The sequence below is a fragment of the Excalfactoria chinensis genome, chromosome 3 (assembly GCF_039878825.1).
Source record: "Excalfactoria chinensis isolate bCotChi1 chromosome 3, bCotChi1.hap2, whole genome shotgun sequence".
NCBI lineage: Eukaryota > Metazoa > Chordata > Aves > Galliformes > Phasianidae > Excalfactoria > Excalfactoria chinensis.
This window is the reverse complement of record NC_092827.1, coordinates 76,490,692-76,767,905: the sequence shown is the minus strand read 5'-3', so window position 1 is coordinate 76,767,905 and position 277,214 is coordinate 76,490,692. Positions and strand designations below refer to the sequence as shown.

The window sequence follows — 277,214 nt, the reverse complement described above, 5'->3', positions numbered from 1 at the left end:
GCTTCACTCCCAGCTGCAGAAAAAGTGTTTTGTCTCCGCTATAGGCAGTTCACCACAAGTCCCGAGATGGAGCCAAACACAAACTCATAAAGCAACTTCTGGTCAAATTGCAATAAAATGTGTTAAACTGCTGCTCACCGTGATTATTTTCCAATTACGTTCGGTTTAGCTCAATTACTTTCCCAATGCTGCTCAGTGAATCTTCTCCGTATTTTCCTCCTAAACAACTGCTGCATGTTTTTTCCACCCTGAGGCAACCCTCAGCTCTCTGACAGGGCAACAAATACCCCTCCCCAGCCCTCTGGCTCTTCAGAGGAGCTTGGGTGCCATGCAGAAAGCCTTCCTGGGGAGGGAGCTTCCTTTATTCACCTCCATACAGACCCTAAGACCCTGTTCTGGGTCCCTCTTTTACCCTGGAATTGCACCCATTTGGGTGGCTCTTCATCCCAAGAGGGTCCCAGCAGCCCTTCCCCTCACAATGCAGAAGCAGAGCTCAAGAGACACTAACCCCTCATTCCTTTTGTTTAATAACCCTCACTTCTGGCCCTGCATTTGCACAGGCCTGAGAGACGCAGGAATCTCTCTTTGTTTTGGATGCATCCTTTTTTGGGAGGTTAATTATGAACACCGTTATTCTATGACCCTCCTAATGTTAAATGGAACAAAGGTTAATTGATGTGATTATGGCTCATGAGCTGAATTGCAGTCCTTAGTGGGATGGATGATTTCAGGCATATGGGCTGCAATTATTTCTCCCTCTTGGCTCATCTAGGTTTTGTGAAACCCATAGTAGGGACCTAATGATACTTAATGGCATGAAGATAAAGCAGTTAATAGTTACAGAACTCCGTAAAGTTTAGTGTTCCTAAAACTGAGCTGTCTGCCAAAGGATGTATTTTGAGCAGTGGACATGAACATGCAGTAATGGCCACATTGGATAAGACAGAGGCTCATCTATCTGAACAGCCTGCCTCCAAAAAGCAAGGGTAGGCAAGCTGAGGGACTCTTTCAGATTACTCTCCCAGCCACATTTGCCTTAGAGATGTCTTGGGTTACACATGGTGTTCCCATGTTTCATGCTTCATGATGGAGTTTTCCCCCCAGAGCAGTCTGGTCCTACAGGCTTTCACAGCTCTGATGCATCTCTGGGTGTGGAACCACCTCCTGTGCTCTCCTCATGACCTCCAGTCCTGATGCCAGGAAATAAGTCATTCCTTCCTTGTTCTCCTTCTTCACATCACTCGTGATTCCATAAGCTCAGCTCCTCACCTGTTTCTTCCAGCCAGTAGAGTACAGCCTCCAACAGTCATTTCCCAAATTCAAGCCACTCCACACCTCTGGCCATCCTTGCTGCCCTGCTCGGAGCCATTTCAGTTCTACTATATCAAATGCAATTGAGCTGGAGAAACCAGAACTGCGCACCCTACTCAGAACATGGGCAGTGGCATAACGATATGTTGTGGTTCATGTTTTCCTTCATGTGAGCTTCCTTCACCTCCCAGCCATCCCATTGAACCTCCTTGCAGCAGGCTCAGAAGATCATAACGGGTTTGTGGCAGATATACAGCCTGCTGTGGCCTGAGGCATGGATGAAGAGCTTCAAGAAACCTAACAGACCCTCCAAGTACTCTGAGATGAAAAGACACTCCTGCACTCAGGACTTCCAAGTCACTTAATAGCATCCTCACAAACAGCTCATTCGTTACTGTCAGGTCTCCATAAGGGCTACAGAACAGCCTGAATTAGAACAAACTACTCCTGACTAGTGCTGAGTTTTGCCTGCGTGTCATTCTTACCACGTACATAAAGCACAGTTACAGAAAAACCTACAAATTTTCCTCGGTCTCTTCCTCTTCACTTCAGAAATCCTCTCTGAGCAAAGAACAAGCGCAGGGACTGTGAGCCACAGAGGGAGAGCTGGGAACAATTAAAGAGCTCTACTTTCACAGTGGGAATCCTCTGGCCTTACAACGGCAGCCAGCGATCCTTCTACTAAAGGAACTCGTGTACTCATTCTGGATATACAAGTATTGAAATTCCACACCACATTTCCCTGGGTTGCTGGAAAGCCCGTTCCCTCCAGCCATGCACTAGGATTTCAGATGTGTTCTCTGAATTTCAATGGTGTCCATGCAGATGAACGAAATAATGCACATTTTTGATGGCACATTTGGCTAGAATGACATTAAATTTACAAGAATAAATTCAATTAGGAGAACCATTCATGCCCCAACATTTAACTTATTTACACTGAATAAACACATCAGACAAACCCCTCTCCAGAGATTATTCACAAACGCTTGGCAATGGGAACGTACTCCTTGGTGCGTGTGAGTATAATAAAAGGAAATGAATAATTGCTGCAAAATAATAATTATTTTGCATTTATATCAAACGTTCTACGTGATGATCTCAGTGCACTTTGGTGAAGATTGATATGATGCTGCCTTTTTTAATATTAAGCATTTATCTATATCGATTTACACGTACAGCATCACTGTGTTATCAATCATACTGTGGGCATTGGGATAACCACTCTGGATCCAGCCCCACTGCCCAAGCAAAGGCACAGCATAGCTGTAGATGCCACTAAAAGAGCAAGAGGACATGAAGACACACATCGAGTCTTTGCTAGAGGCTTTGTATGATGAAATGGAACTGCTAGAACTCATTTCACAAATGGATGCGACACGTGGCTGACTGTTGCATAGTGAGGAGCTGCTCAGCACAGGAAAGCTTTCCCCTCACTGTCCTCCACCATAGCTCCTTTTGTTTTCAGCATCACAAGCCTCCACTCTGCTTCCAGCTAAGGGCTCCTGCAGCAAGTCACTTCAATAGGCTGCTTTAAAGCTCAGCCCTGCAGCAGCAGAGAGAGGATGAGATTAAATGATGGGGAGAGACAGGAGAGGGGACAAGGAAAGAAGGAGGAGATCAGCAGAGAGATGGTGAGGAGCGATGGAGGGGTGAGATAGGTTCAAGATGGATATTAGGAAAACATTCTCAGAAAAAGCAGTGATGCATTGACACAGGCTACCCAGGAAAGTGGTGGAGTCACCATCCCTGGATGTGTTCAAGAACTGCATGGATGTGGCACTGAGGGACATGGCCTAGGGTGGTCAGGCATGGACTGATGGTTGGTCTAGACAATCTTAGTGGTCTCTACAACCATCATGATTCTATGATGGAAAGATTGTTGTAGGCCAGTAACAGCATAGTCTGAGCATATCTTCTTCAGCATGCTCACCCACACCAGGACTTTGCCATCTCTGCCACGAGCAGAGGAAGGGGCAGGTGGACAAGTTGTAGTCCCAGAGGCCAGACAAGGGGAGCCTCCCACAGAGAATCACAGAATCACACAATCCCAGAATCATAGGGGTTGGAAGGGACCTCCAGAGATCATCGAGTCCAACCCCCCTGCCAAAGCAGGCTCCCTACACCAGGTCACACAGGTAGGCGTCCAGGCAGGTCTTGAACATCTCCAGAGAAGGAGACTCCACCACCTCCCTGGGCAGCCTGTTCCAGTGCTCCGTCACCCTCACTGTAAAGAAGTTCTTGTGCAGTTCTGTGTGGAACTTCCTATGAGAAGCCCTTCTTATTCCTGCCAGGAACATGCCAATTCATCTGTGCTCCAGCCTCCTGACTGAGGACCCCCTTCCTCCTCCTCCCAGTTCCCAGCCCAATACAGGGGGGTACTTATGAGGATACCTTCTCCCCAGGAGGGCCTTGCTTAATGGGAAAGATGTCCAAGCGCCTGCTCCCTTGGATGCCAGCAGCACTCAGAGGGATGATGGCCAACACAGAACAGATCCCTGGCCTTTTCTGTTCTCTGTCTGAAGGTTCATTTGCTCAATCAAGCCTTGGCCACGGCTCAGCAGAGATGCCCAGGGTCACTTCATCTTGCCTGTTTGTTTGGGCAGCCAGTCAAGCAGCTAGCAGCAGAAACAATGGGATTTTCTCTTTTGTGCGCGCAGGCAAAATTAAATGTGATTTGAACTCGCTGTTGGCTCCGAACCAAATGAGCCCCCCAAGGCACAAGTTGTCAGGCAGCTGAGGCGAGGCAGCACTTCCCAGCACAGCGAGAAATTTTCCCTGCCACAGCAGCATGGGGAGCACGGTCAGGAGATTGCCCTGCACTCTGAGATCACCCACTGGTGGGAAGATGGAGGCCAGAGCAAAGATGGGCTGCCTCCATCCCACTACTCCTCCACCTGCAGCCACAACAGGAAGTACAAATGCCCACTCGGGGATGCACTGCCAACAAGTGTGCCCATGTGTTGGGGTGTCCTCCCTAAAACTCACTGGACTCAGATGCTTACAGTGATCTGCTTTGGGCGGCTCCCAGCAGCAAGAAGGTTTCCTTGGTGCTCTCCCATCACTTCTTTGGACAATAACATCCACCCTTCAAAGAGGCCAGTGGTGGCTTCCAGGAGTCTGACAGCTGATGCTTTGCACCTTGAAATCTGCAGCAAATGGAGGTGACTAAATACAGACATGATTCACACTGCAGTGGTGTCATTCTGGCCTTTCCATGTGCTCAGGACTCACTTAGCCCTCTGCTTTCCCCCACTGCTGTCCTTCCTATCCATCCACATTCCTGCCAGGGCTGCTGAACAGTACCACAAAGATAATGAGATCTGGTCCAGCTGTTAAAATCACTGCCTGCACACAAATTTCCTGTTCAAAATGCCACCAGCAGGTACCAGAGCTTGCCCTTTCCAAATCAGGCTTGGTCCAGCAAGCAATCACTCCTCATTCCCCTCCTCCTTGCTCTGCTGGCTCAGATACAGAAGTCTGGGAGTAACATCCAACAGGGCCAGGCTCACCATTTGCAGATGAAGACCAGGCAGGAACTGCTCTGGGCTCTCAGCTAAGGGTTATTCCCTTAATTTTGTAGCAGGAGTATCTCACTCCTGTCAAGTAACAACACAGGACCAACACAGATGCTGCAACCATTCCTACAGGAAACACTTGCTCCATAATCCCAGGTTTGTGGCTGTCCCATGCCTATAGGGCTACCAAAATCCTGCACCAGGTCCTGGCCAGGGACCCTCAGTCTCTGGGAGTGCTGACAAGAAATCAAAGACTGACCAGCTTAACGGCTTGGCAGAGAGAGGAGTGAGCATAACCGGCTCTATCGTCCAGAAAAGCATCCTCCCTCCCCATGGCCAAGAAGGACCCCATTGAGGTGGCTTTGGGTCCCGAGGTCTTTCCCTCCTCCCAGAGCCATCCACAGGAGGGGTTTGTGGGGGAGCAGCACTTGGCAGAGGGAGAGAGGCAGCGAGAGAGCTCATTAGGAGAGAAAATCAAAGTCGAGTGTATGCTAATAGGGCGATTAGGTGAGGAAGGCAGCATCCCAGGCAGCGGGGACGCCCGTCCTGCCGGTCCCTGGGGTGTTCATTATACACTGGTATTTGCGAGGCTGCACAGCCATCCCATCAGGTGTCACTCCCCACCACCCTTCTCATCGACGAATCCCCTCCCGCGGGAGCCCAGCTAATTTGCTCGTCGTCTATTGATCCCTGTGGCAAGTCACCATTAGTGGCAGCTCCGCCTGCCTCCTCCTCCTCACCCGCACCCAGGAGCCAGGGGAGCAGCGGGCTCATTACTGGCGTTATGGGCAACCAGAGATGAAAGGTGCCCAACGCTCCCTGAGCCCGCTCCTCATCGCAGTGGGACCCTCCGTAGCTACAAGGCTGTCAGCATCCTCCTGATTAGTGAATGCTTTCAGGCACCTTCTCCCCCGCACTCAGCATATTGATTAGCCTTTGTTTGCTGCTTTATGAACCCGTGCATTAATGGGATGGGAGCTTGTAAACGAGCATTGGATTTCCTTTTAAAATCTGCCCAAATGAAGCATGTGCAGAGTGCTTGCAAGGGGGAGGGTTCCCCTGCCCTATTCCAACCACTGGTGCTAGAAGGCGGCTTCCATGGGGAAGGCAGATGGGATCCCTCCCAGATGACAGCTTTCTAAGCAGAAAGCGTTTGCTGCAAGGCAGGTGCTCACTATGTGCCCCTGAGCACAGCGGGAGAAGTTCTGGGGGAATGCTGGAGCCCAGCTACAAACATGGCAGATCAGACCCTTGCAGTTGATCCTTTTGCTGTCACTTATGAAAAACGTGCTTATCTCTCAGTTTTCCATGCCACTCCCATTATTCTGAATGAAGTCCATTTGGCGAAATGGCAGATGGCTGGCATTCTCCCCAGGAGGAAAAGAGGTTGAACCGCATGAGATATATGGGACGTTCAGTCCTATTTGTTCAGCTGTAGATCTGATCAGACACAGCCAGGATTCATCCCTTACTCCTACAAGTTAGACAGACCTGACATCCATGCGAAGGCCCAAGGTGCTCCTTCCATTGGCTTAACCTCCCAGTTTCAGCTCTGCATCCTCCTCTTGCTTTCCTACCGCAGTTTGATTTATGAAGCTGTGTGATTGCACTTCAATGTCACTGAGCGGGATGTTCTGGGGTCATCTTGTTTGCAGGTTTCTAGTGGAAGATACACATGGGAGTGTCCTTGTAAAGCTCACAGCAGCCGCTGGCACTGGGAAGAACATCCTTACCCAAAGATAAACCTCTGTTGTTCCATCTAAGAGTTATTCTTTTAGCAGAAAATCAGGAGGAAGCTATTAGAGTCTCTGGAGCTGGCTACTACAAGGAAATGTTACTTCTTGTGCTAAACTAATGAATTGCTTTCCCTTGCAGTACTCTAATGTATTGCTTTTGCTTGCAGCTTCCCAGGGAGCTGCAAGCCTAAAGTAACACTGCAAACACACCTTCCCTGATGCCCAAAGCTTCTTAAGAGTCCCAATTCACCCTGCAACCCAACAAGATGTGACCTCAAGAGGCTTTGTTGATCAGCAAAAAATGAAGGCTTGAGGAGGCAATCTGCTGGAGCAGCAGTGACCAAGAGGACATCATGCAGACTGATTTTCCAAAGATAGGCCTTTGGAGCTGGAAACCTCACTGAAATATTTTTCATTTTCCCATCTGGACAGATAATAGTAGAGTGGAGAATCCTAATGCCAATTAACACACAGAAATCACCAGCTACCCGTACCAGACCCAAAGACTTATTGAGGAAGAAAGAGAACAGACTGGTGGCTCTCACCAGTGAAGTGTTCCTGTGCTTTTCTGACACGAGGAGTCCAGAAATCATAAAAGCAGCTGCCATCCAAATTTTCCTTATCGGTGAATAAGACACGAGGTAGGGGCATATTTGTGCATACAGTCCATAGATAACCCAAAGCCTCCTGTGATGTTTTTTCATGGGGTTTCTGGCTACAACCCAAATACATCTCTAAAACAGGACGCTTTACCTCCTGAGACTTTATAAACTTGCTGTATTCCCTCAAGGGTAACTCCTTCCCTTGAAACTGCAGCAAGGTTTCTGGAATGAGCTCCATCAAAGAAACACTGTTATTTGTCAGTGTCTTCCTTCCTGTTCGTAGCCTGTCCTGCTGCAGCATCCTAATCCATCCACCCACATATCTAGACACAGCCAGGCAGTAAAAAAATTACACTAGTTCAGGGGACCTTTGGAGATGACTTTCTGAGAAAATAACTTTGGGTTTTTATTATTATTATTATTGTTGTTGTTGTTATCTGTTTCTTTGCCTGCTGCAGAGCGTTTCCCCTTCCCATAGTAAATCTGTCATCGGCCTCAATATTGTGTACTTGTTATCTGTGCAGTGACACAGGCAGACCTGAGACCCAAGCCGGGACTCCAGTGCTCTGTTGCTGTACCTACGGGAGGCACAGGGATACAGCTTGGTGCAGCCCTTCCCACTGCACTCCCTGCCTCTGACTCTGGCAGCTGGTTTTAGTGCTCCCATCCTGGCTGTGCCATCACATCCGATCAAGGAACAGACAAGGAGATAAGGAGTAGCAAAGAGGTAGGTGGAGAGGATCAGAGCAGAGCACAAGTCAGACTGAGGTAACACGGAGGCACTCTGAGCGCTGTAACACACTGCAGGTGTGAAGGCAGCCACATAAATGCAGCAGCAGCACAGAAATCAAAGTCAGGCATTAATGCTTGTGATCTTTTTTAATCTATCGATTAACTCAGTGATCCTTTCCAGCCCTAAATACTGCTAATCTGCTATTCTGGGAACAAACTGGGGGCAGGAAAGAAAGGTGTTTTCCTCTCGGGATCACTTCTCAAGGCTTTAGCGTCTTTGTTATGATGAAGCAGACTTTTGAGCTTTCACATAAAGGAGAAAAAAAGAAAAAGAAAAACCCCATGGAGAATGTGTCACTCCTCTTACAGCCATGGGATCCAAGTACGTAAGGAGAACAGCATGCACCAGGTTTCAAATCCCTGAATCTGATGGGTCAGAAATCTCCACCTGGTGATGTATTATTGAGGCAGACTTAACTCATGGGGACAACTTTGACATATCACCTCTTACTCTGTGTGCAGCTGCCCCTTCCAGGTGGATGCCAGGACGATTTATCACCTATTACAATGGCACTTCATACTCAGCCCACATATCAGGGGCACCGGTCACCCTCCTGGTAGCACAAGATGTGAGTCTGGGGCTGCAGAGGACCATAACCAGCCTGAGTGTCTCATCTCACCCAACCAGAGCCATCATAACATCTGTACATTAGAAGGAAAGTCAGCTAGGAGTGGTGCTGGGACCTGAATCCCCATTCCCACTGGGATCGCCCTTCTAGGTGTCAGCACTGCTGGCCATGCCCCTACAACACAAAACGTGTGCAACTGTTCAGGCCCAACAGTCACCTTCTGCTTCCTCATTCCCTCTGAATCCGATCCCACCCCAGCCCTGGATACCCAGGTTTCCTCTCTCCCCCTCCTCCTTACTCTTTGAAGTCTCCAGTCGTCTCAGCTCCCTCCTTCCCCTCACGCCAGGGCCAATTTATAGTGTTAATTAGTGATGAATTAGCAGCGCAAATCCCACTCAAAGCCCCAGACCCACTATGATGAATTCCTATGAGGGACCTGACAAATCTTATGTTAATATCTTCCTGTTCTTCATCAAGCAATTACTTCTCACTCCATTTGCCTGCACAGGCTTGAGCCCACACCCTCAGCTCACACACTGGAATGTGTGGTTTGACTTTGTCAATTAATTATTGGATAGCTTCTATCATGCTGTTAGACTATTAAAAAAAAAAACAACAAACCAAACACCACACATGTGAAAGTAGCTCTTTAATTATTACATTTCAACACATTGGGCATTAAAGTTCTCACCACCCTTTCTGAAGTTTTTCCCAGTATCCAACCTGAACCTCCCCTGTGCAACCTGAGGCCATTACCTTTCATCCTATCACTGTTACCTGGTAGAAGAAACCAACCCCCACCTCGCCACAACCTGCTTCCAGGTAGCTGTAGAGAGCAATAACGGGCTTTGAGGGCACCTTTAGCTACTCTTCCTCTGCAAACATTCAGAGTGAAGCTGAGCTCAAAGCCTCCAAACCAGCAGCACCTGCCTGGCCGCACACCATGCACTGTAAATTCATAGAATCCTTAGAGTTGGAAGGGACCTTTAAAGGTCACCTAGTCCAACTCCCTTACCATGAACAGGGACATGCACAGCTAGATCAGGTTGCCCAGGGTTTAATCCAGTCTCACCCTGAAAGTCTCCAGGGATGGGGTATCAACCATATCTCTGGGCAACCTGTTCCAGTGCCTCACCGGCTTCACAGTAAAAGATTTTTTCCTTATATCCAATCTAAATCTACCCTCAGGGTGAGGAAAAAAGTCACAGGGCTCAGGGTCTGGGAGCAATGGTCTGGAATGAAGCAAAAGCAGTCTCAGGTTCAGAAATACCCCTTTTCCTCTTCTCCTCAAAGAATTAAGGACTCTAGAGCTGGCTGCCCTGTAGGAAAGAAGTACCCATCACGGGCACCCAGAGACTGCAGGGTTCACTTTGGCTGCAATATATGGAGCTCGAGGAGCCTTTTCTTCCATCATTTCCAGTTTGGAGCAGTAGAAATGCCCCTCTGTTCTCTGCAGCTGACTTACAAACCACAGGCTGGCATGTCAGAGAGAAGCGAGCAATTAAAGAGACAAAGTGCTGAAAAATACATAACAAAAGCCCCGCAAATGGATACCGGGAGCCTGGAGAACAAAGGCAATGCTCGTTAATGACGAACATGGTTTAGTTAATTTTTAATAGTCCACTACAGAAGAGAGGGATGAGAGAAGCACGCGGGTGTCAGGCAGGAAACTCTCCTCCCTGTGACAGTGAGCGGGGCTCCAAGCACTTACTCTGTAAACTCATGAAGCTGCTCTTTCCACACTAAATTCCCAGGTGAAAATCCCAGATAAGCTGAAGCAAACCACATCCTACACACCTAAACCCTCACCCCCAGCAGCACCCAATGCCACCAGGCCCTGCTGCGGTGCACAGAGAATGCAGATTTGCTCTGTGTGCATGCACCGTGCTGGTTTGGGCATCCCAGAGAGCCATGAAATTCAGGATCATCGCAGAGCAATCAATAGCATCGCAGCAATTGCAGGCTTCATCAGGGAGAGACGCAATCACACAGCACTGGAACAGCATCAAGTACACCTCCTGTCCCCACTGCTCTAAAGTCCCGGCCCCACATAAGCGGAGCAGCCTTCATCCCACCTCCCTGGCCTGGCTTCCAACCTCTGCAACAAGGAGAGTGGGCAGCGCAGGTCCCAGCCAAGGGGATAGCAGAGGGAGGGAATGGTTTCTCCCAGGGGCTGCAGATTGCTGAGATGCCGGAGAAAGAACTGTCAAAAACTAATTTAAAAGCGTAGCGTTCCACTTGATTTCATGTCTCAACATGTCGCTTAACAGCAATTTAGTCGTCCCCCCCCTTCCTTTCACACAGACACTGACACTTTTTTAATAAAAAAGCATAGAGGAGCTTCAGGCACTTTATTAAGTGCACAGCAAGGGTGCCGGCACCCATGCCTCCGCCCCGTGCTCCCTATTAGTATAATGAGGACTCTGGGATCGTGGCAGTCAGCAGAGCCCCCTCCCTGCCTCCAGCCGACCTGATTTCCCACAGCACATGCTTGGCTTCCTTTGGAAATCACATCTGCGACTGGTGCTCAGAGGTGGGCCTTCCTGGGTGAGAAGTATTCAGCGTAACAAACCTGCCAGCAAGCTTAGAGAATTATTAGAATTTCTAATATTTTTTTTCCCCCTTTTTCTTCTTTTTATTTTTTTATTATTTTTTTTTTGGTCCTTTTCCTTTTTCTCATGTCCCCAAGCCACGCCGCGATGCAGGAGCTGCTGCTACCATGGTTACAATCCCAGCTCTCAGCCACAGCTTCCAGAGGGTGCAGAGCCCTCGAAGCTGTGTGCCATACTGACCCCTCATACAGGCAAATGCACTGCCTGCCAGTGTCCCCAGCTGGCCAATTTCCCAGCCACCCTCGTGTTGAGTCTGCCTTTCTCAAACTTGGTGGCTTGGAGCTCCACAGGGTGTTTTTGCAACAAGGCACCAAGCACGCTAGTTGTGGTGCTGGCAGGAGAGCTGATCTGTGACATCCCAGTGGCGGGCTCAAAGCATAGCTAGAGTTTGGTTGCTTGCTTTGGGACTGGGGACCTCAAGAGCCCACAGAAAATGCATACAGCAAGGTGGGCGAATAGCCTTTGGGATCCTCCAAGTATCTCCTCCCGTGGCCCTAAGGAGATCTGAGCCCAGTTCCCAGCTGGACTAGGGGCAGCCAATCATGCTGGAAACCCCAACCTGATCCCCCCACAGGAATCTCAAGGGAGGCCCTCTTTTCCCACGACAATCCCAAACCTGTATCTACACTATGAGCAGCCCCTCCAAGCCTGATGCCATTCTCTGCTCTTTTCACTCCTGCAGCTTTGCCCATTCCTCAGCACAACCCCAGCCTCTGCAAAGGCTGCAGGCGGCAGAGCTGCACATCCCAGGCTCCAACTGTGGGGAAGCGGGGATGCTCCCCTTGCCCAGATGACACCAGCAGCAACTACCTGTGCTCAGAGTGGCAGAGCAGCATCCCCTCCGTGCAGGGATGTGAGTAGCTATAGTAACTGGCTCGAGCTGCATCCCGGCTCCACGTTTGCCCTGCCCTGATGCTGCTTGTGTTCATCTTTGATGCTCCTTTTGTGGCTCACTCTGTCTTTCTGCTGACTGAAGGTGGAAAGCGTGGTTTTGCAACATTGAGACTGCTTAGAAAGTGCAGCGCAAGGGCTCATGGCTGCCCCCCGGCACACACCAATGAGCCACTCAGTTGTTCCCAGAGCCATCTAATAACACAGTCTAGGCACCGTGCTTAATCTCCAGATAACTTCATTTCTCACCCATGCAGTCAGGTGATTGCACTTCCCCCAGCACCTTTTGCAGCATTCACCCAACCCTTTGGGGCACAGCATCTGCTCAGTGCTGCAGCACCAGGCACCAAATGGCCCCTGCTCCCCACCCAGCTGTGCCTGCTCAGGTAACCCATTTCAATAGCATCCAAATGACTCAGACACTGATAATCAGATTGGGGAAGCATTTCTGAGAAGGGATCTTGGGCTCCTGACACTTTTGAAATGTTCCTCACAATAATTTAAGGATGTCTGAACTACCAATTATGGCTTGATTAACAATGGTAAATAGGAGCCCTGCGTTCTGCCATCCTTCTTTCTGCCTCAGCTAATAATGACAACTGCTCCACAGGCTGCCAGGGGAAGCATTTAATATTGGAAGCCACGATTTATTTATTTATTTATTTCCTTTTGTGCTTTAAAAAACAAGTTGATGACACTTCTTTCTCTCTGGGTTTGGCTTTGTCATGCCAAGTGGCATGTCTGACACCAGCTGAAAACACCTGGAACAGCTGTGATAGGAGCAGAGCCAGCTGCCTTTTCCTATTTCTCCGGGACTGGGAGGTGTCTATCGGATGTGAGTGTCTCTCCTCGCTAATAATGTTATCTGAATAAATAACCGGTGGTGGCTCCGACCTGGCTGAAGTGTTTGCTCTCTGCCTTCTTTGCAGGATTTGATTTACAGGGTCTTCCCTTGCTTCACACTGATTCTTATTTTACTTTAGCCTTTTTTTTTTACTCAATCATTTCTCCTCCCCCTTCTCCCTGCCCTCCCCTAGCTGGGCATTCAATCACAGCTGCAGGTGGGGGGGCTGCAGCTGAGCTTTTCACCTGCTTGCATTAGAAGCAGAGGAAAACTGAGAAGCAATGATGAACATATAAAAATTCACATGCCCGGATCTCACCTCACCCTTCCTGTGCTCTGGGAGAGGTGGAGAGTGAAGCAGTACCATGCAGGAGATGCTCTGGGCTGGGTGATGATGAGACTGTGATGCGTTGTTCCTGGGCCCTCCTGACTCCATCTCTCAAGGTCTCCCACAATGAAGGTTAAGTCTGTGTCACAAGCAGATGGCAGTGATGGATCCCTCTTCTTGAGGCACCAGGCGTGCTGCAGTGCTTATGGCAGCACCCATCTCTGTTGGGCCATCGCAGAGGCCCTCCATCGTCTCCTCATAGTCAGTGAGGGGAGAGCACACCTTGGGATGCCAAGGGCGTTCCTGGCAGCAGCCATGAGGAGAGCGAGCTGTGTGACAGTGATGAAATGTGAAAGCAGCTGCTTTTAAGGCCTTTCATCCATCATCCTTGTGAGCCCGCAACGGTGACAACGAGAGGGCGGGTGGGACAGAGAGGGAACTGAGAAAGATGCATGGAGTGGGGAGTTGGCTCTGAAGGCTTGGCACAGATTAAAAACAAACAGCTCTTCCCTCTGCCTGTGCATTTCAGCATCCCTCCTGCCTGCACAAATAACCCATCCTTGGCCAGCAGCAAGGCCTGTTGCTGATGGCTGCCAGACAGGTGACTGTGGGTCCATCCCTGCTACCAGTCCAGGCCTCAGCCCCACAGACAGCCTCACACCACAGCAGAATGAAGCCCATACTGCACCTGCTGGGAAGCAGGGCCTGCTGACGGTGCAGGCCAGGAGCTCTGAGGGCCATGGCAGCCACTGATGTGCTTGGGTCATTGGCTGAGATCACCCTCAGTGCCCCTTAATGAGCTTTTGCTGGAAGGTCTGGAAGAGTAGAAGCTTGAGAGCAGAAGCTGTTTTCTTCACTCCCCAGAGAGCAGGGAACAGCGAGGCAAGGGGCAGCCCACTAGATCCTAGTGAAGGGCTGTGGATGAAAAGCAAGAGCGGCGTTGTTGTTCAACTGTTTGCATTATTTTGGGCTCAGATGTTTGCAAATACAGGCTGCTCAAAATGGATCTCTTTCTTTTTTTTCTTTTCTTTCCTTTTTTTCTTAGACAGCGTGTGATAAATGTGTTAATTTTGCATTCAGCTCTGGGAGCCAAGAGGGGGCTGAGAGGAAGAGCAGCCGGGAGAAGTGACTCGCTCTGTTAGTGCAGAACTGGGTGAGCAAGCACCCAGATCCCCATGAGCGTGGGGGGGTGTGTGCAAGTGACTAATCCACACCTCGCTGTCCCCAGGGTCTTCCCACCTGCATCTCCATGCTCCTGGCAGACACTAATGAATTCAGCCCTGCAACCCCCAAGGAGATGGGCTGCTCCCTCTGCAATCCACTCACAGAAGATGAAACTGAGGCAATCAACTGAGGCAATCAACTAAGGAAATCACTTTCCCAAGGACACGTGACCCATCTGTGGCACAGTGTAAGGAAATCTTGCTCTGCCCTGTCTCATTTGCCCATGCTGAGCAGAGCTCAGTGTTCACCCGCTGCTCAGTGGATCTCCACATCCACAAAACCTCACAGGTGTCCAGGAGGCAAGCTGTCATCTCTTCAACCAGCCATCCTGGGTGTCTGCAGCCACGGGGACAAGATGTGGAGTCCTCGGTACAAGAGAGAAATTGACCTGCTGGAGAACATCCACAGGAGAACCACAGAAATGATCCACTGAATGGAACGCTTCTCCTATGAGGACAGGCTGAGAGAGCTGGTGCTGTTCATCCTGGAGAAGAGAAGGCTTCCAGGTGACCTGATAGCAGCCTTTCAGTATCTAAAGGGGAGCTACAGGAAAGAATGGGACAGGCTCTTTAGCAGGGTCTGTGGTGACAGAACAAGCGGAAATGGTTTCAAGATCAAAGAGGGTAGATTTAGGTGAGATATAAGGAAAAAATCTATTACAGTGAAGGTGGTGAGACACTGGAACAGGTTGCCCAGAGATGTGGTTGATGCCCCGTCCCTGGAGACTTTCAAGGTATCTGATCCAGCTGGGGTGTCTCTGTTCATTGCAGGGGAGTTGGACTAGATGGCCTTTATAGGTCCCTTCCAACTCTAAGGATTCTATGATTCTATGACCTCAGACCAGATGATGCACATGCCATAATCCCTCCTGAGCAACACGCTGCTCCTCAGGGTTTCCACAGCTCTTGCTGTTCTTGTTGTTTTTTGCAGTGTCAGTTTCCATGCCCAAAAGTCAAGGACTATGGCAAGGGTTGGGCTCCTCATGGGGGTGTGGACAGCTGAAAGCATTTCTGAATTCCCAATCGCTTCAGAAGCAAAGCCAGAAAGACCCTTGAGAAGATTAAAGTGAGGCAGGCAACCTCACAAGGGCTTTTGTTCAGAAGACCTTCATCCAGGGAAGCTCAGGGATGAGCTCATCAGTGACAAGGGCAGCACTGCTGCAGCAGCAATTGAAAATTAGAGTGGCAGGAGAAGGAGCGCATTTCAGGAGTGGTCCTGAGCAGGAGAAAGAGACAGTTTTCAGGGTCAGTGTCTCTCAGTGAAATATCCATTCCGGGGTTGACCGAGTCACTGAACACTGAAAATCAGCAAATTATTTCAGCTGAGGGGAAAAAACTGAGAAGTTCAAAAGCTCTATTTCAACGTTTTCTGAATTACCTGTTTCAGGTTTTCTTGCTGAAATAACCATTTATTTTTACAGACCTCTAATAGTCCATTAGATTTTGTATTTCTACGTCCCTAAGCAGAACATTTGCTTTCAAACTAAGTCATTTACTCAACACAAGATGATTTTTCTGCTTTTCGTTTCAGCGGGAAACGGAAAAATAATGAATTTCACAACGAACCCCCATTTTTCTTTGTGTTCTTTTCTTTCTTCTTTTTTTTTTTCTCTCTTTTTTTTTTCTTTTTCCTTGTTTTTGAATGCTGCTATTCCTGTAGCAAACCAAAGGAGTGCTTATTTGCACAGCTATAGTCAAATGTCACTTTCCTCGAATTCTCTATTGACCAGCTAAGGGCAAAAGGCTACGCAGCTGCTTAGGAAATCATACGGCACGCTCTCCTGACAAACAGAGAAGCCCAAGCTACTGGTTGTCTTAGCTAATTGCCAGGTGGAAGGCTGTTGCAGATCCTTTGTCAGTAGCTTTGGAGTGGGATAAGTTTTGCAGAGCGGACAACACCGTTCCCTAAATAATGGACATTGGCACAGGATCCTCCAGCAACACTGGATCTTGTCCCTTCAGTGGCCAAAGTAGAATAGGGCAGGAATACAAAACTTGCTTTTAATCCCCTTCCTCTCCAATCATTTTCAGCACAGGGACTTCCTGAAACAGAGGTAATTTCTCTGTGTTTAGTAACTACCAGTGGATTTTCCTCTTTTAGACTTAATGGAAACTTTAGCATAATGTCCTGAAGCAAAGAGTGTAGCAGAGTAATTACCTTTCCCAGGAAGAGGCATGTCTTTTTGCTTCTTTCAGACCCAGCTGTTGCTATATTTGTTTGATGGCTTTTGAATTTGAAAAACAAGACGAAATCTGATGGCACTGTCATCCTTTTAAGGCATTTTGGAGAACTCTGTGACCTGATTCCAGTTCTTTCTGGGATACCAAGTTGGAAAAAGGGAGTTCTTACTTGCAGTGAAGCAAGGTGTGGGCTGAATGATAGAATCACAGAGTCATTAAGGTTGGAAAAGATCTCTAAGATCATCTGGTCCAAACACCAACCCACCCCTACATGCCCACTGACCACGTCCCTCAGTGTCACATCCACACAGCTCTTCAACACCTCCAGGGACGGTGACTGCACCACCTCTCTGTGCAGCCCGTGCCACTGCCTCACTGCTCTTTCTCAGAAGTTCTTCCTAATACTCAAACTGAATCCCTCCTGATGCAACTCGAGGCCATAACTTCTTGTTTCATCACTGGTGAGTTCAGGAGATCAGCATTTAGGCAGGATCCTAAAAACAATTCTGCTATCTTTTTGTAATGACTCTTTTGATAGTTGAAGTCTCCTTGCTTCTCCAGACTCCTCTCACACACCACATCCCCAGCCTACAGCTATCTCAGCATCCCTCGTCTTGGCTTATTGAAATCAGTCCGTGTTTCTCCCCAGACTGACCCAGTACTCTAGATGCAGATTCACAAGTGCCAAGAGCACTGACTGGAGACTGTGCACCTTCCCTGGGCTTGCTAATGTTATCTTTGCTCTTACATGAACTTTCCACTGTAGCTATTGCAGGTATTGCTCTGCCCATCTCCAGAGCTCCACACAAGCCAGCTCTAATCCAAAAGCCGAGTACCTAGGTTGACAATGTGTGAGACTGAAATCACCGAGCCATGCTGAGGAGATGGGGGCACAAGAGCTGATGCTCAGTGCTAACGGTAGAGATTTAGCACATGTGCAACCAGAGGGGAGAGCTGAAAGCATGGGCTCACATCTATTTGCAAGGGACTGCACAAAGCCACCTGTCCTGTAGGTGTGCAGTGAGATAAAGAACTCATCCTGCCTCGCTCAGGGCTTTTCAGCCTCTCAGTGTTGGAGATCAGAATATAATGCAAGAGTGGAGCTTCTGACAGGGGAAACTGGGTGTTTTAATGAGTCACTTGAGATGCAGAGCCATGGATGTCCAGGCATTCCTGGAGATGTTTTAATAAATAACAATGAAGATAACAATTTAAACACTGTGAGCAGGAAATGCATTATTGAACATGCATAACACAATACAGAGAGCCTATTCAAAGCCTTCAAAAAGCAGCCAAGCAAAATTCAAACAAACAGAAGCAGGCAGGCATGGCTGTGCTTTAAAGGCTGTCTGTGAGTTCCAGAAAATGAGCAACACAACCTTTACCTGCAGCAACCTATTATATCCACGCGCCTGCCTGCTCTCCCCATCTTTCTGCTGGAGCTGACTTGCTTCCAGCAGGGCAGAAAAGTGGGACATGTGTGCATGGAGCAGTTCCTGGTGTCTGTGGGTCTGTGCTGCTCTCCAGGCCGCAGTCTCTGAGCCAACAGAGGTGCTCTCCCACAGCTCTTCAATGCTTTGGGTCCACTTAGAGAACAGATGTTTTCCCACTCTTCCTGACAGCGTAGGATACCTGCACCTCAGATGGGAGCTCCTGAGTCACTCTCAAAAGAAAGGAAGGTTTGATATCAAAATTCAGGAGGGTTGGAGGATTACTAACTGCATGCAAACATCTATGGGGCATACTGGTGCTGAAGAGTGTCCCTTGGATTGTGCAGCCTCTTAGGAGAGAAAAGGATCCAATGAATGGTGTTCAAAAGAGCCGTGGCCAAAGCAGAGAGCTCTGCTGCTCCTATAACCAGTGTAGGATTACAGGGAGAATTGAAGGATTGCAAAGAGTGCCAAGGGAGCCACATTACTGTGCAACAGCTGTGCCAAATTAGAGCATGATCCTTAGCTTAAGGTCTCAGTTTTAACATCCAAAGATCAGAGCAAAGTGCAGAGCGAGATAATTAAAATTTTACAGTAATGCAAAGGAAGGGAAACTCTTGAAAATGTCTTTAGATGTATCTCTTTTCTTTTTTCTTTTTTTTGAAATGACTATAAAGCACGACCCAAGTGATTTAACTCAATACCTGATGTCGGCTTAAAGCTAAAGGCATTAACAAAACCAAGCCAGGCACATGATCTTTGCAGCTTTTCTTGTTTGCGTCGGCTGTGACAGGAACAAACACGTTTCCTTCCAGTCTTCTACTTTCAATCCCATCACTGCTGCTCCATGCCCAGAGGGGACAGAGCAGAGAAGGGACGGTGTCTCCCAGGAGGAGCAGTGGCTGATGAGTTTGGAGGTGAGGGACAAGCCAGCGGCTGGGTGATTGCAGGACATGGGAAGCAGATGTTGGTAGCCCCGAGACAGAAGTGTACAACAGGGTTTTCCAGCAACAGCACAGTGTGCACAAGGCATTGCGCACAAGCTTGCCCAATGTTTGAAGGCCAGCACTGCTGGGTTTCTCAGATTTCTGCTGAATAGCTGAGGAAGTTTTTATTTAAACTTGGTTTCTATTGCCAAAGGCCCCGCTGTCTGGGTTGACAGAGAGTATTCCTCAAGTAGCTACTGAAGCAGCAATCTCCGACATGCTCCCAAGACCTTATCTGTGCCAATTCTGTTTAGATGGGGCTTGATTTTCCTCTCACTTACACCTGCTTCACAGCAGGGTAACTCCACTAAAAAGCCTCCTCATTTACGCCCGTGAGAGGAAGAGTCAAGGCCATCCCCTGCAGGAAGGATGCACACAAAATACCCAATGCACGATGTGCTATAAAAAAACAATCCCTCAACCGCTTCCCCCATCTCAGCACAGAAGCTCCTCTCTCCAATGCTGTTTTTAATAAAAATCTCACAGAGAGGAAACTGCCTTCCCGAGCCATCACGCACAGAGACTCATGAGAACTGTTGGGTTGGATCATGACAGTATAAACTGGTTTATTGCCAGAATAAGCAACAGATGCCAGCAGTGTGACACGGAGCGAGTATTTGGCAGTTTGTTCAAATACTCTGACAGCGGCAGGCATTTTAGACTCCGACAGATAAGAAATTGGCCAGCAAAATGCATTGATTGAGTATGCGGGCTGCAGAGTCTGCCCCGCCACCTCCCTGAAATAATGCAGGACTGGTTCCAGGAACGTGTGCAGCTCCTGCAGGGCAAACCTACTGCCATACAGCCTGTAACTTCGCTTCTGGACACTGTTTAGAGAGATGGCATTTGTTGTGGGCTTGTTTGGGGGGTTTCAGAGAGAGCAAATGGTTTGCTGCCATATTTCACTGCTTGAACCTTTTCTTTTGCACATAGACAATGCCTTCTTTGTGATGATTACCACCACAGAAACACCACCTAGAGAGGGAGATGACACCATCAGGCAGGATAATGGGGTGTCCTTCTACTAGAGAGAGATGGATGAAGTGGTACAAGTGTAGAGTAAGGAAGGTTGGCTTGAAAAATTGATAGGTAGGTAGACAGGTAGGTAAGTAGACAGGTAGATAGGCAGATAGGTAGATAGGTAGGTAAGTAGACAGGTATGTAGGTAGGTAGAGAGAGAGGCAGATAGATGAGTAGGTAGGTAAGACGGTAGGTAGATTAGATAGATAGATAGATAGATAGATAGATAGATAGATAGATAGATAGATAGATAGATAGATAGATAGATAGATAGATAGATAGATAGATAGATAGAAAGAAAGCAAGCCATGCTGGTTGGCCAGCACCAGCACCACCTTAGTAGCATCCATCTCATTTTCACAGCTGGGTACCTACCAGCAGGGCCAGGGGATGGATCATTCTGTCCTTCTAGTTTGAGTCTGTGCTTCTCTGTGAGTAGAGAGCTATGTGGGGTTTGTAGGTGAGGCTGCAGATCCCCTCAGAGAAGCTGAATCCCCTCCAGCTGTGGGCTGCAGGATCTCATGGAGACACCAGGATTGGGCAACACTCATCTGGGGTGCTGGATCATAGAATCATGGAATCTTTTGTGTTGGAAGGGACACCTGCAGCTAGATCAGGGTGCTTAGAGTCCTGCCCAGGCTGATCTTGAATGTCTTCAGGATCATTAGAGGAGAACAAGGGAAGCAGACTCTTGAACTACATCTCCATAGAACAAGGAAGTTGAGTGGAAATATGCAATATCATGCTGAACAGAATTGTACTGGGGAGAGAAATTAATCAGGCAGAGTGAGAAAAGCTCCCTTCTGCCTCCAGCCATGGATATGATCAATGATCCTCATGGAACAGAGCACCCCAGACAGGAGGTTTGGGTGCTGCTGGGGGAGAAGTGCAGCTGCCATGACACAGGGTTACAGCTGAGGGCACAAGCAGAGGAGCAAAGGGTATCTCCTGTCAGTGTGCACAACACAGGTATCACGTGAAACCATTCTGGATGGAGATACGATGCCTGCATCACCCACCTCCAGCCTGTGCCATCACCTCCTCACTGTCACCACCACCACCTGCCCCAGCCCCTGCAGGAGCCACATATCACATTTGCCATGTGGGGGTTTCCTTTTCAGACACTGTGATTCAACTTTTCTCTTTGGATAAAGTTATTAAGGCAAATTTGATCACAGTGACACATGGATTACAGTGCGTGTTGCAGACTCTAATTCTGTTTACTGTTCTGGGGGAATGGGCAATTATTACAAAAGCTGGGACAGAGTGTTTTTAATAACATTTCTTGTTAAGATTTAATTACAGGAAATTGTATTTTCTTAATCACTGAAAACTCAACTGCCTGGGAAAATTTTTTATATAATTTCGTTTGCAGTTTATTAAATCCTTAGGTTATTTCTTTTCTGAGGCTTTGTTTTAGTCACTCACTAAATGCTCCTTAACATGTGTAGGAGCAGATTGCTCAGAAGCACAAAGAAACGGAAGGAAGAAGAGTCTGGGAGGGTGGGCAGGCCTTTGACAAGGCAGATTTCTGAGCAGGATTTATAGGTCTTAAGGTGTTCTTTAAAACAAAATCCAATTCAACCACTTTTCTGCCCAATCCCTTCCTACCCTGCAGCCCAACATGTTTCCTGGGATGCTCCTCAGCCTCCTCACCTCACCCCAGGGTATCCAAGGAACAGCCCTATAGAAAGCATCTCCATCCTGTTGGGCAGCCATCTCATCTCGTCCATGCTCATGGATGGTCTGAATGTCAACCTCCACCTCTCTGCTACTGATGAGCTCACCCATCTATCTCCCTTTCTCCAACTGTGCTTTAAGGTGTTGATTTTCTAAACCTCTGAGGTACAAAAGAGACAGCTGGGCATTTCTACTCTGCTCTTTAATGTGCTCTTCTGGTGGCCTTTGCTTTCCATTCTCAAGAAGAAGTAACGCAACCAGAGAGGCAGGGATGTGGTGAGTGCTGAAATCACTGTGCCCTGGCACCACAGCCGCTGCATTGCTGGTAGACTTACACAGAGGTACCAGCCCTGGAGACAGAAATCTACTGAGAATTGTGTGACCCACATTTTGGGAGAGAAGAGCAAGAGGAGACCTGTCAAGATCTCGTCTCTGTGAAAGATGAAACTGTAGGTTGATGCTTGTGTCCAGAAAACCTGCAAATCCTAAAAGGCAATGCACATCCCACACACTGACTATGGCATCCCCTGGCACCTGTCTCAGTGCACTCTGAGCACCATTAGCTCAGCACTCACAGCTCTGTCCCTGCTCCATGGCAATGACAAGCAGCGACGAGACAGCTTTCCCAAAGCACTGTACCTTGAATTTCAGGACACGAGTGTTGAGAAGCAGCACCACATACAAACACGCAAGTCAAACCCTTGTGCTAAGCCTCTCTTGTAATGTTCAGCTCCAGCAGATCGCAGTGCACTCTGTTCTTCCAGCTCTGGCTATGTGGATTTCAGTCAGGGCTGTTTCTTCCAATTCCTCACCACCTTTCTTTGTTTAGTTTCTTACATCAGAACAAGTAATTTCTCCCATGAGAAACTTCTGTGTTCACAGATCAGAAACTCATATCATATTAAACAACTCATATTAAACAAGGTGGGTTTATGTGGGAAGAGCACGGGGAAAAGAGGAGGTAGAGCCCCTGTCCCCATTGCTTGCTGCAGGTGATAGGAGGAGAAAACAACTGTCAGCAGAACAGATCCTCACCCTCATCCCACTGCCCATGTCCTTCCTGTCCATCCCATGGATCTGAGAAGCCAAATGATTCATGTCACAGGGAGCACTGATGCAGGAGCCTCTCCAGTGACAGTGTGTGTGAGCCTGGCACAGGGTGATTGCCCTTGCAGGATCCTTGCTGCTAAGGTCTTGCACCTGTCACAAAAAGTACTTCCTCTCTGCTGGGATTTACTCCAGGTTCCTGGACCCAGCTGATTCCTGCCTACCCTCCCTCAATCAAGAGCAGTCGCATCAATCTCTAACCTGGCTTCCAGCAATATCTGCAGGGCAGGACCTGTCAGTGGGAGCGCGTGGGCTTGCACACCATGAATTTCAGATGGGCACTTGGCAGATTACTTTGCAGAGCTACAGCAATCTGAGGTCAGAGGTATCCCCTCTCATGTCGCCCAGGTGTACACACAGTGCTGGCCCCAGGGCTCGCTCATAAGGCGCACTCTTCCCCGAGTGCTCCAGACTTGCAGGCTTCCCTCTGCAAAAGCTGTGCTGGGAGACTGCAGGCATGCAGCAACATCTACAGAAAATCAGGGTGTACTGCAGGCCTGATAGAGGAACAGAGCCAGCAGGAGCTAGGAGCCAATCGGTGCTCTTCTAATGTACATCAGCCTTCCACATCACCACCTTCCCATGGCAGCCAGAAATGTGAGAGACACATCTCAAGCGCCAAGCAGTAATTAGAAAAGGCGAAACACGAGCTTGTTTCCATATCTTGAGTATCACAGCTCTGAAGCGAGGGAGGCTGTGGTGCAATGAGTCTGGAAATGTTCCCAGCAGACTCCTGAGCCCCAGGAAGCTGCAGCTTTGCCTGCTTCCACAAGGGAGAAGGACACAGCGAGGTTGGCGTGACCTGTCTTTGGTGCTGCCCAGTCCGACTCTTCCAAGGGAGACAGAAAGACAGCTAGAGGCATAGCCTCCTCCTGGGGCCCGTCCCAGAGGAGGCAGTGGGCCGACTCAGAGCCACTTGAGGCTGCAACTAAGCAAGGGCACAGTCAACGTCCACACTCCCAGTTACCAGGCCCACTGAAAGTTGAGGACCCAGCACATGAGCAGCTCAGCCACCATCGCTGGTGTTGCTCTGCTGTGGGGTGCGCTGCCCTTTCTGGCACTGGTAAGCTGAGTCAAGGCCAACATCTCAGCCTGGCTGAGCTCTTATTAGAGCCAGGAAAGCCAACGCATTCAGCATATTCATGGAAAGGAGAATAGCTTTGAGTAATAGCCACAAGTGCAATGGCATCATTACTCTAAGCCACAGCCTCGGGGCTGCTGCTGCAGTGACTCTTTGTTCGGCTGGGGAGATGCACTGTGACACTGCTTTTTATCTATGATGCAGAGAGCAGAGGAGCACAGATTCCCAGCATGTCACGGTTTCTTGTCTCTCAGCACAAACATCATTCTGTTGTTCTTTTACTGCTGAAACTGTCACTAAAATACACACCTCTGTACCAAAGAATAAATAAGTAAAGGAATGACACTTCTCATCGGACAGATACATCAGCGCTTTGTTGTTCCCTTTGGCTTGTGATTAACTGTATGCCACAGCTCCAACATTAACTCACAATGAGATGTAATAGTGACCACCATGGGCACACTGGGCTGAGCATCTTGCCTGGATGAAGGCACCTGAACTTCCTCTGCCTCCATCCTGTGTTCATACACTTCCAGCAGTGAGAGCTGCGCAGCAGTGACTGATCCAAAGCTCACAGCAGAGGTTGGGGTGGGTACGTCCAGGCTGGACATGAACCACTTTCTCAGTCAGAAACCTCAGCTCTGCAGAGGCACAGCCAGGAGAAGGAGGAATAACACATGCTGCTCCTCAGGCTAGAGACAGTTCCGGGAGAGCAGAGTAAGGCTGAGGCAGAGCGACCTATGAAAGGTGTGAGCCACCACGCCTAAGCCAGAATGCTCAGAGGGAACATGGATGTTTCCTGGTCCTGTATGAAGAATGGGGAGCTTTGGACCACTGCCCGTGCCATCAGAGGGCTGTATTTCTCAGCTGGTTGCCCAGAGGTGTGTAACTGCTGAATGGAGATTTTTTTTCCCAGAGAGCACAGTTAAAGATAGTTGGTGTATTATGGGGAAAGATAACACTCCAACAGCAGGAAATACTGCACGAATCCCCAGCAGTGAGAAGGGAGCATGAGGGAGGCAGCCCAGGCCAATTATAGTGACACATTTGATTTCCCAAAACCTAGATTTACAGCAACTTAGAAAAGTAGGGAAGATTGTATTAGAAGTCTGCTATGCCTGTGCTTCTTTTCCAATTTGGGAAGCCAATGGGAAAAGGTGAACTTTCAGCAAGAGCTTAAAGATGATGATTTAGAAAAAGAAAGGATATAAAACAGAAGAGTGACTTGCTAACACCAAGAGAACCTCTGTGAATCTTGGGGTCTGGAGAAATACCCTCAAAGCTGGATTTGTCCTCAGCAGTTTAACAATACAGGACTGCAACTGAAACACCTGAGCCCAATCCCCTGCTGCCTCTGGCAAGCAAATGACCATGTCCTGTCACATGTTGACAAGCTCCTTCTTAAATCCCACTAGAGTTTCTTCTCTCTGTTACATCCGCTGGGAAACTGCTGCAGAACCTCACAGCTCTCTGATGCTTACAAAGCCTTTTCCAGCCTACTGCTATTTGAAAGCCCTCCTTCCAATGGAAGTAGCAGTTCCCAGTCTTTGCTGGAAATACCTGATTTGAAAGGACTAGAATTTGATATTCTCCTGACTGACTCATTTACACAGAGAAACACAGGATGGCTGAGGCTGGCAGGGACCTCTGGTCCATTGGGCCCAGCCCCTGCTGCAACAGGAACACCCAGAGCAGGGTGCCCAGGGCCATGCCCAGGCGGCCTCTGCAGATCTCCAAGGAGAAATCTCCACAGCCTCGGGGCAGCTTGTGCCACTGCTCCATCAGCCACACAGTGCAGAACTGCTTCTTGGTGTTATCTCTGAACACCTCCTGTGTGCCTGTTCAGCCCATAGCCTCTTGTACAGGTACTGGGCACCACTGAGAAGGGCCTGGCTGCAACCTCTTGGCATCTTCCCCTCAGGTTTCTGTACACACTGCTGAGAAATCAACCCTTAACTTTCCAGCCAATACATAGAACCCCCAGGGTGTCCCTTTTCCTGACCGTTTCAAAGACATGGACTCCCAGATTATAGCCGAGCTTTTCATAAGCACTTCCGAAGCATCAGACTTTACTACCACTATACTGTCCCACTCATCAGAATGATCCAGTTCATTCTGCATGATATTCTGACCCTCATGTGTCCTGTTGATGTCTCCTGCCTTTGTGTGAATACCAAACTCCATCAGAGGACAGCTACACTTTCATTAATGAAAATACTAGATCAGTCTTCAGATCCATCCCTAAGAAACACCGTTAGACCTTTAAGCCTTGTCAGTAGACTCCTGTGAAACACACTCTGCTGTCATATCTCTCCCAAGACAGTTTTTTTTGCTCTACTTGTCAACTCTGCTGATCTCAAAATCCTTCAGCTCCACTGATTTCTCAGTGGCACCCTATCCAAATCATATTTGAAGTGTGCAAAGATCTCCCACATCCCTTTTGTCTAGAAAATCAGCTGCCTTCTCAAAGGAAGATATCAAATTGCTCTGCCATCATCTGCCCAGGACAAAACCAATGCTTCATCATATGACCTTTTCCATTTACCTCTGCTAATTTGTCCATCCTTCACAAGTTCCTCAGAAGCTTTAAATATTGCTGAGGTCAGACACGGGCATGTACATGCCCAGAGCTCATTTATTACCTTTATTAACTAGAGATACTACCTATGCTAATCTCTAACCACGTATTATTCACTGTTTGAAAGATGTATCAGAGCTCCACGCCTGCTGCTTGCCATTTGCATGTGAGTCCTCCCAACATCTGGAAATGCTCATTACCTGTGCCTCCCAAACTGACTGCATCCAGCATACAAAGTTGGCTTCTACTTTGGGTGTGATCTGCTACCTGATGCTCTCAGCTGGCCATCAAAGGGAGAAAGCACACTGATAACTTAACATGGCTGCCTCCAGCCAAAAAGCATATTGAGAAAGTAGCAGCATTGGTAGCTTGTGCCTGGCGGATGCAGGGGGTTCAAGGGTTCCGTGGGTGTCACTGGGACTGCTTCTCCACAGGCATTATCCCCAGGCTTGGTCTAGGGCTGAGGGGAGCTCCAGGACAGAAGGAGATGTTTTCTTTTATGCCTTGCTGTTCAGCTGACAGATGGGTAACTGTTGTGGTGAAAGGTTGTGTTAGAAATTAAGTAGGTTAGGAGTAGCAGATCAAATTAAGAGAAAAGAGTGTTAGTAGCTTGGCTGAGGAACAAATGAGGACAGCATGTAGCACCGACAGTTAAAATTAAACATGCTGTCCTCATTTGTCCCTTAGCTACCCAGGCAGGGCTTTGTAAATGTTGCCGTTGGATTATCTTCTGTGCATGCATTGAAAGAAAGTCCAGAAAGTATCTGTGTGATGATGGTCCAGCTCTCCGGAAGCTGTGTCATCAACCTGTTTCCTCAGGATGCTGGCTGTGTGTAGGCATTAGGAAGATGGGTATAAAAGAGGTGTCTGGCATCACACTGGGGATATCAGAACATGCCTTTGTCTTTGTGTCTATTTTTTTCCCTCTCCTCCCCTATCAGAAATCCCGTTGAGCAAAGAAACAGTTTCTTGCCCATATTCCTGCCTATCACAATTGCCGCTTCTAACGATATCTATAAGGACTCTCATTTTAAAGTTTGAGAGCTCTTTACAATTGTCTTAAGAATTTTTCTCTCTCTGCACTTAAACCAGATAGGTACCATGCAGCAGAATGAAGGTGTTCGGACACCATTGCCTGAGTTCATTCTCTGAGATCATAGCAGTGTTTTCGACTGGCTGCTGGCTGCCTTGACTCCATCCCTTCTGCCTGCTGTAGGAAGACTGGAGCCTGGCTCAGCATTGAATATTTGGTGCCTCCCATCCCAAACCATGGGCAATCCAAGGTAAGCACTTCTTGTGGAGTACAGCGTATATCATGAAGCCATGTTAGCCCCATCTCCAGACAGGTTTGGACACAAAGATATGTATCTACTAAACTGCTGATGAACAGGTGGTGATTAGATGTGATTAGCCATTATAGATTATGTATTGCCAGCAAGACAGAGTATATGTTTAAGTGCAGTACTCAGATCCATATATTAAAGTCCCTAGGTGGGACATTAACAGGAAAAAAATAGGAGAGAATTCTGCTGGGGGTTATGAGATTCACTGTTAAGAAACCACCATTGGATTTCTGATATAGCAACCTACAGGTACAGAGAAGGCTGCTGAAAGGCAGATACATACACATATAAAATCGGTATATTAAGAGGCAAAAGACTCATTTGACAGATAGCAAGCTTGAGAAAATGAAAAGGAAATGGGATGCTAAAATGTTTTACGTTACATACTCATCACAGAGAAGGGGAGTTGTGTTTTTAATGAGCAAAGATGTATCGTTTCACTTTCTGAACCTTCCAGCTGATGATAAAGAGACTTGCTTTAGAGCATCAGGATTAAACAAGGTGCAGCTATGGGTTATAAACCGCTATGTACCAAATGTGAACAGATTGTCCTTAAATGTCATTCTTATGTAGATAAATCAGTCCTAGTTGAGAAAAGCAGTTCAGCATGGTAGGAGGTGAAGGGAAAGGCAATGTACCTGGATCCTCTTGTATCTCACGCAGGATCCAGTTTAACTCAGAAGTCTGCTGCAGGCTTTATCCACCCATGAGGTCACTCCTAAGGCCATGGCATGTGTGTTACCATCTCCATGGTGCACAAGGAATCTGGACAATAAGAAGCTTTTGCGCTGGCCCCCTGCACAGACCACACTAAGCTTCTTCAGCCTCCTGCACCTAAGCTTGAACCACACACCATGCACTAGACAAAATGACAGCGGCCTGCATACCCTGAAAGCAATTTCACACAGTTTACCCAGTTCACACAGAGCTCCCCATGTCTGAAATGTACGTCTTGCCTAGGCAACCAGGGTGGCGGGTGAGCATGAGAAGGCAGCTGGCCCACGATCACTCTTTTAAGGCAAAATGGTGATACAATTTTAAAGGGCTGAGAGAACAAGTGCAGGAACAACCTAGCGAGTTCATAGATGAGGAAGGAGAGCCTCAGTGACTTATCCAGGTCTTCTAATTCTTACGATATTTCATTAATATAAGCAACTGTACTGAAGGAGGATTAGAGGGCAGTAAAAGCGTATCTATCTTTAAAATTGGCATTAGTGGTGATCCTGGGAATTACAGACCAATGAGCTTTACTCTGAACTAGGCAAATTAGCTGAGAAGATAATTGAAGTGCAAAGAATAAAACATCTAGATGACAGTGATGATATAACAGGAACAAACCAACACCGCTTCAGTGAAAGTATTCACGCCTCACACGTGTAATAAGATGCTTTGTGCACGTCAGCAAAACAGCAGATAAAGGGAGAGTGAGGTGGTGGATTATTTGCATGATCAGAAAGCCTCCATCCACTCTCCTTCCTCTGACTGGCACTGTTTGAAAGCAAAGCAGTCAAAAGTAAGATGTAAGCAGCCATTGAAGATCAAAATCAGGCTCAAAGAAGTGCTAAAACACAATCAGTGGTCAATCTGGTGAGGGATTTCAAATGCATCAGCACCTGTCTGGGTAATAGAATTAACAAATGATCAAAGTGGTAAGAGTTGAGCAATCTCTTCTTTCTGCAGCTCTAATATGACAGTACCTCTGTCAGCTCCTTAGATCGCACAAGAGTGATCCATCTTGGAGAAACATGATAGCCATAGACTTTATGCTACTCAACAGATAGGAAAATGGGAGACTGAAATCCTCACCCCCTGGAGGTACGTTACTTCACGAGAATCTCGACTTGTTTTGCTCCTATCAATTTTTAGACCACTTGGTTAGGAAAGAAAAAAAGTTAAAAGGAATCTCAATTGAAAAAAAAAAGAAGTCTTAACAGTAGTATGACTTCAGGGATAAGTTTACTTTGGAATTGCCTCCTAATTTATACGTTAGAGGATTGTAGCCCCATAAGAATGGGGCACACAGATCAGGTCCTAACGGAGCAAGCAATTCTGATGAGCAGAGCACCATCGCTTTCTAGATGTGGCAACCCAAAAGGTGTCCATACGGCCAATGTCACCCAGGCTGTGTGCCACCAATGTTAGCACAGTGTCTGGATTCATAAAGCATTGGATTAAACATATATATATATATATATATATATATATATATAAACATAAACTTATAATGGTTTTTCCCTGTCCTTCACTTTGTCATTTCAGTGCAACCCTGTCTGATCCTGCAGGACTGAAGCCTGGAAAAGGCTGAGTTCCATCTCCTGGGTTTGACTATGACAGCTCAGTCGCCAGAATGCCACAGTAGAAATACAGCAGGTAGAAAAACAATTAGGAGGAGTGAGTATGACCTCCTGAATGGGGAAAGAGAGAGACTGAGGCAGTAAGACATAGAGAAGGATGGATAAAAGTGATGTGAAAACCAAGTATGAAATACCTGGAAAGGCAGAAGTAAATCACTCCCTCACATAGACTGTCCACTAATACACGAACAGAGGACACACAATTAGAGTGAAAGGTAATGCATTTCAAACTGATAAAAGGAGAAACTATTTTTACACAATGAATAATTAACCTGTGAAGTTCACTACCACAGGATTTTACCGAGGACAGAGGCTTAGCAGCATTCAGAACAAGAAAAGCCACTGAGATGAATAATGAAAATATCCACCATTACACTTGACAGAATAAAATCACTCTGTAAGGGGTTTTAACTCATCCCGGCCCAAAGTAAGACCTCTGCCTCCTGATGGGCAGGAGAAAGAGTAGATTTCTACTGGGTGCTGATGGAGGCTGCCACATCCACCTCTATAGCTCTTGGTGCTGGCAGGAGAAAGGGGATGGAAACCAGGCAGGGGGAAAGCAGAACCGCTCTCATATGGTAATTCTAATGCACTGGTAGAAGGGATTTTAGTTGCTTTTCTTTTCTGTCTCTGCTTTGTTTAGCCATCTGCTTGTTCCTGCAGCCTGAGAAGCCTAAGGTCTCTGGAGGAAAGGAGACTGCAGCCAGCTATCTGCCAGATGAGGCTGTTGCTTTATCTTTTGCAAATTTGACCAAGGCATCCCTCTACAACAGAAGAGTTGGCCAATTTTCAGCTAATCTCTTTGACCTCATCTGTGCTCCTTAGAGTTTTCAAAGGAAAGCCGAAGTTATAAAATACTTCAGTTATCTGAAGACAGAGAGCAAAATGGTGCAAATGACCATTTAATTGATTTACAGAGGAGAATGGTCTTGTTTCTGTGCCATTTTGCATCCAGCTTTCATCCTATCTCATGAGAGCTTGGCCTTATACCACCATTCAGCAAAGATGGCTCCCACTGAGATGGACAAAGCATGCCAGAGAGATGTGGCCCAGCTGTCCCAAAAAGGAGAGTCACTATGGATCTTGTAGGCCTTCAAGCAAAGGCCACAACTCCCTGTCAGTAACACCTCAGCTTTTGCCTCTGTGGGTCATCTTCCATCCCAAGAACACAAGACATTTCATTGAGATTGCCTAGGCAGTGCAACATGCTGAGGAAGCAGGTGGGTGAACAGCATCTCCATTTGGAACTGAAAAATTAACCATGTGAATTAAGCAGCATGGGTGAGCACAAAATACATATCCTTAAAACATCCCCACAGAGCCTGCAGGCTGCAATTACTGCTTCATAATCCACTAAAAGCATTGCAATATATAAACCAGGCATCCCTCCACCTGCATCCTTCCCCCTGCAAGGCCTCTTCAGCATGTACTGCCAAAGCACAAATGGGCAAACGGTGCTGCTACTCCACAGTGCTGTAGCTCAGCAGGTAACAGGAACAGCCAATCTGTTGCTTCTGCCCCAGCAGAAGGACTGAGGAATGGCCTATTGCTGCCAGCTCTGCTGTTCTGCTTGGTGGCTCCAGTGAGATGTGAGCTTGACTCCGGAGAATTCAACTTGTTTCCCCGAGCTCAGGTGCATCACTCGAATCCTGACACCTTTGCGCCCAGACACATTTGCTCCCACATATCGCTGAGCGATATACAACATGACATGACACAGGGTCACCTGTAGCATTAAGCCTACATGGTGCTAGGGAGTAAAAGCAGGCAGAACCTAAAAGCATAATGCAAAGCAAATGAAAAGCAACTGTTTGCAACAGTGTTATTACAATATTGGAAGAGGTGCCGAACTTTGCCTCAAAGAACTGTGTGGTATGTACCAGGCATGGGGAATAATCCAGCGCCCACGAGGGTAGTGATAAACCCAGGAAATTATTAATCTGTTTAAAGAAAAAGGAAGAAAGAGATAAAAACATTCTGCCTACAGAGGATAAAGTGGATTTCTATAACTCAAGTAGCAAGGTATCAATGCTGTTTTTGTGGATTACTACAGGAGATTATGTACACGGCTAAGTAGGATGAAGTCAGACAAGGGTTGATTGTCTTCTGGGAAGACATGAATTAAATTGATTTCAGAACACGAACAAAGAACTCCAGATAAGGCTCTAATGGATCAGAAAAGACCACAGCCACGCTGTTGCTACTTTAGGGTAAGAGCTACCTCAGGGAAGCTTTTCATCAGCAATTAACCCTTTAGTGAGTAAACCTCTCTAACATGAGTTGCAAAGGCACGGTGCTATTGCACTGCCTACAGATTGTGCCCCGATGTGGCTCATCTCATGTTTTTTTTGTGATGCCCAGACAAAGGTATCCAGCTGACACTTCAAGGAAGGCCATGATTTGTCCTCAAGGAGGCTAGGGAAAAGCTCTACTGGTGTCCTTCCTTCTGCCTTGCTTTGATTTGGATCTGGCCTGAGTTTTTAGTGTCCCAGCTCTCAAAGGATGCCGAATTCCTTGCTGGCCACAGCCAGAAAAGAGATAAAATCCTGGTTTTTGATACCTGTGACTACATCCCCCTCAGATGGGAACAGCATGAAGTCTTACAGCTTGTTTTATGCAGGCAGAATGAGCTAACACTTTGTCTAGCCCACAAATCACTGTCTGTGCCTGCAAGTCTCTGAAAGAGTCATCTTTAGAGTGGCTACAGAAAAGTAATCATCTGCCTTCCACCCACACATCCCTGTCCCAGCCAGGCTGAAGCACGACAGGGGTCACATCCAGCCTGAGCACACTCCAGCCTCCCATGAAAACCACTCACCTGCAGGGCACAATCCTTCTGCCAGCACTCTGACAATTAGAAGCACCACGATCACTGAGAGTATTGTGGTGCATCACAGAGGTAGTAGGGAATGCACTGCATTTGTGCTTCAGCCTACCTAGGCACAAAAGACCCATTTTTTTCACCATGTTTCCCAAGCAGTTGCAACCCATTACTAATTAGTGTCTGCAAAACGCTATCAAGCTCCTCAAAGGGAAGGTGCAAAAGAAGGACTAAATATCATTAACAGCTTTATTTTACACGCAGCAGAAATTTAATGAGGTGTTCACTCCTTGTGAACTGCAACTCCTGCCCTGCTGAGAAAATTCTGCTTTCATAGCAGGTATGGCTTGTATCTCTGTTCCCAGAGAGGAATTGTTTGAGATGTCATCCTGCAAACAGAACCACACTAGCTGCTGGTGGTTGCTCTCAAGCCAAGGCTGTGGAACTGCCATTCACAGCACTTCTATTCACTTCTCTGGAGTTCCTGGGGTGCCTGTGACAGGAGATGGAAACTGGAGGGGGAGAGCCAGGGGATATTTCAAAGGAGGTGAGGTGTCTGCTTCCAGCCTCCTAGTAATAAACTGCAACAGGAGTCAGAAATCAGCTAGTATCTGTGTCTGAATTCAATGGCTCTGAAGACTTCTCCAAGCAGATCATCCAGACTGTTTCTGTTGCCAGCTCTCTTGACAGAGCACACAAATGGCAGCTTTGGGTACCTGCTGCTTCCGAGTGCTGGCAGCCATTCAGGTCTGCAAGAAAAGTCATTAAAAAAAAAATAGCTCTTGATAATCTAAAAGTCAAGTCTCCTGTTGAACAACTTTGGAGCTGGAAGGAGACTTGCCTCAATGCACATAGTTCACAGAGTGGGTCTTACCTCTGCTGGCGTACCTGCTGCCTTCACATGCCAAACACGTGCCTGCTGGGGACAAGGGCACAGTAGGTGCCAACCAGTCCACAGGCCATTCCAGGGCATTTCATCCAGGGCTGGGTTTGGGAGAATATTCCTGCAGCTGGGCTCTGCTGCACCCTCTGTACCCTAGGGCCTCCCTATCCTCTTTAACCCCGAGGCTGCAGCTGCCACACAATGTCCCAGATACATCATCAGAAGCAGAGGGCTTGGACAAAGCAGCCAGGGCTGCTAGAAGCCAGGACAGTCTACACAAGGAAGTGTTGCCTTTGCTGCACACCAGTGGATATAGAAAATCCCAGCGGAATGAGGATCACTCTCTGGGTACTTGTCTCTAATCCACTGTGAGTTCTGTTGCTGGCAGTGACCTTCAAAGGCTTCAGAGGCATGCTTTTCTGGGAAAGGAATTAAATGACATCCATCTGCAGATTTCCCTACATACACAAGCAATGCGGCAGGAGGGTGTCCCTGTCTGGATGTGCACCAGGAAAAAGATACAGACTGGGTACTCCATCTTTAAAAGGTGTTACAGCAACCCAAATGCATCAGAGATTGGTGCCCTGGGCCAAGGTCTCAAGATGTTCCAGTGAGAGAGAAGTCACTTTATTTAGAAAGCCCTCAAAAGAACATTTGTCAATGCAGATGAGGTTGGTAAGGTATGATGTTGGCCAGGCTGCATGTGAACCGAGAGAAAGCAATCCCCTTTGAGATAAACTGCAGAGACAAATGCATGGAAAGCACTCAAGAGCTCTCCACCTGAGAGCAAAATATGGCTAAGTCGCATTTGTCAGTCTTAGCAGCAGCTGGTACACAAAAGGGCTCTGTCTAATTGCTTCCCTTTTCAGTACGTTCCCATGTTTTGTGGCACTTCTCCAGCCTCTCCGAAGCCCCTGACGATGTTTCTGAAGCAGTGTGCTTGATGTTATTTCAAGGACTGGTCATTGCAGGTTGCAGTTAAGTATTCTGGCTTATTTCCTTCTTCCTCCAGGTTGTGAAACCTGGGAACAGTTGAGTCCTTTTGTAAAGTCATCAAAAAGCATTTAAACCCCACCAGTATGTGCCACGCACGCTTCAAATCCCAAATTAGAAGAGAAAATACATGCCTCGTGGTGCAGACACCCCCCCCCTTCTGCTTCCCTTCATGCCCTGGTCTTCCTCCCGCCTGCCAATGCTGCTCCCATGGCCAAGGCACTGGCTGTGAGACACAGCCCAGGGCAGCACAGCAGACAATGGTATCTGGCTTCGTCCTAAAGATGTGCACTCTGCCCCAGTTTTACAGCAATCAGAGCAGTACAGAGCAGTCATATTCTTCCTGGGAGAGAAATGAGCCATCCAGGGTAGCTGCTCTATCCCTAATTTGTGAGGCGGGAGAATTGCTTTGCCTGGTGCTCTAGCTGTTGTAGCTGGAAAAGACAGATGAACTTCTGGGCGTTTAAACCCTTTCTCAGGTCTGAGATACATGTAGTGAGAACATCAGGCAGAGGATGGAATGGAGAAAATGGTGCTGATTTTTAACTTCTTTCATTAATCACTCAGATATTCTGAGAGGAAAAGGCAGTGAGGCTATTAGCTTGCCTCACACAGGCACTGCCTCTGCCATCCACAGAAGGAAAAGCTTGTAGAAAAGAGAGCTCCCCTTTCACACCAGCACCCTGACAGCTGAGATTCTGCCCTTGAAATTAGTCAGGGGTTTTTTAAACTGTGCCTGAAGCACCTCCCAGCTGCACTAGAAAGTGGCTCAGACTGTATGCACACTGCTCTGTCAGAGCAGCCTCCAGAACCTGCAATAAAAAGGAAGGGTACATCCTGCACCCAGCCAGCACAGCTTGTACACAGGACTGACAACTGGCAAGTCATGCTGAGAGACTGGCTGCAGGGGTGAGCTGGAATGAGTTCCCAGCCAGGGCAGAAAATCTGCAAGCATTGCATCTGAGCTGGGTTCTATTCCTGCTCCCACATTCAGGGCTGTTCTGGATCAAGAAAGGGCACTGCTATCCCAGTGCAGTGCACAGCTCCTCCACAGGGACAAGATTATGGTTGATACTTTTTGTGTCAGAAACACAGTCTTTGGGGTTCACACACAGCTGCTATACCTGAGCAGGGGACAAAATACACTCGGTTCTTAGCACTGATTTTAAGAAGATGCATGTCTTGGGAGGTACATTCATCAGTCTTGTGTAGAGAACTAGAGGCGCACGACCATGGGTTCCTCTGACACCTCCTGTTAGGGACTGACAAAAGAGATGCAAAGCGTCTCTGAAATAAGGACAATGTCACACTGCCAGCAGGCGGAAGGAAGCGGAAACATAGCCCTGTCTTGCTAGCAATTTGACGAGAAGTATGCTCATGCTGTGCCGGAAGAATCCCAGCAGCAATTGACAGGGAGGATTTCAATCAGAAATCCATCTCCTATAAGGACTGCTCTTGGGGCCAAATGGAGAAAGCAACCTGCAATCTACTTTGTATTGCTAAGCAATAATGGGGCCGGCTCAGACAGAAAGCACAGCTCAGAGGAAGTGAAGATGGCTCCCCAGCACCGGGGAGAGTGGATATCGTCAGAGCACTGACTGCAGTAATATAGGCCAACGCCACTTCTTCAACCAACTCTGCAGTAATCAGAGCTCAGCTCTCTCCCCCCTCTACATTTGCCTTGTGACATTCAGCGAGTGAGAAAACATTTTCCTGGCCACAAACTAGATTTAAAACCACTTTGGTTGCATTTTATCCCAACAAATAAAAGAGACTGAGTTGGTCTGAGTGTGTGACTTGGCTCAGCTCTGCCAGCAGACAGCACAGTGCAGAGCAGCTTCTGGTCTTAGCAGCATTAGCACCCAGCAAACTCACAATGTGATGGATGAGGCACTGCCTGACCATTGCTCTGTGTGGTTCCTAAAACACAAGAGGACTTCTGGCCAAACCAACAGAGACACAGACCCATTTAAGACCCTGCCATGCATCACCTGGAAGGAAGAAACCCCCTGATCTTCTCACCTTTCCTTCTCCACCTCCATTAGGCATGGTGCTTGCCAGAGCACCCCCTCAAAGCCAAGGCATGGTCAGAATGAACTCCCAACCTACCTCAGAACCTTTGTTCTTCCCAAGGACGCTTGGTAGCCCCAGTTACACCTCTGCATGGGCAGGTAATGTCTTAGAAAGTTTTATATAACAGTGGAACCATTTCCTGGGAAGCAGTATTTGGGCCGTCTTCTTATATTTCAAGCCTGTTCCAGCTCTCTTATCTTCTTCTTTTCTTCCTACCCCCCACCCCCCTTTCTTTCCCCAACACTAGCAGCAGCAGTGTACTTAGCCTGGTAAATAATGCATACTGCTCTCGCTGCTATGCAGACAGACAAAGGCAGGTAGTGTATCAAAGAATAAAATTGTACAGCGAATTGCAGTGTAATAGCTGTAATTTAGTGCCCTGTGGGTGATCAGAGATTCAGAAAGTATCAGAGACCCATGCTCTGCACTGACTGGCAAGGTGACTGGAGATACAGCACAGTGTTTGACCCCTGGATTGTTTCCAGCCTAAGTGAAGCCATAAAAAATTCAGGAGACCATGCTGTCTTCCAGCAAAATGGTTTGTGGGGTGGATAAATAGATGGATTTTGTGTGTACGCACACACAGTATTTTTATGTGGGCGCACAGAGATAATCAAAGAAACACTGATCAAGACCCAGACTACTTATATAACAAAAATGCCTGGGGATGCTGGGGGGTGTATCTGGGTTGGTTTATATTTTCTGCTTTTAAGAACGAAGGGAAGTCTTCGTTAGCGTGCCAGCTGGATCTCAGCTCAGGAAATCTCAATTCATTTCACATACAGGCTAGTGGCTAATGATGTAAGTGTATGTCTCTGTCTGATTTCAGCTCTGGCCATCTCAGTCTTGGGGGCACACAGATTTCTTTCCAGGTTCCAATTTCTGGAGCATTTGTCTCCACCAATCACCCAGGAAGTCATCTGAGGTAGGAGAAATGATGTCAGGAGTCATAATGCTATTTTCAGACTCACTAGTAGCCCCTTGACCAGAGGCAATGAGCCACACGTTCCTTTTGAGATGAGCAGATACCTGGAAGGATGTAATCTAGCTTCTTCTACCTGAAAAAATAACAAGCTTGCAAGAATGCAAAGTGCTGCCACCTCCCATTTGCAGATGTTTCAGCATAGGAGCAAATTTCTTCCTTGTGTCTGTTTGGGGCACCTCCATCTTCACAAGTCTCTGTCCCGTTACCCAGAGGAATCAAAAAGCAAGGGATCGGCACATCCTCCTAGAAGCACTGCAATGGGGCTACAAGGCAGGACCATGGACAGCAGTTAGCACAGTTTCCATGCCCTTCCCTTTCAAACTTCCATCCTGAAAAACACAGAATACATTACAAGGCAAGTCCCTCATCAATCCTGCAGGTGAGGACAGACTCAACCTTACTTATGCTCAGCATGTGGCTGAGCCAGGGAACCCATCCTACATAGCTGTTCTCTCTCATAACAAGTGACAGCTCTGTTTGCATCAGCCGTGGCACTCAGCAGCCTTTTCACCACGTGACAGGCTCTCAGAAGGGACCACGTAGTTAAGAGGCACAGATTTGGCTTCTTCTGCCTCTGACAGCAATGCTACAAAATCCTTGAGCATTCTGCTACTCCAACAGGATCTGGAATCTCATAGGACATATTTTCCATAGGACCCAAACAGAATGGCACTGTTAATGAACAGCTGATGTGGTTCAGAATCCTCATGCCTTTCACATCATCATCAACCAAGAGATAGGGCAGGTGAAAATGGGGTGATGGGAGCCAAGAATGGTGGTTGTGAACACCAGACCACTGAGACAGAAACTGGCTGCCCAAGACCAGAAATATCGTTTCTGCCTCTGATGCTCACATGTGAGCTCCAGCTCACCAGGCCAGGCTCAGCAGCCAATGCCACTGCAGCCTATTTGCCTCATAAATAATTTTTTTATTTTCTTGGACCCTTTCAAGTGGATAAATCTCCAAGAAAAACTCAGGCGCTTCTGCAGGATCCTCACTGAAAAACACAGCTACAAAGTCAGCCACTCAATTCTGAACTGGCATGGATGCCATCAGGGCTCTCCCCAAATGACCCTCCAAGCTTCCCCACACATCAGAAACAACCTCATCCTGAGGAGCTGTGACAGTCACGTTTTTCCTCATCTGATGCTTGCCAAATGTTAAAAGCAGGGCAGGCTGTTCCACTCAGCCATGCCCTGATTCAGAAATACATAGCTCCCCGTGACTTCCCGGGCAATCAGTGAGACCCTGCACTGTCTGCACCATGGCACGCATCTCTGTGATGGATGCACCTCTGCTGGCTGCAGAATAAACTCAAGTCACAGGGTTGTGGCCCCAATAACACAGTACTTCATAAAGCTGCTTAGGTCTCTCTCTCTGTTCTCAGATATTTATAAGGAACCCATCCCCACAATATATCTAAGCACTTCGCAGTCTATCAGATATTTCTTCCTGTAGCTGTGCTCTTATCCATGCTCAGTAGATAGGAACTATGCCTGTTCAGCTTTTCAAGCTCCTGAGGCGCTGCAGCATGCTCACAGGAGGACAGAAACGCTTTCATAGAACAAATAACACAAGTAGCTGGAACGGACCTCAGAAAAATGCCTGCAAACTATCACCTGGCGTAAGAAAACTAGGGCTGGTATGTCCTGAGTGAACAGACAGAGACTGAAGCAAGAGGGCGTTGCCAATTTTCAGTAATACATTTGGGCAAATCAGTATCCCAGTTGCCAGGTTTGCAGAATGGAACCCACCAACTAAACCCCGTGAATCCCTCTTGGATCACATCTCTAAAAGCCATCGTTCCAGCTCTCCTGCATTCTCCAGACTAACACAGCACGACTTGCAGTTCAGCTTCATTCAGTATCAAACTGAGATCTATGATTACATGCTGTGTCTGGCTCTGCAAAAAAGCAGGACTCCATCTGTTCCCTGCTGCAATTGCTGCACTGTGTGAATAGTCAAGATCTTGCATGAGGTGCACAACTCCTCAGAGCTCCACATGTTTGACCGAGGCATGTAGGACACAGGATTTCATCCAAACAGAATCTACTGATGAGGACAGACATCATCTCTGGCTACAGAATCCCTTCTTGGCCCAACTCTGTATTTCACCAATGCCAGTTCTGTCTCCGGGTAGGTTGTTTTGATTAATTTCATTTAATTATTTCCATAATCTCAAGCTGTTCCCAGAATCTGTGTGGAGCTCATCAAGGTGGAAGCAGAGAATATGATGCACACAAATGAAAGATACACTCCACTGGTTTCTCTATATATATCTTCCAAGAGGGAAAAAAACACTCCACAGTACAGGAGCATCTTTCAGTCTGAGGAAGCCTAACAGTGCTATCTGTCACTCTTCTGTTACTCGGTGGCACTTAATTCTGCTGTTGTCCCCCACAAGGGGCAGGCATTTCTGCACTGGAATTCACCACCTGGTCAGTATCAGAAAATAGCAATTTCATCCCTGCTTATAGGAAAGGAAGGAGAATATATGAGTTGGTCCTATAGGAGGGAGATGGGAGAAAAGCCTTGTTGACATAGGCATTTCTAAGGACAAGGTATTTGTCCAGTTTCAGCTCAGCATGGCTTAGCAGCCATTCATCAGCTATTCCCAAGCTCTTCATCATCCTGCTCGGATCCAGCTCACAGCGTCTCTGTTTGCTTTCTCTCTCCTGCTCACTCAGCCCTTTCTTCTTCCAGAAGGTCAACACAAATCTCTATTTCAGCTTTGGTGACATTTTCTGCCAATTCCTTTGTCAAGGGTATCCTGTCCCAGTGACCAACGGCGTTTAACACAGCAAGGCTGGGATGGGAGAGTAGTGAAGGAACTGGACTAGGCACCTGCTATGTTAGAGGAATCTGTTCTCAGAAGATTCATGGGGTTCCCTCCAGTTCCACAGTTCACAAGGCACTGCCTGACAAGATGAAAAAGGAGATGCTGGGGGAATGGAGGAATGCTCTCCATAGCACAGTCAAGGATAAGAGCCCATGCTCCCAGACTCAGCACTAGTTCAGCTACTTACTTGCTGTAGAGAAGGGGCCAGATATTGTCTCACTCTTCACATCTATAAAATCAGGTGTCTGGCCTCAGCTTCCTCTCAGAACTTGTCAGAGGACTGATTCATTTGTGCTTAGAGAGCACAGTGAATCTTGCAGATGGAGAAGGCAAAAAGAGGTAGGAAGGTTGTAAATCGTGAGTGCCCAAGAACATCCTCCTAGACACATCCTGCAAACCAGCACTGAATGGCTCACATCCACATTATTAAACTCCCTTCACCTCTGAAACATTGACCTCACGCAAAAGCCTACTGGGAATGGTGCTTTGCCTGTGATAACATCCAAATCATGCCTGAGCGTTGTTTCAGACAGTCCTAGGGGGACCCAGCCAAATCATGCTGAGGGTGTGCTGACACTTAACACAGATGATTGAGTTTGTATTCCACAAACATTTCCTGATGTTGTTTGATTTACTAGTAAAGTCTTAATTAGTAGTGAGGACTTAATATCTATTAAATTACTCTCAAAGTCAGCACTGCCCTGACAAAAATCAAGCGTCCCTAAACCTTCGTGAAAATATTGCTTCTCCAGCTCTCAGTCATTACCTTCCCATCTTCTGAATGAATGTAGAACAAAGTATTCAATAACCCAGGAATTTCTTTTTAAAAAAGGCAGCTGAGTGAAAGCCATGTCAAACTAGTTAACTTTCCTTGCTGCAGTAACTGGAATAGTGGATATAGCAGGAGCAGCACCGAAATCTACTTTGATGCACAGTATGGCTTTTTGAAACAATCCAGTATGCTATTTGTTATGGGTAGGAACTCTGAAAGCAGTTACCAGTATTCTACAGTTAGAACAAGAGGACTTACTGAGATCAGTTCCAGAGATGCCACACCAGAACGGTGGAGTATTTTCTTCAATAACTTAGATAATGAAACACAGAGGTGTACCAGTCTCATGTCTGGAAGAGCTTGCAAGATTCAGCATTGCAAATCAAAAGATCTTGAAAAACTGGAGAAACATCTCACAGCCAGTCTGCTAAAATTCTGCGAGAGCGGTATAAAACACTGCATTGAGATGGATGAAAATTAAATGCACCAGTGAAAAAGAAAAGGGGGGGGGGGGAGGGGGAGGGAAGAGGTGACCAGACCATAGCACTGAGGAAATGGATCAAGGAGTTACAGAGATCAAGAACTGAACACCATCATTGTGAAGATGTTGCATAAAAAGGCAAATTTCATTCTTGGGTATATTAGTAAGGTATACTTTACAGAAGACAAGGGAGTAATCTTTTCATTATTATCATTATTATAATTATAATTATTATTATTTACTTTTTCAGTACCAGCAGGGTCTCAGTTAGAGAGGCTTAGTACAGATCGGGGTGGGAAGAAGGTAATAAATGCTGATGAATTGTTCCTTGTCTCCTGAAAACAGGTCAAGATGCAACAAGCTCAATTATGTTATAAACAGGAGGGAAACCTTCCTGGCCAAAGAGCAGTAGAATGGGTATCAAAATAGTGCTAGCATCCTTGGTGTGTAGTATGGGAAGACAAAGCAAACATTCACTTGGGGGGCATCAGTACATCTGATCCTACCTCCCGGTGCACGGATGGAATGCCCAATGAATGTTCCTTTCAAAAGCTGACTGAAAACTATCTCATTCTTTTACTTCTCTTGCAACAAGCATGTTCCATAATCTGATTGCGCTCACAGCCAGAAACTTCTGATTTCCAGTTTAAATATGCATGTGGCTTGTCAGCAGCCACTTGATATGGAATCATTCAAATTCATACTCATATGTATATGTATGTACATTTAAAATATATATATATATATATAGTGCATGTGAAAAGTCTCCAGAACTGTTCTTCAGGTTTCAAGAAGGAAAAGATTAAAAAATAGCTGAGGAAGTTTCTTTCTTTCTTGTGTTAATATGTGGATGACCTGAATGGTATTACAAAGGAAATGAAGATGTAATGCAGGAAAAAGCTGAGGAGGGGGTGCCTGCTCAGGGCAGAACAAGGAGATCCAAGACCATGAGTGGCATAATGAGATTATCAGCCTGATGGATTCAGAAGGGCCAGGAGGAACAAGAGGTGAATTAAAATCTACAGCTTGTTCATGAAGAAGGAACCACTTCCCCCCTTCTGTCTTCCCAAAAGATGTGACAACACGTCTTTTGTGGTCACACTCATCTGCACGCAAAATGGGATGTATACACCTGTGGAGAAGCGTGCATGTGAGAATTGACAGACCTCCCGTGAATCAATAAGTCACCTCTGTAAAGGAGAAAATGCTTTCTGTTGAACTGATGGGTATTTCATCCCATTGCAAACCATAACAGATGGGTTTTCTTCAAGCCTCTGTGCATTTTAAGATTGTATTTACACTCACTAAGCAACTATTCCGTCTAAAAGAAACAAAAAATGACAGTCTCCTGCTTCTTCATTTTCTCCCTGTCCTGTGCTTATCTTTTCCTAAGGCCACTGGCCTAGTCCTGCTCAGGTTCTTTGCTTCTGGCATTCTTCTGTGTCTCTCCTGGAAGGTGGAAGTTCAGGCTCCTTTGGTTTTACTCCACAACATTGCCAAGCACCTGAGTGGGAAGCTGAGAAAAGCACGGATGCTCTTGTATTAGTCTCTTCAGAGAGCAAATCAGACTGACACCTGCCCGTCTACATGCATCCAAACAGCGTCAAGTCCGACCCACTTGGACCACACCGTCCCCCCGCCGCCAACTCCGAACTGACGGGCCGAGAGGCGGATAAGCAACGCCCACACCAAGATGGCGCCGACAGTGCGGACGTGGCCGCCCTCGGACCGGGGAGCGGGGCGGCGCTGTGCGCATGCGCGGCTGCGGACGGGCCCGGTACCATGGGCAAGAAGCGAGAGGGGCTGAGCGTGGCCCGGGAGGTGAGGGCGGGCGGCGGCGCGGGCAGGGCCGGGCTGTGTGTGTCCTCAGGGCTGAGCCGCGGGTACAGGGCTCCGCTCTGCTGTAAGCACGGGGTGTAGGTGGGGATGGGAGATAGAATCCCTTCTAGTGAGAGAAGGGAAGCTCGTGTTTCAGTGTCATGAAGGAGGAGACCCAGGGTAGCGTTAAGTAGGATCCAGCCCTTCTTTCCCGACACAGGAAGCTGATCTGCTGGATCTGTTTAAGACTCTGTAGTATCTTGCCTGCTATGTATCTTCTAGCCTGCGTTTGTAAAGTGATTTGCTGTGAAATGAATTATTCTGAAAGTGTGGTGAGAACGGCTGTACTTCCACGAGTTAGCACTGCAATGTAAACAGTTCCAAAGCGTCATCTCTGCTGGACCTACTTTAATAACATAACCTCACTTGTAGATGTAAGGACCACTAATTCCTCTGTGAAAGGAACTGCTCAAGCGTGCTGGCAGGTTGGCCAAAGCATGAGAAGGCTGCTTGGGGAAGGCTTTTCTGCTTGGCCCCCACCTCTCCGTTTGGCTTTGATCTGTTTGATGAGGGTCAGAAGACGAAAACCTCATTACCTAACACTGCTGGATGTCAACGTATGTGTGAGATGGCTCTTTGCCAGTCTCTTAATTAGGGAATTCATAAAAGCAGAGGGTGGATGCCACTTCTTGAAAAGTGCTTTTAGCCTTTCTGCTGGAAAGAAAGCTTTTATTAATTCATTACAAAATGTATTAAAAGGGAGCTAGCTCAACTCTGTAAGCAAAGCTGCTTCCCCCTCTCTTTTTGTCTGCCTTTATGCGAGCCATTTTGGGCTCCCTGCCCAACGTGGTCCTGACAAATGAGATTTGTAATAAGGGTGTAAGTCAGTTTGGACTGAAGTGCACTCTGGGTTCCTCTTTCTTAAGAAGGTCTCCAGATTACAAGTAAGCATTGCCAGAATTCAGCGCAAATGGCCCTGAGCCTCGTCATATCTTTTGTAGTGATGGAGGCAGCTGGTCTGAGATGGCTGCATACATATGAAGCTGCTGCAACCTGACTTTCCAGAGTTGCCCACAGGGAGAGGAAGGGTAGCTCTGTCTCACCTTATTTTGCAAGCTGAGGCACAGTGAAAACATAACATCTTGGAGTCCTTGCTCACAACCTTCCTTCCAGCTCCTGATGCCCCAGACCAGCCTGAACAAAAGAAACAGCAGGATTTCAGAGGAAAAAAACCTATTTTTGTTCATTCAGCAATCTATTCCTCCTTCCTTGTCTTTCTTTTGTCGTTATTATTTCCTGTCCCTTGTGCCCCTAGCTCAGCAAAGCTGATGGTGCAGTTCAATGGCAAGTGGTTTATTAGCAAATTATTGTTCTCCGGCAGGGGAGCCAAACTTTGGGTTGATTTAAGAGCAGTAAAAACAGCTGCATCTTTTAAAGCGTTGTGTGGAATATGGAGATTTTTAGTCAGCAGAAAGTAAGAGCACTGACGGAATTGGGCAGAATGTCCTTTTGTTATGTCTCATAAAACCAATGGGCAGAGGTTGTTCTATGAGAGCAACTGCATAGCGGGAAGAATAGTTCTGGTGGAGAGGATGGAGAAGACAGTGGCACGGATAATTTAGTGGTGGGGCTGGCAGCTTGCTAACCAAAGCCCTTGTTAAATTGTTATTATTTAACGTGATTTTGAAGCACTGGTTCCAGAAAAGGCACAGTGTATTGTGGTAAGTTTACTGTCTAAGCTGCATCCAGGTAACAATACTGCAGAACTTCTTGCTGGGTGTTTGTGAGGGCTTCCAGCAGAAGCACCTTCTGAATGGAGATAGAACCATTTTAGTTGGGAGAGGAAATGACAGCGTCTGATGTGTTTTCCAGATTGATGAACTGGAGGAGAAGCTGTCACTTTGCAGACAGAGCATGGAGGAAGTAGATCTCAAACTGCGCAGGGAGAAGCTGAGCCATGAAGGAAGGTATGGATGACCACTTCCATTCACAGCTGTGGCTGCACACTTCAGTTAGCTTTCATCCTGCTATGGTGCTGAGCAAGAATGGGAACGCAGGCTTCCCATTTACAAGACTGGCTCCTCCCATCTTGGAGAACTTGGCAATGTGAGAAGTGCAGTGATATGTGGAGAGAGCTTTATCTTAAAGCTTCCCTCTGAAACCTGCATCGCACTCAGCCAAGCAGTGCCCAGAATGTGCTACCTGTTCATTAGCAAAGCAGGGTCCTGTCCTGCTGGGAAGTATCTGTGTGTGAAAGGCAGAGTTCACTGCACACTGCTTACTCAAGCCTAACTGAAGCTGCCTGAGTTCAGCTGGGGGAGATGTGCAGCAACTACTGATGGCCCCAACCAATTTGTGGTACAACTGGAAAAGGGGCTGTGGGAAATCAACTGTGCCAGTGTTGCAAACATGTCTGGATATAAGGATGCAGTGACACACTGGCTTTCCTTGGGGGAAGGTAGAAGGACAAGTGCTGTGAAATCTGTTACTGACATAAAAGAGGCAGCTGGAGGCTTTTAAAACAGAAACTCAGGAGAGGACTTTCACCTGGATTTTATAGTTGGCACAGGCAGAGCCTGGTCTTTCTCTAGAGTGTTAAACAAGAGATGGTAGATCTCCCACGTGAGTCTCAAATTCGCATGTCTGTGGACGTTCTTCCTGCATCCTATTGCTCTGCTGCTGTCAAAAAGGCTGGTAAGTTCAATTGCAGGCAAAGGAAGGGTGTATGGGAGATTGGTAATCACAGCCTGAACCTCTGATTAATCAGCTGAGGCAAGTATGGGGTCAGCTGTGGGAGCACAGGTGAGAGTGATGTAGCTGTGCTCCCAGAAGGGGTGGAGCTCGACTCCATCCCCTCTGAGACCTCATTTAAGGGCTGACTCCCACTGAGGCATCCTGCATCACCCTGTCACCTGTAGCTCCCCATTTCAGCAGTCTGCTATCTAGGTCTATTTATTTACTTTTTAATGCTTATTGTCTGCTATCATCTGCTACTGAAGTGGCAGCATGTAGTCCATGGAGGAGAGCTCTGCTTTCCCACTTTGAAGTTCAGTTATCCATGTTTTCTTCCTGTCTCATTCTCAAATCATGTTTCTCAACTCTGTTTCCAAAGCAGGTTTCTAAGCAGCAGCTCAGCCTTGTTGGCTAATGTCTTCTCACTTCTTCCTGGGTGCACTCTGCATTCCCTTTCCTGACTGCATATAAAAGCCCTTTACTCTCCAGGTGCTGACGAAGCCTGCTTTCTTGCTATCTCTCACTTAAGAAGATGTACACATGGGTTTGGAATCTGTTTCTACAACAGCCTCTTGCTCTGCCCCAAGGGGAACAACAGACTATTACGCTTACTGCCTTTTCTGTCTGCTCTGAACCAGGAGGTGATTTGTTGGTGCATGTTTGTTTATATGCACACAGTCTGAAAGGAGTGGCCATGTCCTCACTGCTGTGATGGGAATGCTGCTGCTCCTAGGCAATTTGTTTTGCCTTTATATTTTAAACTGTGTATTAATTAATCATGTTGTGCGAGAGCTGGTAGACCTGAATTGCTTTGTATTACTATTACCCTGGGACTTCAATCTACAACAGGTTGTTTAGCTGGTTGTTGCTGGGCTTGGATTCAGCTTGTTTCTGGGTTGACCAAGTTGTATAAATTGGATACCACTGACAAAGGGATCCCAGCTTCACTAAGTAAAAAGAATTAGCATTCCAGCACTGAGACAGATGTACCAGAAGGGCAGAATTCCATAGAGAGCATGTGTGGATCCTGCCCCATCTTGAAGCCATGGCAGAACTTATCCCACCTGGAGGAACAGGGACAACACACTCCTTGACAGTCACTCCTGTCCTGCTGACCTGTAATAACACTGTCCTGAAAGAGACACAAAAGCATCTTGAAAGTAAAAAGTCGTCTAAAGCTGCCTTATTTTTTCTCTTGGCTCAGCTGGGAGATTCTAAATTGTCACCTATCCACAGTGAAGCGTGATAGGCTCATTCTGTTAGCAAATATTCCTGCTAGTGGGACAGAGCCTCTCTTCCATCATATAAGCAAAGAAATAGGCTATGTAGTGCCTCACGGGTAATGAACTTCTCTTCTCATTACAGAAAGTCACTGGAGAGAGAGAGAAACCTACTAATGACCAAAGCTGACAACTATGGTAAGAGCTTCATTAAAAATGGTCCCTCTGGGCTGAATGGCATCAGTGCTGCAGCTCAGCTTCATCTTCAAGCTCCTGCCGTCTCTGCCTTCTGCCTTTGAACCAAAGGGAGCAAGACTGGGTGAAATCTTGTTAGCCTATTTTGCATCTAGATCCTCCCACTTGAGCCACGCTACCATAAGGGAGAAAAAAATTTGGTATCAGCTGATGAAGGAGGTGAAAAATCTTTTCACATACCCCAAGCAACCAACATTTAAACAAGTCTTAGCTGACAGGTTGGCTTGAGAGGCTTTTTAACAACTTCTGCCCTTTCTTAAAATAAAGAAATAAAAAATAGAGGATTGTTGAGCAATCTTTTAAATGCTGACTGGAGTACAGCCAGGTGTGCTTTTCTTGGGGACGCTTCTCCCTGCGTTGGTCTCTGGGAGTTATGCTATGCAACAGCATAAAAGCTCACATTGAATTGCTGCCTACAAATCAGAGCACCGGGGTCTTTCCCTGCTGCAGATGGTTAAAATGAGAGTTCCTCTGAGCTCCTGCATGTCTGACAGTATTTCTGTGTTGTTGAGGATGCTGCCTTGCATGTTGTCATACTCCTGTTGTTTACAGCCCAGATTTCCCAGGTGAGCATCAGAGCAGAGCTGCAGTTGCCCAGAAAAGCACTTGGAGTGAGGGGACACCACTGGACCCCACTCCCCAGGTACTCAGCCCACAGCACGTATGCTTATAAGGGCAGATGAGGGTTCTACCTCATTCACAGGATAGGAACTGGAAAACTTAGGCTCCACTGAGGCTGCTCAAGGGCATAAGCTGGGTGAAGGGGGTCTGATCAGCATCTGTGAGGGAGCCCAGAATAGACCCGATACAGCAGAGTATGTACTTCCACAATGGCCATAACCCATCTATGTTGAGGCTGTTCTGACAAGGAAGTACATTCGTGTGGTAAGCTAGAGGAAATTTAATTGCCTCCCGGCTCAGCTCACCAAACAGATCCACTCTGCAGCAGTACAAGCACCAAAGCTCACCCAAGGGAAAGAAGCACAAGTGTTCTTTAAGGCTCAGAGAGTTGAAAGTCAAGGGATGGCCACTGAATTTGAATTTAAAAATTTAATTGATGTTAAAGGACTGCTTCCAGAAGAAGAACAATTATTCTAATCACATTCAAACCTGCTCCCTCAGGGCCTAACACTAGAGAAGAGATGGGCTGTGGCTGCTGCCTGTGTACCTGCAGCCATCAACAGAGCAATCTAGCAGGTTGCTCAGACAGCAGCAACAGCCTCACCTAATGGTGATGGCTGCTCCTCCTGGAACAGAATAGACAGTGCCTCTGCACACAGCCTTGTTAGGTCATCACTCTAACCTACTTGTGGCTATGATTACAGTGGCTGGGTGGGTGTATGAACTTGTATCAGGTGAAGAACAGGGGCAGAAAGAACAGCTGAAAGCCTCTTTTGTTAGCAGTGCTAGCTTGTTGTATTTTAACTTAGTTAAAGCTCAGGGAAAAGACTGGAGTGAGAGTCCTGAAATTACATCTAGAAAAAGAGTAAAAATAACACTTTGCCCTCTCTGTCCTCTTCTTCCTTCCCTAAAGGAGCAATCAGTTCTAAAGAACAAGCCTGTCCTTAGTATGGTCCCAGAATAAGGTCATGTGCGAACAGGAACTGGACTGGGACTGAAGCAATCCTAAACACAACTACTGAGATTGACAGGGTGTGTTAGCAAATGAAAGGAGTTCATGCTAGCCTTCTTCCTGCCCAGCATAGTTTATAATTAGCAGACCCAAGAGCTGTCCCTTGGCTAAGAGAGCACTGTGCTTGTAAAACAATTTTTGAAGGAGATACAGCAGCAAAACAAACCAGCATTCACAGGCAAAGGTTTTGTTGGTTGTTTTTTTTAGAGAAAGAACTGAGTGTGCTTCGTAAGGAAAATCGCAAGAATGCTGCCCTTGCTGTGGCCATGGTGTTGTTGATTGCTCTTATTTACACCTGCTGGACAATGTGATTGCACTCAAGAATTCTCCGTGCTGACCAAATGACTCTACTGCAAGGAGGCTCTTTCTCACCACTGCACCTCTCCTAAGGGTGAGGATCAGCATTACAGACTGTTGTTGTTTATTGTCTCCAAACTTCGCCTCAGGGAAGCTAAACTTTTTTCTGAGAGCTGAGCAGAACTCAAGCCAGAACTCTTACCCAACCTGTAGTCAAGACCCTCAGGCCTGATGGAGGAATGCAGTAGGTTTTCTTCCCTTTTGAAGAGGATCTTTCTGGTTGCAGACAAGTGCTCTCTGCCCAGGCTGGTCAGAACGTGTGCCACCTCCTTGGTTGTTGTGTCTCAACCCTAAGTTGAAGGGACACCAAGCTCTTTGAATCACAGTAACCTTGTGTAGCGTGGACACCACATGTCCCCAGGACTGAGATAAACAACGATGGTTCTTCTTCCATTCCAACATGAGAGGACCAAAACCACCCTACCTCTATAAAAACAGATGGGGGGTAGGTATCTCTTACGCAGGCATGTAGCAACCCACATGAGATCTTCAGATTTGGGCTTTGAAAACATCTACATACCTTTCCTCCTGCACATCAGAGTATGGTAACCATTTTGTGCCTCAGTCAGCATTTGCAGAAAGGATTTTATTGTCCATTTTATTGATGGAAGTGCCTTTGTAGGGCTTTAAATAAAGGAATTAATTTGACATTGTAGCTTTCAGCTTTTCTTTCCCTTTTCTGTTACACCTCCTCTCAGGCTACTGGTTAGGATCTTATCATCCTGCAGTCTCCTCCCTTTCTGGTCCAGTGACATACCTCAGGTAGCCCTGAACGAGCACTTGTCTGGAAAGCCTTTAGAAGGACACTACCTCCACTACCCTGTCAACTCTGCAGGGTGTTTCCTATTGCCACACTAACACAGACTGCTAGCCCAAATTTTATGGGAAATAAAGTAAACAAGCAGCGAGGTGAACTAAAGGGGCTGTATTGGTAATAGAGACAACAAAAGCAGAGAAATCAACACAAAATGATACACAGCCTAATAACAATACATTGTACAATTCACATACCTAAACATTCCCTTCAGCAAGATGTTCATTGGCTTCCATTCCCAACATAATCTCTCTGTATTTACGCTGTACCAAGGAAGCAAGTAGCAAGGCGCCTTACGTTTGGCCTTCTTGAATTGAGATTCGGAATCAAGGTTCAGTGCATCAAAAGTAAAAAGAAAAGCAAATTAAAAGCGGGAGGAACTGGAGGCAACAGGGCAAACAGGAAATATCTGCAAAAGCTAGCCTGCAGATCATCAGGTTTCTTTTGCACCCTCAGAACCCTCTAAGCTCTACAGCACACTTCCTAGTCACCCTTCTGCCTGCTGGCCCAGAGGAGAGACAGAAACCCTGAGTGGAGGACATAATACTTACCAAAGCAGCCTGGCAAAGGGAGCAGCGTGCTTTGCTGGCATTACAACAGCTTGGAGGCAATCCGCAAGAGTGCCAGAACTCAAATTACTCGCTTATAAAGCCTGCTGCTCACAGGCCTGGAAACCACACATTGGAGGTGCTTTTTTGCCCACTGGGAAAGCTCTCTTCCTCCCTTGTGGAAGTGCTTTTGCCAGCAGAAATTGCTAGTTACAGAGCTCTTGTTCTTTGGGTGGGGGAAAGGAAGCCTACCATTTCTTTCGTGTATGTGTTATCTACACTTGGGTGGGTCATCATCCACAGGATGCAGTGACAACATGCAGTCCATCAGCTGCTCCAGTAGATGAGTATCTAGGCATTAATGACCAACAACATGGGAAAAGATCCTTTTATCCACTTCCATCACTTTAGGTTGGAGCTTGAGAGGAAAGAACAGCTCCCTTGCACAGTATTCAGGGCAGCCTATCCATAACCCAGCCTCCCATCCACTCCCCAAGTTTTGCTTCTACTTATCACACACCAACAGACCATGCCAGGTTCTGGGCTGCTCCCCTAGAATTCAGGGAATTGGAGATGAACACAAATTCATACTAACTTGTCTAAACTTGTCCGGTGCAAGGACTTGTATCTGTATTTATACTGAACTGTTATTAAAAAAAAGAAACAGAGAAACTCGTGGTTTTATGGAGATGATGCGTTTCTAAAGACACGGAAATGCTTTAAGCTCAGAGAGCACAGCCACCTTGCAGGATGACGTTCACTGCATGCTGATGCTGAGTACAAAACTGGTACATGATTCTGGACCTTAGAGGGTGAATGAAAGCAGGACTTCTGTAACATGTTCATCTTGTTATGGCCTCTTTGGGAGTGGTGTAGGGCACCCATCCTATCTATAGAACCGTGAGTGAAAATTTCCATGTCTTACTACATAAAGCTTGTTAAAATACTACATACAGATTTGGGGAGAAAAATAAGAATCTAAGGAACTGCTATAGTTCCAAGGAGACCTATAGCTTTCTTTAAGGCACAGTTCAGACTACCCCTAAAATAAGCTTCCTCCCTGTTGTCAATCTGTGTTTAAATACAAACAAAAAAGGCAACTTTGCTGCTTGGCTAAAAGCAGTCAACTGTGTGTTAGCTTCTGATTTAAGTGGAAGACCAGGCAAAAGGCCCACAGAAGCCAGAACCGAAGGTGCATGCATCATGCAACAGAAGAATACTTTTGAGCTCAGCACAAACTAATGTTGAGAAGTCTGTTGAAACACATTTCACGCTGAGTGTCACAGCACTGTGTCTTCACCCCAGGTGTAGCTCCAGGGCCTGATGAGACATGGAGAGTGTCAAAGCTCACTCTGACATTTAAAAAGGAAAGTCCTGATAACCTTTCCAGTGGACATAATCAGGGGAGAGGATTTCTTCTAATTAACCAACGTGGTCAAAGTCAAGATCTCTCTTCACTGAAGCCCTGGGTCTTTTAACAAAAATCAAACATACCCACAATTTCCTCTAAACGCTTCTAGAATCCCCAAACTTCTTACGTCTTCACTCCCACATCCACCTTCCTTCCTGAAGATTTGGGTAATAGTGTAAAGTACTAAGAACCAAAGCACCTTGGTCTCAGAATTATTACGAGGCATAAACACTTTCATGAATTAACAGACTGCTGGTTCAGGATCAGTCACTGACCTGCAAAGGAGAAATCCTTGAAACAGCAGCTTGTAGACATCTGTGAAAATCCTGGCACTGAAACATCAAATTTGTGCCAGGAAGTCTATTCATCACCTGTGCTGGCTTCTGTCCAACAGGATACCATCACATAGGAATTGCCATTGGCAAGCCAAGTGCCTTGATAGCTGATGCATTGGAAACACCAAGAAAAGTTCATGTTTGCACCCCAATACTAGCATTCCCCAGTGAATTAATAGCCTCCACTAGGCAGTGAAGGCCTTTAACAAAGCCAAGGGGACATACAGCTGCCAGGTACGATGCAGGGTTGCATCGATGTGCTGTTGCCCAGCACTGCCACTTTCGTCTGCTCCTTCCCACTGCCAGGGAAACACAAGCCTGGGGAGTCCTGACACACACAGAGCTCCACAAGCCTTGCCGAATATTTTAACAGGAGCAAAGAAAGCTGCTAGCCTCTTGGCCTCATGCATGCAGTAGGTGAGGACAAAGGGCATTAGGCCTTCACTCCAGGAGTCACCATAAGTAATCCAGCAGCAGGCACTACCTGGGTCATACTCATATATACACTGCCAAGTTCAGAGTCTTGTCCTTTGCCTTCTGCACATCATTTCGAGGTTAGATCACCTCCAGGGAATCGGCTATGGAAAAGTCTAGGACAGTTGTGGAGTTTCCCAGTCTTGTCGGTCCCTGAAGAATCCAAGCTGGGCTCAGCCTCCTCCCAGCACCCTTCAAGAGAGATGGGGTTAGGGGCAGTGTGCTTGGATGAAAGACAGGACATCCTCCTTCGATAGCTTCTCTGGATCTTGCCTTTTCTGAGAGTCATGCACTTTGACACCATCTCCCCACTCCCAGAAGAGGCGACCGTAATAACATACACTGCGGACAGAGAGGAAAGAAAGATTAATATGGCAAAGGAGTGGAAGAACACTCATCACAGCCAGAAGATGCAATACAGAGAGAGCTTCTCTTGCACTGGGAGTCACACAAAGATACTGCAGATCTAAAGAGCGCCTTAGAAAACGACCAGTGCTTTCATTCCTTCACCTTACAAATTCTATGGCCCATAAGGTACAGAAATTTCTAAGCCTAAGAGATTTCCATGGAAACAAACTTGTTAATTTCTAGCTTCACCCAATATTCAGTTCAGTATTTGCTGGAAGGAGACAGATCATTAGGGAAAACATACCTCCCCCTGCAAGTTTTTCAGAAAATGTCAATGCAGGCAACAGAAAGGCCTTAATGAAGAATTTAGAAAGTCTGCCAGTAGCAGCAATCTAATCACTCACCACAAACCTACTAGAATCAGTAATAGCTGTCCTATGGATCTCTGCAAATGAACAGCTCTTTGTGCTGTGCAAAAGCAGCTAGGATCATTCCTCCCCCTGTGTGAAATAACCAAGCTCCATCAGCAGCGAAGAGTTCTGATCCTACAATGCCATTTCTCACTCCACCCAACAAGCACAGCCCTCCCTCACTGCACCGACACAGTCCCAGCCATAATGAAAACAGAGATGCTAATTACTGCTGACGCAGCAGCCTTGAATTTTGTACAATTACTGACAAAATATCATAGCTTATTTAGTGCTACTGTTCTAACAAAGTCATATTAGCACAGTGACAAGAGCACACATCAGTGGCTAATTAGAGACACATTAGTATTCACTAACCACAATACAGAACAACTCTTCCCACACAAGCACTCCAAGTCCTCAGGCATTCCTACAGGTTAACACTAGTCTATGTCTGAGCACACAGGCCAAACTAACTCCACCTCGAGGCATGAAAGGCAAAAGCAGCACCTGCCTGTTTTTACAGTTTTAAGCCCCTTCTTTTATTTAGCTGGTTAAGGGAAACTTAAGAGCTCTGTTTTCAGAGGCAAAGTCCTTGGTAGTGGCAGGCATCTCCCAAGACCACCTGAAGGCAAAGAATGCAGAACATCTCCACCCATGAGCCCTGACATGTTAGACAGACTCAAAATTTGCTGTACTCAAGAGACTGTCTTGGCACAGTACTCAATTGGATACCAGTGGCATTCAGCAGCCACAGTGCTGACTGCCCAATGACAACTCTTTCCCAAGGAGACACTGCTTTTCTCCCTTACTCCCTCATTAAACAACTCCCAATATACCTACAACTTACACCAGAGTTTGGGCTAAATCAACTGAGGCTGACTTTTCAATTAACAACTTTGAACCAACTACTTTAACATACAGAGATGTAATAGATTACAGTTACTGGACTCAGCCTCCATTTCCTAGGGTGCCAAGAGATTCAGTCACTTGCATTCTGCTGCAGATAAGGGGAAGGAAGAAGTGAGAAGACGTGTTTCTCATAGCAAAATCCACAGATCCAGATCAGCAGCTTCATAAAACTCTGAGGTGTTGGTCTATGCAGCACGCTCTGCTGGTGACCAAGCTGTGCTTACAGTGCAAACCCAGATGCAGCTCTCATTCCATAGTCTCAGCTCTGGCAATTGCCATAGCTTATACTCACTGAAAAGGTGCGATGGATTCAAATGGGAGATCAAATGTTGATTTATTGGTCATCTTGTTGAAGAAGAATTTCCTCTTGAAGTTTTTGCTGTATGCCATTGTCCAGGGTTCTGGCAGAAAAGCGTCATAGGGATTAGACAGAAGATGGAATGGAGAAAAGGGCATGGTTATAAATGCACATATATTGCAAGCAGGGACAAGGAATCTATAATGATGGCAATTCTCCTTTTCCCTTTCCTCCCTCAAAATCACCTACTTCCCAAACTATTTGCATTTACTGAGAAAACTCTGTTCTCTCTGCATTTAAAAACTTACATTCCAAATAGGGTATTTTCATGTACTTTTATATATTCCTGGTGAAAAAATATGACATTTTAAAAAAAGAAAAAAGCGAGCCATGTAAACAAATGGAACTACCCACACAATAGCTAATCCAACTGCAACACAAAAAAACTATCATAAAAATAGCCTGAATCTTATCCCAATCTAAGCTACCACAAACAGTTAACCTCTAGCCTCTGGAATACCAACATTAAGTTTTTACTAAGCTTCATCAATTATTTTTTGCTTGAAGATGCAGAGAAAAGCAAGATAAGAGCCAGAAACTCTCCCTACCATTCACAGTTCGTACAATGTAGAGTCCTGTGGGTACGAAGTGTCGGTCATCTCTGCCTGTGTAGGATAGCCGGGGTATTCCCCCTGAACCCTTGATGACTTTCATCTCTAACCTGAATGTTGAAAGAAGACAATAACACCAATAACACAGCGATGCCAAACACAGCATCTCCTATTTCTTCCTTTACAATCATCTTGCACACAACATGCCATCTGCACACTCTTTCCAGAGCATCGCAGCGAAAATACGACAGGATAAACCATCACATCCCTGGAGCATTCAGTCTCTTGCCTCCTCTGCGTGGCTGGGGAATACAGCCAGAGCTGTATGTGCATGTCAGGTAGCAAATCTAGCACTGTAGGGTCTGTGACACTTAATCCAAATGGGATTCCCATTTCAGGTTTGATCTCAAACTTTCAAGTCACTGACAATTCTGCACTAATACTGAAGTGCAGTTGCTACTTCTACCACTGTAAAACACACTGGCTATGCCTGTGGTATAAGAACTCAGCAGGAAGATTCTGTGAATCAGCAGCATATGAAAAACAGCAGCCATTAGCTACAAGAGCTGTACAAGCTCTTTCTCCAGGACTCCTCAAGCACATCTCTCACCTATGATGTCCATAGGCCCTGAAGCGCTTCATTTTTGCTTACCTCACAAAAATCTTCTCCATCTCCTCCAGTCTGTACACTTCCTTCACTCTGGGGGGAAAGCAGAAACAAGACAAAAATGTGTTGTACAAATAATTTTATTTATTTATTTTTAAGAATTGTCATCATTTTCTGTCCCAGCTATAGGGAACAGTCAAACAGTTCATTTTGTATAGCACAAGGTGGCCAAGCATGACTAAGGTCAACCTTTCTCCTCAGCCAAATGCCTTATTTCTACTGGCTTAGGAAAATGTGACATCTTTATGCTCACAGCCTCTCTTACTATGAGCAGACAAGGACGTAGAAGACTTTGCAAGGGTAACACTGCGCATTAGATCTACTACAACACACATCTGAGATCTGATCAACCAGTCCATCTTTGATGAAAGCATGAACACCTGATAGGTGAAAGGAGGGTAACTTCTCCAACTGTAAACTTTGTTTTAGATATTTAAAGAGCTTTCAGCCTTTCTCTAGTGAACGTAACAGATCTATGCATTTCAGTTTGAAATTTAACTCCTTCAGCTCGCGATCTTCATCTTCTAACACGGTGAAACCAAAGCATGCAAGTCTAACAAAGAGGAAGCACTCACCGGATGGGGTTCATGTCTGGTCGGCTAGGTTTGGAAACTGCTTTGACAAACTTTTCTGCCAGCTGAATCCTGAACAAAAACAGAAAGAGAATCCTACAATCTAGCTACATTTTTGGCACACACTGAGGGTAACGGTTTGATTAGACACTTCAATACTTGCACACTGTCCCCACTCCTAGCCAAAAAGGTACTGAGCAACAGGATTTTTTTTCCATCTCATTCTCCCAGTGTAGTGCCAAGTGATACTGGCTGCTATCCATTAGAAATGGGTCTCCATAGCCTCCTCTACAAGCCCATGTGCTGCTGAACTCATCAACACACTAGCAGGAAAATAAGACAAGTGGAGACATCATGACACTAACAAAGGAAACAGAGGAGCTTTTTCCTTTTCTCTAAGCCGCCAATCAGCTACACTATACATACTCCCAAGATGTTCTCTTTATCCATATGGTGCTTCACCCCAGACTAAGAAAGGAGCTGGACCTGGCCTCAATACACAGGGACAGTTTACACAAAATAGAAGCTCTACCTACTTCACTTCTGAGATGGTTCATTCAGTTCATCCTTACAGAAGTGGTTCAGCCAAATGCACTCATCTACCTGTGCTCAGCTGTCTTCCATTAGTACAAACAACACCTCTCAGTCACTCTGCATAGAAGAAAGAAGCTTCTCCAGAGATTACATACCTCTGGTTAAAATGCTGTTTTCGGACATCATTGCCATTGAGTACCAAGACATCAAGTATGTGGATAGCACTGATTTTTCGTTGGGCTTTCCCCTGCAGAAAGGAATAGACACTATTCAGCCTGTAGTCTGTTGCTATTTCAGTTTTGGTTTATAGCCTGTTTTTTTTGGTTGTTTGTTGTTTTTTTTTGCCAGTATACTATTATCTTCTAGCAAAAGACTTTCCAGATTCTAGAAGCAAGCAAGTTCCCTGAAGCCCATTGCACGTTAATTTGCCATCCTCCAAGAACCAGTGTGTCAACTATGCAAACGTCTCAATGGAAGGAAACGGAGAGACAACAGGACCACAGCTATATTCTTTAGCTTTCTGGCACAATACTGCCTCATCAGGGAGCACAGCATAGAGCCCAGTGTACCACATCATCCTCATTTGAGGTGCCAGAAAAGAAGTAAACTCCCAGGTAGCAACAGTTTGCATTGTGAGCATACCTCAAGGATGATCTCTCAAGGCTTGCAATTGCTACTGTGCAGTTATGCACCCAAGCAGACACAGACCACATTCAATCTTAGTGGCAACATCATCATCTGCTGCATGTAGGTCAACTGCATGTCAGGTACAAGGGAATTTCAAAACAGTGTTAAAAGCTCATCTCTCTGACACTGGTCAGAAAGAAGGAACTTAATCCAAAATCATTTCTCTAAATAACAAATGCAAAAGACTCTCACTCGTCACACACAGAATATTTATTCTGGAGCACCTAACAGAGAGTAGGTGAAATTGCACATTATACCTGCAGCCGCTCTGTAAGAGAGTATAACTTCCTACCTCTCCTTTCAGCTCATGAACAATCTCCACAGACAGAAGGGTATCTCGTGGCAGTTCAGTTTTCAAATCCAGTTTTGTCCAGCGGTCTGACTGGCGACCATCCCAGGTGTAGATCTGTGATTTCTGTGTGTAGAAGGCAGAGTCAGATTCACCCAAAGCTTCATGAAGGGATGTGTGGAAGAGAGACCTCTGACTAACTTCAGAGCACCCCTCAGAGAATCTTTTGATCCTAGGCTGTCACAAGCAATTTCTTTGTGGGAAATTTTAAGGAGGAATCAATCTCTACAGCAAAGGGAACAAAAACATTGATTCTAATCTGTCAGTGTCTTTTCATATCTACACAATGAACGAAAAATAGAACATCTTTAAAAGGACAGTGAAGATAATTAGAGACACTAGCAGGAGTACAGGTCTCTGTGTAGGCTGGAATTACAAAAACGGGGTTAATTACTGTGAACAGCACTGAAGTCAGGAGAGAAAAAAAAACCATACAATAACTAGCAGCGTTCAGAGCTGTCGATGAAGATTCTTCCTGACCTTTGAGGTCAGGGAAGAACAGGATGAATATGCAAGGCAAAACAGTACCGCCACAATGAACCAGCACAACTCCTAGATGTGAAGTCTGACTGTTCTCAGGCCTTACCCCCAACCCCAGGAGGAACTTCTGCTCACTTCCAGACACCATACACCGGTAATCGAAGACTTGGCGGATTTTCTCCAGCGTACTGGAATTCAGAGGAGTGGGTTTGTAACTGAAGGCATCAATGTCTGTACCCTAAAAAGCAACAAATAAAAAGGCAAGTTAGACAAAATACATCAACAGGTAAGTGCAATTTTTGCACAAAATAATAATCCAGGATTATTAATCTTCATCTTTTAACTACTGCTGGGAAAAGGTCTAATTGTGTGACAGAACTCAGAAGAATCTTTCAGGTAAGGTCTCACCTGAATCAGTTCAAAGAACTTGGACTTGGGATCTGAAGATGAGGGAGCAACACGAGCCTGATCAGGAATCTGGGAAAAAAAAAAATCCAAGCAACCAATAATAAGGGTTATTCATTTGCATGTTCACACAAACCTTTCTGGTTTCAATGTGTGGCAGACCATCCTGCCCACTGAAACTACTACTCTTGGGACTCCAGTTAGTGGAGAAGTTGCCTCGCAAACAAAGCCTTGCATTTTTTCCACAAATTTAATGTAGGCATGCCACATTGCATAGGAAACAATGGACAGCTTCCAAAAGTTTCAGGCTAAATCTTTGATTTCATCCACATTTCAACGAACCACTACTGTATGTACGATATGACTGCAATCAAAAGCTCAGGAAAGAGACTCTTTGGATTGCTCTACCACCTGGAAACCACTAGGTGCTAAGTTCATTCAGTATTAGATAAAATCTTCTCAATTGCAGCAAAGCAAAGCAATTAGAATCCTGCTCAGTTAAGTCATACACCAAATTCACAAGCACCATCCACTTCGCTTACATGAATAGCATCAAATAATCCTTGACTTTCCTAAAGAACAATGTATTAAACCTCTGGCTAGAAAGTTTCTTCTGCATAGCAGCTCCATTCTTATTTAATCACAGCAAGGATGCCCTCATTATCTCTCTGCTTTGCAGCTTACTTACCCCCCATAGTTGAAGACACTCCTTTCGGATTTCAGCCTGTCGTGGTTCAATCAGTGTCCTCGAGACAAAAGCAGCAGACTATTAAAACAGCGAAGTCTCTTCCTTGTTCTTGCAGCATTAACATATCCCAGCCCTATCAAACTTGCATCTTTCAGTGTCTGGCTTGGGAATGACAAACAAGCAGTGCTCCTCAAAAGGTCATTCTCAAATTGAGGATCTTGCTTCCCTCTCCACACATTCCCAACACCCTTGTTTAGTTTTGCTTCAGTGTACATTACTGATACTCAGCCTCTATCTGAAAGTGTCACTGAGGCATCAATACTTTCAAGAACTGAAGCATTAGTATGAATTTGTACTCATCTCCAAGAGCTGGAATCTACTAGCCCTACTTACAGAGAGCAATGAAGACAAAAAGCAGTGTTAATTTTAGGAGTAACTCTCATTACAATACCTGACTTTCAGGCTCACTCAGCTTTCTATTATGTATTTGCTCTGAATGACACCCAAACTTAAAAGCCACAACAGGGAAACACCTATACATTGCAATGGCTTTAGTTTTATATGAAAGACATTTTCTAGGTACATTACTTAGATATAGTCAATCATCCCTGAAAAATTAAGACTACAATGACGTTAGGTGCAGAACTGAACATTTTAGCCAGGATGGTATAGATCACATTTTAAGCTCACACCCCTTCTAAGAAGCAGGCCCACTTAAGGTACTCAGAAAACATGCAACACATGGAAGCCATCTCAGTAAGTGTGAAAACAAACCATCAACTATCAGGACAAAGCTACCTACACTTCTCTTCAAGGAGCTCAGGCAGAGACATAAACAGAGCTACCTAAAAGCACTATTAACTTTCCTGGCTCCAAAGGCCAAGCAATGCATCAGCTCAAATTAAGAACACATTAAAGAAGGGCAAAACAATTTGTTTATAGTAGGTTAATTCAATACCCACCAAAAGCCAGAGGAATATACTCACGTATCTTGAACAAAAGCACGGATTTTAGCTAGTGCCTTTATCTGAATTTTGCAGTGGCTGAAAGAGAGAAAAGTTTCAGTCAGAGAGCAAGGTGATTATGGACATCACCTTTATTCTATGTAGAAGACTGATGGAACAACTGAAGGAAACCTGCCTGACCCCCAAAGCAGTGACTGATTATCATCAACACAAATCAAAGTGATAAGGTGGCCACTGGAACAAAAAAAAAAAAAATAGGTGGTAGCTTCCCTCCTGCTCTATATAGGACAGAATTCAGAGGCCAAACATTGACTAATAGCATGAAGTATTCCTCTCTGTGCAGTATCCCTTTGCCCTGCCAAGCCTCTCAGGCAGGAAAAGCAGAGTAGTGTAAGCAGCATCAACAAACACCTCCTTGAGTGCAAGCAGCCGCAACTGAAAGCCAGACACTTTGGTTGATCTACCTAAAGCCAGCAACCCTTGCTGCTCACAAACACTTACTTTTCATTGGACTGGACAATATAATCACAGAAATCCTGGTCATCTTTGATCACATTCAATGGGACGACTAGATTCACATCCACATCAGAGTTGCGCAGCTGGTTGAGTCTGATGTTCACCATGAAGAGATATTCTCGCACATCATCAATCCCTAGCTTTAATCCTTTGCATACCACGTACCTGCAGAGAATGCCAGAGACACAATTTCAGTTCAGCTTTCTTTTTTGACACAGTCAACCTTCCTGCCATGCCTTCACTGTCAAGACAGCATTCCAAATCCCAGGAACTCTGCCCACCCAAGTATCCCCAAGAAGGTGAAGTCTAACCAATCACATCATTACATATCACTTTCTACTCCCTGAAAAGATAGGGAAATTCAACCCTATTCAAAAAACATCACAGAACCCCCTAAAGTAGTAAATCAATTGTGCTAAACTTGATGCATAATAATTTCTGGCTTCAGTGGAAGCTTAATTGCTTCATGCAGAATAGAATTTGTTACATACTTAGTTCTTTTCTCTACAGATGGAGCTTAGTACAGGCAGGGAAAAGCAAGCATACTTTGGCAAATACTTCCTTTACCTTGTCAGAAATCATAATTTTCTAGCCATCTAAAATGCTTCCTCCTACAAGACAGTTGACAACTGGGTGAAGTCACAGAGTTTCCATTTAATCAAAACCATCTGTCATTGTAATTAGAGATCAAGCTTTGTTTAGCAGTCCCTCATGCTCAAGAATCTCACCTCTCTGAGTTAGCAGGGCGGCTTGTCACAGGTTTAAAGATGCACACACGCTCAAAGCAGCAATACAGCAGATAAACAAGCCCCACACTGAACGGAGTAAACAGGTCAAAAGTTTTGCAGACAAAATGTCCTCCTGCAGAAGAGAGAAGAAACACACCAACATCAGCAGACTGTAAGGACACAAGGAGACATCAGGTATCTCCATAACTTTATCTTCCACAGAAATAAAAGATAGGTGTTTTTGTACAATAAAACAGCACCTAAAACATTTTTACGAAGCAGGCCGGTGGGGCTCTATGGACCCTCTTTCCCATCTCTCTTCAACAAAGGGACAAGCAGTTCTCTGACCATGCTCAAAATCAATAGGCATTCTGCCTTGAGAGGAAGCATTCTATCCACTCTACACCACCCCTTCCCAGGCCCAAACTGTATCCCATGGTACTGCAGCATGCTATATAAAAGCCTTTGCAGACAAAGAGCTCTGACATGCAGATGAAGAAGCTTCACGCTGGAGAAAAAAAACTAACAGATACCACCAAAATAGAAAAGAAAGAAAAATGTTTATGCCACCCTTGGCCCTCAAACAATTTTCTCCGCTACCCTAAACAAAAAGCAGTCAATTCTATGAAGTTGTGTCTACCCACAGAATAAAGACTTCAATAAGGTCGCTCCTGTCACCATATTACGCTAAAGCAGATACTGCTAAGCAGATCATTGGCTCAGGTATATCTGAACACAAGGCACGGGATAAATGATAATGTGATAATTATTTTTATCTTCTGCTCTTGCATGTATCAGTGCCAAATGCTAACAAACTCTGCAGAAAAGAGGAACCTTCAAAACCAAATACAACCATAAAATCCATCAGTTGGCAACAATGGAGTATACCTAAGACAGCATGAGACATCAGCTGCTGCTGATCACAGAGATGGCAGATTTCAAGGAGAAAAGCCACAAACCAAAGGGAAAATTAGTACTGCTCTGCTCCAACCAGCCTGTCAGAAAAAAGCAGCTGGTCCAGCTGATACCATAGAGTTCAGATATACTGTCCAGCAATCACTCTAGTGACCTTAGTCCAAAACTGCTACATAACCTATTGTTAAAATGCATTAGTTCAAAGCTTTTACCTCCTGCTTGTAAAGAAAAGCTAAACAGTCTTATTTTTCAGCCCTAATTTTCACAAAACTAAATGAATGAATATACATTCAATCCTCTGCAACTTAGCCTTGTGGCACAGCAGATGCTATGGTATGTTAATAAAAGTCTACAGTACCCTTCTGCAATACTACCTACATCTTAAAGAAGGAAGAAGATGGATGGATTAAACATACCTGTCCGGACAATGGACAGTGCCATAAGAAACTGACAAAGCATCAACTGTTTGCTTAGGATTTCTTGCAAGTTCTCCTGACCCTCCACAGAGAAGCCCTGCAAAGAATATAACATATAATTAGCATTTCTATTGCTCAAGCAAACAATTCTGTATGGATGCCTAGTGGAATCGCAATAATTTCTTTACAATACAAAACAACACCATCAGGAATTTTAATGGCAAGCCTTAATTTCACATTGAAAATACATACACATGTCAAGCATCTTAACACACACAGATTGAAGTACTAGTTTTGGTCATGAGTGCAGGAAGAAAAGGAAAGGGACCAACCCCATCAGCCATTAAGAAATGCACTCCTTTGTGATCAGTATTGTCCAAAACAAAGTTGCGGAAAGCAGTAATGTTCTCAGGGCGAGTGATATCTCCATCTCCATCAATCCCTCCTTCTCCTATGGGGAAAGAAGAGACAATTACTGACATGTTTGCAAAGTAGACTAAAAGATCTGTACATACAGGTGATGTATTGTGTTCAATCAATATTTAGTTAGAAGTTACAGAGACCTTGATAGGTGAGTAAGCATTAATACATACATTCCCTGGTTCACCACTAAAGATGCTCGTTAGACTAGGAAAATTATTCAAATGTTGTGGTCAAGGCTAAATAAAGCCATATAATAACCGTGCTCAAAAGACAACTTGTACGTTAGCTGCAGCAAATGACAAATCCCTCACTGCCCTCCTCTGAGTCAAGAACTGCATTACAACATAAAATTCTCAGCCAAGGAGAAATGGCAAATAGCTGAATCTACTAAAAACGTAGGAGATGATTTCACTGAACAATCACCTGTTAGTAACAGGTTTTTTTTACAAGCAAGACAAAATTATTCTCATGGTGCGTTGGTGACCTTCAACTAAGAATGAGCGCCAATCCAAAGAAACCTAATTATCTACGTCCAAACACAACCTAACCTAGAATTTTAAAAAGCAGCCTCAAAAAATATTCACATATAAACAAGTTGGTAGAGGAAGCAGGAAAATGGAAATACAATTTATTTGCATGAATGCTTGCAGTTTTTCCATATGGCTTTTTTTTTTTTCTTTTTAAGAGATACACTGTCCCCTAGGCTGGCATTTTAGAAAGCTAACCTAAGGCATACTCTAGAGGTCTCCAGTTCTCACTTTGACGAAGCCTGAACTTGTAGGGACTAATGCCAACTAGAAATCTTCTATAGCTACAGTTCCTATTAACTGAAGAACTGCAAGACTAGAAAGCAGAAAGATAAGGATGCATGACTGTGCTTTGATGACTAAATTCCACATCAATCATGTTGTCACTAAGCAAAGTGACACTAGAATTTGTTACCATTCTTTACAACACAAATATCAAGGCAGCCTATTTTCTTCCCATCACTGGAAGAGAGTTTGTACACATCTCACTAGACTTTGCAGCATAGCAGACAGAAACAGAATCAAGAAAATGCATCAAAGTCATCGAGCGACTCATTTCTCCATGTATCATCCTTCCCTCATAAAAGCACCAGTCTGCAGTGAGTTATGAAGATCCAAACAGCACAACCATTAGAACAACATGCTTTTCTGCCTTGCCTCCCTTGCCGTGAACCTTCTCTTTAACTGATCTAATCTTCAACTAATCACTGATGATTCTCTAAGAGTTTATTGGTTAGATATTAACAGTGACAAATTGGCTACCCTTTTCTCTGCAGAACAAACACATTTGAGTTTCCTTTACATAGCCTGAAATAAGAAGCAGCAGACTATCAGTCCTTGTATTTCCCTTCCTACTCCAAGAGGCTATGCAGAAAGGGGGCACAGATGTATCATACAACGTAACAGGCTACCACACACAAGGTAAGATGCAATAATTGTGCACACAGTCTGTCTCTAAGACACAGAAACTTCCTATCTTGCAAAATGTTTCTCTAGAAACAAGCTTCTCTTAAATCCCCAGTGGTACTTCTGATATAGAAGCAAGAGCACAAGCAAAAACATCAGACAAAATTTATGCATGCACTACGTACCATAGTAAGGTTCAAAGAGTTCACTGGAAGCAGAATAGAAGTCCTCAAGTTTAAAATCGTTTGGTCCTTTCAAGGTCATGCCAAATCCTTTCGCATGCCACTTCTTCCTCCACAAGACATACTCAGAGAAGCCTCCAGGACCAGCACACACATCAGCAAAGTAGAGCAGCTCTGCATCTCGCTCCTTTATCAAGGGCCTCTACAAAAGGAAACTGAAGAAATTCTACTCACCCAGTAACAGCTTCCATCACTCAAACCTACCAATTGCACTACTCAGCCAGAAAAAGCCTTTCAAAATCTTGTTTTTCCAGCTAGTGTTCTAAGGATTTTCCTTCCTCCCCAGTTCCTCAACTCTGAGAAAGTACTGCTTTGAAAATTAAAAAGAGGTCCTCACCCCCTGGAAGTCCTTAGGGTTTGTAAACATGTAGTCAAAGACGTGGTCCATATTTGCCATCTTCATTGCAGCTCTGTGAACAAACAAATAGGGATGTATGAGTTTCAACCTCGGCTCCCACAACTGAAACTGGACATAAAACCTACACAACCACAAGTGCTACAGACCTGTTCAGAAAAAAGACTCCACGGATCATCTCATAGGGGTTAGATCTTGTTCGGGCTCTGCGCATTTCCTCTCCATCCAGCTCATCAAATACACTCTGCGCAAACAGTAACCAAATTAACCAGAACTTGGCGTATGCTTGAACGATAGATATTAAACAGAGAGAGAAGCATGAGGATAGATAGCATGCTTAGTAGTCTGTACTATTCACCAATATAGAACGTAATGATATAGAATCACAGAACCCTTAGAATTGGAAGGGACCTCTGGAGGCCATCTAGTCCGACTTCCCTACAGTGAACAGGAGCACCTTAACCAATTCTTACACAAATTTAATGACACTGAAGAACAGACAGCTTCAGAGCCTGACAATACAGTAGCCATCTCAAAAGTAGTCACAGGTGAAGGTATTTCTCTCACACATACATACATACACACACGTACTGAAATTCATAACGGTACAATCAAATCTAGAAGGAAAAAATGGAACACACAAGAAAAGAAAGGAAGTTTAGTTCCTTAGCTCATTCAAGCCTGCAATCTATCGGTTGAACTGACTAAGAAATGGACACCACTGTTTTCATCTCTTTGAAGGCTGAGGAGTAAAACAGGCTGCTGAACAGACAATAGCAGCCAAAATTCCAGGTCACAACGGTGGCACAGATGTGAGAGAGGATGTGTTGAGCTCCTGCTGATCACCTGAGAAAATTACTCTAACTCCATCAATTATTTAGCTTACTTCTACAAAACTTCAATTCCTCTCCAAGAAAGGGGACTCACCTTGCACCGCAGGACATTAAGTAAAAGCTCTTCATTGCAGAACTCCGTTTCATCTTCAATCACCATCTTCCTCTTGAGCAGGATGAGAACACATAACAATTAACAAATATGCTATGAGTCATTTCAGAATGCAACAAGAACTTGGGATGGATGAAACCTGTCAACCACATACTAGGTGTTATTAGCAAGAGCATAATCAGCAGGCTAAAGCATTATTCTCTCCTACTTGGCATCTTACAACCACACCTGAAATACTGCATCTGGTCCAGCACTCCTCAAAACAATATAGACATTGACATACTGTAGTAAGCCCAGCAAATGGGCCGTCAAGATGACAAGGGTGTAGTAGAGACCGAGGGAACAGTTAGTTCAGAACATAGAAAAGGGAGATTCTATTCCTGTCTACAACTACCTAATCTTAGGAAAGAAAAAACTAACCTAGGCTCTTCCCAGAAATGCACAGTGCTAAAATAAGAAACAATGGATGCAGGCTTCAACACAAACGAAAAAAATATGCTGATTAATGAATAATTTTGCCAGTTGGGTTATCAGACTGTGTAGTAGATACCCAAGCAGGCTGTGAGACTTCCACTCTTAGAGATAGTCAGAACTCAACCAAACAAGGCCCTAAGCAACCTGATCTATCAAGGATCTGCTTCAAGCAGGAAGTTACAGTAGCAGCTTCCAGAGTTCCCCTCCAGCCTAGATTATTCAACGACTCTTCGACAAGGCAATTGGTTCAGGCTGAGTATTCATTCCCATGTCGTCTTAGGCTAAATACTGGGATCTAAAAAACTACCTTGCCCACAGTCATCCACTCCTTCAGCTCCTGGGCATCAGGGATTTCTGTGGTACACTCAAGGCACCAATCCACCTCCTCATAGGCGCTAGGCTGCAAACACAAAACATAGGAAGAGTCAAGAAAATTTCTGTTAGCAAAACATAACAACCAATCGTTTCCCAACCCTACCATAAAGGGTGAAGCCATGATTTGTGGGCCAACTGTTTAGGTTTTTTTTTCCCCTTGCCTAAAACATGCTTCATTTCTTTGGATAAATGCAAAACAAAACAAAACAAAAAAAGACTGTTTTGGCAGTAGAGTTCATAGCAATGCCATTTCTTCACAAGGGCAGGCTGTTAACACCTGCCTACCTTCTTATGTTACTTGTAACATCATCATCCACAAGGGCAAATGATAAATAACATCTAATTGCTGTAGGATGCAAAAACATGGTGAAGAATGACCCTTAAAGCAACAAGCCTACAGAACACATTTCAAATTCCTCATACTAAAGGAACAAGCACTAACACTATTTCTAATTACTGAAAACAACTCAAAGAAAGGTAAGTACAATCAAGTGCAGCATAAATAACTTGACAGCACTGCTGTCCTTGATTCACAATGGCTGGGGTCTTCTGGCTTGCCATTCATGCTATTTATTCATATTATGTGCTATATATTATATGTATACACACACACACACACACATATATATATATACAATACACATGATTTGTGCTTTAATTCATATTATTTGATTGTACTTTCATTTTTTTGGCTTGTTTGTAATTTAAATATAAACATATAGCAACTGTTTCACATTGAATAGCATCAGAACTAAGCTCTGCTTTCCTGACAGCACCTGATTCCATTTTCTTCCCTATTGAAGATCTTGATAAGGTACAGGAATAGGACATCTCAGCTTTCTTTTTTTTGAGGGTTACTATATGAATACAGTATAAGATACTTAAAAAACACCACCTATTTGAGTATGGAAAACAATGACATACAAAATAAAATAAAACAGCTTGGTAACAGTATTCCATCATGCTTACTACTACAAATTCAGGAACAAATCATACAGATCACAGCAACAATCTATCTGAAGCTGACTTGGTGCCAGAAAACACAATATCAAAATAGAGTCTGGGTCTATCCAGCTGAGCCACTTGACAGTAGTAGTATGTCAGCACTAGAAAAACATTCCCAGAGGGTAAATCCTGAACACAGCAATGGAAAGGTACTCAAACAGTAAACACTTACCTCTGGTTCATCCTGCCAATCAATATTCAGCTCCCCATCAAACCCTTTGAGGGTTAGCCCAAAGCCTCTCCTTCCCTTCTGATTGGAGGCCTCAACAATATCCTTCCTACCTTGACCGTATTTTCCCAAACCTTCTCCTTCCCGGAAGCCCATCTTGGCCTACAAAGACAGAAAAGGGAGCACAATGAGGCGAGTAGATTTAAGATTACATACTGCAACTGTGATCAAAGATTAGCGCAAAAAAAGAGCCATCACACTGGGGTGACTTAGGGCCACCATCAAAAACAAACAGAAAAAGCAAGACTTAAAGAATGACATACGAAAATACAACAAATTAGGAAAGGAACAGTGTGCTCCAACAGAGCACATTCATCACTGGGTTTATAAATCAAAAGACGCTGGCACAAGAACAAATACACATTGTGATATTATTTGTTGTGAACATGCTGTCACATATATTACAAGCATCCATTAAAATTCACCTAACACACGGAGAAGGAATGCAATTCTGAGGACAGAATATTGAATAGAGTAAGCAACTATTTTCCTTTTACCCACCCACACATCTAATCAGACATTCAAACTTTGCATTCAAATTTAAGAAACCTTAAAAAGAAAAACCTTCTGAATTCAGAGAGAACACTCCAAAAGAAAGACAGACTTGTCCTAGAATCAGCAAACTGCAGCCCAGCCACAGAAACACACATGGATGGATTCTGAATGATCAATGATCAGCAACAGGATTTATTCACAGTGGAGCACATCAGCAGCCTCCAGCCTTTGGACTCCACTGAGTTTTGAATTCAGCAAGATTTGAAATTTCCTGCTTCATACAGATGTATGACACAGCTGCTAGCAGCAATTCATTTCCTGGAAAGGCAGTACCTCCCCGTTCCCAATTCTATTAAGAACTAACACTTCCCAGCTTCTAGGAGCAGACTGATCTTCTCTCTTGGCAAAGGTCAGTACGTGCTGGCATACCACTACGGAGCTGACTCCCGCTCCTGAGAAAGTAGCACAAAACAGAGCGACACCCCAATTCCTTTGTGTCCTGGACTCCTTCATTACTTCAAGTAATACACGACTGTGTCTCACATCCCCTGTTGCCCCAGGAATATAATTTTTGTTTCTCTTGTAACAAAAATAAATTCTTTCAGGGTTAGATCTCAACATCACAGTGATGGAGTCTGCATAAGGAAACGTGCAACAGCAAGGTCACAGAGAAGCATCACTTCTCTAGAGCTTACTATTGCCTCTGTAGTCAGAAAAAAAGTTGTCAAATGTGAGACTAAAATTAGAAACAATCCATGATTTCCTTAGAACTTTCTAAAAAAAATTCTTTCCCCCCTGCACTATCACTACATAATTAGGGGACCAGTGATCATCCCTAAAGTTTGGCTGTTACAGCTACCATTGTGCACAGCTCCATGCATTTCCAAGAAACTCCTGGCTCTATACAAACTGGGGCAGCTCTATTTGAAATAAGCACCCTCATAGGTAATAATTCTACAAGGATACGCCTGTCAGCTTTTAGGACTGAAATGAATTAATATCAACACGAGAATTTAAGTTCTTCCTGACAGGTGTTAGTTAACTTAAGCACTGCAAAATAACATAAGGTAGGATTCTTTACCAGCTCAGCAAACAGCCTTATTCAAAGATCTCCTCCTTCATATTCATCGCCCTGTTCCAGCACCTGGAACATGAATCAACTTCTTTTTTTAAACAAATTCCAATCAACAAAGCTGTCTCTGCCTCCCTGAACTGCTTATTAGATGGACCAAAGAAGCAGAGAACCCTGCTACGAGGAGGACCTGGATCAGAATCTCAGAAAAGATTGGTCTTTTCAGTTTGCACTCATGAGGTATTAATAGCTTGGTCCAAAACTGTTTTGACTTACCATGAGCTTTTGGGAGACACTGTTATACATTGAGTAGCGGGACGAAGTACCCTCCACAAGAGAGTCTTGTTTGAACTCATTGTTGAAGACAAGTCTTTTTTCATCATTCTCACTCTCAGACCCACTGCTGCTACTGGAAGACTCTGAAAACAAGAAAAGTGGAAATGAACACACACTAAAACAAAACAAAACAGAAAAACAACCACCAAGACATCTCAGTAATCCCATCAAGAACTAAGTGATACCACACACCAACTGAGTAAGGAGGGGGGCCCTACAACTCACTGAATACTTTTCCTGTGCTGTGATCATGATGAGGATGAAGCAATGGCACAAATTTCCTTCCAGAAATTTATCTAACACCACAGCAGTCCTACTAAAGTCATTACCGTGCGGCAGGACATAAAGACTACTGAAGCAGCAATCCACAATGAGCATAGCCACGCTCTTCATTAGACCTCCACCTCTTGAGCCTCTCTTGTTCACTGATTACTAGAATTCATTGCATGCTTCTCTGCACAAATAGGTGTTGAACAGTACAAGTTGCCTCAAGATAACTGTTGTCAGCAGAGATTATCTTTCTTTGTTTATCACTTAAGAATTAGATAGCTACACACAGGTATTTATTTATGTATACATATTTATATATATATATATATATAAATCTATCTATAGATAGATATATGACAACCTAAAAGAGATTGAACTTTCCTTAATTCTTTCTAATTAAAAAAAAAACACAAAACAACCCAGATCTCTATTTCCTGTTATGGATAACTATACACCAGTGAAGTAGCAAGAAACAACCAGAGAATTAGTAATGAATTGCCATTACAATGTCGATTACAATTGTCATTACCAAGGTAAGTTAGTAAAGGTCATTAGTCGAGAAAGAGAAAGACACAACAGTGAAATATGTGGCTGTAGTTGTAACAGTTTCAGTTTATTCAATCTCTGCTGTTGAACTATCAGCCTTTAAGACAGCTACCATGCTGAGGGTTATAGCACTAACATTTGAGACTTTCAGCTCAAAACAAAGAATGCTGTAAGGTAGCATGCTTGCAATAGTATGTTCTCATCTTAATTTTCAAGCACCTTTTACACAAGTCACACTTCTCCTTCACAAAGTTCCTACAGATTAACGGGATCCAAAAGATTCTATTTAAGGTCAGTTACTGCTTTCTGCTTCTCCAGTCCTCAGCTTCAACAGTCTTTGCTACCTGCTTTTGAGCTGCATTTTATTTTCCAGGGTTCACAATGGGTTCTCAAAAACAATTTGGACATCATAATCTTAAGAAAGTCTCTCTGTAACTCTTTCTGCTTTTAACATTTGCAAAGACATGTACACACACCACACCCTATCACTGCCGCTACTCTCAAACCAACCACTCACCTTCCATGCATTCTCCCTTCCACTTTTCACTTCTTTCTGTGTTGAAGCCCTTTCCTTACTAACTCTTGACTACCACAGGAAATACCAAGACTGAGAAGTACAAAGAGCGTGAAGTAACATGAAGTACCATCCTGGAAGAGATTAAAGCACCTCACAATAGGAACAGCAATTGTGTAGGGCACTCTCCTCAACTCTGGTACACTACAAGTAAGAAAGCACTCTCCAGCTTAGAGAGGGAAGAAGAGAGGAAACAAAACACTAGGCAATTCGTTTAGGTAACTCTGAATCAGGCATTGTAACACAGGAGAACATAATTAACATCTAATGTCCCGTGTTTGTTTTAAAAAGAAGCAACACAAAATATTAGACATCACAATTATTATTATTCTGTTATAGCACAACTGCTCATTACTGAAAGACACCTTAAAGGCTACCCAGTTCCAAATCCCAGCTCTGAACAGGGCTGTCAATCACCAGGATGAGGCTGCTCTGAGGCCCTGAATGCTTTCAGAGGTAGGGTATTACAAAGCTTCTCTGGGCAGCCTGTGCCAGTGCCTCACTGTCCTTTGAGTGAAAAATATCCACTTAACATCTAATCTAAACACTCCTTCTTACAGTTTAAAATCATTCTTTCTCGTCCTATCACTATCAGTCTACGTAAGAAGTCTTCCTCCTGCTTATAAGCTTCCTGTAAGCATGGGGAAGCTGCAAGGAGGCATTCCCAGAGCCCCCTTTTGTCTAAGCTTAAACAAGCCTAGCTCCCTCAGCCTTTCTTCACAGGAAAGGTGCTCCAGCCCTCTGATCATCCTCATGACCCTGCAATTCATACTTGTCAGTTAGCCACCCCAAAGCAACACTTGCAACCTCCAACTGTACCTTGAGTAGTATGGTTACTAAGCTGAGCTTCATCGTCTGAAGTAGAACTGAGAATTAAACCCAAGTCTTCCACTTTCTTCTGCTTCTTTTGGGGACTACTAAATTCAGGCTCGGTTCTTCTCTTCATTTTTCCTGAAAGAAGAAGATTACGCTTGGTAAACACTACACAAATTAACATCCCTCTTCACGCTAAAGGGTAAGGCTCACACCTCAGACCCATAGCATAGCAGCACAGACCATTTCATGTGTTATTCTGTGTTATGCTTCACAACCTGAGCTAATTTCAGGTAAAACACTGGATTTTGTGAATCTACCTACAAGCTAGTTTAAGTAAACAAACAAAATCTATCCAGAAGCAACTGGATAACTATAGCTTGGCATCCTTTCTACAAGCTACTTACTATTAAATGCTAGTCGACAAAGACAACCGAGACGTCAGCATGTAGATTAATTAAATATATGACAATGACTACTGAATCAAAGACCCGTTTAATCAAAACACACGAGAAATGAGCAGATATTCCCCTACAGAGGAACGCCGCAGCAGCAGAGACGCCCCAGGGCACAGCTCCCAACCACCGCTTATCGAGCTTATTTCCACAGTCCAACACCCGTGCCTTTACTCATCCCACCAACAGGACCTGCTGCACTATAACACAGCCCTTTCGCGCGGATCTCTGCTTACCGAGGGCTTCCTTCCCCTCTCCTCAAGGCTCACCCTGTCTCCCCCGACGCCTCAGGATCGACGGCCGGTGCCCAAAGCCTCCTGACTCCCCCGCTCCGCGCCCCTCTCCCCACACTCACCCCACAGGCCCGGCCGCCGCTCCGCAGCGCCCGCGTAGGCACCGCCCCGCCGGTTTCGCTTCCCCGCTGCCCCCGCCCCGGCCCCTCCCGCCGGTCCTTCCCCGCTCGGCGGCGCGCAGCAGTGACGCAGCGCCCGGCCGTGCCGGCACTGAGGGGAGCGCTCCCTCAGGCGCACCACGGGCAGCCGCAGGGCCGGAAGTGGAGCGACTCTCTCTTCCCGCCTCAGAGAGGCCCCGCCGCGTCGCTAAGCAACGGCTGGGCGGGCAGGGCCTGGCCCAGTGCTGCCTCGCTGCTTTCCCTCATCCTAAAGCCAGCAGCAGCAGACAGGCGTACTGCCCGGTACAAGGAAGGTGTAGATTATCCAGCTGATAAGCGCATAAGCTCATGAAGTTACAGCAAAATGAAAACACTGACTGTCCAGAGCAAATTTTTAGGAAAAATAAAATAAACAAAAAAACCCCATTTAAGCTGGGGTGAAGGTATGTGAACTGCAGGACTATTATATTGGTTATTAGCAGCCTGTTCCCTTCCTGTTTGTAATCCCCTTATAAATACTGCAAGGCTGCAATGAGGTCTCCTCGCAGCCTTCTCCAGGCTTAACAAGCCAGGCTCCCTCAGCCTGTCTTCATATGGGAGGTCCTCCAGCCCCCTGATCATCTTTGTGGCCCTCCTCGGGACCCACTCCAACAGCTCCACATCTGTCCTGTACCGGGGACTCCAGACCCAGTCAGTCATCTTGTTGGAGCTCTTTTCCAGTTATTTCTGGTGACATAAATAGTATCTTCAGCATCAAGCTACACGAGGGCTCTCTCTTAAAAGTAACAGCAAGTCTCCAACGTGCACCAAGGTTGCTGTGAGCCAACTGTTACCACCTGTAACTCAAATTCTGTATGCAGCACTGTAAGGAAGTGTTTGATGCCATGCCAAGATAGATGTCATGATTTGAACTGTTACCTGTGAGACACTCAAGTAGGAGAATGAATGCAGTGCCATTAGCTTGAGGACTATTATTCATGCATACACTTGAGTTCTTCATAACAGGTTCACAACCTGCTGAAAAACATAAAGGCATCTGTTTTCTTATCCAGCCAAATAACAGCAAGAAGTGTTCTTAAAGTGTCAGAATAAACAAAACATTGATATCTCCCTAATAAGACAATTTTTAGCAATTCATTTTATTCTTCTCCATATCTACGTAAAAGATAAAGGTTTGATTTTGTAAGGAAAGGAATTGCACTAGGCTTGCACTGTCTACTAGAAATTCATGCCAAATCCCATGAACACACAGGGGAGTTGAAGGGCATAATTCTATAGTAATTTCTAACCAATTTTTTCAACATTTAATAAAGATCTAAGAACTCATAAGCAAGACCCATCTTCACAGTACCCAAAGAAGCAGGATCAAAGTTGTAGCAACAGCACCACTAAAAATAAAGTAAAATACCGATACTCCTCCTGCGTAATCCCCTGCCCTTGTCTGGATACCCATGCAGCAAATATTAGGCAAGGTCCCATACAGCCACCACAGAGCATACATCACTTATGCAGGAGGAAGCCAACCAAGTGACTGAATAGATTTGCAAACACCTACTGGTGCATGGAAGTTATCCTAATTTAAATGCTTCGATACATCTCTTTGCAGCAGCATATTGTCGAAGTAATACCTCCCTTACTCCATTCTCTGTAACTTCTATCTGGCAGATTTTTTCAGTGCAGAAGTGTAGAATGTTATGCTTGGTCATAGCCAACTAAACGGTCGAAAAGAGATACGTCTACACTTTAAGTCTTTTTACCACTGAAAACTTGTTCCTGAAAGGACCAAGCTGTGAATAAAACTTCAAATAGTCTCACTTAGTTTACCTTTCCACAGCTTCTTTATGAAGCAGTATCAAAAAACACACAAAAATTTAAAGGTGCCTACAGTTTAACTCGTCCGGTATCAAAATAACACTGTTTTAGTATGCTTTCTTCCTGACAAATAGGATAGTGGAGTACCTTCATCACAGCTCAGTAGTTGAAACTCACTTTCATGTATGGTCAGTAGCTCTGGATCAGCTAAGTTTTCCTAAGGAACTTACAGAAGGGGGAGGAAGGGTCTGCTTTAGTCTATGACAGGCTTTTGCCAGTAAACAGCATTACTGCTTAGCCTCTTTCCTTGAACCTTTACAATTTAGGTACCTATTGATAAACAGAAAAAGATACTCCATGTGTATCTTGGTGGACCTATTAGTTTAAAAGGGTAAGTATACTGCTTTTATTCATTGTGCGTCCCCCTTCACTAGAATACGAAGACTGTCTCTATATTCTAGTGAAAATGGCACACTCTCAAACCATACCAAAGATCTCTGTTACCAGAAGTATCATCCTTTTCTAATATGCATAAACACCAACAGAAGAAAATAAACGTATTTAGCAAAATGGAACAGAGAAAATAAAATAACGAAGTAACATGGAAGAGGTACACAGAACAGGAATTCACAGTCCTGGGCAACCAGAACACTCTCTTCCTTCTCTTCAACAGGAACTCCTGTTCCAGCATCAGGGTATTTCATTAGTGTTTGTTGCAGCCCTCTTCTCTCAGATGTTCTAGAGAACATGAATGTACAAAGGAAATTTTCCAACACTAAAAGGACATAGGGAAAATTCAAGATGTAATCGCTCCTTCACCAGAGAAACCTCATATAAAGACTTGAAGAAAGTTGCCTGGCCCACACATCAGATAATTTTCCCTTGTTTAAGACATATCACACTAATCTGCCAGAATGCGCTACTTTCTTAGGAAATCATTCATGCACCTTTTTAATGGCATCTTTCTTTAGTAGGAGAAAATAAGAGATACAATTGTATGTTCTAAATTACTGGTAAGATAGCTACTGCTAAGACAGGCTTAAGGAGATAGGACATCTTTTATCAGTTCCTGCATACGGTGTCTCAAATAATCTTAAAACAGTCAAACTACTTACAGCAATGAAAACATGAAGCAAAGTCATTAAAAAATAACAATCTGGGTTTTCTCAATAAATTCAACGATAACTAGGAGAAAGACATTTATCTCGGTGCTTGCATCAAGGAAGACTGTATGGGAGATTGGTAATCACAGCCTGAACCTCTGATTAATCAGCTGAGGCAAGTATGGGGTCAGCTGTGGGAGCACAGGTGAGAGTGATGTAGCTGTGCTCCCGGAAGGGGTGGAGCTTGACTCCATCCCCTCTGAGACCTCATTTAAGGGCTGACTCCCACTGGAGCAGTATCTCTTGGAGATCGCTCACCAGGGAGGACTGCCTCAGCTGCTTCAGTCAAGGCACCACCATTGGTGAGTTTTTCCTTTACTTATTCACTTGTATACCTTCTGTACATTTTGTTTCCATCTGTACATTTAAAACCAATACATTTGGCGAGCCAGCCAGGAGCCTGTAAATATCGGAAAAAAAAAATGTCTTTCCTGTGGAATGTGTTTAGCTGGTTCAAGGGGGAGAAGATCACCCCCTTAGGGAAAATCCTCCCTGGACAAATACCAGGGTTTGAGGCGTCCCCATATTTTCAATTAGCGACGATTATCAAACAATGGGGGCCCTTACGGGTGACGGGCAATATGTCCCCTTACCATCTAACTGAATACTTTCAGGGGTTGCAAAAAGATATTTTGACAACCAAAGAAAGGCAAATGGCTGCATCCATGGCTGCTTGGCCTTTATTGAATGCTTTAAATCAGGCAGAGGTTAAATCAGATAAGATTGAACATGAAAATCAATTATTAAAAGCCCGCATTGAAAAATTGGAGGGCGAAATTAATCTATTAACGGGGAAAAATTCATCATTTTTTTCAAACACCCCCCAAATTAGATATATTACAATGGAGGATAGTAAGGATCCTGAAACATCGGATCAAACTAAGGTCACCAAATCTGACCTAGAAGAGCCACTTAAGACGGACTTATTAGAAGTCCGCCCTATGGTAACCCAAAAAACAAAAAAAGTCCAGGAGCGACCAGCAGGGGTGCCTCCTGATCAATGGACCCCTGCTGACTCCTATTTACACGTAACAGCACGTCCATATACACCCACCGAACTTATGGATCTAGTACAGCGCTTCAGGCAAAGACCAAGGGAAAGTGTCCCAGCCTGGCTGTTACGATTATGGGACTCGGGAGCAGAAAGTGTAATAGTTAACGGCTCCGAGGTATCTAAACTAGCAACTATAACAGTCCATCCTGCCCTGAGGCAGAGATTGTACTCAGGGTCCCAGTTCCCTGAAGAGAATCATTCGATCGTAGATTGGATAATGGCTGCCTGCCGTATGGTATGGTCAAATAAAACAGACATGCCAATACATACAGGAATGTGGTCTTCTATGGAAGACCTACAAAATTATATCCGGGAACTAGGCATGCGAGAGGCTGTCTATGAAGATGTATCTGTTAGTCCGGACATGGTGAAGTTTTCCGCGGGAATGAGGGACCTAATCTTACAACAGGCTCCCTCACATATGTATGGAACATTGGTTTCTATATTGAATCCTCTAGTGGCCGCAGAGGCAGCAGTCCAGCATGCTGCCCAATTGGTAGCGGACCTGGGGGAAACGGAGCGCCTAAGAACCAAGCGCAATATTAGAGTAATTGAAGATCCTGAAGTTTTTCCAATAGCCCGAGCCAGGAGATCGGCTCCACGAACCCCTCGGGCGGGACCCATTAGGGTGTCCCGAAAACAAATGTTTAATGATCTACTCCGAGCAGGTGTTCAATTTGCCAAAATTGATGGGCAGCCCAATCACGTTCTGCTTCAGTTGTGGAAACAGCTGAAGGATGAACAAAAATTTCAAAACCGCCCCAAAAGACCGGGGATAAGGCTTATAGAACGACGACCAACAACAGTTTGGAATCTAGAAGACTTTATCGTGCCAAATAGGAAAAAGAGGCCACCTCAGGTGCCTCGGGTCACAGTACCAGAGGCATCAGAGGTAAAAGACCTGAATCTGGCCCAGTTTATGGCGTGATGAGGGACGTCAGTCACCCTAGGGCCTCTAGACGGGACCGGAGGCCCTATGTGGAATTGACAATATATTGGTCCCGAGAAAATGTGCAGAAGGTTATGGCCCTCGTTGATACGGGGGCGGAAACATCTATAATTTATGGAGATCCAACAAAATTCAGAGGGAACAAAGTAATGATTGGAGGCTTTGGGGGACAGACCGTTCCAGTCACCCAAACTTGGGTAAAATTGGGGGTCGGGCGCCTCCCACCACGGGAGTACAAGGTATCTATTGCTCCAATTCCGGAGTACATATTGGGAATTGATATCTTGTGGGGTCTGGCTCTCCACACAACAGTGGGAGAGTTCCGGTTGCGGCAGAGATGCATTAGTATCCGGGCAATTCAGACAATATTGAGAGGCCATGCAAAACATGAGCCTATTTGTCTGCCCAAGCCACGTCGGATTACTAATGTAAAACAGTACAGACTCCCAGGTGGGCAGGATGAAATAACAAAAACAGTGCAGGAATTAGAAAGAGTGGGTATTATAAGGCCTGCACATAGCCCGTACAACTCCCCAATATGGCCAGTGCGAAAATCGGATGGAACATGGAGGATGACAGTGGATTACAGGGAATTAAACAAGGTCACGCCGCCCGTTCATGCAGCCGTACCCAATATTGCCTCCCTAATGGACACACTAAGTAGAGAAATTAAAACGTATCACTGTGTCCTAGACTTAGCGAATGCATTCTTCAGTATTCCGATTAGTGAAGAATCACAAGACCAGTTTGCATTCACATGGGAAGGCAGGCAGTGGACTTTTCAGGTTCTGCCGCAAGGGTACGTGCATTCACCTACTTTTTGTCATAATTTGGTGGCGCGTGATCTGGCTAAGTGGCAGAAGCCACATAATGTAAATTTATATCATTATATTGATGACCTCCTGTTAACATCCGATTCATTAGAGGCGGTGAGACAAGCAGCAGATTTATTGATAGCTTATCTGCAAAAGAGAGGGTGGGCTATAAACCCACAGAAGGTGCAAGGTCCGGGGCTATCTGTAAAATTCCTGGGAGTAATTTGGTCCGGAAAAACCAAAGTACTACCCAGTGCAGTAGTGGATAAAGTCCAAGCGTTCCCAGTCCCTACAACATCAAAACAGCTACAAGAGTTCTTAGGTATATTAGGGTATTGGCGCTCCTTTATACCTCACTTAGCTCAGTTGTTGAGGCCATTGTATAAGCTTACCAAGAAGGGTCAATCGTGGAACTGGGGGAAGGTAGAACAAGATGCTTTCCAACAGGCAAAGCTGGCAGTTAAACAAGCCCAGGCATTGGGTATATTTGATCCGACCCTCCCAGCTGAACTAGACGTTCATGTTACCCAGGATGGTTTTGGCTGGGGCCTGTGGCAACGCCAGAGTTCTGTTCGAACCCCCATTGGATTCTGGTCTCAGGTTTGGCACGGAGCAGAAGAAAGATACAGCATGATTGAAAAACAGTTATTGGCTGCCTATTCAGCGTTACAAGCGGTAGAGCCAATAACGCAAACAGCAGAGGTTATAGTTAAAACTACATTACCGATCCAGGGGTGGGTAAGAGATCTAACTCACCTTCCTAAGACAGGGGTGGCCCAAGCACAGACGGTAGCACGATGGGTCGCCTATCTAAGTCAAAGAAGCAGCTTGTCTTCGTCTCCACTCAAGGAGGAATTACAGAAGATCTTAGGCCCAGTGACATATCGCAGTGATACGCCGAAAGAACCAATGGTCGCTCCACCAGAGAAGAGCCCTGTTCAGGAAGGAAGATATCCTATTCCTGAAGATGCCTGGTATACGGATGGGTCCAGCAGAGGCAACCCGAGCAAGTGGCGAGCTATAGCATACCATCCCTCTACTGAGACAATCTGGTTTGATGAGGGGGATGGTCAGAGCAGCCAATGGGCAGAATTACGAGCCGTGTGGATGGTTATAACTAAAGAACCTGGTGATGGCATCCTGAACATCTGTACGGATAGCTGGGCCGTGTACCGGGGGCTTACTCTGTGGATTACGCAGTGGGCTACCCAGGAATGGACTATCCACGCCCGACCGATCTGGGGGAAAGACATGTGGGTAGACATTTGGAATACAGTCAAACACAGGACGGTATGTGTCTACCATGTCTCTGGTCATCAACCCCTGCAGTCACCAGGAAACGATGAAGCGGACACACTGGCCCGAGTTCGATGGATTGGGAATTCACAATCCGAAAATATTGCCCGATGGTTACATCAGAAGCTACGGCATGCTGGACAAAAGATAATGTGGGCAGCTGCTAAAGCATGGGGGCTGCCTGTACAGTTATCTGATATCGTCCAAGCATGTCAGGACTGTGACGCTTGCTCGAAGATGAGACCAAGACCGTTGCCTGAAACAACATCCCACATTGCTAGAGGATATAGTCCTCTTCAGAGATGGCAGGTTGATTACATTGGGCCCCTCCCTCGGTCTGAGGGGGCGAGATATGCCCTGACCTGCGTTGATACTGTAAGTGGACTGCTGCAAGCCTATCCCGTACCAAAGGCAAATCAAGCATATACAATTAAGGCACTCACTAAACTGATGTCTGCATATGGGACACCTCAAGTCATCGAGAGCGACCAAGGGACTCACTTTACTGGAGCGATGATACAGCGCTGGGCAGAAGAGAACAACATTGAATGGCGATTCCATCTGCCATATAATCCAACAGGGGCAGGCCTTATTGAACGCTACAATGGTATTCTTAAGGCTGCCCTGAAGACAGACTCCCAGTCCCTGCAGGGGTGGACAAAAAGATTATACGAAACCCTGCGGGACTTGAACGAAAGACCTCGGGATGGCAGACCCAGTGCTCTGAAAATGTTACACACTATATGGGCCTCCCCTCTTAGGATTCAAATTACAGGTGCTGATAATGAGGTAAAACCGCAGGTTGGTAATGACAATAATCTTCTGCTCCCTGCCCCTGAGAATCTAAAACCAGGAATCCATAAGATAAATTGGCCCTGGAAGGTGCAAGTAGGACCTAAGTGGTGTGGCCTACTTGCACCTTGGGGGAGACTATTGGAGGTGGGAGGTTCAGTTACCCCCTCGGTGATAGGTACATGGCCTACTGACATCGTGGTCAATACTCCGGTCTTTATTGCTAAAGGGACACCCATCATGTCCCTATGGCAGATCAGGACTCCTCCTCTGGTGCCAGATATAGTTATACAGCCACAGATATCTGGCCAGAGGGTATGGTATCGGAGGCCGGGACATAATCCGGTGCGAGCAGAAGTATTGACCCAAGACAAGAATACGGCCTGTATCTTGCCCTGGAGGGCAGACCTTCCTCTCCTGGTACCCTTGAAACATCTGTATTACTCTCCCTAAGATTCTAAGCCTCTAGGACCATCAGAGAACAATTTGTGTGGACTGATGAAACGCAAATGGACCTGCACCTCGAGATGGCTTGTCTCCAGTAACATCTATCAAGCACTGGCCCACGGAAGATCGTGAATACCCATCCAATCATCATTTGAATAACATCAGCATTCGGTGCGACGGGAAATTGTATCAGCGTCGCGTTGGGTCTCTGTGATAAGGGAAAACTCACCTAATCATTGGTTCACGCTGTGAAGGGGTGGAGTGTATGGGAGATTGGTAATCACAGCCTGAACCTCTGATTAATCAGCTGAGGCAAGTATGGGGTCAGCTGTGGGAGCACAGGTGAGAGTGATGTAGCTGTGCTCCCGGAAGGGGTGGAGCTTGACTCCATCCCCTCTGAGACCTCATTTAAGGGCTGACTCCCACTGGAGCAGTATCTCTTGGAGATCGCTCACCAGGGAGGACTGCCTCAGCTGCTTCAGTCAAGGCACCACCATTGGTGAGTTTTTCCTTTACTTATTCACTTGTATACCTTCTGTACATTTTGTTTCCATCTGTACATTTAAAACCAATACAAAGACTAACGCATAAATGGATTTATGTTTTCCTTCTTCAGCAAAATAAACACAGAAACAAGGAAAGGACGTACAAACAGCCAAATAAATATTACAAATGAGGGCTTCCCTCATCCTCCTACAACAGTGACGTAACAGGCCCATGTAAAAGCTAAGTCAAAAACATGTGCCACTGAAAATGGAATTTCATAGGCAATTTCATATTATTTCAGAGATGCGATAGCATGGAGCAAGACTTGCTTTGTCTTAGAGATGAACTCTGAGGGTAGCAAAGCCACAGCTCAATAATAATGTTTTGTAAACAACAGAACTAAGTAGTTACTTGTGGTTGCCTACAGATGCTGCTTAACTACCCTGTCAACAGCACGTTTCATTCATTCAAGGTGGTAGTGGTAGTACTTAACTAAGATTCCTCTCTGCTGCTGACAAGAACTGAAAGTATTTCTGAAGTCACTGCTAATAACTTCTGGATGTGCTGTTTCACAGTTCTAAAACTCTTTACGCAGGGAACAAACCAAAGATGCTGTATAAAAAGAGCACAAACTAAGGAATTCTGGAAGATTTAATCTTCTCTATCCCCATCCAACAGAAAATGGGTAACATCAACTGAACAAACAAGACAGCAACTCACTTTATATTTAAGCACTTAAGGCTGACATGGTCCATAACCCACCCTTTAACTTAATGGGCAGAAAGCCCTGGGATTATTCCAGCTGACATGAAAATCTTGAGGAAAACCCCATGTTCGTATGCTTTTCTAATATATCTCTCCTGTTAGCTGGTGTAAATGACCAAGTTCTCAAATATCTTTTGTTATGCTCCCTGCTGGATGAAGTAAGGGAAACTGGTATACACATTCAAACACGTCTTTCACTCAGAAAACAGCAGTGACGCATTGAAACATATACACCACATCGAGTATGTCAGAAGTGATCCTGGAAACCTAGGTTTTATATGTCAACCATCTAGCACAATAGCAGTTTGTTCTCCCACAATCCCAGTCTTCTTTGAGAGATCAAGCTTCTTCACGTTCTCTTAAAAAATACAATAATTCTTCCAAATGTTGCTAGTTCTTGGCTCCAGTTCCAGATTCTTCACAAAATCTCTCCTCCCAGGTGCCCAGTCCACTCATCCAGCAGTAATAAACCAAATTCCATTAGGTTGTTTCTGGTTAGCATGCAGGCAAACCAGCCTGAAGTTATATTCAGATAACACAGTAGCTTCCATTATAGTAAGAATCCTCCTCAGAGTCCTCACTGTCACAACTGCTGATTGACAAGATGGAGTAGATGGAAGGAACGACGCTGCTGTCATTGTCCGTGGCTGGGTTCACCAACGCATTTTGTTTCTCTGCATTCAAAACAGACATAAAAATTAGAATTAGTCCCTGTACCCTCAAATGCTGCCAAAAAAAAAGCCCTATTTTTCTCTGATTCTTCTAGCCTCCCACTAACAGTTTGTATCAAGTCCTTCAAGATACAGGACGCAGGATTTTCTTTTTTTTATCCATTTTTCAGAATTAAAAGAACATTCTGTTCACTTGTTGTTTTAGGTTTCCTATGTGCCTCTTCATGTTAAGATAGCACAGACGAGGAAGAGACATTCTGAATCCCCTCAGTGGCACACAGCTGGCAGAAGGCAGCAATTAGTTACTACAGCACCCTGACAGGTAAGAAACGAGTATGCAACAAAATGGGGTAAGGAACAAGTAATGGCTGTTCAGGACTCTGAAAGGCCCCATCTTAACCTCCAGACATTTATGAGCACACACTGTTATACTGGTGTCCATTATACTAAAGTTTATTATCTGACTGGGCTTTCCAAGTGCTACTTCCATCATTATTTCAGTTTCAACTGATTTCTTCTTAAGAGTTCATGCTGAATTAGACATGAAACCAAAGTTTTTCATGACGTGAAACCAAAGTTTTATTGCAGTGCTGCTCCAGTAAAGGCAGTAAAGGAAACTTCATCCAATCATCATCAGATACCTGATGAGACACTTCAGTAGTGCTACAGCATATTCTGAAGCAGTGCATGTTATGCAAGAGCAGTATTAGCTCTGCAAAGGTGAAAGCAAATCAAGAAGGCATGCTGGACAACTTCCAGGCAGCACAGCATTACCTGAGGGAATCAGACTGACTTGGTTAAATAGATGATGATTTCAGATTAGAAAAAACACTGTTTAGCCATGTCATTCTATGTCATCATGCAAAAATCTGACATATTTCAAAAGCACCTTTCATTAGGAACCATTTCAAAAAGGCTTGACAAATTGTGAAACAAAGGATTGTGCACTCGCATCTATGAGGGGGAAAGCAGAACGATTATTTAAGGGGACACAATAACAGAAATTTGTTAAGAGATAGCAAGAAGTGGTACACTTGAGCACCTAGATACCAGAGTCAATTGCTCTAGAAACAACACTGGAAGATGTAAGCAGAAGAGCAATACTTCCATATTGGAATTTTACTCACAGCCTGTGTGGTCATGCACAGTCTTTTAGCTATAACAATTTTTTGTGTTAAAACCGGACAAATTCCTTAAGAATTAGCATGGAAGAGTAACTGCCATTTCAGCCATGAATTCACTTGCATGACATACTCCCCAGATTCCCTTCAGAGACTTCTACATAAATCTAGCATGTAAAAAATAATTCACAGTTGATCATTAGGTATTGCTCTGCTGAGTTTTTGCAATGATGTAATTGGTGGTTCAATCAAAAAGGTCAATTTTTTAAGGCCCAAGTTTTGCTCTTCTTTTGTGATCTCTTTAAAATCTTTTGGTAAGACCATTAGTATCTTTAAGTCTTCCAGTGGACTGTGAAATTCACACTGAAGTCTTTCTCCAAAGCTTTTTTTCCTGAGCATCTCCTTTGTATATAGGTGCCAAAGAAAGTTGTACGAGATAGATGAAATGAGAGATTGTACTCATCATGCCACATCCACCCACCTCTCACCTTTCCGCTCTCTGATCAGGGTCAGGCGATGCTCTTTCATTTCCACATCCAGCTTTTCCACCATCCTGTCAATGCAGTTATCCAGCACCAGAGAGCGTGTCTTTGACTTAATCTCCTGCCTGCAGATAGGGCATTCCACTTTGCGTTTTGTCCACTCGTCTATACAATAGGAGCAGAAGCTGTGTGCACAGTTCAGAGTGACTGCCTGTGGAATTTAAGGGAAATACTTATGACCACGTGCTCAAACAACCACTGTAAAGAAAAAACCCTCATCAAGTCAGAAAACATTAAACGAACACTTCCTATAGGGAAAGGCTGGGGAAGAAGCCCAAAGGCCCTTTCTTTAGCCTTTGTAGGGGTTGCACAAGAAATAACTCCCACACCAGAGTATAGACAAGTTTACATGTCAGTGGACTCACCATAATCATAGCTAAGTCAAAAAATCTGGCAGAGCAAATCAATTGCACTGTAACATCCCCCAGTGTGAAAATGTCAGACTATAGAATAACTCAGATAATTTAATATTCTGCATCTGAAATAAGAAACTAAAATTCTAACCAACTCCTAGGTCGCTTTAAGAAGGCTAACAGGTTTCCTAATGTAGAAATGAATTGAATGAATCTGAAATTCTAAAACACGTGAACAGACAGAACAGTCTGCATTTCAGGCATCATCTGCCTATGGTTTATCAGATGAGTTTATCTCAGCTTTATGTGAACTACATAAACGGTTTACAACTTGGCAAACACTGCACCTCCCTTCTCTCACTAGCTTGTTCTGACATCTAACACTGAAGCTGCCCAACCCTTGTCAACTTGAAGCAAGGTCTACCCCAGAATGACTGAGCATGCTGCCAGCAGCACCTCAGGAGCACCAGTTCAAACACTAATAACTTCTGCAAGCCTGAATGCATCTTGGGATTAAGCATTCATATCTACGCAAGGAGAGACTAAAGCTGAATTTGTTGTCCAGAATTTTTAGAGCAAACAGAACGGGGTTCTGGACCAACCCTTAACAGAAGTCATCTGTTGGGTCTGTTAAGTTACAGAAGTAAAGAAAATAAAGCTTGACTACTGCTTTAGAAGAACTAGAGAAAGCTTTTCAAGTCTATTCTTTGCTGGCAAAGCCATTCTGGCTTTAACATACCTCAATGAAGTGCTCAGAACAGATTGTGCACTGCAGCTCATTCTCTAACACATCATTCATCTGATTCAACACTTCTTCTTTTTGGGCTCTTACCTTTTCCTTCTCCACCTATTAGAAAAACAAACACAGTCAGTTACGAACAACAAGGCTTGATGCAATAATGGTGGGAACTGCACGTGTGGAGAAAGGTAATACAAGTACAAAATCTTCCAGTTTTAAGCTTTTCTATGTCAAGTCCGTGTTTGTCATGTACCCAGATTTGTAACCTCCCTCCATTTTGTAGTTACAGCAGTACTGAGAATATTCCTGTCCGTAACAGAGTGCTTACAAGAAAGAATAGCCACTATTAAAGTCCCCTTCAATCTAAAGAAACTACAAACCAGATCAGTCTTCTCAACATCTCTTTTAACGTCTTCTTGGCACGAGTTTGGATTAATTTAACAGAATGGTTTGATGTCTAATGCAAAGAGCAAAACAAAATAACTCAAATGTTTTAAAAGTAAATGTAAGAATTTAAAACATTTACTTGTGTTTAATTGACCAACATATTTTGATGTTCAGGGTTAAATTAGGCTTCTAGGCATCAGCTACATCTTCTAAGAACTATCCTTAAAGCAACAGTTGCAAAGCTGACAGAAGAAAACAAAGCAAAAAGCCAGAGGTACGAAACATCATAATCTCCAAGTGTAGAACACAGCACAAGATCCCTTTAATTATCTTCCACTCATCATCAGTTTCACTCCAGTCCATGCAAACTGAAAAAATGAAGCACCCGCTTTTCCAATACACTTGTTTGGTTTTCTTTTAAAGAAAAGAATGGGTCAGCTTCTCCTGCACAACATGTTGTTCAGATGTCCTGTGCTTTCTGTTTCATGGAGAAAGATCTGGTAATAACTTTGCAATACTACTCCACAAACAGCAAAAAGTATATCTGCTGATGATCCCCACCCTTCTCACCCCCCACTCTTTCATATTTCCATGCAAATTCTGGAAATCTGAATCAGCCGCCAGACCAAAATAGAAGAGCTTTTCAACACAGAAGGCAGCACGCAGCCAAAGCAAACGTTAAACCATTTATTCTGCCACAGCACATCATATACCACTTATGAAGAACTTGGTTCTATTACTTACCTTGGTTTCCTCCAGTTCTTTATTCTTGGCTCGAATTATCTCCTCAAAATCTTTTTTACTGCGGCTCAGTTCTTCCATCAGAGCATGATGCTGAAACAATACCATTCCAAAAATACAAGCATTATTATAAGCTACCCTATTAAATATACATGGATCTAATCAAGAGGTTCAGCATACTCATTTCTCCTTTCTTCTCCTGTAAAAGCAACACCTCTATATAAGTCAGGGTGTTAAGTTAAGGCAGTTCACCCTGAACTTATAGCTGCAATTTAGTATTAGTTACGTATGACCTTTCCAGAAGCATGATACTTTTAATTTCCTCTCCCAAGTTACTATTTCTCATCTATCATTAGACAACTCCCTTCTTGCAGTGACACAAACAACATGTAAACTCCTGTAGTTTTACAAGATAAAAGCAAGCAGCATTAAACAAGAAATACATGCCATACAACAATGAATGAGGAAAATAAAGGCATAAAATCTACAGCAAAACACATTACAGGACATGGCAGTAAAAATTATTATCAAATTTTAAGTGACAGGTTGCCCAAGGAGGCTGTGGATTCCCCATCTGTGAAGGCATTCAAGGCCAGGCTGGATGTGGCTCTGGGTGGCCTGGTCTGGTGGTTGCCGACCCTGCATACAACAGGGGGGTTGAAACAAGATGACCATTGTGGTCCATTTCAACCCAGGCCATCCTATGATTCTATGTCACTGCAGAATGAACCCGCACACCAGATGGCACAGTAGCAACTTCTCTTAACGGAGCTTATTCAAACTGCTGAAGTTCCCCATGGATAACCAAAGCAGCTGCATTTTGTGTACTTTGATTCTAATTGGAGCTGGAGCTTACACATTATTGGGCTGTACCAGAAATGATAGGCAGCACTGTCAGGACATGGATCAGACAAGATGAAAGGTTGTTCACATAACTATTTTTAAATATATCTAAAACTTATGAATAAGCTTTATGAGAATTGGTGGAAAGCTGCAGAGAGGAAAATGACCAGAAGTACCACTTGAAAGTTTTCAATAATTACCTGGATTTCTCCTGATTTTTCCCAGCTAAGGCACTGGGGAAAATTGGCAAAGTAGTAGCAAACAAACAGTTCATAACCAGGAGAAACACCTGCACAAGCAGCCAACATTCAAAAGTCTTTGGGCTATTATTACAGCTTATGAATATTCTACCCAGGCACAGCACATTCCAGGCACCACTCCACAATCATATTAATGACTTCAGCTTCAATTGCGGCATATTGGATGCACGTGTTCTTACATCTTTGCTCATCTACTTTGACTGTAAACATTTCAAAACAGAGACTGAGCCTTTGATATGGTGCGTAGTAGCACAAAAGTTCATAAAGAAAACTCAACACACTACTCCAGTCACCTTCCAGTATCACTGAATGACTGTACGATTTCATTCCACTTTGAAAGCCCATCTTAACAGACCACTCCATTTTGAAAGGTATGTTCAAATTCAACCTAACAACTCCGCTTTTTTGGCAACATCTACAACTTACTTTATATTTCATTTTGATTTTCTGGTCACTATCTTGAGTGCATCTGTCACATTTGAGTATCAAGGAGTATCTGACACACAAGTGTCACAAAAGCCTGTCAGCAGGGCTGGTTGAATCTCTTTTTGGATTAGCTTAAAATCTTTTAGATAAAAAGCCTAGGAAAACTAAGCATGTGACAATCTCTTTCAAAAACATTCCTAACCAAGACCAGTTCTTTTTCCTGTGGTTTAAAACTACCAAGGCAACTTTCCCAAAACAGATAACCAGAGGACAGACCTCGCAAAAATGTCCACCAGTATGTGCACCAGATTCATGTAGAATCACTACACTACTTAACACTTTCTAGAAGCACAGATTCTTGTGTTATCTGCTGATAAATAACTCCCAAAAAGGGAGGCCTGTCTCTTCCTAGCAATAATTTAGTCTGTAGAAGATAAAGACCGCTCAGAATGCACTTCAGACGCAGCCCTAGTCTTCCACCAAGAGTGGAAGCAGTAAGATTAAGTATATGAGTTCCATATTTAGACCAAGTAGATTTAATTACTTGCCTCTTGCAGAACCTGGGCCAGCTGCTCCTTCAGATTCTCTTCTCCATCTTGCCCTTTTACTCCCTGAAAAAAAAAATCAAACACCAAAACTAGATATTCTTGCAGTAAGACAATTATTGGAGGAAGGAAGGAAAAACTAGTTGAAGATAACACAGGAATGAAAAGAACTGTTTTGCACATGTAGAGGATACACTTAAAGAAACAATACTGATTTTCAGCAGAAACTGAAAAGGCCCACTGCAGAGATTCAGGTTTACTACTGAAATTACAGCTCCCATTTACTGTGAAGTGCTAAAATGAATGTATCACTTACTGTTCCATACTTGGAACAATTCCATGTTACTCTAGCTCTGAAGACACTGCAATGTTCACAGAAGCCAGGAAGCTGGCAATAGCTTACACATGAGAAAAAGCTGCAGCTCTCTCTCTGAACACACTTAAATAGGCCACACAGAGTTACAGCTTCAGGCTGTAACTTCCCTTTATCCTAAGCACACAACTCCAAAGCTCCTGTACTTCTGATACAGTATTCTGCCTTCAGCAGCAGACTTTAAAGGAAGTAACTGATAAATCAGGCAAGTAACCCCCAGAAGAATTCTTACTTCGCTTGAACCAGATTTCAAATAGAGTCAAACAGAAAGATAGACTTGTAGCTTCCTATCTAAAAAAAGTTATCAACATCCACACACTGCTTGAAGGCACTCGTGGGTAGCAAGAAGAGACTATTTTTCTCATAATAAAGACAAAACAAACCAAAAAATCAACAACAAAAACCCCTCCTTCCTCAGACTCTGAATTAAGACAGGCAAAAAATGATGCGCTCGCTTGAAAAGGAAATAAATTCCCCATGTGAATTTAGCATTAATTCAGAAAAGCTGTATACTAGGAAAAAATTCCCATTTAAGGTGAACGCTTTTTAACTTGTCCCCTTTGTAACACACAGAGGGTCAGGGTTTTAGTTTCATTTCTCAAAACACACGGACCGAAATGATTACCACCATTATACCTCTAGCTTTTGCTTCTCTTTGGAGAATGTCCTCTCCAGCTCTTCCACCTGCTGCTGATGCTGTACTTGTTCTGTGCGCAGCTTGTCCTGCAACTCTTGCAGTTCCTTTTCCATTGCTACGATCGTCTTCTGAGCAGCCTTCCTGCGCTTCTGCTTCGCATTCAGAACTGCCGTCTGTTTCTCCTGCACTTTGGCTTTTAACTTCTTTATATCTGTGAGAGTTTTCCTCAGCTTTTCCAGGCCAGTCCATGACTGAGAAAGAGCGGAGTGTTTCTGGTCCTCGTGAGCAACAGCCACAGCTTTCTCAGAGCAATCAAAGCTACCACACACTGGACCGCCATCGTCCACACTTGATCCAGGAGAGGGTAGCTTGACAACCACCTTGTCTGTCAACTGTTCTGCCTCTCCTACTCTTCCCAATGTATTACTCAAAGGTCCTCCATCACATGACACTCTGTCCCTTTTGGATCTGGAATTTGAAGGGCCTTCTGATCCAGATGTCTCCGATTCTTCCAAAGTAAATTTCCGTTTAGATTTTGAGGTCCTAGCTTTCCCCAGGTCACTCCTCTGGGCTAAAAAGGGTCTGATTTTCTCCCACTCCTCTTTAATTACTTCATACTCATATTCGGCAGTCTCTCTGTTTTCCAAAGGCACTCCCAACTGGATACGGTCTCCTTCTGCTATAGGATAGGTTTTTGAAGGATCCAGGCGCTGTTTATTAAGCCAAACTCCATTTAGACTCTGAATACAAACAAAGAATCAGCAAGGTTCAATATACAGTTACAAAGTCATCTGCAAGTTATTTCTGGCAACTGTAAACATATCCAGTCTCTGCAGTATTGCAGTCAGAACAAGCCACCTCTTTAAATAAACCTTGCAATTTCCAACTTAATGGCTCAGTGTCCCATTTATTAAATCAATGCATTATATTATTTACCTTGCGTTACTACTACATTGCAGATTTCTGTGTACAAGCACTAAGAACAAAATTAATATATGCACTTGTGCAGATGGAAAAGAATTAAGTCTAAGGGAAAGAAATTACCCAAAAGCTTTGGAGGAAATAAGAACTAGCCAACTGAAAAATTCTGCAATACATCATTGACAAGAACAAAGAACACTGCAGTAATTATTCTTGACAAAGTCGCCTGAAATACAAGAAACTAGAAAAGAAAAATGACCATAGCTCATACTGCCCAATGAAAGAAATGAGATGGTTCTCATAAATACAAGGAAAATATAAACGAGGGAAACGTTCTTCAAACAATGGTGCTCTAATCAGAAAAGGGTGTGGGTTTGTTTGTTTGTTTGTTTAATTAGGCACTAGCTCAAGAAACTGCTTTGAGAAACAGAGCTGTGCTCAAGATGAACTGCAGACTTACAAGCAACTGACATATCTCAACGAGATTCAACAAAACACCTTCACAAAAACGGTAGGAGTGATTACAGAGGTATTACTAGGTAACCTATCATAGATGTTTCCAATCATACACAGTAAACTTTCAAAATTATAGAATTACGGCAGGACGGCCTTCTTTAAGAGTAATTTTAACAGCAGTCAGTCCCCTCCGTTTTGGCTCATCTGTTGTTGACCTAAACATCCTTCAAGACTATATGACGTACTGAACATTTTGTTGCTGTGCTGGTGCTATCTTAAGGCAAGTTACCGATTCCACAGCTTTCAGCACAACTGAGAAAGTGCAGAGCTCGGGACTGAAAAAACAATACAGATCACCACTGAAAAAGACAGACCTCGCTGTAGACTCCGATCTCAACATTTTCTCTACATTCTACTCAGCCAAGGAGGACATTAACTAGAATACATTTGAAGACAATACAAAGCATGCTTCTTTTCCTAACAACAGATTTTTACTGTAGTTAATTATAATCAAAGCAATTTTGTCACTGCAATATCGGTGTATCCTTTTCTTAGCAGTACAAAATCATCTATCTTTTTGAATGCTACCAAATTATCTGTTTACTTATTTTATATTAAAGGAGCACAGAGCAAGTTCACAGACTGCAAAGTGCTCTGAGTAGGACTGTAATTGCCTGAAAATGCTAGACCAAGGGATAAGGCCACATACAGAAAGCAATAAGGCCTGCATCCCAGCTGCAGCAGACCAAAGCTTCCAGTTACAAGCACACAACAGACATGATGAGCTTCCATGAACCTCCCATCACACTTACACCATATTATAATCAAAGATTATACTCTTTTTATGCCAAACAAAGCACTGGCTACAGTGAAACTAAGAGTAAAAGGTCTTCAGTCAGTCTCTGTACCTTATTATCCTTAACAGTCCACTGCCCTTCTGCATTTTGCTGAAAAACACAGTGCTTACGAGAAATCATCAAGGGACAGGTTTTGGACACCAGCTGGTACGTGAGATCTAATCCCCGGCCTACAGTTACCTAAAAACAAAGCAGTTGAAACAAAAATCAACAAGACGGTAAATAAAATTCATATGAGCTGAATCTAAATACAGCAGAAATCTACCTTGATTACCACCTTATAGCTACTACCCAAGAGTTGAGCACAGTATGTAGTTTTATGTTATTAGGTGGGGTTTTTTGTTTATTTGTTTTGCTTTAAATTCAAGAGTAACCAGAACACGAAGTTTGAAGCACACTCTTTCTCTCCCATAAGAAAGATAAGAATTTGATTGTTGCGAGACCTGTTACAGCCTTGGTCTCACAGAAAAGTTTCTCAGCAGCAAAGATGCTCAGAGTAGCTCTCGCTCCATCCACGCCTTGCCTCAGTCAAATCCTAACTAAACAGTGTTTTTTCAAACCAGTGCAATAGCGTGGGTCTCAAAGTGATGTCTTACCCTCTTCATTAGCTAACAGCATCTGTACAGCTCTGTAAACAGGAAAGACAGGGGACAAAAATAGCACGGAAAACTATCATTTTAAAAAAACAACAATATGCAATTGTTGCCTTAAAGCATGATAACTAATCTACATGCTGCTTGCAACCAGTCTGAAAGTAAGCTAAATAATCTGATCAAGATCCAACAGCACCTTCTGCAAGAAGCAGGCGTAAGGTGATGGTACAATTTCATTGTAGCTTGTTAAATCTGATCAAATTGCAGGCTGCCGTTTAAAGCTCCGTCCTCCCTCTCTCTTGTGAGATTGCCACACAGCAGAGCGCTGCAGCAAAGAGAGCTTCGCCTCAGCGAGATTCTCCATGCAAATCATACAGCCTGTGCTGCAAGTCTGGTACATTCCATACTCAGCAACATGTGCCAGTCGCTGAGTGCGTGTGCGCACCTCCCAGCAGCTCTAAACACACTGGAGAACGCTTTTCCCTGCGTTCTACCGAGATACCCCTTGTTTCACCGCCGGGCTCCACCACACCCACCCTAGGAGACCTTCCCCCCGACTCCACCAAAGAAGAGCCACCTCCCACGCCCATCGCTGACCTGCGTGCCGGCCTCCAGCAGCAGCCAGCCGCTGCCCGCCCCGACGCGCCGCAGGCACCAGGCCGGCCGCGAGGTCCCGCAGGCCGCCATGCCGCTCTCGGCCCCGCACAGGGTGCGCTCCCGGCGCTCCTCCGCTGTCCCGTCGGCCCCCGCTTCATCCGGAAGTCTCTGCGGCGACTTCCGCCCCCGGCCAACATGGCGGCGGCCGGTCCGCTGCGCCTGCCGCTGCTTGCGGTGCGGCCGCCTTGGCCCCGTTGCCCCCGCCGCAGGGCCTCCTGCCCGCCCTCGGGACAGATCCGCGCCGCCTTCCTCCGCTTCTTCGAGGAGAAGCACGGCCATCGCTTCCTGCCCTCCGCCCCCGTGCGGCCCCGCGGCGACCCGACCCTCCTCTTCGTCAACTCAGGCATGAACCAGGTGCGGGCCCAGCCCTTCCTCCCCCCGCTGCCAGGGTTCCGTCCCCGCACACGCTTTGGGGGCCGATCCCGGGTGGCACAGGCAATAGGAGGTGTTTCTGTCTCATGCTCTCTAGTTCAAGCCCGTTTTCCTGGGCACGGCGCACCCCCGCAGCGAGCTGGCACAGCAGCGGCGGGTGGTGAACAGCCAGAAATGCGTCCGTGCCGGGGGGAAGCACAATGACCTGGAGGACGTGGGCCGTGACACCTACCATCACACCTTCTTCGAGATGCTGGGGAACTGGTCCTTTGGGGATTACTTCAAGGTGAGGTGGCAGGAGTAAGTCCTCACCTGGGGGACGTGCTGGCCTTTTCTTAGAGCATCAGAGCTGAACTGTGATGCCTACACTGCACTCTGTCGTGGGTGCTGCAGCTCCTAACTCTGTGGCGTGAAGTTGAGTGGGTCAGGTGCTGTGCTGAATCACTACAAATGCTTACAGAGAGCTATAGCTAGGACATGCTGATTTGGTGCCTGACTGTCATTCTGAAGAACCCCCTTGTCTCACGCGATTCTGTATTCCTGTGCTTCCTTTGTATTCCTGTCTGCTCAGGAGGAAGCATGTAGCATGGCCTGGGAGCTCCTGACAGAGGTCTACAAGATCCCAAAGGATCGTCTCTACGTCACGTATTTTGGTGGAGACTCTTCACTGGGGCTGAGTGCAGATGAGGAGTGCAGGGATGTATGGCTCAGCTTGGGGTAAGCATGCTAGAGAAGGGGCTCTGAGCAGGCGATACTGACATCCCAGTTTCCATAGTCTTTCATTTGCTCTTTAATTAATGGAAGACAGACGTGGGAGCCAAAAATTGAGTCTTAAACTCATTTAGTTTCTTCTTCCTTTGGGTTACTAAAAGTTGGGCTCTTCATCCTCTGGATCATTTTACCCTTTAGGTGCAGCTGATCTGTGGCTGTATGCCTCAGGCTTTCTAACCTGGATACAGTGTGCTAAAGATGTCTGTGATCCTTTACTTCTTCTCAACAAGGAGTTGTGCAGTCTGCATTCTGCTAGCAATTGCTGCTTTTATATGAGGATAAAGTGACTGCTACTGGGGAGCTTGTTCTAGACTGTATGTGAGCCAGCTCTGTGCTGTTTGTAATGGTCAGTCTTGTTCCTCATGTCCTGGCTCTTATACAATTCTTTCCAAGGAGAAAAGTGGTTCCACCAACCCTATGGCACATCTGTTTCCATCAGCAGGAGCCAGGTTGGTTTTGCTAGCCGTTCTGTGCAGTGACCAGGGTCCTCTGGTTTGATATAGATTTTGCTGCTAAGGAAGCTTAGCAGAGCAAACAAGTACTATTGTGTTTGGATTCTGAGTTTGTAGTAGCCAGGGAGGATTTATCCTTTTAATTTTCCCTGTGTTATAGTCTAGTGTGTGCTTTGTGTGCACACATCAACACTGCCACCTCTGTTGTTTGCTTTTCCAGAGTGCCTGCCAGCCACGTGCTGCCTTTCCCAATGAAGGACAACTTCTGGGAGATGGGTGACACAGGTCCCTGTGGTCCTTGCACGGAGATCCACTATGACCACGTGGGTGGTGGTAGAAATGCTGCAGCACTGGTGAACCAGGGCAGCCCTGATGTAGTGGAGATCTGGAACCTGGTCTTCATGCAGTATAGCAGGTACCGGGAATCTCCTCTGAATTCCAGTGCCTTTCCCTGTTACATGCCGTCTGAATCATGCATGTATACCTTTAGACACCTCACTGCTTTCCAGGAGGTGGCAGCAGAGGAGCAAGGGAGAAGCTGGGAAGATGTGTCCACTGAGACTCGTGGTTGTCCTTAACTTTGCTTATCCAGTTCTCCTTCAGTTTATTCTGTCTGCCTCCCTCACTGTTGCATCCCAGAGGTCTGCAGCAGCATAGAGAAACTTGCAGGGTGAGAAGAAGGCTTTAGACTGCTGTTAAGAAAAACCCTTTTCCCATCCGTTGCAATATATCCTGATGATCTGATGACCAGAGCCTGACTACCAGTCAGTGCCAAGGCAGGCTGCTGTTAGTCTTGTCCCTGAGCTATTGTCTGTTGGATTACCTGCTGTTTCCTTCCCCTGTCACTCTCCTATCACTCTCCCATCCTCTGCAAGTTAAGTACATCTTTTCTTTGCCCAGAACTGACCATTGCTTTTCTTCTGCCTTTTATTTTTCCTAACTTGCTGACAGAGAGGTGGAGGGGAATTTGCTTCCCTTGCCTCAGCACCATGTGGATACAGGAATGGGCTTAGAAAGGCTGGTGACTGTTCTGCAGAACAAACGATCCAACTATGACACAGATCTCTTCACTCCCATTTTGGATGCCATTCACAAGGTGATCCTTTTTAGAGTCACAGCTAAGTAAAAGCTCTTCTGGAGCAAGCTGTTTGCTGGGTGCCGTACTACAGTCTTTCCTTCATTACACATGCTGTTGTGCAGTATTTTGAGGTAGGAGATATGTCTGGCCAGGCCCCAGGCAGCACCAAGGGAAGCCCAGGGTAAATTCCACACCGGAAATCCCCTTGTATAGCAGCATTAATGATCCATTTTTTATTCAGAGTATCTTAGATTTCTTAGGGCCAGGACATTGGCTGACCTGTCTTAAGTACAGAGCTTTGGTCTCTAATGTTTTGGAAGGATTTAATGAGTTTGTCTTAGATTCATGGAGTAGTTGAGAAGCATGATGTCAAGGGTAGCTGACTGGCTGTTGAAACTTTCCTTTCTGCAGCCATTGCCTTCTGCTGAGCTGTGGTCTCCTCTCTTTCAGGGCTGTGGGGGGCCCAGATACCAAGGTCTGGTTGGGAATGCTGATGTTGGGCATGTGGATATGGCCTACCGTGTGGTAGCAGATCATATACGGACCTTGTGTGTGTGCATCACTGATGGCATCTACCCAGGCCCCTCTGGAGCAGAGTAAGGATATATGGAAACAGCATATTTTCTATAAAGGAAATTAGGTCCAGAAGGGAATATGAGCCAGGGGAAAGGTGCTAATGTGGACCAAAGAAACAGAGACTTTTGTGTGAGAGCCTGAAAGAGGCTCAGATCTTTATCTCACCCTTGGATTAGGTATAGAGTATGTAGAGCAGCCAACCTTTGGCAGTTAGATCAGGCCAACGGAGGGCTGCATGTGGGGCACAATGGATTGTGGGTGCTGGGCAGAAATGCTCACATGCTGTTTGGGGAATTCTGCCCTGCTTTCAGACTGGTGCTGCGTCGGATCCTGCGCAGGGCTGTTCGCTTTTGTTCTGAAGTCCTTCATGCTCCACATGGGCTCTTGGCCTCCCTTGTGCCTACTGTAGTGGAAGTGCTGGTAAGTAAGAACTACTGCTTTGGGGAAAACAAGTATCAGACATTCTCTTCAGTTCCACGTCCATCTCCTGTACACTGTCAGGAGATAATCTTGGACCGAAAGGAGTACCAAGAGGGTGCATCTTGTGCCATGCATTGCAGCAGTAAACATCTCTTGTTTCTGGATTGTTTGTGATGGGGGATCTGTGCTATTGTGACTAATGATACAGTCAGCCCAAATAAGCATAAATATATGTGATTACACACTTGTTTCCTGAGGGCAGCAGCTTCCAAGCTGTCATATCTGGTTAAAGCTTTCTGAGGTTGGTCCCTGTGATTACTAACAACATCCTAAATGGATGTGCTTTCTGCCCATTGTGAACTGCTGTTTGCCACAGAGGTGCTTCTCAGAGGCTATCTGAGTAGGGTCATGGGGAGATAGCCAGGAGACAGCAGCTGTAAGTATGGGTGTGACTTTCCCACTGTGATACTGTCCCTGAGGCACTGGGGCTCAATTCATTCTCAGCTTCATGAGAGACTTCTAATGCTTGTGACATTCTTTGAGATCCCCCAAGGGAGCTACTGAGGATGGTGTTATGTCTAACTGGTACTCTGTTTACAGGGAGATGCCTATCCAGAGCTGAGGAAGAATGCAGAGCAGGTAAGCAGTGCAGAAACCCTGGAAAGAGACCTCCCTCTCTTTTGGACTTTGTGAGGCACTACTCTCAGAGGCAGAAGCCAGCCCTTTCACAGATCTTAGCTGGAGGATTTTGCATAGCCTACTCCATAGTGGGGTTCTCATGTATAGCCTGGGATGTGTTGGGACCGTGTCTGCATCATGGGTGCTGCCTGGGCTTGAGAAGTAGTAGACTTTGTTGTGGGAGCTGTATTAGATCATCAGCAGGGACTCCTTGTTCTGATAAAAGGCAGCTGTTGCTCTGAAAAAGCTAGGGCAGCTATTTCGTTGAATGCAAGTACAGTCTGTTCTAGCCTGAGTACCCTTTGTCCAAAGTGGCTTGGGGATTTAAGGCTAGTCCCTGCTTGCATCTGCTGACAGCAGCTGTGAAAGGCAATTTCTCTGTTTCAGCCATGCAATTTTAATTGGGTCACAGATAACGAATGTGTAACAGGCAACATTTGTCAGCATCCATCTCTTCCCAGGTGGATGGTCAGTATTATCAAGGATGATGATAGGAGGAACAATGACTTTGGCACTGTCTAATAGTGCATCAGAGGCACAAAATGATGGATGCTGGTTCAAGCAGACAGAGCGCCCATTAGACGTCCACTTGATTGCTTTGAGCTGTCTCTAGCAGTGAGCCCAGAGGTGGCAGGGCTGAGCTGAGCTGGTGAGCTTCCTGTGATGTTGTGGTTAACCCTTCTTCTATTCTTTGGGCAGGTTATGGATATAATCAATGAGAATGAAGTTGCTTTTCTGTCCTCCCTTGAACGTGGGAGGCGCATCATTGAGCGGACAGTGCAGCAGATGGAGCCTTCTGCAGCTTTCCCAGGTAAGCTTCCTACCTCAGCCAACTTGCATTTAAAGATCATTTAATCCAGGTCACTGCAAGCATTGCAGTCAAAATTGTAGCTACCTTCCTCCATGTATTTTTGATAATGTTCCAGTGCTGGGTATTCCAATGCCAAATTTAAAAGCAGATACTGCTCCCTTCTCTAGACTTCAGTTGTTTCCTAGTACGTTATTCCCACAACAAACTAGGTACTGGGAAAGTTAGAAACTCCCTTTGCTGCTTTATTTATTGATTAACTGGATTCTTCCAGGACACAGTTGAAAGGAGTTGCTCAGGACCCAACCACAGCAGCTGCCTGCTTAGATACGCTGCACTGAATATTGGCAGTGATGTGGCTATGCAGCTCCATTTGTTCCCAGTACCATACTAAAAACTGTGTGGCTTCTATGCCTTTTCTCATTATCAGTGCATTTGCACACAGCATAGGTGAACCCAGTTACCAAGGCACGCATCAGACTGGTCCCATTCAAGAAGCTTTGGAAATGCCTTTACTTCCCATTCTCTTGCATAGTTCACATCCTTCATTTTTGCCCTACAGCTGAAGTAGCCTGGTCTCTCTATGGGAATTTGGGGTTTCCCCTGGATCTGATTGACTTGATGCTTGAAGAAAAGGGAATCCGTTTGGATTCAGCTGCTTTTAATGAGCTTGTTCTAGAGGATGCTAAGGTAAGAGAGACTCTTCATGAGGGCAATTCAGAGCCTACCCTCTCCTGTGTGCACAGAGGCAGAATTCCTGCCACTACTGAGGCTTCTTAGATGCACTGTGGGGGTATGTGCCTTTTCCCTGAAGGGGAAGCAGTGGTTGGGTCCCACTGCTCTTGCCTGTGGTTGTAGAACTGAGGAGTATTTGCTGATGATTCTTTCCAGATCAGCATCAGCGTTGTATGATATTGGCTGGAATAGAGGTTGTCACAGAATTGCATATGTTAGAGGCAACCTCTTGTAGTCATGCAGTTCAACACCCCCAAAGCAGAGCCAGCTTGGACAGCCCAAACTGCAAGTGATTTATGAAGAGTTTGCATAACTCCCTCAAATTCTGTAGTGCTGGAAGATTTGTACCACCCAGCTTGTACAGCAGTCAGATCATGGCCTTGCTGTTGTGAGCTTTAATAGCCTGGTTTCACAGCTACGCAGCAAGCTGTGCAGGTAGCATTATGTTAGCTGTTGCTTATGGCTTGCCTCAAGGCTAGCACAGTGGTATCAAGTGCTTGTAGGGCTGAAAGGGACAGGTTGGTTTAGCAGTAGCCTGCATCAGCACAGATCTAAGTTAGCCTTTTCCAGGAAGATGGCAGAAGCTGCTTCTAGCCTTAAAGCTCCAGTTACTGGTTTGCATTTCCCCAGGTACCTTGCATCTAACTTTGCCTTTCCTCTGCTGCAGCGGAAGGCTCGTGGCCCACAGGAAGGACAACAGCTGGAAGGCACTGTTGTGCACCTCGATGTGCACTCTCTGGCTCAGCTGCAGAGAGACAACGTACCTGTCACTGATGACTCTCCAAAATACTCCTACAAGCTTGGGCAGCATGGGCAGTACGGTAAGTGTCAAAATCCCATGTGTTGGGCAAACCCTGTCTAAGGGAGCTGGAATCCCTCATGACCCTACTGTTACTGCCTGGTACATGGAAGTGGACACGTACTTCATAGTTCAAACTTGTCACCTTTCTGCTGTGTCTTTTCTTGGCCCTTGCAACTTTTCTCCAAGTAGCTGCTGTTGTTATTGCTGGGCTGTTAACGAGGCTGTGAGAAATAGGTTGGTCTTACCATGCAATGCTGAGATACTGACTGTTGATTTCTGCTAGAGGTGAGTCTGTCCCCAGCAATCAGGCTTCTGGGTTGAGTGCTATGGAGAATGGAGATTATGCAAGGTGATTTGGTAGTTGCTTAAAGCTGTGCTTTTGCTATTTCTTTGGCAGGCCGCTAGGTGCCAGTGCAGGCTTTTTATCATTTGGGATAGCTGGGGCTTCTGGTGCTCTAGGGAAAGCATAAAGCTGAACCACAGAGAATGAGAGGTGGTGTGGCTGTCACAAGCAATTAGATGTAACTGTGTAAAGCCTGTTATCCAGTGTACTGATGACAACCCACATCAAGTAAAATGTGAGATAGTTCAAACTATACAGCAAGTGTATAGTTTAAATTAGACAAACTACGGGGAGAGTACAGTGGAGGAAAAATGAAGACATTGGCTGAATTTTCCAAGCTAGTACTATCTTGCTTCATCAGTCACTGAATCATTCAGGCTGGAGGGAATCTCTGAATGTCCAGTCTCTTGGTCTAAGGAGAACCAGCTTCATACTCAGAACAGGTTGCTTGGGGTCTTCTTTGGTTAGGCTTTCAGTATCTTTAAGAATGGAGATTCTGCTGCTTCTCTGGTCCTTGTTCCATTTATTTATTTATATCACTCTTAGTGTGAAAGGTTTTTTCCTTATGTACAGTCAGAATTTCTTGTACAGTAGATGTTGTCTCAGAAATGCCACGTACAGAGGTGAATAATCGTTTTCCTTGACTTGCTAACTGTGTGTTCGTACAGCCCAGCAGCCTTCCTTCCTGCAAGGGCACCCTGCTGACTTGTGTTCAGTTTGCCCTTGAAAAGACCAACGTTGTTCTCAGTCCATTTCTTTAGTCTGCCGAGGTCTCTCTGAAAAGCATCCTTGTTCTTCAGTGTATCAGCCAGTCTCACCAGTTGTTGCCAGATATGAGTAGGATAAGCATACATCCCATCCCATTGTAGGCAGTCACTAATGAAGATCTTAAAAGGTGGTGGCCATAATATCACTCTCCAGGTAGCTCTGCTAATATCAGTTGGACTTTGAAATATTGAGCAATTTTTTCTGGAGCTCAACTGTCCAGCCAGCATTATGGTCTGCCTGCCTAGGCTGTATTTCCTGAGTTTGATTTCAAGGATGCTATGAGAGAGTAGCTTGTTTGATCAAGGAAGATGACCTCCCTTGTCCATCAAGCCAGTTATCTCCTTGTAGAAGGGCTGTCAGGTTAGCCAAGCATGCAGTATAACACAATGCAGGCATGCCCACCATGTCTTTCTGTCTTGAACTCATGTGAACCTAGATTGGGTGTCCCTGAGAGGTTACCTGCTTTACAGTGGTGAAGTTAGGGATGACTTGATTCTGAATAGCAGATCTCTTGTCCTTTTGGCCAATAGTTGTTCTTCTCTGATCAAGTCAAAGGAAAGTGCTAGCTTTCATTATAGACAGTATGTTGGCAGGGATGGCACAGAGAAAGGGTGCCTTCTTTCATGGTGTGATCTGACTGGGTACTCACACTGATTGCTGCCGTCTTCTTCCCCTTGGCAGAGTTCAGCCCGTGCCAGGCCACCATCCTGATGCTGTACAGAGATCAGTCTCTTCAGAAGGAGGTCGGGGCAGGGCAGCACTGTGGCGTCATCTTGGACAGGACTAACTTTTATGCAGAGCAGGGTGGGCAAGCCTCTGACCAAGGTTACCTGATACGCTTAGGACAGCAGGTGAGATGCTTTGCTGGTGAAACCCAAGGTTTCCTAGATACTGAGGCCATGTAGAGTTCTCCAAGTGGTAGGCCATTTTACTGTGTTAATTTGCAAGCTGCTAACTCTTGGCAGTTTCCTTGTCCTTGCCTTGAGGTTGGTGGGCTAGGGAAGGAACAGCAGCAATCTTGTAGAGGTGGATCTACTGTTCTGGTTGTCTCTCTCTTATTTCTCTGAAAAGCATTAGGAGGATCTCTACTTCTGAAGCAAGTTCTTTTCTTTACTCTGCCAGAGGAAGGGCTTTGGCACTAGTTATGTGGGCTGCAGTATTTCTTCCATCCCATATTTCAGCTCTTAAGAATCACATTTGGGTACTGATGCTGCCTTTTCAGCCTTGCAGAATGCAATAAGCACATCTTCCTGGGCTGAAGCTCCTCTTGCCAGCCTGATGAGGCAGAAGGGATGCCTGGAATGTCTGGGCCATGTGCCTTGGCAATTGCTGTCCGTTTTCTCTTGGGCAAACATCACTGTTAGAAAAATTCATTAACACAGTTGGTGTGGCTGCATCTACACAGCAGACTGGCAGTCTCAACATGTGCAGTGATGGGCTGGATGCAGGGAAGGGATGAGGCACTCTGGTTATGTTTGTCTGTCCCTGCTTTTCCCATCCCATTCCTGTCTCTTTGGAACTAATCCGAGTTATGCTTCCCAGTAGGATCAAGCAGACATCTAACTCAGGTTGTTGAATGTTTTCTGTGTCCCAACTCACTTTTCTGTTTCTCTTTGCTCAGGACATACTCTTCCCCATAGAGTCAGTTCGTCTCTGCGGTGGTTATGTGATCCATGAAGTCACTGCTGTAGAAACCCTGCGTGTTGGGGACCAAGTGCAGCTCTTTGTGGATGAGGTAATCTTAACCCTTTCCCAGCCTTGCTTTGAGAATCTTGTGAAGTCCTGTGTAAGCTAGTCATATCATAGCTTTTTCTCTTGTATTCCTGACTGTTCTTTATTACAACATGCAGCAGCAGGAGGTAATCTTGCAAATGATTTCAGTGTGCTATGAGCTGCAGGTCTGTCTGGAAGTATCCAGCCTAGCTTTTGCTGTTTTACAGAGGTCATCCCATGGGAAAAGAAGCTAGATCTGCCCTGTAATGTAAATTCATCTGACAGCTGTGCTACTTGTTGTTGTTTTTTTTTCCACCATCATCTACCATCCCCTGACGTACAACCTTTTCCTTATCTCTTTGTGCCATTATCTGTTCCCCCGAGGTGTGGAGAACCAGCACTCCATGCCAAACTGTCTGGTACTTTCAGGTCCAGCGGCTGGCCTGCATGACAAACCACACCGCTACCCACTTGCTAAACTTTGCGCTCCGCCGTGTTCTGGGTGACAGCACAGAGCAACGAGGTTCCCATGTGACAGCAGAACACCTGCGCTTCGACTTTAATATCAAGGTGACTGGACTTCTGTTCCTTTGGTTCTCAGTGGTGCCAATACCCCAGTACTAGCCTTCTCTTCAAGGAATTTTTTTTTCTCCTCTCACTGTAGTCACTTGATGCTCACTATTCCCTTTTATAAGCAGGGAAGATGAGACATGGTAAAGTCCTGTGTCCAAGCTCCTTTGTTCTCAGGAGGCTTCTCCTGAAGGCAGACTTACTTCCTCAGGGCCCTGTGACCGTGGAGCAGCTTCAGCAAGTGGAGCAGGTGGTCCAGGATGTGATCAAGCGAAATGAGGCTGTGTATATGGCTGAGGTCCCACTTGCACTGGCAAGAAGAGTTCAGGGACTCCGTGCTCTAGATGAGGTATGACAGGAGGGCTTTTCTTTTAGTGGAAATCATCTGGGTCATAAAAGATGTTGAAGCAGGAGGTTTCTGTAGGGTAACTGATTCCTAAAAGTTGGCGATAAATGGATTGGAGATGAGATCTCAGGAGCACTGTGTTGTAGTGTGTGGTGCACTGGTGGTGCACAGGCTTTCTATTCGCTTCTTCAGAATAACAGCTGTTGGTGTCACCCAGTTGTTTTTCTCCCCATACTGGCTGTTTATGGTGCTGCTGACTGAAATAGCTCTTGAATAAGAATAGAGTAAGGTGGGAACCAGAAGCTATGTGGCTTGTCTGTAAGTGCCCCTGAAGGACTATATGGTAACTGCTGATCCTTGTCTCTTTTGTCAGGTGTATCCAGATCCAGTGAGGATAGTGTCCTTGGGAGTTCCTGTGGAGACTGTGCTAACAAGCAACACTCAGGCTGCAATGCAAACCTCTGTGGAGCTCTGCTGTGGGACGTAAGTGTCTTTTACTAATAGTCCAAAAAGGCGCGTTTGTGGACTGACTGTGTCCTTGTAATTCTTGAGTTGTTTCCTACCCTGATGCTAGGTCCAGGTCTGTGTGAGGATCTCCCATACAAGACCTCATATGGGAGAACCAGTGGCTGAGATAGAGAGAGGTGTTCCCAAGTCCCACAGCCTGTTCCAGTGCAACTAGGTTTCCTTATGTGAAACAGGGACACAGTAGGCTTGTTTTGGAATATCAGGGTGAGAAAACAATAATGAAATACAGCATTTTTCATTGTTTCGTAGTCTGAAAGCCACTTGAAAGCTGCAAGGCTGCAGAAGAGTGTGGAACAGGATTTGTGTCCTGTCACACCTGGTTTGGTTTGAGGCTTGCAGGAGGTCTCCAGACCCTGCTGAAGTCTCTGAGACAGTTGTAAGAACTACTGTCCAGCCTGATTATTTTAGTTATTTTAGCCCTGTTCTTGCACTAGAGTCGAAGAAGAGTTAATCAATCTTAGTATAACGCTGACATGGAAAAAAATGGAAACAAATTGGCATTTGAGTAGATAGAGCTGGAAATGAGCAAGTTTCTAGTCATGTGGGAGGAGCAGGACAAGAAACTGCATGGGAGTGGAAATGATTGATTCCAATTAAGCTGACTGAAATAATTGCTTGTGGTAGCAGAGTCACTGAGACACTGTAGTGTTCTTATCCATTTTTGTATAGCCAGAAAAGAAAGGGAAGGTGATCAGTTCCCTATGTCTGCACAGCAGCAGTGTGACTGCAGACCAGTGGCCTGTGTGTGAGCTGATCTGACAAGGGAGTGGAAGAGCTGGAGATGCTTTCTACAAGGTTCAGCAGCAGCTGAGTAGAAGGAAAAGATCCCAATCCATCCTACTGCTAGGGGAAAGGAGAACTTTGCTATTACATATATTTGTCAGTAGCCTGCAGGGAAGGTAGCGCAAAGGTTCTTCTGGAGTAGACTTAGCTCTGCTGTCTCTTGCCTGACCAGATGCCATCAGGAGTTTAGGAATGAAAAAGGTTTGAAGCTATTGGGACTGAGTAGAGGCTGCTCTCCTGGAGACGTGGCTAAAATGAAAGCAGTCTTCTTGATTTCTGCTCCCAGAGAGCAGCTTGTTTCTTCCCTGTTGTGTCAATTTTGCAGACACCTTCTACAGACAGGAGCGATGGAGGATCTGGCCATTGTCAGTGAACGTCAGCTTGTGAAAGGGATTAGTCGTGTCATTGCAGTGACGGGGAGACAAGCCAAACAGGTAAGAAAGGAGAAACCGAGATTTCAGCCAAATCCAACTTTGTAGGCTCCTGTTTAGGCAATTAACTTTCCTCTGCTTATGCTGGAGCCTTGCTGCTATGTCTGATCTCACTTCTTCTTTTACCCTGGGACACAGTTCTGCTGCTTTCCCTCACTGTTCACATCCACCCCCCAGCTGCCCTAGACTTCTGTCTCCTTGACCTTCATTCTTTCTCTCAGACCCCCTTTTCCAAGATAGAAATTTGGCACAGAGTGTCAGGAAACTTCTGGACTAGAAATTTCAATCACTGGGCAGGTATTTGAAGGTGTAATCCTTTGTGCTTTGGTTTTACCTCCTACCTATCACAGCTGGACACGTGTTTGATGACTACAGGGTTCTGCCCTCATTCTTACAGACTTTTTTCTTCTCTCTTTAGTCTCTTTCTTGCCAAACTGTAGTTCTGATCTGATAGGGTCTATATAAAAAAAAAAGTAAGCAACCTATTATTGTTCCTGTGAGGTCGTTGTTGTATATGCGGTAGGGTGAGGGTCCTTGCACTTTGACCATTTCCTTAAAGGCTGCAGTCAGAGTGACCCACTGCCAGTGGAACTGGGAAGACTAGATGCCAAGCTCACAAAGCCCAACCCTGCAAATCTGTTGCTTTTTGGCTGGTTGTTCCCTTCACTGCTCTGTTCTTACTGTGTTTTTTCTTAATGCAGAGAAAGGAAAAGCTGCAGGGCACACCTGCATACTGTGCTGGAAGTGTTGACCTGAAGAGAACCTGAAAGGAGCTAAGTGTTAATTAGACAAAGGAGGCTGCAGGTGTGAAGGAGTAACCTGGAAAAGGGGATGTCTGTCCAGCTAGGCAGAGCAGTTCTGCCTGTCCACAGCTTTTCCTATATGCTTTCTGTGGTCCTGGTCTCTGAGGATCATTGTGGGCACAAAGATCTGTCAGGGAGGAAGTTTTCCAAACCGTAAGAGTTTTCACTAGTGAAAAAAGCTTGTATTAGCTTTTGTTGATGAAAGCAATAAGAAATGCACCAAGACCAGCTGAACTCATCTTTAGCAAATGTCAGACGATGAGGTCTCTTTATTCTTAATGCTCTTTAGTTTCTTCAGTCATGAATTTCAAGAATGCATTTGCTAATGCACTAAAAATTAAAAGGGCCTCCCTTTATTTTTTTTCCTCATTGAAATCTCGATGAGGACTTTTTGCTGAAGAAACATAACTACGTGACAGCTTTATCCCACAGGTGTAACCATCTAGCATTGGCTTCAGATCTAGGGAGGAGCTCTCAATCCCAGGGTCTCTTGGGGACAGTCATTCTTAAAGCTTGACTGTAGGTGTCTTTCTACTGGATACTTAGCAGCACTTCAGTGCCACCTCCCTCTTTTCTCCGTCCCTGATTGATTTTGCTGTTGCTCCATCTGAAACATTTTCTCTCTCCCTTTCTCTAGGCTCGAGAAGTAGGTCAGTGTTTGGCTATGGAAGTGGACTCTGTCTCAATACGGATGAAGCAGAGGAGGAGCACCTCTGTTCTTGAGATGCAGAACCTCTCCAAAGAAGTGGGACAGTTAACCAAAGTAAGGATTACATTCCATTCAGAAAGACCCCAGCATTGGCTGGCTCTTGAGGCAACATGACTTCCTTAGGAGGTTCATATACTACCATAGTCAGTAGAAGGGAGTTGCTACTTGCTGGTGCCTCTTTGTTCATAAAGATTTCAACTAGTGTCTTGGTGCCTCTCCTCCCAGAGGAGGCAGCAGTGGGGAGAGTTAAGCAGTAAAAAGGGGTTTCCAGGCTTTCCCCCAGGTTTTAGATGCCTAGCTGAAAAAATTGTCGCAGTGAGTTACTGGCATAGTCAGGTATGTGCATGGGAAGGTCTGGAAAGAGGACAGGCTCCAGTCTGGGCTTCCAGAGAACAAGCATTTTATTTCTAGGTACAATTCAGTATCTTTATAAAGCAGACTGTCTTGCAGGTGGTGGCTAGCACTGCAATGCCCCAGTGGCAACGAAAAGAACTACAGAGCATCCTCAAATCACTGCAGCGAACTGCCAACACGGCCGTCAAGAAACTGGAGGTGCAGCAGGTAGTGTGACAGCAGCGCACTCACTGTAGCTTTCTAATAGCACTGCATGGTGTCCACCACTGAACCTCATGTTGTTGTCACAGTTCACTGCAATTCAGTGTCTGGAGTCACATCAAAAGGCAGGGGAAAGTGGATGCAGTCACACGGTGCAGTGTAAGCCCTGTGTTGAGTTGATTTCACTGACAGGACTGCTGTTTATAAAATGCAGTGACTTGACTGCCTTTCTGGTGTGTGCAAAATCCTGATGTCTGTCTACCAGTGAGGACAGGTCTCTTTATATATATATAAATACCAACAGGTAGATATGCATTGCCTACTTGTTAATGCATGGAGAAGATGACATTGACCTGAAAATGGTCTTTACAAGATTGTGTGGTAGAACAGCAGAAGAGCCTTTCTCCCATTCATATGGACGTTGCTGTGACTTCCCTCTGAATTTGTTACTAATTTACATGATTATATTAAAAATCCTTATGAAATTCATATTGCAGACTTAATGTTCTCAGTATGATCTATCCTTTACTTAAAGCAGCAGTGTCTTGCCATGGATGCCTACCTTGATACATGTGGCAATGCAGAGGCCAGGGAGAGAACTGAACATGTCACTGTCCCTTCTGAAATCTCTTCTTGCTTTTGAGGCAGGAGGGTTGTACAGGTCTCCAGACATATGCTAACATAAATCTCCCCTGTCATACAGAACAGCACTTGCATTCCCTGTATACACGTGTTGCATGCTTATATACCCCTCCTGGTCACCCTGTGCCACCTGTAGCCCTTCAAGCACTGTGTGTTTCTTCCTTCAGGCTGAAGAGAAGGCACAAAGGCTGCTAGCAAAACACTGCAACCAACCTGTCATTATTGATACTGTCCCAGCTGACTCCCTATCTGTAAGTAAAGCACATTGTCTGTTGGCCCAGCAATACTTAAGATGCTGGATGCAGTCAATGGTAGCTACACAGCAGTCTCCTTTGCTGTAGCCTGACCCTGACTTTTCCTTCCTCTCCTAGATCCTAATGAAGGTAGTGAACCAGCTTTGTGACAAGTCACCTGGCACATCAGTCCTGCTGCTCAGCCCTCAGGATTCTGGGGAGGTACTCTGTGCCTGTCAGGTGTCCAAGGTAAGCAGAACCCTGGCAGAATCCCAGGGAAGCCTGCCTGCAGAGGGAGGACTGGGTACACTACTCAGTAGGTCCCAGTTGAGTTTTTTCCTGGGTTTCTACCCAGTGTCACTGATTAATTATGCTGAGGAATGACCAGAGATGACAGTACTGGGGCCAGATAATCTTTCGGTTTTTGCTGGGCACAGATATTCCTGGGTCATCCAAGACATGTTTGCCCAGTGGTAGGATGTAGCGCTAACACGTAAGCTCAGTCTCCTCTCGGTCATGTCCCCCTCCCAGGTAGTAAGGGTCCAGGATGGGTGAGGGGGGAAAGATGTTCCTTCTTCCATGCTGCATAGTGCTCCACAGACCAAAGTGTGTGTCTCTTCCCCAGAATTGCCTCCCCATGTTCTCTGCTGCTGACTGGGCCGTGGCTGTCTGTACACAGATGGAAGGCAAGGCGGGAGGTTCTCCTGTTGTCGCTAAGGGCAGCGGAAATGCCAAGGGCATGCAGGGAGCCCTGACTACTGCACTGGAATTTGCTCGGAGTAAACTCTGAAATAACTGTGATGCTTTGGTGGCAGGACAGCTGTAAGCTGCGTGGATACTTGATGCAGAGCACACATTATACTGTGTTGATATGAAAGGTTTGACAACTCTCACAGTGAACACTGCTGCAACCACTGCATTGGAGCACTTGGTGTCTGGCCATCGGGGTTGAGCAGTGTCTGTTCCTGATAGCACTGGCAGAGCAGCGCTGTATGTTCTCAGCATGGGTATATGGGGATTGAGCCTCAGAAAGCACCAGCTTCTTCTGGAGCAGTGCAGTTCTTGCCACAGGACCAGCAGTGGAAGGTTCTGAGAACATGAATATCTTATCTCAAGGTTATTAAAGGATGGAGAGTGTTTGATCCCTCTGATGTTATGTTGGTGTTTTGTTTTTCTTCCTATCTGCACCTTTTTCCCTGTAAACCCAGAAAGCAAGATATGCTCTAGTCTAAGCAGTCCCATCCTGCTAAAGGATTCACCACACCAGTCCCTGATAAAAATGCTACTGTAACTTAGAAATGGGAGGAGAAGTTCTCCTTGCGTGTGTGCACAACCTTTTGCCTAGCCCATGCAATGGTTAGTATGGTTAGTATCGTAGTCAGTCCTTTTTGTTAAAGCACAGAGGGAACAAAATCATCCTAACCTCCACCTCTTTGCTCTGAGTGCACATTCTTACACGTTTCTTACTTCTGCTCCTTTTTAAATCCTTTCCTCTCACGCTGCTACCTCAGACTTTCATTGTTAGAGTGATGCTTGGAGTTCCTGGCCAGAAAACCTTTGTGTTAGAAACTGGCCTAAATAGAGGGGTCATGGGTGGTAGCTGATTGGGAGGTGCAACAGGGTAGTGATACAAAAAGGCTTCACCCTGTGAGCAGGAACAGCAACCTGGCACAGATGAATTTCATCAGCAGATAGGGCTGCCTGGTGTGGTGGAATCAGGAGGCAGCAGCTACCTGCTTTAGGGGATGGGGGGGTTGGAAGAACAGTGATGTTAGTGGGTGAGGAGCAGAAAGAGGGTAGTTATGTTAGGATGTTCGATGCTATGGAGGAAGGGCACTGCCACAGTGGTGAGGCTGATGAGCTAGGAAGTGAATTTTTAGCAGATTTGGTAGACCGATACAATAAGCTTCTGGTAGCTGAGAGCAGACTGTTAGGTGGCCGAGGTAGGCAGGATTCTAAGTGTTGCATGACTGGAACAGAACTGAGCTTCACGTGCATGACCCAGCAGTAACCCTTTGGTCAGAGGGACACAGCAGTGCACTTGCACACAGCTGCTGCTCTCAGCTTAGGTTTGTAGGGCAAGCTCAGCAGGCTGATGTATTTGCTCATTGCTCAGTTGTCACATAAATAAGGCAAAGTAAAGAAGATATAGTGGGAAATGACTCTGCTGTGAGCATGGCCTCCTCTCCTCAGTGAACAACAGTTGACCCAGGGGAGAAAGGTGGTGGATTTAATTGTGTTTAGAGGATGAGGGATTTCTTTCCTCATCTCAGCAGCTGTCCAGTCCCAAATATAAGACTTAGTGTCACTCCTACACATCTTTTCTTAGTACCTGTGGCTGTGTAAAGAGCAGGAGCTTGCACTTGGTTAAGTGCCGGATACTGATATGAGGTTGCTGGTGCTCCATACTATCTTGTGTTTCACCATAGTGCTGACAGCTCCTACATCTGCAGCAAGAGGATAGACCATAGACCTTCTCCTTCATTAATCATTACTTCCATCCAGGGAGCTTAAGGTAGAGCTTTTAGTAAAGGAGACAGCAAGCCGAGGTTCCTGGACATCGGGATGACTGGGACAGTTCATGCCATTGGTTAAAAATACTGTTAATGCCTGTTGTGGAACAGCTGCTGTGTTTCATCCCAGCCACAGCAGTACCAGGTATGGGGAAGGGAAAGGATGCTCTGTGTTACTGGGAAAATGCTTTTCTTGATTGCTTCCTCATTCATGTTACAAACTAAAAGCTGCTGCTGGAGGTGATGTCTCCTCTTGGTACTGGAGAGTAGGTGTGTGAGGAGGAGGAGAGGCTGGGCTGCTTCTGCATCATACTCCAAAAGCAGAGTCTGAGCTTGCCAATAGCGGCCTTACAGATTTAACCTCCCTTTGTGCGTTTTTTGTTGTTTAATTTCAACTTTAAAGCTACTGGCACCTTGTAAATTGTTGCCTCTCCCTTTGATGTGCAGGGATCCGTGTGCTGACCTTCAAGGTAATGTCTGTGTAGGCAGAGAAAGTGCAAGTCAAGCCCTCACCAGCGTTCACCTGGCCAGCCAAGGGCTGCTGCAGCAGAGACTTCCAGAGTGGTAGGGTGGTGTCCTCAGGGGCTTTTTGAAGGACTCTTGTCCCCACTGCAGGATCTGATGGGCTCTCAGCACTGGGGAAGGAGCCTGCTGAGATGAGTGGGCAGCAGCGACCCAGCTGCATGGCTTCCTAGCTCTGCTATCCCCCTCCTGTATCCCATGGGAAGAATGGCTCCCCAGATACAAGGTGGCAGAGCCAATCCCACTATGAGAAATAAGCCCCGGGTGTCCTGAGCAGAGACACTAAGTTTCCTCTTTCTGAGCCCGCAGAGATTTAAATAGGTCATCAGCGAGGTTGCAGCACAACAAAGTTGTGATCTTGCTGTAACTCTGTAGCACAAAACCTGCTCTGTAACTGAAAGAGAGAAAGCATCTCATCCTACCGAAGAGCAGTTGTGTAGAGGCACCGGTTTGGTAGCATGGGCTGCTGCAGTAGAAATGCTGGTTTCTGAGACGTGGCTGTGCTGGACCATCGCTGATCCTAGAAGAACAAATTTCATGCTGTTCTCCTGACTAAATCCCAGTATACAGAACTACATCCCCTTCCTGCCATTTTTATTCCACCAGACAACACGCATCCAATGCTACAGGCACAGCCACCACCTTTCTGTCTTTCAGCAGTAGGTAGAGCAGTGCTCAGCTAGGAGAGCTGGAGGGGATGAAACATGAGTTTTAAATAGATATCTAGCCAAAATAGTAGCCTGCGTTCCTTTACTAGAGATCTAAGGTGCAAGCAGTTCTCTGTGCACACATTGCAACTCCGAACAGCACAGGCTGCTTGCACACACACACAGGACAGTGGGAAGCGGGAACTAATTAAGAAGTGATGAGGTTTTTTTGCTGTGAACAGGTGCTGTCAAGTTGGCAACTGCTCTGTAAGTCCAGATGGACCCCCAAGGTCCCTGAAAGGCACATGTGAGTGCCAGCCCGAATTCCCAGGCAGCTACCTGACTTTGTGTAAAGGACCAACCACATTAGGCATTGCCTAGCTGGAAGAGCTGCACAGATGGGATGAGAGCTGGGGCTCTCCAGGCTACGTAACCCTCTAGCCTAACAGCCATGGGTCCCTGTCCTGCTCTCTGACAGGACAGCAGACTCAGCACAGGGCTGGGGTTGCAGGGTAGGGAGCCCTAGATGGATTGGAAGTATCTCCAAAGACAGCCTGCTAGGGAGGGCACCAGGAATACCTGAAAGGCAGCCTGCAGGGAGAGATGGTGGGACAAGTTGCTCAGGGTTTGCTGAGGAGAGAAGCTGGCAGCAGAACAGTGAGCACAGGCTGGGTTTCTCCAGCTGCATGTGTAATCCCACGAGGGCCATCCCCAGCACGTGTCAGGGACATCCCCAGGACTCCTGGCATTGCTGCGGGCCTGTGTTTTGCACAGTTCATCGAGCCAAAAGGAAGAGCCAAGTTGGATGTGACCCACAATTGTCCAGCTACTTTGGGGCCAGCAGAAACTGAGGACCACTGTCACACTCAATAGCAAGATGGGTCACTACTTATAAGCCACTACAGTGACATCCCTTCCTAACAGCAGCTGAGGAGGAAGGAAAAAATAGTGGAAACAAAGTGAGGAAAGCCTGTGGGGAGCATCATGCTGCCTGCCATGAACAGCCCCTGGCCCAAAGCACCTCTCCAACCCTGGCCCTGGTGGCCAAGTCCAAGGTTCACAGCTGGGCACGAGCCAGAGCAGCACAGGTGTTCCATGGGGGATCCCAGAGCTCACCTGTGTAACTGCCCTTCACAGCTGGCCAGCTCACTTTGTGAGGATGACCATGCTTTGCAGTCAGCTCTGGAGATTCAATTACAGCCAGTGTTTCTGCACCACTTGCTGAGAGCAGCAATTGATGGGCTGCAACCCGAGCTCCTCTGGAAAGCATTGGGAAAACCCAGAAGGTAAGCACAGCTACAATTGGGCTGCTGCTGCCCACCACACGTAACATCACCCCTGAGATTGCAGAGGGGCCGCAGGGAGGCCTGTCCTGTTGTGTTGGGGCAGGCTGAGTGCAGCTCTGCACTGCACCCTGTGCCCTCATAGCTCTTGCAGTCCCTCCTGCAGGAGTGCTCCAGAGTAAGCTGTGAAGTCCCATCACTTGCAGGCATTCAGGGCTCCTGTGGGGGCTGTCATTCTCGAGGCCCTGCTACCATTTCAGCCTCAAGCCCCCCCCATGCTCTCAGCTGACCGTGACATTCCTGAGGCTGCACAGACATGGGATTGCTATTGTGGTCCTTAACACAGCTCCTGGTACCTCCATCTCCCTCTGATCTTCACCCAGCCTTCCCTCACACACTGCCTCATTCCTTTACACCAGAGGCTGCATGGGTTACAGCTCCAGGAACAGGAAGATAAATCAGAAGCTACGTAGACCTTCTTTTCACATGGTGAGGAATTATTTACACTCGGGTTGGGATTTGCTGCTCTACTAATTTTGTTGTCTCCTCACTTGTCCCACATTGCAGCCGGCATTCCCTGCCCACTCCCTTCCCTCACTGCCCCCACTCTCATGCTGCTTCCCCCAGCCCACTTCAGCCCAAGGAAGGTGAGTCCTCACCTCAAATATCACTGAGTTTTACAGAGAAAGAGGAAAGGAGATGCAAAACCACCTGACCTTTAAAACAGCCACATTCTCACATTTCCTCCCCCGTCTCAAAGCAGCTCTTTGCTCTGCTGTAACCTTCTCTTCCCTGTCCCAGCATTTATTTATAAGTGCGATCAATAATTAAGGAGCTGCCTGCCTTCCTCAGCTGCAGTGTTGACAGAGGCACCGCTGATGCTTCCTGGCTCATCCTGGCTGCTCTGCTCACTCAGGCTTTTAATTCTCTCCACTGCCCGGCTGGAAACACAGCGGCAGCCCACCCAAAGATGGCAACAGCAAGACCAGCCCTGCCACGATGAGCACTCCCCGTCTGCAAAGAGAATCCAGGCGGATTTCCCTGCAGAGGACAAGAGGGCATGAAGAGGGGGCTGGGGCTCTGCCACCCATCACTGGAGGGAGGGCGATGGCAGCTGGCAGCTCCTCAGCCTTTGGCACCAGGCCATGCAGCCCCAGCAGGGATGAGGTGCACGGGGGGGAAGAGGGCACTGAAGGACAGCATCAGCTCAGCAGCCCTCAGCAGTGAGCTCCCAGGCTGTCCTATCCCATCAGCATCCACCGCACTGACATTGTCCTCATTGTGTTGGGCTTTGCTTTCCCTCGAGGAAAGTGGGCACTGCCCTCGGCTGGAGCAGCCCCTGGGTCTCAGAGCTGCTCTCTGGAAGCCACGTGAGGGAAAGGTGCTGTGCTGCTTCGCTTGAACTTCCCAAGTGATCCCAGTGTAAAACCACCTGAGCTGGCAGACTTGATTCCCCCCCCTGCTCCACATCCCTGCACAGCACCTAACCCTGCTGCAAATATTTCGTGTTGATCAAAGCACAGCACAACAGAGAGAGGCTGGAATTAGGGCAAGAGAGGGAATGATATGCATCCACAAGCTGAAACGCACATCGTGGACTTCCAAAGCAACTCAAGAGACCATGCAAAGTGAAGGAAGTATCTCCATGGGGCTCTGGAAAACAGCCTCCCACCAGCTCTCATCCCCAGCAAAGGAAGGGAAAAGCTTCACACCTGCTCTGAATGCTGTAAAGGCTGCAAGAAACACAGCCAGGAATAGAAGGTGCTCACCAGATCCTGTCCCTCCTCCACATGGAAACCCCGCCAGCATTCCTCCAGCAGCCGCAGGGCTGTGGCACCAACCCATCCCACAGGAACAGGGAGGAAGGTTGGCAAAAGCGTTTGGTGATCCCAGTGACCTTCCTTACAGCCCAACCTGCTGCAGCAAGCCCTAATTCTGAGCATGTTCCCTTGGCACTACCGACAGGCTTGTCTTCCCCATTCCCACCAAGGAGCTGAGTGGCAGCGAAGGAACCTGTGCTGCATGGAGCAGAGCTGAGAGGCCTGCTGCAACACAGAAGCGACAGTGGGAGACCCCAGAGCTAACAGCCCTGGTGCCGTGATGATGGCATTCCCTGAGTATCAAGAGCCAGCAGAAGGTGTCAAAGTCCCTTGAAGAGAGAAGGGACTGCTCGAAGGGCCAGCCAGTGCTCAGCCAGCAGCAGGTGTGGCAGCATCCTCAGTTTCATCCATTAATTATAACTGCCTTGGAGCTGGGTACAAGGAGAGCTGTCAACCAGCTCCTCTCTTCTCTAGCATCTCCCAGTGTGGAATTCTGCCAGCATCCCTCACCTCAATCCCACACAGCTGATGCTGAAGCCTAGGGAAGCAGGGGAAAGCACAACAGCCTGAAGTCTGCATCCACTAGTAGAGTTGTGTTGGTTCTTCATCATGGCTTTTTTTTTCCTGTAGCTTAAAGGGTGGAGAGGAAGGGAGGGGGGCCTGGCACAGCTCCTGCTGGAGCTAGTTTGCCATCTGGCATTTGGATGAGATGCAAGGGGCTGAGTGGGAGTCAGCAGAGAGGCCTGAATCTTCTGGCCTGATACTGGAGAGATCTCAGTGAGAGGAAAGGAGAGGGTGCTCCAGCAGCAAGGAGAGGGGCCGTAGACAGGAGCTGCTGGGTCCCTGGGCACAGCTCCTACCCGCCTGGAGGTTTTCAAGATTCTGTCAAGAAAGCATATGAGCTGAAAAATGCATTTGAAACATGAGAAGAGCCAATTAAACTATCTAGCCTAGGGAGTTCCAGCAGCAGCAAACGCATCCACCCTGCCGTGAGCAGCAAGCATCCGAGAAGGAAGGGGCTCCCCATGGTGGAGTGCTGCCAGCTGCTGAGTCTCCCACCTGCCGGCATTCTCAGGCTCTTTAGTAGGACCATTCCCCTCACCTCCTGCTTGGTTCCTGTGTCACAGTGGAAAGGCCAAGGTAAAATGAGCTTCACAGCTCCTGCTGCTCTCAGCACCCAGGGGTGAGCCTACAGGACATAATAGGAGCTGAGCACCGCTCCCCACCGTGCACTGCAGGCAGCAGCTGGGCTGGCTGTTGTGAGCAGGGCAAGGGGCTGGAAGGTGGGAGGTGGAACCAAATCCAAGCTAATTAAGGGTAATTACTGCTCTTCCCAGGAAGCAATAGGAGACAGAATTCACAATCAACACCTCTATTAATAGCTGTCAGCAGCTGCACAGTTCCTGCTGGGACCCAGGGAGAGCAGAAAGCTTTGGAGGAAAAGTAGCACACGTGCATGCAGTGCTCCTCATCCCATCAGTGCTTCCCATTCCTTCAATGCTGGCTTCACAGGGAGTTATTTCCTCTCCTGTTCCTTTCACCACTTCCTCTAGAACCACAGGAGACATCAACTGCTTTTTAGCAGCACTTTCTATCAGGAACCAACAGGAGGAAGGCCTGGAGACAGGGCTTTGGGTCTTGTCTCAACTCCTCAGCATCTTCATCTTGTGCAGCCCCCATCAGTCTGGCAACTTTCTGTGCTTCTCTCTGAGCTTCCCACTGAAGCAGCACAAGCCACTTTGCAAGGAGAGTCCCTGGAAGCAAGGACAAACTTCACCAGCTCCTGCCCAGGCAAATCCCTTTTATGCCAGGCACACACTGAGCAGCAAATCCACCTCTCACAGTCTCCAACCATACCCCAGGGGCATGTATGATACAACAAAGCATGCCTGACTGATTGGGGTGCCCCACTGCAAAAGCCACCCCATATGGCTGTAAGGTGGAATGATACAAAGATGGTAACAGATATTCAAAAGGCTAATTATGAAGAAAAACTCACTGATATGGATGCCTTCACTGGGAAATGCTGAGGCAATCTCCACCAGGGGACAGTCTCCAAGAGATGCTGCCTTAATGGTGGTCAGCCCTTAAATGAGATCTAGAGGAGGTGGAGTCAAGCTCCATCCCTTCCAGGAGCACAGCTACATCACTCTCACCTGTGCTCCCACAGCTGACCCAACACTTGCCTCAGCTGATTAATCAGAGGTTCAGGCTGTGATTACGTTTCCCATACAATGGCATAAAGAACTTGGATAAAATTGTGTCCTAAACTGCAGTGAATTCTGGTTGTTGTGATGTGACATGAGGACAAAAGGGGCTGCAGGAGATGCCCTAGCAGGGCTGGCTGGGAGGATTCATGCATGGATTTTTTTCCCCTTCCACTGCTGTTACCTCCAGATGCCACTACACTGACACAGCCTGCTGCTTGCTGCAGGCAAGAGCCTTACCAGATGCATCGTGCAGTCCCCGAGGAGGCAGCTGGTGCTCATGTTGTCCCATCAGGGAGAAACCCAGCAGCCCATTAGAAGTGAGAAAAGCTGCTGAGCTGCAGGAGAGAAAGCACCTGGGCAGCCCAGCCACCTCCTCTGCTTGGGGACACAACCACACACACTGCCCTGTGGGATTTCCCCTTCTCAGAGTGCTGTGGTGCTGCATTCGTCCTACCAAGTTCAGCTACCAGCAAGCCCTTACAAAGACACAAAGAAATCAGAGTGGGAGAAGCCAGGCAGGATGACACATTTCTAGTCTCATGCCTGGAACACCAAATAGTTTGTCACCATCCAGCCATCAGCCACAACAGTATCCCAGGCTGAAGGCTTTGCCGTTGCAGGCTGCTGTAAGTCTCTGCTCAGTGCAAGACATTTATGGCTGTGTATTGTCCCCAGTCTTACTTTTTCAAGCTCTAGAAAGCCCTGAAGATGTTTAAACACCAGCGTGGCCCACAGGCTGCCTCTCTTGTCCCCAGAGCTGGGGGACAGCAGTGTCATCCGCCTACAGAAGGCAGCACATTGCTGCTGAGGTCTGGCTTCACACCGCTGAAAGTCACACAGCACGCCTCAGGAGCTTGATGCTTTTTTAGGTCTAAATGCGTGTTGTTTCACTGTGAAGTCTTCGGGGGTGATCTCAGGTCACATTCATCACATCGTCACAATCAGGAGGTGTATTTTAAACGAAAGGCAGCACGGCTTCCCACAAACGCCAGCTATCTTGGGACTAGCGAGAGTATCATGAGAGCTGGCACCAGCACTGTGTGCACCCCACAGGGCACGCAGCAGCTCAGATAGTGCTGTGCCCAGTGCTGTGCCCCGTCGGCGCTATGAAAGTCACATTTCAGCCAGAAAATCTGTGGGCAAATACCGAAATGCTTCCATCCGAGAAAGGGGAAAAATGCGACGTGAGCTTTCATCCCTTGGTTGACTCCATACATTGCGCAGCGCCATGCGTGCACTCCCTACCTGTGCTGCCGAGGACGCAGCTCTCCCTGCTCCCCTCCGGCGCCCAACGCGCTGTTGCCGGGTTGGGGCACGGCCAGCCCTGCCGCCACCGCGTCCCCGGATACCGGCGGCCTCCCCGGCAACGGTCGCGTCCCCGACGGTGAGGGGCGGCGGGTGTGGGGCCGGGGGCGGCGGCGGCGGGGGGGCGGGCGGCTGGGCTGAGAGACGGGGAGTTGGGCTGCGTGTCCGACGGGCCGTGGGTGGGGGCAGCCCGCTGCTTGGCGTGCCACCTCCCCCCCCTCCTGACCTCCTCCCCGGTTCCTAAAGAGCTTTCCTGCTCCTTCCGGCAGCGACCCTCACCTCTGCTGGTGTCGCCCAGGACCTTGTTGTGGCCCTCGGCTCTGGCTGGGTCATGGTGGCTATTCGAGCTGTATTCCCAAACGTCTGCCTGGCCTCATTCTGCCTGATATCCAGTTACAGACAAATCCCATTATATTTGGAGCTAAGTAGATTCCTCATCTGACATGCATTTTTTTCCCTTTACTTAAGGCCCATTGCGGAGACTCTTTAGGAGCCGTAATATGCTGCCCTAATGGATCCTTAGCATCAGCTCTTCTGTGCGACTGCCAGGGAGCGCTGCAAGGCGGTGCTGCTGGCTGTGGGACTGCCAGCCCGTGTCTGCTCTCACCTGCACAGGGTGAGAACAACACGGAGGCAGGGGGAGAGCTGCCAGCATGTCCTGGGTGCTGCAGCTACATCCTGAGAGCTCCGATGGGAATGCCGTCTGAGCGGGGAGCATAACCGTACTTGGGGTGAATCAAAAAAGCAGGTGTCCATTCCCACAGCAAAGCAGGTGCAACTGAAAGGTTGGTTTGCTGTTGAAGTATGTGCTCACCATCCTCCAGCCCTTTTCTGACCACAGAAAAGCCATCAGAAGCCCCATTTAGCTGTGAATGGCCTGAGGGACAGAGTGACACAGATGCTTTTTGAATAGGATGAAGGGCTGAGCAAGGAGAGAGCATTTTCCCCAGTCCCCTCACCTCTGCCAGTGCCACCTCACTGCCATCCGGCTGTGCTGTGCCCTTCTGCAAAAGCCCAGCAAGCACCAGGAGCTCGGTTTTCAGTGGGGTTGTGCAGTCAGTTCTCTCCTCTTACTTCTCAACAGCAGAGGCAGCGAGCTAGCAATGCCTGCTACAAAGCTTGCAGGGAAAGGGATCACAATGGCTGAGGCAGCACAAGCTGGGACAGCAGAGAAGGGATTGAAGGGCTGTAGGGCTGAGGAATGCTGTGGGACGTGATGCTAAGGGGCACTTGGCTTCTGTGCATGACACCATCCTTTTGACTCTTCCCAAGCCATCCTCTTGGTCTTATAGCAAGCTGCCCTCACTTCTGTGCTGCCAGCCCACATCCTGCCTGATGCTGCTTTTAGGTGCCTCTAATCCATACAACCCAGTGAGAGTCAGCATGGCTCTGCACACCCTGTCAGAGGATCAACAAGCCTGGGTACTCTTGTTGAAGCCAGGATTCAAGAGGCAGGCTTGTTGCTCATACCCATCAGGGCTTCCAGTCACTGCACACGTGGCTGTAACAGCTGGGAGCGCTGCTCCTGAGGTTGGGGTGAGAAGCAGCAAATGGGAAGGTTTAGTCTGGGAAAGCTCTGCAGAGCTAATAGGACCGAACATCCTGCCTTCTGCACCAGGCTGGTTCTTTTAGCTCTTATCTGCTGATGTTCAGGGTGGGTCTGGACGTGTCTGAACCATCTCATCAGTTAATGGATGTTTGGAAGGAGTTCAGCAGGAGAGTAATTGAGCAAAGTATTAAAAAGCACATGCACTTATAGGACGCATCTGTCTGTAAAGACAGGCAAACTGGATCAGACTAGGAGATGATCTGGCCCAGTATCCCCTTCTGGCAGGGACTAGAAGCAGGTGGAAAACCACAAGTATGTGTTCCTTTCCTCCAGTACCCTCCCCACCTCCAACCACCTTCAACTCAGGCTGAGCCAGGTGTGGCTTCTGAGCACTGACTCATTCCCAAGGGGTTTCTTTTCCTTCTGCTTCAGCCTCCACAGGCTGTCAGCACCTGCAGCATCCCGCGGCAAGGCATTCCCCAGTGAAGAACCCCCTTTTTCCTTTGTTTTAAGCCCATCCTGACAGCTTTGCCTATTTCTTTTCTGGAACGGGCAGCGAGAAATCAATTCTTGTCCATCCTCTTCAGCAACTCTTGAATTAATACCACCTTATTATCTGTCTATTCCATGTGGTATCTGAAGACCTCTTTGTGCAAGGCACTGCATGAAGATAAGGCTAAATAATAGTTGCTTTGTTGCGGTGCTCCAGGTGCAAGCAGAGAAGAGGAAGGGCTGGCTGAAACTGTATGCTGAAATAGCACAAGCAGGGCACCCATATGGCCGGCCTCCATCTAAGGTTGCCTTTTTTCTTACCCAGGTAGCCTGGCTGGAAAGCACAGTGGTGTTTTCCTGATCCTGAGCCATTTTCTTGTGCTTCTGCTGAAGGAGAAACGGGCCCTGAGCAGGATACAGCAGGCAGCAGGTGGCAGGGACAGAGGCGTCCCCTCACTGCATCCCTCCCAAAGCAGGCTCATGGCTGACTCGCACTGCGTGCACCGCATCATCGAGGATCCCGAGTGGTGCCTCATCACTGTCCCCCCACTCACCGAGCTGTGCCTGCAGCACATCGTCCAGAATTTCACAAGTAAGCATGGTGAGGAGTGCTGGCTTTTTGGGGAGCAGAGGGGCAGCGAGGCAGGCAGAGGAAGCTGGAAGGTGCGGTGTGATACCCAGCCCTGCCAAAGGAGCAGATGGGGAAAAATATCTCCTCAGGCAGCTAGTTAGACAAACTGCTTAGTTGCTAAGTATGTACTTGTACACTACAGGGACGGCTTTCATCTTCTGGGCTGCTATCCAGGATGTGACTCTACCCTAACCTTGTCCTGTGGCTTCTTCTTCCTGCTGGACTCAGCTTGGTTGTGAGCAGGGCTCTGAAGTCACTGGTTCCCACTCCTGGGTCATGCACTACAGCAGCACATAAGGATGCAGCCCCATCGTGCCAAGTGCTCATAAAGGGATGCAGAAATACTCCCATCTCAGAATACATGTTGTGCTCACAGCTCCGGGCTTCCTCCACAGCCCTTGGTGGGGATGTGACAAGTTCTATCCTCAGGCAGCAAATGTGCTTTTGAAGCAGGTGGGTGGATGAAGCATAGTAAAATATAAAAAGCGCGTCTCATCTGGAACTGACTGGGAGAAGGGAGAGAAAGGGACGACTCATTACTCAGTGGAGCAGCAGCAAAGATCAGAGACAGGTCTAAGGATGCATCCATGCTGGGACTGTAACTACACACACGCGCATACAATAAGAGTAATTTTCTGCCAGCTTAGCTCCCTGCACCATCTGATGGATGCTGAGAGGTGGATCAGTGTCAGCAGGGGGGCTGGGCAGACCTGTAGGGCTACCCCTTGTTCCTATGGCCCAGACCAACATCTCCTCCTCTCCATTCCCTCCAGACAACCCTGTTTTAGATCGTCTTCCACCTGAGGACCAAAGGAAGGTGCTGGCCAGGCTTCCCACGGGCCTTCCACTCACTGTCACTGCCAACCTGATAAGTGATGAGGATTACTGGAAGAGATGCTGCACCGAGCGCTGGCAACTGTGTGACATCTCCAGCCACGGAGGCAGCTGGAAGCAGATGTTCTTTGAACGTCACCTGGAGAACATCCTGAAATGCTTTGTCCCCAACACCACAGACCCCAAGCAGGTCCTGGAGCTCATCCCTCTCTGCAGAGACTATGTGCGGAAACTGGTGGTTGATCAGTTCCTGCCACCGGTGAAGGAGGATCAAGAGGAGGAGATGGATGATGTTTCTGATTCAGGGAGTGATCTGGGGTTTGACGAGGTCTGCATTCATCACTATGACCTGGGAACCCTCGTTCCTGCTCTCCCTCTCCTTGAAGAGCTTCACCTTACTTACGGCGTGAAGGATTGTGGCATGAACTTTGAGTGGAACCTCTTTAAGTTCACCTACCAGGACTGTTGCAAACTGGCTGCTGCCGTGAAGATGTGTCACAACTTGAAGGTAATATATCCCAAAATGAACCTTTCTTCCTCAGCTCAATCTTGAAATTGCCTAGGGGAAGAAACCCAGGGGCCAGTTTTGCTTTCTGTCAGCACCCTTCACTTTGTAAAAGGAGGTGAATCCTATCTTTGCCGATCCAGGGGCTTGAGGGGTTAGTTATGCAAAGCCCAGCCCAAAGCGCTGTCTGTTTCATTGTCCTTTACCCTCACAGGTTTTCAAGCTGACACGCAGCAATGTGGATGATGACAAGACCAGGCTGCTGGTCCGTAATTTGCTGGATCACCCCTCCTTGGTGGAGCTGGACTTATCCCACAACCTCATCGGAGACAAGGGGGCACAAGCTGTCAGCAAGCTGATCAACAGCAGCAAGATGGAGATCCTCCATCTGTGTAACAACCAGATCTGTGATGAGGGTGCCCAGGCTCTGGCCCAAGCGCTGGCAACGAACTGCACCCTGACCTCCCTGAATCTGCGCCTCAACCAGGTGGAGGACAAGGGCGGGGAGGCAATGGGCTGCGCTCTGCTGACCAACGCCACCCTGAAGTCCCTCCACCTGGGAGGCAACAGGCTGTCAGGGCAGACAGCTGTGATTTTCTGCCAGGTCCTCACTCAGAACTCCACCCTGACTTGTATCAACTTCTCATGCAACCCCATTGGGACGGTAAGAGAAGCACCCTGCAGTTTGGCCTCCTGCATGGATGCGTGGTTTGGTGTCTGGATGTGGTCCCGGGCAAGCTCATGGGGACCCTGCTTAAGCAGAGGGTTGACCAGGTGACCACCAGGGATCCCTGCCAACCTCACCCATCCTGAGATTCTATTGCATAGCAAATGCTGAGCTTGAACTGCCTCCAAGCGATGGGGCTAATGAATCCCTTGCTATCTGCAGTCTTGCTATGATAACAGTCAGCTGCAAGCATAGAAAGCAGTAGACAGGGGGATGGAGGTCTTCCATGGTGACACACATTTGTATCACTCACAAGGTTCTCACGGGGCTCTCAGGCAGGAGCTGGCTTTGGCTTCTGGGCAGAGAGGGGCTTTCCCCACAGGAGACTGAAATCCAGACCACGTGTTTGGGAAAATCACAGCGTGTTTACCTGTGTGGGAGTAGATGAAAACGATAGACAGCATGAGATGAGCACCTCATTTGTATCCTCTGTACTTTGAATGTGCTGTGCCCTCTGGCATGCAGCAGAGCACAGCTTCATCCTTCCTAGAATCTCTCCTGACCATTAAATGCTCAGAGGATATTGTTAGAAAACTGACTCTGTTCTTGAGCTCCTTTAATTCACCCCACAGCTCTGGAGCACTACAGTAGCTCTGCAGTGTCACATCTGGATGCTTATATGTGGCTCCTGAGCCATAGGCTCACATTTTGCAGGCAGAGTAGCTGCTGCAGATCCCGCTGTATCCCTAAGAGCTGCAGTGTGCACCATGCCCACAAACCAGACCAATTCTCTTCTGCTGATGAACTTCAGAAATCTGAAACTGGGCAGCTAAATTCAGTCATGCCAGCGCTCCAACTTTCTGTGCTGCTTCAATTTCTCTCACTGTCACAATAAAGAGACAGCAAGACCAGCTGTCCCTGCTGGCAGGAATGTCGGCATCATTATGTTTGACAATGGCTTTAAAAAGGACTCAATGGCAAAAAAACCTTTTGTGAGATCTCATTCTTTTTTTGGTTCCGAACATGGAAAACTGCTTGAGTGTAACGATACAAAGGGACACGGGATGGAAAGGATTAGAAGGGCTTTTGCTTTGTAAATAATAATCTCCGTGGTTAGCATCTTCCATATGATGAGCTTTTTCAGAACCCACTTGTGAAGCGTTTTCATCTTTATTTCATATATAGGGAAATGGAAATCTCTGCTAGGAATGCATCTGATTCTGACCTCTGTATTCCTTTAAGAAGAGGCTTCTCTCCTTTCTCACGTTCTGTCCTTTTTAGCAAAGGGTCTAACAGTCAGCATGCTGGGGAGAGAACTGCCTGCACGGGGGAGATGGGGTCAGGGCGTGTGTTGGGCACCTGAAGGAGAAGAGCTGTGGGAAAAAATGTCAGATAGTTGCATCCCTAAAGACAGTGCTTCAGGCAAGGGAAGGAAATGCAAGGTGTGCTACCTCCCTCATCTGTCTGCTTTGGAACAGGTTGGAACAGGCTGCCCAGTGAGGTTGTGGGTGCCCCATCCTTGGAGGCACTCAAGGCCAGGTTGGATGGGGCCTTGGGCTGGTGGGTGGCAGCCCTGCCCATGGCAGGGGTTGGAACTGAATAGGCTTCAAGGTCCTTTCCAACTCAAGCCACTTTATGATTTCTTGATTCTGTGTCACATTGTCTGACCCATGCAGCATTAATTGGGTGAGATGTTCCCCCACAAAAGCCAGCCCTGCCCAGGAAATGGCACCCAAGGGAGATGAGCACCTAATCCCACCCCCACCCAGCAGGGTGCTGGAGACTCCTCGCAGGTTATCCTCTCTGTCCGTGCCATTACCCAGCCTGATCTTGAGGACTCCTGACATGATACCCAGAGGGAGTCATTAGCATGTGTCATATCACTGTGTGCTGCATAAGGCTACACTCCTTCCACATCCCTCTCTACTGAGTTACGTTTCAAGCCTTAGAGAAGCCTTAGGCACTTGTGGCACTGTCTGATGGGCTCTTTCTCACCTGCTGCAGGATGGTGGGAAGCAGCTGCTCCAAGGGATCGGGCATAACCAGACTATGACCGAGTTTGATCTCCGCCTGACAGAGGTGGGTGAGGAATGCGAGTATCTCATCAACCAGATTCTGTGGGCCAACAAGGATGCTGCCCATCCACGTCCTGTGCTGCAGCAGCCTGCTGAGCCTCTCTGACCGGACAGCTGCAGCAAGCAAGAAGCTGAAGGTACCACTGACTGCTCACGTAGCATCTGGGATAACCAACCTATCCCTGCACACGTGGTGGCAGGAAGCTTCCAGCACCCCAATCCAACCCCTGCCCTCAGGGCAACACAAGGGTTCAGGTCTCTCCCATCTCTGAGCGGCCCCCACACCCACAGACCCACCGCTGACAGCCGCTTCCATGAGTCATCTGAAACTTTTATTACACCGATTTGGTTTACAATCTTTGTACTTTGATATTTCCAACAAAAAAGGCAACATTGTGATATACTGTTTGTACATATAGAGAGAGACGGACAGAGCTAGATCATATTGACATAGTTGAAAAGTAAAAACTGTTCCCAGTGCTCACAAAATAATTTGTTCGCCACGTACCCGCTTGTGCCTTGCTCTGCCTGACGGACACAGGCCACCTGCTTGATGCCATCCATGGCCATATAGATCTGAAAGGATCGAGTGCGAGGCTGTCCCCGGTACCAGCAGCCACACAGAGGGGCCCTGTGGGTCACCCCAGAGCCCTTGCAGGGCATCGTAGTGCCTTTCTGAACCATTCGTGGGTTCTTCAGAGGCTACATCTACAAGAAAATACAGCCAGGGGCAGCTGCTGCGAAACCTTCCCACCCAGGCTCCTCTAACTACTTGTTTCCCATCCTCGAAACCGAGGTATCGAATAGATTTATTTTATTTGCATTTACAAAATATTTCCACTGGATGACACACCTGAATGAGATGAGAACTCGCGTTCAGAAACAGCAGAAAAGACCCAGGTCAGCTTCAGGCTGAAGGAGAGGCTCCAGCAGTGTGGGTGGGCTGGGGGCTTAATGGGAGTGTCTGGTCCTAGGAATGCCTGCGGGTAGCTCCAGGTACAGGGCCATGCTGGACAGCCAGTTGTGCAATGAAGGTTGATGCCAGGAGGGCAGGGATGGGATGGCACACACGCCGGCCAGCACAGCCACTGAGGACCAAGGGTGGAAAGAAAAGGGCTTGTGAAAAATGCATCATCCGAAAAAAAATGCTGAATTGCTTTCCAGGATGCTCTCGGCTCCTTTTGCTGCACACAGCCAAGAATACCGGCACCACTTAACCACCATCCAAGCACGCTCCTGAGCTGTGTTCCTCCTGTGAACTGCTTGGACACCACAAGAGACCAGCAGCCTATTACCGCCAGCATGTGAGGCTTCAAACCGTGGATGAATTGGTAACAATTAAAGCCCCAGCAGCTGATAGCACCAGCAGTTTCTCCAAGTGTGATGCTGCCATTGCCCAGTCAGTCGTCACCTTCAGGCTGGGTTACAGGTGTGAGCAGCAGCAGCTGCAGGCACCCATGCAGGCTGGGAGCATCCCCCTGCCCGTGTGACATGTGTGGGTCTGTGCCAGACTGATGGGGGGAGGGAGGGAGGAGGCAGAGGAATGATGGAGGTGCCGGGGGCTGGCTGGCAGTAATGGCAGATGGCGAGCCGTGCTTCGTGCAGGCAGAGCGAGGAGCTGGTGGCGGCTTCCTGAGCCTCTTGGCTTCCGCTCACAGCAACGGAGGCACCGGTTTGCAAGGTGTCGTGCTGGCATATGTTGCCAACAGGATGGCAGGCTGCTCTGAGGCACCAGCTGGGGATGGAGGAGCAGGAGGACATGTGGGGATTGGTACTGCACTTAGCATCCCTTTGCTTCGGCAGGGCTGGATTTGTCCGTGTTGAATTCCATCCCTGCCTGCCGCCTACCTGCTGGCCATAAGCACAGCCAGCCACGGTGTTGCTGGCTGAGTGGTATTTAGCCACAGGGGAGGGAGAAGGGGGCTGTGTGTGGCCTATGGAATGGCGTAGTAGAGCTGGCTGTCTCCTGACATAGGGGACATAGCCCAGTACCTCTTCTGGTGGCACTGGAGAGGGCTGAGGCGTGAGCTGGTGTGTCTGGGCAGATGGAAGCAGCACAGAGCCAGGCCTCGCATCAGCCTCCCTGGGCAGAGGGGACAGCTGAGATGTGAAGCACTTCCTCCCTGCAAGCTGTGCCTGAAATAGCCAGCCCTGTCAGATCCCCATCCCTGGCCATGATGGATTAGCCTCTCCCAGGCACAAGGCAATTTATTCATTAGTGACATTTACACCTTGTGGCTGCATTATCCATTGCGGTTTGGTGACACGTGCTCTGGCTATCAGTGCCGGGCCTGGAGGCAGCAGTGTTGCTCTGACGACGCAGCAAAGCCCTGCCTGGGCACCTCAGCTGGGAAAAGCCTCCTCCATCCAGTGTGTCTTCAGGCAGGAAGGGCCTGCCCTGAAAGTCCGCTTTGCCCCAGCTCTTCTTCATCCTTGACCCAAAACACAGCTGCTGCAGTACAGCAGCCTCTCACCTTGCCTTGCTTCACGTCTCCCACAGGAATCCCCACATCTGACAGCTGCTCTCAGCCAACCTCTGTGGGCACAGGGCATGCAAGTGGTGCTGAGCTAGCAGTGCTTACAGGCAGTGCAGCCAGACTGGCGGGTTGCCCCACCAATACACTTGAGGTCACTACGAGTCCAGCAACATTTCCCAGGAGAGGACTGGAATGGTGTGAGCTCATGGCCCAGAAGCAGCTGATGGAATAGGGGTGATCTGGGAGCTCCGAGGAATGCTAATGTTTGCATTGGATTTGAGAAGGGTGAGAAGAGCTGGAGAGCATTGGCTAGGGAGCAGATCCAACGGCTCTCTCCTCTCAGCCAGCCAGCAAGGGATTAGCTTCATCTCAAACACAGCTTGTTCCATGCTTTGATCCCTGCTCTCTGCCAGTCACTGCAGCAAATGTGACACTTTGCACCATCTTCCTGCAAAAACCAGGTCAGGAGTTTCCTCTCACAGATCATTGAGCAACGCCCTGCCACGCTGCAACCCACTTGCTACAGGAATGAAGGGGACATACCAGACCAAAGCCACCAACACATCCAGACTTACCCTTGGAGGTGCACCCAAACAACAGGCAACTACTTCTCCTTGTGCTGCTTTCAACAGACGCCCTCTCTGCGTGTGCTCTGGAGATGTGCACAGACTTAGGAGTGGGTCTTCCAAACCTTTTCACCCTGTCAGGTTCATGGGCTGCCACCCAAAGTCTGAATTCATGGCATGCTGGCTGACAGCGCTGCTAATGGATATTTGGATGGTGGGACCGATACAAAACACTAAGTCATCTCAATACATTCTAGCTAGGCTTTTTTCTTTCACTAATGTAAGTAGCTAAGATTGCAGAAGCAGCTTGCATCGATGGAGAGTGAAAGAACCTCGTGTCTGTGTGTGAAGTTACTTTGCTCTATGAAGTCCACTACATTATAACCACAGCAGGCAATACATCCACTCCCAATAGTCTGCAGGATTGGAGAGGCTTCGGGATGGGCACCGATTTCTCATGAGCTTCATTTCCCTGGAAGGCTGAGGTTTACAAAAACCAACCAAAGGCCCCAACAAAAACAGTCTCCACTGGAAAGAGGGGAGGAATAAAAGCCAGTTAGCTTTCCAGCAGCAGCTGTGCCGTGCTGCATACTGTCACTGGCTCCTCGATACTCGGCAGTTCCTGGAAGCGTTGCATAGGTTGATGATGGATCTGGTAGTAGAGCCTGGCTGTGGGCTGCAGGAAGAGGAGATTGCTGAACTCCACAAGGAAACTGTCCCTCCCCAGGTGAGACAGATGGTGTGAGGAGGGAAGGAAAAAGGGGAGGCCATGAGTCTTGCAGGTTCAGTTCTGTCCTTGGAACTTCGTTTCCTCTTGCGTGTAGAAAGGCTGCAGTCCTGTGGGAGAAGGCTCCTCTCCCAGCACAGCAAAGGTCAATTTGCTCATTAGCTGGCTTTTGAGGGAGTAAACAAGATCACAACCATGAGTGTAATGTTTCCCTTCATGGAGCAGCTGTGATGGAGGCAGCAAAGCGGAACAATTCAACCCATTGCTTGAAAAGACAGTAGAAATTCAACATTCATTCATGTTGGCCAAGTCCCAATGTGAGCTCTACGCATCAAAGCAACACTGCAACAGATCAGTTTGTCTGGATTCAAGGACAGATCACTCTGAAGAGTTGCTAAGCCACGCTCACTCTGGCATAGCACCACAGGCTTCAAGAAAGTTACACTAGGAATGAATGCAGCCTATTCATGTCTATCTGAAATGTGACTAAACACCTTTCCCATTCTTCCAGAATGCCCACAGAAACAAGAACCCTGAGTGGGCTCAGCCCTAAGTCTCTAATGGGCTCCCAGGCCCTACGATACAGCCTTCAGTCCCCAGGTACACCTGGCTCAATGGAAATTATAGGCCCACGTGCAATGCAGGAGGCAGTGTTACCAAACAGAGCTAACAAACCAGAACACATTTCTGGGACAATACGGATCCAGATCGTTCTCATAGAGACCCATCTTCATATTCACACAGACCTCATTGTAACCACTGACTATACACGAAATGTGATTAGAAGCCCATACCACAAGTTGAGAATTACAGTTCTTTGGTAGCACGACTTCTCAGTGATATTGCCATGTCTCAGAAATGCACCCTACAGGTGCTGCAGCAGAGTAGGAGCGCACTGCAGCAAGGTTCTGCCCTGCTGGAAATAAGGCAGCATCCTGGTGAAATCAGACAGCAGTACCGAAGCCATCATTGGAAAGGCTGGAAGGAAAGCTTAAAAGGTATTATTCTTTCCACAAGCTAATTAGCAGGCAATGATTTACTGCCATCACATGCTACCTAACTTTCTTGAATTCCCTCTTCACAAACCTTATCCTGTAGTCTCCTCCACACAGGCATCTACAAACAGCACTGGAGCCTCTCAAGCATGAATGGAGAAAGATAACAAAGAGGGCAGAGGTGTTCTGGGCGCTATCTGAGAAATTTCTAGTGTGTGCTGAAAGACGGATAAATGGGTGGTGATGTGCCTTGGAGGTCAGCTGACCCAGAGCCCCTTGCACACTTTAGTTCATGAAAGCTAGAGAGCTTCCGGCAGCTACAATGGCAGCAAAAGGAAACACCAAACAGTGCAAATACATTTTCCAGCCTTGTGACAGGGTAGAAGAGCAGCACTCTTCTAGGGATGGGTCAGCAATGTGAAGTGCCAGGACAAGGAGCTGGCAGTGCTCCCACCTCTCCTGTCCCAGTGTGAGAGGAAAAATGCTGGCAAGTGCAACTGAGTCTGATTCTTGGCCCATGGAAAGCTGCAAGGGGTCAATGGCGTATTGAAAACAGCAAAGCTTTCTAGAGTGTGGGGCAGTCTGCTCCTGGAGAAACCTCCTGAAGAAGCCCAAAGAGAGACAGGGACCAGCAGAACTTTAAAGGACAGGGCACAGTCCCTCTTTGGAGGACTTTCTGTGCCCTAGGGAACTCAAATGCCTGCCAAACCTTTGCTGAATCCATCTGTCCAAGGCACCTTGGAGGCTAGAGATACTGCAGCCTGATTTAAGCAACGTGTAGGAGATTTTAAAGAGACTGTGTTGGAAGGGACACAAATTCCTCACTAGTGACCCAGTGCTGCTCCACTGATTGAATGTCTCCTGATTCACCAGCACATAAAAGTCCATCCATGCACACTGTGAGGATTCTCAGCACGGGCCTGGGCTTGCATAATGCCCTTGGAGAGAGAAGCACAAGCACTCAGAGAGCCAAGGGCTATCAGTGAGCATGGAAATCCCAGGGCAGCCAGTGGGGCTGTATCCACTTCCACCCAGTCTGAATTTGTGCCAATACCAGGAACAGAAAGCAGAGGAGGATGTACCCATACCACAGAGCTTGTGCTTCCGGGTTCCCTCATTGCAGGCCCTCTTATTTCAGACATCTATGTCTGGTAGTTAAAATAAGGGTAGGTTACAAGACAGAAGCACAACAGAGTAAGATTTTAAGGGATTTTCTGTTCAAAGCACTGTTGTTAGGAGCCTAGCTTTTGAGATCCAGGAGGACAAATTGACTTGAAGTGCAAAAGATACTGTCCAGGGCACACAGGCACAAACAGTGCTCTGCCTTTCAGATCCTAGGGATGTGACCACTCAAGGCTTGTCTGTGTATCCTACAGAGATGTGACACTTGTTAGAGAAGGATCCTGCAATAGGTCCAATTGCAAACCTAGTTCACTGTAGATGATTCTCTAATGTGGGCTGATCTGGCGGAACAAGGCATCTGCACCCAAGACCCCAAGACCTGCAGGTGAAGCAGTGCAGCGTGACTGAAAAAACAGACCCTTTGTTAATGCCTTGCTGGTTTACTATTACACCTTGCATTTCTGACAGTGTGAATGTCTGAATGACCATGAGCTAATGGACTTGCTCTTGAGACCCAAGACTTGCTCTTGGTCATCACCCACCCTGGTGGATGAGGGGAGCATGGTGAGTCTGAGCAGGGCTGTCTTTGCTCTCCAGGTCCCCAGTCTGGGGTTCCAAATGCTCCAGTGTGTTTTTGGCATTTCTTCCTCGCTGCCCCTTAGAGCTCCCTGCCAAAACCATGCTGCCAGAAGACTGCAGCTTGGTGTGCAGCCAGAAACTAGCCTAATTTTGTGCAAAATTCCCTCTTGCAGAAATGCACCACCCTGCTGGTCTACCAGCAATAGCTGAACTGCAGCTGAACCAACCAGGGCCTTCCTTGATGCTTGTCTGAAGCTACTGGGGAAGGAAGGGACCTCCACCAAACGACACGCCGACTTAACATCCACACACTGCTGTCCCAGTCCCATCCCTTCCCCTTCCCCAGCTCACCAGGGACCTCTCGCTCATCTTCCAGCTGAGCCCTCCTCCAATCAGTAGATCAGCGTTGCTGCACTCCATTCCACCTAGAGGCACCCACGGCTGCCTGTCCATGGCCATCCCAAACAAACAGTCCTTTACCCAGGGGACACTAACCATCAGAGTGCCAAAGCTTCCTAAGGAGCTGTGCCTGGGGTCCTCCAGAGGTGATGCCTTTCCCAGTGAGAGCATGTAACAGTCGGAGCACAGCCTAAAAAACAAACAGGGAGGGTAGGGTACAGCCAGGGGGCAGGGGAAGCTGGATTTGTGGTGTTCAGCCTTCTCTCTAAGCTGTCAGTCAGTGCCAGTGCCTGGGTGCCCTGGGCCTTCATATGCAGGTGGGCAATGCTGCTGCCCCCACCCTGCCAGGGTCTGGCTGCAGCAGGGAGAGGAAGGCAGCGAGGTGCAGCAGGGTCTGTCTGCTGGTTGCTGCTTCCTCTGAGCACATGGCAGCATGGGGATGGAGCACCCACTGCAGCACCCCCTCTTTGCTCCAGGCCTGTCTTTTCCTTCCCCGCTCTGGATCTTGACACTGTGAAGTACTGTTTTAGGATGATTTTTTTTCTTTTTTGCATGTGGTGGTAGATCTAGAGTTCTGTGCTAGGTTGGGGGAGCACCGTCACTCACCCCTCCAGGAGGTCAGAGCCACTGCTCCGTCCCACTTCGTCCTCCTGGGCCATCTCCCTTCCCAGTGCTCCTCCCTCAAACCCTGCGCTGGCTCGGGCCAGGCCATCAGCAATGAGATCCCACCGCCCTCCACCTTCACAGTGAGGTCTCCACGCAGGACCCGTTGCGGTGGAGGTGACGGTGGTCGTGGTTCAGGCAGCCTTCATTGCGGTGCACAATGAGGATGGGAAAGTAGAGGGCGTCCTGATAAGGAGGGGGGTCTTCCTCTTCCACCGTCACTTGGCTGGAGAGGCGGGTTTGCTCTGTTGGGCAGCTCTGCTCGTTCAGACTCCCACTTCGGCTCTGCCAGAGGCAGCTGCGCCGTGAGCCATACAGGCGGCCCAGCGAGAAGCGGCTGCTGCTGAAGGGGATGCGGGGGCTGCCGTTGCAGATGCTCAGCGCGCTGCGGGAGAAGATGGAAGAGCTGCTTATAGTCCTGTGGCACCGCTCGCAGTTCTGCCGGTAGCCCCCATAGCGGCACGCAGAGTAGCTGGTGCAGCCAGACAGCCCCACCAAGTCCATCAGGACGGCTTCTGAGTAGCTGGGCACCAGCTGCTGGTTGGATCGGATGTGCCACTCCAGCTCGGTGCTGTCCACCGTGTTGACACGGGGCATCCTCCGGCAGAAGGAGCGCTCCTCAGCTGGTGTCACCGCCACGTAGTCAAACCCAAAGAGTTTCTCCACATGGTAATGGACGTAGGAAGTGCGGTACTCATTTAGCACCCGCAGGGGCCAGGATAGGGTCAGCAAAGCAGCCACCCAGAAAACATAGTGGGATACGTACCAAGGCAGGTTGTCTGGGTCGGAAAAGGCCACCATGTATTCCTTGAAGTCCACATTTTTGAGGTGCATCCCCTCCCTGGCCTCCATGTAGTCATCCAGGCCCTCATTCTCAGTGAAGAAGTGGGCCCGCTGGGTCAGGTAGGAGTTCTCTGACTCCACGTTGGCAAAGCTGAAACACTTGGTAAAGCGGAGCCGTGTGGCTGGGTAGCTCTCCAAGTCAATGAGGTCCTTGGAGATGTCCTTAACTCCACAGTTGGAATAGTCAAACTCTGCCTCTGCCACATGGGTGTTGACTCTCTCGTGATACACTTGGGTGGTGGTGTAGGCATCCCCATTACGATAGCGGGTCACCTGTCGGGTCCTCCGGACATAGTGGTAGCTGATGGCCTTCCACCAGATGCATGGGGTCGCCTGCTGCATCCTCTGCACTCGCTCATGCACGCTTTCCACATCCACTTTGTACTGCAGCTCGTTGCGGGTGTAGCAGTGCCAACACTCCACCAAGTATACCACGTAGAGCATCACCAGGAAGGCCAGAGGGATGTAGACGTAGCCATTGGAACAGGGGCTGTCGTGGTACATCATGGACTTGCCCTTGTAGGCGCTGTCAAAGGTCAGCCGGGTCACCTTGGTGACGTGGCACCATGTCATGGCTCCCATGCAGCCATACATCAGCAGCGACAGCAGCAGGCATTTCCAGTGGGACTCTCGGCACAGCGACTTGCTGAGAGACTGCTTCACCGGCCGCTGCTGCTCCAGAGGGCCGGGAGAAGGGAAGAGAGAACAAGAGGAGAGGTCAGTAGGCTGCAGAGACAAGAGGAAGGCAAGCAGGCAGCAGGCAGCAGGATGCTAGGGGGAACAGATGTCAAGCACAGCAAGATGGAAGCTTGTGGATCTCCCTTGCATGCCTTAGCTCTCTGCACCAGTCCCACCAAAGCAGCCAGCTCCAATGATGGCTCCTCCAAACACCACACTGAACCTCATCCCACTATGTCTGCGTCCCCTTGCACACAAGTCCCCTTTTCCCAATCACTACTCATAGTTCAGGTTGCTCCTACTAGGACAGCACAAGTGGTCTGGAGTACCTATAGCACAGAGACCTTCTGCAGCAGGAAAGACCTCTGTTTGGTCATAGCGATCTTCACTACACCACTTAGAAGCCCAGAGGCTCCAAAGTGCTTCTGAAGTGCTTCATAAGCAACACAAACAGGAAAGTGCTCTTCCACAACTGAAGTGCAGCCACCTTTGGATGGAGAGAAGGCAGTATTGAATAGCATCCTAAAAGGTGCTCAGACTGGAAGTGAACAACACCCCACAGACCTTCAACAGCAGGGAGAGGCGAGACATAAGGCATGGCTGGCAGCAAATGTAATTGTGTTTTGAGTGAGAAAGCCCATCCTTATGGGAAAACTGCTCTCAGGTCTCCAGCGATGATTAAAGGACAGGATTTCAGCAATAGCACTTCTTAAAGTGATGGTGCATTCACTAGAACCATCACAAAGACCTGTGAAATCCCCCCACTTAAGGAAACCACTGACACATTCTCCAGTACCCCCCAAAGTCTTGAATACTGTTCCACTGCATTGCTTGTTTGCTCAATAAGACTGATATTACCAATCCCCAAGAGATGACATGCAAAGAAGTGATTTACTTTCTTATACAAAAGACTTTGTCCAGCACAGATGTCATCCAACACAGCAATCTCCAAAGGTATGTCTCAAAAGAGGTGGTGAGAAGCCCAGCCTTGGGCACATGCCACAGATGTCCCTAGGCAGCTTTCAGCTTTGCCCTCCATCTCCAACCTCATGCAGCACGGATGGGCTTCAGGCACTCCTCTCTGTATGCCTTACTTAAGCCTTGAGCCCAGCTCCCCTCTAGATGTCTGTGCCTAGAGACATCAGAGCCATGCTGACTTTGCCTGAGCTCACCTGTGCTTTTGCAGGGCCTAAAGCCAGCTGTAATGTCACCGCTCATGGCAACGATCCTCAAGCCTGGCACCATCCCTTCTCTATTCCTGGGCATGCCAGCAGGCTCACTGCAGAGCCAGGATAGGACTGAGGAAATGTGGAACCCCTGCAGACTATGACTTCACAGTCCAGGCACTGTCCTCCTGCTTCCGAGGCCACTGAATGCCAGGAGCCCGTCACTGAGGATCCCAAAGAACTTAGTGGATTCGCACTGCCAGGGAAGGGGAGGTCACTTTCACTCTTGGCATGAAAAAGAACATTTCAGGAAGAACCAGAGGTTGCAAGGCATCTGCAGGCCTGGAGAAAGATCTGGGTCTCTTCTTTCCTCCACAAAGACCCCCTTGCTCTCCTTGAAGAGCATCTCAGCCCTTACCTTCATCCCCTCCAGCCCTGAAGGCCAATCCCTTGTGGGACCACAGCCACAGTGATCAGCAGGGCTGGCTCCAGCCCAGCTCCAGCAGAGGTTTCTCTCCTGGAGGCAGCATGCTGCCCTTCCCTGCTGCCTGTCTGCAATGAGTGGAGCAGGGAGCCATGCATCAAAGGGATGCTGGCACCAGGAAGAGGACAACGGCACTTCCCTCAGGGGGTCAACGGCACTTCCCTCAGGGGGTCCCAACCATTGGTGGCACTGAGACCTCACTCTGTGGCAACCTGCTGAGAGAAGGAGCTGGCGGCAAGGACACAGAGCTGAGGAAGGCATGCAGACACTGCTGCTCTGCATGCAGCAGTGAGAGCTGCAGGCAGCTCTGCCTGGGAGAATAGGCACCCTAACCCTTCCCCGTGCAACCCCTATCTGCAGCAGCATCACATGGGGAAAGATGCAAACTGCAGGGAGAGGATAGGGTGCAGGGAGATAAAGCAGGGACACCTTGCAGGAGCTGCCTGAGCTGTGCCCTGCTTTCTCAAGCCTTCACTGCAGTCACAAGGGTCTCAGCCCTGACACAGCACAGCTCTCCTGCACTATGCCAACACTCCGACAGCTGAAGATCTCCTCTGCCCCAGCTGCCTTCTGCCTTGCAAGCCATCCCCAGCAGCAGCTGATGCAGAGCTGGCTGCTGGTCCTGCTCAGCAGAAGGGCGATGTGGCTGGAACCCTGCAGAGCTCCAGGCAGAGCACGCTGCAGGTAGGGACCCGGGGCATGGCACGGAGAGGATGATGCAGCCACGGCTCGCTTCCAGGAACTGTGTTAGCAGGGCTCCAGTCCACACAGTACTCTCCTTCTAAGACTACGTGGCATTCAGACACTGCAGCGCTTTTACAGGGTCACACTAACCCCTGCTGTATGCTGTTTACATTCCCATTTTGTTCTAGGTTTTTGAGGTAAAACACATACACATCAGTGGCACCAATGGGGCCTCTGAAAGCCAATCAAGTGCCAATAAGGGGATACAACCACAGCAGAGCTGGAGGAGGAGCCAGCTGCAGAGCCTAATCCTGGTAGGAAATGCAGCATCCCTGCTCTTCTCCAGGGCTGCACGGGGCTCACAGGAGCACGCAGCCAGCTCTGAGGCTTCCCCACAGAAGCTGCTGAATAAGGTCAGCTCCTTGAGCTCTTACCCAGCCTTGCAGAAGCCCAGAGCAGCAAATGAACATGAAGATGAGAAAGCTGGGGACAGGGAAATACTTTCTGTCCCAGAATGGTGTCACTCAGAGGAGCGCAGGCTGTGACATAAATGCCACAGTCACCTGCTTGCTGCAGTCAGGTGGGATGGGGTGAAGGCCTGCCCTGCTCTGCTGTAAGCAGGGTGTTCCACTGTCACCAGGAGCTAACCCCACTGCTCACACCTGAAATGGACAGGTGAGCAAATCTGCTACACAGGTGCACCCCAACACCTCTGCTGGAGAGAGAATGGAGTCAGCCCTGGCTGAGCCAACACCTTTGTGTGACCCCAACCAACGTCTCGCCTTCTCCTGTCCCACTGCACAACCTCCCAAACGCCTGCAAGCCACCTTTCTCTGTGCGTGTGTGCAAAATGCATTTGGGAAGTGCAAGGGGCAGGTGCATCCCGTGGGCTGTCTCCTGGGCCTCATACACGGCCTTCTGACATCACCGTGAGGCGAAAGGAGATGCATCCCCACACCCACAGCTGCTGCTTCAGGGGAAAGGATGGTGGGATGACTTATGAGCAGCCACAAGTCAAACTGAAATATCCACAATGCAAAGGGCAGAGGCAGCACCCAAGAGAGGCCCGTTGCTGAGCTGAGCTCTGTTGAGCACTTACTGATATCAAGATCTGGGGAATCCTTAAATGTCCCTCAAGACGACCCTGCCCAGAACCCTGATGGCCAAGCACATAGCAAAAGTCCCTTTGTTGCCCTTACCTCTGGGGTCCTGCATCTCTGTTGAGCACTGAACAATACCAGAAGTGCTGCAGGACCCTGTCACTTCTAAGACCTGCCACCATCCTCTTGTGCTCTGTGCAGACAATGGCCACTGCTATTCAGGAGGGTCCCATCTGGGCCCAAATGATATCCCACAATCACAGCTCAGAAACCACTTCCCTGGAAGCAGCAGCTGGTTCGGCCCAGGCTGGCAGTGCTGCCAACTGCAGAAGAAAAGGAAAAGCAGAGTATCTAGGAGGCAGGGAACCCTGCCAGCAGTCAGCTCCTGCAATGGGCCCAAGGTCTCCATGTTACAATTGGAAGAAAACCGGTTCCCTCCATCACATTCCACCTCAGCAGTAGGATAAGAGAATTTTTTAGGTTGTCCTCAGGCTGAAGAGCCTGTGTCTTGACATTTCATAACCTGCTGGGTGGAAATGCGTTGCTGAGAGGGATTCAGCCCGGCACTGCTAAGTGTAGGTGTATGCCTGTGATGCCAACAGGAAGCAGGTGCTTGGATGGAACAGCAGCTCCTCTACAGCCAGCTCTGGCTCACTGCGTGCCTTGCTGGGATGAGCCAAAGGGTACCTGGAGACTTATGGGGATCCTAGGTACAGTGACCTGAGACACAGAGATAAGGCACCTTCAAGACAGGACAGACCCCATTTCCCCTTTTCCAGACCCCAGACATCCCTGTAAGAAGATGCATGGCAGCTCCATGGCAGTCCGACACAGCTGCTGACTGATAGAAGTGAACCCATAGACCCATGCGTGCAGGTCATGGACTCCAACCCTTCTGTCTGCTCTCACAGAGCACAGTGATACTGGCAGTGTGTCTTCCAGTCACTGCAGAGCCAACACAGCCTGGTCCATCTTCTCATGACTCTGTGTAGCATGGGATGCTGGAGGCCAGGTATGCTCACCCATGCTACACTTGTGTCATCCAACTCAGCTCTTGAGGTGGCACCTCTTGGAAGGAACTACATTCCCTTGGACATAGCACCGACTCACAACACCAGCAGGGCACAGGAGGCAAGAGACCACGTCCAGGAATGATACATACATGTGTTTGCCCTACAGAAGCACTACGTTGCTCGGGCTCTCTCTGGAGCCCTAGGGCTCAGGGGATGTTGGACAGCAGCAGGAAACGAGAGCTGAGGAAGAGCCTCAGAGTACACTCTTGTGTGCACAGCTCCCCAGACCTTGAACTTCAACATTCCTCTCCCACGATTATTTATATCTAAATACACGACTGTATATATAGGACAGCTCCACGCGCACGTACGTTCTCCCCAAGCCGTGGAGGCAGAGAACACGGGACTATGCAGCACCGCCAACCGCAGCTCCCCGGCAGCGGCGGATGCCGATGCGCGGCGATGCGCAGCCCCGCGCACCCCCACCGCGCTGCCCTTCGCAGCCTCCCGCAGGTGAGGAGCGCTCCGCTCTCCCTGCGCTGCTGCTGCTCTCCGGGGACTGCGGTGGCCCCTTATCCCCGTGGGAAGCCCGATCTGGGGTTGGGACAAAGGGGCTCAACCCGCCGCCGGCCGCGTCTTCCCTCGCATCCCCCCAAGGCAGGGGCAAGGAAGAGGGAGACTCATTTTCCCAAGCGCGGCCAATTCCCACTGCAGCAAGCCAAAGCCCCGCGCTCTCCTTTTGTGACGGTCCCCATTCTTCCCCCCATTCCCGGCATTCACATCCAGGCTCCGTTCCCGTCTCCTGCGCTCCTTCCAGCTGCGCCAGGGCCGGGCCGGAGCGCGAGGGAGGAGGGGGGAAGGGGGGGGCACCCCGGGGCAGCGGGGCCGCGGCAGGGGAGGGGGTGGGGGCTCCGGGGGTCCGTACCTGTGCGGGCACGGCGCGGCGCGGCTAGCGGCGGGGCGGTCAGCGAGCGCGCCATGCAAAGCCGGCCCCATGCAGATGGGTAGGGTGGTTGGGGGCACCTCACCTCCTCTCGGACCCCCTCCGCCTCCTCCGGCGGCACCGACGTGCTGCTACCTCCCTCGCTGGCCGCGGCCGCCGAGGCCGGGGGGGACATGGCGGCGGCGGGGGCTCCCCGCTGGCGTCGCCTCCGGCTCCGGCCCGCAGCCGCATTATCCCGCCCGCCGCCGGGCGCTGCCTCCCCGGACCCCGGGCGGGCGGCGGGGCGGGCGGCGCGGCGGCATAACCCCACCGCGGCACGGCCCCAGCCGCGGCACGGCGGCAGCGCTCGCCGCCCGCCGGCCCCCGGCCCCGCCGCAGCGCAGCGGAGGGCGGGCGGAGCCGCGGTGGGAGGGACGCCGTGGAGGGGGACGGGGACAGAGATGGAGGGGGGCGGCGGGGAGCGGCGGGTCACCTTGAGGAGGGGATGGGGGGGGAGCGCCACGCGGTCGCCCCGAGCTCCCGGGCAGCGGAGCCGCACGGGAGAGCTCCGCTGCCGTCCCGCCGAGGGTCCCCGCTCCCGGTTGGGGATAGCGACGTGCGGGAGCTCTGAATGCGTTTCGCCCGTTTCTGTGGATAACTCGGCTGGAGGCTGTCATGCGGCCAGCTGGCGCTGCTGTGCCGCCTAACAGATCCAGCCTCGGGACTGGGGGACCTGAGGGAGACGGCAGCATCCTCAGGGGATGCGCGCAGCGCAGGAAGGGCCCAGACCCAGATACTGCAGGTACAGACCTGCTTCCATGGCAGCCTTGGGAAATATCTGTCTGGCTTTTCATAGAATCATAGAATCACCAAGGTTGGAAAAGACCTCTAAGATCAGCTTGTCCAACCACCAACCCATCCCCACCATGCTCACTAACCATGTCCCTCAGCGACACATCTCTACATTTCTTGAACACCTCCAGGACCAGTGACTCCATAACCTGGATTTCCCCACATAAGCTGCAGAATTTGCTGGAAATTGCTTCACTTTTTGCAAGCTCTGAGGCTCAGCCTTAGGGCTGGGATGCGTGTTTGCTCTGCTGCCTGGAACAAGATAGGAAACATCTGTAGGCCTCATGGTCTCACTCGAGGAGACACACCTGGGGGGACCGCAGCCACTGCTTCCCATGGGGACAGGTGTGGCAGCAGGGTAATGCTAAGGAGCTGCCTTCCAAAGAGGCTGGGATGGATTTCCTTTCTCCATTCCCCTGTTTCCATGGGAACAGCAGCACGCAGGAACAGCCTGCTCTGAATTTCACTGCCTCTTTCTCAGGCACCCCCTTCCCAATCCTGCAGGCAGCTTTTGGCTCCCAAAGGGTGTCAGAGCCATCCTCTGTGCTGCTTCCGAGCAGAACTCACTATTGTGTGCACCATGGGCACAACCCATTCCAGCCTAGGTGTCTGCAGCCGAACACTATCACATGCACACTAGCAGACATTTGCAGATCATCTGCATGCATATATGCATGTCTGCTTTATACAGTGATGGGGACTCCTGGGGGAAGTGACATCAGCTGGACCAACAGGAGTGTGTGAGATGATTGTCCTCCAGGAGCAGTTGTTCTCTGTTCACTGTTGTTCTCCCAGGTGTGGGAAAGTGACCCAAAAAGGGTGGATGGAGGGGAAAAAAGAGTGATATGAGTCTATATCTTTGTATTCAGACCACCACAGGCTTTTACTCCAATGAATTTGTCCATTCACTGTTGAATCGGTGGTAAGTTTTGACTGATATTCTGCAAGCACACCGGCAAGGAGCTCCCCAACAGCACCATGGACTGCAGGGAGCTGTTTGCTGTGGTTTGCCTACTTTGGTTTGTTCTCTGCCGGGATTAAGCCTTGGGATGGTGGCTGCCAGTAACCCTATAGAGCCATCCATGCAATACATCTCCTATCAGTGGGTTCTGCAACTACTGATGATCCAGAAGGATGCTTCTTTTTTTATATCGAATGCCTTGGATTCTGGCCCAGGCAGAACAGTCACTGCATCTCAGAGACAACATTGCTAAGCACAGCCCCAGCTTTGCTATTTCTGAGTGGGGATGTCACAGAAAAGTTCTGTGCCCTGCTCTGTCTCAACTGAAATGTGTGAGTTCTCAGCCATTGAAAGAGGCACACGGCAGGTTTCTGAGCTCAGAAGGGAATGCAGGGGCATGGTTGCTATGTGCTGCAAAGAGCACAGGCTTCCCCCAGAGAATAAATGATGTGTAGGTCCCTTCCACCCTGCTCGCCTTCCTGCGGGCTGGCAGCCAGCTGCATATGAAGGAGGGTGTCTAGTTGAAAGGAAGGGTAGGAGGGGTGTTATCTGCTTCCCAGGTTACTCCTCCTGTACACCCTTTCTGAAGTGAAAGCGCTGTGGGTTTGGGGGTGCTCCAGCAGAGGGTGATGTTGGAGAGCTGCACATTTCTGGTACAGGGACATTTCTGATTGCTGGGAGAAGCAGGAACTCTCTCAAGAAGACATGGCAACCGAAGCAATATCCTTAGTGGGACATCGGCAGGTTCATTCTCCAGATACCCCATATCTGTCACTCTGCAGAGACATTCATATCTGTTCCAGGCAGATATAAAGCTCTGGGTCATACTGGCAGTGTTCTCCATTCATTTTCCATAATGTGTCAAGCCAGAAAACGTCTCACGCCTCCATCTCTGGCACTGGCAGGAAATATCCTTTTAGCTTCTGCTTCAGTATGGTGTCAGTTTTTACCCTGACATTAAATCTGCACTTCAGTTCTGGAAAATGTTTGAAAGAGGCTTTCCATCACACCGGGCAGGCACAGATACCTCCCCTTGTTTCAGTATTTTGTACCGTAAGTGTTACAATGAATGTGCTGCAACGTTCTGTAGCACTGTCTCTATATAAATACTGGCTGTAGCTTGGTTGAGTCCAATCAGTCAGGCACGGTCAAGCCTCAATGTCTTGTTCCTGAGCAATCAGTGATTCCTACTGCTCTGCCTCTTCTCTCTTAAGAAGGTGTGTTACAGAGAATCCCCTCATGTTGGCCACGGGATTTTCTGAGCTCACAGATTGCAGCCAATTAAATTCAGACATTTCAAGGCTATTTTGTGCAGCTCTCTGAGCCTTCCAGAAAGTGTCGCTCCAATTAAACTGCTCCTTAACAATGCAACAAAAGGAGCATGGGTGCAGGGACGTGCTTTTTGCTCCAGTTAAATACAGCCCTTTGCTGCTGCTCCTATAGATGCCTTATGGACGTCTCTGTGGCCATTCACCTCTTGAAGCATGGTATTCCCAGGAGATCTGTGCCATCACTGAGATTTCCCTTGGTTACAGCCAGGCTGCTGGGTTTGTTTGGTTTGGTTTTTTTGCAGTGGAGAGGAAACCCACTGAAGCCTGCAGGGCTCTTTGCCACTGGCCAGACTGCCAACCTGTGGGTGAGGAACCGGCTTCGAAGGTCTTTTAAAACAGCACTTAGATGCAGTTTGAAATGTTGTGAGGTCCCGCTGCTTGTGCTCTGTGGTACCTTTCACACCTGGGAAATCTCTGATGCCTTCTCCCATCTTTCCATTCCCAGCGAGCTTCCTGAGCACAGTTTGTTTTCTTCTCACTCAGCCCCCAAGAGAGGCTGTTTCTCCTTCACTGCAATTATTTGTGAGGCTCCGCAGAGGTTTCTGGCACAGCCAAGTGGCTTTCCTCTCTGCAACAACCCAGCAGGTGATCTCACATCCCCCTCGAGCAATGAGCCCACCTGGGCCAGCCCCTCTGACCTGCTGAGTGGTACCGCTTTGACCTGTGCTTGGCTCCTGCATGCTGCATGTTGGGATACCAGCCTTTCCCCTGCCTCCCAAGCCAGCTCTCCCTCCTCTCCTAACCCCTTCCTGGTTCCTTGCTTGAAGCACTGTGGCTCGCCCAAGTCTATTCCCAGCTTACAGTGATGTAAGCATAGAGAGACACAAGCCCTAATGCAGCCTGGCAGCTCAGCGCGTTGGCTCTCCAGAGAGCAGCACCAAGCTGCATGAGTAATATCCAGCAGCACCGTGCAGCTTGCTGCGAGTGGGACAGCCACCTGCAGCAGTGCTAGGGAAGGTCTGCAATGGAGGGGAACGTTGGAGAGGCGGAACAGATGGGAGGGTGCAGCCGGGTTGGGGGCAGGCAGCTCACAAGCCTGCCTCTGGCAGCAGGTCTGGCTTTCACAGCTACAGGAGCCCCAGGTGACAAGATTTCTCACCTCAGGCGATGTCTCACCATGCAATTATGCCTGGTTTTGATTATCTGTCCTCCAAGGCCATCTGCCACCCCCTCCCAACATCTGCCACCTCCCTTGGGAGGGCTCTGGAGCCCGCAGCAACGCGCACACCAATGAACATGCAGCAAGACATTCCCAACCATCTGCACAGAGGTGAACAGAGCCCTGCTGCTGCACTCACGGGTCCAACAGCAGTCCCATGAGAAGGATCCAGCTCAGAGGGAAATGTGGTTAGCATGTCTGGGCTCTTTGTTCACCCAGCCTGCAAGCTAGCTTGCTGTTCAGGGCAGCTTGAGACATCCCTGGTGTTGAAAGTCACACAGCGGGGCCTGGCACCGCTTCTGAGCTGGGAGCCTGTTTGGATGGCTGCTGGTGTCATATGCGGACACTGACCTCTAGTGGGTACGGATCCCTTCTCTTTATTTCATAGAATAGGTTTAGGTTGAACATTAGGAAAAAAACTCTTCTCCAGAAGAGCAGTGAGGCAGCGGCACGGGCTGCACAGGGAGGTGGTGCAGTCACCATCCCTGGAGGGGCTGAAGAGCTGCGTGGATGTGGCACTGAAGGGAATGGTCAGTGGGCATGAGGGGGTGGGCTGGCAGTTGGACAAGATGATCTTAGAGGTCTGCGAGTCTATGAAAAAGGGGGGCACCTCCTGGCATGGCTCAATGCCTCTCACAGAAGATGTGTAAGAGTTTGGCCTATGACATGCAGACCCCAAGCTGATCACTTCCCCTGTGATTTCTGTGCTGCACTTTGGGCTGGCTGTGACAGCCCAGTAACACCCAAGATTGAAGAGAGGCCCAGATGGACTCTGCCCTATGAGGGGCCCTGCAAGTTATCAGCTGTGTGCAGCAGGGTCAGAAACGACATCTGGGATGCAGCCACCAGCAGGGTGTGAACAGGGGTGCCATGAGTGTGTGACCCAGATCCACAGGCAGAGCTGGGAGGTGTGGGAGAAACTCAGCAGTTGTCATCTTACCTCCAAGCAGAGACAGAGACACGACTGGAGAAACCAAAACAGAACCTGAGCTTGGGAGGACAGCTGGAGGTTATCAGTACCAGCATCCTCTCCCTGCTACCATGCTGCTCCTGCCCTCACACCTCAAACCCTCTCTTCCCATCTGCTTGGAGGCACTTTAGGGGCAGCATGCATGCAGCACAGCTGCAGATGCAAGCCTGGCTGGGCAGTGCTCAGAGAGTGATGCAAACCTGCAGCAGCTGCAGCTGGAGGGGAAATCCTCAGCACACTGCGTGTGGCTCTGAGCCCACGTGCCCAGTGCCACCCAGGTAAACTCCCTGCAGATGTGGGAACAAGCAGGTCCTTCCCCTCCTGTTGGGTGCAGCAGGAAGGTGTGCACCTTGCAGGTGAGAGAGGAGCAAGTGAAAATAAAAGCAATGAAAGCAGCAAGTGAAACCTGATTTCCAAGTGTCACCAGTGTTCAGAGCTATCTAGATTGCCTTCTGTGGAAAGCCCACTGCCTGGGGTGCTGGGAGGTAACCAGATAGAGCCCACAGATCCCTGTGGGACACAGCTGAATGGCTTTGATTTGGGACCTTTACAGGCTATCTGATCCAACTTGGTCAGGATGAATAGGGACATGCACAGCTAGGTCAAGTGCACAGAGCCCCATCCAGCCTGACCTTGAGTGTCTTCAGGGACCGGGCATTCACCACCTCTCTGGGTAACTTGTTCCATTGCCTCACCACCCTTACTGTAGAAAATAATCTCTTTATACCCGGTCTTAATCCCCCCTCTTTTAGATTGCATCCATTTCCCCTTGTCCCATCACGACACGGCTGCCACTCAAAGAGCCGACCCAGGGCGGGAGGGGGAAGCAACATGCACACTCCGCCCGGCCTGGGGACACGCTGCGGCCCCGGGCTGCCGGCTCCAGCACAGGGGCGTCAGCCCCGCAGACTCCGGAGCAGCCCCCGGCTGAGGAAGGGCCCCGCGGAGGCGGGCGCGGGGCCGCTGCCCGCAGCGGGGGGAATCCCGGGCGGGCGGGGCCGGGCGCGGCTGAGTCAGTGCGGGCGGGAGGAGGAGGAGGAGCCGGGGAGCAGCGTCGGAGTCGGCGGTCGCTCGCTGGCTTTCCGGCCATGAGCCCCCCGGCGCGGCTGGGGCCGGAACCGGGACGGGCTGGCGGCGGGTTCTGAGAGCGGCGGGATGGCGCGGCCGGCGGGCGGCGAGTGCTGGGAAGGCGAGGACGGGCAGTGCGATTCCGGCATCGAGTCCCTGCGCTCGCTGCCGGGCGGGCGGGACAACCCGGCTCCCGCCGACACCCCGACCCTCACCGAGCCGCCGACCCCCGCCGGGGAAACTCCGACCGCCGCAGGAGAGAGCCCGGCCCCCTGCGAGCCGCCGACCCCCTCCGAGGAGCGCCTGGACTCCAGCTACAGCTCCGGCGCCCTCCCCGAGGCGCTGCCGTCCGCCGAACCGCCGCCCGACGACCCGAACCGGCGGCAGCTGGAGGCCCTCACCTACGTCTCCGAGGACGGTGACACGTAAGTGAGCGCGGCTCCTGCCGGCCCCTGCGCTGCGGGACGGGTCTGCTCTCGGGGAGCGACCTGGGAGCCGCGGGGATGCTCGGCGCCGCTGGGACTGGGAGGCCCAGCTCCTGGCAGGACAGGGGACTTTCCACTCCCGCAAAGCTCTCCCAGGGTCAGAGGCATCGCTCCAGGGCAACGCAGTTTGGCCGCTAGTAGCTGCGTTCAGCTCATCACGTCCCCCTGCCTGCGTTCCCTCTGAGGGAGGGTGGGGGGGTTCATCGCAAACACACACGGTGTGAGTGCAGGGTGCTCACAGCTTCGCCTCAAGCCTAGGCTGGTGCTTAATGTTAAGTAATGGGACAGGAGGAAGAGAAACCAAAGGGCACCGATACGAGCAAGGCAGTGACTTAATAGTAGCTGAGCAGGAGCTGCGGGGAGGCAGAGCTGCCGGCTCCCAGGACTGCGGGAGGTGGAAGCCAGCCACGGTGTTTACTTCCTGCTAAGAAGGGAGCCTGCACGGCTGCTAATTAGCTCATTAACGTGGGATCTTTGCTGAAGATTTGTGGCAGGTCTGGCAGCAAGCAGGACTGGCTGCACGCAGCTCCCATGCCCCTGGCCATAGTGTTAACAGCCAGTGATGCCGGCGGGGAGCATCGGCCTGGGGAAACAGCGCTACAGGAAGGCAGTCAGTGGGTGCAGCTGCGTGGAGCTGCATGTGCCGTTCAAGTCTGTCTTGTAGGGCAGCTGAGCCCGCTGCTTGTCTGACTTGCTTGGCCAGCGCCTAACGCAAGCAGCTCATTAACTTGGGAAGCATCAATTGGTGGTGCCTTGGCATCTCCTGCCTGGAGTTACTCTCCCTGAGCTCTCTCAGTGGCTGCAGCCACTCTCCTGTTTTCTCTCAGCTACCATGCAGTTCAGAACAGGAAATCTGCACAGAGCGAGGGGGGAGCCTGCTGTGCACTGGGGCTGGGGGTGTTCGTGCAGGGCCTTCTGAGCCTGCTCCCGGTGCTGGGAAGGAAGTGTATTCTTGAGGTCACCGTGGCTGGGTTGTGGACTTCTGCCTTTTCTATTCCTGTCTCTCCTCCTGACCCAGTGGCGGAGGTGGGCAGCATTTATATTTAGCAGTGCTGAGCATCCAGCGCTCTGCTCAATGCAAATGGGGACTGCCCGTGCTGGTAGGTCCTTGCAGAGTGCTGCTGGGGCGTAGGGCTGAGGCCCCCCAAGGGCAGAGGGGCTGCTGGTGTAGGAAGGAAGTTGCCTCATGGGGAGGCGTGGGGTGCTGGCCTCTGAGATGCGTGGGTGCCTCGACACGAGCCTTCCAAGAATCATTTGAAAAGCCTCAGCCCCCCCCGGCCTCCTCTGCGGTCCTTCCCCTGCTGGCCTGGGGAAGTCAGGGCTGTAGCAATGGGGCATGTGGCTTCCAGAGCTGCCACAGCAGGCGTGGGCAGTGCTCTGTACTTAGTGTAGCATCCCACTTGTTCCATGTCAGGCATAGAGATGTGCTGCTCCTGCACTCCCAGGCTGTCTCCTCCAAGCGTCCGTCTCTTCCTTTCAACCCAGCTCCTGTTCTGCTAGATGGGATTCCGATGGGACCTCTCTGCGTGGAAGCTGAGAGAGGGGCTTTCCAGTCACAGGGATGGAGAGCTCCATACAGGCAGCTCCGGGGTTGTGCCCTGGCTTTCAAACAAGTGCAGCCTTTGTCAGAAGCTGCCAAGGAAACCCCCTCCATCTCAGCCTTGCCATGCAGATGTGTAAGCCCTATGTCCTGGGAAAGGAGTGGGCGTAGGACCAGCTTCTGTGAGGTGGGATGGGGCGGTATGGAAAATCTCCTCACTCACTTGGATTTATGAAAGCCCCTGCCAGCCTGGAGAGATAGAGCTGGAGTCGCTCAGGAAAGGAGAGATGCAGAGGAAGCCCAACTTCCTCCTTCTACTGGTGATGAGTGCTGCCCCATCTGCTGATAAGAAATCATGTGCCACTGAGCTGTGGGCTGAGGTGTGTTTGTGAGGGCTGAACAGTCGTTCATGGGTAAATGTGGGTCCCCACTGGTGGTGATGCTCCGGGCTCTGCATGACTGTGGAGCAGGAGGGCCTTCCCACCCAGCTCCTGCCTGCTTGGGCTGCGGTTAGGTGTGAGGCTGTCCTGCAGGGTTAGGAGCTGCTTTTAGGCACTCAGCAATACATGGCCATCTTAACTCCCTCATCTCACATGGCCCTGCTCTAGAGATGGCTGCCTGTATGCTGGGGAGCTCTGCTTCTCAAGATAGTGCCAGTGAAAGCTTTTTCCCTGTTCTCATGGCTTCTGTCTGGGCTCAGGGAAGTGTTTTCAGACCTACTGCATGCTTAGGTTTACCCTAGAGCTGGTGAGAGCTACAAGGAACTTCAGGACGCTGAAAGAGGAAAAAGGGCTGGAAATTTCCACGTGCTGGGCTGCAGAAGCCTGATGCCAGGCAGTACAAGGGCAGGAAGGTCTTTCAGTCCTTGCTTGGCTGCTACTTTGGAGGCAGGAGCTCAGCTGGGTTAATGAAGGAAGCTTTGATTTCTGCCAGTTATGGGTTGTCTGAATAGTTTTGCATCCGTATCAGTGTGGATAACAGAGAAGACAGATGTGACAGTGAAGGATGGTGTCTGAGCCAGGCACTGTTTGGGGTGGCCCTACGCCTCAGGGAATCCCCCCAGTAAGTGGGTGGTGGATCTGAGCCCCAGGGCTGGTGCTTCATCCAGAGAGCAGCCTGTGGCAGTGTGCAGTGTGCCAGACTGTAAGCAATGGCTCTGTACAGGCTCTGGCAAGGTCTAGCCACTGTCCGCAAGCAAGAGGTTGTTTTGAAGAGAGGCTGTCTCTGTGTGCATGGGAACCAGGAGTTGCCTCCTGACGAGCAAAATGGCGTTGCCATGGCCGATGGGCCTTTTGGGGATTGAAATGATTCCCATACTCCTGGCTGTCTTGCTTCTGGCTCACCCCTTCCCTGCAGGGATGCTGGTGCAGAGCAGAGCCCCATTCTGCATGCAGACAGGCTGAGCTCACTCGATGTCAGCACTGGGCAGAACCACCTCTGCATGCTGGGAGGCATGGAGCTGTACAGCAGCAGGCTGCAGTGTGGGACACTGCCACGCCGCCTGACAGAGGTTGGGGCTGGTGTGTGAGGAAGCGGTTAGCAGTGCAGGTTGAAGGGCTGGAGCAGGGCAGCAGCGTAAGTGTGGAATTCCCCTTCTCTTTTCCTCCCTGCTCACACTCCTCTGTGTCGCTGCTAATGCCATTTCCTCCTGGTAACAAGCTTCTCTTGTGCAAGTTATGTGCACGATTTCCTCCTCCTCTGCTCAGACAAAACAAGGAGCCAGAAGCAAAGCATTCCTGTTGAGCTTATCTGGAGGGGGATCAAAATGTGTTGGGGTGAATTCCACTGAATGCCTGGTCCGTTGTTCTGGATATGTTGAGGGTGAGATGTTAATGGAGAGGCTGCTCTGAGGACAAGCTGTTGTGTTCCATGGATGGAAGGATCTGTACAATCAGCCCCTGTTCTAGAGAGATAGCAAAGGTTATTTGGAGGTCTGCTTGTGTCAAAGCTGGGTGTTACCATACCCTGTCCCTGTGTCTTTGCTTGCAGCATCCTCAGGCCACAACACTTTCCCCCTGGCAGCATGCAGGCACCTCTCCTTGCTTGTGCCCAGGGTGGTGGCTTGCTCTGTGCCATCCCAGGTAGGATAGCTTTCAGCTGTGGCCAGAAAAAACCCCAGCAATCCGCACAAAGCCGGCACCTGGGGCCTCCTGGGCAGATTTTCCAGCTTAGCAGGAGATGCTTCTTAGTTGTACTGCTCTCCGTGGACAAAGGTGCTACTCAAGTACTCCCAATGGGCTCATCAAGCCCCAGTGGCTGCTGCTGCTGCACCATTCCCCAGCAGCTCACCGCCTCTGCAGCCATTTCAGGAAGCTGAGGCCTGGCAATGAGGAAAGAGGGGAGCGAATGCAGAAATGAAAACAGGGGAGGAGGCTGTGCCTGGGTGGAGAAGGAAGACAGGGGTGGGAGGAAAAAAGCAACCCTTTGAAGCAGCTTCGAGGGAAAGCCTGAGATCCAACTGGTGGGAAGGGGCTCTGGTTGTGCAACTCCTGCAGCGTGGATATCCAAACATGCTGAGCTACAAAGCACCCAGCCCAGGGCGGGGGAAATGCCGGCAGAGGGCTGGGCTTTCCATGTCCCCCTGTGACTGTAACACCTGTCCCCACGCTACAGAGCATGGGGCATTCCAGGGTACCCTCTCCATCTCACCCTAGCCGGGCACAGCTCTCTCCCCTGGGAGCCAAGTTTGGCTCTGGAAAGTGAAAGCGGCAGAGGTTTAAAGTTCAACCCAAATTGCTTTGGAAAGTCCCCAGGCTGCACGCGCTTATCTGCGCCATACCTGAGAGCAGCACATCCTGCCATCTCCTCGGCACGTGGGAGCAGGCGTGGAGAGGCAGGGACTGTCCCTGGCAGCAGGCAAAGGCCACCTCAAAGCACAGCCTCGGCCTGCTGCAAATCTTTATTGGGGTGTCTTCCTGCCCACTGCCAGGCCTAAGAGCTGTGGGAAACAGCTGTAGGCAGGGGAGCACCTGCTGCTGCCGTATTTCTGCATCTGGTCCTGCCCTGCTCCAGAGCATCAGCGGTGCGGGGCACCCAGAGACCTCACTGAGGCAAAATGTGGGTGGCTCTGCTTCCAGCGGGGAATTCCCTGCAGCAGCATGACCCAGGGCTTCCCCAAGGACTCAGCTTTTCCGCAGGCAGCAGGGCAAAGGGGAACTTGCTCATTTCACTGCTGAAAATGGGGCTCAGCTGAGGGTGCCTGGGGTGCCGAGTACTGGATTGATCCATGGAAGAGGCAGCTTTGCTGGGCTGCTCAGGCTCTGCAGCCCTCCTGCAGCCCCTCCTGCCTCCCTCTAGCCTTTGAAGGGTGTCCTGCTCCTTTACCCTGTGCCCGCGAGGGGTGCAGCAGGTTGGTGGTGCTGGGCTGGAAATTCCCCTCAGGCCCACTGCTGCTGCTCTCACTTCTGTTCTGACTGCACAGAGACAGTGAGAACCGGTGTAAAACCAGCACAAGCATTGCAGCAGGGGAAGGGCAAGGGATGGGTGGGCTGAGAATGAAATCTACCCTGGGGCTGGGACAGCCTGAGCATCCAGCAGTGGTGAGTACCAGGTCTGTCTGCAGGTACCCAACTCTTCAGAACACTCTGGTGTATCCTTCTGCATGCCAGCCCTGCCACAGCGGCACCAAAGGGGAAGGATGTGGAAGGGGAAGAGGAAATCAGTGGGGACTGGAGGAGAGCCTGGCACAAGGGCTGTGCCTTACAGGTGATCTTGCACTGGTGCCAGGCTCCTGCCCAGTTCTGGCTGCCTGCCTTGGTGCAGGAGAAAGCAGAAGTGTCATCGTGTGGAGCCAGCAGCGGGGGACTGGAATTCCCCTGGCAGCTGCCGGAATTCAAACCTCCTGCTCATCGGCCAGACCTGGCCCTTGGGCTCTGCAAAATGCTTCCCAGGCTTTTCCATCTTCCCCAGCATTCACTGTGTCCCAAGGGAGGAGGGGGGGGGTCATGTCCCATGTGGTCAGCAAAGGGGTCTGTCCTGGGGACCTGAGACTGTGCTTCTGTCCCACCCTGCAGCTGAGCCGCCCTGGAGAGAGGGCAGGGTTGGGAGCTGCGAACTGGTGGGAAGACAGGTGGCTGGGGGAAGTGGGGAGGTTATTTCAATTGCAGCAGTGGAAAATCTCTGCCCCTGAACATGTCACTTGGGACTGATTTTTTTCCCCTTCTTTTCTATCCCTGTTCCCCTGTGCAGGTTGGTTCACCTTGCAATTATTCACTGTGTCCCAGATGTGGCACTCTGCTGCATCGCCCAGCTTCCCAGAGAGCTGCTGGAGATCCAGAATGACCTTTTCCAGGTATGACACAAGTGAGATGGTCAGAGGGAAGGAGGCAGGCAGGTGCCACCCTGCTGGTTGCCTGCTCTATCAGCCTTTTCCCTAGGGAGGCCTACCTGCTTGCTGCAGGGCATGGTAAGGACTTGTGGGCAGTCCCTTTCCAAAGAGGGGGAAGGCAACACCTTGGGAGGGAGGAGAGCAGCTCTCGGCACTGGGGGTGGAAGGGTGCCCACCCCATGCCACCAGACTGCTTGCTGGGAGCTGGCACTGCATGGCACCCCTGCCTCTTACTTTCTGCTTTCCTCCTCCAGACCCCGCTGCACCTGGCGGTCTATCTGGAGCAGCCCAGCGTAGTCCAGGCACTAATCCACAAAGGAGTCAACCCTGGGCTGCAGGACCGCAATGGCAACACCCCACTGCACCTGGCCTGTGAGCAGCAGCGCCTGCGCTGTGCCCAGCAGCTGCTGCAGGGCACGGCTGAACCCCCTGGGCACTCCCAGGACCTGCAGCTCCAAAACTGGCAAGGTGGGACCCAGGGGGCAGCCCAGGAGTTATGCTGTAAATCCAGGAGCTTGGTGGGAGACTGGAACTGACACTGGCTGTCTCTTCTGTCTCTTCTCTGCAGGCCTGGCCTGTCTGCACATCAGCACCTTGAAGGGGAACATCCAGATGATGTCCCTGCTGCTGCAGAGTGGTGCCAACATTGATGTTCAGGTAAGGCTGGAAAGGGCTGCTGTGGGGCTGCACCTCTCCACCCTGCCTGTGGGGTGTGGGTGCTTCAGGGTGGGGCCTCGCATCCACATCCTTGTCACCCACAGGAGGGCACAAGCGGGAAGACCCCGCTGCACATGGCAGTGGAGTGCCACAACCGGAGTGCTGTCCAGTTCCTGCTGCACAATGGGGCCTACGTGGATGCCCAGATGTACAACGGCTGCACCCCACTCCACCTGGCTGTGGGTCGCAAAGACGCTGCCATTGCTGCCATCCTCTCACACTCCGGGGCAGACACCCTACTGAGGAACATGGAAAACGAGACAGCCCAGGACCTGGCTGATGGCAATGATGATGTGAGTGAGGCCAGTGGGGATGCCGAGAGTTTTGTCGGCATGTAGGGAAGGTGGGGGCTGTGGGGTGGTGGCAGGGGCACAACAAGGATGCTTATAGCCCCGCACCCTTGGCTTTTGCAGCTCCTTGCCTTGCTGCCCTTTGATGACCTGAAGATCTCGGGGAAGCCCGTCATATGCTCTGAGTGAGCGGTGGACACGTAGGCCCACAGGCGGCCTCCTCGCCCCATGCTGTCGCCCTGATGCCTGCAATGAGTGTGGAGCCATGTGTTATCCCTGCCCGGAGCAGAGTTCTGTGGGCCTCGGCTGCCTTTCTGGACAGAAGGAGGTGGCACTATGAGCACTACACAGGGGAGGCTGTGCCCGGATTTGTGCCCAGTGGGGTCTGTGCTACAGATCAGCAGGACTGAATTCCCTTCCCTGCCAGGGGCCTGAACTGCAGGGGCTGCAGGCTGTCACTGACTGGGGATGGAGCAGGAGAGGACTCTTCATCATGCTGCACCAGGGCAGAGCATCCTTTGGCACCCCAGCCAGCATCAGAACAAGTGTGGGTGAGCAGCTAGCGTGCACTGTAATAAACATTTGTTCTGGCTGCAGGTGCTCCAGCTCTCGTATCACCCAACCTACTCGGCTCCCACAGTGTCAGGTTGATAAGAAAACCCATAGGGTCTTCCCTGGGTTCTGCAGACTGAAGCGATGGCCAGATGGGTTGTCTTCACATCCTTTAGTTCCTCACCTCCCATCCCTGCCTCTCACCTGTGTGAGCAGCACGTGCTGCGTTGTGCTGGGGCCCACAGCAGTGCTGTGGGAACAGACACCCAGCGTGCTGACCCCACCCCAGCCAGGGAAATTCCCCCCTTGCTGCCATGGAGCAGTTTCTGTTGTGTGGGGCAAATCCCGGATGGCGCAATCACCCAAGATGCTGCAGAGCTGCTCGCAGCTTTCTTTCTCCCTTCTTGCAAAGGCTGATGTGAGGGAACGCTGCCAGGAACACAGCACTTGCTCCTCTGGTCTCCCCAGCAGCTCTTGAGCTGCCATTGAGGGGCTGTATTCTACCTGCTACCTCAGCAGCACCAGCCAAGGCTGGGTGCCCTGTGGCTGGGGTTGCAGCTTCTCATAGTGCTGTGGTGGTGCCAGGCACGAAGGAGGAGGAGCCGGCGGGGAAAGGCAAAAGCAAGTGATCTACGATTTTATTATTATTATTTTTTAATAATAATAAAAAAAAGTGCTTGGGTTTTGTTGTTGTCGGTTTTGGTGTTTGTTTTTTTATGAGTGCCGTAAACCGTTACTGCCCGGCTGCAGCCAGCCCTGCCTTCTGGCGTACCGCTGGGCTGGGCATCTCGGCCGGGTCCTGACGTGGAGCCGGGGCCGTCCCGTCCTTTCCTCCCGCCCTCCGGCGTAGCGAGGCCGGCCCCGGTGCGCCGTGAGCGCAGCCGCGGCTTGGCGTGGCTCCGCACGGCCCCTCCGCGCCGCCAGGGGGCGCTGCAAGGGACACTGCGGGCCGCCGGGCGGGAGTTCCGCCGCCGCCGGGAGCGGGCTGAGGGGAGCCGGCCGGGAGCGGGCCGGGCCGGAGCGGGCCGCAGGTGGGTGCCGGAGCGGGCGGGGCTGCGCGGTACCCGCGAATAGGGCTGCAGGTCAGGGACCGGCCTCGTAGTCCTGGGAGCTTCCTCTGCCCTTCTCGGTTCCCGGCGGCTGTCCCCGGTCCCGGGCCGAAAAGCCGTGCGGTTTTGGGGTGTGAGGCGGCCCCCTGCGGGAGTGCGGAGGGGGCTGCCCGGGGCCGGGCCGGAGGGGAGAAGCCGTGTGAGTGAGTGACGTGGGCTGGTGGGTACGACGGTGCTGGGCCGGCGGTTGGACTGAGTTGATTTGTGGAGTCTTTTCCAAGCCTTTAACGATGGTGAGATTCCACGCGATGAGATCCTGCTCGGAGCGGGGCCTGGCTGTCTATACTCGAGGCTTCCCGTTAGGCGGAGCGGTGCTGCAGATGAGCCGGGCCGCGGGTGGGCAGCGCTTCAGCCCCAAATCCTCGACGCAGCTGAGTCAGGAGCCCGAGCCGTGGGGCCGGGGCCTGGCTCGGCTCTGCAGCCGTGAGCTGGGGAACTGCAGCCGAGCTGCGGTCCCGCTCTGAGGCGCCTTTCATGCCTCGGCCTGCCGCCCGCACGGCCCCCTCCCACCTGTAACACTGGCGGCCCTGTTCCCTCCGAGCCTCGGCGGGGAGAGCGGAGCCTGCAGCCCTGAATCAGCGCTCGGCGTCTGGGAGCTGCTAGCGCGCACATAGAGGGCCATTGTCCCGCTGTATCCTCCTCTGGGAGAGAGGGGCTGCTCCTGCTCTCGTAGCAATGCTGGGGGTGGGGGGAAACAGCCCTTAACAGCGGTGGCAGACTTTTGGTCTCTTGTCAAGTTGAAGGGACACGTGTCTATGAATGTAGCAACCGACCTTGCAGTTTGTGTCAGACTTCTGCAAAAGTGAAGGGCCTTTCTATGCCTTCTCATTGGCAAGAGAGCTGCTGCGATCAGCCTGGATTACCTCATACAAACCTGGAGCATGTGGGCGGCATCAGCTCCCAGTGCTACTGCTGAGCTCTCTTCCTTACATCCTCCAGCACCCATGCGGCCTTCAATGCCTCTCAGCAGGAGAGAGGTCTGAGGGAGGGGAGGATAGGGGCAGAGACGTCAGACTTTTCTTTTAATGAGGAGAGAGCAGAGGAATAGGAAGCAGGCACAAAAACCTGCTCCAAGCTGTTTGCACTTCTACCCAGGATGGAAATTTCTGGGTCCTGTAAGTCACAGAAGCCTTGGCTTATGTTGGGTTGGTGGACACTGAGGCCTGTCTGCAGCAACTGAAGATTAGAAAAGCCCCTGAGGCCTTTCCCAGGGCACAGGAGGACAGTAGGAAGGGAGAGCTTGTTGCTCATGAAATGACAGGGGACTTTTTTGCTGCTACAACCCTAGCTTTGTTAGTACTCTGAGATGCATGCATGCTGAAGACCACAGCTGTATGACACTGAGGGAAGGTACGTGGGGCCTAAATTCCTATGAACCACTTGATTTTGCAGGGGGAGTTAGCATCTTCTCTGGCCGTTCATCTTCCATTACAGGAGCCCAGAGCTTCATCTGTTGCATTTTTATGTACCCTACAGCACCATCACTGACTGGGCCCCTGTGGGGCTTTTTCTGCAGTGGAGACTGAGGCAAGAATGGATCATGGACCAAAGATACCTCCTCCCCTGCTGCAGAAAGCTGCTTTGACCTTGGAGCAGGCTGCTGCAGGACAGGAGGATGCCAGTGGCCTTGGGTGCAGAAGTCTGTGCCAACTTCCTCCTTGCGTATCTGCTGCTTTTGTTCTTGGTATGGCCCACTAGCCTGGGTTTGCTTGTGCAACGGAGGGGATGGTGGGAAGAACTACAGGTGCATTACAGCTGTCATAAAGCTGAACAGATCACCCCTCAGCTCTAATGCTGAAGAACATCAGATGCCTATGCAGATAGCACTGGTAAAAACCCAATCAGCCAGCTGATAAGAAGGTTCCTTCCCAGCCTTGCTCTCTGGCTGTGCCTTGTCAAGTGGATGAGCCCTGGTAATTTCCTCAGAGCTTCAGGAAATGGCCCAGGGCTATGTGCTGTCCCAGCAGGGACATGGGTGAGCCTGACAGCCACATGCCCCCTGGCTCTCTGCTCACCTGGTGTAGTCAGAGGGAAAGCTCTGAAGTGCTTTTTCTGAAAGAAAGGCTTCTCTGGCTGCAGGCTTGTAACATGAGCTGCTAGGTAGAAATCTCTTTCCATTTGATGACATTGATTTTTTTTTTTTCCACTCAGAAGAAAGAAGTCTGCATTTAGCTGTGCTAAAGTTTAACCTGAAAAGGTGAGGTGCAAGGTGCTCTTTGCTTTTGGAACAAAGGCGTTGTCAAAACCAGCCCTCTACAACAGTGTTCAAACATCCTCTTCAATCCTGGAAGCCCAAGCTTTTAAGTCTGTGTGTTCCTAAGCCAGAGCAAACACTGTTAACAGATGCAAATATAAGCTCCAGAGGGCCTTTCCTGCTCTGTGTTCTGTGATAATTGCTGTCATTGCCGGGGTGGGATCTGGGTGCTGCCTGCTGGTCAGGAGCAATCTGGGAGGTGGGTGGTGCAGGTAGTCAGGGGAGCAGGCTGTGTGTTGGTTGCCTCCCATCTGCCTCTTTGTCTCTCTGCAGATTTAGTGTTCCCCTCATGCCGGCTGCTCTCCCCGCCATGGCTACAGGTGAAGAAATGCTCCCTGCCCTGCAGGACTCCTGGGGGGACTTCTGGCTCTTCCGTTTCTTTATTAATGCTGCTGGCTACGCGAGTATTGTAATACCAGGATTCCTCCTCATCCAGTACTTCAAGAGAAGGAATTACCTGGAGACAGGTAAGGGCAAGCAACAGCTTCCCTTCAATATCCTGCCTCCTTTGAGCCCTCTGCACCCCCTTTCTGTCACCCCAGTCAGCACTGACAGGTGGTTCTCTTGCTGTGCTTTGTTGGACCAGCCTTGACCTGGGCATAGACCTCCATCCCTAGGAGTTATCCTGAAACAAATCCCTCCCAGGCTCCCATACCAGCAGATACAGAAGTTTGTTCTGAACAATTCAGAGCCTGCCTGAGTCAGCCCAATCCATGGCTGCATAAGTAATATGAGAATTTGTCTGCTAAAGGCCGCAGTCTCTATCTGGTGATGCATGTAGTGTAATGAACTGACCGTTAGTCACAGAGAAGGTTAGTAAGGAGGGAGCCTACACCTCTCAAGCTGGTGTGGTTTACAGTACCCAGGCTGTGGTTAATTCTGTCTCTTGTGTCTCTTATCCCTTCAGGCCGAGGCATTTGCTTTCCTGTCATCAAATCATGTGTGTTCGGCTCTGAGGTGAAGTCTGTACATCCAGAGGATGGCTCCCTGTCATCCCGGGCAGAGCCTACAGAGTCCTCTACAGCCCGACAGGTCATCAAGCTGCTCTTCTGTGCTGCTGGTCTACAGGTAGGGGCTCTGTGTATGTTTGCATGGCTGTACCACTCAGAATGGAGGGACTGGAAAATGAGTTTGTACTACCAGTTCCTTGAAGATGCGGTGTTGTCCTTGACAGGGCAGGGTTGGAGGCTGGGACAGTCTCTCCACTAGGATAATTCACCAGGGCTGCTGTGTAACTTCTGAGGGACCATTCTGGTGTTGTCTGAATTAGGACCTCTCTCATCTATCCAAGTGAAGTCCCCTGCATCCATGGACAGGGAAAATTTTGAGGCTGAGAAGGATTGTTTGGGCTGCTCTTGTTCCGGCTCCCATCAGAGCTGCAGGTAGTTTGAGCCTTCTTAAAACACAGGCTCTCTTCTAGGTCACTTTTTGGAGCTGATGGGTTTTGCCCTTGATAGATTGGATTTGGATAGCAGGGAAATACTGAATTCAACTATGAAAAGAGAGGATCTTTTAGTTTCCTTTGTCTCAGCTATGGCCTAATCATCATCAGGAAAGGCAGCTTTTTGGTTCTGTGAGGACTAAAATTAATTATTATACAAAACTCACGCATCCTGCAGCCAGCAGAAGATGCCCACACACTGGCCTGCTACCCCAGCACATTCGGACTTACTGCGAGGACACCACCATATCATTTCATCTCTCTGCCTTAGTTACTTGGAAGAGAAAGGTCCGTGTTTCGTTTGACAGAGACTCAGTGCTGTAGCACCAGGGCAGCATAAGTAGTGGAGCTGACAGCCAGAGCAGTGATTATCCCTGGAGAATAATTATGTCTGCTAGAAACTAGAATTGATTTGGGTGAAAGAACTTGGTCTGTAGCGCTGGAAATGAAAACCAGCACAGAGGCCATTGGGAAAGCTGCCAGGACCTGCTGCAGGGAGCTGGCACCAAAACCAGAGCTATACATCAGTAATGTTCTCTGATTCTGTCCATCTGGTTCAACAGGCAGTTTAAAACAAGTGTTTTCTGTATACTGAGGTGTTACTTTGTGGGCTTCTCTGTCCTTGTAGAGGCTGTACTTGAATAGGGCTGATTTTGTTTGGCTCTAGTTGTACCTAAGCGTAACCACAAGGTACGGTGAGCTCCTGCAGGTCGGTTGCAACAGGAGCAGTCCCATCTCCCAGTGTGTCAGGGAAGCACTGCTATGAAGAGGATGAGGCAGTGACTGGGCGGACAAGGATCTCCTGGGATCTGTTCTTCCTGTGGTTGTTTGTAGCTGTGTGGATTGTAATCCCTGTGCTTCTTCCGCTTCGCAGGCTTCCTACCTCACATGGGGTGTTCTCCAGGAGCGTGTGATGACAAGAACATATGGTGCTACTGAAACGGACCCTGGTGAGAAGTTCAAGGACTCCCAGTTCCTGGTGTTTATGAACCGCATCCTGGCCTTCACTGTGGCTGGTCTATACTGTGCCCTGACCAAGCAGCCACGCCACGGAGCTGCTATGTACAAGTACTCCTTTGCCTCCCTCTCCAACATCCTCAGCAGCTGGTGCCAGTACGAGGCACTCAAATACATCAGCTTCCCCACCCAAGTGCTGGCCAAGGCTTCCAAAGTGATCCCTGTAATGATGATGGGTAAACTGGTGTCACACAAGAGCTATGAGTACTGGGAGTACCTGACAGCTGCCCTCATCTCCGTGGGGGTCAGCATGTTCCTGCTCTCCAGTGCTCCCAACAGACACATGTCTACCGTCACCACTTTCTCTGGTGTAGTCCTCCTGGCCGGCTACATTGTCTTCGACAGCTTCACATCCAACTGGCAGGACGCCCTCTTCACCTACAAGATGTCTCCTGTGCAGATGATGTTTGGTGTCAATGTCTTCTCCTGCCTTTTCACGGTGGGCTCACTCTTGGAGCAGGGAGCGTTGCTGGAATCAGTACACTTCATGGCTCGTCACTCGGAGTTCACAGCCCATGCGGTGCTGCTGTCTGTGTGCTCTGCCTGTGGCCAGCTCTTCATCTTCTACACCATCAACCAGTTTGGGGCAGCTGTCTTCACTATCATCATGACACTCCGCCAAGCCTTTGCCATTCTCCTCTCCTGCCTCATCTACGGCCACACTGTCACTGTTGTGGGTGGGCTGGGTGTAGCTGTTGTCTTCATGGCACTCTTCCTTCGTGTCTATGCCCGCAGCCGCATGAAGAAGCGCAGCAAGAAACTACCACCAGGGGAGAGCCCTGTACAAAAGGTCTAAGGAGCTGAGGCCAGGGCCTCTGAGCTGTGCCTGCTGTCCTGCCTCTGCTGGGAGGCGCTTGCTTGATCTGTCAGAACTCACTGAGAAGCCAGGTGGGGTATGGTTAAGCTGGACAAGTGACTTACTTTTCCACCTGCTTTTCCTGGGGAAGGGGCTGCAACGAGCCCAGGGAATGCTCTGGGCTGCCACAGCTCCAAACCTTTCTATTTGCCTTAATAGGTCAGAGACTTCCAGCCAAGGCACAGGCCTAGGGACTTGCAGCTGCAGGGGTAAACCAGTGTGAGGCTGCTGGTGCTCCTGCCCCACCTGTGTCATGGTTTCTCTCTAAGGTCATTGATTGAACAAGGGAGCTCTTTTCCATGGCACCATCTTGCCTCTATATCTGTCGCTACTACAGAGCTCAGCAGGAGGAGAGGGCAGGTAAAACACTAGTTCTGTCTTTGAAATGCCTCTGTATGAGGCAGAGTCCTGAGCTGAGCCTGTGGGAAGTAGGACAGAAACTCCCAGCCTCAGGCTTCCTTCCCAGGAGGTGCTCCAGGTAGGACAGGCACAGCTCAGAGAGGACCTGTCCTACTGCAGGCCTGGGATCTGCTCTGGGAGGGCATGCTGGAATCCCAGTTTGGTTTGTCAGTCCCTCACCCCAGCTCCAAGTCAATTTTCTTTGCTCCTCCTAGCCCAGGCTGATTTTTATGCAGAGACAGAGGCTTGCTGAGTTATTTTAGGTTGCTTTTCAGTTACATTCGCTGCTGTTACAGGCCAAAGGCTGCAGTGCCCAGAATCCCCCGGCATCACTTCATGGTGCCATGGTTTCTGGACTCTGTAGCTGCCATTCAGAGAAGCACAAATACCCACTTACTTTATTTTGTTTCCTGCCAACTGGAGGTATTTCTTGGGGCCTTACCACAGCCCCACGGTGCCTGGAGGTCTGTGGGAGGGGACAGAGCCCTCTGTCATGCCTCATCCCCTCTCCACCAGGCAGCAGGGGATGGAGGAGCAGGTGCCTGCCCATAAGGCAACAGGGGATGGGGGCAGTGGACGCTGCTCCCACTGCTCTTCTCCAGAGCCTGGGTTGAACCCATTAACCCTTTTCTCCCCATCACAACCTGACTGACAAAGTCAGCAGTTTTGGTACTTTTGAGAAGCAACATTTTTCTTCTTTTTATTTTATTAAATTAAAAATATGCTGCATATAGTACTCAAGAGGTAAATAGGGTTTTTTGTATGGTTGTTTTTCTTTCCCTTATATCTCCCTCCCCCTGTATCCCACCTCTCCTTCCCCAAGCTGTTCCCTAATCTCCCAGTCTCCCTAGAAAGCTTTGTCATGCTATCTGTTCTTTTCAAATACGGGTACATCTGCCTGCACCCAGGGGAGGATCTACAGCTTCAAAGCCCCATGGCCCCATGCCTGATCTCTGCACAAACACCTGGAGAACATAGCCATGCTTGGACCTCTGCTTGTGCTCGAGTGCATCAGGACCTGCAAGTCTGTACCAACTTGGGGACCATGCAGGAAACCCAGCAGCCAGGTGGGTGTAGCTGCAAACAGGGTAGGTGGATGGAGATGATGCCATTGGTGGCCAGAGCCCCCACTGCTGTGGCCAAGGCCTTGGAGGAGCCCAGCCATCATGGAGTGCATTTTGCACCAACACCAGCTCCACAAATCCTGTATAGGCCCCTGGTGCACAATTGAGGTGCTGAGAAAAGCTTTCACTCTATGCTTGTGCTCTCTGGGCCTAGCAAGGTTTGGAGTCAACTGTAGAACCTTCAGGTGAGGGTTACAGGAGAGGCTGATGGGGCACATAACAATTACCTCCTCTTCATTCTATTTCAGTGTCTTTCTCCCTTGCAACAGCCTTCCGATTCATTCTGCTTCTGCTTCCTTTTCCTGTTACAATTCCACCTCAACTTCCACCCTTGTAGCAGCTGCCTTCTGTCCTTCCACTTCATTCCACTTCCACCTCTGCTTCTGTTTCAACTTCTGGTTACACTTCTGCTTTGAGTTCCTCCTCGTTCTGTTCCTTTCCGCTTCTGCTTCCACTTAATACCACTTCAACTGCATTCTGCTTCCTCTGACACCTCTATTTCATTCCCCTTCTGCTTCCTTCCCTTTCAGCCTCCTCTTCTGCTTCATTCCCTTTCCAGTTACACTTTAGTTTACTGTTTTGCTTTGTTCTGCTTCCGATTCCTTCTTAAACTTCTGGTTTCTCTTCAACTTCTGATTCTTTCTGTCCTCATAGCAGCCATCTTCCACTCTCACAGCATTCTGCCCTTCCCTTTCTGATTCCTTCCACTGTCACTTCCATTTCTTTCCACTTCACTTTGCTTGTGCTTCCACTTCATCTTCCATTAACACTCCCCCATCTCCTTGTCTCCTTCCGCTTCTGTTTCCACTATTGCAGTGCCTCGATGTGCAGGCATGACTCCAGCTCCCACCAAAGCTGTGCTCTACACCCTGCTTCCCTTTTCAAGATAGATGCTGGCTGCAACATCCATTCTGTTTTGTGCCTGTGGCTGCTGGCATGCCATCAGTATGACTTGATGTCCCTTTCCCCTGCCCAACCTGAGGCCAGTGTGGCAGGGGGTGACAAGCACTACAGCTAAAGTTTGATGCAAAGAGCAGATGGCTCAGATGATGTCCCAAGCCTCTCAGTCATCCAAGAAACAGGTTAAAACAAGGTGCTGCTAAGCCCAAAGGGCTGCAGAAGCTTTAAAACAGCAGGCTGGATGGCAGAGGAAAGGTGAAGTCTAGAGCAGAACCTGCAAAAGCAGTATGACATAAGAGCTAAACAGAGGCAGCTGAAGTCCCCAGCAGTTTCTCTCCCCTCACCTTCATCACAGCTCTTAGCTTCAAGTGAACAAGCAGCTGGCTCCTGCCACTGCTCCTGCCCAGAGATGCTCTGCACACTCACATCCTGTTAGCTTACTCAGCTGTCAAGCACAGCTTGACAAGGTTTCTTGGCCAGCTGCAAGTCATGCAGCACTGTGGGCAGAGAGCTGGGGATCACCTTTCCTGCCCAGCAGGTCCTTTCTCACCTACCCTCTCTGTGCTGCTAAAGCAGGGAAGTGGCAAAGGTGAGGAGCTAAAGCACAGCTCAAATCCAGTCAGCATAGACCCTGCCTTCACATGGCAGTTCAGAAAGTACACAACAGTTTGAGCCTGTGGTGGTGGTTTTTCAACTGCAGAGGCCTAGAGTGTTGAAGGCAGGCCATCTCTCTCTCTCTCCTCCCGCTCCTGGAGGGAGTTCTGGCTGCACCACAGCCTTCCCAGCACGTGCAGCTATGACATATCCAGAAGAGAAAGGGAGCCAAGCCCACAGCATGATGGCAAGCCAGAAGACAGTTTCTTCAAGGCAGGCTCCTAACTTCTCCTCTGAGCCAGCAATCCCCTTTACAGCTTGTCCCCTGAAGGAGGGATAGGCAGTGGTGCACCTAGAACAAGAACCTGACATTCTGTCTCCTGCAAGTGATACTCCAGGTTCATATAACCCCCGCTTATACATGGCAGGAGATAACAAGTTCCAGCTGCTCACCAGTGCAAGGAAGTGTGTCTGCAGGCAAAACAGGCCTGTCAGCCCTCTCAGCACAGCACCAGCTGGGCTCTGCATAACTCTACCTCTGGAATTGAGCATCCTCACCTTCCTCTTTCTGGACACCACCAGCCTCAAGCATGAAACACAACAGAACCATTGATGTAAACCTTGTTCTTTTGACACTTTAATTTCAGTAGAACAAAACATCAGGAAAAATAATGAAAAATAACCAAGCCAAACAAAATACAATCCCTACACTGGGGGACTGGAGAGAAAAGGACTCACTTCACCTCAGCTGAGCACAGGGGATCCCATGGAGTGTGAGAAAGAGGAAGATTGACCCCTCCACACCTCCATTCCCCGACAGATGATGTTACACAAGTAGACATACACACAGTAGACATGCCTAAGGCTGCATGACTTGCTCATTACTGACAAACAGGGAATCCTGTCTCCGTTCCCCACTACAAAAAAGGAGAAAAACAAACAGAAGACACCACCAAGGAGCCAGCAGCAGCTGGTGGGACCAGAAACCCCTTTTCTAAACACATGAGACTGGACAGAGGCCTGGCAGGAAATGGAAGAGACTTCCTTCCTTAGTCCACCTCTTCCATACGGGATGTGTCTTCATCTCCCTCCAGGGGTGGGATTTCATCAGAAGGAGCTGCGTTGGACTCTTCTGCAATCACCTCATCTTCATCAATACCTAGGAGAGAAAATGGAAAGAAATGAAGCCTCCAAGAGACACCTGACTCCCACAGTCCCACAATAAAGGCTGGCTGCAGTCAGAACCCCAAGCAAGAGCACCCAGGAATCATGCCAAGCCACAGCACTTCCTGATTGACATCTCTGCCTAAAAAGGCTGAGACAAGCCTGAACGTAAGCCAGCTCTGTGAATAGATGGGCCCTCTTTCTCATGGTAGACTTCTGACAATTACAAGAACATCAGTGATGTCACCTGGGCAGCCTGGTGGTGGCCATGAGGCCAGGACAACCTTGCTTAAGATTTCCACTTGCCCCCCGCCTCCTTACACACCCAGCTACTTCTGTGTATCACAGCAGCACTGATCACTTACTGGCCTTCCTCTCATGTCCCAACTATACATTGTTTGCTGCACAGACTACAGGAAGCTAGGTTGCCTACTTCTGCCAAGGCATGTTGCCCCTTCCTACTAACTTCTGTAAGAAATCCCAGCTCAGACACCTTGGGCACTTATATGGTGTTGAGCCAGGAGCAAAGGTGAAAAGGGGCCATGGATCTGCACCTCTGCAGAGACTTGGACAGGCGATTTCACAGCAGGTTAAGGGAATCTCATTTATAAGGAAAGCTAGCCTCACCCAGGACCATCTCCAGTAGCTGCATGGACACGTACCAAGCCCCAGTTTGATCATCCTGTAGATGCGGTTGGAGTGGGTCTGAGGATCTTCCAGGGAGAAGCCAGAGGACAGCAGAGCAGTCTCAAAGAGTAGGACCACCAGGTCTTTGACAGCTTTGTCATTCTTGTCAGCATCAGCCTTCTGACGGAGCGTTTCCACAATTGGGTGGTCAGGGTTGATTTCCAGGTGCTTCTTGGCCATCATGTAGCCCATGGTAGAGTTGTCACGCAGTGCCTGAGCCTTCATGATGCGCTCCATGTTTGCTGTCCAACCATACGTGCTGGTGACAATGCAGCAGGGAGATGAGACCAACCGGTTTGAGACAGTTACCTGACAAGGTAGCCAAGAGTTAGAAGAGCAAGGCTCCCAGTATACCTAAGAACAGACCCAGCCCCAACACACAACACCCCAACATGTAATCATCCCAGGTTCACCTGGGGACAGCCCAAAGCAAACAGGGATCCTTCAAAACAGCTCCAAAATTGCTTGACAGAACAGTTTGGAAAGCTCAGGCAGCACCTTCGGTACCCACTACGTTTCCCACACTTACCGTCTCCCATCAATGCACGTATTTGGGTCAGTGCCCCTCGCCTGCAGCCTGGCTGCTTAGAGCAAGATGGTGCAGTGCATGCTGGGACCTTCAGTCTCCTTTAGCGGCTCCTCTGCAGGAGATGAGGGAGATCAGAGGCATGCATTGAGCTGGGACCCCTGTCTGCATCACGGAGGGGCCCAGCCCTGCTCCCACCAGCCCAGGACACAGCCCTGGGCTGAGCTCCTCAACCATCTCACCTTCTCCACTTTCTTGTCCAGGATTTCCTTCATGAGTTTGCAAAGAGTCTCAAACTTGGCTTTGCTCTCCTCCATCTTCTTTTTCTCCTCCTCATCCTCAGGTAGCTCCAGTCCCTCCTTCGTAACCGACACTAGAGTTTTCCCATCAAACTCCTTGAGCTGCTGCACGCAGTATTCATCAATAGGCTCCGTCATGTACACCACCTCAAAGCCACGCTTCCGCACACGCTCCACAAAGGCCGAGTTGGCAACCTGTTCCTTGCTCTCCCCTGCATTTATGGGTTCAGAAGCAAAATGTCACAAAGATTTAGAAGCTGCTTACAGCGAGGTAAAAAACACCAGTCTCTCAGAGCCCCTGATGTAAAGCTGGCTGCAGCTATGGCTCTGGGCCTGGTATCCTTCCCCCAGCACCTAGAAATGGTCTGTCTTTCAATAGGGAGAGAGCCTGCTGAAGGCAGCAAGGCTTGCTTGGAAGACTTTAAAGCTGGTAGACAGATCATATGCCTCACCAGCAGAGAGAGATCTGGCTCACCTGTGATGTAGTAGATACTCTTCTGTGACTCCTTCATACGGGACACATACTCTGAAAGTGAAGTCATCTCATCACCCGACTGAGATGTGTGGTAGCGCAGCAGCTCTGAAAGGCGCTTTCGGTTTGTTGAGTCCTCATGGATGCCCAGCTGGGGGGCAGAAAACATGCATGTGGTCTCCAGGATGGAACTCACGTACACTTAGCTATCCCCAGGACACAACTAGCTCCTAACCGCAAGAGTCCAACTGCCTAAAGAGGCTCTCTAAGGCACTTTTGGAACCCACCTCTACCCCAACACCCTCACAGAGAATATGCGGTGCTGGAACAAGCCCGTTCCTAAGGCAGTTGGGTCACAAGTGCAGTATGTCCAAGCCCTCACCTTCAGATTCTTGGAAAAGGCCTCATAAAATTTCTTGTAGTTCTCTTTGTCCTCTGCCAACTCAGTGAAGAGCTCCAAGCACTTTTTGACAATGTTTTTGCGGATCACCTTGAGGATTTTGCTCTGCTGCAACATCTCACGAGATATGTTCAGAGGTAAATCTTCTGAGTCTACAACACCTCGGATGAAGTCTAAATAAAGGGAATAGAAATGACATTAAGATCTCTGGACTTTGTTACAGTAGTAAGGTTAAGACACAGACTGCTATCAGCCCACTGCAATTGGCAATTGCCAGCCACTTGGCACTGGGAGCAACACACAGGCTGGGGGGAGGGTCCCAGCTCAATCTGGGAGGCTGAGGCAGGGGGGCTCTTACTCAGGTACTCAGGAATGAGCTCATCACAGCTGTCCATAATGAAGACACGCCTCACGTAAAGCTTAATATTGTTCTTCTTCTTCTTGTTCTCAAAGAGGTCAAAAGGAGCACGGCGTGGGATGAAGAGCAGAGCCCTGAACTCCAGCTGCCCTTCCACGGAGAAGTGCTGTGGGGCAAGGAATGAGAAAAGACCTGCCATTGTCTGTCCCTTCTAAGCCTTCCTGCATGCACCTTACACTGGGCAGGCTGAACTGATGCTCCTCAGCACTAGGTCTGGCAGAGGGGCACAGCAGGGTCTCCTGCAATACAACCAACATTTTCCCCTCTTCAGCCCCACTGCTAACCCCCAGCATGTCCATCTTCTCTAGCATCCAGTAGGCCAGGCCAGACAAGTCACAGTTCTCTGAGGCCCAATATTCTCCCATTCAAACTTCTAGGCTGCCACTGCCCACCCCTCCACCTGCACAGAGGTCAGCAGCACCAAGTGGCCCAGGAGCCTTCAAATCTGTACCAAAATGGTGGCTTTGGGTAAAAGCTAGAAAGGGGCCCTCTGTCTCTCCCAGGAATCCAGGGTGGCCCAGAACCCACCTTGACCGCCAGGTGATCCTCCCAGTCATTGGTGAGGCTTTTGTAGAACTCGCCATACTCCTCCTGGGTGATGTCATCAGGGTTGCGGGTCCAAATAGGTTTGGTCTTGTTCAGCTCCTCCTGGTCAATGTATTTCTCCTTAATTTTCTTGGTCTTTTTCTTCTTGCCTTTGTCTCCCTCCTCCTCTTCATCAGAGCCCACATCCTCAATTTTTGGCTTCTCCTCATCCTTAGACTCTTCCTCTTCTTTCTCAGCTTTCTCCTCCTCTGCCTCATCATCACTGATCTCTTTCTCACGCTCCTTCTCCACCTGTGGAAAAAAGGACAAGAATCAGGGTCATAAACCCTGTTTTATAACCACTACCAGAACATCTTTATTCTCTGGACAAGCAAAAAGGGGCATCCTCTTGGGTGTAGTTCACTATCCAATACATACAATGCCTAAAAACAGGGCTTTTCCCCAAATCAACCCTAAAAGTCTTTGCAGCGTTCACATAACCAAGCGCTGTGTCTGAGCAGACAGCGGGCACAAAGCCCTCCTCCCTCCATGGCTAATTCAGATGGCATTCAGCTGCACAGATCAAAGACTGAACACATGTCTAAGTATTAACTACATTTACTTCTAATCTCATATTTCCTCTGGCTGCAGAAGACAGTAGCTGTTCTCATATCCTCCCCTCAATACTTCTCCCCCCCTCCCTCCAGCTTTCCCAAGGGTCCCCACAGTACTTCTCTCACGTACATAAAGGGTGATGGGGTATCCAATGAACTGGGAGTGCTTCTTCACCACCTCCTTGACACGCCTCTCCTCCAAATACTCTGTCTGGTCCTCCTTCAAATACAGGATCACTTTGGTGCCCCGTCCAATGGGCTCACCTGTAGTGTGAGATGACAAAGGTGTGAGAGAAGGGCAATGCACAAGTGGGACCAGCTCTGGGAATATTAACTGTTACTTGATACCATAACATCAAGGAGGATTAAAAGGACTGCCCATCCAACAGAGATACACCTGCTTTTGTGCCATACGTACCATGGTCAGTCCGGACAGTGAAGGAGCCTCCAGCCGATGACTCCCAAGCATACTGCTCGTCATCGTTGTGCTTGGTAATGACAACTACCTTCTCGGCCACCAGGTAGGCAGAGTAGAAACCCACACCAAACTGCCCGATCATGGAGATGTCTGCACCTGCCTGTGAGGGTAGAAGGAAAGTAAGGACATATGAAGTGTTTGCAATGGCTTCAACCAGCAAACAGCTGGGTCAGCACACACATAAAGGCACTGACAAGCAGCCAGCCCTGCCCTCAGCACCTCCCTGCTGTGGAACCGTGTTCAAGTGGCCCAGCAGCTCCCACAGCAAAGAAGGCAGCATGGCTGGAGATCCCAAAGCAGCCAAAACCAACTCACCTGCAAAGCCTCCATGAAGGCTTTGGTGCCCGATTTGGCAATGGTGCCCAGGTTATTGATGAGGTCAGCCTTAGTCATCCCGATCCCGGTGTCCAGCAAGGTGAGCGTGCGGTCCCGCGGGTTGGGGACGATGTCGATCTTGAGGTCCTTCCCGCTGTCCAGCTTGGAGGGCTCGGTCAGGCTCTCATAGCGGATCTTGTCCAACGCCTTCAGGACACAACGGGTGCCGCTCGCTGCCGCCCCCTACCCGACGGCCGCCGCCAAGCACCACGTGCCTCACCCCGCCGCCCCAAGGGCACCCTGAGGGCCGCCCCAGCCCCCCTCGCCCCCCAGCAGAGGAAGACCCTCCCGCGGCCGGGGCTCACGTCGGAGGCGTTGGAGATGAGCTCCCGCAGGAAGATCTCCTTGTTGGAATAGAACGTGTTGATGATGAGCGACATGAGCTGCGCGATCTCCGCCTGGAAGGCGAACGTCTCCACCTCCTCCTCTCCATGCTGCACTTCCTCGGGCATCTGCAAGGCAACCCCACGCCGTCTGTACCGGGGAGACAGCGGTAACGGCCCACGCGACCAGCCCCGACCCCACGCCCGCCATACCTCGGCGCCTGCAGTCGGGCGGTGCAAGAAAGAACCCCCAACCCCCTGCGGGCTCCTTTATATAGTCACGGTACGCCCCGCCCCGACCGGCGGCTCCTTCCGCCTTAAAGCGGCCCTGCCGAACGCCGCAGCCCGCAGCCGTGAAGTCGGGCGGTTCTGCAGGCCGCGCGGTGGGCCCATCTCCGCCCCCCTTTAACGGGGGCGGCCCGCGGAGGAGCACAGCGTAGGCGGGATGCGAGCGCTGTCGCCGTTCCAGAGAGTTCCACGCGACCCCCGGCGGTGGCGGCTCTGCCGTGGGCTGGCGGGCCGCCGTGAGGCCGTGCAGTTCTCCCCCGCGGCAGCAGGCGGCGCTGCGGTCATTACCGCGAACGGGCCCTTTCGGCGCAGTGACGGACACGGACACACGTTTCAGTCTTTTTATAGAAAAAACGGCAACTGTACAGATACATTTACACGGGGCGGGGGGCAGCCGGGGCCGGGCCGGGCCTACCGCAGCCGCGAGCTGCCGCCTTCCTCCTGCAGGCCGCGGAGGGGCGGAGAGCAAAGAAAGGCAGAACGGGGCAACCGGTTACGTAGGGGGGAGCTGGAACACGGTAGTGGGGCAAGGAGAAGCAAAGGGTGCGGGGCTCTTCATCTGCTGAGCCACGGTGGGACGTGGGCGCCTTAATGCCCTTCAAACCCTGCGGCACAGGATGTGGCAGTGTGGGGCTGGCAGGGCCGGCTGGGGCTCTCCCTACCTGCAGTTCTCTCTAGTAGGAGAGGAGCTGCAGCGGGGGATATTTCCAAGCACCCCCAGGAAAAACGGGGGAGGAGAGAGAGTTGGCTGCGATAAGGGCGGGAGGGGGAGTAACACTGGATACCAGCCTTCAGCTCTGCCTGGCGGAGAGGAGGAGGCTCACAATGGCTTTTGGCCTTGAGCTGGGGAACTTATGCATCACGGAAGGCAGGTGGACCTCGGTCAGGTCCCGGGAGTCTTACACACAGCATGGGGAAAGCAAAGGCACATAGGCCTGAAGGCATCACGCAGCCGGGCATGGCAGGAGTCACGCCAACCCTGGAAGAGCGGAACCGTCCCTGGATGGAACATCTGCTGTGGCAGTGCGATTCGGCAGGGGCAGGAGTGAGGTGTTATCACCCCACAGCACGGACGTGTCCAGGGTCTCGGAGGTGGATGCGGAGCCATCTCGGTGTTCCTGCACCCTCTGGGTGCCTCTGCTAGATGAGAATTTGGAACAGGAAGGAGATGGCAGCTCCTAGGGCCAAGCCCAGCGTCAGGAAAAAGGCCATGACTGCTCCAGCTGTCTCTGCTTCATGGGCAAGTACTTTCCTAGGAGAGAAACAGGCGTTAGACTCGTCCTCAGCAACACATGCCTCACACCCTTGTTGGGAGTTCAACTGAGAGATGGGAGGAGGCCCCAGCAGAGGCAGAAGCAGTGTTCTGCTGCTGCAGCAGAATGGCAAGAAGAAACCCCACCTCGCTCCAAGAGCCCGCCTCCACATCGCCAGCTCTTAAAAAAGACAAAACGCTTCAGGCAGGCTCTCAAGCTCCAGCACAAAGGCCACCCCCCTCCCTGACCCCCGTGCAGCCCATCCGGATGCCCACCCTGATGCCAGGGCTGGCCTTGGGCTGCCACCCCCAGGTGAAACCCCAGAGCTTACTCACTTGGGCCCGAAGCACATGCAAAGACTGGCCAGGTAGCCGTTGGAGATGGAGAAGAAGATCATGAAGATGATGTACCAGGCATCGTGAGAGAATATGACAGGCAGGTGGTTTCGGGGTTGCACATTGCACAGCATGAAAAGGGGGATGAAGATGACTCGTAAGATCACCATCACCGGCAAGAGGCAGCTGTCTTTCCCAGGCTAGGAGAGAAACACAGAGTGTAGCTGAAACGTAGGCATTCCTCATCCTCTGGAATGCCAGCAAAGGCTACAAAGAGGCTGTCCCAACTGCACTGCACCCACGGGGGAGGCAGGAGGCAAAGCTGATGAGAGACTTTTTCTGCTGCAATAAACTCCAACATCACCAAGTGATGCAAGGGGTGGATGAGGGCAGCTCCTGAGCCCCTCTGTGCAAGGCTCCCAGACCCAGAGCTCCTGCCTGCCATCCTCTGGCACTCAGTATCCTGCTCCTGCAGGCTCCTGCCGGCAGCCCCAAGCTCCCTACATCAGTAACTGCTATTTGAGGCTGAGTGCCCTTTCTACTGCTTTTCCCAGTCCTGGTTGTACTCATTAGTCTGTCACTCTCTCCTCAAGCTAGATGTTCAGCCAGAAGAGAACGCGCAGTTAGTGTGCTCTCATCCCCCTAAATGAGAGAAAAGCCAACAGGGACTGATCAGATTTGCTAGCATAGCTGTAAGTGGAAACACTCCCTCCCCAGGATGAAAAGATGGATAAGCTCGATACTGCTTGTTCTTTCCCTACCTCTCTGGGGCTGCATCAGCCTGGAAAGCACCTGCTTTCCAGCTGCTGCTCTGCTGGAGCTGGGTGCAGGACTTGTGCTGAGACCGTCAGTGTGCAGAGGAAATGGACAGGCCACCAGTCCCACCACAGCTGGCCACTGCCCTGAAAATCCCGTCCTCAGCTGACTTGGAGAGCAGCAGCACCAGAGCCAAAATACAGAGCTGGGTCTGGGATCAACTGCTAAGCCCTTTCTGCAAACAACAGGGAGTGAGGACAGCCCTGTGCACACACACGCAACCTCTTCCTGCTGCAGACCATTGCACAGGCCAAGGCCAGCTGAGGTAAATCCCCTCTGGCACCCTGAGGCCTGCAAACTGGGCTTAAAACAGCTCTCCAACCTCCCACGCCATCCCCCAGCCAAGTGGGGAGAGATCCAGCAATCTGGGAAAGGGATTATGCTTGGACTCTTTTGGATGGTGCTGGGAAAGGCATGGATCAAATTATGGTCTCCCCAAATCCCAACAGTTTTTGGATGTGCAAAGCTGGGACAAAGCAAGAGGCACATCCCCATGTTGTCGTGTATCTAGGATGAAGGCAGTCCCTGGTACAGGATGTGCCTGGCTCTCTGGCTCTCTCCCAAGTCCCCTCAGTGAGGAAATGATGACAAGACCCTGGGGTCTGGAGTCAGAGGAAGCTCCCAACAGCCTTGGAGGTGGCAGCCCTCCTTGGTTCATGAACACATGGCAAAGATGATGCCAACTGTTGTGTCTGTGGGCAAACCAGCGAGAGCAGCAAGACGTTTTCCTTGCAGAGAGCAGGGCCCCAACCAGGGAAATGAGGCACAAACCACACCACTGTCAGACTTTCCACCCAGTGCTGTTTTGGAAATGTCTCCTGCTGGGTCATCGCACCGCTGGGGTTGTGGCCTGGACACCAGTCAAGGCAGCTTGCAGCCAAGGTTGGGGGAAGCCAGCGGCCATGGCCAAGGGAGAAGCAGCTCTAGGCAGCAGGGCAGCCCAGCACAGCCGGGCCGGACAGACCCTGCATTGCATGCTGCTGTGAGAAGCTTCTCTAAACAAACAGCCTGAACAATACAGGGGAAACAGCGCTTGGGGGGGTGGGCAAAGGGGCAGGAAGAGACACAGACAGACCCCTTCCTCACTTACTGCCATCATGACTCCCACCACTCAGCCCAAGGCACAGCGAGATGAGAGAAAGGGACCTGGGCATGGGAGGGGACAGTCATGACCTGCATGGTGTGGTTCTGCTCTGCTGCCAGGACAATGCTTTTTAAAGCAGCTGTGTACTGTGCAGAGGCCAGAGGTTTTATTTCAAGCTGCCCTGTCTTTCACCCTCTTTCACTGCCGCCATCCTGCCTGGCTGTTTGCATAGCTGGAGTGAAGGTTTGTTTACAGAGGCTGAAACAGAGGAGACAGCATCATCCAAGCCATGCTGGAAGAAGGCTGGGGGGAGAACAGGACAATACTGTGGCTTTCTGCTCTAACCCTTTTCCTTAACCCTCTAACTCTCTGCTTAGAACTTAAAGCCAGAGCACGAGTCAGTTCTGTGCCCACTTCCTCCTTCAAGCCATGGATGGCAGCCCCAGTGAGAACAGTGGCCAAAGGGCATGGGGATGGAGAGTGCTCCCTGCCCCCAGCTTACCCATGTGAAGAGAGCAGTAAGACTCCGTCCCGTCCAGTCAAACACATTAAATATCAGGAAGCAGGAGACAGAGATGAAGTAGAGATCTGCAGGAGGGGAAGAAGGTCAGTGACAAGCCCAGGATGCCCTGGACCCTCCAAATGACTGCACAGAGACTCTCCTTCAAGTCGAGGGTCCTCCTGGTTTCCCACTAAGAGATGGAATGGTCTCCCAGCCAGACTGGTGTCTGCATCCAAACCTTCATACACAACGATCTCCCCTTTCCCTCAGGCACCCTATTACTTCAAGCCCCACCTTCATTCCTCCCATTTAGCTTGTTTCCAGTTTCCTCCTTGCCCACCCCACACCTGGCCTCACTTACCCCACTTGCTTTCCTTTCCAAGGCTAGTAGAAACCTTAGCTGTGATAGAAGGAAAGACTCCAATGGTGACGGTGAAGACCAAGCAGACAGACATAGCCATGACCCAGAGCTAGGGAGATAAAAGAAAGAGGCTGGTACCAAACACAGGGTAAGAGACCACTGGTCTCCTCACCCCATGCCTTCCTGCACCTGACAGAAGGAGAAGCACAGGGGGTGCTGCCAACTCACAGACCTTCTTAAAAATGGAGATGACCGAGGGCTTCTCATCCGGGTTGTGGACAGGGATGATCTTTGAGTTATTCTGCTCCACCCCATTGGGCTCATCTGCAGGGAAAGACAAACACAGGGCATAACAGACCCCACAAAGCAGGGATCTAAATTAGTCCCGCCTCATTCTTCCTCTCAGCACTTCTTCCTTTTTCTCCTCTCAGCCCCTCACCTTTCTTAATCAGGTCTCTCTTGGTCTCCAGCTCTGCATTGTACACACGGTACTCTGTCTTGTCCTTCATGGAGTAGTACCGGAAGAAATCCTATAGAGACACAGGCACAGAGAACTCAGTCAAGGAACTGGCACCTGAGACTGTGCTGATAATGGCGTACGGTGCAAGATGGACCAAGTATTCCTTCCACTTGTGTCTGATACTGATGCTGCTGCTGCTCATTCAGGAGCCCATTTCCACATTATCCCCCAGCTGTGGCTGGGGTGCTATCAGGACAAGATTCTTGTGCTGGGATGTGCAAAGATCTCATGTCCTCACACTCTTCCCCACTAAAAGTAAAGTCTTACCATGCGAGGTAGAAGGATGTAGGAGAAGATGGCCAGCACAATTGCCACACAAGCCGTAGTGAAGTAACCAATATAGCTCTCTGGTTGCTGAGCACCAACTGGGAGCATAGGAAAAGAGGAGACAAAGAGGAAAAGGAAGAGAATGAAGAGGAGCAAGGCTCTGCTTCCATCTCCCACACCAAGAGGGTCCAGCATGAAACTGCTGTCCCTTGTTGACAGTAATGCACTGTCACCTGCAGGGTAGGTATTACTTACTGCTGATACTGATTATCATCGCCAAAGCAGCAAAGATGCCTGCCAAGCCCTGCCCGCTCATGATGGGAGCTGTGTAGCTGGCAGGCAGGAGCCCTGCCAGTCCAAAGAGGCTGCTCTGCAGCATGGCACCGAAGGCTGCAAAGGGAAAGATAAGCGGAGATGAGAAACCAAAGGCAAGGATGGGCTGCACCTCTGTGGGGAATCAGTGTTACAGCCCTGTAGGACCGGGGGGTCCCCCATCTCCTCTTTCCCTTGAGCTCTTCCCCAGAGCCTTACTCACAGTTGATGAAGACAATGCTGACCATGGTGAAGACAAAAAACGGAAGAGGATCCATGGTGACTTTCACCATAATTGCAGTGATTAAGAATACCAGCCCAATGGCCAACAGGCTGCCCGAAATGCGGATCTGCTGGGGAATCCTGCAAGAGATGGTGGTGTGGGTGAGGAAAGCCCAGCACCCAGAGGTCTGCAAAGTTCTCTTGCAGCAGTCGCAGCCAAACCACAGCACAGGAGAACCAAGTTTTGCCTTTGGACTGAATGGTTTGGCACAGTATTGAGTCAGGATGTGGGAGCTGGCAAGGGCAAGGATAGGGCAGGGCTCACCGCTGATGGATGAAGGAGTTGAGGCAGGTGAAGATGAGGAGGGGCACCATGGAGCAGAGAGTCATGAAGTTGTCAAACATGGACTGCAGGTAGGAGAGGTCTGAGGCAGTGCCCACACCGGTCTGGTTCGAGAGGCGGCTTGTGTTCTGTGGGTCTGCCAGGCGGTCGATGAAATACTGCAAGGAAAGGAACCAGGTGGAGCTGAGGTACTGCAAGGTCTCCTCCAAGACAGGTCACCTTTAACACTTCTCCAAACCCACACCCAGCCCAGGACCCCTCCTGCCACCTCAGTACTACGTGTCCCACCCAAATCACCCACACTACTGCCTCCTGCCTGGTGCTCGGAGGTGGCACAGGATGATCAGTGCAAGGGCAAGCCCTCACCTGCCTGGCAGTCATGAAGAAATTCCATGGCAGCAGTGTTCCCAGGCCGAGGATGAAGAAGATCAACCAGACAGCCTTGTACCTGCAAAGGGGGCAGAGAAGCATGAAGTAGGATGACAGGCAGGGCAAGGGACAGGGATCACTTCTGGCTGTCGACAAGCCCACTGTGGAAGGCCCCAGCAAAGAAGGGAGGATGAAATTCACAATTTGGCATCATCTGTGGGTCCAGTGCTCTAAATAAACAGAGGAGATTCTTGATAAAGGACAGCACAAAATGTTTGTTACCCTGCCTCTGGCCTGGGCTCCTTTGAGTGGACATGGCCAAGGGAGGGTTTCCAGAAAGCTGTGAAGGCAGAGGACATGCTCCCTGCATATGGCACCCAGCCACACAGCGACCCTTGCCAGAGCTGGGAGGGAGCCCCGCCAGCCAGGAACAGCAGGGCCGTGTCTCAACGCTGGGGACTGTTCACAGCTCATTTGCTTTGGAAAAATTGATAGAGCATCTTAGGGAATGGATTTCACAGGCAGAGATGGAGTAGCTGCTCCCTGCCTGGCCAGAGAACACACATCCATAGGGCTGGCAGTGAGACTTGGGGCTCAAAGCCCGCAGGTGCTGAGCCCCACATTATCCCAGATCTCCCAGTATCTTGCATGTGTCCCCATGCCCACCCCACAGCCTGGCATTACCTATCCTGTGGTCCGTCTCTTGATGTCATCTTCTATGGCGAGGGTCAGCACGGGTCCCAGCAAGCCTCGTGGCAGCTCTGTCTGGAAAGCAGAGGGCTTTATGAGGGAATGAAGCTAGGCAGGGGCAACGCTGCTTTTAACCTGATGGCACGGTTGGCTCCATGGGACTACGCAGCGTCAGGAAACAGCAATAGCATTGCTCAGCAGCTTGGGAGACCTGTGGCTCAGAGCCCTTAGCTGAGGGGTTGTGACACAGAGCTTTATGCTGCTGCTCAGGGGATGCCAAGCCTGTCCTGCCAAAGGGAAACCTGCCCCCGTGACATGCCCGTGTTGCTCCACTCCAGCCACCTGCCACTCCATTGCAGGCTCTTAAGGGATTTGTAAGCCTGTGGCTCTGCCCTCAATCCTCAGGCTGTGAGCGAAGTATATACGCAATGGGCTGTGTCCTTCCCCCCTGCCCTCCCCATGTCCTTGGGGTATGGAGGAACAAAGGACACGTTTTATCCAGTGGTCTCTCAGGCCAGAACCACACAAACCCTTCTTTTCCACCTACTCCTTCCTTGGGGCTCTAGCAGCCCTTCTTAGGAAAGTCAAGGGCACCCCGGGCACTGCTTTCCCCATCTCAGCACCCCCCTGCACTAGGCCTGCTCCCTGCTGCCGCTCAACACTGCTTTCCCCATAGGTGGCCAACCTACAGACACAGCCCTGGGGCCCCTGAACCAGACCCTATCCGTTGGCCCCCTCCCTACCCCTCAGGCATATCAGAATCAGCTCCCCCCCACACACAGAAGCCACAGGCCTGCCTTGTCGTTTTCCCTTCAGGACAGTGCAGCGTGGGGCATTCATCCACTTCTCCCAGCAATTGCAGCAGGGCTCCACGTGCTCAACCCCCCGCGTCCTGCCGGCCGTGCCCCCCCCAGCTGCCTGCTCGGCCTCCCTCCTCTCCTTTGCGGCTGTGGGCTGCAGCATCCCTGCCTGCCAGCAGCTGCCTGCCTGCCAGGTAGGGCGGCCGTGGGGGCCGGCAGAAAGCAGCATGCTGGGAGCTGTAGTTCAAGCAAGGCTCAGCCCACATTAAAGGCAACGGAAGAGCCAGTGTGCTTCCAGCCACGGCTCACGTCCTTCACATCAGCTGCCTTGCTGAGGAAGGTGGCGAGGGGTAGTGCAGTCCTGCAGGTTGTGCGTGGCAGCAGAGCCTGCCTGCAGTCCCGGTAGCCCGATGCAGCATGGCTTCCTGTCTTCCCATGTAGGGTAAGACAGCTCCCCTTTTGCCCTCGTGAGCTACCGATGCTTACAGAGAAAATGCAGGAAAATCCCCTCCTGAAAATCCCCTCCTGGCCGCCTTCCAGCGTCCCTGCAGGCAGGAGGCAGCTCGCTCCCTGGCACTGGATTAGTAGGGGGGGCTGCGAGCATGACTGTCATCCCCAAAGGAAGAAATACAAGGGTCACTTGTCCCTGAGAAACAGGTGGGGGGCCCCAGTGCACCCTGCAGCCTTCAGCAGGCTGCCCCTCACCCACACGAGACCCCAGCTCTGCTCCCAGAGCAGCTCTCAGCTTCCCTGGGGTCACAGTGATGTCCAGAGCCACGTGCCCTTGGCAGCATCCGCAGAGGAGGAGGCAGAGGAGAGGTGTCAGGTACCACAGCCGGCAGGCAGCCAGCGGCACGCAGGATGTGTCAGTGCTGGAGCAGCAGGCAGGGGCCAGAGGGACAGGACCGGGGTTTAAGGAGTGCTTCCATGGTGCTGCCCTCCCCACTGCCTCCTGCTTCCGTCCCGCATCAGCAGCCCAGCCTCCTTGGCGGCGATGCCCGGCCGCAGCCTCCTGCCAGCTTTGTTTGTTTTCTGTCTCACTTTGCTAAGTGCCTTCTAATTTTTTTCCACAAAGAGACAATCCCTGCCAAGGGGCACGCGGGTCAGCGCTCATTACGGCAGGAAACACGTCCAGCTGCCAGCTCTTACAAACAACACTACAGTAAACATAAAAGGTCAAACAAACCAACACAAGCAACAGGTGGCAACGGTGCTCCAACCAGGTGAGAGCGGCTCTAGGATGACAAACTCAGAGCAACCCTCTGATAACAGACTAGGGATGGTGCTCAGTGCATCCCCAGCACCTCCAAGGACATCAGCCATCCGCCCTGCCTGAGGGCATGGGAAAGGAGGAGCAGTTCAAGGCCTCCCTGTGTGGACATCCGTTTACTCCCGGCACGGAGCAGTTCATCCCATCTCCTTGGAAGCGAGGTGTGAGCGGAAGGAGCAAGATAAAGAGTAGGAACTGCCGAGCAAACAGCAGCTGTCGCCTTTGACCAGTTCAAACAATGGAGAGCCCAACTGTAATTGCCCGTTTACTCAGCACAAAGGCACATGCTGGGTGACACCTACTGTTGGGCCAGTGCCTGAGAACCCACGGCAGACAGCCATGGTGCAAAACGCCCAACCTCTGCAGAAAAACTGGCACTGCAGGACAGCCACACCTGCAGGCAGCGGTTTGTCACCCAGCTCTGGAGATTTCCCTTCCCACGCATCGCCCTTCTCCTGCTCTGCTGCCTGGCTGGCTGAAAGCAGAGAGCTTTCCACAGTGGAGCAGTTCCAATGGTGATGGTAGGGATGCGATGCGTCTCCTCCAGCTTGTTAAAGCAAAGCCCTTTCTGCCACCTTTGCCATCCCTAGCAAAGGGGCTACAGGCAGGCAAGCTGCTGCTCGAGCCAGACCGCTTTGTAGGAACGCAGTCAGCACTTCCTACTGGTGCCACCAAGATGGGGCAGGGCCAGATGCATCCCCAGGCTTACAGCCCATTCTGGGGCCAGCAGGTTTTACCTGCAGGCAGGGAGCAGGCCTGACACACATGCTTAAGTCACATGAAACCCTGATGGCTGGGACTCAGCTTTGAGATTCCACTTCCAGCCAGATCCCCTTATACATCCATAATGAATGCCTGCTTTCTAACACACCAACTTGAGCCTTCGAGAGTTTCCTCATTGACCAATTAATGGTAACACCCAGGCTCCCCTACCTTGCTCTGGCCGTGCCAGTCTGGTCTCTTCATTTATAGTCACCATCCCACACGCCTCCACCCCCGGCCATGAGCACTCCTGCTGCCTTTCCCAAGAGGCAGAGCTGCATGACTGCATGTCTTGCAGAGGCACCAGGACCAGCTCAAGGTGGGGGCCATGGCCTGTAGCAAACCAGAGTGCAATGGAGGGCTAAAGTCAGTGCTGACTAAGTATGAGTGTGGCACAGGCATGGATAACAACTCCCTGACTGCTCTGCCATCTCCAAGCAGTTCCGCTCCTCAGCATGTTCTATGTTTTATAACCCACAGAAGGTTTCACTTCATGAGCTTTTCTACTTCCTTTGCAATCTGGGAGCCCTGCATAGCGCCCTATGGCCAAAAAATCCCCCATGGCACGGCACTGCTACAGGCAGCTCTGCTGGCTCCTGCTCTTCATTCAGATTGGACACGCATCGAACCCCTTTTCTATGCCAGCCATGACTCTCCAGGCGCAGATCCCAGCCACCCTACATCATGTTTTCCAAACAGAGAAATTCTAGCTCACTTAGTCATAGGGAAACAGCTCTGCGCCTTTGATCCTCCTTGCTGTTTTTCTCCAAATCTTTTCCCACTCTCCCAGGCCCTTTTGGAGATGGTGGGGCCGCAATAGGAGCGGTGGACTGGGGCGATGGCACAAGGCTCTCCTGCTTTGTTTCTGCTTCGTCACTCACAAGGAGCGACAGAGGCTCTTCTTCAGGGAGTCGATGAGTTTTTATGACCCTGGCTGCCCACAGCGCTATCTGAAATAACCCCGGGTCTTGCTGCGAGTGGCCAGCTCAGGGCAGAATCTAGTCTGCAGATTTGGGACGATTGCTTTACCCCATGTATCATTCGATATTTATCTAAACTGAATTTCATCCTGCTGCTGCCTGCTGTCATAACGCTCCTCTGTGCTCTCTGTAGCTGGCATTTGTCCCCATGAACCTGAGTAATTCGATAGCATCAGGCAAACCCTGTCAGCTCATTGCTCATTCCCTTTTCCAGGTCACTCATGACTGCTGAAAAAGCATGGGACTGAACTCAGCAATCTCCTTCCACCACAGAAACTGACCACTTACTCCTACGCCCTGCTTCCTGTTTTTCACCAGCGTTCAAGCCATGCTTTGAACCATACCTTCCCTCCCCAAAACCAGGGCCAAAAGACCTGAACGCATTTTGCAAAGCCATGTGCCCAGGGGCTTGCTGGGCTGCTGCGGGCAAGCAGCACAAACAGCACTACCAGCTTGTTTTTCCCCGAAGTTCTTACCAGCCCTTCTTAGAAACCTACGTCACATTTTCCCCCTCCTGTTCCCCTTTGCATCACAAGGCAGAAAGTACTTCTGCAGCCCCACCAGGGGCCTTGCACGGTGCACAATGGTTACCCCTCAGCACCTCCCAGGGAAGCATCCCAGCTCCAGTCACCATGTCAGCCAGGAGCTCGCTTCACCCTGCCCCCTCTGCCTCCTGGAAAAGGGAAGGCTCCAAAAAGGGAAGGCTGCTCTCCCTGGCCCTGCAGCCCGGGATCCCCACAGCCTCCCCACTGAGCAGTAGGTATGTTGGATGTCCCTGCTGCCAGCACACAGGGCCGTTATCTCGGCTGCCGGGTGCCGCATGGAGATGGGGGGGCATCCAGCCCTGCAGTATGTTTTGAGCCACACGCATCCAGCCCTGCAGTATGTTTTGAGCCACAGCTGGCTGCAGTCCCTTATCAGGGCTGCTCAAGGAGCCCCAAGCAGCTCCCAGGGGCCTCTAGCAGGTACAGCCACCCAAACACGTGCGTAAACCAAGCCGGAAAGGAAGGCTCTTCTCACACCCTCCATTTATGTGTTTAATTTGACAGGCAAAGCACGCTCTGTCCTCAGCGTGGCAATTATACCCCTGTGACATGCCTGGCGTCAGGTCGCTCACCTGGCATCAGCAGCACCTCGGTGACAGCATGCATGGTCGCTGCTGCCCATCAATTCCTCCTCCCGGCAGCAGCTCCCCACGACCACAGAGTCCCCACCTCCCCGCTCTGGATGCCAAGTGCATTTGCAGCCCTGCCACAGAGCTGGCTGAATGCAGAGAGCAGCACGAGGCAAACAGGAGGAGGGAGGTCCCAGTGGTGCAGCCCTGCAGGAGAGCACACACCTGACCCTTTAGCACACCCCAATGCCTGCTCATCAGCCACTGAACCCCTCCAGGCACCCAAGCAACCCCACAACAGTGATGGGTGCTGCTGCTTATCATTCCAACAAGTGCAGCTCCCCAAAGCCGGGTCAGCAACCGCCCCCCCATAGCCCAGGGTGGGAGCTTTAATGCCACAATGAGACACTTACCAGGAAGGCAGGGTGGGCCTTGCTTGTGGATTCTGCTAGCTCAAGGGCTCTGGTAAAGCCCCGCAGAGCTCTGAGAAGGCGTTGGCTCCAAGGGCAGCGCTTTGGAGATGGGAGTGGAGATAGAGGGCCTGGGGGGGAAGGAGTTGGAAGGCACCACGTCATTTCTGCGCAGGGAGAGGGAGCTCCCAGATAGAGCCGATGTCAGAGAGGCAGAGATAAGCCACTCTCAGGAGAACATCTGCATGCAGGAACTGGCAGGTCCCTTCAAGCACAGCACCCCCGCACAACAGGATGGGGCCAAGGCCCTGAGGGCTTTCTGCAGCTCTGCTCATGGGGGGACACAGAGAAGGCAGAGGCATAAAGCTGACAGCAGCACTGGTTTCTCAGCGCCTTCCCTGGGGCACACTAGCGAGACATGGGCTGGCACCAGCATCTCCAAGTGGAGAAGGCCACTCACTCCACAACACGGCTCCACTGTGCCTTGCGGAAGGCTTGGGAAGAGGTCATGGTTTTCCAGGGTTGGGTCAGAAAATGAGATGAATAAAGCCCTTTCCTCCCCAGGGTGGAGAAAGGAATTTGCTCGGGGCTCCATTCGATCTGTCTGCGGAAACCAGCACAGAAAGAGCAGAGGCTACGGAGAACCATCTCTGAGGTTCCCAGGCAGCCCTCAGTTCCCAGAAGGGTTGCATGGGTGGGGAGAGAAGGGGAAATGGAGGCAAGGGCCCCACAGAGCTCCTGCCACACAACCACAACATTAGGGAGAAGAAGTGGTGCAGTGGGCACATTGTCCCACATCATCTCCTGTCTCTTCTGCAGCCAACAACCCCATGGGCTCTGTGGGGATACTGGGGCAAAGGGGTCATCCCAGGGCCATGGCAGGAAAAGGCACAATGGGAGGAAGCTGGGTTTCCGCTCCCCAGTCAAGAAAACCCAATGGGACCCCTGGGGTGAAGGGCAGGACACCATTAATGTAAAAATCAGCTGGGTACAGAAGGTGCAGCCCCCAGGTAGGAGTGGGTCCTCCTTGCTGTGCTCAGTGCAGCAGTGACACAGACCATGACCACCAGGACAGCCACCAAGGAGGGCAGAGCTGCCCCAGGTGCACCACTGCACACCTGCCTTCCCATGGGTCATGCTTGGACCTGCTCCATGGGCATCCCTGGAGCAAAGGAGAGAGCCAGAGGAGGAAGCATGTGGCAACAGGGGGTGAGGCAAACACCTGTGGCCAGACAGGTCTGGAGATAAGGGCGAAGGCCAGGCACTAAAGCCAGACAGGCTGGGTCAAGAGAGATCCCCAGGGCTGGGGAATGAGGAGGGTGAGGTGAGCTTCTCCACACAGCTCCTCCTCCCAGGGCTGTAGGGCTACATCCACCAGCAAGACCACAAGCAGGGCTCAGGAGGCGACCTGGCCTTGGGCAGCCTGCAGGGTGCTGGGACAGGAAGGGGATAGGCTCCCTTCCTTGCTGCAGGACAGAAATACATGTACTATTTTGGGTGCCCTGGAGCCAGCTCCAAGACACGTGCCCTGGCTGACCGCTGCGTTCGGCACCCGATGCCTGCAGCCCTGCTGGAAATGGGATGCCAGGCGGGAAAGCAGGTTTGGGCAGCCACTGCAGCCCACGCAGTGCTGCTGCCAGCTACCAGGGATTGGCTCACTCCTCATAGGGCCGCAGCGCCTTGCACACCCTGAGCCATCCTCAGCTTCTCGCTGCGGCCATTTTGTGACGGAAGGGGACACAGCGGTGGCACGGCCATCTTCATGAGAGTGAGGGCAACGTGCAGCCAGAGCATCGCTGGCTCAAGGCGGACACATCCTCTGGAGGAAATAAGTCAGAGAATTAACCTCCCACTCGGCTGTGGGACAGGAAAGCCTTTCATGCCAGTGGGGCAGGGCAGGGTGGCAGGCAGCTCCCTCCCGCCTCTGCCCAAATCCCAGAAAAGCAGCACCTCGAGCTCTCTCCCACGAGCAGCAGGAATAAACATGGCCACAAGACAGGGATGGGCAGGGCACAGCCCCTCTGGTTGCCACCACATCCCTGCAGGCAGCCGCCACCCAGCACACCGCAGCCTGGCCGCACCACGAGCATCCTCGGGGGCACCATGCCCAGCCTGTGGCCAGCCCTGATGTTGCTCATGCAGGAACAGTGCTTGGAGAGAAATACATTACCGCAGACAGAATGTTATGTCTGGCGCTGGCTCACAGGGCTGGGCCCGCCTCTGAGCCTCCTCAGTACTAATGTGGGGAGTGGGGGGGGGCAAGGGCAGCTGTGAGACCCGCTGCTGGGAAGGCCTGTAAGTGTATGAAGGTGGGAAGAAGGAGCTGCAGGGGAGGGTGGATTGCTTCCTAATAGCTCGGCTGAGCTGCAGCTGGAGCACAGCCTCCCCCAGCTGTGGGTAACCCTTCTCGGAAGAATGGCGCAAGGAACCAACCAACGCAACATCAACAAGCACTGCACAACACCTGCAGGGCCCAACTGTCTGAGACTGCACAGCCCTCAGCACAGCGCAGCTCTGCACTCCCACAGCCCTGAGCTCCCAGTTGCAATCGTCCAGCCGTTCCCCAGGAACGCTCCCCAGCATTTCCCCCCAGAAACCCTCAGACCAAGCTGCACACCCCCAAAGCCCTCACTGCATTCATGCAGTACCAGAAGAAGAAGCTTGCAGGGTACTGCAGCCCTGCCAAACTGAGTGCTGTGTACCAGCTCTACCTCAGCCTACCTGCACCCACTGCCCTGCTCCTTGCCACGTGCCTCCCCTCGAGGTTCCACGGGCAGCTTGCTGAGTGCATTTCCAGCTGTTGATGCCAGCACTGGAAACTTCACAGCAAGGCGCTTTCCCATCAGGCAAGTCCTAAAGGAAATGAACTACAACAAATCCCAGCAGAGGCACCGATGGGAAGGCAAAACTGCAGCAATCAGCCCGGCTTCCTGCTGGCTGCTTTGCTGTGACCCAGCGGGCAGCGAGATTGCCTGCTCAGCATCGAGCTAGCGGCCGCTCCCTGCCCTGCACAGCAGCAACACCAGCAGGGACAGCAACAGGCTGATACAGATGTCAGCGGGAAGAGCTCGGTGCTGGGAGTGCTCATGAAGATGTGCAGAGGTCAGTGGAGTTTGCACTTTGGGGTCAGACTGAATTAGCAACAAGAGCAAGCAAACAGTGCTCTGCTGACAGTAAGAGCGGTTCCCCTAACAGTTCCCAAGGCTTCGGCTTTTACACCGGATTAGAAATAACTGAGGTGAGCGTTCACCCCAGAAAAGCACCAGAGGGTGCTTGCCAGCCTCCCAAAGGCCCCGCTCAAGGCTGTGCCACCTGGCCAGGAGAGGTGGCTGCTCCCATTGCCCTCTCACTGCATGGCCACTGCAAGCCCTGTCCCGGCCCAGGAACCGAGCAGAACAGGGCAGTAAGGATTGCAGCCATGGGCAAGCAGGTGCCCTTTGCTTAACACCCTGGTTTCCTCCCAGCCCACAGGAAGGTCACAGAAGGGCAGAAACAAAACCTGCGGGTTAGCTTCAAAGAGGAGGAGGCCCATTAACAACATCTCACCCTGAGATAATGAGAGCAGGGATGCCACCATGGGGAAATGATGCCAGCGGTTAATCATGCAGTGCAGGGAGGAACAACAACTGAAGGATGGAAGTGCCCGTCCTCATCTCCCATCCTCCTCACTCTGGATACCCATCACAGCCCTCCAGCATTTTCTCAGTGAGCTGAGAGCAAGCCAACCTGGGAGCAAAAGGCAGCAGCGGTGCTCAGGAGGATGCAGATGTGATGTGTGTATTGCTGCTGTACCAGACAACTGCACAACTGGAGAAAAAAGCACCTCGTTAGCTCTGCAGACTGAAGCAGATCCAAAGGAGCACGAGGCAGACCAGCAGCCTACAGGAGCTGGGAGCGGAAACGCTGCCGCCGGGCTGGGATGCTCTGCTGCAGAGGAGTGGGATTTCCCGTGTCGGCATCCACAGAAGTCCCCTCAATTGTGTCTAATCACCACAGGCAACTGCGGGGCATCCCAGCTGCTTCCTGCTTCACAGCAGCGAGGAAGCGCATCCAGCTGTGGCCAACAGCTGCACGAACCCCTCCTGCTGCCCCCAGCCCTGGGAATGTGCAGCGCTGAAGGATACGGGCTCGCTTGCTCGAGATCCCACAGCCTTTGGGCTCAGCCCCCGCCTCTTCCCACAGCACCGCAGCTCGGCCGCCTGTCTCCAAGACCGGGGAGTAGCCGCGGAGGTGGGGAGGACAGCACGGCAGAGCACACGGGGCTCTCTGTGCTCCTGGACCAGACGCGGTTAACGCAGCCGATTCGCTCAGGCACACACACACTTGTTGGCTCCTCCCGCTGCCCTCCGCAGCCAGCCGCGAGCATCTCCTCCAGCAGCACCTGGGCAATTCCGCTCGGAGCTCGGCGCGAGGAGCTGCCGGGCCGGGAAGCAGCGGCGGGGAAGGGGGGGGGGAAGGTGGAGGAAGGTGGAGGAAGGATGGCAGCACGTGGAGCCCGGCGGCACGTGGCCCCGGACGCGCCTTCCCGCAGATCGGGGCTCGTCCCGACAGCCGTGCGGGCGGACGGGCACGGCTCCGGCGGAGCTCCGCAGCGCACCCAGCCGCGCCCGGGGCCCGGCACGCGGGGCGCACCGACAGCAGCCGCCGGCCCGCCCCGCGCTTTGCTCCGCGGAGAGCTACGGCAGGGAACTCGGCGCTCCCGCGAAAAGGGAAAAAACCCCGCGTCCGCCAAAGCGCCGAGCATCCCTCGCGGGCTCTCGCCCCGTTCTCAATCCCCTGCCTCAGGGCCGAATCCCCGCCGCCCCGGCCCGTTCCAGCTCTCCGCCCGCTCGGAGCAGTCTCCTCCTCCCCGTTTTGCCGCCTTCCGCGCCGGGCGGGGGCCGGGCCGAGAGCCGCCGTCAGCGCCACGCGGTCCCCGCTCCGCCGGAGCTCCCTCGGCCCCGAGCGCGGACGCGCGACGCGGGCAGCCCCGGCTCGGCCGCCCGTCCCCCGGCACCCACCTGCAGCGCTCCGCTCGGTGCCGCCGTACGGCCGCGCCGCTCCTCCGCGCCGCCCGGCCCTCCCCGTGGGCCCGCCCGCTGCCGGCCCTGCCCCTTCGCACCGCCCCCGGAGGCCCGCGGGACACCCCCCGGCACGGGGCCGCCGCGGCGAGCGGGGTGCGGCGGAGCCCGTCGGGTTTTGCGCCGCCGGGCGGAGCGCTGACGCCGAGCGGCTGCCCCGTGCTTGAAGCAGCGCGGTGCCCGCCTGTCCGGCATCGGCTCCGGGCCGGCTCGCCCAACTTGCCCGTCGTGCAGGGCACGCGGCCCATAGTAATCAATCGGCGTACAGACCTTCTTCAGAGCCTGTCGTTTGGCTTGAGTGCCAAGGTACGTTCTCACCGAGGGTACTTTGTACGCACACGTATCGACGTTACACGTCTCAGGTGCGCTGTTTCGGAGCACCGCCGCTCCCAGCGCTCCCATCTCCTGCCCCGCCACGCAGCCGCGGGCAGGGACTGCAGCTTGGGAGCTCGCTCCCAACGTTTGCTTCATTCACAAACGGGACATTCCCTGCGGGCAGCCGTCAGCTCGTGTTAGAAATTAACATAGGAAATTAGCCGCCGCCGAGCGTTCCTGCAGGTTCCCCACAAGCTCTCAGCACGACGCATCTCCCCTCTGAACCGCGGCCAAACACCGCGCTTTCATTTCAAACCGGACCCGCACAACACCCCCGTGTGAGCAGGAGTCCTCAAGGACAAAAGGCAGTGGTGGCAGCGGCGTCTCCCTCCGGAGGTGCCCTCTCCCGCTGCTCGGTGCCACGCATCGGCCATCTGCTGCAGCTCTGTTTCTCCACCACACCCCGAGCAGGCGGCCCAGCGCGCTGCAGGATAACAGGGCAGGAGCTGCTGTGCACCGGGAGATCCCTATCACACCAAATTAAATTTAAAAGCTCCCATCTGCAATTAAAGCTCCTGCGGCGACTCACAGCCAATGACACAGCCCTGCCTGCGGCTGCCTTTCCCGGCCGGCTTTCCCCAGCAGCCCCGCTCGGGAAGGTGTTGCTCGAGGCCAGCTGCAGGCACAGTCCCACTCTCCTCCCCCTGCCCCTTCCCCCCCCCCACAGCAAAGTCAAGGGAAAAACATGAGTGTGAGTCACCCCAACATGCACTGAGGGGGAATAAAGCAAAGCAGAAGTGGCAGTGGCACTGCTTTGGGATGCCCAGAGTCACCCCTCCAGCTCTGAGATCTGCTGCACTGCTGGCTATGGGGCTGTGTGGGCTCTGTGGGATCCGGGGGGGCCTTTGTGCCCGGGTCATGCTGGCAAACGGAGTGAACATTGGAGCATCAATAAGGCGTTATTTATAGACTCCTATCTGAGCTAAAAGCAATGGGAATCAATGCCCTGCAGATGAGGGCTTCCAGGACCTGATGGTGATAAAGTTCTCGGATGCTGCCAGGAGGAGATTGAACCACCACATTTTCTCTTAACCCAATTTTCCATTACATCTCTGCAGGAGGAGCAGTGGGTGCAGCTGCCTCACCCCACGCTGCCAGCAGCAGCGTGCACAGCTCTCACCATCACCAACGTGATGGATCACATGTCGCCTAGTTCCCTGCTCTGCCCCTCACCACGTTCTCGTGGCTGTGGCTCTGGGCTGCGGGAGAACACCCACTAACAGCCAGCCTTGGGCTCAGGGATGCCCCAGGACACAGTGCTGTCACCTGGCTTCTCATCTCAGAGGGAGGCTGCAGCCTCCAGGTGAGCACACCCAGCTGCAGCAGCAATGTGTGGCAGTGCCTCAGCATGTGGCCTTGGGGAAGAACAAGGGAGATGCCTCCTTCCATGAAGGGCTGTGCTGAACAAACCCACTTGGACCAATGCACACCCAGCTGTGGGGCCGTGCTGCCTTGTTCCATCCTGGCTGGGTGTGGTGCCTGTGCAGAGCGCTGCTCCCAAGCAACTCTGGCATTGCCAAGCTCACACAATAACAGCTCCCAGAAGAAGCCAACAGCTGAGGAAAGCATTCCTGCCCCAGGCCGGGCACAGCTGGTGCCTCACCCAGCAGCCAGTACCAGCACCACCACAACTGCGCCACAGCACTGTGACACATGGGAGCACAAAGCAATGCAGAGAGGGGTCAGGCTCACAGCACTCCCCTCTCCATGGTGCAGCGTGCTGCCAAAGCGCTGCTGCTGTTGGAGCAGAGGGAAGGCAGGCAGCCGAGCCTCTCCCTTATAGAACACGGGATTACACCGGTGCTGCTCATTTGGGGGAGTGTTCCTTCCCAAACCTCAGCTGTGTACCACAGGCAGACCAACACCATCACCTGGAGCCCAGTTTGCACGCTGTGCCCACAACTGGTTTTCAACAGGAGAATAAACAGGAGAAGCGCTCCCCTTCGAGACGTGCCTGCTGCCAAGCATTGCACAAAGCTGCCTTTTTGTTTTTGGCTTGTAGCAACTCCTTCCACTGAAGTGACCAAATCTAAGCAGGGAGGCAAACAAACAGCTGCTTTTGAAGGCGAGAGCGAAACGTGAGGTTTGTTCCAGGCTGTGGTAATGCATCACATGAGCTGGAGAAGTATTCTTTGTGCCTCCTGGGTAAAATGTGAGTTTTAGAACCTGAGGAGCTGGTTACTATTTGTATGCACTCCACGTCCCAAGGAGCCTTTCCACTTGGCGCCCACGCTGAGCGTTCCCCCAGAGCTCTGCAGGCGCTCTGCAGCCATACGTTCCTTAACCCACCCCCTCCTCCTGCAGGATGCCATCTCCTTTCCCCTTCATTTGCCACAGACAAGAAACTGAGGTAGCGCAAGGACACAGGCTGTGGGTAGCAGGGAGTGGGGAGCTGCATGCCATCCCGTGCCCATCCCACATCCACGCTTTCCATCCCAAATCCAGTGCCCAACACAGGGCTGTGACACAGCCTCCCAGTGGGGACTGGCTGACGGGCTGCTTTGGCTCTGGGCTGCCCAGATGATGCCTGGCACAGCAGCTGTGGGCATGGAGCTTGTTGGGGCACTCCTCTTGCAAAGCGAGAGCAGCCTCAGCCACCTGTATTGCCTGCAGCCTGTTAGCAGGAGGCAGGGCCATCAAATGCAGCAGGCATGTCGGGGGCACCTCCGGGCCCCCCGGGCACACATGGCTGGTTTGCTCTGCCCACTGCTCAGCAGGGATGGGAAGAACCAGCTCCTATCCTGGGCCAAACCCGCTGGCAGCACTCCATGAGCTCACAGCCAGCCGTGAGGCTGTACCCACAGAGCAGAGAGGCAGCGGGATTAGCAGGCAGAGCAGGAGCAGGGTGGAAGCAGATTAGCGGCCATATCCGGTTCTGCACACGTGTGACGGGGCAGTAGAGCAGAGCCGTGAAGGGAGAAGGAGCGTGTTAATCGGTCACATGGAGGAAAACCCCACAGGCTACTGGAAATCAGTTACACCGCAGCGGCCCTGCACGCTCTGGAGGTCCCCAGCCCACTGCTGAACTCAGTGCAGGCTTCCTTCATCAGTCCCTTAGAGACAGGGCACTCCTGTGACACCTGCCCCACACTTCAGGGAGGGATGCTCACCTGTGTGCCACGCTCCCGTCCTACGCTGTGGACCCTGGCTGTGCTGAGCCGTCCCACTGTATCTTCCCACTGCTGGACCTGTGGGATGTGCAGGCAGCACTGCTGAAATGGGGCCATGGGGGCCTTTCCACTTCAGCAAGCACAAACAAACCCCATTGTCTGCTGGCTCAGCAAGGGGCCTGGGTGCGTGTGGGACTCCAGCCTCATCTGTCAGCCTGAGGGGAGGCCCAGGGTGCCCCCAAGGCAGGGCAGCACTGCAGAAACATGGGGATGGTGCTCCCCGTCAGTGCAGGCTGAGGGCACAAACCCTCTGCCAAAGCCATTGTCAAGGGTGTCCCTTAATGCTGCTTCCTGGATGCAGCCCTTCCCTCAGCAGGTCCTCCATCCCCTTTCCACACCCCTGCTCCCCTCTACAGCTCTGCTGCCCCTTTGCTCCCTCTGACAAGCATTTACTGCCTAATGGCAGCTATTAAACAGAGCCACAGGGCAGCTGGTTACTGAGTGACAGGCCAGCAGTCATCACACCACAGGAACAGCATTGTTTTCTATTCCAATGCAGGCATCTTCCACCTGTGAGGGGCTGGGCTGAGACCTTGGGAAATACAGAACAACACACGGTGTGAGCTCCTGGTTACACAAGTTAACCCCTGTGAGGTGCTCCAAGGCATTGGGAAACCACAGCCCCAGGGCCAGCAGAGTGCGGCCATGTCCCAAGTGTCCTTGGCAGCAGCGTGGCCATACAAACCCACAGTGGGTGGCCCATTGCTGTGGTGCCCAGGGTCACATCCAGCCCTTGGTGGCAGTGCCAACATCCCGTGAAGGAGCAGAGCTGCTGGGGAAGAAGCCGGCTGGTGCCAGCCATGCTTGTAAAACACACAGAGGAGCTGGGAAAGGGACGACCTGCCAGGGAGAAGGGTGAGCTGCTGCCACGCGGTCCCCTTCCTGCCCAAAGCCTGTCCACACCGAGTGACAATCAGGAGCCTTGCCTTCCCAAGGCGTAAGGACAGCGGGCAGAGCCACGTGTGGCTTTCAAGGAGTGCCATCGCAGTCGGATGCTGCTCACCCACCATGGGGTTCTCAGGGGCAGCACCACGGGGATCAGAGATGGCACCACAGGGACTGTGGCATGCAGTCACCTGCAGAGAAGCAGCTCTCGGGAGCTCTCGTAGCAGTGCCTGCCCCAGACTGAACCCAGCCTGATGGCTGCTGGCTGCCGAGAAGGAATTCAGCTGTGTAAACGCCTGGCACGGCTGACTGGATCCTGTTTGAAGAAGGAAGCCTGCCTTGTCATGCTTTCCCCTCTGGGCAAATCAGCGGTGGCTGAATGCTCCCAAACATCTCCTGGGGAGTTGTCCAGAAGGGCCCTTTCCCACAGCTCCAGCACACAGGCCATCCATTATTCCCCCCCACTGCCAGCCGAGCTCGCCTGCATTCCCAGGCCATAAGAAGGCCTCGGAGCCAACCGGCACTGTGTTACAATGGGACATCAAAAACAGTGTAAGCCATGGGCAGGCACAGAGCAAGCTGAGTGCCAAGGGAGGGGGGAAAGTCTACACTCCCTACCGGCTATCCCCTGTCCTCTGTGACCCACTGTAGCGTGTGCCCCCGGGCAAAGGATGCGCTGGGAGATGGAAATGCGCAGGAGTGCCACCGGGATTTGGTGCACGGGCAAGGAGGTGAGTGGAGCAGAGCACGGCGTGACACGGAGGGATGCCTCAAACGAGCAGCACCTGCTTCTCCCTCGGCAAGGGATGCAGAGCAGCAGGCTCACCGTGCCCACACGGCATCCACGGCCCCTGCTTAAGCAGGGAGCCCCGCACCCAGCCCGTGTCCCGCCCCTCATCCCACGCACGGCGGGGACGAGGACACCGGGCGCTGCCGGCCCCGAACGCATAGAGGAACGCGGCCCGGTGCTGCCCTCTGGTGGCCGCAGGCGGCGGTGCGCCTCGGGGCTGGGAGCCGGGAGCGGCGCGGCGGGGGCCGACTCGGCGCATCCGTCCTCGGCTGCTCGGGACTTGCAGGCGGTCTCCAGGGAAACGGGCTGCCCTTCCTACTAAAGTCCCAAACCCGGGCGATCTTGCTGACAGAACAGAAGGCGAGAGCGGCCCCCGCAGCAGCACTGTCGGTTTCCCATGAAATCCTCCTTCCGAGGAGGAGCTGAGGGCACCGCCTGCTCCCTCGCCTTTTCCAGTCCCTGCGGGATCCGGCATCTCCAGGACCTCGCCCGCGTTTCGCTGCTGCGGCTTCTTCGCGGAGCCGTGGAGCTACGCCGCCGCTGGGACGCGGTGCCGGCGGCGATGGGATCCCCGCGGAAAGTCACAGCTTCCCCGAACGGCAGCTTCCCGCTGAGCCCTCGCGCTCCGCCCTACACGGGGTCGGGACGCTGCGAACCGACGGCCCGCTGACCCGGACGTCGCACTCGGCACGGGGGCACGGGGACGGCACTCGGGGAGAACGGAGCGGTGGGAGCGGTGCCAGGGGCTGAGGGCGGGCGCTCAGCGGTCAGCTCTCAAATGAAAGGGTCAGCGGTTGCGAGGACAAGGGGCAAGCGAGATCCGAGCGGCAAACGGAGGGGCTCCCCGGTGCTCCCCAGGAGCGCACAAACACGCAGGAACCTCCCCAGCGCCGCTAGAAGCACGCCGGGGCCCGAGCACCCGTCGGGCAGCCCTTCACGCCGCAGCACCCCGACGCCTCAGTGCCACGGCACCCCCGCCCTGGAGGCACGCGAGCTCGTTCCGGGGCTGCAGGGCTGCGTCTCGCCGCTACCGGCGGACCCCGCGCAGCCGGCAGCGCCCGCGGCCGTCGCCAGGTCCTGGCGCTGCCCTGCGCCAAGGACGCGCGGTGCGGGACGGCCCTCGGGTCGGCTGCGGCGTCCTTGTCGGAGTGGGGCCGCAGAACCGCACGGCCCGGCTCGGGCCCGGAGCAGAGGAGCGCGGCGGGGCTCGCTGCGGGCTGGGAGCACCGTGACCTTGCGGCGGGACCGCCCCGCAGCCACGGTACCGGCTGCCCGCGGGGCTCTCGGAGCCGGCTCCCTCTCCGCTCCCCGGGGAACGCTGCGGGGCCGCCGCCCGCGCCCCTCCCCCCCGCCCCGCCGTTACCTCCGAGCTCAGGGATGATCCCTCCCGCTGCGGCCCCCCCCGCCGCTCTCCGGGCTCTGGCAGCGGCCAGCTCGGCGCGGCTCCCGGCGGCTCGGCAGGTGGAGTGCGGCCGCGTGCGGGCGCGGATTAGCGGGGGGGAAGCGGCGTCTGCCATAGGAACGACGAGCGGCATTCGTCAGCGGGGCCCAGCGCCGGGGCGGGGGAGAGGGGAGGGCGGGCGGGGGGACGGCGCACACTCCGCCGTGTGCTGTACGCGGCGTGCCGCTGGTGCCGGCTCTCCCCGCGGCCAGCAGGTGCCACGGCCGTACCGGACCCGGGCCATGGCGGGCCACTCGCAGCGGGCCGGCTGTAACACATGCACCGGGACGGGGGGGGGGGGTCTCCTCCGCCGGGCCCCCCGGCAGCTCCGGAACGAGCCGGCACCTGCCGGGCTGCGCACTCCGGCGCCGCGCTGGCTCATTCCCAGCACATCCCTCAGCCCCGCGCGGCTCCTCTCTTCCCATTAAGGCAGCGGAGCGCGCACGGGCCGGGAGGAAAGCAGGTGCCCGAGCCAAGAGCCGGAGCAGAGCGTGGGCCGCGGCCTCGGCGCCTCCCACATCCTCGCATCCCCACGAAGCCCCCGCCGGGCGGCAGCCGCCCCTCGCCGTGCCCGGCCGCAGCCGCGGGGACGGAGCGGGGCGCTGGGGTGGGGGGGGGCGGCTCCCCGCCCGCGCTGCGGAGCTGGGCGGCAGCCAGCCCGGCTATTTTAAGCCCTGTCCTGCGCCTGCGGAGGAGAGGCCGAGCCACGGATCCCGCTCGGGCTCCCGGCCCCGGCCTCGGCAACTTCCCCTTTTTCCGCAGCGCTGGCGCACAGCACTATCTGCACCAGCCGCTCCTTCCTCTTCCTCACAGCCAGGAACCAGAGAGGCTGAAGCCAGCACGGCCCAGGCAGCGGCTGCCCTGCCGAGCAGCTGTGGGAGACGGCCCGGGTGTCCGCGGGATGAGCTGAGCTGGGGGCACACCACGGGCCCGAGTTCCTCGGGAGGGTGCCAGGCACCGAGCCCAGCCCTGACAGCCGCTTCCCCGGCCGGCACCGCCACCCTCCTCGGCAAGGACTCAGAGCCCCGCTGCAGGCTGGATGAAGCAGCTCCCAGGCCAAATGTCTATCGGTTTTTTAATAAAAACAACCCTCCCACCCGTGCCTGTACTGCGTGTGGGGAGACGCCTGGGGGCGAGCACCCTGTGCCACAAAGGGAAGCCGGGGTGCAGTGCAGCCTCCCCCCAGGGAGGGGGCGAGCGGTGAGCTGGTGCTGAGAGCGGACGTGGTGCGAGGAAAGCACCTGAGAGGAGGAAAACGGACAGGCTGCAGGTCACTCCTTCTTCCCAAAGAACTTCTTGAAGACAGATTTGTTCTTGGGGCGAGGGATCTTCTCTGCTAGCACGTCCTGTGGGCTCCCTGGCCGGGCCACGAAGGAGTGGCAGCGTGCCCTGGGCATGGCTGCTGCTTGCTCGCTGATGTACAGCGTGACCGAGTAGCTGCTTCCAGCCTCTGGTGGCTCCTGGGGCACGGCCACGGGCACGATCTTCTGGTAGGTGGCTGTGGGAGGGAGCAGTGAGCGGGGATGGGGATACCGGCTCTGGCAGGTGGCTGCAGGGACAAGGGCACTGGTGCCATCTCCTGGCAGTGACAGCAAAGCCAGCACCTAGCCCAGAGCAGCCACGCTTCAGCCTGGCCCAAGGTGTAGAAGATGCCTCCTGGTGGGACAGGTGACCCACCCCACCACCACTCCAACCAATGCCGGTGGGTGGGACGGGGACTGCCGGGCAGGGCTGCCCCACACGTGTGCACTGCCATACCTGATGTGAAGGAGTAGGATCTCCGCTTGTTGGCCACCAGCCCGTAGTCATCGTCTGGGCCGCTGTTGTCCCACAGCCCAGGAGACATCCTGGGTGACCACTGCTGTTCCCTGGACCCAGCTGCATGGCAGGCGGCCCCACAGACATCCTCTGAAGCAGAAAAGAGACACGTTGGGGGCAGGGGGAGCAAGACACCTGGGAGATGCACACTCAAGTGGAAACGTGCTCTATAAGAGTAAGTTGCCTTGACCCAAATGCAAGACACCGACACACAAGCCAAGGCACCTCAAGACAACCTGGTATCAGCCCCAAAGAGCACAGAGAAACCTACTGGTATCCCCAGGCAGGTAACTGGTCCTTCTCATCCCCATTCCTGGGCAAGTGACCCTAGGACTCCTCACCCACACCCCACTGCCGTCCAGCCTGATCTGCAGCCTACAGCTTCCTCCGGGGCTGTTCCCTCCACAGCCCTCAGAGCTGCAGAGAGGAGGCAGGGAGCTCTGCGTGCAGGGCTGTATGTGGGCAACAAGTGGGGGAGACTCTATGGGCCCTGAATGTAGGAGGCCATCAAGGCAAGGAAGTCACCTGCTGCCACTGTCCCATCGGCTGGGCCATCTTGGGTGCCCAGCGGCTGTTGCAGGCGGGTGTTGGAGCGGGGCAGCACCACAATCTCTGGGCTCTTGGCAGTCATGGCCTGGTGGTGTCCCTGCAGGTGGGGGCTCCCGGGACTGGGCACCTTGTTGAACCTGGAAAGGAGCAGAGATGTACCAGGTAGGCTTGATGGAGCTCAAAGCTTCTATGGAAGGGCCAAGGGGAAGCAGCAGCTAGTACCCGCTGACCCAAGGTGCCTAATGGCACACTACTGCCACGATGTGAGTTGCCAGATGCAGTGAGAGGAGAGCAGCACCCACCATCAAGCACAGCACAGAGCCGCCCCAGGAACTGGTTGGCCCCTGGCTACTCACCCCCCAGCAGCCCTGGGGCTCTCGATGCACTGCGTCGCTGCCTGAAAGTAATCCACTTCGGGGAAACCTGGTGACCAGCAAACAGCACGTTGGGGCACAGAGGCACAAATCAGCAGCTAGGGCTGCACTCTGGCTGTCCCCATCCCGCCAGCTGTAGGCAGGGTGCCTGCTCCTCCCGCCCACCCAGGGGCCGCTCACCTGAGTTCTGCTGCAGCTTGGAGACCCATTCGTTCATGAGGGGCTGGGAGGGAGCCCTCAGGAGATACTCGGAGCCATCCCGCAGCCTGGGAGAGGAGAATAAGTCAACAGCAAGACCAGCATGCCTTGCAGATGGATGCCATCTCTGTACTCACTGCAGCCTAAAGCAGTTGGTCTTCTTCATATACTCAGTGTCCGGCGTGCAGATGGCTCCGGAGAGGTTCAGGGGAAGGGCCACCACAGAGCTCTGCACCACAGGGAGGGGCAGAAGCAGAGGTGAGACACGCAGCTCTCAGTTCCCTGAGTGGGGGGAAGGTTCCACCCCCACAGCACTGTACCTTGAGGCTGTCCCTGCGGTCCTGGTAGAAGCACAGCGTCTGCCTCATCAGCACGGCATGGAAGAGGCCCCAGGTACGGCAGCTCGCCTGTAGGATGTGGAGGGGATGGCTGTGACATGGAGTGGCCGCTCACCCCACAGCCTCAAGCCCCAGCACCCCACTCCTAAAGCAGCCATACCTTTCTGCCCCCCGCCTGCAGCACGTGCTTCCTTTCCAGCGTCCCCTCCATCATCTGGAACTCCGCTCTCCCGGTGGCAGCCTGCAAGCAGATCAGAGCAGCACCTGGTAAAGCAGTGCTGGCTCAGCCCAGGGCAGATTCCCAGCCCAGCACTGACCTTGCTGCCCTCTCTCTCATCTTCCCGCTGCCTGTGCCGATCCCACACGCTGGGGCTGTCCGAGGGGGCTGTGGATGGTGGCTCCTCCGAGCATGGGGTGACCCCATGGCTCTTCTCCCCAGGCGGGCTGTGCATAAGCCGTGCAGCACTGGGCAGGGTGAACTTGGCCACCAGCACGTTGTTGGCTGCTGAGAGGATGAGGGGCCCGCCGGAGGTGTCGGAGCTGGGGGGGCTGCATGCTGTGCGGCTGGGCGCCCGCCGCTCACCCGCCCCATCCCAGATGGCCTGCAGCTCCTCCTCCTCCTCCTCAAACTGCCCATGGGGAGGGTGACACACCTTGGATCCCAGTGCCGGGCTGGGGGGCTGCGGGGGGCCCAGTGCCCACTCAAAGACAGAGAGCTGGGTGGGAGCAGCGGGGGAAGCACAAGCAGCGCTGAGAACTGCTCCTGCTCTGCCCGGGGTACCGGTGGGGGATGGCCCCTGCTCCAGCCGAGCAGCTTCGTGATGCCTGGTCCCGCTGCCAGGGCTGCCATCCTGGTACGAGCGGGTGGCCAACGCGTCCCGCTCCCGGCTGCTGACATGGGTTGGCCGGCTTGGCCTAGAGTCCAGGATTCCCTCACCAGCACTGCTGGGTTGCTGCGGGCTGCCGTGCTCCTCCAGGCCCCAGGCCTTGTGCCGGCCATAGCTGGGGTTGAAGCTCACCTCTTCAAACCACGTTCCTTGCTCGCTCTTAGGAGTCTTCCCCAGATCTTGACTCTGTCCCCCCGTGCCCTCCTCCTGCTGCCTGGCCTTGCAGCTGGGCTGCCAGAGCTGCACTCCCGTGCCCTGCCTCTCCTCCCGTGCTGATGCGTCCCGGAGGCACCCCAGGTCCTTGGGCAGCTCCAGGCTCAGCACAGAGCCCAGAGCAAGCTGGGGACACGTGGGCTTCGACCCTGGGGAGATGCAACGGGGCCGGGGGTGCCTGGGGGCCGCCCCACACTCGGCATCTATGTCCCGTACCAGGGGGTTCTTCACGTAGAGCAGCAGCTCCCCGAGTGGGGGGCTGGGGGCTGCCCCCGCCGCCTTCCTGCGGCCACACTTGAGAGGCCACGTGTTGGTGGGGCCGTGGCGCTCCTCAGGTGGGGGCTGCAGGGAGCTGGAGCCCATGATGCCCTGCAGTGTCAGCAGCCGTGCCTGCTCGGCCCTCGCCCGCTCCCTCCGCTGCAGGCTGTTGAAGAGGGACCCAGCCCCGGCTTTGGGCAGGGTGTGTGAAGCTGGTGATGTACCAGCACTGGGTGCTGGTGGGCAGCAGGACGCGGCAGGTGGTCGCTTTGCTGGCTGTGGTGTGCTGGAACTCTTCCCGGCTTTCTCCCCATAGCTCTCCTCCAGTGGTGCCTGTGGACGCAAAGGAGCAGACGGGTGAGGGCCGTGCTCCCAAAACACTCGCACAGCACTGGGCATGTGGAGCTAGGAGCACACAGCTTCCCCTAGCACCCCCAGCACACCGTAGGCAGCAGCTCGGCCTGGAGGAGCTGGAGTGCACCTCCCAGCACCCTGGGGCCTGCCACCCCCGGCCCTTGGGGCAGCTTGCAGCCTTTCACCCTCAGTGCCAGGCACAGTGCTGTGGCAAAGCAGGGCAGCATAGATCTAGAGCGGGTGGGTTCACACCATGCAGCCACTGCCCCACATGCAGCCTTCCTGGGCTGTTACCTCTTCCAGCAGCTGGTGAGGCAGCTTTCTCTTTCGCTTTAAACTACCCCAAGTGTTTCCTAAAAGCCCCTGGCAACGCTTCCAAAGGGTTTTAGAGCCTGAGGATTTAGTGGCAGGGAGCTGAGCAGCAGGAGAGAGATAGAGAGAGGTGAGGGAAGTGCGAGGTGAGGAGCTTTAGCCAAGGGAGTGCAGACAAGCGGGTGGCACAAGCTCGTCCTTAGCCCTTGGGCTCAGAATGCAGCAGACTTAGGCCTGGGGACATCCCAACCAGGTGCTGCTATGGGAGATGCCCTATGAGCCCCCGGCACAGCTCCCCACGGTCCTGCACTTATGGTACAGCCCCACGTACCGTCCTTGGCGCCTCCTCAATCTGCACCTTCTTCTTCTCACCCTTCTTGCTGATGCTTAGGATCAAGTTGACCGTTCCCCCCAGCCCACTGGGGCCCCGTGGTGGCAACAGCAGCGTAGAGGTCTCAGAGGAATCCCAGGCCAGAGTCTCTTCAGGGGGTCCCAAGTTGCTAAGTTCCCCCCAGCTCTCCTCCCCTCTCAGTGGCATGTCTGAGACAGGCAATGCTGGAAGGGAGCCCACTGCTCCCACCAGCGCCTGCGGCTCTGGACCTGGCACAGGTGTAGGGAGGGAGCAGAGTGTGATCCTGTCTTGGCTGAGGATGCTCTCCTGAGCACATGGGGCACACTGCTCCTGGGGATTAAAAGGAAAGAGGCAGTAGAGGAAAGGTTGCTCTATTTCAAGACAATACTCCCCTTGTCCTGCCTGAAGCACCAGGTGTCCCAGGGCATGACACATTCATCATCTACTTCTGTGCCACCAGCTTCACTCAGAGCTCTCAGTGCAGCTGGGTGCTCACCCGTCCAGCAGGGGATGCTCTCAAGGGGCTCTCTGGATCCTTCCTGTCCTCCTGCTTGTTCCCGGGGTCCCGCTGGTGCCTCTGCGCTCGCCAGCGCACCAGCACCCAGCCCAGCATGCTCTGCAGCTCCTCCAGGCGCTCCTGGATCTGTGAGGATGGAAAGGAGGCGCTGGGTGGCTTGCAGGGACCCTGTACCATTCACCAGGCTCCGTGCCCACAGCCTGCTCTCTCCTCCAGGTCTGCTCCAGCAGGATTTCTGTAGGATGCTGAGAGGCTGCTCACCACTTACCATTGCACTCAAGTTGTGCTCCTCAGCCACCAGCTGCTGCCCTGCTGCTGCCAGCTTCTCAAACTCCTTCAGCTTCCCCTCGATTTTCTTTTCCAGCTCCTCACACTGGGGCTCCAGGAGACCATGGCTGCTTGGGCTCTCTGAGAAGATCTGAGCCCGCGTGTCCTCTGTCCAGGAGCTGAGGGTGCAGGAAGAATAGGCTAAGGTACAGACCAGCTCAGCCCTAGGGAAGCCATTCCTGACCTGTCCTCTATCTCCTAGAGGACGTGGTTTCTAATCATATAAAGAGTCCTAAAAGCTGCCAGTGGCTGTTCCTCAGCTGAGCTGAGTGACATGAGATCTTATAAATGACGTCTTGGTCCCTGACTCTGGTTCCAGCACTGCTTACGTACATGTCAGCATCCCCAACTCTGGCAACGTCAGACCGTCAGCACCACTGCCACAAAGGTAACCCCCAGCAGCTCATTGTCACTTACATCATGGCCAAGTAATCCTTGAAGAAGTGCCGCAGCTGACCAGCTTGCTGCACGTGGGCACGGGTCTCCTGCAGCAGCTCCTGCAGCTCTGCCCACACCTGCAGCGTGCGCTGCGCCTCCTGGCCAATGGGGCACAGATGTGCAGGGCAGAGCTCTTGCAAGCGGGAAGCTTTCTTCTCCAGCTCCTCCAGCTTCCCCTGCAGGCCCTCTGACACCACACGCTGAAGACCAGAGAGAAAAAAGGGTTTAGGATGTTTAGTGTGACATAGTAATGAACTCCCAACAGCACGAGATCCACTTTACATGCTGGTTAGAATGCACCCAACCCATCCCATTTCCCACTGCTCAAAAGGGCTGGGGCAGTGCTGCTCTCTGCAGCCAGGATGGGCTCTCCTGCACCCTGTGATGTAGGAATGGAGAGGAGCACATCAGCAGGGATGTGGGGGCTCTCCTTGGGCATGGAGAGAGCAATGCTGCATCGGGAGGATGAGCAAAGCAAAGGGCTGTGGCTACCCTGCATGCCTGCCTGAGTCACCTCCCCATTGACAGAAAGATGAGCGAGGCACTGGCAGCCGGGTGCTGGCACATGGGAGCTGACGTAAGTGCTCTCCCTTCCCTGGCCCAATCTGGGCTCTGCTGGAAAATTCCAGCCTGGACACCACAGCGTGCCAAGGTTGACGACACCTGGGCCCCCAGGGGCCAGCGCCTCACCAGGATGGCCTCATCCAGCCCCAACACCTCTCCACCAAGCACTCAGTTGGCCACGGTGCTCCTGGGCTCACCTCCATGTCCTGCTGCCGGCTCTGCAGGCCCTGCAGCCCCGGGAGGTCCTTCTCGCTTTTCACTGTGGTGAAACTGCTCTCTGCTTGGGCAGTGTCATGAGCCAGGGCCTTGGCTTCGCAACAAAGGGCCTCCAGGCGCGGGGACACCTCTGCCACCTGGGTGGGCAGGAGGAGGGAGATGAGCCCCAGTGCAGATGCAGCAGCACAGGAGAGACGGGGATACCCTCCTGTTTCAACACTGATCCCGTTTGTGCCCCACAGGGATGAGTCAAGGTGCATTCCCCATCCCAACTAGGTGGCACATCCAGCTGTGGGTGGACAATGTGGGTGACACCCCTCAGCCTTCACGTCCCGTCTCCTACCAGGCGCTCCAGGCTTTCCGTCTCCGCTGCCACCTCCACAACCCGCTCACGCTCCTTCACCGCACTGTTCAGCATCTCCACAGCCTCCTGCAGCTCTCCCAAAGGACTGCTCACCTCGCTGTCCTCAGCCTGGGCCGAGAGCAGGGGAAAAACCCTCTGCGAGCTGTGATGCCTGCTCCCTGGCTGAAGCCAAGAGACACTGGGTGTGAGTGAAGTGGGGAGTGACCCTCTAAGCAGCCAGGCTGAAGAAGGGCCCCCCAGGGTCTCCCTGCCTGCTACAGACCGACCCTTGGGCTGGTCCATCCCCACTGCTCACCGCCGCAGGTCCCTGCCGGTTCCGTGACTCCTCCTCTTGCAGGTTCTGCAGGAACTCAGACAGCACCAAGGAGTCACGCAGGTCAGCAGCTCGGCGCCGCAGTGCTGACTGTACTCGTGCCAGCCTACAGGGACACATGTCTGACATGGGGAACAGGACCCCCTGCAGCTCCTCGGGTAGAGCTTCCATCTGCCTCTTACCCACCCTGAGACCAGGGAGGACACAGCCCACCCTTGCTACTCACTTCTCCTCCACCATCTCCACCTTCCTCTGCATCTTCCTTGCTCCCTCATGTTCCACAGATGTCTCGCTCGCTGCCTCCTCCCGCAGAGCCTGGAGCTTGAGGCTGCACAGCATGAGCTGCCTCTCCAGACGGTCTGTCCCCTCCAGGTCCCGGCGCAGCTCTGTGGGACTTCTCATGGGGGCTGGCTCTGAGAGTGACCCGGCCACAGCTTGCAGCCATCGTTCAGCACGGTCCAGCTCCCCCACCAGCCTCAGTGCCTGTGGGGACAGCAGGGAGGTAGGAACAGCCCCACAACAGTCTCTGAGCCACCCAGGGTTACAGAGAGCCCTGCCATGGGTCCCAACATGCAGGTGATGCTGCTCACCTTATCGATTTCCTGCAGCACTGCACCATTCTCCTGGTGCTTCTTCTGCAGGTCCTCCCACAGCTCACCCAGCTCCCGCAGCATGGCCTCTACCTGTGGGCTGCCCACTGCCTCCTGCCCCTCCTGGAGGGAAAACAGTGGTTAGGATGGCCCTGTCCAGCGACCCCCTGCTGCCCCATGCCTGATGGGGCTCAGCCCCAGTGCTGGAGCTGTGGTCCAGCATGGCTCTACCTGGCAGGTATCCTGAACTTGGGCTGCCAGTGGCCGCATGCCCTGCTCTGCTTCTGCCTCTGCAGGGATTCTCTTCTTCCTGCTGGGAAAGGGCAGTTAAGCACGGGGAACCCCCTCCTTCAGGCTTCACTGGGAATGAAGGGTCTGGGGCTGCCATGGGGTCCCCCGCAACCCAAGCACCTTTGTGCCCCCTGAGGAGGAACTTTAGATGCAAGTGACAAGCTGGGTCCTAGCAGGTGCCCCTCAGTTCCCACTCCATTCTCGACAGGTACCTCCCAAGCTCATACCTCTTGCTGTCCCCTCCTGATGCTGCAGGTCTGGGGCTGCTCCTTTCGCCTTGCATGTGCTCCGCCATCTTCCTCGCCATGTCCTTCTGCACCTATGGCACAAAAGGACGCATACCTCCTTTGCCCAGCCCAAAGTGTGCTTAGCTTTGTATGATTGAGGGGCTCATTGTTATGGTTCTCTGTATCCCAACCCTGGCTGAGTGACAGGGTTTGGCCAACAACCAAATTCCCACAGGCTTGTCTTTCTCCCTGCTGCAGAGCCCTGGAGATGCTGTGGCAGCGGGGCTCAGTTGCCATGCTCACCGTGACACCAGGACCTCTCTTCTGTCTGTCTCCTGTGTTTTTCCCCTCCGACTCCTGGACACTAACACGTCCACAGGGCTCAGTGATCACAGCCACAGCTTCACTCCCTGGGAAACCACTTGCTGAAGCCAGTGCCAGAGCCTTCTCGTTCCTGGAAAGGAGCAGAGTGCAGCGTAGTATAGAGGGCACAGGATGGACTGGAGCTCAGGGAGCAAGGTGGGAGCTGCCCTACCTCAATGTCTGCTGGAGCTGGGCCCAGTTCTCCTTCACATCTCGGTGCTTGGCAGTGACACGAGCTGCCAAGCTGGGCTGCAGGCTGAGCAACTGGGACACAGTCACATCCAGCATCTGGAGGACAAGGAGCAGGCAGGGAGCAGTGGCAGGACTGCTGAGGGATGTGGTGGCTGTTTGTCTCCCTGCTGTCCCCCAGGGCATCTTCCCCATGCAATATGCCATGGGTGCCAGAGCTGACCTGGAAAGACACATGAACCCATCTGCCGGGATGCTACCCTGGCTCAGAGGATGAGCGCTGCACTTACCATCACTTGGCTGGCTATGTCCCTCACATCCTGATCCCGGCCTATCTCAGCTTCCCCTTGCTTCCCCACACTGCAGACACTCCTCCACTGCAAGAAAAAGCTACAGTCAGTGGTGGGAGAGGGACAGGACCTGCTGACATGTCTAACACATGCTGTCCATCAAAGCTGTGCTTGCTGTGCTGGACTCTCATCCCACACTGAGCTCTGTTCTCCAGATCCCTGAACTCAGCATGGCAGCCTTCACACACGGCATGAGAACGGGGTGCTCCCCACCCAACTTCATTCTGCATGGGGCTGTGTGGTCCTGGGGTTTGAGTGCCAGTACCTTGGCATGGATTGCATCCAGCAGGGCATCTGCTTGCTGCAGGAAGGCAGCAACATCCAGGGCCAGCTGCAGAGCTTCATGATGCTCCTTCAGGGTTCCCTGCAGCCGCAGCCACCTGCACAGATGGGAAGGCAGAGGTGAAGGGTGACCTGTACCACGGAGCTGGCTGCACCAGCAGGAAGTCCAACTGTGCCCTGCACAGCTCATGCTGTGTCTGCTCACATCTTATTGAGGTGCTTGCGCCGGGTAGAGATGCTCCTGCTCTCACTTTTGCCTTGTTTCTCTAGCTTCTGGGCTAGGCTGTTAAGCTCCTCGTGCAGGCTCTGGAACTGCTGCTCCTCCTGCCCACAGAGACAGAAAGAAGAGACAGAGGTGTGAGGCCTCATTTGCAAGCTGGAAGGGGGAGATGAAGTGAGTTGTGAGGCTGAGCTCCCCCAAAATCAACCCCCATCAGCCTCCCACCTGCTTCAAGTCGAGGATGCGGCGGGTGAGCTGGATCTTGTCCGGGCTCTCCTGCAGGAGGGCTGCCAGGGAGGGCTTCTCCTCCTGGGACAGGGGAGGCTGTGAGCAGGTGGGGACGCAGCCAGTGTCCCACCCCAGGGCATGCTGCCCACAGCCCGCACCTTGCTCCGCATCCAGGCCTCCAGCCGCTCTGCCTTTCTGCCAAAGTCCTGCAGGCTGCGCAGCCCACCCAGGGCCCGGCTCTGGTTGGCAGCTGTCTGTTTCAGGAGCTGCCACTGTTCCTGCAGGGCCAGCAGCTGCCTCCGTACTGCCTCGGTGCCAGGACTCGGCCCACACATCAGCTGCTCACCCATCTGCAGGGCCACACTCAGCACCAGGGGCCACCGGTGCTGTGTCCCACCGTGAGAGCCTGGGGTTGGTGGGGAGCTCACCTGGTTGAGCTTTATCAGCGTGTTCTCGAAGTCCTTCATCTCTCTCTGCAGGGTCTGAGCTGCCTGTTCCCAGTCCTGGAGGTCACAGCCATCCTTCAGGTCCCGCAGTTTGCCTCGCACCCAACCTTCCGCCTGCAGCACAGGAAGAGCCGTGTGTGTGTGTGGATGCCTCTAACGGAGCACATGGACTCAACCCACCCTGGCACAATGGGGCAGGATGGCAAGCAGCAGCCTTCCCTGCCTGCTCCGTCCCAGCGGGAGCAGCTCCTCGCCCCCACTCCCTCCCTGCTGCCCATTCTCATGCTGCTGGGGAGGGAACAGATGAGGAGGAAGGCGGGAAGGCGCCCGCACACGTGGGGAGGAAGCAGGGCCCGCTGCGGGCTGACCCCCTCTCCCGGGGCTGACAGCCAGGCGGAGGCGGCCAAGCATGATCTCACGCCGCAACAATGGCTCCACTCGAGGCTGCTGCGCAGCTCTTCCCGCCCCACCGCCTGCATGGAGGGCAGCCGGCCCCAACCCACACCCTGCCAGGCTCACCTGCAGCACCTCCCGGTTGAACTGGGCGAGTGGGGGGCTCGGCTCGGGCGAGCACGGGGGTCCCACAGCAATCTGCCCGCTGCCTCTTGCTGCCGCCAGCTCCTTGCTCCTGGGGCTCTCCCTGTGGGGTGCTGCTGGGGGGGCTCCCGCCAGCTGGAAAGCAAAGGGGGGTCAGAGCGCTGCCCCAGGGCCCTCCACACCGCCTCCAGGACAGGCACGTGGTTTGGAAGCCTGGCTCAGCTCCGTGGGCCTGCCTCAGTCCTCAGCTCACCGCCCCGACAACATGTTTGAAGTCCTCTCGGCCCGTTCCCAGGCCTCGGTCCCAGGCACCGCACTCACTGCTCCTCCAGCACGCACAGTGCACGTGCCCACAGCACGGTGACACCCCAGGGGTGCTCCAGAGTCACCCCATGGAGGACGGAAGGACGCAAAGCGGCCCAAGGAGACCCCTGCTCCTGGTGAAGGGAGAAGCGCGGCCTCTCCCTGGGGCCCGGCGCTGACGAAACACGCTGTCAAAGCTCCAGCTCCGCCGGGGGCCATGGCGAAGGTCAGCCAGCATGAGGGGCTGGCCCCACTCCAAGCACGGCCCTGGGCCCAGCTGCACGGAGCTGGGGGGAGCACAGCCACCCGGAGCTCATTCCCAGCATGGCGGCTGGGCCCCACCGCTCCCAGAGAAGGCGCTACCCCCAGCCCTGTCACAGCTGAACCCGAGCACCACGGGAAGCACCAGGCCACCCCAAGTTGGAGCTGATTTCACTTCATGCCAGGTCTGGCCACTCCAGCCTCCAGCTCACCCCAGGCATGGAGGAGATGCAAGGCCCTCCGCCTCGCAGCTGGCTTCCCAGTTAGCACAGGGCAGCGGTCCCCTCCAAGGACCCAGTGACAGCACTCCTGCCCGCCGGCACCTCCTGGGAGTGAGGCTTCCAGGCAGGCAGTGGCTGCAGGCTCCCTAAGCACTGTGGCATGTGCTGCCCTGCTGATGACATGGGAGCTGCATTTCAAAGCCTTTCGGCCTAACCACAAGTACTACAGAAGAACTTTCTTTTTTTTCTCTCCCTCTCTCACTTGTTTTTTTTTCAATAGCAGCACAGATTCTCAGGCCTTCCTGCAGCTCTCACATCTTTAGCCTCTGGACACAGCAGCAGCCCATAGCCCACTGCCTCTGGGGGCCAAAAACCCAGAGCCAGCCCCACTGTGTCCACTGGCCCCATGCATATCCCCAAGGTTCCCTCTGCTTCATTTCTGAGCAGACTCCTTGGCAGCAAACCCACAGCTCTATCTGTCAGTCCCAAACCATGCACTCGATGCTCCGGATACGTACCATACCAAAAGGGGAACCTCTGTCCATGGGTGAGCAGAAACCACCGGACCGGGGGCTGCCAGCCTCATGCTTCTCATCCTCGCCATCCACATCCTTCCTGAGAAAGACCTAGAGGAGGGTCAGGTCCCCATCAGCATCCCACTGGTCACAGCACCTTGTGCCAGCCGCTCCGTGCCCAGGCAGAGATGTGCTGGCAGCGGGCATCCTTCTCCCGCACAGCACAGCATAGCAGGGCAGGGAAAGCACGAGCTGCCACCCCTGGCAGTCCGGGAGATGAGGACTGAAAGGCAGCTGGCTCACAGGAAAGGGCACCCGCGGGACGGAGCGGTCACGGGAGTGAGCGGGAGAGGCAGGGGAAGGGAGCCCGGGAGCCGCGGGTAGGTATGGAGAGGAGCCCCAGGGAGCTGCCGTGTTCCTGCCCCCGGCGCCGTCGCCCGTCCCACGGGGGGACGCTCCATCCTCCCACCCGCACCCCGCATCCCTGCGCGGCCGACCCCCGCTCTCAGCCGCACACCCCCGCGCCGTGCGGACAGGAAGGGCCGCGCACGGCGCCGAGCACATGGCGCTGCCTTATATGAGCGCGGGGAGAACCTCGGCCGCTGCCCGGAGCTGTACGCGTGCCGGAGGGAGCGGCGCGGCTCCGCCTGGCCTTTATTGGCAATGCAGAGAGCGGCTGGCAGAGCGCTGCGCGGCTCTCCCGGCGCTGTCCGGCCGCGAAGCAGCTGCTGCGGGCCGCGGTCACACCGCAGCGGGATCCCCGTTCCCGCACGCGGGGGTCTCGGCACTGCCGGGCCGGGGTGCCGGAGGGCGGCCGCCGAGCTCCGTCCCGCTCCCGGCGGGGGCAGCGGCCTCGTCCCGGCCTCCGTGAGTCACTTCCCTTCTCCCGGCCTCGGTTTCCCCTCTGGTCAAAGCGAGGGGGGGCGAGTTCCCGGCTCCCCGCACGCGGCCACATCCCGAAGGCCGAGCCCCGCTCCTTCCGCAGCCCCGGCGAAAGCCGTGACCCCAGCCGCCCCGGATCCCCGAGCCCTAAGGAACGCAGGAGGGCACAGCAGCCGGCCCGGCAGCCCCGGGGCGCGCCGCAACGCCGGGACCCAGCGCTGCGCCCGCATGGGTGGACTCGGGGCACGCTTACCTTGACGTGCGCCGTCCCCGCGCCGCTGTTGTTGTTGTTGTGGTTCCTCTCGCCGCCGGCCCGGGCGCGGTCCCGCGGTGCCCCCGCGTCCCCCCCGTGCCAGTTGGACAGCGTGATCCTCTTGATGGAGCGCGCCAGGGCGCCGCGGCTCACCCTCTCCTCCTCGCCTCCCCCTCCCGGGCCGGTGCCGGTGCCGCGGGGCTGCTCGCGGGGGCCGGCCCGCGCCTGGGCCAGGTACAGGGAGATGCGCTGCTCCAGGCCGGCACGGAGCCCGCGGCGGCCGTCCAGCGCGGAGGCGAGGGCGATGCCGGGGCAGGAGTCGGCGGAGAACTCGGCGGCGCACTTGGGCGCGGAGAGCTTGGTGCTGATGGTGAAGGGCTGCACCTTCCTCGCCGTGCTGCCCGACATCCTCCCGCTGCCCGCCGCCGGGGAGAGGCTCCGGGACGGGCGGGCGGCCGGGGAGGAGCGCGGGCCCGAAGCGGCGGCGCGGCTCCCCCTCTCGCCGTCCCCGGCCGGCTCCTTCCCCGGCGCGGGCGCGGCGGTGCCGGGGCGGGCGGCGCGGCGACGGGGCCGCCCCTTCCCGCGGGGGCTGTCAGCGGGGCGGCCCCGCGGCGGGGGGCGGCGGCGCGGGGGGCGGCTGCGCGGCGGCCATGGCCGGGGCGGCCTCTGCCGCCGGCCGCTCCGCCGGCCCCTCCGCCCCCGCCGGGGCGCGTCCCCTCCTCCGGGCCGGGCCCTCCTCCCGTGGCGCGCGGGGCAGGGCGAGGCGAGGCGAGGCGGCCGGGGAGCCCTCGGTAAGGGCGGCCTCAGGCGTCCGCCTTCTTGTGCAGGTTGAGGATGCAGAGCAGGCAGGTGAGCAGTGCCTGCCGGCTCTCCCGGGAGCGCAGCCGGCGCCCCAGACGGCGGAGCGGCGGCAGGAGGCGCTTGCGGGCCAGCTGCAGCAGGCGGGCTAGCAGGGCGCGCAGCAGCGGGGCGGCCAGCGGCACGGCGGGCATCGCGGCCCCCGCGGAGCTCCGGCGGCGGCGGCGGCCCCGGGCGCAGCTGTGCCGGGACGGGAGCGCGTGGGAGCCGGAACGCAGCGATGGGCCGCTCCTCCGTTCGGCCGCTCTCGCCGCCCGGAGGGTCCCTCCTCCCTCGGACGGCTCTTAGGAGGAGCCCGTCCCGTTCAGCCCTACGTGCGCCGCGACCACCCCGAATGGCACGGGCGTCCGGGCGGCGACGAACGGCAGTAATACCGAAAAGCAGCTGCCCGTTTAAATGCCCCCTCCTCCTACACGCCTTCTGTAAGCGATACGGCCCCGACCCATCTGTTGGTGGCGGTGCTGGGAAGGAGGGGGCGAGGGTGGACCGACACCTGCCCTAGGCACGGTGCGTGCTGCGGGATGGCGCTGGCTCGTGCACTGAGGCTCCTAAGCAGGCGGGCCTAAAATACTCCCCTGTGTCACTCTGTGCTGCCGAGTGCCACGCAAGGGACGGGAGTGTACACACATGGGGCAGGGAAACAGCGAGTGATGGGGATGCCGGTGGGGAAGGGGTTTTCTATTGGGTTCAGCTGCACAACGGCAGTAGTCTGGGCCCGCAGGCTGGGGGAGTGTGGGCAGGAAGGTCTGTCGTGCACTGCGGTGCCCCTCCGCTTCCCCCTGCATCTAACCTTTGTTATGCTCCCGGTGGCTGTCTGGCCACGTTTCCTCCCCTTGTTCCCCACCAAAGCCCTGCCAGGAGCTTGCTCTTGGCTCCTGCTTGAGCTGATCTTTGGAAAATAAACAAAGGACTAAAAGCCCCCACTCACTTTCCCCATCTTGGCTTGCTTGGCGCAAGCTGCCCTTCATCCTGAGAGCCCATTTGGCCGGCCCAGCTGAGGTGACCTTTCCCAGCCCTGCAGATCCCTCCTGGGGAGCCGGGGATGGATCAGGGAAAGGGCCAGCCATGCCTCAGAGCGGAGCTGCCACGTGCCTCAGTCAGAAATGGCTCTGGGAGCTGAGGGACATCGATGATGTCAGCCTTGAGACCAGCTTCATATCAGCCGTAGGACCAGCCTCCCACAGCCTTTGCTTCTGCTTGGGCTGGGGGTTCTCATTCTGTGCTGCCTCCATCTTTGAGGTAACGGAGAGGCTTTGTGCCTCCTTAGCAGTGGATGGGTTCCCTTTTATTGGGGAGGCAGCAGGCAGACTGGAGTGAGGCTCCGGGCTTTGCTGCTACAACCCTGGGTGAGTCATTTCCTCTCTCCGTGCCTCGATTTCCCCTGTAGGCACCAATTGTGATGAATGAGAATGGAGATCTTATTCCCCATGGAGCTTTACCTATTACCCCAGAAGAAAGGAAGGCACCAGCCAAGCACAGAGGTGATGCAGTGCCTGCCTGGGGGCACTCTGTTGGGCCTCAGGTGGGGAATGGAAAATCCTTTGTGAACAACAGGGCTGCAGTGTGCACCTGCTGCAGAACCTGCTCTATCCTGGGGCACAAGTGGAGAGCAGCAGAAGCAGTGGCTGCACTGCCAAAGCCAGTGGCTTGCACCATCACAGCCTTCAGCCCACGTGGGGCAATGCCTGTTCACCAGGCTGCTGCGCTGTGCCAAGAACGCAGAGGGTTGCTGAGCCTCTTTCCCCAGATGGAAGTTCAGGGCCTTCAGCCTTCGGGCAAAAACACGGCCCAGACGGATGGAAGGAGTTAACCCCGATCCTGTGGTGAGTGTCACATCCCATGTCCCCTGTCCTTGCCGAGTGCTCTGCTGCCAGCTTTGGGGACAAAGCCCCAGGATCCAAAAAGCCCAGCATGGCTGCCAGCTGTGCTGGCCAGGAGGGCCCTCGGGAACACTCATGACAGTGGAGCGTGGCTCGGCGCAGGAGGAATGCCGGCCATTTCTGCTGGGGTGGGAGGCAGGCGCTATAAATAGTTTGTTTAACTCACTGCGTCCAGGCCCTGAAAGGCTCCAGCCCGCATGCATTCCCCCTTTCCTTGCGCTGTTGAAAAAGGCCAAATCCTGCAGCTGCCGGGCAGCACCCACAGCCCTGCCCATGGGTCCCCTCGCTTGGGGCCAGATCTACATTGTCCCTTGGGCTCGCCAAGGACGTGCTGGCTTTCTGGGGAGCCTCTCCCCACCCAGTGCTGGCTTCAGGATGCTGCCGGCACCCAGCTGCTGATGTAGGGGTGCAGGAAGGGGGCTGCATCCCCCAGCCCTCTGCTCACACAAAGGTCGCTTGTACCCACAGGCCTGGCATTCCTGCTGCTGAGGGATGGGGCATCCAAGGGGGAGATGGAGCCTGAGCACAGCTGCCGGGGCAGCTGCTGAGGACAGCCACAGCCCGCACACAGCCAGGCTGAGGACAGACACTGGCAGCTGGAGAGACACAGGAGACCCCCAGGCAGGCAGACACTCCAAGAAGGCAGGGGATGGGATGCCATAGTAGCAGAAGAGGGCCAAGCCAGGCCGCTCCCTGTGGCATTTGCTGGCAGCTGGGAACCCCCACCTGCTGACCCCCTGCAGATTCTGGGCTGCCAGCTGCTGAGGCCAGAAGGGAGAGGATCCACCAGCTGCTGTCTGGAGGGGGCACCTGTCACCCTAGAGCCAAGCAGGAGTGTGCCCTACAATGGGGCCTGTGTGCACCACAGCGCTTGCAGCTGGGACAGTGCTGACAGCTCCCATACTACCCAAAAAGGAAGGCTGGGCCCAGCCACACCCAGGCCAGGATGAGCCGTGCTAGTGGGGCACAACTACCCACTTTCCACAGGCCCTGGGCCCCCACACACCAAGAGCCCTCCAAAGCAGCCCCTTACCTCACACAGGACCTTCTGCCCCTGCACACTGGTTGTGCTGGGCCCCATCCACCCCATGCTGGGGACTACCACCAGCTAAGATTGGGACCCCCTGTTGTATAAATCATTACCAGCTGAGCCCCTGTCCAACAGAGCTAGGTTTATTGCCCCGAGCACAAAGAGAGGAAGCGGGCCTGCCACGAGGGCAGGAGTGGTTATTGCTGCAAGCACGGCCTCTGGAGACATGGGCCTGGGAGCAGCTAAGGGCCTGCCTGCCTTGGTTGGGCCTTTGCCCACTGCCATGCTGGAGCCACCCCATCATCCACAGGAACAGACCGGGGCTGAGGAGTGTAGAGAAGTGCAAATACATTGGCACAGGAGCGCATCGGTGCTGAGTGAAGGAGCCTGAGGGCTTTAGAGATCATTACAATGTGAAAGGAGGGGGGAAAGAGGAAAACAGACAACCCTGTACAGGAGAAATGCCTCCCAGTCATCACGGCTCCTCCTTGGCCCAACTCCACCTGGCAGCAGGAAGGGAGGCTAGGACAGCCCTGGGGAAAAGGCTGTAGTGGTATGGCTGTGCGTGCATAGGGTGAGAGGGCCGTGATGGGATGTGTTACAGTGGCATGTGGCTGGAGAATGCTTAAATGATAGGCTGTAGCCCTACGGTGGGACAAAGTGGGGCAGAGAGTGAGGGGTGGTAGGAAGAGTTTGAAGGCCACACAGAAAGTGTTTGCAGCAGAAGGTATTGAACACCAGTGTCCTGACCAGCTGCAACTCCATGCTTTGGTCATGTTTAGTGCTGATGAGCGCAAGGCAACGGCATTAAGAGTCTGCACCTTCTCACCCTGGCTCCCTATGAATCAGCTGCTCTGCCTAAGCAAGGCAGCATCTGCTGATGCTCCCTGGGACTCGTAGAACATGCCACATGGGACAAGACAGAACTGGAGCAAGCAAAACAAGTCCTCCTCCTTTTCCCCCCCACAGCTCCCACCTCTCCCCAGATGGATAGCCCCTAGCCTGCTCCTGTGCTTGCCTCTAAGCAGCTGCCCCAAAACTAGGTGCAGTGACCTACAGACTCCCCATGCTGCTTGCCCTCCTTCTCTTCTGGGGTGGGACAAGAGGAGGAGAAGGTTGGAAAGCAAGACCAGCCCAGAAAAGGAGAAGGGCAGCCCCTGCCTGCCTTGACCTCTGCAAAATGCTCCATGGGTGAGTGTGGAGCGAGGCGTGCTGAGAGGCAGGGCTGGTGGCTCAGCATAGGATGGAGCAAGAGGAGGGAGATTATCCTGTGTCCATGGACCCGAAGGGAGGCACTTGGAGGTGGCCTGGCCTGCCGGAGTGTCCTAGTCACAGCGTATCTGTCCTGGCTCCTAGCCGCACATCGTCAGCAGCAGCCACTGTGGAGAAGAAGAGAGAATGAGCAGGGGCTGGTGCACACAAACCCAAAGGCCCTCTGAGAACAAGACCTGACAAAGCTCCCTTTCACATCTCTCAATCTTTTACACCTACAGGGCCAGAGGGCACTCTACCACCCACCCCAGGTATCCCATCCACTTTAGTATCTTCTCCCCTTATCTCCACCCCACCTCATCGCACCCAGCTCTCACCTCAACGAGGCTCATGACGGCGGTGCCAGTGCCATCAGGATCCATGCTGCGGAAGAACCCTGCGGGGCACAAGGGCAAGATAAGCAACATGTCCCTCTGTTCCTGCCCTCCCCAGCCTGGAGCAGCACTCACTGAACATCGTCTCCAGCTTCACCAGGCAGCAGACAAAGTTGTCAAAGTCCACACCCGTCTCAGCATCTGCGTAACGGGCAACCACCACCTGATGCAGCTTGTTATTCAGCTTGAAACCTGAAAGGCAGAGAGTACTCAGCACCCACAAGAGGTGGGAGAAGATGCAACTATCAAAGTTCATGATCTCACTGGAAAGAGCCTACATCCCACCCAAGGAAGGCCACTGAATCCAGCCTTGGTAGGACTAAGAGATGCTTGCCCTGGAGCTATAGCCCATTGCCAAATGAATGTTAGCTCACTGACCCGACTCTGCCAGGGTGGGACCTCACAGGTGAGATGAGGATGGCTGGGACAACCTTGTGTGTCCTGGCTCTGAGGATGCCAGCAACAAGCAAGGATTGGTTGGAGAGAACCCAGCTTAGACATGGGTCTCATCTCATGACATAGTGGCTTAAAGCTCACAATGTAGGCTGGTTCCACAGCTCTCCACCTAATTGGGACAGGGCTCCTGCAGCTTTCCTCCACCCTCAGCCCAGCCCCATCCTCTCCAGGCTTACCAGCTGACTCTAGAGCCATGCGCATCTCATATGAGCTCATGGTGCCTGATTTATCCAGGTCATACTGGCGGAAGATTGTCTGCAAAAAACATCACAGAGGATGTGAATAGCAGGCCCTCCCTGCAGCTTGGTCATTCCCCTGTCCCAGAGGGGTGCTATCCCTTGCATCCCTCTCCTCCTTACCAGCCAGCTGCGGATCTTGTTCCATAGGATCTGGAACTCCACCAACCCCAGGCGGGCACTGCCATCTTTCTGGATAGTAGAGAGTTAAGGGGAAAGCAGCCAGAAAAAGGGTGGAGTAGCCCAGCAGGCAGAGAGTGGCAAAGCAATGAGATCCTGGGTACCTTGAGTGAGAAGAAGCATTTCAGCCAGGCCAGTTCTTTTTCAGGTTCCCTCCCCATCCTGCAGCACAGGCAAGATCAGAGCCTGCAGGCCAAAAAAAGTTCAGTGCTTAAAGGAGCTGCTGTGCAGCTCCCCAGGAACATTGGACTTTGGCTTAGTGCTGCCATGCAGCAAACAGGATGCTAGGACATCTCTGGAAAAGAGTTCAGAGCAACTCCTCTGTGTTTGCCTGACCCCTCCAATTGCACATCCTTGTGCAAGCAGGAGCACGGCCCGTGGCTCCTGTTACATGTTTACACCTCTCATCCTTAACCATAGGATGGTTTTGGGGGAAAGAACCCCAGCGCCCTTCTTACCCCACCAAGAATGCTTTAAGCCTGCGTGGTCTCACAGCATGCCATGCTAGGATGAAGCGTGGGTGCTGGCTGCTGTGTGTACCCACAGGAAATTGAAACACTGCACACTTGCTGCCAGCTGCTATCCCGCAGCACCCTCAGTGCAGCCACAAGGACCCCTTTCTGCCCTTTTCCCAGTTACACAGCCTTGGCACAACTAGACAGCCAAGCCCTAGTTCCCACGGAGAAGTGTCCTGGCTGCCAGGCTGAGTGCCAGGAATGCCAGCCGCTGCCCACAGTGCCAAGAGGATACATCCATCAGGTTGACCATGTTGCGGCAGGAGTCCAGACTGAATCCATCCGTCTTCAGATCTTTGTCTGAGGAGGAAGGAGGAGGGGGATCACATGCATCAAAGCACAACCTGCTGAACCAGCCTGGGTTACAGGGGAAAGGGGGAAAAGCACTCACGTCTAGCAATCACTCTGTTCAGAATCGTCTTGAGCTCAAAGACGCTGATTTCCATGTCCTGCAGGAGGAGCAGAGTTAGTAGAACCTCTTGCCTCCCCCCACCCCTGGGGGTAGCTGAGCTGAATTTCAGCATTTACTGGTGTGCAGGGCTGGGACGAAGAACACTATGGGCTGAAGCTTGCTGATGGAAGAGATGGGCCCCTTGGAAGTTGTGAGAGCCCCCACAGAGACTCTTGTTCTGTGCAGCTCTGATGGCCAGTGGTCTGATCCCTTTTCTACACTCTAAACTTGCCATAGGCTTGGCACAACTGTACCCACCTCCCCTGCCAGCTGCTGGAACATGTTCTTGAAGCCATCCTCAATGTCATCTTCGGTTATTTCCTCCTGAGGCCAGAAAGAGAGATTAGTAATCAAAGCCAGGCACTGCTCTGCCTCAGAGGTTCAACAAATATCTGAGCCTCTGGGTGAGAAGTTCCTCTCACCTTTACTCCCTCTCATGTCCCCACCACTGAGATTCTTGCGGCCAGTCTCTGCCACAGTGACATTCCAAGCCCACACAGCCACCTCCTGCCCATGGCTCCCACTCCTCAGCCCCAGACTCTGCTAAAGGAGACTAGTGGCTCCTACCTCATCTGCCAGGTCTGCCGAGATCTCCTCATCCAGCTCCCTGGGGGCAGAAAAGGGGGGGGGGAGGGTGCACACAGTGATGGAGGGCAGTGGAATCTGCTCCAGCCCTCACCAGCACATGTGATGGCCTGGCCAACACATTCCCTAGCTAGGAAAGGGGCTGGGACTCGGCAGAAGGCTTTGTGGTGAAGACTCACGCTGTGTCCGACTGCTTCTCGGTAAAGACCCGCAGAATGAAGTCAGCCTCCTTGTGCGGCTCAAAGGTGGAGGGCACAACGATGTATTCGCCAGGGGGCAGCCGGATCTGGTTGCTCACTTCCCTCAAGTTGATGAAGGTTTCAGAGCGTGCCCGGGACTGGTTTCGCAGGAAGAAGTCCTTCTTCAAGTGCACATTCTGGCTGCCCTGGGCCTGAGGAACACACACTGTTGTGGGGAACAGCCCAGGAAGAAGGGAACCCATAAGGAACAGTGAGACCAAGCAAGTGCAGTGGGGCAGGACATCCTCAGCCCATGGTTCAAGCAGTTCTGCTAGAACAGATGCATGGTCCCACTGCACCCCTGCCCAGCGGCTGCCTGTGGAAGAGCCCTAGTTGTCCTGCCTAGCAAGGACCATCCCTCCCACATAGAGGTACTCAGCACCCTTTAGCACCCCAACCGTTGCCAGTCTGGTGGAAATCCCACGCCACGGGGCACAGGCATGCACAACATGCCTGTGGATCTGCATCAACCCATTCCTGCCCACTCCTGTGCTCCCCTCCAAGAGGCAGATGGGTCTGGTGGCTCAGCACGTACCTCCTCAGGAACCTGCAGGGAGGAGAGAAGGAAAATCAGAGTGCCATTACTGGGGTTCTGTCTCCTATGGCAGAGGGAGGGGGTGATGCTGACCCACAGATTGGCCAAATCAGGTGGGAAAGGATTCCCTGAGGACTAGGATGCCAGGTCCACATGGGATCGGCAGGGTTGAGCCAGTCTCAAGGAAGCAGCACTGGGGTTGGGGTTACCTCGTAGACGGCGAAGCCGATAGTATGCATGTCGCCCCCTACTCGCCGCTCCCTCCTACGGTGCTTCTGCATCAGGGCCACCAAGAAGCTGCAGGCCACCTCGTCATCCCCAGGGTCATCATCCTCTTCCAACAGCTTGATCTTAAACTGGGGATTGATCCAGAATGTGGCTGGGAGGAGGAAGACATGGATGATACACCTGACTGAATCACATCGCCAAGAGCGGAGATGCGGGAGGTACCTGGGTTGTTCCTGCAGCCCCCAGCAGTGCTCCCTCGGCGCCATGTGCCCTCGAACACCTGTGTGTGCCACCTGCTGAGCTCATCTTTGGTGAGGGCATCGGGGGTTAGGTTGCAGATCTCCAGCCTGGAGAACTCTCTCATGAAGTCCCGAAAAGACATCCTGTGGGGAAGCAGGCAGAGGCTAAGGCCAAGACATGGCTGAGGAGTGCAAGCAGCTCTGGACTCAGCCCCAGCTGTCTTTTCTAGGTGGAGAGAGATGGAAATCATCCCAAAGCCCCTTCTCATGGCAGCAAGCTGAATGCTAGATGTCCTGTTGTGGAACAGGACTCATATGAACCAGGCCCTCTCCAGAATGGTTGACACCCACCTCCTCTTTCACCCTAAGTCTTGAGGAATGGGATGGGGCATTGGGGGTAGAAAAGCCAGGACCACTGGCAAGCATCCTGCCTAGGTGACACATGCTGAACAGCTTCAGCCTGCCTACCACAGTGGGTAACAGGGATCAGAGCAAAGGGCTCCTTCTGTTCAATCTCCCATCTCCAGTGGTGGCCAGCAATGGTGGCAGAGGAAGCAGATAAGACCAGCATCACCCCAACATCCAGCAACACAAGACCTGCACCTGAGGCTTACTCAGACCATCAGTGTTAATAGCCACCCAGGATCTGGACTCATCAATCACACTTCGAACTTACAAAACACCCCTGCAGTGCAGAGTCCCACAGGATTCCAACATCTGCCTAAGCTGCTGTTCTCTGGTGACCACTTTGTTCTGGTGGTTTTAGAAGAAAAGAAAAAGCTTCTTCTGCATTTCCAGTTCCTTCTCAAGTACTCAGGTTCCCCTTTCAACTACTTGATAACTACACATAGCTGTGGCCCAGCCACCCTTTGGTGAAGATCTCTTTCCTAATATTCAACCCATTAACTAGATTAGATAAGAAAACGTTACCAGGCTTTCTAGCAATGGAACAGCTAATAAAGGTAGCTCTTGTGTCTTGGGACAACTGCAGGTTCCCTTTCAGGCTCCCCTGCTCATTCCCAAACTGGATGCTGAAGAAGGGCAACACTTTGCTCTGGTACTCACCAGAACTCTCCATCCTCCATCTTCAGTTGCAGCTCTTCTCTGTCACTGGGGTCAATGTTGTCCCACTCAGAAGAGCTGGAATAGGCAGAGAAAAACAATTAGATGAGAAGTATTCAAGATGAGCTGAGACATTTCCAGTGCTACGCAGTATGGAGTTGGCCCTCAAAGGACTCATTCCCTGTTGTGAAGGAAACAGCATGCTGTGAACTTCCACTCAGCAATGCTGTGCAAGAGGTGTCCCAGCTGTTTCATTAGCAGTGCCAGCAGCTCACTGAAGTCCCACCTGAACTTACCCATCACTCCAGGCTCCAGTCCACTCCACCTGACCCCAGGGGTTTCTGATACGGATAAGCTGTTCCTGCTGACCCCGGTAGTTCACCTGCCAGCCATCAAATGCAGAAAGTCAAACCCACACCACAGGCCTCAGCATTTTAGTTCTATACAGTCTTATGTACCCAACTCACATCTTTGAAGGCTGTGACAGAATAGGCATGGCCCTTCACCAGTTTCTTGAAGGTCACCGCTTCCATATCAAAGGCACTTGTGATCTGAAAAGAACACGCAAACCTCAGGTGTATGATTCATGTAGTTCTATTCCCCTACCCCTTCTTAGAGGAGGCTGAGACACTGCAAGGACAATGACCCTTTTTATCACAATGCTCCAGTCAGGAGCATTGAAGGTTCATCATAAAACCATTCAAACTTCAAAAAGCGTAAGAAAACATTGTTTTGTGATTCTTAAAACACAGCATTGTCACCAGGAGCACAGAGGTAGCATCCTCATTAGCTACAAAACAGCTTACACATCAATCACGGTGATACACAGACACCGCTGGGAGCGACAGTCTCTTTAGCAGAAGTATACCCCAGCCACACATTCAATGCAGGCAGTAGCTAACCCTGTTGCATTTATTACTACTCCAACTTGCCAATCCAACAGGTACTGCTGTCAGTGGTGACAGAGAGGGTGCACACTGTTGTTTGTGGCTAAGAGGGAGAAGATGGAAGTGCCCAGCCCAGCTAACATTCAGATGCTGATACAGGATGCAGTCAGAGCTCTATGCAGAGCCTTGTTCAGCAGCCTGGCTTCAGATGGATGTTTCCCATTCCATCTAAACAAGACCATTCCAAGTCACTAAAGTACAGCCCCGTGCCCTTCAGCTGTCACACTGGTTCTCAGAAAGGTGTTCCACCAAGAGGTGAAAGAAGTCCCCTCCCATCCAGAGTCCCAGCAAAACGACAACCTTGGGTTTGGAGGAGGGCTGTGAGGCCTCACTTCAGGCACCACTGGAGGAGAAGACATCCATAGCTCACTGTGAAGAGCTGTGAGATACTTACATCGATGGAGCAGCCCAGCAGGGACCCCCTCTCCAGTGCCTTGCGGATGATGTGGCCCATGTTGCGCGGTGCCCGCTTGAGGTCATACATCTCTGCTACACCGCCGGTGAAATCCTCAAAGCCCTCAGTGGTGCTGCCCCCTGAGAGTGACTCGTAGCAGCCATTCAGCCTGAGCACCGGGCAGTGAGAGGAAGATAAGAGGTGATGAGGGCACAGTGCACTGCTGCTCCGCCCCACCCCCCAGCAACTTTGTGCTCACGGTGGTGGGACTCACTTGGCATAGGCCTTCTCCAGCAGAGCACTCCAGAACTCTGTGCACTCTGCTGAATGCACAAACAGGAGCTCCCCATCCTTGGTGGGCAGCAGGTCGTCCACCACCACATCTACCCACTCACCAAACTGCCAGATCTGGGGGGAAGAAGGGGTGAGCAGGACAGGGCATCCCCTGAGGGATGTCCCCAGCCCACCAGCTGTGCAGAGCCAGGAGTTCCCAGCCTACCTGGAAGTGGAAGATGCCAGCGTAGTCCTCCTGGAAGCTCTGCCCGTGGGGCACCACACGGTGCAGAAGTTCCTCGTTGAGTGTCAGGGAGCCAATGGCAGCCAGCAGCCAGCAATCACCTGGAGAGGGAGAAACAGCTTAGCCAGTGGTGGTGATGGGTGCAGGGCTGAGCAGAAGCCCTTAGTATGCTCTCCCTCTGAATGAGGTGCTGCATCACAATGGCAGCCTGCAGGAGGTGGCATTCTCTCCCGTGCGGTGCCCTGCACTGGACTCAAAAAACAAGTGGAGAACCTGGGGATTGGTCCATACCTCTTGCTCCTAGCCCACGCAGTATAATGGCAGGTGCCCGGACAGAAGCATTAGCTCAGGGCAGAGAAGGAACAACCCTCTGTGACCTGCTGACTGCATCCAGGCAACGGTGACAGCACCAACAGCTCCTCCTGCAGTCATTCACCTGGAGCCTCCTGAGCACTCCTTGTATCTCAGGACGGTGACTTTTGTAATGCAATTACACTTTGCATTTTAATAAGTTTCCTGTTGTTTTCAGTCACCAAGCAAGAGGCTTAAATGCTGGTGCCTTGGCTTCAAGTTCCAAGAAATAACACTGCAATTCTCCTTCCAAGTGCTATTAACTGTAAGTGCTGCTCTGTGCCAGCACTGCTTTTTCCATTCTTTGCCTTGGTTCTCTTTCCTCTTCTTTTAAATCCAGTCATACATTAGCCTCCATCCTGGATAACCTTTGCTGGGCTGTGGTTGACAAACCTTGCCTTCCTAATGACCAATTGAGAACCACCACAGTGCCCCGGGCTGTTAACACGCTCCAGTTACCACCACAGTCCTGAAACCAGTCTGTTCTGTTAAGGTGCACGACATTCTCACCTTGATTCAGGTCAGGAAACACTGCTGATGGCAGCCAGATCTGGTTTTGGTGATCACTGACTCGCAGTTCCCAGCCTTGCCAGCCTACTCCACCCACTAACACTGCTCTCCTCGTCTCAGTGCCTGTGATTCTCCATTTGTATGAGGCCTTAGCCTAGAGCCACCAGGAAGCAAAGTACCCCCTGCCGCATTACAGCTTCTACCACCTCACATGAGGAGGGAGCTTTGAGTACAGGGATGGTTGTGCATAGGCTGGCAAGAAAACACACCGTAAGGGTCTGCAGAAAGATGCAGTGAAACCCATCCACTCAGCACCTTCCCCACACAAATGTCTCTTCTCCAAGCACACTGACCCTCCCCAGCTGCTGCTGCTCTCCAGACTGAGGTTTGGGGACACAACTCCAGCACTCACCCAGAGCTCCCTGGCAGATATCTGTCCGGGTTGCACCACCAACGATGAACTGAGGGTCATCCACTAACTCCTGCATAAAGAGAGAATCAAGCATTGGATCTCAGCAGGACCTGTGCCCGTCACGGTTCTGACTCAGGACAATGGGAGTATCATCCCTGAGATGCACCCCACCTGCCCTCTGCCAGGGAAAACTGCTCAAATGCAACATCAAGGCCATCAAAGGAAGGTAAAGCAAGACCTTCTTTAGCAGGAAATAGCTAGATAAGCATTGCCCCTGCACTCATGGCACCAATGGATACACAACCGCAATACCCCCAGTCACTGAGGGTGTCACACCTATGCTGGGACGTGCAGAAACAATGGCACAACGCTCCCATTGTAAAGCCCAACATGTGCCGCCTAGAGGAAGAATGGCATGCTAGACACAATGCTCTCTGAGTGCTCAGTGAGCGTTATTCCTCTGGGGAACCAGCAATGAAACACACGAGGAAGTTTAAGCACAGTAAGATGCAAATTGAAGCCAAGCTGCAGCTTGGCACACCACGTTAATGCAGAAGCTGCAGGCGAGGGACACGAGCCCAGCACTTACCGATGGACGCTTCCACTCTACGCCCCGTGTCTTGCTGGAGTGTGGCCCCAGCTCCTTGAAGCCAAGGGCAGTGGGACCAGCTGGGAACTGGGGGTCCCTGAAGAGGGCACCGCTCTCAATGCACGCTTGCTTGAGGGCCTCATAGTCCTGGTTGAGGTACTTGACAGCGTTGTTGTGCTCGCCAACCCCCTCGGCTCTCAGGCGGTCCCTCTGCAGCCGGGCAGCGATCCCCCCAAAGGGCATCATAGCTGGGTACTGGCACCGCTACCTCCACCTCTGTGTCCTGCAATGAAATGGGCACTGTGAGGCTGAGGCTGGGCACGGCCTACCCTTAAAAGCATCCCTGGGATGGGAAGACACACTGTGAGGATCTGAGGCTGGGAAGGCCTCCCCCAGGCCCCGTGCCCAGTGAAGACAGAGGTGCCTTTTTGCTCAGAAGCTGGTCATGGCCTCCAGCCCAGCCATCACACTCACAGTGCCTTCAGAGAGGCTGAATGAGCGGAGCCACTTTGACAGCAGGCTGGAAAGAAATAGCTTACCAACTGCTGTGAGGAGCCTCCCCGTCCCCTTTGCACATGAGAGCTGAGAGCAGAGGAATTCCAAGCACTTTCTGCCTATGAAAATCACTACTTCCAGCTCTATGCCTTGCCCCTAAACCTCTTTGCAGGGACAGCTTTCTGGTCACTGGGACCTTCCCTATCCTACTTGCCTGATGAGCATAAGCAGCTGCGGGGCTGCTTCTCTCTCACACAGCCGCCCATGGCTGCCCAAGCACTGAGTCAACAAGACGGGAAGGGAGGAGCTCTCCGGGGAGCAGAGGCAGCTCTATCTGTGGGGCACTGGGAAGGAAGAGGTGTGACAGCCCTTCCCCATAGCACAGGGTGACTTGACTCAGGCTCAGGAGCCGGACTGTGCAGCCTGCCTGTCCCAGCTCCTGCTCGTAAAGCCAAACGCCCCAGAGGTTTGACAGCACAAGGCAGCAGAGTAACCCTTGGGTGAATGACCCATCTGCTCTCACCCTGCCAGAGCCAGCAACACCCAAGAGGAGCATTGGGGATGGCAGTGCCGACCTGCTGTTTGCCCAGCAACCTGGCTCTGGAAAGGCCCCTGTACCAAAGTGGTGCAGTAGCCATGGGAAGGCAAGTAGCACAAAACAGAGCGCAGGCTCATGGAGCACAGACATGGCTGCTAATCCCAAGGCCTGTCCTGCTCAGCATTCCAGAAGGAACATCTGCTCCACTCCACCACCCCTATCCCAAAGGCAGTGTCAGTCCCTCTTCTTTCCTCCACAACAGCCCCAAACCAATGGAACTGCCGCTCTGTTCACTCCTGCTTGGCAACCAGGACGCTGACAGCAAGGCGTGTGTTTCCTCAAGACCAGAGGGGTGATTCCTCCTGACTGCTGCCCAGCAGGGCTGCAGAACAAGGAAGCCAAGCACAGCACCCAGCTCCTGGGGAATCCCCCTCCCTGCAACCTTCCCTTATGGTCCAGCCCCAGGCAGGGCCGCAGCACAGCCGGGCTGTGTCACCAGGCCAGTTATTCTTAGTGCTGTTACTCAGAGCACTCGGGCAGGCTGTGCTGGGCGGCAGGCGGAGGTCACACGAGCGCAGGGCATGGGAATGCATCGCAGACCGCAGGGTGGGACAGGAGCTGTGTGGGTCATCGGGTGATGGCAGGGGGTTTCCCCACAGAGATGCTGGTGGATGCTGAGGGCACACAGCGGGCTGGAGGAGATGCAGAGGACAGCCAAGCTGCAGGACGGCTTTCCGTACGGTGCTACCTCCAACCGCAATAGGACGCAGCGCTGGAGGCACCCCGGTCCCCCCAGGTGGGAGCAGTGCGACACGCCCGTCCAAGCAGAGCTCAGACAGCACCGCCCGCAATCTCTGCAGGCCTCCAGCCGCTCTAGATGGGGATGTGTCGGCCCCGGCGCCGCTCTGTCCGCCCGCAGTGCGGCCCACAGCTGTGCCCGCGCCCCGAACCCCGCAGCCTGAGGGGATGGGGCCGCAACCAGGCCCGGCCCGCAGGCCTCAGCTCCGAGCCCGAGGGCAGGGCGGCTCCCACTCGGTCGGGAGGGCTACCGTGTCCCGGAGCCCCGCAGCGGGACGGGACGAGACGGGACGGGACGGGTCCCCCCGGGTCCTCCCGCGTCGGGCCCACCGCGCAGAGGAGGGAGGGGAGGGCTGGGCACTCACCGTTCGCCCGGCGCGGAAACTGCCGCCGCCCTGCCCGGCTCGTTGCAGCGGAGGAGGAGTTAGTGCGGGCAGGATGTGCGGGCGGCCCGCGGGCAGGGGGAGCTCCGGGCAGTTAAAGGCGCAGCAGCCGATCGGCCCGCTGCTCCCCGTTCGTCCCGCAGCGCCCAGCCGCTCAGAGCCGCCCCGCCGTGACTCAGCGTGCCGCTATGTGGGGCGGTGCCGCCCGCAGCGCCGCGCTCTGCCGCTACCTGCTGCCCGGCCCAGCCCTCCAGCGGGGCGCAGGGCTCGGAACGGCGGCTTTGTGCCTCGAGGCTTCTGTCCGTGCCCGGATCGCTAAGCCAGCTTTTGTCCCGGCCCCCTCAGCTCCGGCCGTGCCCCCTCCTCTCTGATCCTGACCCCGCTTTATCTTCTCCCATGTAAACCTTCCGCGGAGGCCGCCCCGTGTCGGGCCCGTGCTTGGGAACAGCTTCCTTCCAAGTCGCTTCCGCCCTCCCCGAGCTTTCCCTCGCCGCCGTCCGTACCCGCAGGAACGCTCTTGTCTCCCGTATCCCTCTGTGCGTTCCTGTACTGCCCCATCCCGCCCTACTGGCTGCGAGCTGCCCCGGAATTCCCACCCGCAGGAATGAGGGCTGTTAGTGCCCAGGTGAAAGGGAGCGGGGTACTGAGGTGAGAGCTGGGCCAGCACGCACCTTGCTGGGGCAGGCAGCAGTCGCTTACACAACTCAATCGGGGCATTTGGCCAGAGGCCAGGCCTTCCTAGGAACAGCCCTGCTGCTACTGCACGCTTTGCAGACAGCAGCGCCGCAAGCAGCAAAGCCACTGAGAGCAACTGCTCGGAGCTCTAAGATGGGACTCCCCCACATTCCCCTCCTGCTCTGCTCCCAAACCATCCTTCCCCTGTTTTAAAGGAGGCAGCCCCCCACCCTGGTTACAGTACACACACTCCCTCCCCCCCCCCCCCCCACTGCCACACAAAGACAGACTACAAGAACAACAGCTTTTTCTTTTTCCTTTTTGTTTTGTTTCCCCCTTCTTTTGTACACAAATATATACAGGGTATTATACACATCTCTACACAGACAGTGCCAAACCCAACCCAGCCCTCTGCGAGCGGCATCCCAACAGCAGGGCCGGAGCACCCAGCCAGCCTCCAGCCTGCATCCTGGGGTAGGGACATGGACACAGACCACCAACCCACCTGGTTGAGGCTGTTCCTGCAGGAGACTGGTTACAAGTACTGTGCCTCTCCCCACTTGTGTGTGCTCTATATTTACCCCTCCAGGACCCACAATTCTTCACCTTTGCCCCCCATTTCCTCTGGGCTTGGGGTCCTATAGAGAGGTGCGGAGGAAAGGCAGCTCCATCCTTCACGCAGCAGCCCTGAAGAGTGGGATCCACTCCTCTAAAGGAGAGCAAGAGGGAGAAAAGCCAGCGCCAGTGATCACCTTTCTCCACAGCAGAATGCTTCAGTTGTTCAGGTCCATAAAGTGCTTTGAGCTCCAGGGCCTGTGTTGGTGATTGGAAAGGTAAATGACTGTCCCTTCCTCCTGGTCTGAAGGAGCCCAGGAGGGTGGCTGGGTCCAGCTCCAGAAACCAGAGCACACCCACTACGGGCAGAAGGAAGGGAGCAGTATCAGCAATGAGCACCAAAGAGGATGGTGGCGGGGGGTTGAGGGAAATAAATATAGCTCAGTAGCAGGGAGATTCATTATTTTTCCTTTACATTTTACACAAGGGGAGGGGGAAAGCAATTAAGGGCCACTGATGCTAACCAGAAACCTCCTCACAAGAACCTCCAAGCAGGGAAGTGCTAGGAGCTCCAGTCTGCCTCTCCTGCCTGCACTCAACTTCAGACAGTCCAGGCCCCTCATCCCAATCCTTCCTGCCCCCCACCCAGGACATGGCTATCACTAGGGAGGGGCCAAAGTCAGAAGCAAGGAAGGAAGAGCCCTGGGCAGGTGAAGCAGCCCAACGCTGCACAGTGCTGAGGACGCTATGGTTCAGACCCCTTTCTACCCCCTCCATAGCACCCAGCGGCTCCCCAGTACAGCCCCCCTGTGCCTAGCCTTGCTCTGCAGACACAGGACAGCAGAGAAGGCTGCAGTACCACACAGAGGTCAGGTTGATTTGTGTTTGAAAGAGAAGGAAAATGTGCAAAAAAATGCCACTTAAAACGATGCTGCAACCCCCCACCTGCACACCTGGGGAAGGAGGGGGATGCACTTGTGGGGAGAGGCTGCCCGCGCCTCCTGCCTGTGTGAAAACGCTCTGCACCCCCCACCCAGTGAGGGGCTGCTCTGTGCTGCTCTCCTGGGTTCAACCTGTCTCCCTGGCCCATCACACATGGGGAGAAGAGAGGGACGTCATCCTCACCCCCTAGCGCCTAGGATGTCACACCCAGGGGATGCCAGAAGAGGCTGAGTGAGGACATGGGAGAAGGGAAGGCAGCACTACTTGGGCACGTGGCACAAAGCCACCCCATCTTCCAATACACTGATTAAAGCTTTTTGTTCGTCATCTTCCTGTAAATCTAATAAATTAGTGTTTGCGTTCCTTGCCAGGAGGACAGGGGATAGAGGGAGCAGTTGAGGAAACACTAGAGGTGCCCCTTGGCCTGAGACCCCTCCATAAAGCACCCAGCCTCCCTCCACTCCTGAGGTGCTGGCAGGGTCACGATCTGCTTCCTCCTCAGCTCCTAGGGGTTTACAGTCTGGGTACACATAACAAAGGTAGTGAGTGAGGAGCAAGCCCGCAGAGGGGCCAGGCAGCGCAGCAGTGGAGGCAGGGAAATGGAGAGCTGGCAGCAGGGCCCCTGCCCTCGCTGAAGGTAGTGGCCCTGGGGGTGGGTGAGGGTAGCAGCTGACCCCCTCAGCTCTGCGCTCCCTTCGCTTTCTCTCTCCCGGTCACAGTGGGCGCAGCCTGCCCCGCTCCTGGGACTCCAGCCCTTTCCCTCCCCTCCTGTCCTCCCTCTGCAGTCCCTACTGGCGGATCTCATTCTCTATCAGGCTGTCCTCACACGACTGGAAATCCGTGTCATTCATGCCATCAGTAGTGATGAGCTCCTCATCCTGTGATCCCTGTTCCTCCGACTCAGTTGCTTCACCCTCTGGGGAGGAGTCCTGTAGCACTTGAGCGATGTACTTCTGAAAGAGCAGGGGTGGGGGGGGAATGGGTGGAAAGAAACACTTATAAGTTTGCTCTGAGCTTCCTGCAGCCTACAGGATTAAGCAGAGCTCAAGGGGTGAAGCACTGTTCAGGGAAAAAGTTGGGTTTGGAACATGCCGGGAGGGTTTCACCCCCAGATTACATGGCGAGAAGGTGGGCAGCGTCAGAGTCTAAAGATTCTGAGTAAGAAGGGAGACCAGCCCAGATGGATTCATTGCCCTAGCCAAGAGAGAGGCAGAAAGTACACGTACAGCATTCAAAGAGAAGGAAATGAGTGCATGTGGGGGAGTTATAGTTCACATATAATGCAATTCATCATCCAATAGAGGTGAACAGCACAAGAGCTCAACACTTGCTTCCTACCCTCGTTGAGAGGCTTTGGGTACTGCCTCAGAAAGGCAAGGAGCAAGGTATTTGGGCAAGAAGGAAAGACTTGCAGGTACTACTTCCTCTTTCTTAAACACAGGCAGGGAGCAGAACAGGGCATGGACATGGAGATGGGGACTCACAGCGGATTTGGGAGCTGGCAGGTTGGTGGCAGGTCTCCCGTTCTGCCTGCTTTCTGTGGCATCCACCTCTGTGTGCTCGATCTGGAGAGGAAAGCAGAAATGCAGAGAATGCCAGGGTGACACAGCTGCAGGAGCTGCATTCCAGTGAGGCTGTTCCCAAATTCTCTGTGGGTACGGGAGCAGCACACACATAGCAATGATGGCATACAGCTCCAGACTGCCTTGGGAACTTTCCCCATGGAGCTGACACTCTGCCAAGGAACAGGCAGAGACACCCTTCCCTCTGCCCTGTCTCTCCATCTCCCACACTGCCCTGAATTCCCCTATAATTCACTGCTTAGCTGTGCTCCCAAGGGAAGGGCTCCCTTCCCCTTGAGCCTCTGCCCAGCATCCCACCTCACCTTGTAGTTGTGAGCACTGAGGTATTTGAAGTGCCCGAAGCAGACGTGACATAGGCAGATCACAATAGTGATCACAAGAACCACAAAAGTGAACATGGAAGTTGGGGCCAAGAACCCTGGGACGAAGAAAAACCAATGTTAGGGTGCCAAAGCCCAACAGGCGGAGGGTGCTGCTAAGAGGAAGCAGACAGGGGAAATGCTCAGCCAAGACACTTCCCAGCCTAGCATTTACCTGCACGCATGGTAGAGAAGAAGAGAAGCCAGAAGAGGCATAGGATGGGGGCCGCCACTACTTGGTTCACAGCACCTGAATGGATCTTCTTGTCCAGTTTGGCAGGCAGGTATGCGTAGTACAGATTGTACCTGTCCACCAGGTGCTTGAGCAGCATATACATGAGCCCTGAGGGAGAGGTATCAGAAAAGGGCATTGACCTCTTTTCCCAGGGCTTCTGGACAAGAGCAAATACTCCCTGTGCAGAGGCAAAGGGTTGTCACTCACCAAAGGGGACAATGATGGGGCAGGTGATGCTGTAGGTCATGACCACAGTGAATACACACATCATCCACGCGTAAGCAGCCCCAAACTGGAACTCATAGGCCTGGTGCTGCAGGGGAGAACAGAGACCTGTCTGTTTTTATGCTGAGCAGGATATAAGATACCTAGCACTTGGCAAGCCCCAGAATGCACAGCCCCCACTGCAGCACCTTCAGCCCCAGGTGCAGGCTACTGTCCTCCCCAGCACCACCACTTACTCGCTTGACGTTCCTCCGTTCAGCGGCTGAGCGGGCCAGGCAAAGGCGAATCATGTACATGAGCAAGCCAGGGATGCGCAGCAGGTCCATGGCATTCCCAATGAAAGCAGAGGCGATGACATAGTTGACAAAGAAGGCCCCATTGTCTGGCAGGAACACACACCTGGGAAGGCGCAACGAGAGCAGATGGCAGGAGATGCTCCCGCAGCATAGAAGGGACCAAGACCTGGGTACCACCTTTGGATGCTCCCCCACCATTAACAAGGGTTTTTCTTCCCTGCTCCACTTACTCAAATCGCACTGCAGCTTCAGCAAGGAATTTTTTGTCAAACAGCCAGCGGAAAAACACATCCAAGCTGTGGTGAAGGGGGTGAGAAGAAAAGAACAGTCAGAAGCAGCTTATCCAGACATAGACATGCAAATATATGGAAACAGCTCTCAAAAGACCCATAGCTTTGACCATAGACCTTATTGTTTCTTCTTGGGATATGTCATGGGCAATTATGTAAATCAGACACTGGGAAAAACAGTACTGCATCCTTAAAGGGATCTAAAGCTTTCCATTCTCATGCATGTTCTCCTCCTTTTGCCCTGATCCTATCACTATTTTCCTCTGCTTGGGCGAAACAACCCTGCAAGGAAGGGGTGATTGACCACAGGGGAAACTACTCAGGTACACTATAAACTCAAGAAGAGAGATAAAAAGTAATCTCGTTTCAATCCAGTTCTACACTGTTTTGACATCTTCTGGCACCTCCAGAGCCATGATTCCAGTAGACTACAGAGCTCCACATGCAGCAGTGGGACAGATTCTGTCCTCAGAAGGAAGAGTGACATGCTTGTTGGTATACAGCTGAAATGTAACCTTCTGAGAGCATTCACCTGCTTAGAGTCACAAAGTTATAAACAACAAGACACTTTAAATCTGGCTGGGAAACCTCACCCAAGTCACACACTAGGATGGCAGGCCATTATTCTGCTGCTGTTAAAAGACTGTCTGTCCCCTATTGGAACTGGCTGATTTAGTCACTGAGAAGCTGTATCCTGAATTTATGGGGCTTAGACTGCCCACCTACAATCTATAAAGAAGCTCCTATCAGAGCTGACCCTCCCATCATCCTGCTTCTATCTCCCAGATTTCCTCTTCTCTCTCTCACACAGTTTCTGTTGTGTTCTTGTTCAGTACAGAGCCTATGCTGATGTCTGGCAGCTGATGTCCCACAGGGCATTTCTATAGCCTCTGCAGGAAGATTTGGGGCTTGCATCCAGCAGGATTAGCATTCCTGCAGCCTACAAATAGGAAGACCACCCAGCAAAGCAGTACAGCCTACTCGCTTCTGGCTGAAGTGAGGGAATTCACTAGCTTTGTTCGGAAATAGGGAGAACAAGGAAGTGCTGCAGGAAAACCACTGGAGGTGCAACTCAACCACCCCCACACTCCAGGTCTCTGCACTTGCTTGCCCTCCCCTCCATGCTTACCTGCTCAAGCCCAGTGAGGGCAGCAGCAAGACCATGAAGATGAGGAATGTGTAACACTTGTGCATGGTGGTCCTGTTCTCTCCAGATCTGGGGGCAGAGAGAAAGCCGTTAACACTGTCATCTAACCAGCACAGGGTGTTGCCATGTGCCAGAGACTGAGAGCGACCTGTGTGTGCCCTGCCTGGCCACAGGAAAAAGGCTATGGCAGGGTGCTGACAGAGGCAGCAATGTTAGAAAGCAAAAGGTAGGTGAAAAGGCAGGTGATTTTTTCTTTTGGGGGGGACAGGGGAGAAGAGAAGAGGAAGGGGGAGGGAGAGAGAATAAGTTACCTTCAGTAATCTGCAGCTGCCAGAAATGCCAGCTGAAAGAGCTTATGTTTTAACACATGGTGGGGCCAGGAAGGTTGGAAAAGGGTAATGCTGCCTAGCAATGCTGCATCCCACCACACAAGTGTGGAGTGGTCTTGTGCATGTACCTCACAAACAGCACATCTGCCAGTGCTCTGCACATCACATCCATTCACTACTGCCAGAAGCCATGGCGGCCAAGACAATTTTCCCTTGGAAAAGTGATGACTTCCACATGAGTACAGGCACGCCACATCTGCACACCCACCTTAGCCAAGACTTCCCTTGCTACTAGCATTTCTCAAAGGCAATGGCCCCAGCTCCTCCCACTTTTCCTCTTCTTGCACAAGTATATCACTCTTTGCTCAGTATAAGCCCATGCTGCACACCACTACCCAGCTAAGGGCTGGCAGAGCTGTCCACAGCAGACCCCAAGGTGACCAAAAGGTGCCACATGACACCACACTCAAGTGAAGACAGCAATCCAAGCAAGAGGAGCTGGTCACAGTTTTGCACTAGTGAGAAGTATCGTGATGCCAGGCAACAAGCCAGGAACAGGCACTGGCTGTTCCTACCTGGTCCAGTGCGCTTCAAAAAAGGCAGAGTAATACACAATGGTGGGCAGCAGAGCGGAGAAGCACCACAGCAGCAGAGTCGGAAAGAACTGAGTGATGATGGGGTTCTGCAACAAGACAGAGAAGAGACTGTGTTACACACAATGCAGCAGCTCTTGTGCTTATCACAGGTGCTGCATTTACTGATGCAGAGTTTCCAATGCCAGTTGGTACAATGCAGCTCAGCCCAGCCACTCTCAGCACCCATAGACTGGAGGAGCTTGAGGGGCACATGACGTGCAACCCTCTCCTGAACAACGTCTCCTTTGCTCTTGGGCTGGCAGGACCTGGGGTATGCTGACATTCTCTTGCTACTCACTCCCTTTCAAGGGCTTTTGTGCCTTGGGATGGCTTCAGTGCTACCCACTGTGCACCCCTCCCTGAAGGCCTTACGTTGAGGTACTCCACAGGCTTGGTGACATTGAACTTGTCCATAGTGGTGATGATGATTGCAGGGGTGGTGAGGAAGAAAAGGAGGATGAAGAGGACCACATTAATCACCAGGCAGCGGATCCACCAAATGAAGCCCCGGATGGAGAGATGTTCCCTGGGAGGATGAAAGAAAAAGGGCATAAAAACCAATCGCAGCAAACATCATATACACACAGTATAGCCATGCCTGGGCCAAGAGAGCCTAGGGAATAAAACTAAGGCTTTCCCCCTCCAAGTTGGATCAGATCCCTAGCTTAGCCAAGCTAGCCTTCAGCAAGACCACCACCCTCAGTTATCACACTGTGAGGGTCCATTCTCTCTTTTTATCTCCACAGACCTGCTGAGCCCCACTTCTGCTCACCAGTAAATGTTTTGTGGGTCAGGTGCATAACTGACAGTCCAGTTGGAAACATGCAGAGATTCACTGCAGGAGGAGGCCCTGGGCTCCCCACGACATGCACAGCCCTGGCATTTGCAAGCGTTGAAGTCTTTGAGGATTCTGGAGAAGAAGAGAAAAAGGGAGATGCTGTGACAGAGGGCCATGGCAGGAACAAGCCGATGTGGATGTCTTGGGGCTGGGATTTCTCATTTAAAGTAGAGTTGTGAGATGCCACCATCCTGGGAAGGGCAGGATCTCTTGCAGTACTCACATGGCTGTGATAGTCTCATTATGAAAGGTGACAAAGGCCATCCCCAGAGGCTTCTCATTCACCTTCTCCTTCTCCCGCTTGTAGTCATCTTTGAGTTTCTCCTCCAGTTTGGTGTAGTACTCAATGGCTTCCACCTGGGCAGAGGGACAGGCATCAGAGCAGAGACCTGGGGACCTCATCCCTTAGAGCTGCCACAGCAGCACAGTGGGGAGACAGCAGGCAGTCAAGACAACCCAGGCTAAGCTGTGGGGCAGCAGCTCTGTGGTTGTGTGCCAGGAGAGCCATGATACGCTCCTGGTCCCAGACTGGGTGGCTGGCAGGACCCAAGTATGCTGCAAGTCAGCGTGGGCAGCACAGGGACCCAGTGCCCACAGTACCCCTCTGCCCAGCGCCTCCAGCTCTCTTCACACCTCCTCACAGCCCCTGATGACACAGCAGCACAGGTGGCCACAGGGCTTGGGATTGATCATGGATGGGGTGTTCTCCTTGCTCTGCAGGTTGGTGAAGTAGATCCGCCCGCGCTCAGCTTTCTTCCTGAAGCAGGAGAGGGGGAGAGAAAGAAAGGTGTCTCAGAAAACCTCCATGGAACCAGACTTGAAGGAGTGGATGAGAAGAACTCGCGCTTCCATCTTCTGTGACTCCCCCCCTTCTATCCACCCCAGGATCCACCCTTCTATTGACACCCCAGCTTTCTATCCCCAGCCATGTGCTGGTTACCTCTCAGCATCGAGAAACATCAGCCGAGCCACATCATAACAAGGACGTGCTTCGAGCACAGTGCAGTTGGCATAGGCCTCTCTGTGGATGGAAAACAGCCGCTTGTCATACATGGCATCAACTCCCTTCTCTATAGTGCTTCTAAACACTACCCTCACTGTTTTTACTCGGGTTCCAATGGAAGACAATAACTTCTTGTTGCTTTGATTTTGTTTAAAAAGAAAAATATACTCTTCTACAAAGAGCACAGCCAACAGAGAAGCAACAGCACAGCATCCCGCTGTCACTGCTGGAGTGCCTCCTGCCTGCATCTCACTTCTATGAGCTTGACAGCTTTTTCATGACGTGCCCTATCCCACCACGTACCATGCTGACCCCCTATGGCTCTGCAAAAGATAGCTCGGCATGTTCCAACACATTGCACATCGAGATAAAAATTCACACAGGAAAATAGCAGCAAAGTGCCCAAAAAAAGAGTGTTCGCTGATTTTAGCCAGCTTCTGCCCCAGGACTTTCAAGGCATTATTGCTGTTCCAGGTAACATCAGCACCACTCCACTAAAAACATTCCTGTTACCGAGCAGCCTTTAATTAGGAAAATAGCGAGACTCACTCAAAATGCTTCTTGATCTTTTCTGGCTCAGCATATTTTGAAATCCCATTGATGAAGAGAGTACGCTTCACCTGAAAGGAAGAAAGTAAAGATAGGTATGGATGGTATGAAAGATCAGACTGAAGGAAAACAAACAAACAAACAAAAACATAGCAAGACTCAAGGCCTGGGTTAGCAAGAGAAGGGCAGCCTGGACACCCTGGGAGCTTTGCTTCCTGTCTCCTATATATGTCTACTAGCTGCTGACACTCCACACATGATGTGCTACAGATTGACAGGGTATGGGCTCATACTGCAACTGCCTGAACAGAGATCATGGTGTTAAGAAATCAGAAAAGCAAAGACAGCTAAGGTACAGCCCCAAATCCACAGAGCAGATGGAGCACCTCTTTAAACATTGGTCCCCCACATGCGTTTGCCCAGTTCAGACCTCTCTCACTTCTCTAGGTGGCATCAAGACCGGCTGCTTCAGAGACCTGCCTTCAGCCAGGCAGAACAAAGGAGACAAACCACAACGTTCCCAAACTGCTATGGGAAGGGGAGTGCTCTCCCACCCTCTCACTCACTTGGTGAGTTCAAACCCCATGTAATCTAGGTAACCCATGACAACCCCACTCACCAAGTCATCCTCTTTGTAGCGCATCTTGGAGGTGTGCCGGCGCATGCTGTACACCGTCAGCAGCAGGTACAGGAAGGCAAAAGATGTGTGCAGCCACAGCAGATTATTCCTGACAAGAGAGAGGAGGTGCTTAAAGCCAGCACAAGGTTGCCATTACAACTCAGATCTCTCAGGGACCCCTTCTCTAAAGGCTCTAGGGCTTTGAGTGGTGTAATTCGCACAGCATACACATGCCCTGCCAACAACCTCCAGGAGCTCAACATGGAAACAGAAAGAGGGGTAGCAGCCTTTTGTGGAGGGCAGAAACACAACTTTCAAGGAGGTTGCAGCAGGTGAGCATCTAGAAGACACATCCTGAGAGTCACAGTAAATCCATCCCACTCCCATCCACACCTACCCAGAATTCAGGTTAGCGATCGTTGTCCTCCCAAAGCTGTACGCATTGTTTTCTGGGGAGAAAGAAGCAGACACAGACACATTCAGTTATACCGATGGGCTGTGGCAGAGCTCCAGCAGGGTGTGGTATAGCAGGAACCTCACCTACAAAGCACCCCAAAACCCAAGCTTCTCAGGACAATCCTCTGGAGACTCCATGCCCAAAGTGGGACAGGAGTCAGCTGTATCTCTGTTACTCCCTGGTAAGCTGAGGCCTGGCACTGAAATCAGCTCCTCTACCTGGCTCCCTGCCCTTACCTAGCAGGTCCCCTGAGAAGTTGACAGGCAACACGATGCCCACGGAGAGCACACCCACAGCCACCAGCAGCCCGATGATGTGCCTCTGGAAGGACAGGTAGTGCACCGCGTCACCTCCACACTTGTCTCGGATCTCGTCATCCCTGCCGGGGAAAGAAAGGAAATCAGGCAATCTTTTCCAGAGCTGGAAGGAATGCAGAAAAGCACAAGGTGATGGCTGCCCATGCAGTTGGTTTGAATGTACACAGCAACCCTGGAACACGCCCAATGGAACCGCAGCCATGTCCTGGGCACTGACTCCAGCATCTGGCCATGAACCAGTTCAGGCAGAAGCCTATATGTGCAAAGCTTGCTGCAGCTCTGCTCCACACACCCTGTCTTCTGCCACCAGGAATGGGCAGCTGGGCACACACACAACTAACAACCACCCCTCCACACTCTGATCCCAGAAATGCTTAAGAGACCATTCCTGAGTGCTATCCAGCTGGCAGCATCTCCCTGCCTCCTTCAGTCCACCCTTCACAGCCAGAAACCTTCCTTACACAACAGTGCCCCTAGCAGGAACCACAGGGAAGGGAGCACTCCCGTAGTGTTTCTGAGATAGGACTGGGGACAGGGGAGATGTGGGTTGAGTCATCTCTGTCACAAACTGTCTGTGTGACCTTAGTTTTGGCTCTGGCACAACTAGTATCATCCTTGCCTTTGCTTTTCCCCCCCATACAGCCTGCTGCAGCCCCTTCTCTGAAGTGCAAAAAAGGATGGTGACTTCACATTGCTGCACTGGGCTGTGTCCCAGTGCCCCACACTGCCCTTCTTCCTCATGCAGTCCCCCTCTGCAGATCCTGGGCCACTTACTTTATTCTGAAGATGGCTGTCAACCAGGAGCAGAAACCCTGTGCAGAAAGAAGACAGGAAGGTCTCATGTCAATGTGTACTCCCATATTCCTGCTCCCTCCTCCAAAGGCTTGGGCGACCAGGCTGGCATCCATGAACCCCAATATATATGACTGAGGACTAAGAACCCAGACCATAAGCAGCTACCAAAATGTGCAAAGCTGCAGAAAGGCCTAGGTGGAAGAGGTGACAATGCTACATAGGGCACAACTCTGCCACATGGCTGTCCCCCACCAGCAGGTAGCTGGGCCTCCTTGGGAAGCTGTGGGCTCCTGCGTAGCATAAGAGCTCTCAACAGCTAAGGGATGCCCAGAAAATTAATCACACAGGCCTTACACAGTGGTACTGCAACCTCCATCCTGAACAGGAGCTCTGCAGGGACTTGAAGAGCAGAGCAGACCAAGCCAGTACTTCTCAAAGTACTTTTCCACTGTAGTGGAGGCATACTTCCCGGGAACCTCACGCCCTACTGAGCGCACCTGCCCCTTTAGAGAGGAATGCAACAGTAGGCTGCTTACAAGACAGAGGCCCACCAAACCAGGTAGATGTACAGCTACTAGTTTAAGAGCACAGTCAGAAGCCAAGCAGTACTGTGTTGCCTTGGGCTCTGTACCATACCCTCAGACTATAAAGTGTAGGACCTGAGGCTCCGGAATGGTCAAGCAGTCCTACTTCTGAAGAGCACTTGGTTCTCACAAGCTGTGGCCTCCCAGCTGCCCACAGGCAAGGAGTTTGCCTCTGTCAGCTACTCACATTGTCCCTCTGGTCAAAGTCCACAGAGCTGGAGACGGAGGTGAGGCGCTCGTAGCGGTCGTGGTTGTCAGAGTGCAGGGCGGAGGCTACGCTAAAATGACAAATGTCGAGGGAGAAAGTTAAAAGGTGAAAGGAGGCAGCTCAGCCAGGAACCAAGAGCACCCAGAAGGTCAGCAGTTAATTCAGTTTGCCCCAGGTGAGACGGAGACGAACAAGCTTCAAAGAGCAGAGGGCAGCAGTAAGCAGAGATCCCTCCTTGGGCAGCACTGCACAGACAGCACCCAGAGCCTGCTCCCAAGCACGGGGCTGAGCTCTGGCAGCCTCCAGGGGCTTATGGATGCTGAACCCTCTGTGCTCCTTCCCTGAAGGGCACGTAAGCCCCTGCAAGGGAGAGCTGGCAACAGCCACCACAGAGGAGAGATTGAGACTCTTTAGTGCAGAGTTTAAAGAGGAAAGAGGAGGTGTGAAGGAGACAGTACTACAAGTGGGATGCTCAGTTGAGGGCTTGTCCTCCCTTTTGCACCACAACTACAGAGATGAGAACAGAGGTGAGAGTTAGAGGTAACAAGAGGCATAAAGCAGCTACCAGGGAGAGAGCTCTGGAGAGGACCTTGCAACATCTTCTCATCCCAGGGGCACCCCTGCCTACCCAGTCCTGCAAACCTTAGCTGTGTCAGGGAGGAGGAAGGATGGGAGCCTGGTGGACCCACATCACCACTATATACCAGTGCCTCAGTGAGAGGAAACCCAGGAAAAGAAAGACAATGCTGGCATGGTCTGTGTGCTGACTGAAGCCAGGCTGAGCTCAGCTGCTCACTGATGGCTGGGTCTGCTGTCTGCCTGGGAGTCCCCAGAGGAGGGGTAGGGAAGCAGATAGGAACAAATGTCTGTAGGCTGAAGGACAAGAAGCAAATATCCCTGACCACGGCACTCCAGACACAGGCAGGGACCTTAATGAAGAACTGGGAGCACTAGCAGCATCCAAGGTAGATAAATGGCAGTGAAGTGTAGGCAGGCAAAGAAGATAAAATGAATGGTCCAGATACCTAAATAAAATAGCACTTGTAAGATGACAAGATGACATCAGGCTGGAACCTTGGAGGTAGAAGAAGAGATATGGCTAAAAGTAAAGCAAACAATAAAAACAGTCTCTCTGTAACGAGTACAGGTGAAAAAAGGATCAGATGGACAAGGATCCAGAGAAGAAACAGATGAGAAACAAAGACTAGAGACAAGTGGTGACACTCCAGAATAGCAAACAAAGACCTTTGTGACCTTTCTGAAGGGAAATAGATGGCACACGTGGCCTCCCTCAGAGCAGAACCTGCTGACTTTCTAGCCAGAAGCAACACCCAGAGGAGAACAGAGATTAACTGAAGGTCATAGGACTAAGGGAGAGCAGATTAGACATCAGCACAGGGGGCTGCAACTGCACAGCCCTACACCTACAGCTTGGACCTTCAGCCCTCTGAAGCCCCAGCAGCTCTTCAGTGGATGAAGGGAGAGGGTGAATTTCTGCTGCATGCAGCCCCAGTGTGATGACACTGTGTGCTTCTGGCTCCTTGGTACTGGGAAAAGACAATGGGGCAACACTAGAGGGAACAGCTGCCAAGAGTGCCACGTTATTAGATCAGACTAACAGCTCCATGCAGCATGGACCATACCTGAGGATGTACACGACCAGCAGTGTTGAGAAGACAGGGTGCCAAGCCTTTCCAAGGATGGCAGAATGGAGAGGGAGCTGCAGGGGGGATACCTGCATCTAGTTGAAGGCTCTCTTAAGCCAAGCACTATTAAAGTGAGTGGAAAGAGGCAATGCTGCCCCAAACCGAGAGGAAATTAAGGTGGGACCCAAGGAGCCTTCTCCATGCCTGCTGCTAGAGAAGAGGAGGGACTGGGTTTGAGACACTACCAACCCCAGGCTCCAGGAGGGGAGGTTGCCAGGCAGCCGTACAAACAATTCTCTGTGATGCAATGCATGAGCTCACCGTGTGGATAGCAAGCCCTGAAGGGCTCTCCATCATTAACCTTACACACCAAGGTGGGAATGGACTGCCATCTCCTCTTGGCACAGACTGAGTCACTAAGAGAGCGGATGGCTACCTCTGTTTGCTCTGGCAAATGTCAGGATGGGGGTGCTTGCTGGCTTTCAGACAAAGGAACACATTAAAGAGGTTGTGCTCCTGCACATTCAATGACTGGCAGTGCCAGGCAGTATGTGAGTCTCTAACGCACTACATGCCACTGCACCTCTGCACGGTGGATGGCTAGATAGCAATTTGCTACTAGATTCAGAAAAGCACTGACCAGGATGAGGTTTCCTCACTGAGCTCCACAAGCTTTTGGAAACTTCTGCCTACCAAAACCAATACAGCTCAAGCATTGTGGTTGGAGGGGAACAGAGAGATTCAGCAAGTCCAGATGAGTAATGGGAAGAGGAAGAAGCAGACCCCTGGGGAGAGATGAATACTCGTGAGGATAACAGATGGCCTCCACTAAAAAGCTGCTCCTGAGCCTCAGAGCATGACAGCTCTGCTACCCCTCCTACAGTGTGTTAGCATCCAAGAGCTGCCAGACACATCTCAAGCAGGGCCATCCACTAGTGGAGCATTTAGTGTGAGCAAGACATTCCCTCTGTGCCATGTACCACAGCTACAACCACCTTTGCTTTCATGTCCAAGATTGCTCTGCCCCTTGAAGCTAAGGAGCAGCCACAAAAATAGGAGGACCTCTGTGCCCTCTTGAGACAGTAGCAGGCCACTGCTTTCCAAGTGATGCAGGCTCTGCTGGCTGACTGTGCAGCATGTCACTCGGAATATTGGCAAGGCAATGGAATGGTTTTTACTTGGGTGTAAAAGGAGCAAGAAAGAGAGAAGAACACGGAGGAGAGATCTGTGACAGTTCTCAGCTGGCAGCCAGCTGTCTTCACCATGAGTACCCTGCAGACAAAGCCAGGCCAAGGTGCTGGAAGATGCTCTTAGCCACACTGAGACAGGAAAGTCTCTTCCTATATGGGAAAGAGAGAAGGGACAACGATGATGCCTTGCTGAGCACACTACCAGCCTGGAGCAGGTGGTAAAGGGACAAGGGCCAATGCTTGCTCTTGTCCTGGCAGCCACATGGGGGTGAATGCAAAAGAAAAGCCTGGTAATGACCTTCATGCTACTGCCATGAGAAAAGCCCTTGGGGCTCACCAGCATGAGGGATGGACAAAACAAAGGCAGCTGCCCCAGCTGCCCTCTGCCTGGGGCGATGCTAGGTAGCCACAGGCTCACGTTTCTTTCCCAGTACTCACAGTGGGATAGCAGGACACAGGCAGGTACAGCAGGGTACATGATATGGCACTATTTGCCTCAACTAGCAGCTCCTTGGCACTACTGCACACAGGGAATACTCAAAGGATGTGAGGGGAAAACCACAGTGCACCCAGCTGTGGGAGGTGGCTGACACACAGGGGTTGAGGTGGGGGGAGAAAAGAGCACAAATCCACCAAGAGACAAATCCAAGCCCTGAACTCCCAGCCACTTAGATTAGTTCAGAAGCAAGAGAGAAAACTGCAAAAAGAAACAGAGAGACAGAGAGAGTAAACAAGACCCTGAAAAAACAACATACTATTCCCGCTCCTCTCGATCCGTCTGCCATCGCCGGCGCCTGGGGGCACAGAAACAGAAAAGGAGAGATTACAACCAGGGGAGCAGGCGCCAGGTCCCCTCCATCACAGGGCTCCATGTGGTCCTGAAGAAGAGAAACCTGCTGGTGGTGAGGCTGGAGAAGGATACCTTCCCTACAGAGCTCAGTGCTGCCCTGAGCCACTGCAACTCACAGACTGCAAGAGCCACTCACCTGCTCTCTGTGCTTCCTTCACCCAGCTTCTATCTCTCTCCTCCCCATCCCATGCAGCCAAAATGCATCTGTCCTGGGTCAAATATTCCAGCCCCACAAAATGCTCAGCGTGCCCCATGGATGGAGCAAGCAGTAGGAGCACACAGAGACAGACAGCTGTAGCAGCAGGAGCTCCTCCTGCAGATTCCAGACTAGCTGGCATTACTTGTACCAAGCTTATCTGAATTGGTATTGCCAAGGGGATCAAACAGGCTGGAGCTCAGTCCCATTCAAACCTTTTGGTGACAGGAGCTATTGGAACTGATCAAGCAGAAGCAGCATCAACCACTAACAGCTTTAATCCACACTGCCTCTGGCATGCGACAAAGTTCAACACACACAATAAACCACCTCTAGACAATGCATAGCACAGAGCAAGACTCTGCACAACCCCCCAGCTCCACCAAGGGGAGTTACTCATTCAGCACTGGAAGAAACCAACTGTTCTTCCTGCTGCTTACAGCAAAAATGGGAACATCAAGGCATGCTCCTGGAAGGAATCACAGACAGCTGCCTTCAATGTAGGATCCCCATTGCCTGACTTCTGCTAGAAGACATAACTGGATGCATCCCCTCTGCCACCCTCACTCTGTTCCCACAGTCTGTGCAGCCTTATCCTATTGTGCTCTGCTCTCAGGCTTATCACAGGTCTTGTAAAGCAGAGCATGGCAGCAATGAGTGGTAGCTCTTTCACTCTTTCCTCTGCAAAAAAAACCAAACAAACAGCTGGTGACCCAACATTTCATCAGCCAGGGGAAAATGAGCTGCATGGGATAAACTCAGCATTTGCACTCACTTTTCAAGCTCCACTACTGCCTGGGCAGGTCCCTGCTCCAGCCTCATATGTGTCACATGCTCATTTTGCCAGCCAGGCATGCCAGCCGTCCCTGATACTGCCCATCCTGCTTCAGGTTTATGAGCAAGTTTGGCACCCAGAAATGCAGCCTGCCACTTCTAAGTGCCCTTCACAAGCAATACATCCTGCAAAGCCACCTTCCGAGGCCTAAAGATCATCACGGCAGCCCTCACCCCTTCTGCGACCTCCTTTCCCTCCTCCCTCACCTCTGCCTGCTGTTCCTCAGGTCATTTCAGCCCCTGTACAGTTCTGTCAGCACAGGGACCAAAGGTGACATTGTAGCTTTAGTTCCTGGAGCCAGCAGAGACTGTTCCCTGTACTGGTAGGAGGATGCTGTAACAAAAAAAGCTGGTAAGCAGGGACTTTCCCTGTTTCTGGAGCTCAGGGGATACAAGCGGCACGCCTTCCTCTCTTCTCCTGCCTCTGGCACACACAATGGGATTCATCCCTTCTGCAAGGAAAGGTACTGCTTATGCTGTTTTTTTCCTGCCTCTGTGCCATGCTTACCTGTCAGCATCAGTCACCAGGGCCAGGCGTCCATAGTCCCAGGCGACTTTACGCAAAATTGAGAAAACAAACAACAATGCCTGGAAGAGAGCAGAGAAACAGTTGTGAGACAAGGCATTACTCAGCTCTGCTTGCAGAGGGAGGGAGGGGACAGACTGCTCAGCTAACAGCACACTGAAGCTGTGGGACAGCACAAGTCGTCATGGCTGAATAATCAGGCTGTCTAGGTGGCTAGAGGCAGAATGAGGTCCAGGACGCAACACACAGCGGTGAAGTTGGTCACAGGATCAAAAAGTCCTCATATCTCGAGGAGATAAGGTTATGACTACAATGTCCATGGTCCCATGGTTGCCAAGGACCAAGCAAAACCTTTGGGTAGGTAAGTGAAGGAAGAGTTTTGGGACATGGGACTGACCTAACCTGACCCGTGTCCTTACAGAAAATTGGCAACCCCCTTCCACAGGCTCAGTGCAGTGGTGCTAGAATTAAGCCAAGGCCCAGAGTGGTTAAGGGACATGATTGAGGCCACAGAATCTGCCAGCAATAAAGTCAGGAATGGAACCTGGGATTCTCAGTTCTGACCAGATCATAGTTCTCCCTTCATGACTAATTAGCTGGGAAGGTGCCAAAACAGCCATAGGCAAACTTACAAGAAAGCACATGAAATCAAGGGCTAGGACGGTGGGCACCCCGCCAAAGGGCAGCCCCTGCAGCACTGTGCTGCGGATGCGGGCACTGTAGCAGTAGTCCTTGGTGCTGTTGCTGCATGTGGAGGCTTTGCAGGAGGCCCCTGCTGAGCCCAGGGTGGCGATTACGTAGGGAAGCATCTCTACAGCTTCATCGTCTTCCCTGGGGGATAGAGAGAAAGGCCTGGTTAGCACATACCAGCTGGTTAACAGCATTGTCCCATTAGAGTTCAGACCACTCTCAGCCACCATCTCGGGTTCTCCTGTGTTCTTCCTCTGAAAATCAGGGCCCAAAAACAGGGTTCATGCAAAGAAACCTGGAGAGCTTTCAGGGGTGCTGGAAAAGCTCATGAGGTCTTTGGTGAGCTGCTCCCACCAGGCACAACCCCTCAGTCTCCCCGCCTGCTCCCAACTCTCCTGTCATTTAGGACTCACAGACTACCTTCTTTTCCCAAAGGTGCAGTGTCTCAAGCACCTTCCCCTTGGCAGGGAAGGCATTTAGCTACAGGAAAGAGTGAACGCATGAGGTGACATTAAGTCACGTCTGGATGATGAAAACAAACTGCTACGGGACAGTTGCTGCATCACGATCCCACAATTTCCTCTGTCTGGCTGCATGCCATTAGCTGTATTAGGCTGAATCACCGCTCGCAGCTCACTGCGTGCCTCAGCTCCCAGGGCCCCACCAGAGAGTGCTCCCATCCCTGCCTGCTTTCTTTCCTCTGACTCGGAAGTATTATGCAGAGGGCAGAGAGGAAACTGAGGATCCACTTATTAGCTGACCACATGTCTTCCCCACTCCCCCCCCCGGTGCCCTCCCTAGAATGCTGGAACTGTGCAACAGCTAGCATAGAATTATCACTGGAGATGAACAGACTTTTCTCCTGCACAGAGCAGCTCAATGAGCACCACAGAGAGGATCATATCAGCATGGTCAAGAGTGAACTGAGCACAACTGGGATGCTCTGGAAGGAAGGGATCAGCAGAAACATGATCACTCTGTGGATCAGCAGAGGGGAAACCCTATCAGCTGCGGAAGGACTGTACCTACCCCAGTGGGTTATTTGCCCCAGGCATCAACAAGCCATCCTGCTGCCTTGTGCCGGTCTGCTGTTGCAGCATTGCTGCCACCACCAGCCCTGCCCTCCTAATGCCACAGGAGATGGTGACATTAACAGAGAGGCCACAAGTGCATCCTGGCAATCTCCTGCCTCACTGCAGTGATTTATCAGTGTCATAACACAGCGCTGGCTGGTTAATGACCACCACGCAGCTCACTGCAGTGCCCAGAAATCAGCTCAGCTGGGCAGACATATCACAGCAAGCAAACCCCATCCTGCATACAGGCCCTGGGGGACATTGACCCTACAGGAAAAGCCACTGAGCAGTCCTTTAAGAGATTCACAGGCACAGAGCTGGAGTGAGGCTGCCAGGAGCTGCAAAAGGGAACGGAAAAACAGCAGGAAGCCAAGCCATGAGGTTGCAGCTGGCAACTAGCTGGGGACTGGCCAGCAGGATTCACCCCAGCTGAACCAGAGAGGGACTCGGGAGCAGGGAACACGTGACAGCAGCTGGCAGGAAGAGAAGGGACAGCAAGGGACACAGGGGCCTGCCATCAACAACTCCACCAAGCTGCCTTCCTGACAGCATCATCACCAGGCCAGGACTTGTTACAGGGAAGCCACAGGCTTGGGAGCAGGAAGGGCTGTGCCCCTCTGAAGTGCCAGTCTAGAGGGCTCACTGCAAAAAGAAATGCTTCTAATTCCCCTTTTGGAGAATCAAGAAAACTTTTAGGTCTTAAAGGGTGCAGCAACAAGTTCCAGATGTTAGCAGCGTTGAGTGAAAGACTGTACTATCCCACTGCAACTCCACTCCTCGGGTTACTGTGAAGGCACTGAACAAAAGCCATTGCTTTCTCTAGGCCTCCTCCTATGATACCCACAACAAAGTTCCCCCCTCCTGCTTCCCATCACAGGATCACAGAATCATAGGGGCTGGAAGGAACCTCCAGAGATCATCATGATCCTTGAGGTCCCTTCCAACCCGGGTCATTCTGTGATCCTGTGAACGGCAGGATACCTGCAGATTTTGCATACCCTCTTACACATTTTTTTGGGGGTCACTAACCCCATCCTCCTGCTTTGACACACTGCAAATTGCTCATCCAACTCTGTTTCTGGACCTTTGGCCAGACTGTTACACCTTGTCCAATGGAGGGCTCTGTTTGCTGCCTTTTATGGGTGATTTCAGAGGTTTTTTAAGCACCCAAGCAAATTACAGAAGCTGGCTGAGTATTACCTATCAACTATTATTGCAGTGAAGTACTGAAGGACTTGCAGCAGATCCAGAAATTATGATCTTCTGCAGAGACCAAACCATTCACCTAATTCCTGAATATTTTATAGCTCCATTTCCTCCCTTCTGAAAGAAATGAGGCTCTGTCCGCGACTCCATCATTATTTATATAAGCCATTACACATTCAAGACAAACTTAGCAGTCCTGCGGGTAACATAAGCCACATTTCAGAGAAACAGGTAGCAAAGATACACTTTTTTTTCCCACCCCCTAAGTCCTAGAGGATGGACTGGAAGAGACCAGAAATGAACCTTCCTAATCCGTCCAGTACCTCAGCCAGAATATCCCATAGTGGAAAAGCTGAGGCAAACACCCAAATCTTACACTGCTTTTAAACTTAAAGGGATGCTTAGAATATCTTTTTCCACTGGCACCTTTCTTACTGCCATTTTGGGGTGACATTACAGCACTCCACCATAAATGCTTCTTGATCTCCCCTTCTTCAGAGGATGCTGCCCTTAGATGCAGAGGACATTAACAGTTAAATGAGTTAGCTGAATCTCGAAAGAGGCAAAGGACAGCTGAAACCCACCTTGGCATGGTCTTGGGACAGTGACCTCTCTGGAGGCACTTAGGTCATCCCTTTGTGCCCACTCCTAATGCTCCATCACAACCTTCAGGCAGGGGATTACTGTGAGGGCTGGGGTGCTGAAGGTCAGCAGCAGAGCCTGACCCTTTCTGAGCAGTCAGCAGGACATCAGATGAGGTCCCATTCAACCCCAGTCTTCCCCTTCTGCCTGGTATGTTTAATGCTGACTTCCCCAGAACTGCAAGGCCAGCACAGAAAGCCTTGCCAAAGGCATTTTGGTCTCTTATTCAGCAATATGCACATCCACTCTCTTCCCTCCATGCAGCAGAAAAGAGGGGGAGGAACAGGGGTCCCGCTACCTCCCTCATCCCCTGCTGCATGCAGAGCTGCAGGAGAGTGCTTGCTTGTCAGTACGCTGGGCAGCCTCTGCAGCCAGGCAGGACACACACTGGGGACCTGCTGCCCCACAGCAAAGAGCAGAGCTGCAGGGCAGAGGCATGGATGTGGGCGAGCTCTGCCAGCCGCGCCACTGATGTCAGCCAGACGCAAGGAGGTGGCCTGAGAAACGCCTGCAAGGAAATATAAATCAATACACAGTATGCCCGCACATGCAGCCTTAAAGACGTAAGCGCGCCGGTGACATCTGTTTGTTCCTTCACCGGTAAATTTTAATAACCCTGTTGGTAATTAGAGGAGTGAGACTGTGAGCTGGCAGAACTGTACCTGTTTATGGCAACAAGACAATCTCCTAACAGGCTTGGGAGCACAGAGACAGGCAGCTAGGTACCTGCAGCCCCAAGGGCAGGGCACTGCAGATTCAGATATACAGAGGTGAGGGCAGAGATCCTTCTCTCCAGCTTCCAGTGGACACAATAAGTGGCCTCACAGAAGAGAGAAGGGGCAGATAGCTTTCTGACTGCAGGGGGGGTGCTCTGCCTCCTCAGTCAACACACAGCTCCCCACACACTTCACCTTCTGTGTAAGCTGGCCAAGCAGCCTCCCAGCAGCTGCCGGGTGTCCAAAGCTTTCATCTGGCAGGCTCTGATTCTTCAAAGGAAAATCCAGGTCAAAGCAAAAGCCCTGGGTACAAAGTTCTTCCAGTTGGCTCTGCATCAGGCCTCAAATATCTGCTAGCAAAAGGCATCATATCTTTCTTCTGTGTATCAGCACCAACCACCAACACTAGCAGGTCACGGTCATGACCAACTCCTGTCTCCGTGCTGTTCTGCGGCTGCCTGCATGCCATCAGTGGTGCACATCCTTCTGCTCAGCAAGCCCTGGTCCTGCAGCCAGAACAACTGCAACCATTGCTGGTCACACCAGCAGCACACCATGCTAAGAGGGTGTCTGGCAGGGATGGACAGGGATTGTGACAGCAAAGAGGCTTCAGGTCCATGAGAAACACAAACCTAACGTTCTTCTAGAGGCAACTGAGACCCTACAACTTCCTGAACCTGCTGGAGGGTGATCCTGAAGGAACACAGATGTCTTAGAGGTTCCCTCTTCTTTCCTGGGGCTCAGTACTGCACAGCTCCTTTGTAGGAAAAACCATTCTGCAGGCTGGGCCATCAGCATCAGGGAAATCTTCAACCAAACCACTTTCTTTCCACAGCTTCACCTGGACAGTCCTCTCTTGACTAGGCTGAATAAACCCTCTTCTTTCCTGCAGGCTGCTTTCTCACTCAAGACTCTGAGTACAACTTCCATGAAGTTCAGGGAATCAATCCATCTCACAACTCCAGCCCTTTCAAGATGTTCTCTTAGTCTCTGTGTTTTGCTCCCACACCACCTATTGCCGCCCTCCCAGTCTGAGTTTTCAACAAGGAATCAACCAGTGCAGACATGGCACCTGGCACTTCTGGACTGCTAAGCTTATGAGAGGCCTCCAGCTTCATCCTATTTGCCTCTTGATGACTTTACAATCTGTACTTGGCCTCCTGACACATTACAAGTCTCCATTTGTAGGATGCCATCCATGTGTCTCACTCTAGTCCATGCCAAGGGCCCATCTCTCCCTCTGCCATTGGGATGGATTCCACACCAGCCACATTTCCACCTGCAATCTAGCAATCGTTCTCAGCCTGCGCAGCAGTGCCATGGCCAATCTGATTCACATTACATTTTGTGCATTAGATTTCATGAGTCACCAAATCAAACACTTTAGTTCCAAATATATCTACCTGTCATTTCCCCTTCAAGCTCCCAGGCTGTAAATCTATCAGAAAGAACCCAAGTTTGTCTGCCAGCACATACTTTATAAACAAATACTGCTTACTGTTTGGCCTCGCTTGCTTCCTGCAAGCATATGCTGACAGTGATACAGCAAACACAACACGTTTAGTGGCAAGACTGATGTGGTATTATACCTCATGCTGTATATTTTGTGGAGCTGTGGCCACATAGTAACAAAGCTCTGGCTGGGAACTCCTGGTGCTGTGGTTATACACATAAACCCCAGAAAACAGCACTTTGGGTGGCTTCCTCACCTACCACCCAGCATCCCAACAGCAGCAACTCCGTCCATTCCCAGGGGATGTTCGCTAAAACCAAGGATGGAGACTCCAGCATCCCCCTATACCACTGGTTTTCAGCTTCTGGTGTATGGATCTCAGCAGCACATTGGTAGTTCCACTAGGATTGTCTTCTGGGTCACCTCTTGTATATGTCTTGTCAGCACTTACACTACTGCTCAGGGTCTACCTGCAAAGTTCTAATGGCCTGTTCCAGGTGGGCTGTGCCAAAATACATTCACTACTTATGGAGAACCTTCACTGCACGAGCATCACTTTGGCTTTTGAGCACCATTAAGCAAAACTGTTCAGGCGCATCACATCAGGCTTGGCTCAAACACTGACCAATCTCCCCCGGTCCCTTACATGCTTTGGATTTTAACACATTATCCTCAATTTAAGTGACCAAGAGCTATCCTGTCAGTTTCACACAGGTAACACACTTTTAGAAGCCTTGCATCTCTTCCAGCTCTTGTCTCCTTTGTCTATCAGCAAGCTCTCCTCACCTTGGAGCTTCTTTTTTATCTCTAACGTTAATCCTCTTGTGCACAGGGGAGTATTAACACGTCTGCCTTCCCTTATGTCCTGTATCTGTCCTTCACCAGGCTTCTCAGGCTGGGCATTCTTATCCACACCCATCTTTTCTTCCTGAATGCAGAATCTCTCTGTCACAGAACCAGGTTTCTGAGCTAGTCTCTCAAGGTCACATTGACTGTTTCCTCCTCCTCACTTCTGCATGACAGGAATCTTTACTTTTTTTGCAGCAGAGCTCAAAATACACAGGAATTTCATCAGCTGGGCATGATTACAAGCTCTTACCTACACAGCACGATTAGCATTTCCCACTAAGGAAACCCTTAGTGATGCACACAACCAAGAGATGGCAAGCAACATCTCAGTTGTCAAAGCTGCCTCCCTCCAGGGACTGGCAGGACATCCTGCTTCATCAGCCCTGGGAGCATCCCTGCTCCCTCCTCCACATCATGTAAGTTGCTCATTCAGAGGTTACTGGGGTAAGTTCCATTCAGTCCTTCCACTGCAAGCATTTGACAACACGACACCGGACAGGCACAGAACTGGGGTATTTCTCTTGGATGGTACCGCAGAAAAGCCCCATCCTTGTGCATTGAGCAGCTGGTCCACAGAGACCCAAGAAAACCAAAACCCTGCATCAATTCAAGAACCATAGCAGAAGGGTGCATGCGGGCTGCTTAGAGCAACAGCTCTGGAAACACTTGGTAGCACTGAAAATAACCAAAACCCTTCTTTCTTTGGAACTAATGAGAAAGGGCCACTAGCCCAGCTCTCAGCCAGCAGGAAACACATGGGAAGCAAAACCAGGAAGCCTAGGGGGAAATCCCTTCCCTTGTAAACACAGCAGGGTGAACATCTGTATGGGCAAGAAGTCAGGATGCCACATGAGCTGCAGCAGCAAGCACAAGTTCTCCACGTTGGTGGAAACATCTGCTGCAAGTTCTGTCACCCGAACCCTTCCTACAACAAGTAAGGCTGATCCTTTTGTATGGTCCTTACAGAGACCACTGCTCTAAACACTGGCAGGCTGGGAATTGCCTCACCTTTCCCTCACCTTCCTTTGCATTACTAAAGTAGCGCTTGTGTAACAGAATTGGTTACAAAGAATCCACAGAACAGGGAAGCCACAGAGGCCCAGGCAACCACAGCACTGTGGCAAGCAGAGATAACTTCTCTTCCTGACTACGGGCTGTGAGAAAGGATTCAGTAGCCAGAGCAGAGGAGGAAAGAAGCCCATCATTCCCCAACAACAGCCAACATCAGCAAAGGGCTAAACGGCTCTCACAGCAAGAGGTCTGGATGCAGCCAGCAAGCCAGGACAGCTAGGGAAGAACATCTAGGAATCAGCATCCTGCATCCACAGGGGAAAGAGTGACAGGAGCTAGAGCTTCAGCAACAGCAGTACAGAGGAAGGACTGCACACAGAGCTGACATAGCATCCAGTAGAACCACAAGCAGCAGGGTGACCTTGGCCACGATAGCATGCAACTTGGAAAACTGTGATGCTGAAAAAGCACAGGCTTTAAGGCACATGATTACCCCCTAACCACCCAGTCCTAGCAGCTATTGGCTTCCAATAGTGAAGACAAGTAAGTTGCCCAGTCTGTGAGAGACCAATTTCGAGCTCCTGCTGGGAGTTGAATAGAGAAGGTCATAGCATGAGATGGATACTAAACACAGCTTTGAGACTCACCGTCTCAGAGCAATTCTGCACAATGCTATGGATAGAAAACTGCAGGACCCCACTTGGCACATTATAGTGCTGGAAGATGCTGCAGTCCCTCTTCTACAGGATGCTTGTTCTGATGCTGCCAAAGAAATCTGCTCCAGAGACAGGGAACTGCTCCTGAATAATCTGCACTTGCTGGGCAGAACAAAAGGAGAACACCTCTTTTTGAGTTCCTGAGGTAGATCTGACCTTCTTGGGCTGCTTGGGTAAGGGTCTGCAGCCAGGAGTATGCACACAAACCAGACAGGGGATGCAGGGCCTGTGGCCAGCCTGTGGCCAGTCTTTGTGAGATGCTGAGTGGGCTGTTCTTTTCCCTGGTCCCTCTCTACTCTCTGGTCTTGGCAAGATGAGCTGAGCCATGCTTGGGAACGCAGGGAACAAAGCACTGTTTGGGCACTGGGCACAGAGATGAGGGTGGCCAGCCAAGCCAGAGAACACAGAAGAAGTACTTCAAGGCAAGCAGCCCAGCTCCCAGGCCCACAAATAAAGGTAGGCGAGATGAAACAGCTACTCAGACTTGAAGGAGGGCAATCCTTGTTTAATCTAGAGCCCCACCTGAATGGTAGGATAAACAAAGAAATGGTACTTTAATTGGGCAAAGCCACTCTGAGTCATTGTTTACATGGAGCACAGCTCCACAAAAGCTAGTACCAAACCTATGGAAGTCCAAGGACTTGCAGTTGGTAACAAGGGTTCTTCTTGCCCGCAGCCCTTGCTTGCACTTACTAAGAACATTGAACGTCACACCTGCAGCATCACCGCATCCATCAGACACTGCACACTGAGGGCTACCAGAGGTGATATTAGGAAGGGCATTCCAGCCTAGGTGGGTCAGCATCACACAGGAGAACAAACACTGGGCATTTGCCAGGCCTGGAAGAAGCAACACCATAACCTAAAGAAACAGCTCTGACTAACATAACAAAACCATTCCTAGCACAAGCTACAGAAGCAAAAATCTGCTGAGAATTTAAATCTTGGTCACCACAAGTCAGTGGGCACAATGACCCATTGCATGTTCTGACAGGATTCCACCTTTCCCTCCCAAAGCACTCCCTCACGCTCTGTGCTTCCACTGACTGTTTTCCTTTGGCACTGGAAACAAATGTGTCTGCAAGGACGGCTGGGACCCATATGGCCTAAGACAGGAGGGGCAGTACATCCAAATCAAAAGGGGCTAGTGGACCTTGAAGACCATCATAGCACTTCCACAGTCAGCAAAACTGTTTTTACTCGTTCGTGTGCTGAAGACTGCGAACACACTGTTCCATATCTTGTTTCTGGATCAGACAACATACTACATGTACTACTTAGAATGACAAATCACCTGTTAGAGCTGCAGCTGAGGCCTCCAATGCAACACGACAGAACAGCAAACAATTCCTCCAGAATTTTCCTTATAGGAACAAAGTTTGGCCTTCACAAACATACCACAGAGGCAGGAGTATAAAAGCAATTAACAGATTACAGCATTCAGAGATTGATTACTAATTAATAACTCAGATGAGCTTCTCCCAACACAAATCTTAGCCATGGCAGCTGTATGGGCTCAATGCTTCTGAAGATGTTTCTCCAAGGATCTTCACACAGAAGAAACCACCCCTACTCAGGAAAGCTCCCAAGTACTTACTTACCTTGAAATACTCTCACTGAAGTGCTCAAAACTTAAGCACGTGAGTAAATTTAAGTGTTTGCCTAATGAGGGACAGACTCAAGCTGTGCACTCTGGTTCAAGTACCTGATGTTTTCCAGGACCACTCACTGACCCTTGGCTATGAGTACTGGTTGTCAGCCCAGCCTCAGTTGAGCAACTTGGGGTATAAAAGCTGAGCCAGAATTTACCTTTGATGGCAAGAAATAAGGTCCAGTGGCACAGTTTGCAGCTACAACTGTCACACGCTGCCTTTGCATCCATACACTGAGATGTCAAAAGAGCTCTCCTTTGGTCACATTGGAGCCAATCACCGACAAACTCATCCTGTCTCCCTAGCTTATCCTCTCATTTTTCACTCGCCCTCAGCACAGCTGCCTCCCACAGTGTCCACAATGTCTAGAGCGGAAAAGTTTTATTATTATTATTTTTAATAAATACAGAAGTTTGACAAGCATCAACTCTCATATGATGAAGTTCAGCTTACACCATTTAAAAATCAACAAACATTCAAACCTCTTAGCCATTTCATTTTCAAATACCAGAACACAATTGAACCTGGTTGCCAGACTTGCCATGCATCATCAACAACATGAGGGCTTATCAGGCTCTCTCGGCAATCACTACCACACACAACAAACACGGCCTTCATGTCACACACTAGTCGGTCTACTTCAAGAGTGCCTTTTGCCTGGTTCTTCCAATGCAGCCCAGCAGCTGAGAGAGGCCACCCTGATACCTCAGCACTGGGTTTACCTGTTTGAAACCAGCACCTGGATGTGGAAAAGTACAAGGATGCAGGAGGACAGCACCTCCTTCAGCCTTCCTGCGCAGCCGCCTGCTGTCTGCTTGCCCATTTATGCTGGAGGCCTGTCGTCATGATCTGGCCACAGCCCTGAAAGCAAGCAGGAAGGCTGGAATTTCTCCCCTGGCAGCTTGCCCTCCTCTGATGCCACCTGACTGGCATCCTGATCAAAGCCTCCGAGGAATCCTGAGTGTGGAAGTTAGGGCCACACCGGTCACCAGGCACAGGGACTGACAGCAGGGTGACTGATTCTCTCACAGGGGGCAACAAAGGGATCAAGATAACACCATGGGGTTCCATGTTGCGCAAACACCCTGAGGTTGACTCTCACTTTCCATGGATCATCAGATATCCACAGCCTCTTCAATTCATACTTCAGTGCTTGCTCTGAAATGGCACACATGTAACACCTGTGTGACTGGGCAGAGAAGACAGAGTTCACTCAATTCCCCAGGCTCTCTGAAAGCCAGCCAAGCTCATGGCAGCCAGGCCCAGGTCCCACAATGCCTGTGCTCAACAGTGAGCAGAACTCCTCCCAGTGTAGCATCAGATGTCTATTTATAACACGCTGTTTACCAACACCGAGTGCTCCAGCAGTGGAAGCAGAGGACCAGATGAATCAAGAGAGTATAAGCACTCTAGATAGTTGAACCTTCCTCCCGTTATAGGAAGATGACTTAGGGCCTGGTGATGCAGGATGGCCCATCACATGCAGTTCACCAATGGCCAATGGACTCGAGGGTACATGCAGCACTCTTTAATAACAGACACCTAAACTCCGGGCAGATCTTCCTGAGAAAGGGAGAGAATGCTGTTGATCAGACGCACTGAACAAGAACAAGCCACCATCCTATGCCCTGGAAGCACGGCGTCTAAGAAAAGATTTAACACAGGGCCCCTGAAAGCCTCCCGACAGCTTGCGTGATGTTTTTCCAGTAGTTTGGTGGCTGATGTAATGCTGTGACAGGGAGTTCAGGCAGTGCCCAGCTCCTGTGGAGATACAGTGGCCCTGCCAGTTGGTGGGTGTCTGGCAAGCAGATGGGAACATGGCCCTCAGCTGCCACTCCACCTGCCTCCTACAGGGCCACCCATCACATTGACTCATTGCCCCTGGGCATCAAGCAAGGACACTCGACTGCTCTCAGTTGTCAGAAGAGACAAGCATAAGACAGTTTGGGCTCAAAGAAGGATTAAGGAGCCCAGGCACACAGGACGCCTGTTTGGAATTAGGCACCTGAACAACAAAAGGCAAGAGAAGAGTATCTCCCAGGGTATCTTAAATTATGCAGGCTTCCTGTGGTGTCCAAGGCATACCCTGCCAGGCAGCGAGAAACAGACCCTGCAGCGATGTTACTGAGCTGAACACCCATATGGTGGCAGATCAGAGTCTTGAAGCCCATCCAGGCAGAACAACCAGTGCCAGCTCCTGGCTCCTCCTAAAGCCACCATCGCATTTTCCATTCCTTCCTTCTAGATGAGCCCATCTGTCTCTCTGTGCCAGGTTCATTTTTAGAACCTCATATTTTCCTCTCCTCCTTGGAGAAAGTTATTGCTTTCCTGTTTTCAGACACTCAGCACACCTTCCATACCACTAAACTGGTAATGGACCTCCTGGCTCCATTCCCCTTTGACATTTCCTGTTTCCATCTTCTATGCCATTGCACTTATCAGCTTCAAACAGTTTGAAGAGGACATGCACTTACATTAAGAGGCTTGGATCAATTTCTGAGTTCCCACTTCTAACAGGCACAGGGAAGGTTGTCCAGTGGTCTCACCAGAAAGCCTCAGATGTGGCTCAATGTGTATCCAATCACACCTTGGAGTCCAGAGGCCCGGCTGGACCATACAATTAGTGACAGAACCGCAAGACATCATCAAATGTAGATCCTATGGATTGCTGATCATCTGCAGAACAAGAGTTCCTCCTAGAAGTTCTGCTAATCCTATATCCCATGCCTTTGACAATGCTTCTCATTGCTGATAAACCTTCAGCTTGTACCTAACATGCAGGATGATGTAAAGGAGTGCTCCAGCACATCACTTGGGTGCTGGATCTCTAGCACAAGAGGGGCTTGTTTGGGAAAACATGCCCAGATACCTGTTGGCAAGCAGGCCTGTGCCCTGGCCCACCCACTCCTCCCACCACCACCAGCACTCACAAATTCGCCCCCATGATCACCATCCAGCTCATCTCCTCCCACCCACAGCCATCTCAGCTGCCTTAAGTCAGAGGCATGCTGCTGATGCACCCCACACCTCATCTTCTGCCTGACAGAGAGGAAAATTCCCATGCAAGCCCTCCCAGGGAGACCAAATCATTAATTCACTGGAGCAGCTTGCTGTCTTCATATCCAGGAGAGCAGCATCATGCACTATCAAGTTCTGTCATTGCTAGTTTGGTCTTCCATCCAAGACCAATGCTCTGGCTTGTCAGGACAGGGTACATTCCCTGCTCTCAAGGGATGGGGTTGTGGTATGGCTGCTTGGTCTGGTGGTTGGTGACACTGCACATTGCAGGGGGGTTGAAACTAGATGATCATTGTGGTCCTTTTCAACCCAGGCCATTTTATGCCAGGTAGAACCCCAGAAGCATTTCTTTTCCACAAATGACTTTTTTTTCCCCTCTCTCTCTCAAGGAGTAAGAAAGAAGAAACAAAATATGCTTGTCCTGAAGAGCTCTGAAATTTATCCTGCCCAAGGCTCCTGCAGGCAAAATGAGACATGAACACTCACCAACCTGTATGCGGGGATACAGAGCAGGAATAACAAGGCCAGCCTTGGCACAGGGGTAAAAGGTGTAGAAGTTGTTCTGGTGTTATTCCAAAACTCTGCTTGGGGCTACCAGAACCAGCTCTGCAAAGAGACAGTGCAACCAGCAGTGCAGGATGGCATCTAGGCAGCAACAACTTCAGAAATGCTCCAGAAGCCTGTGAGGCAATGACAGATTGATAGGGGTGATTGGGCAGGCCAAAAACATAGGGAGGGGGAGAAGGGGAAGACAGGGTCAGAGGGAAAGCAGGCAGTCACACTTGCTGTGGATCAGACAGGCTCACAGTACTCCATAACTTTTCGGGACTAGGCTGGGTGTTTCCAGTCCATGCACCCAATCAGCTGCAACACATGAGCCCAGCCTGCACTATTGCACAGATGGGCTAATTTACCTTCACAAAGAGGTCTAAAAATCCCTTTTATTGTTACAAAAGATGCAGTGCAAACAATTGAGTATGCATACCACAACCCAAACAGCAAATCTCCCTTATCTGAAACCTGTGGTGTTTTTATTTGTTTTGTTTCTTTCCAGTTTACCAGCCACTTGCTTTCAGTATACCAATAGATCAGTCATGCACACACTATGGAAACTCTCTAGAATTGGACACTTCCACTGCTTTAACTGCTCCATTCCCTTCTCTTCCCTGTCTGAGCTTTTGGACCAAGCCTGCCCCAGGCACCTTCCAGCATGGTCTCAGACAGAGGCAAAGTCCCCAGTGATAAACATGTCTGCACAGGCAAAAGTATATTGATGGGTGTGCAGTTATACCGGCAAAACAGCTTCTAGATGTTTTGAGGTGGTAGAAGAAACCAGACTGAGAAGCTGGAGCATTTTTGCCAAAATAATGTATCAGTAGAGCAACCAAAGGAGGCGGTCCCACACAAGCCAGCCAGAAGACTGTAGGTGTTTTGAAGGAGGCACCTAATGCACCCACAGGCACGACCCAGATGAAACATCACCACCACCAGAAATATTATCGTGCCTTCATCCATTGCAGAGGTGCACCCTATGCCCACCAGAAGAGAACTACAGCTGCTTCTCCATTTATCTCTCCTTGAGCATCTCTGGCTATAGGAGACGCTTCCCAGAACAAACACAAACACCTACTGAGGTTATTTCCTGCACAACCAAATTCTGTTCTCATCCAAATGGAATAACACTTGAGAAAAAAGAAGCACAAAAAAGCAGTGACGTGCTGGGGGAGGGGGGGATTTTCCCCAATATGCATCAAAGCATTTATTTCCCCTGACTTGCAGCAACAGTCAGGAGTTATCTACTCATTAGCTTTGAAGTTCCCCTTATCAAAGACGAGAATAAAAGATGAAGACATGAGAGTGCAAGATGCTGTGAGCTCTAGGCAGCAGGGATTTACACAGGATACATCCTCATCAAGCAAACTGGATCATCTTTATTTTTAACAGCATTACAGCGTTAGTGGGTGAAAGGGAAGTCGCGGATGTAGCGAGATTTTAGCAAGCCATCTGCTGCAGCATCTCATCCCATCTCCCTCTCAAGGTTTGTCCATCGGGCTATGGCAGAAACATTGCCTCTCAAACTGGAAACTGACTTAGTGAACCTCAATACAGGAGCAGCCACAGGTGACGATGCCCAGGCCTGCAGGCTGGCCAGGACCAGAGGCAATGGTGATGTTCAGTTTTATTCATCCTTGACCCCAGTGGTGAGTTTGGAAAGTGGTGAGGAGACTCCAGGGTATTTGTTTGGCAATGATGCCAAATGCCACAAGGGGAGGGATTGCGGTCTATCACTCAAAGAGACAGATGGGCTGGGGCAAGGAGTGGAAAGGAACAATTGGAGGGGCACGTGCACAGAGAGTGTGCAAAAGGCATCACTGTGTATTAGCTGAGCTCAGGCTAATGCTTGCTTTCTGTTTCAGAGGTGCCTCCTCAGAAGGCAGAGGAGTCCCAAGGAAAGGGCTAACACAGACAGCAAGGCAGGAGTTGCAAACCCAAGGCAGGGTGTGCTGAGAAAGTGGTAACAAGTTGCAAGCAAGGGGCAAAGATGGGGCCTCCAGCTGCCTATGTGGCCCTGAAGGTGATCACAGTCCAGCATTTTCCTTGCTATCCTTTACAGCCTGGCATCACTACCCTTCCAAGTTAATGACACACAGTCATAAGATGTGTTATGCTTATGTAGGATAACCAAGTCCCACCTTAATCTCTTCCTTGATTAGATAAACAGATTGATCTCCTTATGTTTCTCACCATGAAGATTCATCTCCAGCTCTGATTGTGTAGCTCTCTTCAATTTTTGAACATCCTTTTCTGAGCACAGACACTGGATTTAGATAAGAGTATTTTAGTATCAGTCTCCTGAGCACCTCCTGCAGAATTTGTATTCCCATGGCTACGCACTGTTTCCTTTACAGGTAACAAATATCTCACATAAACTAAGAAGGCCTCTTCTACCCTGGTGGCTACTGGTGAGATTCTTCACTTTGAGGTCCATCCAGCTATTTGCCAGTTTGTTATAAAAAAGCAAAACAAGCAAACAGTAAACCAAAACCCAAGACAGATACAGAAACCTCACAGATCTTCAAGATCTTCCTTCCAAGGATCTGAGCCTGTTCCATCAGTAATCCCTCATCTATGTCAGGAACAGCAGTAATTATTTCCTGCACCTTAGAGGAGACACTCCCAACACAGCCTGGCACAAGGCTTGCACTATGTGTGCCTCCTCCCCAGCAAAGAGCTAACTCATCCAACTCACAAATCCTGGTTACACCAATGTTTTCCCCTAGCCCTGCCTCTGCCCTAGGCAGGGTCTCCTATTAGAGAGAAATGCTATCAACCCACACTTTGAATGCAGCTTTTCAACCAGTCGTGCATCCAGCTGAAGGATGCTTCACATCTCCCACCCTTTCCCCATTTGTTTATGAGGCTGACACGTGGGTCAGTGACACAGGCTGACTCAAGTCAGGATCTATCACATCCATCGCCCCCACTCAGCCGCTAGGCGAGCCATCCTTCTAGGCAAGGGAACTGACTGATGTGATGCAGTATGTTCCAAACAAAAATGCACTGGTGGCCTTTTAAATCAGCATATTCTCTTAGCACAACAGACACTAGCTGCTCAGCTATTTATCCCAGTTTATTTAGACTATCTGGTTGTAGCCCTATTCCTTCTCTCAATACATTAAGGTACCAAACATTGAGATCCCCCTCTGCTAGGTGTTCTTTAGCATGGCTGCTCACCACACAAAAACTGCTCTAGCTTATTAAGTACCCAGGTGAATTTCATAAGGCTTCATCCACTTGATCACATCTAATTGACCTAAACAGTCATCACCTGTTTTTACTTCACTTGTGCTTGGATTCACTTTTTCAAATTAACTCCTCTTAAATCCCTTATCACCCCTGACCTTCTGTTCCAGGTGAAGACAGGGTTCATACTTAATGTCACCTTGCATTTGCTCTTCTCCACTCAGCCAGTTCTTTGCTTTGTCCAGCAGCACTGATCCTCCCCGCTGCAGCCAGTCTTCACATTGATCTGTGTCCAGCACAAGTTCCTTCCTCCAGATTCACAATGTTGCAACTCAACGTCAAGTGAGCTGCCTTTCTACACTGAGTAACAACGAACCCCTGGGCAGTTACTGTAGTTTAACAGACACACAGTAATTTGTTAGCAGGTCTATGCCTCAAGTATAGAGAGCCCAGGCAAACCAAATCACCAGCTTGAGAACACAGTCACCCTGGAGAAGATGTCAGCCTCACCAGCAACACCTGAGAGCCTTCAGAGCCCAGTGGTTCACAAAGAGCTGAGGGATGCATCTCTTAAGATCATCCCTACACCCATGGCTCTGGATTTATTATCAAGTCAGAAGCAAATGCCCTCCACAGCCCTGCAGTACTACAAGGCTCCGCTGACCTTCAAGCAGGAGATACCAGATGATGATGACTACTTTGAAGCATGAGGTGAGACCTACAGCCATCTGGGTTTCCACTAAGTAACAGACAGTACTAAGATTGTCTCATTCTCTGGCTTTGAAGGGACCAGAGACAGAGCCTACTAACGGCCCCTATTTAATTTGTGAAAGCACCAAGTGCAAGCTAGAGCTCCACTGTCTGCGTCCCAGAGCTGAGGTCTGCAAGGAATTTAGCAGGAGCACCTCCAGAGGGAGGAGCAGAAGCACACGTCAGAATAGGACTGGGAAAACAAGGCACTTCTCCAGGCATGGAAAAAGAGGGGTTCTTTGGTGGCTGCTGGGTTTTAGATGCTGAGGAAACACCTGCCGAAGACAGCAAGCATAGCCAGACATGAGCCCTGCCTGCAGCCATTGCCTCCCAGTGCTGACAAGACACCTTAGCTTGGAAGATGTTGAGAGCTCTGACAGGAGGATCCCCACCTTGCCAGCACCGAGCCTCTACAAACCCAGCCCTGAGAGAGCACTGGTATCCTGTGGAGGCAGAGCAGGGAGATGGGCAGGCAAGCAGCACTGACATGGGATGCCCTGTCCCTGAAGGTGTTCAAGGCTAGGTTGGATGGGGCCCTGAGCAGTCTGGTCTAGTATTAGATATGGAGACTGCTGACCCTGCATACAGCAGGGGGGTTGAAGCTTGATGATCCTCAAGGTCCCTTCCAACCCAAGCCTTTCCATGATTCTGTGACATGCAGGAGCAGCAGGGAGAATGGAAGCATTTGCAGCACTGTTTAGCTATTGCATTCACTTAGAGAGAATCTAGCAAAAAGGAGCAAATGCTGCAGAGACGCACAGAGGAAATCATTCTCATCTCACAATTTGTAAGGGAGCTTCTGCCTGCTGCAGCTGATCTGTATCTGGAGCAGAGGGCAGACGCCCAGCTCCAGGCCGGGAGAGCAGAGCAAGGAGGTAGTGCCAACCACAGGCCTGCAGCCTGACAGAAAAGCCATTTCACACTGCAAGCCTCTGCTTCACAGACCTGGCACCAGCACCACGAATCTTGCCCTCTCTCTCTTGCACTGTGTGTACTCACACACTCCAAAAAATCATTCCTGGATTTTTATGTACTCTTATTTATCAGGAATCCATCCATCACATACAGAGCACAAGGTACCAGTGCTACCCAGCCAGCAAGCATACCTACATGCCTGGGGCTGCATGGGACAGAAGCTAGGCTGCACCAACAGCACCAGAGGTCCCCACTGGAGCTCACAATGTGTCAGCGCAAAAAAGAACGATGAAAACTGCTGCTTGCAGTGGCTGCAGCCAGCACACTGACCAGGGCTGAACACAGAACCATGCCCGCAGACAAGCACTTGCTTTCTGCCCTCTCAGCTCCAGCAAGGCCCCGGGGGAGCTGGGAGGAGCGGGAGGCACTGCTCTGACACCAGACAAAGGCCTTCCTCTGAGTCACGCAGCATCCCCACGGACACAGCCCAGCCGCTCCCTTCCCTGCCGCCTCCGCCATCGAGCCAGACCCGGCACCGCGTGGTTGGGTTGGGGCAAGGCACCTCCATGTCCCTCCACGGGCTGGGCTGTTGAAGGGCAGCACAACACCCGGTGCCACAGGGGAAGGCTACTCCGGCTTGGTTGCCATGGGGACAGAGATGCAGCCCAGCACAGGAAGGAGACAGACTCACCCGAGGGCAGGTGCCGATGGGAGGAGGAGAGAAGGGCTTTGGGCCCGAGAGGGAAGTGTGGCCCCTCTTCTTTGTTCCCACCCCCTTGAAAGCAGCTGTTAATTAAAGAAGGCTTTAACAGACCTGGAAACAATCACGTTCTCCAAATATCCCCATTCTCACACTTCATCTCTGCACTAAAAAAGCCCCGGGGAAGCTGCAGTCCCCAGCGAGCCCCACCATCATCCCTGCCTCCATCACCGGAGCACAGCACCCGCTGATGCTTTGATATGCAAATCCGCCATCGGATCCCTACATCGTACTGCCTGCAGGCAGCACAACACCCCACACAGGGGCCTCCTTTGACCAAGAGCAGAACCAGCACCCCGCAAACCCCATCACAAGGATGGGCACTAATGGAAGGGATGCATACCGAGATCAAACCCACTATGCCAAAGGTGCAGCAGGCAATGTGGGCAGCTGGCAGGGCCCCACTTGGTGCCCTTGGCTCACTGAAAGCACAACTAGAAGACAGGAAAGACAGGCCGATGGTGCACAGGCTTCTGCTGCAGGTCTCACATTCACAGAGATGTTTTTCACACCCTTGTTCTTAGCGAGAAGCTCGTCTTATTTTATTGCATATATGTTTATCAGAAGAAAGCACATTCCCAGCCCATTTTTTTGCTTCATGACTGAGGATACCGTGAAAGCCCAAGGAAGGAGACAACAGCAGCACACAGCTCAGCACCTTCCTTTTGCTGCCTCAACCCCTGACCCCGAGATGCTTCAGGACAGTGACACCGTGCTCTGGTCAAAGGAGAAGAAACCGGAGCATTGCAAGGCTCAGAGTAACGCTCCCGAGAGGAAAACCGACACCCTCCGAACACACAAGGTTACCGAACGGATGGAAATAGAGCAAACCTGGGGCAACCAAGCACAGCCCTGAGCCCAAGCAGGGCCCGTTCCCAGCCCCATCTCCCTCACGCTGCATCCACGCCCAGGTGAGAGCTGTAGATGGGCCCCGGCCCACAAGGACCGCAAAAGAGCCCGGTACGAAAAGGGCCCTGCCAGCTGAATGCAGTCAATGGGCTCCACGTCCTTAAAGCACGGCTATTATTCCTGACGGGCACAGAGCCCTCCCGCAGTCGGTTCCGAGCCCAGCGCTCGGCTCCGCGCGCACCGGCAGCATTAAGAACGCGGGGGGCTGGAAGGGGGTGCGGCCGCAGCCCGGGCCCGCGGAGCTTTGTCCCGCGTACGGGCGGGGCGCACACAGGGCCGTCCAGAAGGCACCGCAGCGGCGGGCAGCGAACACCCCGCGAGGCCAACGCGGGGCCGGGCACACAGGGAGGGGACGGGAGCGGACAGCCCCGCGGTCCCAGCTTCGTCCTCCCTCCTCGGCACGGGACCCGTCCCGGGCAGGCCGGAATCCCACCTCTCGCTGCCCGAGCGCGGCACGGCGCTGCCGTGGGCTTCTCCCCGCTCCAAGATGGCAGCCCCCCGCCCCAGCCGGCCTCGCCGCCCTCCTTCCCTCCCCCCTTCCCCGAGCCATTCCCGACGGCGTCACCGCCGCCCCCCCGCGATGCCGCACCGCTTACCCGGCGTCAGGCGCGGACGGGCTCCCGAACTGCTGCCGCTGCTGCCGCCCCGCCGGGCGCTGCGGTACCGCGCTGCGCTGCGCCGCGACGGCGGGGAACGATCGGCGCCGGCTCGGCTCGGCTGAGCTCGGGGCGGGGCGCGGCCTCGAGTGGGCGTGGCTTCGGCGCCGCACAGCGGTGGGCGGGGCTTGCGGGCGGCGCGCCGCGCCTGCGTGTTGCCGGCGAGCGGCGCGGCGCGCATGCGTATTGCCGGCTGGCGGAGGGCCGCGGTGCCGCTGAGGTGTGCGGCGGGAGTGGGGGAGGTCGGTGGGGTCGGGGGGAGGTGGGGTATGGCGGAGGGCGGCCGGGGGCGGTCGTGTGGGAGCGGCTGCTCTGCCGCCGTCGGTGCTGGAGGTCGCTGATCTTAGGCCTTCTGTGCGGGCCTGGCTGCGGCCTTGTGCGGATGCCGCCTTTGCCGACCCTCGTGAGCCTGGGAGGGGGCAATACGGAGGCTGCTGTGTTGCTTGTGCACGGCCGCTGTGTTCTCCAGAGCGCTTCAGGACTCTCTCGGGGCTGCGCTGCCAGGATTAGGCTCGTATGGGTCTGAGTAGTCACATGGGGCGGTGGAAGCGGGATTCCTGTGCCCTGACAGGTGCAGCGTGGTCAAGTAGTGCGGCGTGGCGTGGGGGCTCAGGAAGTGTGCGTGCAGGCTGGGCTCTGCTGCTTAGCCACCGATACGTTCCTTTGGAGCACTTCCCTTCTGTTTGAAGGGAGCCACTATCGTTCATCTTTCTGTGGACAGCTGACCTAGGTCAGTGCTTCCTGACTTCTTTGATGGGTTTTTTTTAGTAGTTGAGCCGCTGCTCCCCACCTTCTCCTTGCTTGGCTCCCTTTCCCTGCCTTCACACTGCAGTGCGTTCTGCTTGGTGATCACACCTTGTTGGGTGGGACTCGGTCACCCAGGTTAGGGCTGCAAACAGGATGTGGGCTTGTGGCTTGATGGCTGCGGTCCTGTTCTGAGACCTCAGTGCTTTTAGAAGTAGTAGAGATGCGACCAAAAGGAGATAGTAGCAGTGAGTTAGGGGACTGCGGGTGGACCTCTCAATTTATATGTGACTCCAAAAGACCCTCACAAGAAAAGGTTTCGACTTCATCCCCACAGACCACATCAGTGCTCCTGGGACCCCCTTTGACCTTAGGAAATTCTTTTTGTGGCTTAATTTCCTGATGGTTGCCCAAGGAGGTTGTGGATGCCCCATCCCTGGAGGCATTCAAGGCCAGGCTGGATGTGGCTCTGGGCAGCCTGGTCTGGTGGTTGGCGACCCTGCTCATAGCACAGGGGTTGAAACTACGTGATCACTGTGATCCTTTTCAACCCAGGCCATTCTATGATTCTAAGATACACCAGGAACAATCCGTTGTTGTTTTAGTACAGCACTGTGAGTATGCACGTATGTAATGGATTAGTGTGCTTGGATACTGGAACAGATGTAAGTACCTTAGAGCTGGGACTTCTGGATGTTTAAAATAACTAAAGTTTTCCATTAAAGGTATTGAGCTCTTCTTATTTGCTTTTCCTGATTGTGCGAATGAGGTTAATGTGTTTCACTGGAGGGCTGTTAGCAGATGTACCTGCAGTGAGTTGCTGTTGGTAACTTGGATCAATAAATATCCTGTTTATTAATAGCTAATCCTATTCATAAATGGAATTCATGAAGACTTAATTCCTCTTTGTGAATTTGGCCTTTCTACCTGTCATTAGTGCAAAACCAATTATGGCTCGGTAATGGGTATCTTGTGTATTTTTAACACACCCAAGCCCTTAATCACATTGTTTCCTCTACAAGGATGGCCATGAATGGGTCGACCCTACAACTTTCTGCTGCCTCTTGCAGTGCACCCTGGCAGAAGTTCCATAAATAAACCCCGCAGTACTCAAGTAGGGGTTTAGGTATTTGCATTGCACATATTGTCTTGGATTTATTTCCTACATTTTAATGATGGATGACAGATGCAATTCAAATCTTTGTGGTGCCCTGAGCACTTCTTTTTTTCATCTCTTGGAATGCTGGCACCTGCTGTTTGACAGTTCAGATCCGATCACTGGTGTTAAGGATATTTTTTCCTGTTTCATTTTGTATTTTGAAAGCAGCTTTTGGTTGCTTGGCCTCAGGACTTGCTTTGCACATCCATTGATTCTCCCCGTGGCCTGTTTGTTTGAGTGGGTGAGTTACTAGCTGAAATAACAGAATGATTGTGGAACTACGGGTCTTCAAGGGGGAACAGGGAGCAAATGTCATTTCCGACTTCTCATTAAAAAGGAAAGTGATAGTGGATTGCAGGCTAATAGCGCTATTTGAAAGTGCTTTTATTCTAGGATGCAGGCATGGTAAGAGCGACATCCTGACTGGGTTTTAGGCTGCGCGCCATTGATATAAAACTTGGTCAGAGCTGTTTCAGTGTTCCGTTGAGTGTTCAGACAAAGATGTTCTTAGTGCTCCCATGACTATTTTAGTGGAGCAGGTTCATGCTGAGTGCTGTGAAATGCATTTGTATTCTTCTGCTGAAATGGAAGAGATTCTCCTCCTGTCAGAATCCCTTGAGGTTCTCTGCCAATGTAAGTGTGTTGAGATGTGCCAGTGTTCTGCAACATCTTGCTCAAGCGTTCATGCAGTCAGGCTGCAAAGAGCGCTGACTAACATGAATGCTGGAGCCCGCATAAGGGAAGTGATGGGAATGAGCGTTGCGGGGACACAAGACTCCTTTGTTAGTACTGTGTGTCCTGACGTGGGTTTAAAGCATGCAATTCTGCCTTCTTTATCTGGAGGATGTCCTTGCTTCGTATCAGCTCCCTGGGGTGGTCTACTCGTGTGTTTGCATGTATTTTATGCAACTTATATGTGTCCCGTTTCTGTTATCTGGGATGAAATTTTCCAGAATTCCTCCATTCAAAAACCACTCTAACCTGTGGTAAATACAAATCACTTCTTTCATCTTCTGGGAAAGTGGTGAAGGTAGTAGCTTTAATATGGCACTTGAAAATGGTGCGGTGGGTAAATAACTACCAGGAGTGTGACACTGATGAAGAGTCCCTTTGTGGTTTGATTTCTGAACTTGATGTCAGTCTTGTTGCACTGGATGTGGTAATGCTGAAGGGTCCTTGAGATGAGAAGGGAGTGTTTGCCGTAGCAGGTTATTGCGTGTTCAGACTGACTCAGTGAAGTAGAAATTGGGTCACCCTGGTGAGTATTTGATTAGCAGACTTCTCCCACTTTTCAGAACCTGAACTCAGCCTGAAGCCTGTGCGAAGTTTTAACTGGTTTGCGGAGCAGGATGAAGCCAAGTGCCTCTAAGATTTCAAGAAGTCGAGTCTTTCCAGCCATGAGATAGAGCCGCTGCTAGAACTGAGGTGCTGTTTAATTCTACTCTTACCTAGTATAGAACAACTTTGAAGTTAATCCTCCTTGAGCAGAGAGTTGGACTAGATGACCTCCAGAAGTCTCCTCCAAGATAATTCCTTGATCAAGAGCATATTAGTAACTAAATGCAAAGCAGCAGTGCTGTTTTTCCTGTCTAGGTTACGACAGGGTGCACTCCTCCGCCAGCTGGGCAATACCAACATCAGACTGCCTAGGAGTTCCTGCACATGTGCTCATGCTTGATGGTTATGGGGATACTCTTGCCATGTGACTCTGAGCAGTGAAGTTGGATAAGAGACCATAATCAGAGATCCGCCTTTGGGAGCAAACCTAGGTCATGTGCATTCCCCAAGCATGTGCTAAGCACAGCCTTCTTCAGAAGGTGTGAGACAACATCATCTCTGGAAAGGAGAAGGCTTTCATCTCAGTAATAGCATTCAGCCTTTGGCACCAGCACTGAGTGCTGGTCCAGCACTGAATTACTTCTTTGCCCTTGCAAGTTTGGTTTGGCCTTAGCTCCTCTGCAGAGGGCAAAACAAAGGGTAGAGGAGATCGGGTGCCTGTTCCCAGCCACGGAGGGAATGAGGTAGAACTGGGCCAGGCTGAGGAGTGCTGGAACCAGACCCAAAGGGTCAGCTGTTTCTGGAAGGGGAACTAGCTTGTTTGAAGAATTAGGGGTATGATTCATTGTTCAGAAACCCACTTGCACCCTTCCTTGCATGCTGGGCTTCGTGCCACGGAAGCATTCTTCCTTCTGCCCTGAACCTTCTTGCACATTGAAAATATTCTGTTTACTCAATTCCGAACAGGATGCTGCATTCCAAGTAATCAATCATTCAAAGTTTCTTAGTTTATGACACATCTTAATGTACTGAGGAATAATTCCTAGCAGTGAAGGGATACTGAGTCATGTGGAAAAATAAACAGTCCTTGGACACTTTAAACTGTTGATGCTTCACTCAGAAGTTTTGTAACTTCAAAACTTCACTGCTGCCACAGGGTGGAAACAAGAGGTGACTCCTCCTGAGACTGAGTAGTGAGTTCAGAGGTTAGACAGCACTCTGGGGCTCTGACACATGGCCTTGAGCACGCTGAGCTGGTTGTGGTGTTACTGTCCCTCTGACAGTGGGCAGAGCATGTTCCCGTCCCTGCTCTGCAGCCCAGGCTCCAGAGCCAGCAGGACTCTTTCAGCCCTACATAGCTGTGGAGGCAACGGTGGACTCCCCAAAACATACCCCTTCGAGACAGTAAAGAGGCCGACTCTGCAGTGCTGCTAGGTTAGGGCTTCTGGTGCGCTCTGAGGCCTTGCTGTGCTGCTGGAGGAAATAGGAGCGCTTTTGCACCCTGGGTTTGAGTTTCGCACTGGGAAACAGTACACCTGTGTGCAGAACAGGACGTGGGCATTCCTCCCTGCTGGCACAGGGTGTAGGATTACAACAAGGGAGTTAAGTTGAAGTTGTGTAGCAATCCTAGCAGCAAGGCCAGGTAATCAGGCCTCGATAGCTGGTGACACTGTAAATACTGCGGGGCCTTGTTTTTGTTAGGCTTGCATATTTAGGCGAGGCACTGTTGCAAAGATACAGCCTCTCTGGGGTCTTGTTTTAGTGTGGGAGTGGTAGCGGTGAGCTCAGAACGGATACCCTGAGTCATCTGGAGGCTTCATCTTTTACCCAACAGAAATGTGGCTTTGTTATCAACTAAATGTAAGCATTGATTATAGCTTTTATTTGTTCCAAACCTGCTTGGGTGACAGCTGAGATGGTTTGTCTGGTATTGGAGGATGCATGCTTCATTCAGGGAGTGCTGCTGCAGAATTGCCGTGGTATAGATTTCTGCTGCTTCTCATCCTGTTGTCAGCAATGCTTGCTCTGTAGGACAGCTGCAAACCCTAAAACATTCACATGTCCCTGAGTAAGCAAACACTGAGGGGAAAAAGAATAAAGAGAACGTGAAAAATGAGTCTGTCTTCTACTTGGTTGTAATAAGAGCAACCGAGGCTGTGTATTTGGGAGTGCTCTATGGAGAAGTTAGGTCAGCTTTGTTTAAAAAGCAAAACAAAGCCAAACTATTTTGCAGATTTTGGCCTTATACTCAATACCAGCAGAGAGAGATAAGTGTTCCATATAATTTTAGTGTTTAGATGCGAGAGAAGCAGGGCAAATGCTGGTTATGCTGCCAAGGTCTAGGTGAGCATTGTCACACAGCAAGCTGCACAGAGAGAAGTCTTAGCTCTGTGTGAGCTAAGGTGAGAAACAGGGTGGCATCGGGATCCTTGCTGCTAACCTCCTCTGCGGATGTGCTGCCACAGCTGCCTGGATCATTGTTCCTAATCCACCTCTGGCAAAGTGAGCTGGGATCAGATAAGCTGTTGTGATTGACTCAGCAGGCTTGTCCTGATTGGTTTGACAGAATGGGGTTAGGGAACAACTGGGGATGCAGTTAGGGAAGAGGGTGTGGTCATCTCAGAGGTTAGCCTTGTAACCTGGTTCTGCTGTGCTCAGGGTAGTGTTTTGGTTGGTGTTGAGCAAGCACTGTGAAGGCACGGGAAGCTTTTCCTTCTGGGCAGCTGGAACAAAGCAAAATTGGTAGAGGTGAGATGTTGGGCTCCAGACGATGCTTAACAGCTTGTGTATGTACAAGGGCACTCCCTCCTTGGTGGTTGAGCTGCGTTTGTCTAGCGGCTTGTTTTTTGATGCCAGTCAGCAGCAGAACATCTCTGGCTTTTTGCCTGGTCTTGTAGGCAACATTGGTAGCTTTTACTGGTCACTCTAATCTCTAAATTAGAAGCTGTTTGCATCCAAAATTCTCAAACTTGTTTGTTTTATACAGTTCACAGTGCACAGAAGAGGCTTTAACCTTGTGCACAGAAGACTGCAGCTTGGGGATACTGAACTCAGCTTTATAGTATAAGCATCTGAATTATATTCTCTACTGAATTCAGGCAGGGGCTTTTGCTGTGCTTTGTAGCACGCTGGAGATGCTATTAGAACTCTTTATGCTGTGAATTACAAATGTATAAAGAGTTGCTGAGATTCAAGTGTGTGACTGCCATAAGAAAAAGGAGGTAAAAAAAATACTATGCTCATCATTCTCTTATTTCTCACACAGGGCAGCTTACCAGAATCCAAATGGCTCTCTTGCAGAGGAGACTGGGATTTTCCTTAACCCATCTGAGCAACTCAGTCATCCAGCGACACTTCAGGTGATTTTCAAATCCTGCTTTTGGTTTTATTTTCTTGGTTGAAAGAGATGCTTCGGAGCAAATCAAGCATAAGATATGGTATTTCTAATTGAGAAAGAATAGTACAAGAAAAATATCATAGATGTCATAGATTGCGAAGTGAACCCAAACAGATGCAGGTTCCTGGCAGTCGGGACATGATCTGAACTCTGCAGATATTCCACGTGCTCTACATTTTCCATTTGAGTTTTAACATGAGCTCCTTGCTCATCCACGTGAGTCTCCTGCCACATTTGCCTCATTTTTACTCTTAGGGATGCACTGATCTTGAGCTTGGAGGAAGTGGTGCTTGAACCATCTCTCTTGCCTCCCTTACCTTCTAGTGCTCTAACCTACAGGATACCTCCAACTAGATCTTTGCAGAGATCCCAGTTGGCTCTCCTGAAGTCCAGGACTTCAGGCCTTCAGACCAGAATCCTGGTTATTGCCCTATTTCTTCCATATAAGATCCTGTGCACTATCTCATAGGCTCTGCAGCCAAGGCTGACTTCAGCCTTCACATCCCGAACCTTGTTTGTAAGAACAAGATCCAGCAGCACACCTCTTCTTGTGGGCTCCTCCATCACATATTTAAAGGATACGTGCTGACAGTAAGAAGGAGGTGAAGACCCTGAGGTGAGGAGTACTGCTGCTGGAAGGCAAGTCAACGACCTGACCTGGGAAATCATTCCTGTGTGGTGAGCCTGCTTTTAGGCGTGGGAGCTTCCACCATGAGACTGTGTCAGAAATAAGAAGAAAAGCCCACCTTGTGCAGTTATCTTGTCTAGCAGTAATCAGGCAGTCACACACACATAGTTGTCAGTTTGCTACTGCTGCTTTCTAGACTTTGTCCAGCCTAGATTTCACCTTTCTCCCTTTGGCAATACTCTTCCTTTCCAGCTTCTGCTGTTTTGCCTTCTCTGTTGTGCAACCATAACCTGGCAGGCAGAGGATGGAGTGTCATAAAAGAAGAGCCATTGCTGAAAGGGAAGTTAAATTCTCAGCGTATTCAAGTGTATTCAAAGTCAGATCTACTAATTTAGAACCATGCGGTGTATTCCTGTTATTTCTTACCCCTGATAATCCCACAGTGCAAGCAGACACAGAAGAGGATGCTTCTCTCTGGGTTCCTCCCATGTGGGGAGGAAGGTGATTCTAATTGGTGGCAGCTTAGCACAGCCACAGCAGGACCTCAGAGGTCTCATTGGGAGCAGAATAAGATTGGTGAGAACACCTCATGCACTTCACTGAAAAGGAGATTGGTCAGAAAATTGCTGGGGACTGTGTACGAGATTGAAAGAGCCTGACTTGAGTCTTAGCTTCCTGTAGGCTGTTTGTGGGAGAAGCAAGCACATTTCTTTTTCTGCTTGTAAATTGAAGTTGAACTGAATCATCCACAGTTGCTTTAAAAAAAAGAAAAGAAAAAAAGAAGGCAGTAAATGCAAGCCACTTTTCACTCCTTCTTTTAGTCGTGTTTTCAGAGGAGAACGGTTGTCTTATGTTTGACATTTACTGTGGAGTGTGCAAAGCTCAAAGTAGCATCTGGCTTTCAAAGAACACTTTGAGTGCAGTGAATGTGTCATCCGTATGGTATGTATTTGTTGCTGGCGACTTCTGAGTGGTTTTTGTAGTGACAAGATCCTGTGTTGGTTTTGCCCTTACTCCCCAAGGATTATTGGGGAGATGTGTCTCTCATTCTTTCCTGTCTTTTACCAGTGTCAGTGGAGCATGCCGAGCAATACAGAAACTTACTCGTGTGCGAGTGGTGGACAACAGTGCCTTGGGAAACGCGCCATACCACCGGCCACCAAAGTGTATCCACGTCTATAACAAGACTGGAGTTGGCAAAGTAGGAGATAAGATCCTTCTGGCTATCAAAGGAGAAAAGAAGAAGGCTTTGATTGTAGGACACAAGATGCCTGGTCCTCACATGACACCTAGGTTTGATTCTAACAATGTGGTTCTCATAGAAGACAACGGAAATCCATTAGGAACTAGAATAAAAACACCCATCCCTTATATCCTGCGGCAGAGAGAAGGAGAGTTCTCCAAAGTTTTGGCCATTGCCCGCAACTTTGTATGAGAACTAAGAAAGATTTCTGGCAATCCTGGTCATATCCTTTCCTATAGTACCTGTTCCTCGGTCCTATTCTAGAAAAAGGTGAAACACAGGGAAGTTGAGGTTCATTAAGAGTCTCTCTTCCTGTTTATGAAGTACAAACAGCTAATTTAAATACTGAAATGCTTTGTTTTTCTCCAGAAAAGAAAACAGTGTGTTCTGGGACGTGGTCCTATACTCACACTGCTGTGAAGGTGTTACTTTGGTCTTCGCTTATTAAAGAACATGAAAATCTTTACTGTTTTGTACTGCTTATGCTCTGTCTTCCCTATTTCTACTGCTCACAGTTCTGCTGGAGCAAGATGGCAAAGCCCAGTCCCTGGCCTGGTGGTTCTGGGATGTACAAAATGGATCCACTTATAATAAAGTAGGAGAGGTGAGAGCAGTGTAATTAATTATTAGTGCCTTCAAGAAAAGCGTTAGTTTCCGCATCTTTGCCTCAGAAAGAAGACTTTAGGAGTGAATGGAATTGGGAAAACCTGATGGCCTACAACTTTGGTGGCGCGTGGTTGAACAGGATATAGCAGAGCTGGGAAGGGAAGGAGAATGTGGTAGGTTTGGGACACAGCCTTTGCTCTCCACCCGATCAACCTCAGGAAATTAACTTCTGTTCTTTCTCTCTGGGTTGGGTTCAGGCTGAAAGTTCCACAGGAAGAAACATTGTTCCAGACAGCTTTTTGAGTGTGCATCAGAGAACCCAGGTTTGTCCATTATCTATTGCTGATAGGTGGCGTGTACTCATTGGTGAGACCAGCTGTTGTCCAAAAGAGCTTCCTAAACTTAGGCACAACAGTGTGTAGGTGCTGAGCTGTTGTGTTTAGGGGTAACTGTAGTTCAGGAGCCATTTATATGAAGCCAGGCAGAGAAACTTGGTGCTTGCAGTGTGTGAATGGATGTGGGAGAGCTCTGGATCCCTTTCTGCTCCATTACTCTAAGTAACATGGATTGGACAACAATTTGTGTTTAAATTGAGCTTTGAGGAGCTGCAGCGTTCTCCTTAGTAGAACTTCCCTGTGAAAACAGGAACCTAAGCCTATGAACCAGTTCAATACAGGTAAAACCCTCTTCTGCCTGCAGCATATTACTTGCTTGCTGCTTTCCATGGGCCAGAAAAAGCTGGATTTGCTGCTCTGGACCCTCCCAGGCGCCTAGCTGTTGCCAGTAAGCCCTTAGCTTGCCTGCTGGATGAAGCAGCACAGCAGGTGCCCAGCTGATGTCAGTCTTTCCAGTCTGTCTGAACACAGTTGCTTTCAAGGAGAGTTTTCTTTGCTGGAAGGTGACGTTTATATCACTTTGCTGGGTGGGTTAGTGAACAAACAGCACATTCTGGTTGCAGCAAGAAGCGTGGCTGGGTCCCCTCCTGTTGTTTCCTAGAAGGAGCTGCAATCGCTGGCCAAGCATCCCCTGGTGTGCACGCTGGCCATCTAGTGGCTCCTGCAGCTGTGGAGCTGTGAGGAGTGTTCTGCAGACTCAGGCATTGGAGACTTACCTCTGCAAAGGTGGGTCTTGCTTGAAGTGTAGTAGAGGCAAAGTTCTTATTTCAAGTAGAAAGGAGTGTGTATCTCCTGAAGATGGGAGGATATGTATATCCTTTTGAGAACAGAAAAGAAAGTGTACTTCTGCTAACCCAAGGCTGAAAAATAGCTTTCCACTGCTGTGTTTGGTTTCTGTGCGAGGCCATCTGCACGGTGGAAGAGGGGTCCAGTAAGTTCCAGCTAACCCAGTCTGTAGCTCACTCGCAGAGCTACCTACTCAAGCGGATTGGTTGGTCTTGCTTAGCAACAACTCCAGCCTTGGAGCAGTCCCCTTGTAGGACACAGGGACCTCCAAACTATTTGTTTTAATTCTGATCATAAAGGCTATGAGTTCCTCCTGGGATGCATGGACCCTGCTGTTCGGATATTAAATATTTTGTAGAATATTTGCTAATAACTTGGCAGCATTTTGCAGGGATAGAGGTCATGGGGAGAAGGCACCAGAGGAAGCAGGCAAGACAATGGAGCAGACGAGATTAAAACGTGGAGAGACACTTTATTTGTAAGTAAATTGATATGTGGAACTAAATCCTTAACCTCGGAGCTTAATAAGCAGACATGCAGACAGCTAAGCTCAGCACATCCCACCGAGCAGCTCCTGCAGTTTGTATGTGTCTTTTCCTGACAAGGAACGTGGCCTCAGCAGAAATCCCTGCTCTTGGCAAACTCCAGGCACTCACCAGGAGCAGCTTCTCACCGGGGTCTCTCCTTCGAGCAGGACCCACATACAGGCCCTTGTTCTGTGGGACACCTGCCTGCATGGGCTTGTAGTCTGCCCTATGCTGTGCTTAGGATGGAGTGAACCAGGTGATCTTCCAGTCCAAGCACTTTATGGAATTAACCTGGTTTCTCCTGCAGGTAGTGATTCTTGCAGGTCCTTTCCTTGAAGCAGGCTGGCTGTCTTTCCCTTCCCTTCTCCCCTGTTTACGTTTATGATTCTGCCATTAAAATGATTTTTTCTGTGGGAAAGTTTCCCAGCAGGGGATGGTGCCAAGGGGGAATTCTCTCAGATCCTGTGCAGCCTCTGGAGGAGCTGTGAGCTGCTGTGGAGGGCAAAGGAAGCTGGAAGCCAGAATCCAGAGTCCTTCCAGGGTCCTTATTTTTGCCCCAAGGAATTGCTTACAGATCATTACGAAGGTGCCTTCCTGGCAAGCTCTGCCTGGATTAGCTCTGTTCCTTCGTTTTGGATGTGGGACTTGGGTCAGATTCTGCTCCCACGAGGTGCCTGTACCCCT

The 277,214-nt window shown here is 51.1% G+C and overlaps 15 protein-coding genes across 25 annotated transcripts; 6 read left to right on the top strand and 9 right to left on the bottom strand.

Annotated features, from left to right (window-relative positions):
* Positions 1-43,721: 43,721 nt before the first annotated feature.
* On the top strand, positions 43,722-50,698 carry CCDC167 (coiled-coil domain containing 167). Its single transcript, XM_072331569.1, has 4 exons — positions 43,722-43,855; positions 45,725-45,819; positions 47,951-48,003; positions 49,901-50,698. Exons 1-4 carry the CDS (start codon positions 43,817-43,819, stop codon positions 50,002-50,004), a joined length of 291 nt encoding a protein of 96 aa, XP_072187670.1. The 5' UTR covers positions 43,722-43,816; the 3' UTR covers positions 50,005-50,698.
* A 262-nt stretch (positions 50,699-50,960) lies between these two features.
* Positions 50,961-74,600, bottom strand: CMTR1 (cap methyltransferase 1). The gene is made up of 24 exons (XM_072331568.1): positions 74,528-74,600; positions 73,724-73,855; positions 71,455-71,597; positions 69,555-69,713; positions 68,310-68,402; positions 67,511-67,582; positions 66,733-66,827; positions 66,566-66,638; positions 66,172-66,370; positions 64,463-64,581; positions 64,131-64,227; positions 62,800-62,932; positions 62,057-62,236; positions 61,577-61,633; positions 60,591-60,648; positions 59,906-59,974; positions 59,604-59,735; positions 58,961-59,083; positions 58,137-58,228; positions 57,451-57,519; positions 56,861-56,908; positions 56,206-56,318; positions 55,592-55,700; positions 50,961-53,974 (listed from the first exon to the last, which is right to left on the bottom strand). The coding sequence occupies exons 2-24, from the start codon at positions 73,848-73,850 to the stop codon at positions 53,842-53,844; spliced, it is 2,493 nt and encodes an 830-aa protein (XP_072187669.1). The 5' UTR covers positions 73,851-73,855; positions 74,528-74,600; the 3' UTR covers positions 50,961-53,841.
* Positions 74,601-84,670: 10,070 nt separating this feature from the next.
* Positions 84,671-95,294, bottom strand: RNF8 (ring finger protein 8). The gene is made up of 8 exons (XM_072332212.1): positions 95,205-95,294; positions 94,066-94,194; positions 91,780-92,520; positions 90,774-90,836; positions 88,700-88,789; positions 87,569-87,676; positions 86,423-86,627; positions 84,671-84,816 (listed from the first exon to the last, which is right to left on the bottom strand). Exons 1-8 carry the CDS (start codon positions 95,292-95,294, stop codon positions 84,671-84,673), a joined length of 1,572 nt encoding a protein of 523 aa, XP_072188313.1.
* Positions 95,295-95,365: 71 nt separating this feature from the next.
* On the top strand, positions 95,366-111,535 carry AARS2 (alanyl-tRNA synthetase 2, mitochondrial). Its single transcript, XM_072332542.1, has 22 exons — positions 95,366-95,618; positions 95,734-95,922; positions 96,208-96,353; positions 97,080-97,274; positions 97,811-97,955; positions 98,388-98,533; positions 98,825-98,933; positions 99,534-99,572; positions 100,311-100,422; positions 100,982-101,109; positions 101,822-101,975; positions 103,749-103,918; positions 104,689-104,802; positions 105,210-105,350; positions 105,562-105,699; positions 106,070-106,179; positions 107,333-107,441; positions 108,879-109,004; positions 109,401-109,511; positions 110,315-110,398; positions 110,519-110,629; positions 111,006-111,535. The coding sequence occupies exons 1-22, from the start codon at positions 95,400-95,402 to the stop codon at positions 111,168-111,170; spliced, it is 2,961 nt and encodes a 986-aa protein (XP_072188643.1). The 5' UTR covers positions 95,366-95,399; the 3' UTR covers positions 111,171-111,535.
* Positions 111,536-112,202: 667 nt separating this feature from the next.
* TCTE1 (t-complex-associated-testis-expressed 1) lies at positions 112,203-127,594 on the top strand. The gene is made up of 7 exons (XM_072332211.1): positions 112,203-112,323; positions 113,341-113,363; positions 120,600-120,759; positions 123,047-123,313; positions 124,126-124,694; positions 124,906-125,355; positions 127,363-127,594. The coding sequence occupies exons 1-7, from the start codon at positions 112,203-112,205 to the stop codon at positions 127,537-127,539; spliced, it is 1,767 nt and encodes a 588-aa protein (XP_072188312.1). The 3' UTR covers positions 127,540-127,594.
* Positions 125,771-142,137, bottom strand: TMEM151B (transmembrane protein 151B). Of its 4 annotated transcripts, none has more exons than XR_011903003.1 (3): positions 141,958-142,137; positions 134,251-136,476; positions 125,771-125,788 (listed from the first exon to the last, which is right to left on the bottom strand). XR_011903003.1 is itself a non-coding variant. In XM_072330882.1 (2 exons), the coding sequence occupies exons 1-2, from the start codon at positions 142,045-142,047 to the stop codon at positions 135,040-135,042; spliced, it is 1,527 nt and encodes a 508-aa protein (XP_072186983.1). In that variant the 5' UTR covers positions 142,048-142,137; the 3' UTR covers positions 127,744-135,039. The 4 variants fall into 4 exon arrangements, 2 of the variants coding, with proteins under 2 accessions (XP_072186983.1, XP_072186985.1); XR_011903002.1 differs by lacking the exon at positions 125,771-125,788 and adding an exon at positions 127,744-131,545; XM_072330882.1 differs by lacking the exon at positions 125,771-125,788 and having other exon boundaries at positions 127,744-136,476.
* Positions 142,138-148,157: 6,020 nt separating this feature from the next.
* On the top strand, positions 148,158-156,788 carry NFKBIE (NFKB inhibitor epsilon). Its single transcript, XM_072333274.1, has 6 exons — positions 148,158-148,617; positions 154,406-154,508; positions 154,799-155,012; positions 155,113-155,201; positions 155,306-155,554; positions 155,675-156,788. Exons 1-6 carry the CDS (start codon positions 148,280-148,282, stop codon positions 155,738-155,740), a joined length of 1,059 nt encoding a protein of 352 aa, XP_072189375.1. The 5' UTR covers positions 148,158-148,279; the 3' UTR covers positions 155,741-156,788.
* A 246-nt stretch (positions 156,789-157,034) lies between these two features.
* On the top strand, positions 157,035-163,908 carry SLC35B2 (solute carrier family 35 member B2). The gene is made up of 4 exons (XM_072333273.1): positions 157,035-157,134; positions 159,740-159,933; positions 160,374-160,534; positions 161,782-163,908. Exons 2-4 carry the CDS (start codon positions 159,756-159,758, stop codon positions 162,718-162,720), a joined length of 1,278 nt encoding a protein of 425 aa, XP_072189374.1. The 5' UTR covers positions 157,035-157,134; positions 159,740-159,755; the 3' UTR covers positions 162,721-163,908.
* A 2,504-nt stretch (positions 163,909-166,412) lies between these two features.
* On the bottom strand, positions 166,413-172,483 carry HSP90AB1 (heat shock protein 90 alpha family class B member 1). 2 transcript variants are annotated; one of them, XR_011903164.1, is made up of 13 exons: positions 172,292-172,437; positions 172,061-172,207; positions 171,696-171,902; positions 171,321-171,480; positions 171,033-171,166; positions 170,292-170,600; positions 169,704-169,869; positions 169,328-169,518; positions 168,949-169,096; positions 168,417-168,685; positions 168,178-168,289; positions 167,624-167,957; positions 166,413-166,956 (listed from the first exon to the last, which is right to left on the bottom strand). XR_011903164.1 is itself a non-coding variant. In XM_072333126.1 (12 exons), exons 2-12 carry the CDS (start codon positions 172,205-172,207, stop codon positions 166,847-166,849), a joined length of 2,175 nt encoding a protein of 724 aa, XP_072189227.1. In that variant the 5' UTR covers positions 172,292-172,483; the 3' UTR covers positions 166,413-166,846. The 2 variants fall into 2 exon arrangements, 1 of the variants encoding a protein (XP_072189227.1); XM_072333126.1 differs by lacking the exon at positions 168,178-168,289 and having other exon boundaries at positions 172,292-172,483.
* Positions 172,484-172,680: 197 nt separating this feature from the next.
* On the bottom strand, positions 172,681-196,551 carry SLC29A1 (solute carrier family 29 member 1 (Augustine blood group)). 4 transcript variants are annotated; one of them, XM_072333129.1, is made up of 13 exons: positions 196,420-196,551; positions 179,435-179,515; positions 178,748-178,829; positions 178,364-178,539; positions 178,040-178,179; positions 177,760-177,894; positions 177,505-177,602; positions 177,157-177,247; positions 176,950-177,041; positions 176,718-176,826; positions 176,357-176,442; positions 173,955-174,154; positions 172,681-173,618 (listed from the first exon to the last, which is right to left on the bottom strand). In XM_072333129.1, the coding sequence occupies exons 2-13, from the start codon at positions 179,461-179,463 to the stop codon at positions 173,507-173,509; spliced, it is 1,350 nt and encodes a 449-aa protein (XP_072189230.1). In that variant the 5' UTR covers positions 179,464-179,515; positions 196,420-196,551; the 3' UTR covers positions 172,681-173,506. The 4 variants fall into 4 exon arrangements, with proteins under 4 accessions (XP_072189230.1, XP_072189228.1, XP_072189231.1 ...); XM_072333127.1 differs by lacking the exon at positions 196,420-196,551 and adding an exon at positions 189,777-189,874; XM_072333130.1 differs by lacking the exon at positions 196,420-196,551 and adding an exon at positions 184,780-184,938.
* A 1,214-nt stretch (positions 196,552-197,765) lies between these two features.
* On the bottom strand, positions 197,766-211,571 carry LOC140250418 (uncharacterized). Of its 2 annotated transcripts, none has more exons than XM_072333123.1 (31): positions 211,048-211,571; positions 209,916-210,023; positions 208,595-208,747; positions 208,058-208,189; positions 207,788-207,979; positions 207,627-207,710; positions 207,387-207,505; positions 207,165-207,279; positions 206,840-206,926; positions 206,533-206,648; positions 206,301-206,451; positions 205,998-206,089; positions 205,711-205,792; positions 205,480-205,602; positions 205,116-205,372; positions 204,872-204,995; positions 204,556-204,738; positions 204,194-204,349; positions 203,412-203,632; positions 202,936-203,113; positions 202,647-202,793; positions 202,130-202,480; positions 200,092-201,465; positions 199,935-200,015; positions 199,757-199,843; positions 199,574-199,665; positions 199,419-199,504; positions 199,221-199,287; positions 198,841-199,001; positions 198,256-198,405; positions 197,766-197,995 (listed from the first exon to the last, which is right to left on the bottom strand). In XM_072333123.1, exons 1-31 carry the CDS (start codon positions 211,453-211,455, stop codon positions 197,769-197,771), a joined length of 5,904 nt encoding a protein of 1,967 aa, XP_072189224.1. In that variant the 5' UTR covers positions 211,456-211,571; the 3' UTR covers positions 197,766-197,768. The 2 variants fall into 2 exon arrangements, with proteins under 2 accessions (XP_072189224.1, XP_072189225.1); XM_072333124.1 differs by having other exon boundaries at positions 205,711-205,789.
* A 279-nt stretch (positions 211,572-211,850) lies between these two features.
* MYMX (myomixer, myoblast fusion factor) lies at positions 211,851-212,039 on the bottom strand. Its single transcript, XM_072332210.1, has one exon. The coding sequence runs from the start codon at positions 212,037-212,039 to the stop codon at positions 211,851-211,853; it is 189 nt and encodes a 62-aa protein (XP_072188311.1).
* A 2,903-nt stretch (positions 212,040-214,942) lies between these two features.
* On the bottom strand, positions 214,943-227,242 carry CAPN11 (calpain 11). The gene is made up of 22 exons (XM_072332135.1): positions 227,104-227,242; positions 224,908-225,190; positions 224,319-224,388; positions 223,028-223,146; positions 222,803-222,936; positions 222,529-222,697; positions 221,655-221,738; positions 221,484-221,569; positions 221,191-221,265; positions 220,109-220,269; positions 219,868-220,037; positions 219,659-219,670; positions 219,064-219,275; positions 218,867-218,906; positions 218,558-218,623; positions 218,240-218,297; positions 218,084-218,148; positions 217,277-217,345; positions 217,094-217,172; positions 216,537-216,653; positions 216,405-216,463; positions 214,943-216,194 (listed from the first exon to the last, which is right to left on the bottom strand). Exons 2-22 carry the CDS (start codon positions 225,151-225,153, stop codon positions 216,168-216,170), a joined length of 2,118 nt encoding a protein of 705 aa, XP_072188236.1. The 5' UTR covers positions 225,154-225,190; positions 227,104-227,242; the 3' UTR covers positions 214,943-216,167.
* Positions 227,243-228,128: 886 nt separating this feature from the next.
* Positions 228,129-265,841, bottom strand: TMEM63B (transmembrane protein 63B). Of its 3 annotated transcripts, none has more exons than XM_072331468.1 (24): positions 265,708-265,841; positions 245,637-245,835; positions 244,987-245,066; positions 243,354-243,392; positions 239,742-239,832; positions 238,950-238,987; positions 238,095-238,237; positions 237,799-237,850; positions 237,402-237,510; positions 236,783-236,853; positions 236,171-236,251; positions 235,864-235,987; positions 235,454-235,587; positions 235,165-235,302; positions 234,765-234,918; positions 234,333-234,439; positions 233,411-233,497; positions 232,222-232,287; positions 231,932-232,094; positions 231,678-231,783; positions 231,411-231,578; positions 231,179-231,294; positions 230,778-230,858; positions 228,129-230,246 (listed from the first exon to the last, which is right to left on the bottom strand). In XM_072331468.1, the coding sequence occupies exons 2-24, from the start codon at positions 245,811-245,813 to the stop codon at positions 230,082-230,084; spliced, it is 2,490 nt and encodes an 829-aa protein (XP_072187569.1). In that variant the 5' UTR covers positions 245,814-245,835; positions 265,708-265,841; the 3' UTR covers positions 228,129-230,081. The 3 variants fall into 3 exon arrangements, with proteins under 3 accessions (XP_072187569.1, XP_072187571.1, XP_072187570.1); XM_072331469.1 differs by having other exon boundaries at positions 228,135-230,243; XM_072331470.1 differs by lacking the exon at positions 243,354-243,392.
* Positions 265,842-265,902: 61 nt separating this feature from the next.
* Positions 265,903-274,676, top strand: MRPL14 (mitochondrial ribosomal protein L14). The gene is made up of 3 exons (XM_072332457.1): positions 265,903-265,987; positions 272,214-272,307; positions 274,042-274,676. The coding sequence occupies exons 2-3, from the start codon at positions 272,234-272,236 to the stop codon at positions 274,406-274,408; spliced, it is 441 nt and encodes a 146-aa protein (XP_072188558.1). The 5' UTR covers positions 265,903-265,987; positions 272,214-272,233; the 3' UTR covers positions 274,409-274,676.
* Positions 274,677-277,214: the final 2,538 nt, after the last annotated feature.

Coding starts and splice junctions, on each gene's coding strand:
- CCDC167 (XM_072331569.1), top strand. CDS start 43,817: ATGGGCAAGAAGCGAGAGGGGCTGAGCGTGGCCCGGGAG. Junction 43,856..45,724: donor GGCTGAGCGTGGCCCGGGAG/GTGAGGGCGGGC, acceptor TGTGTTTTCCAG/ATTGATGAACTGGAGGAGAA. Junction 45,820..47,950: donor AAGCTGAGCCATGAAGGAAG/GTATGGATGACC, acceptor TTCTCATTACAG/AAAGTCACTGGAGAGAGAGA.
- CMTR1 (XM_072331568.1), bottom strand. CDS start 73,850: ATGAAGAGAAGAACCGAGCCTGAATTTAGTAGTCCCCAAAAGAAGCAG. Junction 62,237..62,799: donor CGCCCTGCTAACTCAGAGAG/GTGAGATTCTTG, acceptor CATTCTCTGCAG/GTACGTGGTATGCAAAGGAT. Junction 56,909..57,450: donor CCAGACATGAACCCCATCCG/GTGAGTGCTTCC, acceptor CTTTCCCCCCAG/AGTGAAGGAAGTGTACAGAC.
- RNF8 (XM_072332212.1), bottom strand. CDS start 95,294: ATGGCGGCCTGCGGGACCTCGCGGCCGGCCTGGTGCCTGCGGCGCGTC. Junction 88,790..90,773: donor TGGCCCAGGTTCTGCAAGAG/GCAAGTAATTAA, acceptor GTATTGTTTCAG/CATCATGCTCTGATGGAAGA. Junction 84,817..86,422: donor CCTGATCAGAGAGCGGAAAG/GTGAGAGGTGGG, acceptor TTTTGAATGCAG/AGAAACAAAATGCGTTGGTG.
- AARS2 (XM_072332542.1), top strand. CDS start 95,400: ATGGCGGCGGCCGGTCCGCTGCGCCTGCCGCTGCTTGCGGTGCGGCCG. Junction 95,619..95,733: donor TCAACTCAGGCATGAACCAG/GTGCGGGCCCAG, acceptor CATGCTCTCTAG/TTCAAGCCCGTTTTCCTGGG. Junction 106,180..107,332: donor GTGGAGCTCTGCTGTGGGAC/GTAAGTGTCTTT, acceptor TCAATTTTGCAG/ACACCTTCTACAGACAGGAG.
- TCTE1 (XM_072332211.1), top strand. CDS start 112,203: ATGGAGGAAGGGCACTGCCACAGTGGTGAGGCTGATGAGCTAGGAAGT. Junction 113,364..120,599: donor TCCGTGTGCTGACCTTCAAG/GTAATGTCTGTG, acceptor TACATTGCGCAG/CGCCATGCGTGCACTCCCTA. Junction 123,314..124,125: donor CATCGTCCAGAATTTCACAA/GTAAGCATGGTG, acceptor CATTCCCTCCAG/ACAACCCTGTTTTAGATCGT.
- TMEM151B (XM_072330882.1), bottom strand. CDS start 142,047: ATGTCCCCCCCGGCCTCGGCGGCCGCGGCCAGCGAGGGAGGTAGCAGC. Junction 136,477..141,957: donor CGGAGGGGGTCCGAGAGGAG/GTGAGGTGCCCC, acceptor CCTCTGGAGCAG/CAGCGGCCGGTGAAGCAGTC.
- NFKBIE (XM_072333274.1), top strand. CDS start 148,280: ATGGCGCGGCCGGCGGGCGGCGAGTGCTGGGAAGGCGAGGACGGGCAG. Junction 148,618..154,405: donor GTCTCCGAGGACGGTGACAC/GTAAGTGAGCGC, acceptor TCCCCTGTGCAG/GTTGGTTCACCTTGCAATTA. Junction 154,509..154,798: donor TCCAGAATGACCTTTTCCAG/GTATGACACAAG, acceptor TTCCTCCTCCAG/ACCCCGCTGCACCTGGCGGT.
- SLC35B2 (XM_072333273.1), top strand. CDS start 159,756: ATGCCGGCTGCTCTCCCCGCCATGGCTACAGGTGAAGAAATGCTCCCT. Junction 159,934..160,373: donor AAGGAATTACCTGGAGACAG/GTAAGGGCAAGC, acceptor TTATCCCTTCAG/GCCGAGGCATTTGCTTTCCT. Junction 160,535..161,781: donor TCTGTGCTGCTGGTCTACAG/GTAGGGGCTCTG, acceptor TCCGCTTCGCAG/GCTTCCTACCTCACATGGGG.
- HSP90AB1 (XM_072333126.1), bottom strand. CDS start 172,207: ATGCCCGAGGAAGTGCAGCATGGAGAGGAGGAGGTGGAGACGTTCGCC. Junction 167,958..168,416: donor TGGACAAGAAAGTGGAGAAG/GTGAGATGGTTG, acceptor CTACCTTGTCAG/GTAACTGTCTCAAACCGGTT. Junction 166,957..167,623: donor GATGATCAAACTGGGGCTTG/GTACGTGTCCAT, acceptor TTTCTCTCCTAG/GTATTGATGAAGATGAGGTG.
- SLC29A1 (XM_072333129.1), bottom strand. CDS start 179,463: ATGACATCAAGAGACGGACCACAGGATAG. Junction 178,180..178,363: donor AACTCCTTCATCCATCAGCG/GTGAGCCCTGCC, acceptor CATCTCTTGCAG/GATTCCCCAGCAGATCCGCA. Junction 176,827..176,949: donor TCATCTCCATTTTTAAGAAG/GTCTGTGAGTTG, acceptor TTATCTCCCTAG/CTCTGGGTCATGGCTATGTC.
- LOC140250418 (XM_072333123.1), bottom strand. CDS start 211,455: ATGTCGGGCAGCACGGCGAGGAAGGTGCAGCCCTTCACCATCAGCACC. Junction 206,649..206,839: donor ACATAGCCAGCCAAGTGATG/GTAAGTGCAGCG, acceptor CTTGTCCTCCAG/ATGCTGGATGTGACTGTGTC. Junction 202,481..202,646: donor GAGCATCCCCTGCTGGACGG/GTGAGCACCCAG, acceptor TTTAATCCCCAG/GAGCAGTGTGCCCCATGTGC.
- MYMX (XM_072332210.1), bottom strand. CDS start 212,039: ATGCCCGCCGTGCCGCTGGCCGCCCCGCTGCTGCGCGCCCTGCTAGCC.
- CAPN11 (XM_072332135.1), bottom strand. CDS start 225,153: ATGATGCCCTTTGGGGGGATCGCTGCCCGGCTGCAGAGGGACCGCCTG. Junction 218,624..218,866: donor CGGCAGACCTGGCAGATGAG/GTAGGAGCCACT, acceptor TTCTGGCCTCAG/GAGGAAATAACCGAAGATGA. Junction 218,298..218,557: donor TCCAGCAGCTGGCAGGGGAG/GTGGGTACAGTT, acceptor CTCCTCCTGCAG/GACATGGAAATCAGCGTCTT.
- TMEM63B (XM_072331468.1), bottom strand. CDS start 245,813: ATGCTTCCCTACGTAATCGCCACCCTGGGCTCAGCAGGGGCCTCCTGC. Junction 237,511..237,798: donor ATCGCTAACCTGAATTCTGG/GTAGGTGTGGAT, acceptor CTCTCTTGTCAG/GAATAATCTGCTGTGGCTGC. Junction 230,859..231,178: donor TCAGTGCTCACAACTACAAG/GTGAGGTGGGAT, acceptor TTTCCTCTCCAG/ATCGAGCACACAGAGGTGGA.
- MRPL14 (XM_072332457.1), top strand. CDS start 272,234: ATGGCTCTCTTGCAGAGGAGACTGGGATTTTCCTTAACCCATCTGAGC. Junction 272,308..274,041: donor GTCATCCAGCGACACTTCAG/GTGATTTTCAAA, acceptor GTCTTTTACCAG/TGTCAGTGGAGCATGCCGAG.